Below are 288358 nucleotides of genomic sequence, written 5' to 3' on the forward strand. Positions count from 1 at the left end.
GATTTTTATTCCCAGCCAGATTTTCTGGATCCCGGATTATTTTAAAGCCACCTTCATTTTTTGAAAGGTGTAGCAACTTTAACTACTCTTCCCCCCCCCCGCCCCCCTTCACCCAGTGCTTTTTCTTAAAAACTTTTCTACTCGTACTGTTGTGCTTTCCACCCATCCGACTGAAGAAGCCAGTGGCCCTTAATGCTATTTATAGCATATAGAAATATGCTGAAAATTGCTACTTGCTCCACGTGAGGGATGTTTTCTCAGTTGTTCAGCGCCTAACTGGCAAGCCCTCTGAGCAGGGCTGCCTTCCCAAGAGCGCGGCTTTCCGTGGCGGCTTCTGCCTGGCCAGAGAGCGGGGCAGGTGGGGTGAGGATGCACCCCCCTGCGTTTGGCCGTGGGTGCTGGAGCGTCTTTCAGCAGACCCAGAGTGAGCCAGGGTCAGTCCCGCGTCCAGGCTGGCTCGTTGGACGTTGCTGCGCTATCATAAATAGAAACGCGAGGGTAGCATGGAAAGTCTTCTTTTCGTATCGGTTAAATATTAGAAATACGAAAATAGTCAGTGTCATTCTCCTCGTGTTAGACAATGTTAAAACTAATTCAGCAAACGCCAAAATTTTTACCTGTATCAAAGAATCTGTGAAAGTAATTTTTCTAGGAGGGAGCAGAAATGAGACACATGCTACGGCAATCATTTGATATGATCTAAACCAGTAATTCCAGCCAGTGTTCGTCAGACATTACAGTGTTCTCAGTTTGAAAGTTGAACGACTAGACAGCAGCTTTTATGAAGCTTGAGGACTGGGAACAGTGTCAAGTATGGGAATTGTGTCCTGAAAGCATCTTTGACAGTGCCGCAAGTGCCATAGAAGAAGCGAAGCCACATTTAACCAACGTGTAAGTTGCAAAGACTTTTAAGGATTTCTGCCTGGATGAACAAGTTTGAATTTGGCTGCAGATGCCGAATTCAATTCGTTCTCCCAGTCTGTAATATGAACCCTGGTTTTGGAGACCTGTCTAGTGCTGTATGTCTGGTAGGAGGCTTCCAGCTTGAAACTGAGCGCTTAGTTCAGTGGTTTAGGAGCACTTCTAGGCTGTTTTGCTTTAAAACTATCATCCTTGCTCTTGGTGCCTGACACAGGCTTTCCTAGCTCTCTGTACAACAGTCTTCTGCCTAAACATGAAGTCCCTTGTTGAGAGGGGGATTTAATTCCCTGCGTTGTTAAGCTAAAAGAACATATTAGGTACCACCCAGAGAGTAGCGTGTTATAGTTTAGGTCTGCAGTGACTTAGTGAAAAGGCTTTGAAAAGTGCATGTTTGAGGTCTTAATTGAAGAGTGAAGCTGCATTTCGAGCTCAGTGCCATCCCGAAGGATGGCTTCAGATGATGGCTGGTTCTGTTCGAAGTCTGTAGTTGGTGGTGGACATGTTGGCATTTAAGCAGATGGCAGAAGGAACGTACTGTAAAGCCAAATAAAGTTATACTCACTAGGGGCAGGATTTAGTGAAGTGAGAAGAAATACAAGATCTCAACACGGGATCAAATTGTAGATTCATTGATTTGAAGATCAGAAAAGACCATTATGATCATCTAATTCAATTTAAATAATGCCGTCAGTAGAGTATCAACTTGGCCTGCATGAAGCGCGCACGGTCTCTTGGAGCTGGAGCATTTTGTGAATACGTGGTTGTAACCATGCGATGGGGAATCAACTGTCGTCTTTGGTAAGCTGTTCCAGTGGTTATAATTACTCTAATCTCTATGCATTATATGCACCCTGAGCTTATCCATATATTTGGCTTCCAGCCGCTTAACCTTGTTATACCTCTGTCTCTTAAGTGAGTGGTCAACCAGTCTCCTGTCAATTCCTTCTCCATCTTCATTTTCAGAGTTTGCATAATTGAACAGTGTTTTAATTTGCAGCTGTTGAAGAGGGTGAATTCATTTAAATCATTTTGACTTTAAAGTAACAGGCAGGAAAACTTGATTTAAACAATTGGTTTAAAACTTGTTTGGTTTCTGCAGTTCTTACTGATTTTTCTGTTCCCAGTGACATCTTCTGGGTAAGTGACATTTAGCGTGCTGATACGCAGCAGATGAAATAGTCTTTATGCGGAGTATACTCAAATTTTTAGCTGAGAGTATGCATTGTATGCGTACCTATATATTGAAAAAGTTTGTGGAGTTAATGTTAATTTACTGAGTTGTAATTTTTGCATGTTTAATATTACAGTATGACTGGTGATGTGTTTCTTATTTACTAGGTGGTTTAATTTTACTATTGACTTTGTCAGCTATACTTAGATAGAAATTGGAAGTCATATAAATTGTAGAAAACATAATTGACATTATTTTTATTAATATTTTGATTTATTTTTAGTGTGCCAGGTTACTTTAAAACACAAATACTTTTTAGTAAGATTTTAAAACTTTTATATCAAACAGAGGAAAAATAATGCTTGGTTATTAAGATAAACTCATAGTTTCTGTTTAAAATATCCTTGAGAGTTTTAGAACTAGTAGGTATCACCCCTCAGTGTATTGTTTGTGTTAAAAGACTGGAAGAGAAAAACACATTCACCTAGTTTCTTTTGCCCCCAGTAGATTTTTCAGCTTGTGAATGAGCTAGTTATTGGTCTGTGGTGGTTGAATAAGCTGTGAGAAAGATGATCTTCTGTTGTGCACCTGCTTATTGATTAGTTTAGTACATTTCAGTTTTGTTTAATCTGTGATTTTTATCAGGTGAGTAGTTTCTTTGAAACTTCAACAGCAAGTGAATACTGCTTGAGCATTGATGAAAGAAGGAATGTAAATCGTTTTCGTAACTTCATATGTAATTTTGTTGAATAATTCAAGAGTCAGAATTTTTCATTAGAACATATGCTACAGAAAAAGCCATTTCTTTACTAGGCAGGTTTTGGAGCGCCTTTGGTTAGCCTGCTTCTGCTAGGGGTATTAAACATTGTCAAAAGATAGGAGTAGCCATCTATTCTCATTTTGTGAAGCTGCCTATGAAAATAACTTTTTCAAATATTTCACTTAGCTGATGACGCTGACACCCCATTTCTCAGGTGCCTTTTCGGACCTGCCTGTTGCAGCGCGTTGTAGCTAAGTCTGAAATAGGGTGCTTGTTGGCTAGACGTACCAGCTGAGCAGAGTGGCCCGGGCTCGGTGTGCGGTGTGCTTACAATGTGCCGCACTTAGACGTTTCTGTCTCTTGCTCAGTCTGTTTTTTAATTCCTATGTTCTTCCAAGTTCATTTCAAATTTAATAATGCTGTTACTTGGATACTCCCATTTTTCTCCCCCGTAACTGCTGTTCATTAATCATACCAGTTTTAAAAGAGTGAGTAAGAATACCAGGTGATGCTGCTGAGCTCTGCTCAACTTGGGGAGGTTGTGTTCTTCCACGGTGGTCTTATCATTGAAGTCCTACTGGTACTTGAACAAACTGGAGCTCTTCCCTGTAATTATTTCATCCATTTTGGAGACTTTCTTCCATGCTGATGTATATACTGCTTTATTTCCTCGGTCTTCTCAAGGAGATATAATTGTGTAAATAAAGCTTAATTTCTACAGGTTCTGGCTTTAAAACTGTCATTGTAGGTAACCTTCTTTTATAAGGAAACCAAACTAAAGATGGGCCTTTCTCCTTTTCTTCTCTGCCTTCTCCCTAACTTCTTGAAATAGCAACTAAAGGGCCAAAGCAAGGCACCCCCCTTCTCCTCCCCCAGCTTTTTTTTTGTGTAGTTTTGTTCAGTGTGGTAACTCCATTTCTAGTTGCATTTCGCATGGAGCCAGCAAAACGATGTAGGATGCAGAGATATCAAAAAATAGTCCAATTGGGAATGTAATTCCCTTCCTCCTTCTCAAAGAGGGAGAAGGAAGTTTGTTGGCTGCGTCGCTTTCTTTTTGCAAGTTGGTGTAACTAGTGCGCATCCTGTGAGAAGGATCAGGGTTGGGAACAGGGACCATTGTGCGGTGTAGCCCCGCACAGCATAGTCAGAAAACTGAAAAGTGCTGGTCGGAGGAGAGGTTTTATTAATGCTTCAAGCTGCCCAAGAAGAAAATGAACCATGTAAAGAGTGCTGGAAATACATCCAGGCATGATGGAGACTCTCTGCCAAAAGAATATCTCCTTATGCTCTTGAGAAGTCCAAATGGGTGTTTACTTATTTCTGTTTTAAAAAAGGAAAGAGAAATACGTTGTAAAGCTAATTTATGCACATCTCATGCACCACTACTGCAAAACTAATAGGTCTGCGGGGAAACATTACCTTTCTAAAATCCAGTCGACCTCTGGTCACTTGTTACAGTCCCAGCATTTGCTCCAGTTCCTCCTGCTGACAAACTCATCTCCGGTGCACACAGCAGCGCCTTGGTTTAGGCTGCCGCTGGGGTGCTTGAAGCAGGCTTGTGCTTTCCGCCATTGGGCTTGCTACTCTTCATGGTTTTTTATGTTCTTTATGAACCACCAGTTTATTAAGAAATAGCCCCTTGCAGTCTGGCAGTGGTGTGTGAGGCTTGTGAACAGCTCTCCATGGAGCTTTTGAACTTTGTCTTCTGAGTACAGATCTTCGCGTGGCAAAGAAGAAACGTGAGCCTACGGCGTTCGCAGTCATTAGCTTAAAATCCTTTCTCTGCAAAGGGTAGTAATGATTTCATTTTTTACTACAGTGGAATTTTTAGGTGGTGTTTGTTTTTCTTGGCCAGTAACGTTGCTCTTGTTTTATCCTCGCAATGTCCACTTATCTTTTTTTTTTATTTCAAGTTGGGTTTTTTTGAAGGCAGAATTAGTTTCCATTGCACACAATTCTGAATGTAAAAAACAGCCATCCCTTAATTTACATTTTCATGTTATAGATGACATAGCATGTTATAGGTCCCTGGAGTCCTGAATTTCTTCTGAAGACTTACTGCAGCGGTTCCTGAAAACACTGCGGTGAAGGAGTAACCCCTTGGTTTCCGGGTCGGTGCAGCAGGCAGCTGGAGCAGCACGTGCCGTCTTGGTGCCGGTGTCTTGTGTTGCCTGTGTGGGAAAACTTGTGGTACCTCACAAGTTGCCACGTGGAAAGCCACTCCATTTCTTCTGTTTGTGCCTTTTGTGTCCTGCTCTTCTGTAACTGGGACATCCGCGGTTCGAGGTGACCATGACTTCACTTGGAGTCTAGCAGGAGGGTCCCTTGGGTCTTTCCCTCTCCTTGCACTCTGGGTGAGGGCTGCCTTCGGTACGTGTCCTCGTGTTTGTTCTGGCTCCAGGATCCTGGGGAGAGTATTTCTGCTCTTTCCCAGCTGTTTCCCAGTTGTGCTGTTGGACTCCGTGTGAGTCGCCCTTCTGTGGTATGAAGGTAGGTTGCAGCAGAGAGAAACTACTAAATTAGGGGGTGAGGGGAGGACACAAATGGTCCAAGGAAAGTAAATGTATGTGTGTGTGTTTCATTAGTAAATGGTGGCAAAAAGAATGCTTGTTCTTGATCAGTGGTGACTTCAGATCTTTTGAAAACTATTTGCTGCTGAATATACTTTCCATGCAGCATGGATTTCTCTTACTGCAGCACTAGTTATTATCTGCTGAAGATCTTGTCCATTACTAATATCTCAGTCATCAGCTCTGGAATGACATTTCTTACACTGCAGACAACTGCTCACCACAGAAGTTTGCATAGCTAATGTGATGCGTGTTATGGCTATGTTGTGTAAAGTGATTCTGTTGCAATGGGTTCATTTTTGTTGTTTGAACAGTTGTTGGTTGTAATGTCAAAAGAGTCTCTTGGCTGCTCCTTCTAGGCTTGTTGAGAAGCTGCAGGTTTATTTTGCGTGTTATTGTTGAACGTGGTTCTTCGTAGGTTGCAGATTTGTGCTGGATGCAGTCAATTTTGTTATAGCCAAAGTCCGTGGATTTGGCTCGATGCCTGGTACATCAGGAGGAGGTTGAGGTGCTTTCTCGAAGGGCTGATGTTTCTGTTGTTACCCTAAGCCACCAAAGAGCATCTGTGTCTTATGCAGTGTTGAGTTTCTCTGGGCAAACAAAATGCAACATCCTGAGGAACTGTGGATATGTGCTCTGTGTATTAAACAGTTATCCAGGGCATCTTGTAGGTAGATGCGAGCGCATGTGAGAGCGCGATATGTATTCTTCTAGTCTGGATTCTTACGGCAAAACTTCAGAGTCTTGTGTTTTTCAGCAAGGATGTTTAGACACATAATGCTCTTTAAGTATATCATTTAAAAGCACGTTACCTGGCTTTTTGGAAACAGAAGTCTTACAGAACTTCTAACAGACAGGAAAATGGATGTCTTTGTTGCTTTGATCTGACTTCAGTGTGCAAGAGTACAAAAATACTGTTGCAGGTGTTTTGTTTTAAAGTTTTAAATCTTCACATTAATCAAAGTGGAATTCATGGTTTTGTTATTTCTACTTAATGTCAGGCTTTACTTTTTCCTCCTGTCTTCTTCAGATAGAGATATTATGTCATTGCTGCTTTGCTGATAATCTTGTGTTTTCCAAAGATCCCATCAACAAAATTACTTCGAGTATATTTTGTGCTCCTCGCCATTTATTTTATGTCTGCAGGATGCAATGAGCTAGTCATGCCTTAAATTGATTTAAATATCTGTCAAACAAGAAAAATAATAGAAAAAGATCAAGTAAGCAGTGTTCTGTTACAACATGCTACTCTATCCCTAGATTTGGTCTCTGTCTGCATTAACATTTGAACTTTACCATGAGATGCATAATGCATTTTTTGAGAGGGTGGTAAGGTGTGTTCAGACCTCTGTAGGTGGTGTACTGGCTGGTAATTTGGAAGTCATTTAACAAGTGTCTCATGTTTGCGTGTGCAAGATGAATGTAATGCTGTTTACCCTGGACGCTTTTAGATATACCATTGGGAAAAATGTATGGAAAAGCTGAGTAATACAAGGGTTATGATACATGTGCTTGAGATGGCGAAGTCCACAGGCATTTCTGTAGATGCTTGCTATGTACGTTGCTTCAGTTGCTTCTGCAGGCTGATGGTTTTTTTTGTTTTGGAAGATGTGAGGAAAAGTGTAACTTCTTTCCTTTGTCAGACTGAGAATAACTTCTATGAGCACTGTAGCCATGAAAAGTATATTGAAGGAGGCTGTTTGCAAGAGGTATTACCCACTTGGTTTCCTTGGAAACATGAAACATGATTTACAAATATTGACTTGAGAAAGCTGCAGGCTTAGGGGAGATCCTAAACTGTTGGTTCAGGCTTTTAAATTAATATCTCTGAAGAGTTTAGTCCGTGTTGAAAGTTACTGCATGCCCATGAAATGATGTTTATAATAATTCTGGGTTTCTGTGTTTCTTGGTGTAATAGCTAATTCTGGATGCTGGAGGACTGGAGAGAATCTGTGAGAGTGTTGCTGAATAAGGAGTACTGAGCTGGGATCCCAGGCTCCGGTTTCACCTGTGTCAAACAACCCAACTCCTGCTGGAGTTAACAAATTAATGCTCCTAAAAATCAGGTCGTTAGTGCCTTGCTCACAACTGATGGGCTGCAACCTGGAGTGTTTTCTTCTTAGTGGAGTTAGACGCTGTAAATCATCATTCATGCCTTGTAAATGTTTATAAACTCCATGGAGGGTGGTTTGAATGCTCTTTGTTATGTTTATGCAAGAGATTGTGTGATAAGCCCAAGTAAATTACATTTACCAGGTAAGTTATTTTTATTCTATAGCTGGTTTTGTATACCCTTATTTTTAAAGGCTGCTGATCATAATTTGGTCTTGCTGGGCTTGTTAAGGTTTTCAAAATGGAAGCTCCTTTATCCCTGGAGCGTGGTGTTAGATGATACTGAAGTTGGATTCGTGCTGGGGGCGGGGTGGAAAGGGACATCGGTATGGGATAAAAAGCATACAGCAGAGCGTTGTGTACATGTTAAGGGCGCCGAGTTGCATACAGAGCGGATAGAGATTGCTTCTGCGCGCTCATTAGCGAGGACCAGGTCTTGGTTTAGTCAATCTAACCGAGGTGTTGCCAGCTGCGGTTTTATTTGTGCTTCCCTTGGTGTCAGTGCTGGCTTATGCGGTCCCTGTTGCCACCCATCTCCTGTGGTGCCTGTCCCTCCGTCACTCGTACCGCTTCCACTGTCAGCGGACTGCATTGGATCAAGAAACTGCTGCTTGGGTTTTACTGATTTATTCTTAACTTGGGTTATTTTCCCAGTTCATCCCCCAAAACAGCTGTGGCTGCGCAGGAGTAGACCAGGTGGTTGGAGGCCACCAGTGCTGCTGGCAGGAAAGCACCTCTAGCCTTTCCCAAAGTTAGGAGTGTGACAGCCTTACATCCCCAGTGTTTTTAATCCAGAGCAGAGGTGAGATCTTGGATTTCCCTGGGGAAAAGCCCATCCCACGTGTGTTTGTCTGCTGGCTGTAGTGCTAGTTGTCTCATGGCCATGAGAAGATGGCAGGGCACAGTTTTCAAGGGGCTATGATGTATTATGATGAACAAACGATGTACTAGGAAAGAACATGAGCATGCAAGTCTGTGCTTCTGTTTTAGACCTGGGTAAGACGTTGCGTGTCTCAAACCATTGGCTTTTTCCCCCAAAATATATTACGTTTTATAAAAAATATTATTACTCCTTACAAACTGTGCCTTGCTTGGTGATTATAAAGGTGTTTACGGTGCATGGCATTTATGGTGAGTGGCCTAAGGTAGCCTTGTGTGGCTACATTAATTAAGGCAGGATGAATCTAGGTCTACATACATCTGAGGCTGCAGGGATTTTACACTGGAAGTAGGAGGTGGGATGCAGGCAGGCAGCTGCATAGGTGCTTGTAGGGATCAGCTCCTAAATGTCCAGAGGCATTGGTAGTGTAGGTGCTGAAGGACCTTCTGAAGGACCACTGAAACCTGTAAGTCCGTGTGTCGCAGATAAGACAATTATATCTATGGGCTATGTGTCTTGTGGGACTTAAGAGCAAATAGAACAGCACAAAAGCCCTCTGTGCGTGGGTCAAGCGATGCTGTTTTTCTCATCGAGCCAGTTTAACTGAGGAGAAAGGCTTTGTTTAATGCTTCTATAACTAATGCTTAACATCCTGAAGGTTACAAGGATGTTTGATGTGGGTGCTAAGGAAGGGTTCAGCCATGTTGTTTTTCAGTGGCTGGTTCTAGCAGATGAAGGCAGCTTACTCTTGACTTGCCACCTGCAACGGCTGTGGATTACAGTGGCGGAGGCTGTGAGATGGCAGAAAGATTGATGAACAGGAGGAGGGAATCGGGGACCTATGGAAAAAGAGAAAGTACATATGTAGACAAGACATAGTGGAAAATGGTAGTGATGCAGAATCCCATGGAGACCCCTGCTGTTGGCAACTCACGTACAGAAAGGTTACTTTGAGGGGGAGGTCAGTAAATCAGAAAAAAAGGTTTGCTGGTTCGTGTTTGCAGAAGGATGACTGAGAAAGGGAAGTGCTTGATGAGTCTTAGGGTGTGGTGTGTGTTTGTTTGCTTGTTTTAAACTCTGGATAATCAAAGCAGAATGTAGAGTTTTGTATGGCTGAAGGCAGAACAGCAGGTACACAAAGTCATTCATTGAGGATCGTGAATATGCATCAGAAGAAGTGAGTATGGCTGTTTAGGATGCCAAACATAGATACTAACAGAAAAGGAAGATAATTATGTCAAATGAACTGTGGTTCTTTGTGTAACCAAATAAACTACATGGATTACTGCGAAGTGAGTCAAGATGGGAACAAGGATTTGCAGTATAAGAATTCTGCCAAAATTATGATTGTTTTTATGTGAAGCCATTGTGCCAATACAAACTGGATTTCGTATTGCAGGACTGATTGTAAGATAAATGCCTCCAGATGAAAGTTGGAGAGAAGTCACTGCTCTTTGCTTAAACTTAGAAGGAAGGAGGGATAACTGCAGTGAAGGTGTATAGAGAATTCTCAGAATATGAAAATAAAAGATGGAAATGTATGAGATGGCAGTGTGATACTGCTTTTATTTGAAGAGAGAGGATTATCCTGGGTTATTTCATTTCATAACATGATGAGTGTCTTCTCAATATCACTCACTTCAAGTCATTAGAATAGTAGCCGTATAAGTAAGCTATGCAGCCTCTAAGGCAACAGTCAGGGGAAAGATATACCCTTAGACCTATTCCTCTTGTCCAATTTCTTCTGATTTTCTAGGGTGTCACCAGTAAATTGGCAGTTGCAAAAACTCGGTCCTGCAGAAACATCAGGGAAACTTCAAATGTTCAGTGTTTTTCTGGCAGAATTTTGATACTATTTTCAGCTTTAGACTCCTTATTGTTTCTGACAAGTATAGGTAAATTTTAGAAATAGTTATATGATATTTATTTAGCTATTGCTTGTATAATACTGGAGTCTCAGAGCATCTCTCAGCTTTGTGGTGGCTCCAAAGCAGCTCCAACGCAGCATCAGTGTCAGTCCTCAGATACGTTGGCTCTTACCCTAGGTTGTATTGGAGTAAGGTGATGAAAGAAGTGAGAGATTACATTAGTCACATAAAAAGAGAAATATCAATTCAAATAGAAAGTATCTCTTTCTTGCTTACCTTCAGCCTGTAATGTGTGTGTATCTCTGACTATCAGCCGGTTCTCTGACCCAGGCATGAGAGCTACAAGGTGTTAAAGCTTTCTGGACAGAGCACTTGAATTCTCTGTAGTCTGATGTGATGAAGGAAAGAATGAACTATTTCTGCTAGAGGAAGGATGAAGACTTCTGTTTTCAGCTCCATGACAACACATTCTTCATGTTGATGCTGAAATCACCACTGGAAGCGTTCGAGGTCAGGCTGGATGGGGCTTTGAGCAACCTGATGTAGTGGAAGATGTCCCTTCATGGCAGGGCGGTTGGACTAGATGATCTTCAAAGGTCCCGTCCAACCCATTCTGTCATTCTAAATGAGACGTGAGTATGAAGGTTAAGTTGGAGATGTTGATCTCCTCGAGTCAGAATTGCCTCTTTCATGTCTTCCAGTGTGTGTTTGTCACGATGGTGTCACTGCTGCAGGCTGCCCCGGGAGGTTAGAGCCACTGGGCTTCCCTCTAAGAAGAGGAAAGGGCGAGGAAGAGAACTGATGGTGGAATTGGCAGGGCCCATGAAGTCCTCCTCACTGACTGAAAGGAACTAATTATTCTGGACTTGTGTGTCAGATTTACTTGGTCTGGATTAAAATCTGCACTCTGTACAACTTGAAAATAAATTCACCGAACAGCAATATAATAGACTGGGCATATGTAAATGGCGAATTTACTGAGAGAATAGGAAAGACTGGGTTTAAGAGGGAAAGATTCATGTGGCAAATGGAGTCTTGTGGAAAAAGCCCGTTTTTAATGTACTCTAAAAAAAAAAAAAAAAAAAAAAAATTAAAAAAGCTGAGATACTGGCAGGCATCCTATCCTCTTCAGTTAGCAAACTGCAGAAGCATGTCTGTGCAAAATGGGAAATGTGTTTGCTTGGCCAGCTTTTCTAAACTGAAACATTAAAGGTGGTGTGAAATACTGTAGAATGTACAAATGAGCATGTTGTCAAGAAGATCACTTTGCAACACGTGAAGGTTGCACATAGAATACAGCTGGGGTGGCCATATAAAAATAAGAGTGAAGCTGGTTAGGAGCAGTTGGCCCTGTTTCCAAGGAGGATGACTTTTGTATATACATACGAACTTACACCATTCTCCAGGCTTGCTAGAGGCAGTTTATACACCACAGTGCACATCACTTAGTCATAGTGACAGTCCCAGACTTATGAATGTTGAGATTTTGGGGACAAGATTTAGGAACAAGGACAAGGCTTAGGAATCTCGTCTTAATGGCATTGTTACAAGTATTTCTCTGTGTGTGGCAGGGTGAGATGGAGGTGGGAGTGGAGAGGAGGGAGGGGGAGCATCTACTTCTTACTGAGCTGAAGTTGTTTTGTTCTTTTTTTTTTCTTTTTTCCCTGAACTGAATCAGTTATTGAACTGAAGGTGGGGAGAGTTATGGAAAGAGCAAGTCCTTGGAAGGAGATGAGCAAGCATGAAAGGGGAGCTGCAGGAACCAATGGAGGACCAAAGGAGCGGCTTTCGGTGTGGGGCTAATGGGAGGCCATGGCATCTGGAGGCTTCCTAGCGCATATGAGAACTGGCTGGGTTCCCACGTGCCAACAGGCTATTCAGGAGAATGACAAATAATAACAGAGAAGACCCAAGGACTGCAAGACCCAGGTGCACTCGCATAATACCAGGGAATGGGGGAATAAGGCTGTGCATCCCAGAAGAGCTAAACTGCTGCAGGTGGTGCGGTGGCAGTGCCAGGGTACCGCCTGCCTTCTGTGCTTGGGGAATACTGAAAATACGCGTCGGTCGGTTTTGTAATTCACAGCTGAAGAGCCTGTGCCTCTGCAGGGCTACGCCCCTGTTGCTTGGGTGCAAGAGCAGCTTGTTGCCCAGAGCTGTGCACCCGTGCAGCACCTGGCCCTTTTCTCCTGGTTCCATCTCCTTTCCCGCTCAGCAGCAGAAGTAGCTCCATCCTTGCGGAGGTCTGGAGAGCACGGCTCTCTGAACCAGAGGTTCTCAGGTGCTGGAGTGGAGGTGCCCTACAAATAGACAAAAAATTGTTGCATGGGAGAGAAAAAAAAAGTAGTGCGTTAATCTTGGATTTACTGGAAGTTTAAACAGTGAAGCTCCCACTGTTTACACAGCTGATAGAGGAGTATCTATTAAAGGAAATAATGCACCGCATGTCAAAATCTGAAACAGCCACTGAGGGATTTTTTTGAAACAACCGTGCTTTAAAAAAGTCGGGTCCTTTAATTTGCAAGCAGCAGGGACATTGCACAGTAGAGTTCAACTCTCGATACAACTGGATATCCACTTCTGCGACGAGCAGCTTTTTGTGTGGGGAGTGTGTTATTTCAGTCGGTGTGTCCTGAATGTCACTGTAGCTAAACTGAAGTTATTCCTTCATAGTTTCATCATACTGTTTGGATTTGTAATACGAAAAAATCCTCTAGTTTGTAGACACTCTGGGGGCCTTCTTTGCTGACTTCTTTTCTTAGATACTTAAAGCTAACTTTTCTTCAGGGTTTTCAAGTTTTGGTGCTTAGTTAAGTGTAGTATAGATGGCTGTGCACATACAAATGGCCGATTTTCATGGTCTATCATTGTGTCTGGGCATCAAGTTAAAAACAGTTGATCCCCCCTCCCTTCCCTTTGACATACTTGAAAATTTGAGTTGAGATTGCTTTCTCATCAGTAATAAAAGCGCAGCAGGTAAATAGAGGCCTCAATTCACGTGTGTAACTGGATTTCTTAAAAAAATGCAGGTGGTACCAAAGGAATGCAATACAGACTCTGGTGCTTTGTCTGCTTTCATTTCACTGTGTAAGAGAATGGGTAACTTCGATGGGAAGAAAAAAAACCCTGCAAAACTGGGAAAATATAGGAATTCAGCATTGTTCATCTTGCCTGAGTGTAATATGCAGAAGAAACTATTGATTCAAGCTTACATTTGCATTCTTTATAAGACTTAGAAGTTCCTTCTGTCTTGTTGCTAGCTCTTCCCTCTTAGAAATTATACACACAGAGACTAATTTTCTCCTTTTTTTGTGGCCTTGTTACACTGTCCTTTCTTGTTTGGGATTTGAAATCTAACCAGGTAGTTGGGAAACAGCCTTCTGCATATTCATTTAACAGCGACTGACTTCTCCTCTAGCCCCTCTTCCCCATCTCCAGTATAAATTAACAATGCAACAGCGCACAGAAGAAGGTGGAGTGGGGAGGGTGGGACTGTAGACAGGGGCTTTCCCTTTCCATCCCTGGTACAGGTTGTCTGTGTGAATCTGGGAAATGGTCTTAGCGTTCATTCTTCTCTTATTCGAATATTGATGATAATACTTGGAGAAGAGCGTTCTCGTAAAGGTACTAAAACTGAAGTTTGTTGGCTTGAGACAGTCTGGGTGCGGTCTGGAGGTGTAGAGTTATTTTGGCTCATTTACTGAAATAGCAAAGTTAGCCTAAGAATTTACCCACAGGGTATCTGAAATTGGGTACTGAAAATGTGTGTCTGCTTTTGAAACAGTTCAGTTACTGGTATTAGGTTTTCATGTCAAGACATTGAAAAATGGTGTGCATATATTTGTAAATAAACATAGGATAGTTAGGAGAAGTGTTCTTTATAGATGGCTATCCTTAAAAGTTGTTGCATAAGTAACTGGAGACAATTATTACACTTCCACATCTGGGAGTGAACTGAGAGGCAGCCAAAGAAATTGCTAGCTTTGCATCCTTTGCCTTTTTGCTCACAGGCATAAAGCTTGGTTTAATGTCAGTGCCAAGGAGATAGTAGTTACCCTTTTTCAAAAAGTGCTCTCTTCATTATCATCTGTACAAACTGTGAGTGGTATGAGATGTATCTCACATCATGTCACTTTAAAGAATTACGAATTTTACCTGGATAATGGTTTCAAGCAGATGAAAATGCAATTCAGATTTTAACTCTTGCAAATTGTAGCATAGCAGTGATGAGGAGCTGAAATCTCAGAGAGGCTGACTTTGGGGAGTATGCGAATTTCTGTCAGTGATTCTGCTAGAATGAAGTGAGGAAGAACAATTTTGATCTTTCTCTCCAGATAACAAATATATGAACACTTACCGTATTTGTGTTTAGTGCATCACTACTCTGTTAAACTAAAATTAGAAAAGTGAAGTTTTAAAACTTTTTTTCTGTCTTTATGCTAAATTATATCAGAGTTACAGTGCATCCAAATGGATTATTGCTATTCAGTAGGTCCTTCAGAAAGTGTATGAATACTATGATCAACCTGTTCACTGAGATCTTTCATACAGGTTTGTTATAATTAAATCGGTACCCAAAGCACACTTCAGTTTTGCTAAAAGTAGTGCCTGATCAGAAGGCCATGGGGAATAACACAGAGTACATGGGTGGTCCCTTCGAAGAGAAGCTGATCTCCTCATTTGGGTCTGTCCGAAGACTCAGTGACTGTAAATTGTTTAATCTGCTTGGAGAGCACAGAAGCTGTTCAGTTATGTTAATCGGCAGCTCTGCATCATCACAGAGTTGAGCTGTGCTTTTCTTGTTCTGTTGGAGAATATTGTCCATAAATGCATCATAAATGTTTCATTTTCAAATAATTTATTTGTTTTGTTTGTACAAGCCCTGGTCGTAGGTCAGGATTCCATTATGATAGGTGGTTCACAAACAAACTCCTAAGAGTCTTAACAGTAAGACAGCTGGCAGTAGCTGGAGCAGAGTAACAGGGGAACACATGGGAGAGCAGTGAGGGGGATATGTACCACAAAGGGGGAAAAAAAAGAAAAATCCAAACCAAAAAACCCAAACAAGTCAAAAAACAAGTGGAAAACCAACCCAGGTCTCAGCACATCAGCATCGTGGAAAAGAAAGTTTGAGGGTAGACAAATACCTCTTGTAGGTGACTACAAAATACACTGTCGTGTATGTGTGTGTATATATAAAATCTATATTTATTATACTTTTTTATACATAAAAATACGTTCTTTCCTGTGTGTTTCACCCATCCTTCATTTGATTGTCACTGTGCTGTACAAGAACTGCCTTGCTCTTTCCTGGGTGTTTATGTCATTTCAGTACAACTGGTGCTTGCACAGCAGACGACCCCATAGCAGTTATGGTTCACCGCTCTTGCTGGCTCTTTGCTCTTCTTGACCTACTCTTGTTTCTCCTTTCTAATCTGAAAGCAGCTCCTTGCATCAAATCTACCTGAGATGCATCAAGATAACTTTTCCCTTACCTTTGAAAACCCTTTATGGTTGGGTTTGGGGTTTTTTTTTTTGTTTTTGTCGTGTCCTCCCACCCCACCCCTTGTCCTTGCTCATTATGGCCATTCATTTTCCTCCTATTTCACCTTTCTGGTTGGTATCCAGCCCAAAGGAGACATGCATACAAATCTGTCATCTTTGCTCAAACCTTTTATTTTTGAAGGAGATAACCTTTTTCCCTTATTGTGTGATGAGTATCTTCTGGTCTCTGTGTCTCTCCACTGTGCCTGTCTTTGTAGACTTTGAGTCCTCCTGGGTGAGGACTGGAGTTGGGCTTAATGATGGGTGCTCGAAAAAAACCCAACCCAGTAACCTGCTAACCAACCCATCGGTAAAAGTTGAAAAAGATTTAAGATTGCCAGAGGGTGGGTGAGGAGGGGAGAGGTGAGGGGAGACAGGAGACACTGAGGTAAGGACTTTGCTCCCCAGGTCTGGCAAAAGTGGGAGAGCACATCAGCTATGCTGGTGGCAGCACCGCACTTTCGGCACGCTTCTTGGGCCGGTGCTGTAGCCTCCGCTGTAGATGGTGGAGGGAGGATGCTTGGAGGCAGGATTGGTCCTGCTGGTTTTGTAGCCCTGTGGGCAGGAGGGGAGGTTTTTGGGTGGCTGTGTCACGTGGAGGAGAGGGCTCCCAGCGCTGCACTGCAGTGCAGCAGCAGCAGGAGTGGGAAAGGCAAAATGCGATGCTGTGTGGTCGGCAACCGAGATAAAAAAAAAAGCGGGGTGGGGGGGAAGACAGTGTTAACAGTTTAATGGCAGCCAGGAGGTTTTTGCAGAAGTCTGGAAGGTTTATGACGTTGATAATAGCATGCAAATCCTCATGCTTAACAAAGCTTTAGTAGGCTATCAAGTGACATTAGCTGCTGACACGGTGCTTAACTCTTGTGCCATAACATGTATAGCTGAACAAGAAATGTAAAAAGTAGGTTTCTTCAAGTCAAGTTTTTGGCTGAAAATGCCATCAAAGATGTTAAATGCTTGCTGCCTTTTTTTTTTTTTTTTTCCCCCCTTCCCCCTGCATTACTGCATGTGTAAGGATATCTTCAGGCGAGACTGACTTATCGAGGACTGGTTCCATGGCAGAGGTGTTTTCTACGATGTGCTGTGCTGTAATGGTTTGGTCCCTGTGGTTCTGTGGTGCTGGTGCTTTGTGTGCTGGAGCTCCTAGCATCTTGCAAGGTGGCCTCTGTGTGGCCATACTTCAAAGCTTGTTTTTCAGATGCATGATTTGAAAATGGGGCAAACAAATTCCTAAAATTGCTCAGATAGTTTCAGAAGTAAAACTTGTTCTGGGGTAGGTGGTGGTTTGCTGCATCTCTGATTTTTCACCACCTGATTTTTCTGTGCCATTCAGTTGTCTTATGCGTGTGTGTAACTTCAGTGGGAATTAGAAACTTGGAACTGTTCAAATTCGAACTTTGCCAGAACATGACCTCCATCATCTCAGGCATGAGCAGGCTCTGGCAGATAGATATCTTACTTGGCAATTACTTTTGCTCAGCAGTAACAAACGCAGCAAGGTACTAAAGAGCTTTTAATGTTCACTTTGAGTAAGTTGATAAAATGTGATGGAAAGAAGCCAGAGGAGATGAATTGAGCGCAGTTTGTTAAAGGCACTGCAGCAAATCAGGGTGGTTTTGAGTGTTGCCCCTCAGCCTCATTCTCCCCTGTTCTACTCAGAAGTACCCCTGCCACGTTGCAAAGTGGAAATACTTTGTGAGTCTGATAGTACATATTTCTCCTTTACCTTCCTCTGTGCAGTCTCTACCAATCTGCATCATTTAGCTTAGAGAAGAGGAGGCTGAGGGGAGACCTTATTGCTCTCTACAACTCCCTGAAAGGAGGTTGTAGTGAGGTGGGTGTTGGTCTCTTCTCCTGAGTAGTTAGTGATAGGATGAGGGGAAATGGGCTTAAGCTGCACCAGGGGAGGTTTAGGTTGGAAATTAGGAAAAATTTCTTCACGGAAAGGGTGGTCAAGCATTGGAACAGGCTGCCCAGAGAGGTGGTGGAGTCACCATCCCTGGAAGTGTTCAAAAAACGGGTAGATGTGGCACTTCTGGACATGGTTTAGTCCAGTCTACCCTTGATTGGTTTAGAGTGGACTTGGTATTGTAGGTTAATGGTTGGACTGGAGGGGGAGGTTTAGGTTGGAAATTAGGAAAAATTTCTTTACGGAAAGGGTGGTCAAGAATTGGAACAGGCTGCCCGGAGAGGTGGTGGAGTCACCATCCCTGGAAGTGTTCAAAAAACGGGTAGATGTGGCACTTTGGTACATGGTTTAGTCCAGTCTACCCTTGATTGGTTTAGAGTGGACTTGGTATTGTAGGCTAATGGTTGGACTGGATGATCTTGAAGGTCTTTTCCAGCCTAAACTATTCTATGATTCTATGATCCTGTTACGCTGAGTTTTTGGCAGTGTCCTCCGAAGGCTTCATGTCATCAGTGGGGATCAGTCGGAGCCAAGTCCGCCGGTTGCTCCTGTGCAGGCTGCAGGAAGGTGTGCTGGTGGTGGCCAGATGTCCCTCACTGCACTCTGTGCTCCTAAACATCAGAAAAGATGTTAGGTGCCAAGCGCACTTTGCCAGGAAACTGTCAAACCTCTTTGCTTTTTACTTAATTTTGACTTGAAGAATGGGCCTTAAATGTAAATATTAAAGATCCTTCCACTAGTGGTCCTTGACCTGTGTCTGCATCCTCCTCTTTGTCCCCCGAGGAATTAAAGTGCTAAGTATTTTGTGCAAATGATGTTTTCTCTAGGTTGTTCTCTTCCAAGTGCCAAGTAGTTCTGTCAGCTTGCAGACTGCAAGGGTGAAAATCGTTTCTCCTATGTTCGGTCACTGCAGTTAGGCATCTGGTTTAGCCTAGGTGCCTAGATGTCCTCTATCAGCAGTCGTAGACAGATCTACAAAGGGTGTTTCCTCCCACCAGTGACAGAAATGGATCTTAAAAGAGGATAAACTGCTGTCTGGAGGTAGTTGTCTTTTTCCTTGACTACAGAGGGACCCTGGAGGTAGTTGTCCTTTTCCTTGACTACAGAGGGACCCTTTAGTTAAAAAGGAGCCTTAGCTTTAGTTCAAAGTGATTAGATAGCTAACGTTAAGTGAGCTGAAATCCACCCTTAGTTTATAAGTGCGAGTTGAGGTAACCTTTTTTTCTGCACTATTCTCGTCTTGGTTGAGGAGAGCAATGCAGAAAATGTTGAATAATAATAAAAGAAGAGTGGTATAGTTGTGGTATTTGATGTATCCCCACAACAAGGTATGAGTAAAGGATAAAGATTTCTTGAAAACTCGATTTGCATAATATGCAAGGATGGTTATCAAATCAGTCAGGCACTGGGTAGCATGTGAACATGCACGTGTAAGTCTTCTCTTTAGTCATCTTCTTCTTTCCTTTTGCTCTGAATTCCTGTCCTTCCGTTCCATGATTTAGTGAAATTATTCAATGAAATGCTTGCTTTTTGCTTTTTTCTCTGAATTTCTTCCCCACTCTTTCTGATCCATCTCTTTCTAAATCAGGTTTATTCCCTCACACTTTCCCTTCACCCACCCGTAAGCATATTCAGTCTTGACTGGGAAAGGGGCATGAAGTGGTTGTCTTCCTCTCCTCCCTCTGAAAAGTTTATCTGGCAAGTTCATGAATTTCCTTTATTCCCAAGAGCAGCTCATAAAGGATAGATTTCTTCTCCCATGTGCAGTGAATGTGAGGTGATTGCCAGAGCATTGTTCTTCTGAATAGCTTATTTTTCTCTGTGGATGGACCCTCCCCCCCCAGCTATTTTTAGATTACTGATTAAGTGATAATTTGTGTTCAGGCTTCCCTGAAGTACCCAGTAAGGTAATGCAGTACCAGTTGGTTGGTGGGTTTGGTGTTCTTGGCACAGCACCAGCAAACTCATGCACTGAAGCTCAGGTGAAAAATCTGACTTGAGTTTTTTCTTGGAGACTGCAGGAAAGCCCTAACCCATCCCATGCTCCGTGCAACGTTGCCAGTTTTCAGCTGGGCTGTTTCAGGTGGCAAGGAGAAGATAGATTACTATGCTGAAGTGATTGGATCAGTGTACATGGTTCACGTGCAACTTCTGTGAGGCAACCTCATCACGCGTCCAGAAGCCAGGGCTGTACTGGCCCAGGGGTTTTGGGTGACCTGAGTGCACAGCTGTAGGAGGAGGCAAGCCAACAGGCTCTGCCCGGGCTGACATTGCTGGACCCCCTCACACAGAGCACTGTGGCCAGCGCTGGAGAAACGAGACCTTCAGAGATCCATTGCCATCTCCCCCCAGCTCCTCCAAGGCGTGAGGTACGTGTTTTGTGCTTCTCAAAGCACGTGGAGATTTTTGGTATGTAGGCTTGGCAGGGTTGGCCAGCCTGACTTGCTGCGTCCCCGAGGAACTCCCTTCCCTCTCCTGAGCACTCTCACTCATTGCAGCTGTGTTGCTTCCCAGCTGCTGCTTCTGTGTCTCTCTTCCCTGCTGTGAAAGGCTTGTAAACCTTGCCACTGACCTCTCTCCTTTGCTAGGAGGCTGATGCATCTCCAGCAGAGTCTCGGTGCCCCTGGGAAAAGCGTTACTTGCTTTCCCCGGCTAGTAGCTCTGCATTCAGCGGCCCTGATGCCATGTCAGACTGGGATTGTATCGCTGGCATCGTTGGCGCCACTGGGCCGTTTCAGCGGGCTATGGGTGTGACTGGTATGAAATGACTCTTTAGTGGGCAGTTCCCAGCATTTTTGCAGTATCTAATCGCTGTTATCACCATGTGTGCTTTCCTTTAGGAATAGTTTCTAGGTGATGTACAAAGCTTGCGTCACTTTGCAGTGATCCCGTGCTTCTCTGACAGCCCGTGTGGCCAGAGACACCCGAGCAGCTCTTTTGCATTCGGGGCTGTGGTCATCCTGACTCTCGGTAGCACTCATCTGCAAATAACCTACCGAATGAATTGCTGCTGAAATTCCCACCTATGCTGTTGGGCTGTCAGCTTGGGATTAATTTCTTTTGCAGCACAAAACTCTCAGAAGTACTCACAGAAAAGGTACAACCTGTGAAAGTGTTCATGGAAGTCAGTTAGCAGCTATGCAGAAGACTGCTCTCACAGGGCAGCCCTAAAGCATTAGGGTAAGTAATGGTTGTTTTGTTAAAAGTAGAAGCATCTCCTTAGGAACCCCTTCTTGCTTAGGGTAGGTAATGGTTGTTTTGTTAAAAGTAGAAGCATCTCCTTAGGAACCCCTTCTTGCGAAGGTTCACCTGTTAGCACAGGTTGAGGTGGTTGTTCTGTTCAGTTGGGTTTGTCTCTTTGCTGTGTGCAGGCCAGACGCTTTGAAATACAAAAAAGGGATTTCTTCCCACGAGTTCTTCCAGGTATGTTGGGGTGTACTGGGTGTAAGGGCTCCATCTGCTTTTCATTCCTGCATTGGGCTATCTCCAGTTTGTAGTTCTGCACTTGAGGATCTTCCTATTGCTTTTCTGGTGATCCATCTACTGAGTCTTACTTGCCATGTGGCAACCTGTCTGCTTCATTTGGTTTATTTTTGCCGGAGACCTGCAAATGGCTCATCTGGGGTAGAAAAGACCCCTTTGTTGTGGCTCTCGCCAGTCAACAGCAACAGGCTTGGAAGATGGCCCAGATCCCAGTTGGTCAGGCCCTGATGTGGCCAGCTTCCATGTATGCAGCATGCCACTAGGCTTCTGCAGACAGATGGCTTCCACCACAGTCTCAGCTCAGTGCTGGTATACCCAGACCCTTATCCATGTCTTACAGTGGTCACTAACTCTGTCATGGTTACATGTAGTCCTTCAGCATGAGACAGGATGTCAGAAAACAATTTTTGCTAGGGTGGGGGCCAGGACCTCTGAGCTGCTTATGGTCAAGTTGTTACTGGATTGGTATGCCCAGTCTGTATAGCAAAACAAGAGGAAGAAAGTGCCATCCACAGTTGTCTTAGTCCCACTTGCTTTATAAGATGAGAATAGTTTAAGGGTGCTTTTTTGTGTCCAGTTTTGGGCCCCTCAATACAAGAAAGACATTGAGGTGCTGGAGCGTGTTCAGAGAAGGGCAACAAAGCTGGTGAAGGTTCTGGAGCACAGGCCTTATGAGGAGCGGCTGAGGGAACTGGGGTTGTTTAGCTTAGAGAAGAGGAGGCTGAGGGGAGACCTTATTGCTCTCTACAACTACCTGAAAAGAGGTTGTAGTGAGGTGGGTGTTGGTCTCTTCTCCCATGTAGTTAGCGATAGGATGACAGTAAATGGGCTTAAGCTGCGCCAGGGGAGGTTTAGGTTGGAAATTAGGAAAAATTTCTTTACGGAAAGGGTGGTCAAGAGTTGGAACAGGCTGCCCAGAGAGGTGGTGGAGTCCCCATCCCTGGAAGTGTTCAAAAACGGGTAGACGTGGCACTCTGGGACATGGTTTAGTCCAGTCTACCCTTGATTGGTTTAGAGTAGACTTGGTAGTGTAGGTTAATGGTTGGACTGGATGATCTTAAAGGTCTTTTCCAACCTAAACGATTGTATGATTCTATGATTGGTAGGAAGGACTACGAAGGCCTATGCACCCATGAGATAGGTGACCAGAACACCCTGCCATACCGCTGTGATGATGACTTTCTGGCATGAATCTGCTTTTCAGCTGCTCTTTAGACCAGTTCCATGTCCAGTTCCTTCCTACTTCCTGGCTTCCCAGTGGATCTAGGACTCATGTGGCTTCTTGGTCTTTCGGTGGTGCATTCTTCAGTCCTTCACCCTGAGGAGCTCCTGCTTCTCTTATAGCCCTCTCCCAAAGGCCTTGATTCCCTCTGAAAGGAGATTTTTGAAGGCTAAAGGGTGAAAAACTTGGAATACCGTATTACCAAATACGGGATGCAGGCAGAAAGCGACCCAGATGAGTTATACTCACTTTCAGTGGTGGCAGGAAAGCTTCAGAGTAAACACCTAAAGATCAGACAGGAAATGGGAATTAGTGATGGGATTGGACTCCAGGCCTGTCCAAGTCCAATAAATACGTTCAGCTTCCTCTCCATAGTAAAATTGCTGTCTCCATGTGACGTATGTTGGATTTTGGTCTGCTGCCTGTGTGTAACAACTTACTCTATCTTAAAAATGAACAAAGCACAAACCACAAAAAAATAAAAGTATTTGGAGCTGATGCTCTTTTTCTTTCTTTCTTTCTTTGTCCATCACCATTCCTCCTGTTAGTGTAATTTCCCCTTCTTCTTCACAAGGCTCTTCCTTTGCAACTTCAGACTGTCGATGGCAGAGAAGTAGGCTATGCTCCTGCATCATGGCAGCCCAGAGACACTCAGCACCGTCTGCTGAGGGGATGTGCTGGGAGCACGCTGCCTCTGAGATGCTGCTAGTAGATGTCCCTTTGGGGGGAAGCAAGTTGGTCCTCTTACGACCTTCCAGAAGTGCCTTTCAGCAGCAATCTCTTGTGTATGACCTCCGTACTAAGCATTTATGTGCTGTTGTACCAACAGTTTTAGGAGGGCCGTCATAAATAAGCAGATCTGTCTATTCAAACCACCCGTGTCTTTATTTCTGGACGTAAATCATGAGTTAAAATTTCTGGGAGCCTCATTTTGACTTTGAATGTGAAATAGGCTCCAAAACCTAGCAGCTTTAGCAATGGCTCTGAAGCGGAGAGATGATTTGGAAAATGACTTGTGTGGTACTGAGATGGTTAATTCGGGCTTCTCACGTAAATTCAGTTCAAACCTTTTTGCCTTATGAAACCTCCTCTTGCATTGGCACCGATGACCGCTGCCAGAGCGGTGATGTTTTCTGTCTGCATCATGGCCACACCTGAGCCCCAGCTGAAATCTTAACACAGGTGACTCACGTCCTCGGTAATCTGATGCTGAAAAGGTGTGGAGTGGTCATGGGCCAACAAACTGTGTTGACCGTGCCACCTGATCCGTAAATGCAATTCCAGGTCACTCCTCTCCGGCTCGGTGTGCACAAGTGAGGTGTTGCAGTCCCCCGAAATGCAGCTCTGCAAACTTGGGCGGTGCAGCCGTGGCGGCGTTGCTCTTGGGGCTGTGTCCGGAGGACGGGCTGTGAAGTTGTGGTGCGTCACAGGAGCTCGCGCTCTGCGCCGATTTGTGCATTGAGGTGTAACGCATGGATTGCAAAATATCCCCCAGTGATTTATGGTCTTGTTGGAGCAAAGCTGACTGACAGAGATGTTCTTGTGAAGAACTTGCTGGTATGCATTTTAAGTTTATTTAAGAAAGTTCGTTTAACTTAAGTCGTCATCTTGAGCATTTTGTACGGTTTGGCAGGCTGAATCTCCGTCTCCTCCCAGCTCCTAGGTGCATCACAGGTGTTTTGGGCGCTTCCACTCTCGCAGGCTTTTCTTAACTGACCCGTTGGATTTTGGTGTGCCCCGTAGCTCTTTACATCTCTCTTGCTAGTCTGCCTTTCCGGAGTCTCCCTGCGTTATGGCAGAAGAGCGGCAGTGTGAAATTTGGGCTTGCTTGTCGGTTTGGGCTTGTTGCCAGGTTTTCTGGACAGGAACTCTTTTGCCCTGAAGCAGCGTAGTGAGGTACAGCAGCAGCACTTGGGAGTGTTTCTGTAGCTCGTTGCCTCGCTATGTATGCTTGCTTGTGTTCGGAAGGTTATCTCTGCAGTCATTAATGTTTCTTTTTTCTCATAGGGGAGATTAAGTTCTGCAGAACCTGGTGACACTCACGATGGTTTACTATTTGCCAGGTGTGGGCAAATAGGTGGATTTTTCAGACTTTGTGTTCAAAAGAGAAATATTTTTCTTTTTTTTTTTTTTTTTTTCCCCCTGTAGTCAAAATGAAAGCGAACATTCAGACTTGGGGTGGGAGGAAATAATAAATCCACACTTTTCTACCTGGGAGCAGATTGCTGCTTCTGCCAACTGGCCTTTTTGAGGGAGCCAGCAAAGTCATCGAGCCCGTCTATTTTCATCCACTGACACAGTGCACCGAGGCTGCTGGAGGTGCAGGCATACAGCAGGCAAGCGAGGGAGGGTGGGGTTTGCTTTTCCTTCCTTTGCTTCCCCAGCAGCAGAAACGTGTTCCTGCTGATTGACAGCATCGCTCTTTCAACCCTGTGGAGGTTTTGATCGATGGAGTGATCTGAAGGGGCTGGAAGCATCTCAGCCAGAAGCGTTGAAGGGGCACCTCAGCGTTTGTCACATGAAGAAGCCGGTCTCAGCCTCGCATGCGCGTGGCTCGGTGTCAAGCTGCTGCGATGCCGTTGTTGAACTGACTGGGCCACCGTGGGTAGGCGAAATGGTGACCATCGGGGGCCGCAGGCAGGATCCTTGATTTGGACAACAAAATGGAAATTTTTTGACCAAGTAAAGGTCAGAAGCGCCAAGGCTGCTGTTAGCTGACTCAGTCCTGTGAGAGATGATCAGAAAAGTGGTACTACCAGAAGTAGGACAGGCATAATTTCCAATTTATCAGTATATAGGAAAACACATTTAATGTCCTGCTGTGCAATAAATGTATCCACTACAGGATCACCAAAGAGCAATGAGATGCTCTGCTTGTTTTTTAATTCACCTCTTTTCACCTAGTTAAAAAAAAAAAAAAAAGACGCTTTTCTTTATTGTTCAGTTAATCAAAAGCTTTATCTCATGTGTTCCTATCTGCAGGTTTAGGAGAGTGAATGATGCATAGGATCCTGCCTTGAGGATTACATATTTGCCACCACAGCGTATTTAAAGGTGTACTGTGAACTTTGTATTGCAGGCAATTAGTGAAAACGGTTGTTTCTGAAACACGAAAATACTAACTAATAAGTGTACGCAGCCTGAAGGAGTGTTCTGGCAGCCTCTCAGCTGGCTTAGGGAAGAGGCAGGCTGTTTTGGAGGTGGGTGCAGAAGCACTATCTCACTGCGACATGTAGTTAATGAAACTAGACAGAGTTGAGCCATGACTGTGTTGGGGGGGGTCACGACAGTGAAGGATGCCATGATTCAACCTGATGTAGCAGGGGAGCCTTGGCAGGAAGCTGTCGTGTTTATAAGAAGCGGGGTAACCACAACTGCCAGCAGCCCTGAAAGATTCCACCGTGGCTTTCGTTATGAATAGCAGGCTTGGCTGCTGAAAACCTGGGTTAAAAAAAATTTAAATACCAGCGGGAGATACCGTGTGAAGGAGACGTGAGTTCTGTCTCCCAGTAACAATAAAAATTTCTGATTCTGCATCTGTTGTGTTTGTAAGATCAAAGATCAAATAATTCCAAACCACCAATTATTATTATTTTTTTTTTAATATAAAATTGATGTTGGGGAGAAGTGGGGAAGGAGGAAGGCCACTGTTGTCCTGATTTGTTTCAGTAGAAATGGAGAGGATGGGCTCCTTGCAGTCTGCTGCTCACTTCGTTGGGTTAAAAGACCTCTCCTATCAGTGGTTTTGTTCTGTTGCAGAAATCAAGTGGGTTTGGTTTTGTTTTAAAATGCTTTCTGAAAATGATAGGCTGCATTAGCCTGACTGTTGAAATAATGTCTCGTCTTAATCATTTGAATGCCACACAATTACATCTCACTTGCAGCCTGAACTGGAATTTAGATCGAAGCTGATAAAGAAACTCCCAAGTTCTGCAGTGATTTTTTATTTTGTACATGGGTTGCATTTTTCTGTCAAAGTGAAGGGAAATCCCTGGAAGTTACACACCTCAGTCAAGGTTGAATCTATCCCAATGTTACGCGTGTTTTCCAGTGTAGGTAGATTATATTTATGCATGAAGCATCAGAAGTGAGGTTCCCAGTCTTTGGCTGTGATAACAAATGAGGCATATGAGCCAGGATTTTTGGCTGGCGTGTTATTGTGAAACAAAGTGTCAGTCAGTTTTGCCTTCTCAACATCGTTTATGTGAAAATGGTTTAAATTGCCAAAGATAAATTAAGAATTTTCGGCCAAGCTTTTCCACAGCAAATCTGTTTCTCTACCATGATGGAGGCATGGATTTTGCTTTCAACCTGCTGTATTATTCCACATAAGAGGTGGTATTAATCAACTTCAAACAGAAGTTTTGTTTTCTTTGTTGGCTTTTCATTCTGCAGCCTATTAATCTCTTTACTCTTTCTAGTCTTGGGTATCTTTTTCTGGTGCATTACTGTGAATGCTTAAAAGGATGCTGAACCTTTGTGGTACCAGGCTCAGTCCTGCCCGTTCTTTCCTCCATGTAAGTACCAACTTCTATGAGATCTCTGCCATTTCGTAGCTCTGAGCTGGGCTTGCCTTCATCCTTGCAGGGCTGGGTTGCCAAAGCTCAGTGCCCGGCGACGCTTCTGCTTTGCCGGTGGCATTGCTCCTTGCTCCGCTCGCCCCTCCCGGGAAGTCAGCAAAAGGGCAGCCTGTCCCTGCTGCCCTTTGCTAACCTGCCACAAGCTCAGCTGATGAATTGCATAAGCGCCGTGCACGAAATCAGTGCGGGAAGGAAAGCACGGGGGCGGGGGGGGCACAGGTTCAAGTTGCTGCACGTTTATAGTTTGGTTCTTACTCGGTGCTTCTTGGCATCCCTCATGGGAGGGAAATTTGATGAAACTTAGCAGACAGTTAATTCTGAACTTGACTGATGTTATCTGCTTCCTCAGAGGTCAGGAAAGTGCAGCTTGAGCTTGTTTTGGTCACCGCTGGGGTTGAATTACAAGCGTGGCATGTGGGTTGGGCGGATGATGAACCCTGCAGCTGGGGAGGGAGGAACAAAGAGCTCGAATCTGGCTGGTCTGTACCTCGTTTGGTAACTGAGTAACTAGATTGGCTCCTTTTTGCATTATACCTTGCTCTTGCGCAGCATTTGCTCGTAACGTGCAGTTATGGCTGGTGTCGATTCGTGTTGACCTGGTTAAATGGAGCGGTCGTTTTCATAAAATGGCTTGATGGGTTGCTGAGGTGATGATGGCAGTCTCCCATCTTGTGATGTCTTTGTGGAGAGCATGGAATTCCCTTACATACGTTTTTTTATGTGGCTTCGTTTGCCATATTGTGTAATCTCTTGGGATCAACGTGTTTAAGAACCCCTTTCTCTTCCTCTTTGATACCTCTGCTGTTGTGATGAGAGAAGTTACTCAAGCCGGAGTCCTTGCTACGTGAAAAGACATGAGCAACACGTTTTCCGTGGGGAGCTCCGGACTTTGGACTTTCTGAATTTGCCCAGACCTCTGTTTGCTGTAGAGCACAGCACAAACCCCTCGTGCCTAGCCGTCTTATGAACAGAGGGCATCGCTGAGCATTGTAATTTGTGTGCTAGGAAATTAATTTTGCAGCTGGATTGTTTTTTGTCTTTTGGGGAGTTCAGTGAACAGTTTCTAGCTGCCGCCTTGTGTTTGTAAATTTACCAGACAGGGGAAGTGCCTAAAACTGTGGTGTGGTGGGTTTTTTTTTAATTTTTTTTTTCCCCCCTCCCCCCCCTTCCCTTGTGATACAGAGCTGAAGCTGCTGGGTTGGAAAACTTCGATATTGCAGAGCAATGCAAATACGTAGGGGGCTGTGATACCATTAAATCTATTACAACAAATTAGTCTTGTAATGTCTGTATGGAAGAATTAAAGTTCAGAGGGCCATTTTGCATTGACACCCACGCCTCCTGGAAGCCACAAGAGTCTCTTAGGTTTCTTGATTATGTGCTTCCCAGCCTTAAAGACGAGCTTTAAGAAAGCAGTAGCATACGTAAAATCTAACCGCTTTAAGACGTCTCGAGTTGGATGCTTAACTTGTGAGAAGCCCAGCTTCCTCTGAAAATCCTGGCTGATGGTGCAGGTGTTGTTTTATTTTTTTCATGTTTTTTTAGGTCTGTAGACTCCAGCAGCTGACAAAGTTGAGCCCAGAGGATTTGCAGTGGCCCAAGAGAGCCCTGCAAGGGAGGTAGGGGGGGTGCATTGGGGGTCGGACCCCCTTTTTCCTCCATGCCTACGTCTGTCCAACCCCCAGCACCAGGGAGGGGTTTGGTGGAGAAGCCTGGGATTGCTTTCTTGCTGCTGTGGTACAAGTCAAGCAGCGTGTGGTTGAGTGCAAAGACCTGGTGGCGTTTGTTTGGATCAGGGGAGATGAGAAATCAGCAGGTCCGGAGGACCCTTTTTGAGACTCACATATTTCTTCTTGTCTAGGAACACACACTCAAGGGGCGGGGAGGGGGGAAAGCATCAGAGGGAGTTTCCTCTTAGTACGTTGGTCTCTGCCGTTGTGAAACTCTTTACAAAATAGTCACCTATAATTTCTGTGACAAAGATTTGGCTTCTTAATGCCAAAGCATTTCCTGAATTTAGTTGTTACCTACTCTTTGTCAGGACAGTGGCATTTGTTTTGATTTCAAAGCAGCTCAGTTTTCAGCTGGAAGAAGTCTCAAGCTGTATTTTTGATTCAGGACAAGAAGCTGGAAGGCTACCGATGCATTCTTCCTTCTGCGGCAGGCTTCCTATAGGAAACTCTTCTGCACCTCGCTGTGTGCTTTAGCAATTTGAAATGTTAATGCTCTGGAAACGATTGCTTTGGAAATTAATTACATTTGGAGATCGTTGCATGAAGGTGCTCTCATGCAGACTTCATGTTTTTTATATATATAAAAATATAGAATGTAATATATATTTATATAATATACATTATAATATATATAAACAGTATATGTATTTAATGCCTTATATTTTTAAAAACTATTTTAGCAATGAAGGGCACTATCCAGAAGAGAAGGATTTTTAATTTTAAAAATTAAAAAACAGTCTTATGAGAACAGCTTACAACTTGCTGTCGATATGTATTGTGTCTTGGCTTTCGGAATTCAACATATGTTAGTTGCGGTTCTTTTTGTTCTCAGCCATTATTGAGGGATATAATACATACTTCAGGGCAGGGAGGTGATGAATAAGAGCAGGTCAGGCAGGAGCAAGTCCGAAGTCTTGTTTTTAAAGCTTTATATTGGATTATAAATAATTTTGGTCAGAATGTTCCAAATACTCTGTTTTGTTCTGCTTATTGGGCAAAATAAAATGAGTTTAAGCAAAGAGCATCTTCAGACCATCAAGTTATAAGTTTCTGTAGTTAAATTCACAAAATACTAACAAGAAAAAGCTTGCATTTGACAATAAAAATTTTAAGAGGTAGGTTCTGTGTATTGTTCCATATGAATTCCAGATATATAGTGGAGGAGGTGAATGGAAAATAAAGAACAGAATGCTTTAAAGGTAGATGAGGAATTAAAGGAATATAGGAAGTTGTCCTTTTAAGTAAGATGATTTAATCAATAAATCTGTGGGCAACCAGTGTATATCAGTGCTGTAGCCATAAAGCAAATACTGCTATTTAAGTATTAATCTTGCAAGTGGGAAAAGTATCTTGCATAGCGTAATCCGGTACTCTTGGTGGTGGTACTTGATGCGTGTGCAAGGGCCACCTACCTGCAACGACCTGACCCAACTTTTTGTTCTGGGGCTAGTCCTTTTAGCAAGCACACCTGGAATATTGCTGTGAGATTTGTGCTCAGCTCTAGAAGCCTCTCTTCCTCCACTTTGACAGTAAGGGGAGCCTTGGGTGATGGTTTCAGATGTGCTGCTGCCCAAAGGTACTACTGATCAGACGCTTGCATTTTTGATCAGAGGATGTCTGTGAAGTCTAGCGATGTCCTCCTTGCATGTTCCCAGGACATCTACTGTTACTTCCTAGGGGCAAAGCTGCCAAATTCTTCAGCTTCAGTACTTCAGCCTTTGAGCTCCTTTCCCATGATTTTGTAATTGCTTGTAAACATACTTAAATGTTCTACCCGCATGGAAAATAGGGGAAGGTGGTTCAAAGAAACAGTGGGAGTCAAGGAGAGTAAAGGGAATTATTAAATATCCAACAAATACTGATTTAGTAATATTAGCAAAACATATGTCTTATGTCACGCAACGTGAGTTTAGTTTAAAAGGGATTTGAAGCAGTTGCAGAATCTTGAAACTACCAGACTTAGACTTGTCTCACCTAACTATGTGCTGGAGGCTATGTCTACACGAGCAGGTGATCTGGAGCAGCAGGAGCAGATGGAAATGATGAGAGCAGTTGTTATTGTGGACCCTCATGACCCCTTTGGGGGTTGGAGTGCATTTGGTGTGCAGCTGGAGAGGGGCTTCTGGTTTAGCTTCCTCCAAAAGCAACCTGGTTTGTGTGCACCACGGCCCCCCTGGGAACCAGGGTAAGCTGATGGCCCAAGCCGACGTGCTGGTACAGGGGTGGCCTCCATGTTGCAAGGTCTCTCCGGAGAGGGGCACGTCTGCAGGGGCAGTTCATCTCTTTTGTCTCTCTTCATTTGACTATATTTGACAACAATACAAACTCCTAATTAGGGTAGTTTGCCATTTAGAGCTTATGCGGACTAAAGCTCAACTGAACTGCTTGTCGGTGCTGGTGAGGCCGCACCTGGAATACCGTGTCCAGTTTTGGGCCCCTCACTACAAGAAAGACATTGAGGTGCTGGAGCGTGTCCAGAGAAGGGCAACAAGGCTGGTGAAGGGTCTGGAGCACAGGCCTTATGAGGAGCGGCTGAGGGAACTGGGGTTGTTTAGCCTAGAGAAGAGGAGGCTGAGGGGAGACCTTATCGCTCTCTACAACTCCCTGAAAGGAGGTTGTAGTGAGGTGGGTGTTGGTCTCTTCTCCCATGTAGTTAGCGACAGGATGAGAGTAAATGGGCTTAAGCTGCGCCAGGGGAGGTTTAGGTTGGAAATTAGGAAAAATTTCTTTAGGGAAAGGGTGGTCAAGCATTGGAAGAGGCTGCCCAGAGAGGTGGTGGAGTCACCATCCCTGGAAGTGTTCAAAAAATGGGTAGATGTGGCACTTTGGTACATGGTTTAGTCCAGTCTACCCTTGATTGGCTTAGAGTGGACTTGGTATTGTAGGTTAATGGTTGGACTGGATGATCTTAAAGGTCTTTTCCAACCTAAACAATTTTATGATTCTATGATCCTAAGATTGCTCCTTTTGCCAGAGTTTGTGGTCCTGTGTTATAACTCTCTGTTCTCAGTTACCGCTTCAATGGAAGATTGGTTGCACACTAAATTTTCTGAAATTCAGAGCAGACCCCAATTCATGGAAAAATGCTTCTTCCACTTCTGAGAAAGAGAAGAGGTCTCATTTTATTTATTTACTTGGCACCTGGTTTGTGGAGTGATTGTCTCTTTATCTGGCATCCTTGTTTGGCCTGGATGTTCCTCAGGGCACAATGACGAATCATTCTTCTCTGTACAGGGCAAGACACTTTCTTTTTTTAATGAATAATATTGTGGCAGAACTTGTGGTGTTTTTTTTTTTTTTTTCCTTTGGAATTGCTACAGCATAGAAAATCAACCAAATAGGACATAGCTATGTAGATGATGAACTGCCCACTGCCATGTGCTGGAGGATGTCACTGCGGGGGTCGCAGTGCAACGTGCCATCCAGATGCTGTCCATTTAGGATGTAACCGTATAGAGGACCATCACCCCAGGTTCCCTCACTTGGGGACTTTGTCCACTTGACACCTGGAGGGTCACTTTATTTCCTTCTTTAACTTTCTCATAGCCTACAAGCAGGATGTGTTGCCTTATAGTGAATCCCAAATGGATAGCTAGGGTTTTAGATGCGTTTCATGATTTGTGTATCTGTTGATTGTGTCACGATCACTCGGTCTCCATTCTTTTGCCAGTCTGATAAATGAGCTGTATAATTGCGGGCTTACGCCATAATTCGTGTGTTATTTATGCCTCTGGACCAAAGGGCCAGGGAAAGACAGTAACAACAGTCATGAAGGGCTTAAAATAATTTGACTTAAGTCAAACCCCAAACAGTTAATGCTCAAAGGATACTGGAATAGGAATATATTCTAGGTTGTTAAGTGCATAAGCTTGCAACATGGCTAGTTACCTTAAAATTCAGTTGCCTGTTACATGCAAATTACTATTTTTGTGTGCTACGCACAGGTTTTTTTTAGCATGAAAGAGGTTGATTGCCAAAGTGGATTAATGCCTTTCACATCTGCAAGTCTTAGTTCAGATCAAAAGTGAAATAAGCCATACATGTTCAGAGTGGACATGTGCGCACATCATAAATACTGCTGTACAGGCTGGCCTGGTTTGAGAATTAAGAGCTCCGTTTTTTTGTAGGAGGGATTCAGTGCTAAAATATTAGTATTTCACAAGCACCACAGATTTAGCCTCAATTATTTTTTTTTAATTATTATTTGGTTTAATCCCCAAATCATTCTTATTGGAAAAATTTCAGTCAAACTTTTTTTTTTTAAATTTTAAATGTACGTTACAATTTTCACGTTTTATAGCTGTGGGATTTGAAGGACTGGAGTTGTCTGGCACTTTTCCAGCTAGTCCAGCTGTCTTCAGAGGAACTGAGTAGGTCTGCAAAGTGCGCTGTGGGCTCATTTGTTAAACCCGTCAGTAAGAGAGGGAGAGAAACGGGCAGTAGCTGTGGCGAGGGCTTTATTGCGTGAGTACTTTCCGCCTTTTCATCTCCACCTCCCGAAATTCTCCCTTCTTCCAGGGTTTTCTTTCTTTGTGCCAGGTTTCCTGAGGGCGTTCAGGCATGGCAAGCCTGGGGTTGTTACTCTGCTGCTTTCTCAGGAGCTGCCCGGGGAGCGCGAGCTCCTGTTGCATCTTCCTCAGGTGTCGGTGCGGCTCTGAGATGGCTTTCTGCAAAAATACGGGACACGGGCTTTGTCCCTGAGGGTCTCCAGCTGTTGGGGGGGCCTCTGAGCATCCTCTGGGAAGGCGGGAGCAGCCTCCTCATCTTTTGGTCATAACGTGGGAGGGATAGGATTTCTGAGACTTGATAAGGCCACTGGTGAGTGTGGGACAGGGGCTCCCAGGTGCTTGTTTGACATGGCTTACTTGGAGGTATGGATGAACAAATACAAAGATTAAAGCAAGCAGTGAGCTGCAGGTGTGGACACTTCAGCAAACACAGGCGAGAAAAAAAAATCAATTTTTCACAAATGAAAGAGGAGAAAAAAAATCAATAGGGAAAGGACTGTTATTTTCAATTTAAAGCCAGAGGAGTTGGGGTTTGATCTCTGAGTTCATGCTTTCCTGTTCTCATTCACATGTTGCATGGCTCTGTTATTGGAGAACTGTAGACTGTGTCGTATAGACATCATTAAATATAAATGGCTGAAAAAATGTGAAGTGCTCCCCATCCTTATTTATTTATTTACTTGTCTTGTCTGCTTGCAGATACTTCTCCCCCTGTAGTTAACTCCGGTGGATGCTAGTTCCCTGTACAGGAGTATTGGAGTGTATCGAGCTTCCGCTGTGAAGTCCACCAGCCTTTTTCTCATGCATGTTTTGACAATATTTAAAGCGCACGAATCAGACTGTAGTTATTGATCTGTGTTTGTTTCTTTTCAACAGACTGTGATTCCATCTGGCTGCCTGATGGTGAGAGTGCCCCACAAAAACACCACCAGTGTTTTAAGTAGAAATACAGAATTTGACTTTGCAGTACTATCTGCATGAGGTCTGGTAGATACGATGTGAGGCGACCCAGGTGGGATGCAGAGGACCCTCTCATCTCCTCTCGGTGCAGCCTGCTGTAATGGCAGGGCAGACTGCCAGTTTTTTATGTTAAAAACAAAACAGTATCTTTGGCCGATTCCTATTGCTAGATTCCACGTTGCCAAACACATGTCTACTAGTGTTAACTGCGTGAGAGCTGTGCTACCTTGCAAATCCATTCATGTGGAGGCTTAGCCTGGCAGGTAGTAGGCAAAACTGTGTACTGATGCAAAGACTCTCTCCTTATTAATGCTCTGCAAAAGTGGAGGGCTCGCTTGCAAACGGGCACTTGCTAGGTCTTGGCTCTGCTGGCATCTCAGGAGGGCAAGCAGAAGTGGCCATTAGGAAGGTTCTGCCAAGTTCATGAGTGATCTGCAAGACTACACATCTTTATCGCTCTCTTCAATCTATAGTAACTATTTTTTCTAGTATATTTTTTTAACTGAATTGGATTTATTTCTCTGTTGTGTATGACTCCAGCTATGCCAGTACAAAAGTGTGTCAGGAGATGCACTCACACCCACTAATGGCTTAGAGGTTCTGTAAAGGTGGATGGGAGAAATAACAGTCTGTCCTGACTTGGATCAGTTAATTTCTGTGCAAGAGCAGCTTATGGCTTGCGTGCAAGCATACCAAGAGCAGTTGTGCTGCAGAACAGTTAAGTGCATGTATTTATATATGCATGTCTGCATGTACATATATATATGTATTTATACATGGATATATGTATTTCATGTCCATATATACACACATATAACAATAAGGGAAGGTGACCTAGGCTTATTTCATTTAACTGTAACACCTCATGGAGGCACTGTGCTCAGGTAAAGGTGTAGTCAGCACAATGCTCCTGCTATGGTCAAGGGAGAGGTAAAAAGCCCTTCTAGATCTCAGGTGGGCTGTGGCTACCTCCAGAGATGCCTGTTCCCATGTAAACTGTGTCTGTAGGGAGAGTCTAGGATGCCTCGGGTCCCCATCTGGCTACTTCAATTAGATGCCTAACATTAGGGGGAGGTGGACATAGACCAAGATGGCAAAAAATAATGTAAAAGGATTTTCAAATTGTCTGAATGACCGAGACAACTAAATGTGACTCTGGCTCTCAGTGGGATGCGTCTGAATGCCTGAGATGCTGTTGAAAAAGCCTCTCAAGCTAATACGTAAGGACTTTTGAACTAAACCAGTAAGAGGTGTACAAATTGCAAACCAGTTACCATGTGAGACAGTGTGGTCCCGTGTTCCAGGAGCTCCTTAATAGGACTGTGCAAGCCAGGCAAGGCAGCTCTGGGTTTCACCACACGTTCTCTTTCAGCGACTACCCCAAAAACCTGCTACCCCAACCTCACCCCGTCATGGGTTGCTACCTGCTCAAGTGCATTGCGTATTTGAGTGTGTTATCATTCCCTAATGGGGGCTATGAGGTCTGAAGGGAGGGTTACCACTGGCTGGGGCAGTTTCAGCAACAGTGGGCAGCATCATCTTCAGTGGTGGTGGTTGGAGGAGGAGATGTGCTCAAACCCTCAGTTGTTCACACATTGTGTTGCTGCATGGCAAGTGGTTGGAAATGGCAGTTCAGTCTCGCCTTTCTCTCCCGTCCTTGGCAGTCTCTTGAGGCTGTGCAACTTTTCTGTCCCTGCATCTTTTGATGTAAAGTGAAGCTGGTGCTTCACTTGTATGAGGTTTAACAAGGCCAAGTGCCGGGTCCTGCACTTCGGTCACAACAACCCCATGCAACGCTACAGGCTTAGGGAAGAGTGGCTGCAAAGCTGCCTGGCTGAAAAGGACCTGGGGATGTTGGTTGACAGCTGGCTGAACATGAGCCAGCAGTGTGCCCAGGTGGCCAAGAAGGCCAACAGCATCCTGGCTTGTATCAGGAATAGTGTGGCCAGCAGGAGCAGGGAGGTGATTGTCCTCCTGTACTCGGCGCTGGTGAGGCCGCACCTGGAATCCTGTGTCCAGTTTTGGGCCCCTCACTACAAGAAAGACATTGAGGTGCTGGAGCGTGTTCAGAGAAGGGCAATGAAGCTGGTGAAGGGTCTGGAGCACAGGTCTTATGAGGAGCGTCTGAGGGAACTGGGGGTGTTTAGCTTAGAGAAGAGGAGGCTGAGGAGAGACCTTATCGCTCTCTACAACTACCCGAAAGGAGGTTGTAGTGAGGTGGGTGTTGGTCTCTTCTCCCATGTAGTTAGTGATAGGACGAGAGGAAATGGGCTTAAGCTGCACCAGGGGAGGTTTAGGTTGGAAATTAGGAAAAATTTCTTTAGGGAAAGGGTGGTCAAGCATTGGAACAGGCTGCCCAGAGAGGTGGTGGAGTCCCCATCCCTGGAAGTGTTCAAAAAACGGGTAGATGTGGCACTTTGGTACATGGTTTAGTCTAGTCTACCCTTGATTGGTTTAGCGTGGACTTGGTATTGTAGGTTAATGGTTGGACTGGATGATCTTAAAGGTCTTTTCCAACCTAAATGATTCTATGATTCTATGATTCTATTCTATAATGAGGGGGGGGTTGTTGTAGGAAGAATCCTTGCCATGTGGTTTGAGGAAAGGTTGCGTTACCGTTCTGAAACTTTTTTTTTTTTTGGCCGAGACTGCAGGAAGGTATGAGACACAAAGAGGGAGGAAAAAAAAATTCTTCGTGGATATTCAGACTAACTAATCCCCTAACATTTTTAGGGGTTTCTTTTATTATATACATATATGGCTGCGCAGGAAAACAGCCAAAGAAGTTGGAAGAAACCAAGGTGTTCGCTATCTGGAGAGCAGAAAAAATATGAGTGTGCTGGACCCAGAGCACCGCTCTGGTTCTAGGTGAGGTGATTAGGCTTTAAAAGCAATTCCCCAGCATTAATTGGCTGCGGTCAGGTAGGGATTGGAGAAAGCAGGAAAATCTCTAGGATGGTACGGATCTCTCTCGCTGCAGTTTGACTTCCTCTCTGAGGTTGCTGTAGCTGCCAACAATTGAAAGTGCTTTCAAGAAATTGTTCTTCAAGTACAGCAGAAGCCTGCATGGCGGGAGGGCTCCCGTGCTCCTGCGGAGCTGGAATATAGGTGCAGTAGGGGTTATTTCATCCTTGTGTCTTGCTGTTGGTTTGCTAAAATTCAGAATAGCCAGAAGTATTAATATAATGACAGTATTGCTGCTAGTCCTATCACCTTTTTATAGTGCTCATAACTACAGGACACTTGCCAGATATGTATGTTGTAAAAGTAAGGAAAGCACAAACATTACAGCTGAGTAGCTTGAAAGTTGCATCTTTCTCAATTTTTCGATCCTCTCATTCCTTTGAACAGTTGGGTTTTTTTTTCCTTCTTGCCGTATCTGACTTTTTATATTTTCATACTAGCGTCTCATTCACATTTGTCTAATGTTTTCTGTTTATGGCTTGCTCACCTTTTTGTGTCTCTTTCCATTCTGGTCTCTTGCTCATGAGTTTGCGTATGCGAGATGCTCTTGTGATTTAAAATCAATACACATAGCTTGTCTTGATGACTTCACTTTACTTCCTGGCAGTGGTCAACTCACTCAGCTTTCAGATCCAGCAGTTTCTGTAAAAACAGAGAAGCAGGAAAAAAAACGCCTGCCACACCCAACCAAACAACAACAGAAAAAGACATTGTTCCCTCAGAGGAGTATTCTGAAGCTTCTTAAAGTACTTTAAAAAAAAAAAAGTACTCAGAGCTGTAGAAGTTTACACCATTTCTTTTGTATTTCCTCTCTCTCCATCACTTATCCTGTTCTTCCTCCTTTTGCCCACCATTTTTTACTTCGTGTATTCTGTTCTCTTCCTCATGTTCATCCTTCTACTACTCTTTTTCGTTCCTTTGTCCATCCTTTTCCTTTCCCAGGAGGGGGTTATGCTCCCGCTGTTCTTCCTGTCCCTAAAGATAAGTGCTGCCGCTTGCCATGTCCCTCTCTTTGCTTCCCTCTGTTAGTGGAAGACTTGGAGGAGATTCCTCTGCTCTTGTGCAGCTGTGTTCCTCATCGCATGGCTGATATGCTTGATCAATTCATCATCTTCCTTCAGGGAGAAAGTTTGGGAGTGCCTAAATCCTGTTGAAAATCCGTGTGTTCTTACATACTGCTGAAATTATTGCCCCAGTGGCTGTTTTTGGAGCTCCAGAGAAGGATCTGGTCTAACTGCAGAGAAAGGCAAGGCCACCTGGTGTCTGCAAATGATGGTCACACAAGGTACGCGTGGGGCTGGACCCGAATGAGGGACTTCAGTAACTTTCTTCAGGGAATATCCAAATGCATGAAACAGCTCTGGGAAGGTGGGCCCGCCTTCGGTGCACGACCGGTTCGTGCCATCGCTTGCTTCTTGGTGCTTTCTGGAAGAGCAAATTCTCTCATTCCTGGCTGAGAGAAAGTGAACATGGATTTGGACCCTGCTGACCCAGGAGGAGCAGCTTAGTCCTCTCTGCAACTCCTGATGGGTGTGGAGAGTGGTGCTGACCCCCTGTTGCTGCTGCTCTGCTTTAGCCAAGAAGAATGAAACATTGTCGGCTCTTCTCAAGTGATTAATGTTTGTTCTTCTCCAGATGCGGGAGCTGCAGATTTGGTACCTCATGCAGAGGGTTTGGGTTTAAGATCGGCCTTTTTTGGTACATTAGCAGTTTGCTAATTCTGGTCAGTGTGGTGAAGGCTTTGATCCCACTGTGACATGCCTCTTCTCCTATGCGCAGTCCCCATCACGGGCTTCTGGGTGCCAGAGCTTGAGGACCAGGTGCCTGCAAGCTCAGAGCTGCAGTGGGAGACATGCGGACACTGCCGTGTACTGGATCTGATCTTCAGGTCTGTTTGCAGGTGCCAAATAACGCTCAGCTTCCACAAGCTGAGTTGCTGTCCCTTCTAAACATCAGAGTTTATGGTACCTGTTTCTTTGTGGTTCTGATATTAGAAAGTAGTTGGGATTATGAATAGCTAGTGGTGAAAAATCATTGAGACAAAGTCAAAATCAAGTGGTTTGATCTGTAGTTTGAAGGGTACTTCATTGCAAGAAGTCTAAAAAAAAAAAAAAAAGGCATTTAAAATGAAAGCTGAGATAAGCACTATCAGTGAAAGGACCTTAAAAAGGTTGCAGCCAGCAGTCATAAAGATAGGACATGTATGGAAGTGATTGTAGATAATGTTTTACCTTGAACTGTCCATTTCTTTTTATATTCTTACAGTAAGGGTTTTTGATAATATTAAGTAGCTGAAAACCTGTATTTCTTTTAGCATCTCTAGTTAAATATGTTCATGCTTCAACTGGAAATCCATATCTTCAGGGGGTCCTAATTCTCAGCTGTAAAAAAAATGTGTTCTGAGCAGAAAGTTAGCATAGGATATCTCAACAAAGATAAAATCAAAGTCACTTCACGTATAATTAGGTGCTGCCTGTAGGAAACCAGTTGACAGGACTGCAGAAGTTACGTTGTACTGTACTGCAAAGAAGTCTGCTATATAATAGAAATGGCATATTGTCCAGAATAGAAGCCTAATGGTCTGTATATGAGTAGAGTTAACGTGTTGTCCATTAATAACGGTGGCTTTGAATTACCTGGGAGGGACCAGTTTTCTTAAATAAAGTGCTGTCTTTGTGTTGTCTTTGTTACATACTATGCTGAAGTATTCCTAGATGAATGTAGGAATGTGTGCTCCAATGGCTTAGCAGCTGGGTGGAGGATGCTTCTCTCTTTTGCTGGACCTACCAGCAAATCTTGGAGGTTTCAATGTTATTTTATTTCCTTTTGACTCTATAAACAAACATGTGATTTAAATGTGCCTTTTTGTACTGCCTGCTGTAAGACACCGTGCAGATAAAGATTCGAACACGTTCACTTGTACGGAAGCAAAGTACTGAAAGTCATGGCAGCGTATCCTACCTCTTGTCTGGTCTTCGTTAAAGTGCCCATTGGCATCATATCTGACAGTTAAATAGCACTCATGGGTTAATTTAATTTTCTTTTGAAGCATGTCTGTAACGTAAAGAGAAAGAGTGTTGAGAACTAAAAATACTCCTGTGGACTCTTCATCTCCTTTTTATGGAGAGTTCTCTTTATGTTTTGCTCACTGTTTCAGGAGTGCAATTACATTAAGGATTGATCCCACTGAAGTTTAATGAGAAAATGTATAGCTCTGTCAACAGTAGACGAGTCCTGAGACAATTCCAGAATTACAGGAAAAATGAAATGATTACAGGGCCACAGAACTTGATCCTACCAGCTCTTGCTGATGAATTACTGATGTCTCTCTACCTTGATACACCAATCAAAAGTGTAAGGGTTGTCTTTTGTTATTTAAAAATTCTCTGTAAAATTCATGCCGTTATTGAAGAATGTAAAAATTCTGGAAGGCGTTTCAGTTCTGCAGTAAACAGTCAGCAGTTGGCATGCTGTCCCATTTGTCTGCCAGATACGATTTTGATGAGACAGGCTTTGCAAACCCTGCACCTCGCTGTGCCAGAAGCAGTGGTCTCCATACCACCACCTCCTTCCGCTTGTGCTCTCCTCTGTATGCTGGCTCCAGGACTGATTTGGCCTTTGGCCAAGCAGATTCCGTTCACTAATCTGGCTGAAAATTAATTATTTTTAAAAGTCAATTGTAGTTTTGCCCGTTTGGTGACCCCGGTTCTCCAAAGGGTTCAGATGAACGTCAGAGGTGGTGAACCTCTTCATGAACCAGAAGTCAGTGAGGTGAATCCAGAGTGGGGAGGAGGGAGGAAAGAGCTGGTGGTGACCATGCTTTTAGATGGGTTGGTCTGTTTTGATTAACTGTGCCCTCCACCAAGAAACGTTCCTGCCTTCTCCTGGTAGAGTTGCTGTTCTGCTTTCTGTCTCAGGAATATAACCCTGAAGGGTTTCCGAGGTGGTACAGCGTGAAAAACAGGACTACGGTTGGGGACTACTTGCGCTGGGTCTGGATTATTCCTTAGAAGGACAGTGCACTTCTTGATGTGATTTGATTTCTAACTTGATAAAAAGAAATAGGGTATTACATTCAGTATGAATTAAGGAGTGCAAGAAGTAAAATAAATAATTAAACTTAAACCATAGTTGTTTTTCCAAGTACAGCTTTTATCTATTAGATACATCTCAGTCTGTGTCAAGATCTAGAAACTGTTACTGCCACAGCCAAAAGCTATTTTTGGGTAAATTGCATGACAGCAGTGATTTTAATAAGGGACCTGATGCTCGGAGACAGTGAGTAAACCTTTGCTGGGCTCTGAAACAACCCATGCTCCACATTTAATTGGGTGTCCCAGGCACCTCGCGCAGTCGAGTCACGTATTTGTGTATGGAAAAAGTAAACACTAGGTCTGTAGCATTACTAATACATTATCTTGAAGGATTAGCTACAAATTTATGATACTAAAAATTTGAGCTAGACCGATGTGGTGGTTTTCCCTGCCTCAGGCTGTATTTATACAGTGTAATCCTAATCAAAAGTGTCATAAATCTGTGTTTTTTGCTCTTTATTTTCAGTGAAAGCTAATACGTAAAACTGTGCTTGCCATGCTTCTCTTAATACTTTCATGACTTGCCAGTATAATAATTAACTTAAATCCCCTGTGTTTCCCACTTCAAAATCCATGAGGGTGAAACTGGCTTTGTATTTTACCAACAACAGTATAACAGTGAATCTGGATTGTTAAGCCTTCTTAGGCAATATGTATTTATCCTCCTTCCTTCCATCCCTCCCCTGGAGAATGTGGGTTAAAAGTTAAAACATCTAAGTCTTGTGACTATATTTTGAGAAAGAGGATGCTTTGCTTTTGTGGTTGGGTGTTGTTTTTTTTGGCTTTGGGGTTTGTTTTTTTTTTTTTTTTGGTTGGTTGGTTTGGTTTTTTTTCCCCCCTCCAGAGCTGTATAGTCTCTTTAGCATGTGACTTGATAATTTAAAAAATAATATGGTGTTTTTCTTTGAAATTACAGTTACAGTGCAAGGCTGGTTACGGGACAAAGAGCTAGATATTTGGTGTGAACTGTTGTGGTTTTTTTTTTTTTTAATTATTATTCATGGAGTACCGCTTCCAGTTGCATGGTTGCTTGCTTTCGCAAGAACGTTGAATGCTGAGTGTCCCTGGTGTGATAAAACCCGGGGAGGAAGGTATGTTCGCTCGCCCTTGGGCTTCTGCTGTGGGCACCTGTGTGTTTGTGGAGGGCCGCGCTGGTGAGCATCCATTGCTGGAGGCGGCGGGGGCTCTGGAGGGGTGCCTGGAGGTGCCGTGCACGTCGTGAGCCGGCCCGAGGCAGAGCTCCCTCTCGCTCTTCCAGATATTTCCCAACGAGAGGTATGTCCCACAGCCAGAAACCAAGCGTGACCTTCATGAGTTATGGTTGAAATGCAGGCAGAATTTTCCATAGTCTGCTTTGTGTTCCTTCTCTCTGCTTTTGTATGAAATCAGTTACACCATTGTGAAAAAATTATTACAGATGTTGCTGAAAACCACTGGTTTAGTGCAGCGTTACTAAGTATTTTGGAACTGAGGCGTAACCTGGACGCTGCGTTAGTTTTCTAGAAGGGAGAAACAATATCATCTGAGGTTGCACCAGTTTTGAAGGGAGAAGGGTCCGAGTCCTTGGTACTGAGTGCGGTCTAACTTCAGCATCGAAGTACAATAATAATTGTGAATTCCATATGCAATTCTGCTGATGTAATCTGTGGAGTCCTGGGTGATTAATATCATGTATGCATTCTGGCGCTTTGTTCACAGATGATAGGAAACTACGGAAATCTGTTCGTCCTTCTGTTACATCATGTGATTCATATTCTTAGTTTGTATTTAAAAATCCAAAACTTGAAGTTTCCTTTTGGAAGATATTTTATATCTCAGATGGATTATAACATGCTCACATAAACATACAGTGCGTGCGTAGAAGAAAAAAAAATGGTAGAATTATTATTACTTTTCACTTCTTGAAGTTTACAAAGTCTTTCTCAGAGCAGTTGATCCAAGCTACTGTGGTCCCCTAGATCTAGTCTGATAGCATGTGCTATTGATGGCACGTGATTTGGCACTCAAGTAATGCGGGTCTTTCTTTTCAGCTGAAAACATATTGTCACTTTTCTGGTGTGTGTATAAGCCGTGGCTGTAGCTGTAGCTGCTGTTATGCTAGTGGGCATCACATGGGAAGAACAGGAAATTCGTGGCACAGGAACTGTGTTTGAAGATACAGTTTGTATTATGGGAAGGCTGGAATATCCCTGAACAGTGAGAATTAACTATGTGAACTGTATTTCTGTGGTATAGTACTTAAATATGAAGCTGCTGGCTTTTTTACCTTTTCAGAATGCCATGAACAAATTGGAGTTTCAAGATGTGTTAGCAAATACATATAAATACACAATATACATTTTTCCATACATGCATGTATGCATACTCATGATAGGAGTTCTGAAGAAAAATTTTTGAACAGCTTAGAAGGAAAATAGGGTTTGGAGTATTTTTTCTTTCCACTTACAAGAATGCTAAAACTTGTGTGAAGCTCCCTGGTTCAGATTTTTTCCCCTGAATTTTGGGTCTTAAAAAATTTATGTCACTGGAGTGGGATCTTCCTACACTCTCAAAAAACTGTATTGCCAAAGTCTTAATGGTTGGAGAAACCTAATACACACGGAAGACTCAGCATGGCAGACTGATGTAGGTTGGAGGGGATCTCTGGAGGTCTCTCATTTGGTCCAGTCCCTGCTCAGAGCAGGGCCAAATTCAAAGTTGATTCCGACTTTGAAGTTTGGTGAGGTTGCTCTGACCCTTGTGTAATCAAGTTTTGAACATCTCCGAGGATGGAGATTCTGTGACCTTTCCAGGCACTCTGTTGCAATGTTTGATGGCCTTTATCATAAAAAACCTTTTTGTTTTCTGACTTCCTTAATCAGAATTTCACTTGCTGCAGTTGTGTCCTTTGCCTCCTGTCCTGTTTCTGCACACCTCCGAGAGGAGCTGGGCTCTGCTGTCTTTGCACCATATCAGGTACTTGCAGGTAGCAGTAAGACCCCCCCTGTCCCCCCGAGCCTTCTCTTCTCCAGGCTGAACAGCCCCAGCTCTCACAGCCTGTCCACAAGCGCCGTGTGCTCCAGCCCCTGACCGGCTTGGTGGCCTGTCCCGAAGTCCCTCCGGTGGGTTCATGTCTGTCTTGTACTGGGGAGCCCAGCACTGGACCCAGCACTCCAGGTGTGTCTCGCCGCTGCTGAGCAGAGAGGGAGGATCACCTCCCTCGGTCTGCTGGTGATGCCTCTCCTACTGCAGCCCAGGATGCTGCTGGTTGCCTTTGCTGTGAGTGCCCGCTGCTGGTTCGTGGTCAACTTGTTGTACCTCAGGACCCCCAGCTCCTTTTTTGCCAAGCTGCTTTCCAGCTGGTTGGCCCCCCAACATGTACTGGTGCACGGAGCACTGGTGTTCCTTCCCAGGCGCAAGACCTGCCATTTACTTCTGCTGAACTTCACGATGGTCCTGCCGGGCCATTTTTCCAACTTGCTGAGATCCCTCTGAATGGCAACGCTGCCCTCGAGTGTACCGACCGCTTCCACGAATTTTATCTGCAAACCTGCTGAGGGTGTGCTCTGTCCCGTCATAGTTTGTGAATGAAGCTGTGCTATACAGCATTGGTACCCAGAAACTGGCTACTAGTAGGACTTTGAGTAGCTGGTGAATGTATTTTGAGGCCAGTGGTCCAGCTGGTTTTCTACCTACTTTGTAGTCCAGTAATTGGAGGTGAAGGACAATTCATCTGGTGTACCTAATGAATCATATGGGTTTCACAGTAGTAATATTTCTCTCTTGTAATTCTTCCAGATTTTTTTTTAGGTATAGTTAGAAGAATGATTTTCATTCTGGCACCCTCTGGTTCCCTTGGTCTTAAGGGTTTTATTTCAATCAGTCTGCTTCTGTCAACCATCTGCAAGGTGCTCGTTCAGCTCATATTTTCATAACTCCCCACAGACCTTCCTCCCCTGTATGTCACACACAGAACACTTACATATGGGATATTTATGGGAGGCAGTCCTGGCTTTTGAAGGTTGTGGTATTTTGCTTCCGTTTACTGATGCTTTCTCTTGTCCTCCTCTTGTTCCACCATATACTAAGAGTTCTCCTTCTTTGCCATTGTCTCCTCTTCGCTTTACTCTAGATAGCAAGTTTAACCCTTTCTCTTCTAGACTTTGTGTCTGTTATCCTATTTTTGTGTTTTTCTCTTTAAATATGAATTAATATGAAAAATTTATGTCTTCGTCATGCTGCAACCTTGCATCTCTCCCCGGTGCACTGTTTGCAACTGTGGTGGCAGGGCTTCCTGTTGGCGTGTGAAATAAGACCTGATGTTCAAGCTTGTTCACACGGGAAGGAATCGCTAAAAATGGCAAAGCCAGGGCACTGGAGTGTGAGCAAGCAAGCAAAAATTCAGATACACCTGTTTTAAAGTCAGTAGGAGTGCAGAGTCACAAAATAGCAGTCAGTTGCTGGACTCATCTGCTACTTCCCTGAAAAAAACCTCATTGAAAAAAACATTAGACTTACATAGAGAAATGAACAGAGCAAAATAAACGTGAAGGATAGTTTTCCATTTGCTGTATTTTACAAAGTCGTTTAGTCTTTTTAAAGAGATACCATGTATAACCCTAGTTTTACACTCCAGGGTTTGATGATTTCTTCCGTAGTGGCAGTAAGCTAGATGGTCTGCACTATCATTAATACTCCTCCATTTTCATTTCTGAGAAGCAGAGAAAATGCAAATGCAGTAGGGTGAGTTGCAGTAAACATGTATTCATTTCCCTTCTCTACTTATCAGTGGCTTTTGAGTCTTTTTCTTCCAGTTTCCTTCCTGCTATTTTCTTTCCACTCCTGTTAGTCTGCCCTTGTCTTTCACAAGTGAGTATTGATGTTTGTTACTACTTTTAACAGCATTGTTTTCTTATGTGGCTGTAGCATAAAAGGGAAGATAAGTGTAAGTTACCTAATTGCTCCATATAGATAAATGCTTACGATAATGGATTTATTAATATCTTTTTCAGACGGTGCATCTCCATGGCGCAGTACAGGAGTGAAGCATTCTGTCTGACCATTACCAATTAGCGTATATATATATATAATGACCAGGATCCTTGTAGCTGAAATGATACTAACATTGTATTATCAAATTCTAATATTAGAAAAAAAAAAAAAAAAGTAGTTTGCAAGGTGTTGTGTATGCAATAGAAATAAAATCCTGGTATTATTTATGGTGATTCTCTGGGTGTGACTAATTGGATGTAACGAAATCCCAAGAGATCGGAGGTATTTAGAAGTGTCTTTACAAAGTAATAACACCTGTGGTTACCTTGAGGATGTCTATGTTTCCATGTGTCCTTTTACTGTACTAAAAAGGTTTTTATTTTAGTGGTGAGAATAGTGTTATTTTGAGTGCATGCACTACTGTTCTTTATTAGCCCATTTGGTGGTACAGATTTACACTTTGTCTTTATGTACCTTGAGTTGAGATGCATTGAAATAAAAAATAAAATAAAATAAGTGGATCAAATACTGACTTTTGTATTTCACTAGGGATCACAACCAATTAAATCATCAACTCCAGGGACCTTTGTAATGACCTAGATGTGCCAGTATTAGAGTTCAGCAGTATCCGGAAACTTCATTGTCAGAGTTAGCAACAGCCTTGCCTCTCTCAGAAAGTAGATTTAGCCAGGGGAACATGGACTTCTGTATGAAGGAACCGCCTTTTGCCAGTCCTGTTGTTGTGTTTTGGGGGCACAGATCATAAAGCTTGTGTACAAAATCAGTTTTTAAGAAATTGGAGGACTGATGGCTATTGTGTATGGGTTGTTCTTTTCCATTTAAAAGACTACTGTATTATATCATACTGAGGAATGAAAATGTATTTTTCTTACGTTCCCTCTTGTTCTTGACAGCTAAAACTTTGTGATAATAGTTCATATTGCTTTTCATCTTTAAAACACTTTTTCAGACATCATCTGTGATAGTTGATCTTCAAAACATCCTTAAAAGGCATAGAATTTATTGGAATTAGTCATATTTTGTGGGGGGTTTAATAATAATTTTCCATTGAAAAACGTTTACTTTATAGATGTCTATAGGAACAATTGAAGTAAATATCAGACCTCTTGGCAAACTCCCAGCCCGCATACACTGACTATTTTTGTTCTGTTTGTGGTGCTGATGGTAAGTTAAAGCAGATGTTTTTTCTTCAGAGTGAATGAGGATGAATCTTGGTGCTACAGGCAGTTTTGCTTTGCGGGTCCAGTGATTCCATTTTTGAAGTTTGTCTGTAATGGATATAATAAAGATGTAATGATTTTTGAGGTAATCACAGCAGTGTGAATTGCTAGGGAGAGACTAGATGATCTCTTGAGGTTTCCTCCATCCTAGTTTATACAATCTGTGTGAATTCTCCGTTGATGGCTCTTTAGGTGGCAACAGAGAAAATGAAGCTGTGAAAGCAGGGGAGGGCCAGGTGATAAGGACCCTGATCTGGCACACCCCTAGGAGGAGTGGAGGAGGAGGAGTGATGCTTTCCTAGCTATGCCGTCCCACTCCCGCTAATTTCTTTCAGTTTGGGAACAGCGCAGAAGACGCCCTGGTCTGCTGGACCTTGCCTCCAGGGTGCTCATGCTGATGTTGATCAGCTGCTTGAAGCTTCACTTAGTATTAGTTTAATTTAGTGCTAATGCCTCCCACTCCTATGGAGGAGGTCTTTTGTCTTGGTGTATCTTGGGGGACGGGAGGGGTGGTGAGGGGCGAGGATGGCGTGGGCAGGAGGCTGAGCCCCGGAGAGGCAGCATGGCTGTGGTCTCCTGCTGAGGTCCATGGCAAGTCTTCTCCAGCTCAGGGCCCTGTCTTGCTTTCCAACACCTACAAGAGACTTTTATGATCACCTGCGTAAAGGTTTGTGTTCCTCCGTCCTTCTTGCCGCCTACTGCTTCAACCCCATGACAGAACTCAACATGGCTGCTTCTTGTCTTCATCGCCCTCCTCAAGAGGAGGGTAGGGCATGTTATGACTCTCTGTTCAGTCTTTCATCTTGAAAATTTATTCTCTCTTCTGAACCCAGAAACGGTGCTTATCTGAGAGCGCTGAGTACAAAGTGTGGAAAAGCTCAGAAGGCAAAGCTGGTACTGCTGTTGCCATCACTGGTGCACTGGTCTTCAGGAAAATTCTCAAGAGCAGCTTCTGTGAAACTCTTGCATCCTTGGTACAGCCTAGAGATGTTTGTGTATTTTGAAGGCATTTACAGGATAGTAACAAGGTGTTTGTCATCCGTGGATATTTGTGCAAATGTGCTTCTGTATTTAGATAATACGCTCCTTCCAAACTCATTCAGTGTAATGCTTCCTTGTGGGCTCTTTTCAAACCCTGATAAGAAAAACAACACGGAAAAAAAATATGACATTATTTCTTTCAGTATGTGTTTAAAAGAGCGTACTTTGTATTTGCTGACATGCTGCAGGTTAAGATGTTTCCAGTTAAGCTTGTGGCTTTTTAGGGAATTTGCTTGTTAGGAAGCCAGACCTCACGGCTTTTTCATTTTGAAATGGTGCTGGCTTTTTCTAATCCTTCTCTGCGTGTCAAAGCCCTTTAAACCGCTGGCCCCAGTCCATGAGATTTTTCCATACAAGAGGATGACTTACCATATTTGATACCCTAAAGATTAGGGGGCCTGTGGAGATTTCCAAACTGCTTGACACTTGTGTTTTAGCGTGCCCGCTGTGAGCAGCGGGATGTGGAAGCGGACGGGCAGGTGAATCGCCGGACCCATCTCGCGTTATTGTCACTTGTTCAGTTGATAAGGGAAAGAGATGAGAAAAGTGGGCTTCCTCTGTATGTTAGATTGGAAAATGCAGCTGGAAGAGCAAAATAATCTGCCCACAGCGCATCAGTGGGACTAGGAACAGAAGTGATGCAGCTGGTGAAAATGGCCCTTAAATGCAAGAAGCCTTGCCCTGTTTGCCCTCCCCAGCTGTAAGCCCTCAGTTGGGTACCAAGGGCTAATGGGCCAGGGAGGGGTGGCAATAGGCCTGGTGGAGCGGTTTGGATTTTAACCCGTCGATATGCATTCCCTGTGTGGGTTTGTGCATATGCCCACATGCAAATTTTTTTTTTTTGCGGGGGAGGGGGGAACTAACCCTTGAAGGAGCTAGAAGAGCCTGATCCAATATGTAGACGTTGTTTTTACTTCCATATTTTCAGTATTAACTTTGGGGCTGTAACACTGATTTTTTTTTTGTGTTTTGTTTCCCTTTTTTAAACTGTAAATGTACACTTCTGGGAGTGTTATTTTCAGTGGTTTCCTTTTTATTATCTATAAAACTTGGTCTATGTAACAAAAATTTATGATTTTTATTTTTATTGACGTATATTACTTTTCTCCCATGTATATTAAAATCGGTTTGATTTCCTTCTCCTCCCACAGGAGACTACCATTTGTTTTGTTTTCTAATCCTTAATTCATGGTCTTATAAAAATTAGCAAGTTATAACCTGCTTCATATTATAAGACTGAATTACAGTTAATTAAAAATAGATATTTGTAATGGGCATTTTAACAGAATCTTAACTGTAATAACTCAACAGGATGCAACTCTGTAGGGGTTATCATTAGGATGATGACATTTGCTGCTTGTGGGAGTGTTAGTTGTTTGCAGTATTCCTGACGTTTATTACGAAGACTGTTCCAGCTACCTGTGCTTTTAATAAAACCTTTCTCAGAACGTCTTAATATTGCAACATACAGCGATATTTGCTGTTCGCCTCCGGACTGCTGTCAGTACTTTGATTGTGTGTGGTGGTGGTGGTGTTAACTGAAGTTTGCTCCTGTAGTGATTCTTGTATAATTGCTTCGCCTTTGGTAACAAAACCTTTTCAGTAGAAGAGTATCGTGTGAGATGGGTTCTGCTTTGGTGGTGTCTTGGAGTAGGTAGCACCAGCCACCTGTACTGCTAGCAGTGAATTCAGAATATTGAAAGCTCAAAATACAGAGAATATTTGTATCTAGTGAATAATCAGGAGCACAACTTAGGATGTAGAAGAAATAATTATCTTTTGTATCAAAAAACCAACCTTGAAATGTTTCATAGTTAGTGGTGGATTAAACAGGAGGACGGAGTCAGAATTTGTCTTTTTAATGGGAATAAAGCCAGTCTCAGTGGAACTGTGAGAGGGTTGGTTGGTGGAATAGTGCCAGCGCATGAGTGGTCCGCAAAGGAAGGAAGCTCAGGGAGGAGGATGAAGCGAGAGCCGTGATAAGAGGAGTGACGAGGCTAGGTGGGACAAGCCATGGAAGAGTGTTGGGTTCACAAACGCTTCATCGCCTTGTTTCAGACTCTAGTTTTAAACTGTTTTGAGGCCACTGAATTAAGGTAGTGGGGCGTGAGACTGCTCGCTCCTTGGGGTGAGAACAGGGTGGTCTGGTTAACAGCCCCACACCCCTGAAGGTGGTGGCTGGAGGTGCCAATTGCGGCACCGATGCCCAGGTGTGCACAGGGGACAACCGCGCTTGAGCTGGAGGGGCTGCTGCCTTGCAATGCCGACTCGAAGCGAAGACCAGAAGCCTGCCCTGGCAGCAGAGGAGATGGAAAGGGACATCCAGCAGTCAAGACGGGAGCATTTCCCTGCCTGGGTCAAGCGTCAATGGGAGCAGGGTCTGGTGGTGGCTGTGTCTCAAGGGTGGCCATAGGGATCGGGAACCCGAGAGAGGTGGGAGGACACTTGAGGTTTGAGATGTGGAGAACTGCAATGTTTCTGTGTTGGGTTACGCAGAAAGAAGAGCAGGTGTAACTGAAGGGAGTAGTTGGGAGAAAGGGCTGGGGGAACTCTGTGACACTGATGGTAGATGAGGGGTAACCACTTGAAATCAGTGTAATTGTAACAGCAAAAGCTGTGTTTGCTATCTCTTATTTAATCAAATTACAGGGATATTTTTTCAATAGTTAATGTATTTTAGGAGCTTCCTCATAATTTCAAAACACCAGGTATGTGTATTCCTGGCATTAAACTGAGGATGGGTGTAGCCCCAGGTGCATCTTCAGCTAATGCATTTCTGCTACTGCCAGTTAGTTAAACTGCTTTGTTAACCAGTTTAAGTCATGTACCGGGTCAGGTGTTACTGCAAATCAAAAAAGTAATCAAAAGGAATTGATAGAAAAACAAAAGCTTTGCCTGTTAGGGGTGTTGCTGAACTTGATCCTCAGGGAAGTGGTGAGTGTAGTTTGTTCATGTCCTTCATGTTCTTCTGAGTCAGGATGGTTTGTAGGGGTTATGGAGCATGGTGGTTAGCCAGGAATAGTTTTGGATGTCATGGGTAGAAGTCTTTGAGCTGTTCCGGAGGCATACTTCATTCAAAACAGCGTCCATGCTGTCATATCTACGTTGTTTTTCTGTTACACCTGCAATATTGACGGGGTGTGTGGGGGGGGAAGGTTCTTCTCAATCTCCTTTGGTATTTGTGTCTTCTGTTGTTACTAAATGATTTATTAATGCTTTTTATTAATTTATTTGTTGCACCCTCTTCCCTGAAAAATAATTAGATATGATGAGTCCACTTGCAAGCTTGTAATGGGAATGGCAGGAGCGTAAATTGGGATTGATTGGTTTCACTGGGGTGACAGAGAGTACAGGACTAGCCGGCCTGGCCAAGCTCCAGGGGCTCCAGGGTGAAAATCCGTGGGTTTTAAAGTTGTGTTTTCCTCTGTGCAGCACAGGATTGCTTCTTTGGAGTGCTTTCCTCTCTAGTTTAATAAACCAAGCAGTGGGACTTCCTTACCATCCTTAGTTTCTGATTTTTGTAATGATTTTTTTATGGTGGTGTCCATGTATCTGATGAGCAGTGTACTTGTATTAACTTCTGTGTATCACCTTGGTATGCAGGAAGCTTAGCATGGGCGGTGTTGCCAATTCCTGCTTGACGGTAGTACTTAACCATTTCAAGTTACTTTTTGTGTTTCTTTTTCTTTTTTATCCAAGCTCTTTTAAAAATGAGATGCCTTTCCAAGTCTGCCTGACTCCATTGAAAATGATGACTTTTAAAGTCTTAAAAATTGGAGGTTTTGATTGGGGGAACAAAGGAACCCAAGACTTGTGTAAAAAACCAAAGCTCTTAAAACTGGTAGTACCCTTCACTCTGCAGACAGCTAAGTACCGTTTTATTTAAAACACTTTTCGGTCAAGAGTGGTTGCTGGACTGACCAAAATGGCAGTGACTCCTCTTTCTCTCCTTTAACTACAGAGCCATGAGGGGCAGCTAGCGCAGGTGTAGGTGTCCGTAGGTAGGTGAGATGAACCCGCCAACTGGCAAGAACTTTATCCGCTGAAGTTATTCTTCAGGTTATAGTTTCTGGGCTGTGAATATGAATAGTTACTGAGCCACGGTTAAGGGGGTTGTTTGTCCATGTTCATCTGCAGAATGAAATGGCACTGGCTTACTGCATGCAGATGGTGAGTCCTGCAGGCTGCTGCAGCGAGCTCCATAGGGGACTGGAAAGTACAAAATTACCTTTGGAAATTAGGCTACTTCTGGTTTTTGCACTTAAATATGTAGTCAGATGGGCAGATGAATTCCCCCTTGGAGTAGTGAATGAAACAGTATGCTGGATTACTCCCCAATGCTCTCCTGGCCCCCAGAAAAATCAAAGTGATGGGGAAACTATCAGGGGAAAAGCAAATATATTTCTATTTAAGCAAGGACAGGAAAATAATCAGAGAAACTGTGTCTCCTGTCAAAAATACGAGGGCTCTTAGAACAAGGAGAGAAACAGTGAGGGCTGGGGAGGCTGGTAGAATTTGACCAGGTAGATCTCTGAACAGATGCACCTTTTCTGAAGGTTAACCATGGCTTTCACTCAGCTTTACAGTGTGTTTGGAAGTTTGAAATGCTGGGATGGAGAGTTTCCACTGGAAATTCTCCAGGAACAGTACTGGGGTCAATTTTACTCTTCTCGCTCATCCCAAAGACATCAAGAGCATGAGTATGCTTCAGTGACTTTTTCTGGATTTCAAATTATTATTCAAAGATTTGTAGCTGCTGAATCTGGTAGTAGAGCTGTTTCGAGCTGGCCAATGCCTGATGGGAACGTTGTATACTTAGATAAGGGATTTCTCCCTTTTCTGAGCTTTTTACCTACAATATGCTGAGGGATAATTATTAGTAATAATGCTAGTCTGCACTTTCAAGAAGGGGCAGGCTAGGAGAAAAGACATTAAAAATGATTAATGGAAACACTCGTTTTCAGTTGATCAATTTTAGAGAGTGTACCTTCCTATTAAAATAGACACTCATCAGCCATATTTGTAGGATGCCAGCCAAATAAACTCCTTAAACTGATTAATAGCATCACTGCTGTCAGGTAGTGCCCCCAGTTTAGAACCTTAGTATGTACCCACACCTTCATGTACATAGGTATCATGCTGTTTTCTTGAAAAAGCATTTTATTGGTACATTTCTAACAGAAAGCAAAAGAAGGGGCTCAAATTGTAACAAAAGCAGTGATGAAATATATTGTGGGTTGAGCAAAGGCAGGAGTAGGAGCTGGACGTAACTACCCACCATGTAGGACAGGATGCATTCAGCTGTTGACTTTCTTTTTTTCTTGGAAGCATAACTTTGAGCCTGGAAATGAGGATGGTTGGGTTTATTTGGTGTATATCACAGCTTTGACCAGCATTTGCTTGGTTTTCTTTGCTTATTTTTCCCAACTTCGTGGTAAATTGTGAGAGCCTGTCCTCCCTTAGTTGCTGTGGCTGTGCCTAGTTAGAGAGGTCAGTGCCACCTCATGGTTATTGCCACCTCTGTTTTGGAGGAGGAAAATAGGTTTGTTTGAGCAGTCTGACTTTTTTTTTTTTTTTTTTTTTTTTTTAAACTTACCTTACGCTGATGGATGTGGTGAGGTGGGACTCTCCACACATAGCTCAGCAGGTGCTTCTGAGGAGGTGACCCATCTCTAGGCTGGGGCTTGGTGAAACGGGGTGTTGGCTCTCGCTGCCTGTTCCAGCCGTGGGGGCATCAACACCGATTTTACAACCACCTTCTGGTGATGTATAACCTTACAGCTTGCGTAGCTTTCTCTGCTGCTTGTGAGAATGATTTTGTTCCCTCTTTTAAGAGAAGTTTAATGGGCACAGCATAGTCTGGTTTTGCTTATTCTTTAAGTGGTTTTGCTGTGAAAGTTGGCACAGCGCGCTTGACACTGTGGTAAGGGGAAAGCTGTGTGGTATTTCATCCGCAGTAGGATGATGGTTTACGCCGTTCTTTAACTTATTTACAACATCTTGCACAGCAAGAAAGGAAAAGACATGCCAGGGTTTATATAAGCTACTACATATAAACAGTGTTAAAATTTTTTCTTCCTGCTCTGATTTTTCCGTTGTCCTGGTGTTCCCTCTGAAGGCAGCTACGAGGAGACTCTACAAAATCTTGAACCACGTAAAGGTAGTAGTTGCCATCCGAGGCAGGATTACGCTGTTTCAGACTTTCTTGCAGGTTAAATCTCACATACCTGTGCTCTGTTACCAAATCATGGGATGCTCACTACAGCTCAGTTGACCGAGAGCAGGTTTTGGTGCAAGCCCGCAGCAAATTTGTGCTCGTTCCTTTGCACTGGTAGCAAGGGGCCTTAAGTATTCAGCCGCCCTCCCTTAGATGAGGTAGTCGGGGGGTTGCCATCACCACGAGAAGCATCAGCTGCACGGTCCACATGGAAACCGATGCTCCACTGAGCATTAAGGAAACTGGTGACCTTGTCCTTAAGTTCTGGCTATTTCGTTTATAACTGCGTACAAGTGCAAGGATTGTTTGTTCTTCTAATGGTCTCTGGGATTCAGCAGCCTCTTAAGAGGAAATAAAGAAAATCCTTGTTTTATTTTTGAATGGGTTAGAGTATAAATGAAGATTATCTTGCAGCTTTGAGGAGAGAGAGTAAGTACTGCTGCCCGTACTGCAAGTAGAGCCAGCTCGATTCTGGACCGAGCATAAACCTAGTTTGAATAAAGGTGTTAAACCAGAAGAGAGTGAGTGGGTGACAGCATTTGGTAATGCTAATCCTTAATAGCAGGGCAAAATAAGAGTATGAAACCTGTGCAATTAGGTCTCTTTCTGTGCAACCTCTACAGTCAATCGAGGTCCTTGATGAAAGATCTGCTGGAGAGGTTGGTATTTATCCCTTTCCCCACTGTGACGATATGAAAGAATCAGCGGCAAGTCTCTTCCCTCTTACCCTGCTTGAAGCATGAGCAGTTTTCCTCTGGGATACCTTCCTTTTGGATTTCACACTTTGACTTCATTTTTAGTACGCTTAATTGCATTTGTTTTGTCTGAAGTACAAACAAATGTAGAAACAGAACATACATGATTTCAACTTGAAATTAGGAATAACCAGTTTTTAAATATTACTGTTTTATAATTTCTTTCAGATGCTCATAAGCCCTTAAGAGTAGAAACTTTGGGTAGTCATTATCTGGAGAGTAACATGTACTGTTTTGCGGAAGAAGGTCTGAAAATAAGAGGAAAAAGAAAGTCTGAAATTAAGGGGAAAAGAGCACTTTTTTTTTTTTTTAATTCCAGATCTTTATGGGTTCAGAACCATAGTTACATTTCACAGCTTGGCTGGAAATCCTGCATTGTTTTGATGATATATTAGAAGGTACGCTTTCAGCAGATTCTTTAAGACAATTATTTATTAAAAAATATTTAATTCACCAGAAATTTGTGGCTGTATATGTGCATGTTTTATATTCTTATACGTGTGTGTGTGTATATATGTATAAAGCTGTAATTCTTGTAACAAGAAAAGGCCCACTAAGTCCTTCGACTTTGTACACAGGCTAGTAAATAGAATTTTAACTCTAATCTGGAATTTGAACTGTGTGCGAGGGTAAGGTGGTGAACTAAGAGACCTTGCGCTGAGTGTGTGCGCTGTGTAACATGAACATTTCCTTATGTCAGAGAAGCTGTCCAAAGTGATGTGTGACTGTGTTTACCAAAATTTTATTTTATTTAGACCTAACAAAAAGCAATGTCATTCTATTTAAACGAGAGTTGTGAAGGGGTTTCAGAGCTATCCATTGAAACAACTGAGAGTGTCAAAGATAACCACTACTTTCAGAAAGAAAAAATCAAGGGGGGGGTATAGTGTTTTGCTCTGTTTTTCTCTGCTCCCTGCAATTTATTGCCCTCTTCTAGGTTGACCACTGATTATTACCTAAAACCAGGCATTTGAAGAGTCCATTAGTTCTCCATATTTTTTATGTTTTTTTACCTTTACAGTATAACAGCATGCACGCACACTTTCTAATTTCATTTGCCATACCAAAATTCTCTGTGTACATTGATAGAGTTGCAGGTTTTCTTAAATATTACTGAAAGACCTCATCCTTCCCAGGGTAATCGTTCTCTGAAATTATGAAATGTAGCATATTTATATATAATTATTTTTGTCAAACTAGACCCTTAAGTTCTAGAGAGAACAAAGACTTCTTGAAATTCATCTTGATGTCCCAAAAGGTCTGGGACTTATCCTTGAAGCTGTTCAATTCAAAATAATTCATTAATGTCAAATAAAAGACCCTGTAAAGAATAATGTTTATTCCTCTAAGCCTTTACTGAAAGACTGTGTAAGCACTCCTTGAAAGTTTAATCATTGAATAAACCTTTTAAAAGGAGGAGGGGGAGGTGCGTGGCACACAGACTTCTTGCAAAGGTTGTATGTTCGGTTAATGAATCATTCATCCACATCTGGCCAGCTGCATGCTTTTTTCTATGGAAACCTGTTATCGGAGTATAATGAGTTGGGGGGAAACCCCCCAAACAACAGAAAAACAACACAGCTATAGAGTTAGGTGAGCAAAAGATGTGCTTTCTCGTGCTGCCAAGAGCCCAGTGGCATTGAGTGGTGTAAAAGTTTTGGAGGCATCACCCCGTGAGGCTCAGCTGAAATCAAGACAGGCGTTCAGGAGGAGCTGTATCACCTCCCCATCGCAGACCGCAGCCGCCTCGGCTCGGCTACCCCAGGGACCGTGCTGGTGGCAGAGCTGCTGCTTCTTGCCTTGAATCGTGATGTACTTCTGTAAGTGCCTGCGCCTCTTCTTCGTCTATGCTAGATGTCATTCTTTGTGGGAGTCTGGATAAATATTTCAGTCTGTAGGAGTTCAGGAGAGCTCGGTATCGCCTAGCAACAAGCATCCCACTCTCTGCCTCCTGCTTCTCTTTACTTTTATTAAAACAACAGTGAAAACCAAAAGTTGGAGCATTAAGTTAATTTGCAGAAATATTTTGAGCAGCCTAAGATATTTTTGTTATGACGCTACGTCAGAGCAACAAAGATGTTGGCGGGGAGGCTGGCATCTTAACGCAAGTAACTCCACTTGCCTTATTTGAACAGAAATCGCAGTCGAAGACTAGCAAAAACTTTTGCTGAGGACAGAACAGACCATATGATCATGGTTGTTTAGTGACTAACAGAATATGTAGCAAGTGCTCCTTTGGTCCTGTGAGGTGTATAAAATATATAGCAGTTACACTTAACCTGAACTGAATGCATTTTAAGCTGTGTTACCCCGTTCATCTTGCAGCTTGTGACGGCTGCTGGCGGGACAGTGCCTTATGTCGGAATTAAAGTTTTTGAAGCTTTTTACAGACAACTTTATGGCAAAGTGTTTTGGCTAGTTTCAGTTACAGTGGTACAGAACTCAGTTTACAAAGATCCTGGGGGCTCAACCCAAGGCGAGAAGGGCACTTGAAGTGCAATTTAGGTAGGTTTTTGGGTATGCTGATTCAACACAGTGCTGCGCCGAATTTCAGCCTCTCCTGTCCCTTACAGATTTTAAATGTTGAGGACGGTTGCAAATTTGTAGCTTGGGCTTAATGTGTGTTTTATCCATGGCTTCTGCAGAATGTCTGCTTTATGGAGTTTAGAAATTTCCCTGCAAGAGTCAGAAACACAGGAAAAAAGGGCAAGTAGGTGGCTACTATTGATATAAAGGTAGCCATCCTCAACACTGGATTGAGGATAACCTCTGTTACTTTGTCTCTAAACGCTGCTGAAGCTATGCTTTCAGTCATCCTGCCTTACCTGATGTTCAGGGTGGCCTTCATGAGTTTGGGAGAAGTTGCACTCCGTCTTCGGGGAAGCTTGGTGTGACTCAGGGCCTTTGAGAAGGGATTGCAGAGGTGTAAGTACAGATTTAAGTGCTTTCAAGAAGAAAAGTGCATACTTTCAAAGTAAAATAAATGATGCAAGAAGGTGATTAAGAAACACCGTTTCCCATATCCCAATATCCAAATCCCATATCCCAGATATGGGATTTGCTTTGTAGAGGGGAAAACTTAATAAATCCTGATTCAGAAATGACTTAATTGTGCAAATGAGTTGATCTTTTCCAAATGTGTGTTCCCATATCAATCTGATTTAGAAAAGGGGGAAAACAGCATGAGGAATAATTTGTGGCTGTATTAATGGGAATTTACGTAAAAGTTAGCAGTATGTAGAAGAGATGTGAAAGTGACACCAGTGTGAACTTGTTTTGTAATGAATTAATATGGATTTCTATGTTCAAAAATGTTCCATTTGTAGAGACAAGGGCACCTCTACACACATAGTGGCCTCTGTTTCTCTAGAAATATGCTCAGCATGAAACCATTCTCATGTTCATTACACTGGTCCGTGATTCCTGCTCAGCTCCGCCGGTGGGTGGAGATTGCTTGCCAGGGTGGGACTACCAGGGCGTTTATTCTGATCAAGACAGGTTTTCAAAATGGACTAGGTGTTGTAATTTCTGTTTGGTTTTCTTTTGCTGTAGGAGAAGGAATCTAATGTTTGGTGGCGTTCATAAGCTTTATGAAGTTGCAGGGTCTGAAAACATGATTTTAAGATGATGGAAGTGGACACAATTAAGGCTGGAAGTGGACATAATTCTGTGTTTGCTACTTAAATTTCTTTCTTTTGGTTGAAACTGGTGGTTTGTTAGGTGCTTTGCTCTATGATTACTTAGAGCCCTTTTGACATAAAGGTTTTGAATCAGGAATATTGTGCAGTTGGTCTCGTTGGGTAGATTTTCTTCTGGTATAAAACCCACTTGATACAAGTGGAAGATGCTTCTATTCGGACTTTCATGTCTGTTTTCATATTTCTGATAGAAGCTGAGACTTCATAGTAAGCCGCTGAAAACCAAAGTCCAGAGCAGGTTTCACAGCAGTGACACATGTGGCAGAATGGATGTGCTAGATCTGTTAAGGACAGACGGACCTATTTTTCATATGCATTTCAAAGTCATTTCATGTGAAGCCGAAGCTTTTCAGCTCTTCTGAAAATCAGGCAACAGATTTGTGGAGTTACTGGTTAAATCAGTGCCATTTTCAGATGAACGGTTTGCTCTTCATCTTCTCCCCAAAAGCAGCCTAAAATAGTTGCAACTAAGAGGTCTGTGACCTGTATGGGTGGCAAGTGTGCATTGGCCACCAAAATCAATGCTCTTGGGTCACCCTGGCGGTCAGTGCTAGGGGGATAACCCCTGTCCTACCCCCAAACCACAGGTACCGTGGTGGAGCAGCGTTGTGGGACGGCGGCACCGCTGGCGCTTGTGGTGTGCCCTGCTTGTGCTTGGCACAGAGGAGGACAAGCAAAAGCCCTTCCGTGGAGGAGAGCACCCCAGTGATGCAAGGACGTGGGCAATTCAGTGCTTGATAAATTGTGCAGACCTGAAGAGAATTAATAAGCAAACCCACTTACTTGTCATTGCTAACGAAGTAGCTTTTTCATGAGGAGGGCTGCTGTACGTGATTTAATAATGCAAAACCAGCTGTGGCTATGGCTAGTTGGATAGTGGTGTGTTAGCAGTTTTGAAACGCATACCCATGTTTGCTCTGTCACCATAGCCACAGTAACCTAATAGGACTTCAGCGTTTGTGTGTAACTTGAAGCTAAGTTGCATTGTAGGAGCGTGTGTGTGTGTGTGTGCATGCAGGGAGGAGTAATGATGAGAAAACCTGGAGAACTGGAAACAATTACAGGTCAAACTCCGTCTTCCTCTGACAGAGACCCCATGAAGCTTTTAAATACGTTACATTTCATTTTAAAGAACTTGATGACTAAGTAATTTCCTGCTCAGGTTAGATAACCACATCATGTAAGTCCAAGATCTGGAAAACCTGGTCCACTTGTCCTGTTTTTGGACATTAGCACAGAGAAAGAGCAGCTAGGGACTCAAAGGTTGTTCTTCAAGTGTGCAATTTAAATTAAAAAAGAAAATCTGTTTCATGAAATGGAAATTTTGAAGCAATCCAGATAATGCCAGGGGAGATTAAACAACGAAAAGGAAAGAGTCTACAAGATGCATGGGAGTATTTGGGCGAATGGTCTACAATAGTTAGCATGCTCTGAGCCTACAGTATTTACTTATATTTAGTTAGGCCAGTGTTTGTGGTGATTTTGCAACCTTTTTATGATTTATATGAATATTTGGAACTTTTTTCTATTAACCTTAATATTTTCTTAGAAATAAAATTGAGTGCATGGCGTTTAGTCAGTATAATAGTTGCACAGTGTATGAATATTTACTAATTTTATGTGCTTAAGGGAGCTTCTTGTCTTGGTTTTCAGTGTAAAAGTTTTTGTTTAGTGTTTGGAAACCTGTTAGTTATGTTGTTGCATATACAGCAGTAATGAAATACTGGGTTGTGGTTTAAAAGCAGGCAGGTGATGCTCCACTGCTATTTGAAGGATGACCTTATTTTGAATGATATAAAAATAACAGCAGATTGTTTATAATAACTCTGACAGCAGATTTAAATTCTTGACTTCACACCATTTTCATTATTAAAAGAGACATATGTAAGTAGCATTTGCTTCCAGATATATGCACATATTCTGGCAAGAGGTTCAAAACATACTGTCTATTATTTAAATTTTGGACATCTGAAGCTTCCGCCCACCCCCCAAGGCTTTAAAAAAAGTTAGACTACTGGATTAGTATATTTTCTTAACCATGAAGGAACCTCCCAAAAGTATAATATAGTATTTAAATATCTATATACATTTTTCTTCTATAGATTTACATGGAAACGTAACTAAAATAATCATGTATCCACAGGAAACCTTTCAAGAAATACGTATTCAAATTCTGTAATGGTCTTGCACAGTTATTTCCTGTGGCTGGAGTATTGACTGAGCTTACTAATAAACGTATTCTGGCTTTTAATGCGTTATTGTCCAGATCTCACATAGTATTTCTGGGAAACACATTTTGAAATACCAGTAAAGAACATTCGCACTCGGTAACTGCTGGAAAGTTTACCTGGACAAACGCAGGGTACTGATATATAATGGACCCTGAAGAATAATTAAAGTAGTTGGGATTTAGTGCCCTCAAGTAGCAGCTCAGAAACTAAGGCCTCTGAGAGCATCGACTAAATCATTAGTTAAGAGGAAACATAAGGCTTTCTCCAGTATACTTTTTGTTGTATTTATCCAGTTTTATTTAAAGTGCTTATAAACTTACTGTTCTTCTGACCTCTTTTTTACTATGAAATAGATGTCCCTGGTTAGGTTTTTTTATTTACATATACAATAATATTTGAGAAATTAATGAACCTCTAAGAAAACACATCAATTAAATTATTTCATCTTTTCTTTTTCAGGATTGAAGTGGATCTAGGGACGAATGGGTGACTGAATATTCATATGAAGAGGAAAGCCATAAAAGTTGGTTGACATTTTTACAGCCATATGCATTATATGTATTACTGCTATTATTAAAAATTTATATTGTGTTACGGAATATAATAGATGAAATAACCGGTCTGAGCTTCATATGCCGTATTGTCTTTCAAGCAGGGGAATGCTGTAGCTTAACAGAGCTGCAGCTTAACTCAACAGTTTCTGACCAAACCTGAATGTTCAAAGGAAAACCTAGCAGTATGTTAAGGAAATGGGTAATTCCTTTGAAGCCAGGTGTTCGAATGGGCTGATGCATGGTGGTGTTCGTTATTCTTATGTGGAAGGATGAAGGGAGAAGGAGAGAGGCGTTGTCTTCCATTACGGCTATTGGCTATGAAGCTTAATACGTTGTGGAGCGGCGCTTGGGCGCCACGCTGACAAACGCTGTTCAAGAAGTCAAATAGGATATGATATCTTTGAAAGTATCTTGGTGCTTTGTTTTCTTATCATAGAGAAGTGGCTGTCTTACAGCATGCATCTTCTGTGCTAGTTGAAAAGGAAGAAGCTGTTAGTGGACCTCCGTGCTCTACTGACTTTATTGTTATGCTTTGTAAGATGATAAGATTCAGTAGGCTTTGACATCTGTCAATCTGACTTGTTGGTGACTCTGCACTATAGGCTTTGGCTGGGATGCTCTGTTAACCAATTCCTGCCAAGGCTGTTTAAACAAAGCTGACGCTGCCTGTGGGTTTGCACTGGAGCAAATGAATTGTAATGACAGATGCAGGGTGCAGTCCAGTGGGATGCAGGGCATGGTCCAGCGGGATGCTGTGCAGCAGCTCAGTTAAATAAGGCATTCTGGAAACCCTGCTAGTCAAGGAGGGATATGTTATGCTGGAAAACCTCTTTCTTGGAGAACTTTCTTCAACCCCTGAATCCCAGTCAGGGGTAGGAACAATCAAAAAACCAGCAAAACCCCCAGATGTTTTCAAAAGCACAGTGTCAGTTCAATACCAGAAATGTAAGTCTGTAGTTCTATTAACTTGAGCAAAGTCGTTCAGGAGGGCAAAGATTCTTCCTTATCTCAGTGATAATTTGGTTTTATCAATCTTTTAGTGGTTCAGAAGTTTTACAGTTTATCAACAACTCACTTGGATACAGAAGAGTTTACTTTTAATTCCTTCTTGGGTACTCTTTTTTAGTGTTTACAACAGGTAGTGGACATGCTGATTCTAACTACCTCTGGATTCACAAGCAGCATAACACTTGAGGGAATCATCCGTGTCCTTGAATCCAGTCTCCTGAAATAACAGCCAGTGAAACAATCTTTAGTTCAGAAGCATCCATAGTACATCTGCTTTATATACTGCAGGTCCCAGAAAACACCTCCAGCCTCCAGGAGCCAAATTTAAACCCTAACAGAGACAGTGAGTGGTATTAGTAGCTCTGCAGTAATATACACAATTTCTCTATGCGATCAGGGACCCGTATGCCCCAGTATGAACCAGCAGTTGTTGCCCACTAAAAGCAGCGCACAAAGTCTTAAGGAATTTCTCTTCAGTTTGACTGCTGACGTGTCGGCGGTTGCTGTCTATACCGACGTCTGATAGCTCAGGACCGACTCGCATTGTTGGGGAGTAAATGCTTCCCTGCTCAGACCTCGCGGCTATGAATAGCAGAGTGAAAAACTGATACCATCCAAACCTTGCTTGCATCTTCCAGAACTGCAGTGATGAAATCCGGTATGTGCGAACGCGGGGAGGCTCTTTACTGGCAGAAAGTGTGACAGGGTGCAAAGACTAACCTAATTACCTGTAAGCTATCTCTGGATATCATTATGTTACGGCGGACTCCTCATACTATCCAGAAGACAGCACAGAGCAGTACTACCATAGCGTGGTAATGTTTTGCATTGAATTGACGAGAAACTGGGCCAGACTAGAGGACAGTCTGAGGTATTTGGCTTGGGAGGTGATGCCAGGGCAGAAAACGTTAAGGATTTGTCAGCTCCTTGAGAGGGGCCATCGTGACCAGAGTCTGCGCACAGGAGGGAGGGCTTCCAGATCAGGCAAATGCAAAAGACTCTTGGACTCATGTGGCCTTTTCCCAAACTTCTTGGGAAAGACTGTAGTTGCATGAGAGATGCAGCACTGCTACTTGTGTATCTCTGTTCCTCTCCCTGCTTTTGCCTTTTTGGTTCAACGCAGAGTAGTGGCAGAAGGATGAACAGGAGAACAGGGTGACCGCTTTATTGTCAAGCCATAGTTCCACTCTGTCGTGCTTTTCTGATGACATCCTGCAGTAATCACGGGGAAGCTGCACAAAATATGTACAGATAAGGAAGGGGACACTGAGTTATTTCTTTACATGTTTTCGGTTTGGCAGTCTTTGCAAATGTAGGGCTCTGAATCCAGCTGTTAATATTTTCTGTTGGGAAAGTACCATGATTAAATCATATCGCTGAATGAGAAAAAAATGTGGTTATGTGGAGGAATTCAAAGTCCGAGGGTAAAAATTTCTTTTCTGGGAAGACTGATTCCAGAAAACTTAAGCAATAGAGGTGGAGAGGGTTCCTCTGTGGTCACTGTTAGGATCAGTTGATAAAGTTCTGGCTCAAAGAGGAAAAAGATTGGATTTCGCCCAGCAGCCTGCCTCAGCCTTTCACTTTATTGCTGCTTTGCTAACCAAGTTTTGAAAGCTTTCATTTGCTAACATGAGTATGTTGGTATATCATTGGGGGTCTAAACAACTTGGGTTGCATCATCTGTATGTTATATTACTATATTATTAGGTCTTTGGTCTGCCTCAGGCTCAGCTGTCTGTTGAATCTGACATTTAAAATTTACGTTTTTCAGTCTACAGTGATTGAATGCGGATGTATGGAGATGAGAGAACAGGGTAGCTGGTAAGGAAATTAGTAACTGACAGGGAGGAACTAGCTCAAAGAGTCCTGAGCAAAATAAGGATCAAGGCTTTAAACCAAAAAGAAGTGGGAGGACTGAAAGGAGGTCAGAAAGCGAAATGGAAGGGGAGAAGAGATTGCTCAGGTTGAAAAGGCAGCTCTGCGTTGTACTTAACGAGTGGTCTTGGGTACAGTCTCCACTCGCACTGTTGTTTCATGGACAGCCTGCAGAAATACTGCTGGGCAGTTCATTTGATCAGGCTTAATGATGTTCTGAGTTAGTTAATTCTCAAAAAATGATAAACAACACAGAGTTGTATTGAATTCAGTGGTGTTAGGACATGACTGCTGATTTTCTAAAGAGGTCGATGTGATAAGCCCAAGAAGTACTGCTGTCTCATGAATGGAACCTGTGCATCATCTCTTAAAACAAACCAAACAAAAAACCCCCAAAAAACAACAAGGAAGAACAAGAGCCAGGTTTGGCTCAGCTATTTAGAGGGAAGGACTCAATTCAAAGGAGATCTTTCTTGAGCTCTCCAGAACTCATCCCATCTCAGGAGTCTTCCTACCTGTGGTGTGCCCTTGCCTCACCTCCCCCGAGTCCTGCGCGGAGCGGGGCATAGGGGGGTGCACGTGCATGGTGCCGCGCGTGGCACCCAGCTGACGCCGTGAGGGCAGGGCTGCTCTGCGGGGGGACCTCGGCAGGCTGGGGAAATGGGCTGTCAGGGACCCCCTCAAGCTCAGCAGAGGGGAAAGTCCTGCACCTGGGGAGGAACAACCCCATGCTCCAGTGCAGACTGGGCAAGCCCCTGAGCCACCTCATCTGGCTTTGGAGCTACCCTGGTTTTGGGTGGAGTTTGGACTCATTGGACTTTCAATCTTTACTTTATTTGTGATTTTTAAAGTCTGGTCATGATAAAAATGAATTTTTTTCTTTTTTTAAATGCATTTGAGAGTGTTTTGAGGAAGTTTTATGTTTTTACTTGCATAGTCAGAATATTAGTAGCAGTGTGATGATATGTTTGGCTTTTGTTCTCTGCTGTCCCCTCCATATCAAATAAATGCAGCTTTCCTAGAAAGGAAGCGACTGCTCTTAAGCGGTCTTTCACATCTAACATCATTCAGTGGATTCTTGGAGTATAATTATGACTAGAAACATCAACGGGATAAAATATATTAATCTCAAGGGAGTTATTTTGCACTGGCCGTAAATCTGTCCTTTCTGTTATGTGCTTTTCAGTTTAGATTGCTCTCAGGCAAAGAGGCTGTAGTTTGATGTCTTGTCTCAATTCATTATGATTACAAATATCTTGGATAAAACAATGTAACAAATGACCACTTAAAAATGACTGATGGCCCCATTCAGCAAGGCAGGGAGACTGTGAAGGTTTGGTTTCATCTGTTGTCTAGCATTTATCAAGATGGGTCCCTTAACAGTCAATTGATGGTTGATATTTAATGAATATTTCACGGTGTAAACAGATAGCAGGCAGTTTGTTGTCCGGAAGCCGGACATAGGACAGATTTGCTTATCATATGACAGATTTGCTTTTACTTACTGTCACTTAAAAATGTAAAACTTAATGCTGACTGTAGAGTGGGAGGAAAACTTTTCCCCAAACCTTATATTCAGGAAAGGGAGGACTAGCAGAGATTTTCTTAATTACTCTGTTCCTTACATCAGCTGCCACATATTGTGCTGTCTCTCGCTCCCGTCCTCTCCCGTTGGGTGCTGGTGCAGCTGACGGGGCTGCTGGAGGGCCGGGCATTTTGAGCGGTGTAGCCCCCGGGTTTGCTCGCAACCGGCTCAGCCCCGCTGGGAGTGGGGTGAGGTGGACTTGGAACTGATCCCCGTGGCTGAAAAATTGCTGGGGGCATTTCCAACACTGATCTTTTTCCAAGGAGAAAAGGGCATTTAAGATGCCTGCAATGAACCTCTTCAGCTTGTCGCATTTGCATTGCGTACAAGCTCATTCCTCTTCTCTTTGCCTTTGTAAAATTAATGAATGATTTTTGGGAAGACCTCGGCATTCCTATTAGGCTTTCCTTACAAACAGCAGTACAAAATTTGTTCTGCACCACTTTTTTCATTTCTGCTGGGCAGTTGCTTTCATAGCCTAAATGGTTTCTTGTATATGGGTCCCAGACCTTGGCTCCATTCCACTCATTTCCCAACTATTTTGGTGTGTTTACATAGTGCTCTTCAGCAGCTGGCTTGGGGCAGGTATCCAAAGCACACACATACACACAAAATCAGTTCATCGCAGTTAGGGCCAAATCATATTTAGTGCTTGGCTTGTGATCTGACCTTGTTTAAATCAAGTTGGATTATGATTTTGAGGGTTTTGTCCTTTTATTTCATTCCTGCCAGTGTGGATCAGGGGGCAGATGTCTACAGAGGATCATAACCATTGCTTTTAGGTTTCCTATATCAAAAATACATTGTATTTTAGAATTATTATTTTAGTGGTTGAAGATAGCTGTGGTCTTTCTGCACCCTCAAACTTCAGAAAGGCAATGGAAGTATACACAGGGGTGGGTTAGACTTTCACTGTCAAAGCCTGGTCTACTGCAAAAGCCTCAAGCTTTGCTTTAAAATCAATAAATAAAGAGATCTTTTTATATATAATAAATAAGGTTGTATTTTCAAGTAGTCAGCGCAGAGCTACCCAAGAGGCTTTGCTCAGAATTGCAAGAAATGTCTCTGGCCCAGCAGCAGCTCAGCAGCGGTGCGCAGGGTTTGCATCCTGGTGGCTCCACAGATTTTTGTTGTGCTTGGAGCTGCTGTAGGGTGTTTCAGGTGCACTGAATTTGCAGTAGTTCCTGAATTAAAATCCTATTTATTAAACAGTTTTTTTGAAACCGGAAGAATGGAAAATTGCATAAAAAGAATGGCAGCAACCTTCATGTGAGGTGGTGCGTGGGGGTGGAGTGAGGCGGCCCACGTTGTAGTGCAGTTCACAGGAGAGTAATTAGTCTAGAATTGACAAAAATGTGACAAAAATGTGGAATATTTAAAATACCGGAGTTCTTTTCACAGTTCATGTCATTAAAATTACTAAATGTCATTGTAAAGCAAAGGTAGATCTTGCTGGTTTTGCCTAGATCACTCTTCCACGAAGAGATATGTAGTGATGATGAGTCTGTGGTTTGTAAATTGTGGGTGTAGGGGAAAGCTGTGTTTAAGGGCCTGCTTCAGCACCTATTGACATAACTCAGTGCAGTAGAGTGCCTGTTAAACTACTTCTGAAAGTTAGTAGATATCGCCTTACAATTTTAGTTACTAAATGTGTTGGCATCTATCATTTGTATTAATTACTGCTGTGCATTGTAAGGCTTAGTGTGTGATTACTTAACTTTTGCTGATTAATTTAAGTCATACAGGGCTCAAACTTTTCCTGTGATGAGTGTTCTCCTGTAACTGTTGCTTTGATTCTTAAAGTTTAGGGATTTTTTTGGGTTTTGGGTTTTTTTTTTTTTGTTTGCTTTTTAATGCATTTTTGGGAGTAAAAAAAACCTTCCCCTTGAAAAGCTTAGCCAGAGCTGAGAACAGAGATAGCAAAAACTAGCCTGTGAGCGTAAAATGACACATTGTTTTATGATGCAGGCACAGACACCCTTGGTTCCCATTTCAAAATCCCATTTGAAATGCATGGTGTGTCGGTGTTGGGAGGGAGAGGAGATGCTCTACCAGCAGAGTTCCTGCTTCTCGGGAGGAGCAGAAATGGATGCCACTACCCTTTGTAGTCTCCAAAATGCATGTCGTAGACTACATGAAATAAAATGATGGAAGCGGCCCGAAGATCTAGGTCAGAAATTTTGGTGTGAGCCATTTCCTCAGTTCTGGCTGCAGCTTTGTTTAGTCCCTCAGGACTGCCAAGCCTAAATGTAGGACCTGCCGTATCTGCCTTGCTGAGTGCATCTGCTTCAGGGAGCAAACTGTGGCCGTGGTGCGAGCAATGCCGGGTCCCCGCATGCCCACCGGCCAGGGTTAGCTCCCTCCGGACTGCATTTGCTGCAGGTGTGCTACTGCCTTTTGGGGGCTGGATGTCCTCCCGTACCTTTATGGTGCTCCTGTTGCTCGTTATCGTTGGAGGTAATCGGAGGTCTGTCGGTGTTGTGTTTCCATGTCATGAAAGCATCCGTTGCATGTTGTGGGCTCCAGTGTGAGGCCGTGTGCAGGGCTCTGAGGGGGCAGGCTTGGAGGGCTCGGTAGGACTAGTCAAACTGGTAGAGGTTAGTCCCCACTTACTAGAAAAGCCTGGAAGGATCTGTCCCCCAGACCACAAGCTGGTTTCAGTTTTGGAGGAAGCTGGCTTGAACAGACCAGAGCTGAGAAGTGAGCTGAGTGTATTACTGGTTTAGCTCAGATCAGGAAATGCTTCCATGAACATCCCGGGCTGGCGTGCCTCGGTTCGCCTTGTAGCGTGGCCTTGGGCTGCGTGAGCTAGGTGGCTTTTGGAAGAAACCAAACTGGAAGGTGTGCTCCAAAAAGCTTACCTAACATGCTCTGATTTCTCATGGGCTGTTGAAAGACACGGACTGTGGATATCCTCAGCTAAAGTGAGAAGATCCTGTTGCAACAGTGCTGCTTGCTGAGGGAGATGCAGACTCGTGGTTCTGCTAGGTGGAACGCTCAGGGACCTCCCAGTTGAGCTTGCGTGATGTCCCTCTTTGTTTAGTGGTGTTTCCAAACCAGTTTCTGTTTCAAAACAGCTTCTTTGGTTCCTCTTTCAGCCTCGATACCCATGCTGAGGACTAGTTGTAAGTGACGGGACATAGTCCACAGGGAGCCAGATCTCAAAGGCCTGGATCCATTCCTTTCAACTTCAGTCATTTTGCGGAAGGCTCCCATCCCACTAGTCAGCAGACAGCAGTAGGTATCTCCAGAGGGCAGTTCTTCCCATGGGACTTCTGTGGTCCTCCCTGGAAGAACAGACGTCTCCTCTGCCTGTTAAGCTGTGCTGGCACAGACATGGTGAGTACACCAGGCTCTGCGTTGCTGGAGTCGTTCTCCAGTCCTTGGGTTTTCAGAGCATCCCTGAGCATCCCTGCTCTTGACTTCTCCGCTACGGCATGTTCTTGTGGGAATGCAAGAGCAGTCACCGAGCTCATTTCACCTTTTATTCCTAGAGCACTTAGAGAACAATTATACTAATTCTAATAATGACTAAATTTATACTACTCCAGAGAGGGAAGCACAAGGCATTTAATTTCAGAGCTGTTTGACAAGACCATTTTGATGTGTGTATTTTCAGAAGTATGACACAAGTTTCCAAAGTGCCTAATGGGGAGAAAAATGTTTAAATTCATACTGCTAGGTTTTTGGTTTCCAAGAAGCTGAATACCGTTCAGTTCTGCTGGGCATGATTGATCAAATAAAACAAGTTTAAACCAGAGATTTACAGGACTTGCTACTTCTGCTTGTTTCTTAATGACCTGTTTCTGGTCGTTAGTTACCAGGATGTAAGCATTTGCATGGAAAAAAAGGGTACTTCTGTTGTGGGAGGTATTAATTCTCAGGATCGTGAAGCAGCACACAGCTAACTGCGTTTTAATCTTTACTTCGCAATGAGAAGGGGAAAAACCCATGGTTCCTGGTCTGCACAGTGGTGCTGATAAACCAGCATTGAACCAGAAATTGAAATACTACATATGCTTTGTTTTCTTTTTCCTACATATCTGACAATAAACATTTAGTGCTGGAAATAAATGCATTTGGATTTTAGTATTTTTGACATGCTGTGGAGAGAATAATGTCAAACAGTGGCAATTTGTCACTTCTCATAGGAAAGTGTAGAAGAAGGTGTCAGAATTCAGTAGCTAGCACGTAAGGAGAAGGCAGTTGTTTTAATACTGATACCTACAACTTAACAGACCTGAATGATGATTCCACTGGATACAGTATTTCATATACCCAAGGACGTGTGTCTAAAAGAGAAAATAAGCTCCTGGTATTAATCTAAATCTTGACCCGCTGTTACACTTCCCACCCGGCGCTTCATGCATACTCCTGGTGATGCGTTAAGTCTTTCTTGTGCAGGGGTTCGGTGATGAGTCAGGAAAGGGCAGGTTTTCTGCTTTGAGGCTATTGCCTTCTTTTGAACTTTGCTATTTACTTAGGGTTTTTTGTTGTTGTTTCAGTTCAATTTGAGAGCAGTCCGCTACAGCTGTGATTGCTGTAGTCAGCTGTGATGGACATGTGGGCATAGCTCAAATGAAAATAAAAGGGTTGGCTCTCAAACATTATAGGTAAACATGCACTGACTTCCACCTTAATTTCTAAGTAATATAGAAGTGTTTCAGTATTTGTATTAGCAAAAAAAAACCCCAAACCCAAAAAAACCCAACAAAAAAGATGTCCTAGAAACAGTGAGATTCAAAACATTATTTTTCCTTGGCTTTATTTTCCTGTTTTTAGAGGAGATGGTGCAACCCCTAAAACCCAAACACTTGGAGTTAAGTTTGAGTTTCATTTAAAAGTATATGAGCTTGGGCTTTGGTGGTTATGAAGAGATGACAGCGAGAATCTCTCTTGCAAATTAAGTAGCAAGGAGTTTCTGTTGGTCATAGGAAGATGAAAATTAACTTAGATGTGTAGGTCGGCTTATTAAGTGCAGTGGAACTGAGGTGATGTTTGCTGAACTACTCTTTGGAGATTTACATAATGAATGAGAAACAGGAGCTCCAGGCAGCATGACAGTGGAGTTTATTTTAGCGTAGAATGTGAAACAAGTGAATTGCCTTAATCTCTGCAGAAAGCCAGTATGATTTTTTTTTTTTTTTTAATATGCAGAGTGCCAGAGAGTTTGTAATATCCTGCCTATTCATGTACAAGGAGCCAAACCTTTCTTTTGAATAATCTGGATCCCTTTAACTATCATACTGTCTTATTCAGGACTCTTAAAGCTCTTCCGGAATGGCAAGCAACGTGCATCTCTCTGTGAAAATAAGGCTTTTACGCAGTAAAAATACACTCTCTGCTGATAATTCATGGCTTGATAAAAGAGGCTTATAAGAGGCTAGGCAATTATCCTAACTGCTACATATTTAAATATATGGAAAGCATTTATAAACCAAGCTCACCTGCTATTTATTTCTATAGTGGTAATAATAGTAATTTCCAAAGTTTCAGAACCTTCATAATTTCAAAGTGGGTGTGTGTTAGAGAGAAGTTTTAATATTAACATTAAGAGGTTTCAGGCTTTTAATTTACTCAAACCAGTTCACCCACTTTGGTTAGTGTGGATGGTTTTCTCTACCTCAGGTGATGATATCTTTTCAGCATGGAAAATGGACAAAGAAACACTGGAAAAGTAGAATTGTTAAATGTAGATGGTAATAACAACACTCCTATTGTGTGCTTCTCAACCGTGTATTTGGCTTCAAGCGAGTTTGGCTATTACTTTACTCTGAATATAACTGTGCCATTACTCTTTGATCTGTAGCAACAGTTTGTTATGGTCAAGGCTACTTAACCACTTTTGCCTGAAGGAAAAGATTTACTGTTGGGCATAGCAGGTTTCAGCAAGAGTGAGTGATGTCCATAGTTTCTGGTTTCTGTGAGCTGTATGCAGCTTAAGAATCCTTTTGTATTAACCTGATGTCAATTGCTACTTTTTCTAGAAAAGTCTGGGCAAGTAATTAATCATAGAGTGTTGCACAGAAACAGAGGCATTTATTTGCCTAATAGGAAAACAGGTTATTGGAAAAAAGGGATAATTTCATGAATGTAGCATTCCATGAGCAGGGTTCGTTTCTGCTTTTGTTCATGAAAAAACTTAAAATATTTCTAGTGATTTCAGTAGTGATGGACAGTACCTATTGGTATAGTAAATATGGTGCGTTCCACTCTTAATTCCAGGATTAGTTCTGCCAAAGTTACTCCGGGTACTGGATAGCGATTATTATTTATCAGTTGATGTACAAAGTTAGGTTTTTCTTTTTAGCAGTTTCTTTTTGTGGCTGGGTTTCTGGTAAACCAGTTATTTTTGTCTAGTCATAAGTCTGTATCAGTAACAGTTACTGCAGTATGCAAGGGAGAGCACCAACGTAATCACCCGTTTGCTTATATTTGCTGGGGTCTGTCCACATCGTGGCCTGGTGGGATCAGAGACCAAGGAATGTTTTATAATGACAAACAGAGTTGTTTTCATCAGAAAGTGTTTTAAAACATTGAAATTATTCCACTGCAGTGGCTCTGAACTCTCCCATGTGGGGATCTTTAGAGTAAATAAATAAAAGATCACACCAGGCAAATGTGATTTAAAGTGTCTGTAACTGTTCCCCAAATGGCGTTAAAATCCTAAATAAGATATGAGCAAGGCAAGCGAGGGGAAAAGTTCACTTCAACCTCCAGACTTCCCAACACACTATGTAGCTACGTAGCACCAGACCCGAAGGGCACAGAAGAGGATCCTGAAGAGTCGTGGTGTCTGAAGGAGCCCCCTGGTTAGGGCAGCTTCCTCACACCCTGCTTCTCCACAGCTTACCTTACTTCGGGATGCGCATACATTCATCTCAAAGTCTCTCATTTCTAATCCAAGCATAAGTGACCTGAAAGTATTTGCCTACATGTGTTCAAAAAACGGGTAGATGTGGCGCTTGGGGACATGGTTTAGTCTAGTCTACCCTTGATTGGCTTAGAGTAGACTGGGTAGTGTAGGTTAATGGTTGGACTGGATGATCTTAAAGGTCTTTTCCAACCTAAACGATTCTATGATTCTAGGATTCTATGTGTATCTAGTAAGTCAGGAAAAAAAACAAAGGTGTTTTTCCACATGTGGCTGAGATAACGTTGTATTTGCAATGGAACCTAAGTGCCGGCTAGCATGGCTGTGGTTGTTTTGTTAAACTGTTAGTTAAAAATCTTGAAGCTTTCGGTTGGAAAATTTTACAATTTATAAAAATTTTAAAGGGAGAAAAGAGTAAGCATGTACTGCTTGTTGTGTTGTCATAGCATGGAAGTGTCTGCCTCCTTCGCTTCTTTCTGAGATGGCAGCTCAAGAATACTTATTACACTTAAACTGATGAGCACATATTCCTTGCTAGCGAGGAGTGAAATATTCCTTGCTAGTGAGGAGTGAAGCTGGGCATTTCCATCCTGCATCGGCTTGGACTGCTTTGAAGCCTGGGGAACGTTCCAGGTAGCCAGCACGTATTTCACACTGCACAGTCTTGTTACTAACCTCTTTGTAGGCCATTCAACATGATGAGCATGTGTCTGCCTTACAAAATTTCAACAAAAAGTATCCAATCCAGGCATAAACCTTTACGTCTGACCCTAGAGCAGTTGTATGGCAGCTGATGATGGTAAAAATGTGAAGGATTATTTGGTAACCTGTTTTAAAAGGCTTGCTTTGCCTGAGTAGAGTTCTACAGGGCTTGATGATTAGATGTAACAGTATTAACAGTGATCTCTTGAATTAGTCTAGTAGTTCCTCAGAGTTGATCAGCGGTATGACTTCTTTTTTTTTTTTTCCCTGTTTTAGTGTATTCAGGTTAATGCTTAATTCTGTGTTTTAGAATAATAAACATAATCCATTGATGTTGAGAGTATTCTTTCAGGCTGAAAATAAATTCAGAGCTCTGCTGTTTTTCAGGCAAATGGCCACTCACAGAGAGTTGTCATTACTTTACAAAAAAAAAAAAAAAAACCCAAAAAAACCAAAGCCAAAACCAAACAAAAAACCCCACCTGAATGTTTCAGAGACTGTTTTAAACTTAAGAATAAATGGTAGACTTTCACAGTTTTCGCTTAAGAGTGGATAATTTATTATTTCTGGCACCAAAGAGGTGATAGAATTACCGTGCTTTTTTTCTATAATTCTTGAAATGCAGAATTTATTAATGTCTTCAGACAATATAAAGTATACCTGAACATACATAAGGCATACACATGCACAAAAAAGTTGGATGGAGGCTGCGTGTTGATTGCGCTGAGCCAGGGGATGGACATCTGAAGAAACAACACCAACAATGACATAGCTTTGGTGCTTTTCATCACAAAACATGAGCTGGGTACCTGACATAGATTCTTTAAGTGGAAGTCCTCTGAGGAGTGATTTTTAAAAGGTATATTTTCCTGAAAGAATTCTTAGAATTCTTTTTTACTTTACATGTGAACTGGTGACTTGGCATGAGCTTTCAACATGAAAAGCATTCTTGTGAATCGTCTACATTGATTGAGGGAACTACTCCCCAGATTTGTGTCCAGCATCATTCAGTGTCTGATAAACACTGCTCTTGAAACCACTGTGGCTGTGATTTTAGTGGTTAGAATATTTTAGTAATGTTTATTGAATTTCAGCATCCAGAATGATGGTGGAGGCAGTTTGTCACATTATTAATGTTTGTGGTCCAGATATCTTCAGAAAGATGCAGTATACTCTATGCCTGTGCAGAAATCGTTGCTTTAAAATATGAGCAGCTTAACCCATCCAGTTCTTGTGGTGCAAAGTAAATCTAATAAAAGCATTTAATTCTATGTGAGACATAGCTAGTGTGGACAGGAAATCGTTTTCATCTTTCTACACAATGTAACTAAGCCACGTGTTGGGAATAAATATGTGATTTATACCAGCACAATTTCTTATTATGTCCTAATGAGAAACGTTAAATATATTAGTATGACTCAGGGCTTGACACATGTTATAAAGGCTGTGTATGATGCCAAACAACCAATTATCTCAGTGCATTATTTCTTGAAAGCCTTGACATGGGTAAGGTCACTATACATTTTTAATGGGAGCGTGATGCTAGGTTATAAAAAGATAATACAAATAACAATACTTTGCTAGATCTTCCTGCTGCGCGATGTATAATCAGGTGCGCTGACTTAAAGAACACTAATGAGGATTTAAAGACCCAGCAGGGGCACGTTTAGCAGTCACACACAGTTCTGTCAAATGCCTTTGCGTAGGGCATTTCTGATGCAAGGTAGAGTTCAACAACAGGTAGGAATGTACAGTTTTATTGTATAGATGGGTGTAATACTTCTATATATTTTAGTGAGAATAACAGTAACTTGCAACGTTCTGGTGCTTTGCCAGGCACTGTCATTTGGCTGTGATTTTTACCATTCGTGGAATCAGCCAGGAATGGAGGTGTGCATGGACAGACTGTATTGCCGCATTTTCGGTGATCGAGTAATGACTGAGGGAAACAAAGGAAGAGGGCTCTGAAGGTATCGTTCGAAGTCCATGCTAAGCTGTAGATGCCGTGTACTGACCATCTCATTTACCTCTGGAATAAATCACAGGGAGTAAAATGCTGCAGAAGAACGGACAGTAGCCCACCTAGCTTAAGGTCCCTTTTTGGCAGTGATCTGTACCAGGTACTTGGCAGAAGAATGTCAATTCATTCTTGAGTGCGAGTCTTGAGACCGGAATCCCGTGGTTTAGAGCTGGTTTTGGCATGTATTATACTTAAAGAAAAGACATGGGAGTATAAACGTGGCCGTTTTATGTCAGAGCGAAGGACCATCTACCTTGTATGCTTCCTTTAACAACAGTCAATAACATATGGATTCTTAGGGAAAGGAAGTAGCAAGGTGGTGTGTGAGTGATGGTCCTGCCCCGGTACATCTTCTGAGTCTGCAAAAAATCTAGGGCACAAATACTTCCAGAGCCAGAGGTTGTATCTGTATTTTTGTTCTTGACAGCTCTTGATATTTCTTCAGATTTGTTTATCCATTTATTTTTGAACCGATTTCCAGCTCATCAGACAAGTGGACCCATCAGGAGACCAGCTTCTTTAAGTGGGGAAGTCATGGCTTACAGTGCAAAACCCATGATTCCAGTGCAAAAATAATAGAATCATAGAATCGTTTAGGTTGGAAAAGACCTTTAAGATCATCCAGTCCAACCATTAACCTACACTACCCAGTCTACTCTAAGCCAATCAAGGGTAGACTAGACTAAACCATGTCCCGAAGTGTCACATCTACCCGTTTTTTGAACACTTCCAGGGATGGTGACTCCACCACCTCTCTGGGCAGCCTCTTCCAATGCTTGACCACCCTTTCTGTAAAGAAATTTTTCCTAATTTCCAACTTAAACCTCCCCTGGCGCAGCTTAAGCCCATTTCCTCTCGTCCAAAAAAAAAAGGCAAAAAAAAAGGCAGCATATAGTGGGAGGTGGAAGCAGAGGCAGGCGACAAAAGGATGAACACAAAAATACTGTGCCAGCTCGCAGGGGTCATGTCGGGAAAGCCAAAGCTCAGCTGGAATTCAGACCTGCAGGGAATAACAAAGGCAACAACAGGAGCTTCTACCACTACAACAACAGTAAAAGGCTGGACAAGGAGAATGTGGGTGGGTGGCAGAATGAGGTGGGTGAATCATTAACAGTGAACACCGGTAAGGCTGTACTCCATTGCCTTCTCTGTCTCTGCCTTCACCAGCAAAGCCTTCATGCTTAGAGGCAAGGTTCAAGGCGAAGAACCACCAGTCATGAATGAGGACCAAATCCCAGGGATTACCCGAGAGCACTCAACCCAAACAAGCCCATGGGACCCACCTGCCTGCATCCATGGGTGCTGAGAGAGCTGGCTGATGTCCTTGCAGAACTCTACAGATCCTCTACAATGCTTGGACGGTCCTGGAGACCATGGGAGATCCCTGATGACTAGAAGAAAGCAAATGGTGCACTCCTTTTCAGAGAAGTCCAGAAGGATGATCTGGGGTACTACAGACCAGTCAGCCCCGCTTTGGTCCACGGAAGGATCACAGAGCGAGTCCTCTGGGAGCAGAGTTCTGGGCACCATGAAGGAGGAAAAGGTGACTGGGAACAGTCAGCATGGATTCACCCAGGATAAAGTATGCCTGACCCACCTGATTGCCATCTGCAGTGTAAAGGGACTGAAATAGCAGGTGACGGGAGAGAAGTGAACCCCATTCATCTCAGCTTCTGCATGGCTTTTAACAGGGTCTCCAACAATGTTCTTGCATCTGAGTTACAGTCACTGCAGCCTGGATGGGTGCACAGTCAGATGGGCAAAGACTGGCAGGATTTGCGGGCTTAGGGGGTCTTGGTCAGTTCATAACTGTGCTGTGGTGGGAGAATGAGAGAGAATGCATTGAAAACAAGAGAGGTTCAGGCTGGGTGTGAGGAAAACCTTCCCCCCACCCCCTGGGGGGGCTGTCTCCCAATTGAGCACGTTGCCCAGAGAGGTTGCTCCGTGTCCATCCTTTGAGGCTGTTAGACCTCACTGGACATAACCCTGAGCAACCTGGTCTGACCTCTGAGCTGCACCTGCTTTGAGCAGGAGGTTGGACTGGACACCTCCTGAGGTTCCTTCCCACCCAAATTATCCTGGGATCCTAAGGGAAAAAAACACTGGCTATAGCATTCATCGTTCCCCAAATTTTTCCGGGGTTACATGATGTTTCATGCTGTAAAATGTTATGTTATAAATGAATTACTGATTTATCTTGTCTTCCCCGTAGACACACACTCATGTATTTTGTTTATAACCTTAAATTTAATATATATATTCCCAGTTTGATTTGCTGTGTATAGCAAATTGATATCTCTGAATTTTAAAGATGTTATAATGAAAGTTCACAGCATCTGTTAATGTAGTGCTATATGTGCTATTCATATATCTCTTTCTGATGTTTCTCTGTCATTTTTATGGCTATACCCATAGTTACTTAAAATACTCTTTAATCTTGAAGTTATGAATTTATTTTAATTATTGGCAGTAATTTTGTTCATGTGCAGTGCACTTTTCTTTTTTTAAATGTGTTTGAGGAATTGCAACTTCTCTGAGAATCTGTGGGAAATGCGTGTTGGCAACATTTGAAACCTGTTAATTAGAAATTCTTAACACTTAATTAGAATTGCCTTTAAAGTGGACCCTAGTTCCACAATAATTTATTGCTTGTGGAATCTAATTTGACAGTTTTGTACATAAGCATTTTGGTCATCCTGTCTTGGGTAAGAAAAGTACCTCATGTGAGCAATCAGGTGTCGGCTTCTATCAAGAAGTTGACATGAGGAGTCTGAGAGCAGTATGTTATTTTAGACATTTCTTTCACGTATTTGGTGGATACTTACAATTTCTCATTCATGAATTGAGGTGCTTTATAATTCATTCACTAAGTGAACAAAAGTCAGAGTTTTCCCTTTTTTTGAAATGCACCGAGTGCTACTCGCCAGCTTTAGTATTTTCCCAGGGGTTTGCATTGAAGCCTGTGGGGAGCGCGAAACCTCAAACTGACGTTAAATAGAACAGAGATCGGGTTGCGACAGGATGTTAAACATTTGCAGTTCGGGAGTTTCATCAGAGCATACACCCTTTCTTTTAAAATGTCAGTATAAGCAGTTTGTTTGCTCCACGGTGAGAAGCGTATAAAGCAATTACCATTCCTCCACGCGCACGTAAGGTGCTGTGCAAAAAGGTGCAGGGAAAGGTGATGGAGTAACGCTTAGCTGCTGGCAAATAGTCCGACTTTTTCATCTGGGCGTGCAGTCATTCAGCTTTATTTAATTAGTCCTGTGCTATTTTGGCGTGTGCATGAATCAAACGATCTTTATGTGCAGTTTTGCAAACAGCGGCACTCCGGCTGTGCTTCTGCTGCTGGGGCGAAGGTTGCGGTTACAGCTCTTCCTAGCAGCTGGAATAGGGCCACCGAAAGAACATTTTTGGTTTCATCGCTTATTGCGTATCGTATCTATGGCTCTGTACCTGAACCGTGGCAGGCGGTTTCTGACGTCCTGTGAGAACCGGCTGCACCCCTTGCAGGTGCGCCCTACGATATCTGGCGTTGGAGGGTGCAGCTGCGCACGAACGTGTTCTCCTCCTCCGCCTCTCCAGGCGACAGCGGATTTGCTCCGCGCCTGTAGCTGGCAGTGCAACAAGCTGAGCTGGAAAGGAGCAACTGACTTCTAGGAACAAGGGGTTCTCTTATGGGTGCCATATACTGCTCTGTCTTTAGTAGTAAAAAAAAAACCAAAAAACCCAAAACAACCCAACAACAACAAAAAAAACCCAAAACAAAACCAACCAAAAAACCCCAAACAACCAAACTAAAACAAAAAAACCCCAAAGCTAAAAGTTTTAAAAAATTGCTTGTGAACAAAGTAAATCTGAACTAAAAATAAGGCTTTAACTAAATTGTAGCGGTTAAATTTTTAACCCAAAGAGGGGAAGCTGGCTTACCCTGGTTTATTTTTAGTTCTACCTGTATGTTGGAGCTCTCAGATAAGTGAGAAACACTTCTGCTAGCTAAGAGGTATCAGCTGCTTAACATTTCTGTGGCCCAGCTGCTAGAAGGCAGCTAGGCATATTTAATGACAGCATGCCTTATATTGCTCTTATTCAGAGGCTATAGCTTATAATGTCCATGATTTGTTAGACGTCAGCTTTTGGTGCTGATAATCAATTTATGACTATATTTTATTCTAGGGGAGGGAACACGGCACCTGGAGGAGCAACAGTTTTCTCCCCAAGCTAAAGGTTTGGGGATGATGTGCCGGCCAGTCGTGCTCCGGCGGGGCACACAGTATCATTGGTAGCGCGTTTGCTTTCTCTGAAACCCAGGATGGAAAGGGCCAGCATAATTTATGGAGGAAGCCATGAAGTCCAGGCCTATGAAACGTCCTGTGCGGTTGTTTCCTCGCTCCCTCTGGGGCTTCGCGATCGCGGGGCTGAAGGCACTGTCGCTTTGAGGTCTTGGTCCCTGTCCTGGTTTTGGCTGGGATAGAGTTAATTTTCTTCCTAGCAGCAGGCATAGTGCTGTGGTTTGGATTTAGTAGGAGAAGAATGTTGATAACACGCTGATGTTTTAGTTGTTGCTGAGTACTGCTTACGCTAGGCAAGGACTTTTCAGCTTCCCATGCTCTGCCAGGTGCACAAGAAACTGGGAGGGGGCACAGCCAGAAGAGTTGATCCAAACTGCCCAAAGGGCTATTCCATACCATATGACGTCATGCTCAGTATAGAAACTGGGGGGGGTTGGCCGGGGAGCAGCGATCGCTGCTCGGGGACGGGCTGGGTATCGGTTGGCGGGTGGTGAGCAATTGCATTGTGCATCACTTGCTTTGTATATTATTATTGTTATCATTATTATATTGCTATTATCATTACTATCTTACTTTCTTTCAATTATTGCACTGTTCTTCTCTCAACCCAGGAGTGTTTCTCACTCTTCCTCCTCCGATTCTCCCCCCCATCCCATCCCATCCCATCCCGTGGGGGTCGGGGGTGTGAGCGAGCGGCTGCGTGGTGCTGAGTTGCTGGCTGGGGCTAAACCACGGCAGTGCCCCTTTGGGCTGTGGGGAGTGCTGGAGCCAAGCAGCCCCCCAGCACGGCATCGTGTCCTCTTGGCAAGGAGCAGCTGTGTTTGGCCATTTGGCCTGCCACACGATATCTCGGACAAAAACTTGGGACTAAACCGTGGCGACCGCTACATGCTAAACGCTGCCTTTATTCTCCAGCGTGCGGGGCCCATGTTGTATCTGTCTTCATGGAAGCAGATTTTGCACGTTGGCAGGTGGGGGGGAAGTGTGCCAACCAGCACCCCGTGCTTTCAGCAGCTCATTTTCCTACCAGAGCAGGTAAGGGCAGAATTCAGAGTAAAATTTTGATCACTGTGTATTTGCTGGTAAGCTCCTGGGCAATGCCATTCCATGCTCATTTGCTCAGCAAATACAAAATAGTCACAATTTAGACAAGTAACAGATAAAGGAAAACTTTGTTAGATGGCAGAATTATTCCCCTGACACACTATTGATGTCACGTATTCCTTCTAGCACCAGAAGTTAATTAAAAACATGTTGTGTCCGGAGACTTACTTTGTGATTATCTAAACTTTGATTTTTGTTTTTGGTAAAGGCAAAAGACGGGGGACCTCTTGACTGAAAACCTGACCTGAAACTGTTCTCACCAGCTGTTCATGTAATTTTTTTTCTCAAGTTTAATAACTGAGGCAACAACCTGCCTAAATAGTAAGGGCAACCTTTAAGTAGCATATGTTTCAGTGAATTTGATCAGTATAGTATTTTTAGGACTATGAAAATTCTTTTATATTTCCCATTACAATTTTTTTTTTTTGAGCAGGTGGTGATGTTTGTTTTTAATTTTAAGCCTCATATTCTCCAAAACCTTTTCCAAATTTGAGGACAGTTGACATAAGATAGCAGAAAACTACTTTGGAAATTGAGTAGTAGCGGTTTTTTTAAAACCAGTTGGCTTGTAACTGTGGTCCAGGAAAAGTGGCAATCTGGGTCAATTACTATTTTGTTTTTTCTTTTTTTTTGTGAAAAACTCATGAATTGCCACTTGATAACAGTATTCACTACTTCTCTGTGCTTTAAAAACCTGAAGGAAACTATCAGGAGTTTATTTTACTATTGTGCATCATGAAGTGTTATGAAAAGGCATTTTTTTAATTAATTCTAGTTAAAATATCTATGTAAAGATAAATGCAGTGCATGTTTTTTCCAGACTTACCCTTTCTGAAGTATATGTCTCTCCTAAATGATGGCTCTTTTTCTTGTCTCTCTTTTTCTGTTGTTTTTTTTTTGGGGGGGGGGGGGGGGAGGGGGGTTTGTTAAGCAGGACTTTTACCTGTAAGATAAAGAAAACCCACAAATACTTAATCAATCCATTGGTATTCATAAAAATCTTAGCAAATATTCTGTGAATTGTATTAGAAGGAAAACAACAAAGCCATTAATGTTGATAAAAGTTAAATGTGTGGCTCTCATGTAATTACTATTACTTATAACATATTGTGTCTGAATTCCATACTATAGGAATGATCGGTAATTGTAGAGACGGCTAAAAGTGGCAGGAGAGCAGAGCTGATGTAAAGGGATTTTAAGCAGTCTAAGCTGACAGGGTTGCCTGCTGAGTCTAAGAAATAGCAGATTGGCCTCTAGTTGCCAATGCACTTGACGCTTCTCTGTCACCTGGAAGCTGTCCACATCTCTTTGGCTCTATTTATAATTGCTAAAAGTAATTTAAACCCAAACAAGCTAAAAAGACTTTAGAAGCAAAACATGAGATCTTGGTTCTCTTCAGGGAATATTGTCTGGACTTGAACTTTTTCCCTGGAGACAGTTTTGTGAAAATATATAGCAAACTAAAACATAGCTACGTCCTTAGGGGTTTGGCTACTTAACAACTTTCGGAAACCTGCTGCCTGCAAAATGAGTATTTATTTTTTCTAAGGGATCTAGGCACCGGAATAGGAATTCAAGAAGCTTGTGTTGCATGTGTACATCTTTGTACTGGGAGCAGCGGGGTACAGCCGGACGCGGTCTGGTGCATCAGATGAGGATCTCAGCAGGACAGTGCGAGCTGAAGGCCAACCGTGCACGTGCTTCTCGGGCATCGACAGCATGGAGTCACAGCTGCTGTTGAGGTCTGCGCTCTACCTGGCCTGTGCGGTTGTAGGAAGAGACCACACTCAGAGGCATTCCTGGGAAGCTTAGAGCTAGGATGCCTCTCTGATCACTGGATGCCATGCAGATGCATATCCGCGATACATATATATACACACCTGTACCTATACTGCCCTCCTCCCACGGCCTCCTATGGAATGAGGTGATGTATGGAATTTCATGCACTGCATTTGGGTCCACCCTGAGCTTTGTTCAGGGCTAACAAGCAGACCAGAGAGAGGTATGTAGATCAGTGAGAAATAACCTTCTTGTTAGCTTTAGTTAATTATTATTCTCACTCACGTGCTGAGCTGCTGTCTTAGTGTCGTGGTTTAGCCCCAGCCAGCAACTCAGCACCACGCAGCCCCTCGCTCACGCCCCCTGCCCCGTGGGATGGGGGAGAGAATCGGAGGATGAAGAGTGAGAAACACTCCTGGGTTGAGAGAAGAACAGTTTAATAATTCAAATAAGCTAAAATAGTAATGATAATAACAATATAATAATGATAACAATAATAATATAAAAAGCAAGTGATGCACAATGCAATTGCTCACCACCCGCCAACCAATACCCAGACAGTTCCCGAGCAGCGATCGCTGCTCCCCAGCCCACCCCCCCAGTTTCTATACTGAGCATGACGTCATATGGTATGGAATAGCCCTTTGGTCAGTTTGCATCAACTGTTCTGGCTGTGCCCCCTCCCAGTTTCTTGTGCACCTGGCAGAGCATGGGAAGCTGAACAGTCCTTGACTAGCATAAGCAGTACTCAGCAACAACTAAAACATCAGCGTGTTATCAACATTCTTCTCCTACTAAATCCAAACCACAGCACTATGCCTGCTACTAGGAAGAAAATTAACTCTGTCCCAGCCGAAACCAGGACACAGCATATTTCCGGAAGTCCATTGCTGTGGTGTTTTACAGTTTTGTTTTTTAGATAAGGCATAAATGGCAGCTTGTATGTCCATATTGTTCACCCAGGCTTCTGCAAACTCGGTTCTCTTCTCACTAAAAGAATTTCATTTTGAATTGGAATGAACTCAAATGAATCCCACTCAGTTTCACATGAAAACAGTATGAAGTTTAAGAATTTACTTTTTTCTTAAGAAATTGTTTTGGTTTTCCTTGAAGCATCAATAAATGCAAATGATCCTTTTCTTTTCTGGTGAATTTGACTGGGAATTCAAGTTTGGAGTAAAATGAAGGACTACCAGAATCTCTGCTTTCATTATGAACATTTCACACAGCTATAAACATAATTACATATGATGAAGATCTTATGGCAAGACATGGGCTGTTAACCCCGATTCCTTGGCAGAACTCCCAGTTGAGTGATTATCTTCTAGCCACATAAATTTACTTTTATTTTCTATCGAATAGTTGTTTCCTTCACTTTTTGGAATGAACTGCTCTTATACATACTGTGGTAATGTTAACTGGTATGCTTCACCCTAAAGATAACTACATTTAAGTGACTAACAAATCTCATTATATGGTATATAAAGGACTTGTTTAGAAATTAAGGTCTTCAGGAGATTGAGGTAGTAGAAAATTGAGTGATTCTTTCCTGTGAGATTTTGGAAAGACGACATTCTCCTTGGCTTCCTCTCCCTATGGAGATAGTTGTATTTGAGAAGAGATGGTAATCTTTCATTCTTTTATTAACCCTTGAAACAAAGAGAAAAAACAATTTCAAACTTTGGAAATCTTATCTAGTTATATCCTTAAAAGGATCTGTCGTATCTTCAAAAGCTTTGCCTTGAGTGGATCACTTCACATTTTTTGCCCTGAGGTGTTACGCTGTCTGCTGCTTTGACTGATGGATAACTTCAGTATAGTAATGGAAGTAATGAAAATAATGCGAATTTAGGTATTAGTGTTCAGAAAAATCAACAAGGTAGTCTTACTGCTAGGGCATGTACGTGATGTAGGCTACTTGGTGGTTAGTTCAGTGTTGTTTCTAAGATATCTGTATAAAAGAGGAAAACTTAAAATTTCGTGTTTCTGAGCTATCAAGAACACTTTTCACAGAAATTATTCAGAATTTTGGAACCATAAGAGGAGAATATAATGATGAATCAAGAAATTACTGCATGTGCAGAAAACTTGTGTAAAAATAAATAGAAGGTGAGGTAGGGCAAGTTTTAAGTCATAGCTTTGAGGCAGAAAAACTGCTTAAGAGCTGTTCTCAGCTCTTAGCTGCTCAAATGTACTCCCCTTAAACTTGAAACTTTTTACTGTAGCTTGAATGATGAATTTGAGACTGCTTTTCCCCAAACTGATACTTCATTTACAAAAATGAAAGTGTGTCATGTTAGAAATTAAGTTTGTACAGAGAAGTAAAGGAAGAGTTGGAATGAAGTTGGGCCTGGGAAGAAGGTAGGGGTGGGTGTTCTAGTTTCTGTCTTTGTTTCTCACCATCCAACTCTATTTTAATTGCCAATAAATTAAATTTTCCCCAAATCAAGTGTGTTTTGCCTGTGACACTATGACTTATGATCACTCATAAGTGATCTTCTTGTCTTTATCTCAACGCATGAGCTTTTCCATCTTATTTTCTTCCCCTGTCCTGTTGAGGAAGAGGAGTGTGAGAGTGGCTGGAGGGTGGGCATCTGGCAGCTGGCTAAGGTCAACCCACCAGAGTTATGAAGCCTTGAATTGTCAGCGGAACATTTTTGGAGTCTCATGGAAAAGTTCCAAACCATCAGTGGCTTTGTCTTGCCAGCGTGCAGCTCTTCAGCATGACTAAGTAAGCCCATTACCTTCACGAGTGACAGCAGTAACTAGCGTCATCCACCTTGCTCCTGTGTGTATCTTGCGTTCACGAGATGAAACAAGAGGAGACCGTCTCGCACAGGGAGGTAGATGTTTGTTGATCCATGCAGGAGATGCGAGATCTAGGTTCCGGGTGCTCTGAAGCCTAAGCTCCCCTTCCTGGGGTTGCGTGGGGTTGTGCCCATCACAGTCTGGCCAGGTCTGGGAGAGCATCGTTTCATTTCTGATGCTTTAGTACTGAGCAGCTAGATGTGACAATCTTGGAGAGTGGGAGAGACAACAGCTGTGGTGTGGGATGGGCATGTGCAGTTTCTGTCATCTTGTGCTTAGAAGAAATTATAGAGGGGGGTTAGGGGTGTCTTTGGTGGTGTCTCAGGACAGGAGGTCGGTTGTGGCACCAGCTCCCCTGTTGTTAAAAGTTTGCCGCGTGATTCTCAAACATATGGCTTGGCCAAATTGAAAACTTGGCTACAAAACCACAGCCCTTCTCATGGATGGAGCCAAATTTCATAATAGTGTAATTCATAATTAAATAAGCACTACAGGATGCTGGGGGTGGGGGGCGGGTGGTGGTGTACCAGGATTAGAAATGAGTTTTTGTTTTGTTTTCTCTTCCTCTAAAGTAGCCAAAGATAATTTGATTAAAACTTGCAACGGAAAGTCATCCGCATGATGAAAACGCCAGTTGTTGTTGCAGCGGGTGCTGTACTGAAAGCGCAGGCCTTTTAGGAGCGGGGAGAGTCTTCTTGTTAGACGATTGCCATAGCGCCTCAGAAGAAGAGGTTGTAAGCCCGAAAGCTTACCTGTCTTCTCTAACGACTGCTCTAATAGCAGTTGCCCATACGGACCTGGGTACGATTTGTGGTTTTAATTAATTTTTCAGGGGAGTAAACGTCCAAAAGTGATTAGTGAAAGGCTCTAATGGATGGCACAGAGCAAGAGAGGTTGATCTCTTTTAGGATGAGTTAGTTTATTGCTCCAAGAGAACAGATGTTTTGATAAGGTCACGCAGTGTTTGGCTTGATTATACGCCCAGTTTAGGACATGCATCTGCTCTGTGCTTTACCTAGGTGGGTGGGTGGCATCCACCAGGAGGGTTGGGGTGGGAGAGTAGAGAAGGAAGGGCTGTCCCATGAATTCAGGTCGCCTTCGCCTGGGCAATGTTGGGAGCTGGAAGTTAGCTGCCGCAGTCAATGAAGAGAGTTGAGTGAGCCAGCAGGGGACTGCGGCCTGAAAAAGGCGTCGACTCAGTAATACTGTATCGGCAGCCTCTGCTGGTGGGTCTCCTGAGTGTCATCAATTAACGTGGGGCGCTGGAGCAGCCTGGCTTCACTCAGGTGTGGATGCTCCGTCTGCCTGGCCGACCAGAGGGGCTCCCAGGGGAGCTCAACTCACACCCCCAGCCCCCGTGGGGGTAAGTCAAGCCCCTTTGCCTTAGATGACTGCCCACCGTATGCAAACCTCGGCAATTACATCCTATTTGCTGAATGGCTTCGAACATACTGTAGCACAAAACGCTGGTTACGGCAGGAGCGCGCAGTTTGGAGGGATCGGCTCTCTGGGCGACTATGGGGCTAAACCTGTCATCCGTACGGATAGCGCAGAGGCGGGATCTGCTGGGCTGTTAGCAGGCAGCGGGCCCCCCAGGATGTGTCGCACAATGTCCTGCCAATTATAAATGCAGAAGGGATCAAATAGTTTGGAAAGAATCTACTTCTGTGATTATTGCTCCTCTGAATTATAAATGACCCAGAAGCCAGAGCTATTCACTGCATTCACTCTTCAGACCGGCACTCAAAAGGCAGAGCGCTGCTTTTGAGAAATATGATTTTAGAGAACAAAAGGGGAAGCGAGCGCGATGAAAATTTAGTTAAATGTAAATGTGTTAAATGGTACATGAACTAGTCAGGTTTTCACGATTTATCAGTTTTAAACTTCAAAGGCTCTGGTTAGCTTGCATTTTTAAAACTAATGAGTTTATCACAGCCAGTGGGGAGAAATGGTTCAAGTATATCAGCTGTAAATTGGTACAAAGCACTAAAAGGGACATTAGCCTCTAATCAGATTCTAACAGTTCATTAAACCTGCCTTTCCTCGGCGGCGCTTTGTCTTTCCCCCTCCTCCTGCCTACGCCTCCTGCGCAAGCCAGCCTCGTCCCTTCGTTCGGGCGGGTAAGACCTCCTCAGGGACACGAAGCAATATCAGCTCATCCTTCTTTGTCTACGAGCTAAACAGCCCGAGGGATGCTTGATGACGGTATATTCCTGATCCTGCTGTAAAACTCAACTGTGCTGCGTGTAAATCGGGAAGGGAGAGGGACCCCTCTGCTTGCGGAGTAGGCGCTGGGGGAGCCAGGAGTGCCGGGCTGGCTCCTGCTCTTGCTCCACCCCAAACCGCATCCAAACTGCTGGAGCCCCGTGACGCCCGGGTTCTGCTTCTGATAAGGAAACAGTGCAGCGCCCTTGCTGGGAAGAGGGATGTAAAGCCTGGGACAATTTCATCCGGCTGTTTTGTGGCATCGGAGTCCCTCCTGTGCTTTCCCCACCTCATGCCTCGAATGCTGAATAAAGATCAAGGTGCACGAAATAAATTGCTGAGAAGACGTAGGAAGAGCATTTTTTTTTTTCTTCTTCCTGTTGTGTCAAGCTTAAAATACGGTAGATACACAGCGGTAGCGTAGCATGGACCTGACATCTCAACAGCTTGACTTGTCTTCATTCACACATGTTTGAATGCAGAGACATTCTGCTGAAAATTACTGGTTCGATCTGAAATTTTGTAACTTAAGCATTTAGAGCTTTGTATGGACTATCTAAATCTATTTTGTAAGGAAAAAAAATAGAGATTGCATTTGCTGTTGCATTTGCTTATCTGCTTTACCATCAAGTTCCTGCCTGCCCTGTAGTACCAAACCGCAGCTCTGTGTGCTGTAACACATGGGGTTCAAATCATAGAATCATAGAATCGTTTAGGTTGGAAAAGACCTTTAAGATCATCCAGTCCAAAGTGAGGGTGATGTGGATTTTAAGCAGGTCATTTGCTCTGCCTGTGGCACCGTGTTGTGAGCCATGGGCCTATCGGTTTTCCCGCCTTTCAGCATGTTATTTAAATGACAATAAAGTAAAGGAGTATACAAAAATAAACAGTGGCTGCAATATTTATATCCCTGAAAATGAAGATCCTGGGATGAGGTGCATTAATTGGAAAAAAGAAAACGTTTCAAGTAATTTTGTTTTTTTAAATGTATTTTGGAAGGTCCGGTAGGACAGACCATTTTTCTTAAAATTCTCCTGAAGCATGGTAAGAAACAGGGCTATGAACGTATTCCTTATGAATAACGGCACCACGCAGTACTGAGCGGATCTGCTGCCCATGAAACACGGGGAAAGCGTTTTTTCCATTACAGTGCAGTTATTGAGGACTGCGAGGTAACAGAGCGGAGGTGAGTTTCCAGTCTTGATTGCTGCCTTCCAGATGGGGCTGCAGATAAGTAAGTGGCTGCGAATGAGTCGCTTATAATCGATACGTGGTGTACTTTTGCTATTTGAAAAATAGTTGCGACGTCTTCGTATTTCTGTACTGCTGACCAAGGTGTCTGGATTCATAAGGTCAGATTCTAGCTTGAGGGATAAAATGACTTTTATTCTCTCCATGTTGTCCAAACTAAACAGTAGCTGAAGGGGCTCGCTTTCAAACACCAGCCCTGAGCCTTGGCTGGAATAGAAAATTGTCTCAGGTTGAGGTAGTGTTTGAACTGAAGGCACAAGAGGTTGTTTTGCGTGTCTTCATAAACTGCTGCCGCGACAGCGGGATGAGGCGTTCAGAGCAGGGATGTTGATTCAGGGAAGCACGGTTCTGCAAATCTCACTTCAGACCGAAGCTCTCGGCGAGTATTGCCCATTACTACAAGGACAGTGCATCTTTTTAACGTACTTTTTTATTTCTTTTGTGTCAGAGGCAAGTGTGTGGAGATTTTCACTGATAAATGCTGATAACTTTACAGGATAATGAATGATAAGAAATCTGAGTTGTTGTTGATGTGTGCTATTTTACGGTGCGTGTGTGTACAGGCCTTCACTATAACTTCTCTGAATTCAAGTGTATGCTTTCTCTAGGTAACCCAGAAGTACAAATGCTTTAATTGAAATCAAATATGCCTAAGTTTACTGCCAAAAAACTGAAGGCATTGGACATCATAGCTCTCCTTTCCAGTTCTAAAGCAAAGAATTTTTATGTGTGCACCTGCATGATTAATTTCAAATTAAAAAATAGTGATCAGAGATGGTTTTCCATTGTTGCTTACAAAGACAGTTCTCTTTTAAGGATAACTGAAAGTATAATTTATTATTTTAACAGGAATAGTGACTCGATAGCTACTCCTTGAAATTAATATTACATCTTTGTTAACTTTCTTTCTGCTAAAAGAAACTTAGTTACTTCTACAATATCGTAGAACTAAACCAGTGAATTAAACCAAGTGTTTTTCGTGATTTTTTTTTTTTTAATTAACCTTGTCCTTTTTTGTCTTAGGACATCAGCGCCTTTGAGAACAGAATGTTAATGCTTGATGGGATGCCGGCAGTCAGAGTCAAAACAGAGCTGCTGGAATCCGAGCAAGGGGTAAGCAGAGGTTTCCGTGCAGCCTCGCTCTGCAGCGCGCTGGTGACCCTTCCTGAGCTTCTCTGTGGTTAGCTGTCCCTCCTGTTGTACTGTCATTTTCTTTTCTACATTTTTCTTCATTTCTGCTGTTTTGGAGCTCATTTTCTTGGGAGATGTACTGGTGAGCATCTGGTCTCATCTGCTGGGAACACAAAACAAAACTCTGTGGAAGACTTATTGAAATTATCTGGAATAGCCGAGATGCTGTTGGTGTAATTTTACAATTATTAAAAAAAGTGCAGTTTAAAAAACCAGGAAAGAATAACGTATTACAGTAAAGAAGCCAAATTCATATGTCTGAGAAGCCCATATGTATCTTTGCTATTCTGCCTTCTTGGGATATTTGCCTTACTGTGGTTGTTTTGTCCTTTATATGCTTGTCCTACTCCATTTTCTGTTTATGCACACCCCTCTTTCTGGTAGAATACACTTGTTTATCATTACGATAAGAGAGCTAGAAGCGTTGGATGGTTAAAGCTGGTATCACATCAACTGCTGAATACAGGACAGAAATCATGAATGGGATTTTGAATTTTTTTGTGGAACAAGTGTTTGGCATTAGTGGCAGATTTTAGGAAAATGGAAGACCACATTTTTGGACATATTAAGGGTATTTTCTTACATATGTGGTAATAATTATATCAGGGACTGTAGATTACTATGAGGGCATCTGTATTTAATGGATTTTGTGTTATCATGAGTCTTTTATTTCCTTGTGTGCATCTTAACGTTATCCCAAAGAATCCAAGCCACCTTACTGCTCTGAAGATGGATGCCTTCAACAAGCAGAGAGCATAATAGAAGCAGCAATGCTATTGCCATGTAGGGATGGGCTTTTGCCTCCTTCTGTTAGTTGGCTTTTTTCCTTCCTGCTATTTTCTCAGTTATTTAATTGAGAATTTAAATGGTATGGAAGAGGGGGAATTAACTTTCAGGATGACTTAATTTGAAAGATTTGCAAGGAGACATCAGTTATTCAGGATGTTTCTGAGGCTTTAAGTTTGAGAGAAAAGGAAACTTGACATTTAATGGAGTTCTTGCTCATCTCTCTGCCTTCTTGAGAGCAATACCCTCAGAAAATACTCTAATACAGCATAGCTTGAGGGAACATAAAAGTTGGACTATTGTTTGAGCTGCAATGATGAAAAGACAGGTCTGTTAGAGGTAATTTTTAATACCTTCTGGATGCTTTGCATTATGTCTTTTTATGTAACATAAACCTTTCTCTATATTGTTCAGAAGACAAATGTTTTATTGGTATTTGACTCTGTCAACATTAAAATAAATCCCATGTATGATGCATATTGCTGGGTCCTTTATGAAGAATACTTCATTTAGCAAAGTGTGATTTGATTCTGGAAGACCTGTTTGGTGTCTTAGGAACTGGAAGGAAATGAACAATTTATATAGTTTTTTAATTTCCTTAGGGTTTTTTTAATAAAATTTACGGACTTCTGTGTAAGCAGAAAATGATGTCATCTTTTTCTTTTTCCAGTGACTGAGCCTTTGGACAAAGAGCTCAGTTTGATTTGGGATTTTATGCGCTTTGGTACTAATTAAGTAGTGTCTGGTCAAGAGTCTCTGGCACCTTTATGACTCTTCATTAGGGAACAATCAATAAGTACAAAATGAATTCTCCAGTTCACTAACAGAAGAGCTAGCCATTGGGATGGCAGTTTTCCAGCAAACAGCTTAAACTCTAAAGAGAAAGGTGGTTGTAACAGATGTTTAGCATGTGCTTCAGAGACTGTTTTGAATATGTAGATGTTGGTAGACATAACAGGGACAAGTGTTTGAAGGATGTGATTACCGAAAACAGCACGTGGAGCTGTTTTGGGAAGATGAATATCATAACTGGGAAGCATGGAGTGGGAACTAAAGTGTGATCCAAGCAGTATGAATTTGAAATTGCAGTGTCTGTTTGTGGTGTTATAGTGCCCATAGTCCCTAGAGTTGCACCTCCATCGCAGCGTATGCATATACAGGGAGATGAGATTTCTACTTTTAAAGTTTGCAAACTAAGATGGTATTTTGAGTCTTCTGAAGGTAGCGGCCAAAGCTTCATCACTTAGGATGCTGAACACCAGACTAGGCAAACTTTTCCAAAACCTGTAGGAAGACACTGGGTTTTTTGCTGTTCCTGCTTGGTATCTTCTATTGGCTCTAGGTTTGCTGCAAGGGCAAAAGTGAGATATGGCTTAAGGGTTATGAAAAGGAAAGTTTCATCTGTGGTTAGGGGATCGTGAAGACTGTGTCAGTTGTGAAGGAGTGAATCCAAGAGAGTCTGGAGTACGAGTGGGCCTTGACCAGGGTGGTGGGTGCTGAGCGATCAGACCGGAGAGCACAGAGTTGCTGTGCCTCGCTAATGAGGCTTTGGAGGAGCTGGGATAATATCTTATCTTTTGTCTGAGAAGGGCTGTGGGACCACTTTGAATTGTCTCCTGTTTAAGTCTGAGCCCGTATTTCAAATAAACATCATCTTAATTTTAAAACCGGTTGAGGTGAAGAACCTCCCACAGCTTATGCTAGTAGTTACCTGTTCTTGTTGTGAAAGCATGCACCAAATTTTTAATCTGATTTTATCTAGTATCAGTTCCAGTCCTTTCCAGCAGCAACAGAAAAATTCCCTCGTGGTGCTTTGTGACAATCTAGTTTAGCCCTTTTGGGGCCAGGCTGTATGATGCGTGGTGAAGCAAGGGGGGTTGCTCCTCACATTCCTGTTGCAGTGTGGGAGGCTGCCACACATGATAGCTGAGCAACCTGGTCTTGGCAGGTCCTCCACGTTAATGGTGATGGGTGTTTACAAGGAAATTACTGCAAAACTTTATTGAAATTAAGATTAAATTAATTGTGGGTTCCAAGGATATGTGCCTTGTTCTGGTAGGGATATTGAACGCTTTCCTGCAGGGCATGTGAATATGTCAGGCAGAACAGGTGTTTTCTCAGTAGTTGTGCCTTGATTAGCTGTCCCTTGTGGTTCTTGACCTCTAAGGTGGGATTCACAGAAAGCACGTTGCTGGGGGACGGTGGCTATTGTTTGGCCATGCACGCATGCAGTGCTGTGTGGGACACCCAGCTGGTCCTCCCCACTGTCCTGGCTCTTGCAGTGTTGGCCTGATGAGAGAGCAGCTAGTAGAGGAGAGTCTAATTGCACCCTGGGTGGTTGTTGCTTGGAGGCAAGCATGTGTGCTTGGAGGGACCGCAGGCTGGTGCTGGGTCAAATCCCACTTGGGTGCCGGTGTGCCTCATTGCCTTTGTCTTCCCGTGGTGTCCTGTGCGTTACTGCTGTAGGTGAGGCAAAGGTGCGGAAATTTTCTCAGGAGTCACTTGGTGCCAGCACTGAATTACTGGCAAAGAGTGGGGACCAGAGCGAACCTCTGTGATCCTGAGTTTGGCTCCAAGACCACAAGTTGATGAGCAAAATGCCTACATCCGTGCTTCAAATGGGAATTGTAATGATGTTATGTGTACGATGGTGGCTTGTTGGATTATTTCAGCGGATGACATGATCACAGCATTTGAGTCCATTTTTACTCCAAGGTTTCGATTTATTTCATAATTTGATGAGTTTAGTGATTAACCAATATGTGTTTATCCTAGGACTTTTAAAGCCTTTTTTTTTTTTTTTTTTTTTGAAATTCATGCGTCTCCTTATAGTTTGTGAACCAGTAACCTGCCAGCCTATTGACTAGAGCAGTAGAAAATACCGCCGCTTAGTAACCTTGGTAAAGTGAACAATGATCACTGCAGTACCTTGACAGAAGCTCAGAACGAAGTAATGTTCCCCTTCCTTTTACACCTACTCCACCAAAATGGAAGCACAATAGGAAGGGGGGGGAAAAAAAAGTTTTTGTACAAGCAGCACCAGCTTTTAACCTTGAGTTGGTTCTTCACTTACCTTTTGTGGCATACAGCTATGGTGAAATAGGCACCCTCTGGCTGTGTGCATTTCATTCATCAGAAATTCATCTTCCCTGTGCTGCTCTGGGTCACCTGGTCTTCACCAGGTGTTGTCCCTTGACTACATGCAGTGGTGGTGGTAGTAGAAGTCACCCATGATGTAGATGAGAACCAGGACAGAGCAAATCATTGAGCCAAGACTAGCATTTTCTGCTGTATTTGGATACCAAGCCAGGCAATCAATCCATTATATTCCTGTCTGTGTTGCTTTTGGTTTTGCTGTTGGAGTCCTCGGTCTTTTTGCAGGAGAGGTTAAGTATAAAGTGAAGTTCTTTTCTACCATCTGTGCATGACCTCCAGGATCTTTAACTTTCTTGTTAGGAGGTGTTTTATTTTGTTTCATGATTCTTCTGTGTCTTGCACTGTGTTTGCGTGCTCTGTGTCCAAAACTGGGCTGATACCTCTGAAAAGTTTTTAAGAAGTATTCTTAAGTAGCATCTCAGTCCTTACACTGCAGAAGCGTTACATATCTACAGGAAGTGAAGGTGTGTTTAAAATGCAATACAGCAGAAGGAATAAGTGAACAAAGAAAGTGTAGTCAGCTGAAATTTTCAGGTAGCCCTGGGAGAATGAAGCTGTGTGAGCTACTTGCACTGCAAAGCAGCCCAGTCTCTAGCTGAGGCCGAAAGGAAATTGGAGCTGATGCCTGTGTTTCAGCTGTGCCCCATGCACCAGTTCCTTGGAGCCTGTGACTGGAGGAGAGGTGGGCAAGACCCAAGAGCTACAGCCTGCATCCATGCAGTGAAGACAAACCTTGACCAACCCGGGTTTAAAAGACACTGCGTTCAAGCTAGATGCTTGTGGGAGGATGGGATTCAGGCAGCCTGTAAGGGAGACATGCCTTATGAGATACAGGTTACTAGGCAAATTTGGAACAAAGAAGTATTTACAAGGGAAATGGATTTTCTCTTTGCTTTGGAAAAAGTTAAAACAGTTCTGCTTTGTTTTATCGTTGCCAATTTAGAATAGCTTAATGATTTTTAGAAGGCCATCAGCATTAGCAAGAACAGATGCTTATTTTTCCAGCGAACTACTGTCCTTAATTTTGCACAGGAGATTTAATGCAGACTATTGTTTGAGGCTTCAAGAAGACACAGTTCTGCTTTAATGACTTTATGACAAATGAAAAAAAGATACTACAAAAAAGATACCGCATTGCCCTTTAACAAGGCTTCGTTATTATCTCCCCTACTGTGGAACAGGAGCTAGCATTGCTAATAAATTGGTAGAATTACTTTAGAAATGTGCATTTGCTTATCATTTAATATCCTCCAGTGACCTACAGCTTTAGATCTTTTGGTCTGCAGTAAAATCTTTGTATGTCAGTAACCAGCTTCAGAGAAGGATGTGAAGAAGGTAGTCCCTCCTCACGTAGGTGAAGGTGGCGTGCTTCAGCAGAAAAAAAATACTCATTCTTTGGCTGTGCCAGAAACTATTTTGAAAAGTAATATGCCTCATCATAAAGATACACAGAGGCTGGATTCATTTAAATGGTAATACGGACTGGGCAGTGATTTTGTTAGCTGATGGCTACTGTCAAGAAGTTAGGATGGATAGTGTTGACTGGCCGCAGTGTAAAGTCTGAAAGTCTTGCTGGTCATTGCAGGATGTGGCCCAGTTTCTAAAAACCGGTAGATATGTCTGACTTAGACACATGAAGTTACACTTTCTGAAGTTATTTGCAGAGTCGGGACATAAGCTTTTGTTAAAAGGAGATATGAATGTGGGATATAAGTCCCACAATTAATCATCAAATACAGAGAATAATGAACCTCTAGTTTTCATCAGCCTTTTTGTTTCCAGATCTGCAATCTCATCTGTTCCTATGCTTTCATTTTGTCCCCTCAAATCATTATTTGAAGATTATATATCTTACTCTGAATTCACCTCCTAATTCTGCTTGATCCATCTCTATTCCCATGCCTTATGATGGCTGAATTATGAAAAGAATGACTAAAATAACAAAACCCTTTAACAAGCCAATATTGTTCTCTGTGTCTTTCGTCTCCAGCCAAATTATCTTCTTGTCTCGTGTCTGAAGAATGCTATCCATGCTTATGTTATTATATACATAACATGTTCTGCCTCAGCCTGGGTAATAGTGACAGAAATCTTTTATTTTCAAAGATTTCCAAAAATACATACTGAAATTCAGTTGAGAATAGTCTGAATAGCAAAGCTTGCTCCTTGACTGTATGGGGAATTATGTTGATTCATTCAGCTTATGTATGTTCTTTGTATTATTAGCACTGCTAGTATTTGCTGTTGTAATTTATGAATCTCTGCTTCATTCAGATAATTTTTTTTCTGAATTAGTGTTTAGCACAACTGATTTGGGGAAACAAACGGCATCTGGACAGTGCACATTTATCAATCTCTTCTGCAAATAAACTAGCCCTTCTTACTTTCTGTTGGTTTTCTTCATCTTGCAATAGATAGTACTTGAGGAGTGTTATTGAGGTGTTAGAAATACAGCCGATACAATTCATTAGTTGCTTTACAGTGCCATAAATATATGACATTCTTCAGAAAGAGATCAAGATCTGATCCGAAAGGATCAGATTATCCTTAAGTAAGGACATAAGCTACAGGGCATGACACCAAGCCATGTGAGATGTACCTAAGGAGATACAGCTAGTTCCCTGAGCACTGCTGAAGGATGTGCTTGCAACTCAGAAGGGTGCAAGACACATCTCAGAAGGGTTCACCACAGCTACATCAGTTGGATTAAGCAAGCCAAGTGAAGCATCACAAGCTGATGAATACTGTGGGTGCTGTTTCATGTTTAGTGGAAGCTCGCATGAAGAACAAAGCCAACTCCTACAACTTTGCTCTCAACCTGGCATTGCTGCTGTACCTATTGCCAGTGACTGAATGACATCGGGGAGAGTTGGGTCAACCGATCACTGATCCAAGAAAACACAACCCAACAGGAGAGAAGGAATGGCTCTGTATGTCCTGCAGTCACACTGTTAGGAAATCATAGATATCTTCTATCCTGTGGAGAGGGGAAGGGTGGGAAGAAGATCATGGGTGCTGCTTTTGACAAAAGCCTGTAGTTAGAGATGGTTAACTGTATCTGAAACTACATCCTGAGACACCTTTACTGCTTGTGGGACCCAAACTACCTGCTTTGGGCATGTCTCTGCACTGCCGTCTTGTAAATTCTTGAGTATTTAGAGTGTTGCACGTGTTCCTTACTCCTTTTGAAGTCAGGCCTTGTGCAGAATGGAGAGCTAAGGGGTTTTTGCACCCTGGTTGTAGGTGTGGTTTATTTATTTGGGATTTCTTTTCCCCAGGGATCAGACACGAAAGTGCAATAGAAAGGTAATAGATTTAAGACTACTAGGAAATGATAGCTTAACCAGCTGAGTCAGCACACTGACTGTCACGCTTGCCAAGCAGTCATCTTGCCAAGTTAACTGAGTTTACAGATAGAAAATGCAGGTGGGGTTGTAAGATGTATGATGCTGTCTGAAATTCTCACAAAGAGAAGGATCCCAGATCCTCGGAGACTTAATTTACTGACCGCTGTCTGCCATTGCTTTCCTTTCCTAGGCAGTTAAGTTGGCTGTTACAGAGCACTGCAGGGAATGTAGTCCTTATTCCGTCTGGTATCATTTGTTGTATGTATGGTAGGAACAGGGAGATTTTCAGTTGTGGGTTGAGGACTTCATTGTCCTAGGCACTATACAAATAAAGGGTGGTCCCTGGATATCTTGATGTAATTAATCAGAAGTTGTATTTAGACACTGTTTTGATGGGCATCTTCAGATAATAATGATGGTGCATATTAGGAATGTAGTAGCAAGTCTAAAAGGAGTGAAGCAGAGAAAGATCTCTGCTCCAAACAGCTTGTGTTTAGCCAAGTGCCGTGCCAGAAAGAGGTTTCTCGTATCTATAATGGTAGAAGGGCAGCAAGAAGATTATTTCGCTTACTAAAAAACTAGATTTTATGAGGACGTATTTGGTAGAGGACAAGGATAATATTTTCTCTGCAAGACTGCAAAGAGTTTCAAAGAGAATGGATGATATTACCAAGAAATCAGCATAACTTAATGTTGTTACAGTTCCGTAGAAAAATCATAGTTACACAATGTATCATGTGTTAAATATGTGAATTAGTAACAGTTTTGTGTGCTTATATGGACTGAAAAAAATAATGTTGGCTTTGGGAGAAGGAAAGTCAGCCCTTTGATTCAAGCATAGTGCTGAAGTGCGTTGCTAGATTATACTTTGGTTGCCTTCTCTCCCTGGTCAATTATTTCGTGAGCTCACCTTGAAGCCAGTCCGCTTTGTTGATGATGTACGACCTCTCAGCTTGCTCTGTTACCAGAGCTTATGATGGGAATCTCATGGAAGATTTATTCAGCTGAGAAACTCTAGCCATAAAAAAACCCAAGCATGGTACATATAAGCTGTATGTCTGTTGGTTACTGTGAATTTCTAAATCCACATTTTGGGTTGCAAATTGTTTGTTTTATAGAGATGTGAAAGGACAATGTTCCCTTCACTGTGTTAAAAAATAGTTGAAAATGTGAAAAAAAAAAAGTGTAAGAAAAGTGTCTAACCATACAAATATCTACACTGATGACCCCAGTTCCAATGCTTTTGTGTGTGCTCGATGTTCTGTTTCTTTTGGGAATCCAATATCCACAGCTTAACTGTAATTTTGACCTAGTTTACAATCCTACTTGAGGAACCCGTGAGGTACGGATTTTTGCTCTTTGCATCCTGCCAGAAAGGTATTAACACTATAGTCACAGGAGCGCAGAGCATGCCCTGTATCAGCTGGTATACAACACTGTAGTCTAAAATCCTGTTGCACTTCTGCATTGAAACTCAACACAGGTCTGTCTCTCTTGTTTCATGTCACAGTGCAATGCAATTCTAAGATACAATAATGTGAGTTTTGGACTTCACACAAAACAATTATTGGCATCTAAAAAGCAGTTACTCTTCTGATCTGGTGACTTACCTGGTAGGGCATCTGAAGTTTAATTCAGGTTGGAACTGCAGTGGAATTCAGTAGGTTCCAAGCGAATGTAGTCCCTCTGTTCCTGAGGAGAAACCAGTGAAGGTGAGCTAGGTAATCCCGCTTTTATTAACAAGAAGGCTACCTTGAATTACCTCACATTTACCTCCACGTGTGATTATATATATAGATGGGTAGTGCAGACCTGCTGATGCATGGTAACTTCTTCATGGTTCAGAGTTCCTTATTTAAAATGTTTTCCATTGAAATGTCTCAGTGCAATAATTGTGAATCACAAAATCTTAAATTATTTCGATAGGAGAGAAGTTAATCATTATGTTTCATCTTGTTCTACTCACTGGTGAGTTTAATGGATTTTTATTTTTTTTTAAATGCTCATTAGAGTAGTCAGTTCATTATGATGGTCTGTATTTGTTCAACAGGGCATGTTGGTGTCTTCAGAGTGGAAGAGAAATGGAAATGACTGGGCTCTCGTCCTTTCCCTTTGTTTTGGCTCAGGATGAAGTGAAATCTTTCTATATTCCTGGTTCTCACTTGGATAATTGCTATACTTTATTTCTTTAAGGACACTGAGATACATGAAGTGAGAACTATTGTGTAAGTGTGCATTGTTATTACATTTTTATTATATACTGGCTGGCCTAAGAAAAATAAGCATAAGCCAATATAACTCAATAATTTACAGTATCACAGAACACTTCAGCAGCATGAGACAAATGCGGCTATGTTATGATAGTACCAAAATTATTTTAATCTTTGTTGTTTGTTATGGGAAGGGATTACTTCTAGTTTTCACTTGCTTGTTGATGTTCTCTTAACTCTTGTTTTCGATTTGAGGTTGCCTTATAAATGGTCTTTTTAATGTATATTTTACTCTTGTTCTGTACCCTACTGGGAAGTACCGAAAGAGCTGTATATTTTTTAGCATTATTGGCTTTTTTCCCTTATTTCTCCCTGTGGAGATGAGACCTTACATAAATTACTTTAAGGATCCTGTTTTCTTGGTGTTTTGTGTTTTTTGGTTTGGGTTTTTTTTTTTTTAAAAAAAAATTCCCTTTCTTCATCCCTCTCCCCTCCCTTTGTTTCACACTGGGAGGATGAGTATTTAATAAACTGTTATTTAGGGGGCATCTGCTTTCACAGACATCCTTTTACAAATGTTGTTGTTGCTTGGTTGCATCACTTCAACACACCAGAAAATCACAGGAACCACAGGCAAGAAAGCCAACAGCAATGAAAGGCGGTGTCGACCTCCCCTGCTTGCAGACGTTGTTGCCTGTGCTTGCCATTGCCCAAGGACGGAGCTGAGGCAGAGGAGGACGGCGCGGCCCGTGGCAGCTCCACGCGGGCCACCCCTGCCACGGAGCCCCAGCTCATTGGGGTGGGCTGGGAGCGAGGGGCTGGCAGGGGAGGAGAGGCGCTGGGGATGCAACGGAGGGGGGACAGCAGGTCTTCCCAAGAGAGGCTTGTTCACGGAAAGGCTCGTGTCAGATCAGCCTCCCCAGCCCTGTCTCTTCCAAATGGCTCCATTCCCCTTGTTCCACGGGGGGACACTAGCCACAGAGGTGTCACCTGCATCCCCCCTCCTTAGGCTGCTCTGGCAGTGTTTGTAGCCCATTTCCTACTTTCATAGTTTACACTAGAGATCAATATTCATACCGAGGCACTGACTTTGGCTTTGATCTTCATCTGTGATGCTGTGTGTGGAGCTTATGTCATGGCAGTAGGTGAGTTACTGGAAATTCATTAGCAGTCGTGTCAGTTTGTCCTTGGAAGACAGCAGCATCACCCCCTCCTGTCTGGGTTACAGATACACTTGGTTATGTTTTTTATACTGTAAGAGCTCTTCCACGATATTTGCCACTTTCTTTGATAGCTTTTTGCCAGATAGATGATTTGGACACAGCCTGGTCGTATTCTGTCTTGGTAGTTCTCAATTACTGGGTGCCTGGTGGCTGTGAATGTTTTCTTGTCCCCTTTGCTGGATTTCTCTGGTGGTTTTGCTTTTTTAACACTGAAGAGCTGTTTGTGAACAGGAAGGTGTACACTGATAAAAGATCAATTGTGGGCTTCTGTTTTGCGCTGTGGAACAGGGAATTCTTGGTGAGGAGGGACAACTGTTGACTGAGGAAGGAAAGGTAGGATTGGGTACCATTAGCGATATCAAATGCTTCACCCTGGGTGAATCCTCGCTGACTGTTCCCAGTCACCTTTTCCTCCTTCATGGTGCCCAGAACTCTGCTCCCAGGGGACTCACTCTGTGATCCTTCCGTGGACCAAAGTGGGGCTGACTGGTCTGTAGTACCCCAGATCATCCTTCTGGACTTCTCTGAAAAGGAGTGCACCATTTGCTTTCTTCTAGTCATCAGGGATCTCCCATGGTCTCCAGGACCTTCCAAGCATTGTAGAGGATCTGTAGAGTTCTGCAAGGACATCAGCCAGCTCTCTCAGCACCCATGGATGCAGGCAGGTGGGTCCCATGGGCTTGTTTGGGTTGAGTGCTCTCGGGTAATCCCTGGGATTTGGTCCTCATTCATGACTGGTGGTTCTTCGCCTTGAACCCTAAGCATGAAGGCTTTGCTGGTGAAGGCTGAGGCAGAGAAGGCAATGGAGTACAGCCTTACCAGTGTTCACTGTCAATGATTCACCCACCTCATTCTGCCACCCACCCACATTCTCCTTGTCCAGCCTTTTACTGTTGTTGTAGTGGTAGAAGCTCTTGTTGTTGCCTTTGTTATTCCCTGCAGGTCTGAACCCCAGCTGAGCTTTGGCTTTCCTGACACCACCCCTCTGTGCCTGTATGATAGTTCTGTGTTCATACTTTGTAGCTCATCCCTGCTTGCTCCCCCTGCTATCCTGCCTTTTTGCACTGGAGCTCCATCATGTGTTCCACATCTGCCAAACTAGTCTGCTGATACTTCTTGGTTTTCTAAGTAGTGGGATGCACTAGTCTTGCGCTTTCATGTTGTTCTTCAAGATCTTCCAGTTTTCCTGTGCTCTTTGGCCCTTAGAGCTACTTCCCATGGGATGCTACCTAGTTCCCTGAAAACTTCTGCTCTCCTATAGTCGAGGGTCTAGATCGATCTGGACTGGGTCTGTGTTACTGTCTGTCTTTCCTCGCTCTCCTCAAGGTCTCAAAGTCTGTTACTTAAAGGTCATTACACCAAAGCTACCACCGATTACCATAGGCTCAACCTGTTCTTCCTCCCACACAAACAGTGGTCATTTTGGTTTTGTCCCTGTGGGACTTTGAGAACACCAGAGGGACCACAGTGGATCAGATGAAAGGTTCTTCTTACCCATACAATGGCAGCTCATAGCATGTGCCAACAAAAAACAAAAGCGAAAAGCAAGCATACAGCAGTACTACCCTGGTACACTCTGCAGTATCTGTCAATGTGCAGACTGGAGACCACATGAGCAGATACTGACCTTTAGTATTGCAAGTTGTCACTGCTCTTTGAGCTCCACAGAGATTTTGCTGATAACCACAGGTTGGGTTGTAGTGTTGTTTTTGACCTGTGTAAAACCTTAAACTGCCTTGCACCTGTCTACTGCCATCCTGAGACCACAATAAGAGCTTAAGATTTAATGATATAGATGGCAGTGGCAAAGAGAGCATTTCCTGTGATAGACTCTTGATTTGTTTTCCCATTAGTCATAGCAGAACAGAGTTGTGGATTTTTAGGGAGTCCATGTGGTGAAGTTTCTGGGGAGGGCAGAAGCGATGGTGTCGAGAGCATTGTGACATGCAAGAGATTTTTTTTTCCTTTGGCTACTGGGTATTGTGGAACAATGCTGTGTAATAATTTCATGGGACTATAAACCTTATGTTCAATAGAGTACTTGGGGCTTGTACACTAATACGTTGTTGTATTGTTGAATAAGAAGCAGATCAAGTACTAATGTCATTAGCAGCTTTCAACAAAAAAAGCCCCCTGTGGAAGTAGTAGTGGTCTGGCCTGTGGTTTTTGTGGCAGAACATTGGTTTGGGAAGCTCCCATCCACTGTTAACTCTTCTGCGGTTGTGCCCGTTCAGACATGTGCAGGGATGTGCTCTAAACCAGAAAAAGAGGAAAAAACCCTAAAACACCTTAAAGACGTTTTCTTTCTGAATTCAGGTTATTTCACAGGGTGTAGGTATAAACTGATTAAAGTGTTAGATCTGCAACATCCACAGTTCTGTGTGGTCCACAAGTTAAAACATGCTTTGCAAATGTGGCACAGAAGACATAGATTTCAATGATAAAAACCTTCAAAAATAGCAGATTGGAAGTAGAAACCAAATGGAATAGAAACCAGAAGTATTCTGATTGGCTTCTGAATAGTATTCATTTTCACAGAATAAACTAAAAAAATCCGGAGGGGAAAGGTAAATCTTACTTACCTCTGCTCTTGAAAAACAGTTCATAGTTTGGCTCATTGCAACTTGAGTTTGTTTCCTTTGTTGCTATACATGTGAGTTTTCATGAATGGAGTGAGGCTGAATGACTTGTCTGGAACATGAAATACACTTAATTTTTTTTTTCCCTGAATAACCATTCAGAGTATTGATGGGATAAAGTGGTAATTTTAAGACAGCTGTTAGCATAAAATAAATATACATGTTGTTAGTATTGAATACACAAGCATTAATTTGGTTATGCTGGTTTAAAATTCCATAAATGCTTCTAGCCTACCCAAGAGTACTCCTTGAGTTTCATCCCACTTTCACTGCCAAGACTGGGACCTTACTGTTGTCAGAAAAGGATCAAATATTTATTGAAGGCTGAACAATAAAATAGCTGTCTTATCTAGAAATTTGGTAGCTTTAAATGGATTATGGAGAAACACTTGCAGCTTCCAGTAAATTGGTATTTGCAAGTTCCTGTCTGCAAACCCCAAGTTAAAAAGAGACAAAAGGTGTTCAAAATAAAGTAAATCCAGATATGCAGAATATGAAATACCTGGTCCACAGTGGAAAGCATGCTGTGGGCTGGTTCTTGAAAGGTACTGAATATTCAGCATCCAGCAGAGAATGTAAATATCTGCTTAGTTTTTAAGAACAGAAGGAGTTCTGTTACTTACCCATGGCACCAACTTGGGGCCAGGGTACCATGCAGGAACCTTAAATCTATAAAAACTGCTACCATAATCTCTAGAACCATTGAGGTGTATAAAAGTCTTTAAAATCATTGGAAGAAATCAACTAGATTAAATTTCCTTGCTTTTTAAGGCAGAGTAATGTATTACACGTCAGGTATGATCCTTGTTCTTAATTTTGTTTTAACTCTGCTATTAAAGTAATCAATTTCCAATACATCCTCCAACAAGAGATGTTTTTGTGAAGAAGTGAATTCTAAATATGCTTTATGGACTAATTTTGTTCATATCGAATGGAGGGATGTTGTGAAGTGTGCATGAGACAGAGCTTATTGTTGATTGTGTACCCTGATTTTTTTAGTATGTTCTTTGATTCCATTCAAATGATTTCTACAACCATATAGCCTCTAAAAGGTACATATTTTTTGTTGTTATCCAGTAGTTAATGGTGAGTGCAGATTGCATCAGCAAATGTTGTTGGGGTGCACACTATGCTAAAATAACTTTCTGTTTAAAAATTTTTTGTGTAGCGTCATTAGATGGATTTGCCTTACTCAAAATAAGGGGAAAAAATCTTTTTCTCCTAAACAGTAATTTTTTTCCTCTAAAAGATGCATGACAAAGGTCAGTAACTGAGTCCCGGCCACTACTCCTTTATGTTTAGGAGTTGCTCTTTACATTGAGCGTGTGTTCCTGAACTGCAGCTCAGTCCCCAGCTCCACTGCAGAACGTCTTCACCAGAGGACAAGATGACTGTGCACACCTATGGATGCCAGATGCACTTTAATTAAAAGCCTATGTGAAGGAGTAGGGTATGGACAGTAGTGGCATGAAAGGGTGAAGAGGGACCGGTGATGCTTGCGGTCCTCGGGAACCGAAAGCAGGCACAGGGATAGATATTCGGGGTGGGAATATGTTGCCATGCCAACCAAGTAATTTCTCTAACACAAGTAATTTCTCTAACAGGAGGAAACTGGTAATGAATAACTGCTGAGTGGGAATTTTAAGAGCAAAATACACCCTGCGAAAAACCGAAAGGTTAAATTTTTGATAATTGACCTTTGCCACCCCCTCTATGAAACCCTGCTCCGGCAGTCTCTCTGTCGGAGCTTCCTGCCGTCCCGTCCCAGACCCTGCTGTGCCCATCTGCTGACCTGGGAGGTGCTCGCCCGCGGTGCGGTGGTGGGTGCCAGCGCCGAGCCCACAGCCGCCGGCTGGCCCGAGCCCTGCGTGGGTCATTCCTCGAGCAGCTGCCAAAGCCAGATGAGGGTTTCACAAGTCTTGTCTTCCCTAGTAACTGGTTTGAGTCTTCCCTTTAAATCACTGACTAGCATATTTACTTTTTGTCTTCCTTGTCTCTTCTAACACAATGTGAAAACACTGAGGAGAACAACTTTTGACACTGGCATTTCTTACAAATGCTTATTTCTAAACCCTGATTAGCCAGGTGTCCTGGAAGTTGGATGTGTGCTATTTGCTTTTGGTCTGTAGCTCTGTAAAACCTTCTGACTTCAAAAAAGGAGGAGGAAAAGAAGTCAGTGAAGCTTTACTTGAAATGCTGAATTTTTGTTGTGCTCATGCGTTGCAGGAGGAATCAGCAGTGCAAGGCAGTTGCATTGCTTTACCTCCAGTGCCCTTAAAGCAGTGTTCAGCTTGGACCGTGGGCTGTGTTCAAAGCAGTACTCCCAAACTTGGGGTTTGTGCACTTAAGCTATGATCCACCCCTGGGATGGGAAACAGCCAAATGGCGTTAGTAGTGAGTATCTCTGGATAAATCAGCCCCTGCTGAGTTCTGCACTGCTGCAGCCAGGCTGCTGCCGGGCCCCGGCGTGGCCAGGTAGCTCTGCCGTGCACTGCCGGGCCCCTGCCTTTGCCCAGGTGGCTTGTGCTCCTCTGCTGCCTCCTCTCAATTCCCCGCTCCTTCTGTTGCTTCTCTTGCAGACACGCAAACCTCGGGGCAGCAGCTGACAAGATTCTTCCACCTGTCTGTGCTGATATTTTAAATAATGACCTCTGCTTTTTCTGGCAGGGTAAGGCGTTGCTTTAGCGAACTGGCCAAGTGCAAGAGTGTGGTCGCTTCTCTAGACTTGCGCTACCAGAAGGATGAGTGCTCACTGGTCTTAACAAGATTTAATACTCCTTGTAGTAATAATCTTACCATTAGTTGTAGTGGAGGCTAGGTCAGGCGTTGGAAGAGGCTGTCCCATTCCTTTGCTCTTCCCACCCCCTTCCTTCCCCAACTCCTCAACCACCGTCCCTGAGCTGACACTGGTACCCATAGGATCGCTCAGTGAGCCCGTTCAGCTTGCCAGTCTGGCATAAAAGTAGCCTGGGGGGAAAAAAAAGGCAATAATTTTGGCTTTCTGAGGAGTCAAGCAAATGCCAAAGCAGATTCGAAGCAGAAGGGATGTGCAGGGACGGGGAAGAGTGGCAATAAATGCTTGGATATGTGCTACCCTAACTCATGGGTCGTGCTTTTAGTCATGCCACGTGGATGAAACGTGGTTTAGGCTTCACCACGCAGTTTGCAGGTGCTAAATGACTGAACAAGGCAGGCATCTTGACTCCTGCAAAGGATGGCTAAGTGACATTACATGAAATAACAGAGCCACACGACAGCGCAGCCTGCCCTGGCTAGGCTGATACGGAGATTTCCCTGCAACCCTGTTTTTTCTGATGGAATCTGCTGCTGGGGTTTTTTTTGTTTTGTTTTTAAACCTGTTTTTCTGAGCATGAGGGATCGTGCATGCAAAAGAACAGCAATTTTCAAACACCGTTGAGTGCTATGTCTAAGGCTCATCCTTTATAGTGCCTCTGTGTAGCCTGCATTGTTTCTGGTAATGAAGTACATCAACCTTTTGAGCCACACAAGGACTCACAGGATCAAGGCCTTTCTTTATGATGGTGATGCATCTGCATGCTAGAAATCTTGGGAGCATGTCATGCAAAAAAAAAAAAAAAAAAGTGCAGTGGCACAGATCTTTTAAGATTTATTGCGTCATCTGACATGAAACAGTAAGATGGTCCTGGCATGACTGAGCAAAAACAATGGTGTGAGAGTATCATTATTTATTTTGACGCCCTGCTGATTGCCCCAGACATTTGCAGGAGCCAAGGCATCCTCAGCAGTGAGGTCTTTTGTTTCACATAGTTTCAAAGACAGTAATTTCAAGGAGGGAAGCTTGATCTACATCATGTTTCCTTCTTCAGTATATTCCATTGATCGGATGTGTTCACCTATGACTTAGCGACACTGTAAGTGGAAATGGTTTCTCCTCCCGGCTTCTGTTTGCTCCTATAAAACCTGACAGAAAAGCCCCTGAGCAGATGACTTGCAAGTTTACACTGAAGAAATGTAAAGACTGATCCCTTTCCTTACAGACCTGGAGGAAAAACAAACTCCACACAATATATTCCTTCTTTTCTGAGTGTAACGAACCAACAGTTACTGCTGTCTGCAGGAACAACAGGAGACTGCACAGCTCAAACTCAAGGTACAACCCATAACATAATTCTCTTTGGTCTACAGTCATAGGATTATTTTTTGGGGTAGCATTATCAATGAGTAATAATACAGTGTTAATGTAATCATAGTAATGTATCCCGAGAAAGGAACTTGAAATGAATAAGCTCCCCATTTTTGTATGAAGAGCTTCATAACCTGAAAGAGATGCACCAAACGTGAAATTGCGATGTTTTAACTTGGGTAGAGCCTGGTGCTGGTGGAATGGCTTAAAAATGAAGGTTATTGGCTAATAGCGGGAGGTACTTGATCAGTTCAGCTTTTAAAAATCATTTATCAGTATAGATACTGCTATTATGGGTTGGACATTGTTACTGTTTCATACAGCATAAAGGATTTGAAGCATTCGCAGCATTCAGGGTTTTCAGTGTGCATAAGACTATTCCCATTATGCATTTCTTGTTCTCAGTATTTTGTTTATCTTTAGCACATTGGTGTATCTCTATATTTATTTTTTAAAATTCACTTATCAGTTTGCTCTAGGCAAAAAGTGCCTAAACTGAAGCTCTGAAAAAACTCGTTCTTCATATGAGGTACAGATAAACGTATTCATTACGGTCCAGCTTCAGTTAAAGGCTCAGTCTAATTTTGAATTCAGAGTATCTCTCCTCCCAAGTAAAACATTTAGTTCACTGCTACCCACCACTTCAAGCCTGACCTTGAGGAAGTAAAAGAACTTCTCATCATTCTCATAAGCACGGGGGGGAGGGGGGGGGTGGGGTAGAAAAAAAAAAAGGTTGGGCTCTGCTGGGCCAAGGAAAGCACTCTTGTCACGAATGCCCCGAACATCTTAATCTGGTCAGATTTTAGCTGGCGAACCTTATCTGAGTTCAGTTGTCAGGGAAGAATGTATGGAGGAGAGTTTATCTGGGCTAACCAGCCTCTAAGTCAGTAAAGAATTCATAGATGGAGAACAACTGCTTCCATTGTGCCCTGATAAGAACAAGAAGTCTGTGCCTTTTGCAAAACACAGGTATTTGTTTTGATGCTCTTTTTGGGGGGTGAGATGAACGCTGCACTAGATGATGTTCAAATGAACTTTGTGTCCCTAACAGGAAAAATCAGCTTTACATCTAATATGTGTGGTCTCATCTTTACCGTGTCGTACGGACCCCTGCGTCATGTTTCCTCAATCTAAAAATAAAAATGTGCTCAAAATCTAACCATCAACCCTGTGTATTTCACTACGCTTCTTAAATCCAAGTGCAGCTCCTGTCTTTTAATACTTCAGCTGGAGAATGAATGTTCTGTAGACCTCTTACCCTGGCTGATGCCTTGGGTAACTTCAACGGCAAGGTACTGGATACCCTCATTGGGAGGCAGTGGGGCAAATAGGGAAACTGAGGGAGTACCTTGGTCTCCAAAATTAGTGTTGCTGTGTGGTAACTGCTGCACCCTCAGCTACTGGAAAAGCCTCACCTTCAGCCTGTGGAAGCTGAGCGGTGTGAGCGCTGCCCTCGTGCTGCTGGAAGCTCAGGGTAACTGAGGAAAACCAGAAACCTGTATTGAAGGAAGAAACTCTTCCTCCATCTCATACCTTATCTATCAAACCATCTCTTTCATGGTTTTGTTATTGGGAACATGACAACGTAGATGCTTCACAACCCGTTCATTAGATTTGTATCCAAATGGCATCTGATTGAGTTCACGGCATGACATTTTGAGTGGTAATACCCACAAAGGAGCTAAGTTGACACTTAACAAAAAACCAACCCAAAACCTTCATTACATGGGCATGTGGTGAAACATACTGTGCATTAAAGCAGTTCATGGTTTACGTCTGGTTGTGTGGAGTGAGGTGGTAGCAGTAGCGGGCTGGTTTGTTTGGAACCGCCATAACCACCATGGTGAGTCAAGCCAAAGGTCCATTTGGCCACACACTCCAGCAGGGTCTCCAACAGGTGAGGAAAACAGGAAAGACAAAAAAGGTCTGTGTTTGTGTGATCCTTCCTTGGACATAACTTTGATCAGTCAGCAATTTTTAGATGATTTTAAGCCTGTTGCTATGCTTGGACTGTTGTGTTTAATAGCCACTACTGAACTCTTCCCAATGAAACTGTTTAATCCATCTTTTAACTCATTTATGCTTCTGGTCTCCAGAATACCTGTGGCAATGTGGTGGTAAATGTAGGTGTTACATGAAAGGCTACTTATTTTATATCTGTTGTCTGCCAGTTGTACTTGTTCTTATGTTGTGAGGAGCAGTTTCCATGTCAATCGGGATTTTGATGTTTATCATAGGTCTTCAGTCATCATTTTCCAAAATCAAAGCATATTATCTGCTTTATATATCCATGAATGTTCACTTCTCAGTCATCCTTGTAGCCTTTTTTTATATTTCTTCACTGCTAACATACCTTTTTAAATAACAGATACAGGATTCTTCTTCAGTAAGTTAGGTATTGAAGTGTTAAATAGCAGTGTCTGAGCTAATCATCCTTCATCTCTAGGACAGGCAAGACAAATTATCTTCTGGTCCCCTGATTTTTCTCCACTGGGTAGAACGGGTGCATGGATGACCAGCACATATTAAGGTGTCAAATACGCATCTGAAGCTAGAGGAGGTGAGTCCCACGGGGGGAACCAGAGCTATGTGGTACATGTTGGATTTATTCAGTTGTGCAGTGGTGTTCTCTGTTTTGCTCCCTCCCTGCATATTCCTTGTGTGTGATAACATGGCTGAACACGGTTGAGCTGATGTTCTCAGACAAGCGTTCACAGTAGCTTCAAGGACTCTTGAGACGTTTGTGTTGACATTCATTATATATGTAAGATACAGATTTACAATGAGTTTTCATGCTTTAGGTTGTGGTTGGCTTAAAACAAAAATGTTACCTAACCCCCCGCCAAGCCCCTGCCCAAGGCAGGAAGGTGATTTAATCAAAGTCCTCAATGTAAGTGAAGTTCATTCTTGAAAGAACGCATCTACCACATGTCTACCTTCCATGCAACATTTAAAGGAATGTGTTGCACATCTTACTCCATAACCTGGCATCTTCTTTAAGGAAATACCTTGTTTCCCAAGAGAACTACTGCGATATAACCCATTATCACCAGAACAGCTACATTTACATGAGTGGCCAGTTTACAGGTCATCATTGTACATGCACAGTGAGGGTTAATTTTCCCACATGCATTACGTGTTATTGCCTTGTCACTCAGTATTGCAAGTTCGTTCCGCAGGTCTTCGTAGATGGAGATCTGATATAACGAATATAAGAAAAGTCTCTGAAATGTGACTTAAAAAAATGGAAGTGCCATATGTTAAGTGCTCTTTAAAGGCCCATGAATACCGCATATTAAATAACATGACCTTTTGTGGCAATCTCTTGATTTAATTAGCATCGGTCTTCTCACTTACGCAACTGTTGTATGTCAAGTGGCAAGTTCGTTCTCAGCACTGTGCTGCTGAGTGCGAAGGCCTCTTGCCTAGGAAATGGCACTTTCTTTGAGCACATTGTGCTTTGGCCGCTGCCTACTTCTGCTTTTTCATCGATTCGGGGGTTGATTAGATGGCAAGTATATTTTAAAAAACTTTTTTTTCTTCTGTCTACTTTGAAATGTAAAAAAAAAAAGTCAGAAATCACAGGATTATATGTTTTATGTATGGAAAGTGCTAGTGGGATTATTGGTTATTTCTTTAAATAGGTGTGTCGTTGTTGGCAAATATGTTGTTTGCAAAGCTAGTAATGCTACCAGTGCTACCAGAGATAATTTGCTGTACAGCTAAATGCTGCTAGATTGTTTGTCGTTATCTTATTGTTCTTAATTGGAACTGTATTGAACTTAAGATCTGCAGAGATCTTTGTTTTTCTCTTCTAATTAAAAAAAAAAAAAATACTTCTGACCTGCTTATTGTGCCTGCTGTCCATCAGGGATGGTTCGTATGTAATGCAGCTTAAGTTAAGCCTTGTGATTGACTTCCCATTGTTATTCAGCTGTTTGTCTTTAACCTCTTCAGCTTCTGAAGTGTAGAGGGGAGGATGCTCGGTGGCTATCTCCATCATTCTCCTTTTCTTCCACCTGCAGCTTATCATTGGCATTATTGCCCCATCTGCTTTGGGTAGGCAATAGTTTTAGTTTGGTGGGCATGTTTTTCACATCCATGGAGCCTCATCCCAGTGGCTCTTTCATGTGGGGGAGGATTTCGAGAGAGGAAGGCTGGCAGGCCAAGTAGCCCAGATCTCCTGTGCCCTGCCAGGAACAGAAGTGGAGCTTATGAAGTCAGAGTCCTCTACACTGCAGGGTCTTGGCTTCACACTGTGTTGAGGCCTGGCTGGTGGGTCTGAAGGGCAGTGGGGAATTCAGTAAACCTTGAACTCAGATTGTGTCTTCTATGACATGAATGAGAAAGCTTTAATATTATTTAAAGTGGCTGAGTGGCATCTTCCAAAGGAAACAGAGCATCAAGCAGTCATCAGTGACAGTGGAATAACAAGTACGACTTGTTGTCTCTCTCACTGATGGCCATTTATTGGGAGCACTGAACGAATGGAGAGTTTTGTACGAGTGATAGTCTGCAATCATGTAACTTAAACACACAGGAAAACACTTCAGGGATGGTGGCACAACAAGTCGTCCGTGCGTGGTCCTGCTGATCCCAGTAGGATTACTGACAGAAGGCGGCACCACTGAATGTGAGTTGATGATACAGGACTCCACCCGTCCGGGGAAATGTCACTGTCCTTACCCGTTTGCGTTGCCCTCAGACCCCCACTTGATTTCATCATCGCCATCCCATGGCGTAAGCCAGTACTGCTTGCCAGCACGCAGCATCCTCCCACCTTGTCTTCCTGGCTGTATGTGGTTCACCCCAAGTTCTTCCCCCATCACCAACAGAAGCATTTCTAGTGCATCGAATTGAGGAACTAATATACAATAAAAATTAGTCCTTTTGTGGGGGGAAGAGGTTATTGTCAACCTGCTAGTTCCTTGGTGCTGCTGTGTGAGTCCCTACAGCAGCGTGAGGGGAGGAGGCAAGTTGAGGACAGGAGGGCGGTGGGATTGCTGTTTCTCGTAACATCAGGGTTTAATGTCGGTTTACACCGACCTTGGGATGGTGGTGTAGTGCAAATGCTCCTCTAGAAAGACCGAGGTGACAAGTCAGTTCCTCCGCTGTGGTGCTGCCTGCTTGGTACTGATGGTAGCTGGGCCACCTGTTACTAAGTGAAGATTTTCATCCTGCAGCCCTGTTCTCAGGTATTTCTGATTTTACAGTTTGCATAAAACCACATCCCTATGCTTATTAAAAGAGTAATTTTTTTTGTTGAAGGGAATAAGATCAAGCAGAAACAAAATAAAGACTGAAAGAAAGATGTAAGGAAGAAGAGGGAAAGCTCAGCTTTAGATGTTTTAAATTGTTGACTGAACTTAATGTTACTTGTGAGCAATAATCACAGGTTTTCTGGGGTCCCTGGGAGGATTTTTGTGGACTTTTGTTTGAGGCAGCAGTGCAAAAATAGATCCTAAATCACTGTTCACACTCTGGACAGTCTGATAAAAATCTTTTTTCCTTTTTTTTTCCCCCCCATTTTTCAGTTATAAGGTATTAGAAAAATATAGAAAACACTTCTGTAGAAAAGAATTTTGTGATGAGTTTCTTTATCTGAGCAACTCCACTAACAGCCTTTTCACTAGCAGATGCAATTCATACCAGCTAAGCACCAGCAGCCTTAGCTTTATGTTTCCTGTCATTCTCTTCATTTTTTGTGGGTTTCAGATTATGTCATTCAGTTCCTGCTTAACACATTGCCTGTACTTCTTTGGACAGCAATCTTAATGATCATCTTCAAAAGCCTATCATCAAATACTTCTTGAAAAAATTCAGTGTCACAATTCGAGCCAGTAGGGAAAACTCTTCTGATTGATTTTCTGTTTAAAAGTTATTGACAGTATAAAATATTGTCAGAGTAAGAACATTTTCAGTTGTGTCCTATTTAATTTTAGAGAAGCAGTCAAAATGTCATAGTTAATTATGAAAAAGCTAATTTTCAGGCTTGGATCCCTCACCCTTCTCAAGACCAATGGTTCATATCTTAGCAGAGGTTAATTTCTTTCTTCATTTATATGAAATAAGTAAATTCAATACCATGCACTTGGCTGTGTGGGTGTGTTTTGGATGAGATCTTAAAAACTGAGATCCTGTTTATTCTGTGTGGGTGCTAAAGATCTCACTGTTATGTTATATGCTGTTTGCAAGTTGCTTAATACCTTCTACCCTTTGAGATGACTGCATTTCAGCAGTGTTATGTGTACATAGTTGCAAAATGTTTTGGGGTCCTTCAAAGCGAAAGGTCCTCCATGTGAGAGTGTCTGATGTACATATCTATTGTGCCTATCACTATAACATTCTACATAATTTGTTATTGTTTATTGCATTCGTGATTATTACTGCATTAATCAGTCTCAAAAAGTAGTCATCCATTTAATATTTTGAGCTGGCATGACTTAAGTTTCATCCAAACTTTTACAACGATATGAAAAAAATTTAGTTGTGAACTGCTCAGTAGCCTTCAGGAAGTGCAGTGGTGGTTGTGGGGCTTGGTTCCTTGCTGGGAGCCCTGACTTACCCAGTTACTGGTGGAAGCCGAAAATGTTCAGGACCTCATGGAATAAAATCTGTGCAACATCAGGCAAGTATTCAGTTTGTCTGGAAGTCCAGGATTTTACCCTTTTCTGTAGCATTTATGACTCCTTGTTCTTTGGAATCCCTCAAAGTCAGCTGCAATATCATTTATAATAATCTGATTGGGGTGAGTTAGTGCATAATTTGTACTAATACCCAAAGAAAAGCATAATATTAGGTTAATATGAAGGTAATGTGTGGAGCTAAAGACAGCTTGGCCTGAAGATATTTCCATGGCAACAGAAGGGTCCCTACAGATGTCTTCCTTCTAAACTTGATGCTGTTTATTAAAGGCTGTCTGTAGTACAATCTGTAATTAGCATTAGGTAAAGAAAGATTGTGAACGTGGGTGGACTGCTTGGCTGATGCTCTCTGACTGATTTGTTTAGCTCAGCTTTGAAATACAGTTACAAAAGAATATTAAAAACCTGAGATCATTTAGCAGTTTCTCTCTGCAGGTAAGCTGAGACTTAATTCGAAACTGTTGGCTAATAAGAGCGAAATATCTGAACAACAGTATGGGGAGGACAGGGAGAAATGTTTTCAAACTTTGTCAGCACGATGACTATTAAAGATAAAAGAACATCTGAAGTATGCTGGACAAATTAAAAAAACACCGAGCTACACATAGTAAGGGAGGTAACACAATAAAATAAGGTTTTGTAAATAAAAAAAAGCTCCTCTAAGTAGATGGAGACAAAGGAAACTATAAGACTGTTATCTAAAGGAGAAGATGAGAAAATAATGGATGACAGAAGTTGGAATACGGGTTGACCTTTCTTGCTTCTGTCTTTACGAAGAAGGTTAATTGGGATCAGCTGCTTAGCACGGTTGAAGCTAACAGCAAGGTGGTAGGAACACAGGGCAGAAAAAGGAAAGAACAGGTTAAAGGACACTTTCATGAGTTAGGTGCATTCAGGTTTGTAGGCTTAGGAGGGATTTTATTCTGGTCTACCCAAGTGACTAATTGAAGCAGCTTCAAATCCATGAGCAATTACCGTGTAAGAACAATAAAGGACAGGTGAGAATCCCATAAGAGGGCACATAGAGAGTATGTTCTTAAAGCGCAGAAAGAAGGAAGATCTTGGAATTGCAGACTGATAAACCAAATTTGGTACCATGAAAGATCATCAAACACGTAACTCATCAAAAGCAAGTGGCCATGAATAAGTGAAGGCTAGAAGTTTTAAGATAATTTTGTAATAGAGCACATAGATTTTAAGTCTCCTAGTTACAGTACTGAGGACAAAAGCAAATAAACAAATGTAATGATGGAGTATAGTGAGTTTGTGAAATGGATATTATGAAGTGATTGCTTGAGATAGTGACTTGGCTAAGCTGGGGTGGGGGAACCATCTAACTGTTTCTTCTTGACTTCAGTAGGGCTTTGGTTAGAGTCATATATGACATCTCAGAAACAATCTGGAGATCTACAGTGTGTGTATGATTATTACTGTGTGGATGACTGCAAACATACAGAGTAATTGGTGATGGTATGCTGTCTGGCAGAAGGATATATCTAGTGCGGTTATCACTTTGTGGATGGTAGGGTGCAGTTGGACAGAACCACAGGATCAGAGAGCAGCTGAGGCAGGCAGGCACCTCTGGAGATTGTCTGGACCAACCCCTTGGTCAAGCCGGACCACCCAGAGCAGGTTGCTCAAGGCTGTATCCAGTCCATGTTTGAATATCTCCAAGGATGGAGGCTCCACAACCTCTCCGGGCAGCTTGTTCCAATGTTTGACAACCTTCATGATACAGGAGTTTTTGTCTTACGTTTAAATGGTATTTTCTGTATTTCAATTTGTGCCATTGCTTCTTGTCTGTTCGCTGGGCACCACTGAGATGGGTCTGGCTTCATCTCCTCTACTCCCTCCCATCAGCTATTTATTATGCACATTGACGATGAGATCCCCCTGAGCCCTCTCTTCCTGTGGCTAAACAAAGCCTGTAAACTTCAAGCTGAACTGCAAGCACTATAGAAAATGGGATTAAAATCAGTAAACCAGAGGTGAGATCCAGAATCATTAAGAGGAAGATCAATACCGAAAAGTGACAAATAATTTTAGAATGGAAAATCAAGTTAATAAATACATAGCATCAAATAACTGAATAGAAGAAGCATTGACAGATAAATATTTGTTTAGAAAGAAGAAAAAATGAGAGTGTTCATATTCTTGGAAACGTTGCTTATAGGCAGCACAATAAACATTTGTTCTTCGTATTCTCTGAGGCTGTGATGAGAAGTTTTAGTTTTAAAAAAAACCCCTCTGTAGCATTAATGGTAGCTAAGCACTGTAAGAGACCACCTCCCGAGGTTGTAAAGCCCTAGTTCTTAAAGGTTTAACAGTAAATTGAACAAGCCTCTCTATCTGGTTCAATTTTTAGGACAATAAAATTAATTAGTTTCTACCTTTACTATTGTGCAGCCTTACTTTTCTGTGCCACTGTGATCTCCTTCAGAGGGAATCTTCTTTGTTACGGTGGATGGGGCATCCTTTGAATATGTTTTAGGATGTAGTCTGTCATCATTATCATAGAGTATGTTTCTTTAATGTTTTGCCTGGTTTTCAGTTAAGAACTGAAGCAAATGTGAAAACCTGAATCAGCTGGCAGGATTAGGGTGATCCCGTAACTCCTTGTAGTGTGCACTCATCTGATCAGGGGCCAACTCTGTCATTACCAGAGGAAAAAAAACTTAGCAGCAGTCCATTTTACAGTGTTAATAAATTATGCTCTCATGAGTTTTGCTCACTTGTTTGCCTGGAACTGACATTTTAAATTGTAGCTCAGTCAGATGATGTTAGTTGATATTCATGGTAAGGTTCATGTCTGCATTTGAAATGTAGTGATTTCGGCAGCTAAGTAAACAGCGAGTAAGAGGGGAGGAGAAATGTAGCAAATAAATTTGTGAAATAATTTTTTGATAATATATTGCATGAATAATATGGTACAGTGCTCTTCAGTTAATATTGGTAGGGAGGCATTTTATGTATTACTGTGTGGTAAGTACATGATCTCAGCTGAGACGGGAGCAAGAATGCACCAGCCCAATAATAGAAAATCTGGTAAAAACAGAGGGACGTCTCTGTGTATAGCAACTTTTGAGTTATTGCTAGCCTGTCTCTGCAGAACTTTGCCAATCCCTAACCAATGTCTGAAACTTGACAAAAACTAAAAAGCTTTGACTACTTCTACAGCATTTCATGTAAATCAAAGACATAGAAGACAGATAGAAGCTACATACAGTTGAGCAAATACTTTTGCTTTCCTTTTTTTTTTTTTTTTGTCACCATTTTAGCATCTCCTGGAGAAGAACTTTTTATTGCTTATAAAGTTAATCCCTAATTATATCTGGGTTAGTGTCTGGGGGGAGAAGAGAAAGGCAGTTGGGGCTGTTCCTCGAGCCCTGTGAACCTGAGCATTTTCTTTCACTTATTTTGTCTGAGCCTTACAACTATTTTGTGCTTACCCACAGCTTACCAGAACTACAGGAAGATTCCCGGGGGCCTATTTTATATGAATTAGACAGTGATGGTTGCTCAGTTCTAGAAGTGAGAAAAGAGAGATCCTGAGGTGCTTGTTTGAGGCTAGTCAGTCTCCAAGTTGAATGATAAGCTGAGGTACTTACTTTTTAACCATGTCTTATGCTGAATACACTTTATTCATGCTGGAAGGGCTGAGTTGTCTGCTAATTTTTCGTAGAAATGAACAAAGAAGTTGGTTTCTTTTTTAATAAAGCTCCTCTTGATAAACTAGATGGAGAAGGAAGGAGACACCTGCCTCAGTCTCTGTGCTTTATGTAATGTATGACTGGTGCTGTTATAATCTCTGGCATCTCTGGGTGAGGTCAGTACTGTCATGCAACCACACAGTCCTTCCTCCCTTAGCTGTGTTTGCCATGGGAGTTTAGTTCTGAATCGCGCTGGGATGTAGAAAATTCTGTCCTAGGACAGGAGCCCATTCCTGTAGGAGCTGGTCACGTTTCCACCCCATCCCACCCCCTGAAAAGAACAACTGAGTCATTTCTCCTGTAGATTAATCAGTGCAGAAACATGCTTGTACTTGAGAACATGGGGGTTTTTTGTTTTCCAGGTATTCTTCAGCAGAAGAATGGCTGTATCCATGTTAATTTAAACTCTCCATACCTTCTCACCATCAGATGGAGGAGGGTGCAGGAAAGCTTTTCTGAAGAATTATGATGTCTAGAAGTTGGGCATGACCAAAGCAAGGCATTTGAACGTAATGCTGCATATTGCATTGCTTGCTTGCTTGTACTTCATGGGTGTTAGAGAGGCACACTTATTTTTTCATGCCTGTTGGGAGGCAAGAGGTCTGTCCCAGTCATAATTATAGTCAAAAAAAGGAGCAGTGATATATTTGGTGTGTTTGTTAATGTCAGTATGGAGTTCGCATCAGCCCTCTAGGAGTTATCACCGTGTAGCAGTGTTACTGTTGGAGTAGTGCTGGAATAAACCGGGGAGCCTGGACATGTCTGTGGACACTTAAGTCTTTTCTTAAATACTCTTTGGAAACAAAAATGCTGTGAAAGGCATCCTGTTTCACCAAACTCTGATCTGCTGTTGTATTTTAGATGCTTAAAGCAATGTGGTCACTGCTAGCAACTCAAAAAAAACCTGTTTTTCTTTCAAATGCCGTGTCCTGCCCTTGCTGTTTTGCACTCTCTCTGCTCTGGTTGTGCATGCACAGTTCAGAGGGATGCTGCTTGGCATTTTCCTCTTCACTGGGTCAGTTAAGGTAACTGCTCGGCTTCAAGCGTTACAAAGAAAATGAGCTTCATAAACTCACATTTAAAAGCTTAGATAGTTTCAAAGTCCATTGGAGACTAGCCTGGTTTTAAGATACCTTCCTGTAGCAGTCATTGTAATATGTTTCTGAACAGAGCGTCAAGCTGCAAGACAGCTGTTACCTGAAAGAACTGTGTTTATTACTGCTGGAAAGCAATAGCGAAAAGGACTTTGAAAGGGAAACACAGGCTTCGTCTGCAAAGGATCAGAGTTGAAGCCTGAACAGTGACCAGTGCTCTGGAAAAAATGCAATTTTTGAAGAGATACAGGGAGATAACACGTCAGCGGGCTTTGCTGTGCCATGTGAGTCTGAGTTCACAATCTAGTTTTTGCAAGGATGCCAACTTTACAAAGAATGGGCTCCAAGCGTCAAAACTTTTTGCAAGATTATAGCTATACTATGATGCAAATTCAGTTTAAAAGTAGTAAAACATTGCCTAATGGAAGGTATTAGAAAAATACTGAACCAGTATGTTTCACTTACAAAGACCCCGTATAAGCTTGCTATGCTATGTCAGGGACAAAAAAAAAAAAGGGGGAGAGCCCTAAAAAAAGGAATCTGAGGAGCACATGTCATGACACTGCTTCCTTCTTGAAAGAAACTCTGCTTGCTGCTGTATACAGAAAAGATGCCTGGGTTTTTTTGTTTGCTTGCTTGCTTGTATTTTTTCAAACTTTTCTACATTCTTCAACATACTGTTACAGGAACACTTTCTCCCCTTTTTCTATACAACACCTTTGACATAGAAAAGTTGTGAGAAACTAAGCAACAAGCCTAAGTCCATGGAAGTTTTTTTGGGTTTGGATTGCCTTTACAGACAAGCTTTTGGATTCTTGGTGCATAGACTTGGTTGGATCCGTTCACCAGGACTCAGAGCATATCTGAAGATGTTTGCTGTTGAATCTTCAGTGTTTACGTTGCATACTTCCTGACTTAAATATGGAAATTTATAATCTTCATCCCGTGAGTGTGGATAGAACATTTGATTATGCATGAAAAAAAATCCATCAAGAATGTCCTCCAATTTTTGTAAAGTTTTCAGTTTCAGACTAATAGCTCTTTTTCCTAGCTGTGACTGTAGCTGAGATCAGAATAAAACCTTGTTGCCCACAGAGTGTTGGTAGTGATTAAAAACAGTTCCTAATTTAAAAAAAAAGGCTTCTCCTTGGTGGAGATGTTCTGGTATCAAATTTAATCTCCCTCCTGCTGTTCCAGTGGTTGGACTAGCATGTCTGGGAAGAAAGTCAAAGTAAATTTTGGAAGATATTGCAAAACAGCATAAATCAGTAATTCTGGAAGGGAAGGTAGTTTCAGGGGCAGGGGGTGGGGAGCTGCTGCGAGTGAGATGCTTTTATTATGGTTTGCTTAACTATGGAGTGCAAAGTAGAGCGTGGAAAGGCTGTGCCCCATGATTTCTGTGGGTGGCAGGAGATAATGTTTAGTGTGTGGGAATGGCCTTTAGGGACATCGTCTTTACAATGCTATCTGATTTAAAACTAAAAATAAGACTAGATGCAGCCCTCTAAGATATCTTGTAATACTGTGCCATCAAGTCTACTGTAAGAGCCACATGATGATGTTTGATAGAATAGGATTTAGCTGCTGTTGTAACTGGTAATGCCATATCTGTTACTTATCTCAGGTTCTCTTTCTTCTTTGATCTCCGTGTCCCCAAATGTCTTTCTATGGCATCTGCTATAAGTGCAGCTCCTGTCCCTCTATAACTGCAAATGAGAAGGAAATGGCTGTAATTCTCACTACTTCTACCTGGTTCTGGTGGGAAGATAGCAATGACATTCTCTCCAGAAACTTTGTTACATTTCCTAAAAACAAATTAAATATTTCAATTACTTTTGGAACTTTTTCACTTGGCTTTTAATACCAAGTTGGGTAGTGTAGAAGAAATATAAAGCCAGTAAAAATAGACTATGTCAGGAAATCAGATATTTAGATCAGGTCAAGTTTGGTATGAACGATGAAAAATAAAGACCATGCTTCTTTCAGAAGGACCTCTAGATGATTACATTGAACTGACTGATGGTTCACTAGAGAAGTAACAGCAGTCCCAGTGCTCTTCAGGCCTTTGCTGAGGGACGTATCCTGTTGGACAAAAACACGTACGTGGGCTGACTCCTAGGAAGAAACATGTGAACCTGCATTAATTACTGACACATTCTCTTTGAAGAATAGGGGAATACCCAAAGGAGCAAACTGATGCAAAATTCATGCCGGAGTTTTCTTTAAATGGATCCTTTCCTAATAAGACTGTAAATTCAGTGAATTATGAATGTCCTGCATGGGGGAGGCGCATGGATGTGGCACAGAGGGTACACAGCCAAGGTGAGGGGATGTCTGTGTCTCTTACAAGCCCCTTTGGCCAGTAACATCAAGGAAGCAGCACAGAAGTAGTTAACTCATAGTCGAGATTGCCCTAGGACCTCTATCTTTGTTAGTTTGATAATTTTTAGGAATGGTTTAGATCTATTGTCTTGAACTTGCACATTGTAAAAAGAATGATTAATGAATTTGCAAGTATAAAAAGCTTTTGCAAACCAAGACGGTTTATTTCTGAGAGCTCTTCACCTCTTTAGCTGCAGTGATTTCAACATCTGTCTGAAGATTAAACTTCTTTGCTTTCTCTGGGGGATAAATCAATGACAGGATCAAAACGCTGAAAAGTGGCATCAGGAACTGTTTGACCTGTCTTGAAGATTCAGACTGAGCAAAGCTTCTTAGATTTCTTCTGTTTGCATACATTTTCCCCATTATGTTTTGTGTACCTTTTAATTCTGATTTATTCCCCTGTTACCAGACGTTCTTGTGCCTTGAGTACTGACTAGCTCTACAAGTTGGGAACTCAGATGTGTCCTATAAACCTAAGAATTTTCCCTGGAAATGCAAGCAATTGGTAACCTTGGAAGATTTTTCTAAGGTGGACCTCATTTCAACACAGAAGCTTTGCAAAAATACGTTGTGTTTTGTTTTCAGGTCTTTCAAGCCTTTGAAGAGTCTTGGCAGTGTAGTGCCTCTGAGGTTAGCTGGGTCTGAGATGAGATCATATTTGGGGAAATCTGAAGAATGAGAAATGGGTTTGGTTTAGGGGACAGACTGTTTCAGCTGGCTACAATTTTCCTGAATTCTAAATGAGCACTGAATTTGCTCTGGGTCATAACCCTAAGTTCTGGCAAAGGCCGTTTTGCCCAAGTCAGTTCATTCACCCCCAGTGCAAAACACATGCAAAAGGTTTCCGGGGAAGTATGTGCCTCCGACTCTTTCCCCCTCTGGTAATTTATGCTGCAGCAGTTGGGAGACTGGAGCAGAATAACCTTCCCTGGTTAACTGACGGAGAAGAAAGAAATGGAAGGAACCATTATTTTCCTGTCAAGATTTCCCTGAAACAAAGAGGTGCAGAATTATGCATGCTGAGGGGTGTCTTTGGTCCTTTGATTAACAGCAGAGGCCCAATTTCGCCATCAAAAGCGTTCTTAATTATAAGCCCCGTTGAAAAGGCTGCCTTGAATGCTGTAGAAATGATATTACAGGGGCACGTCTGTCTCTGCTTAGGTGATCTGCAGGCATTTTGTGGGATCATTTTACTAAAATCATCGGAAATACACTGAGAATACAGGAGAAAACTGGAAATATCTGTTATTCGTTTCAGTTTAATTGCAGCAGAAGGCATTGCATCAGTGAGGAACTCAAATAGCTGGTCGTGGCTTGAGTGTGAGAAAGCTTCCCGCTTTGCTACCTTAGCAAAGCCCGATATTCTCCCCGTGCAGCTGGTGACACAATGCGTATCACAAGGTCTTCCTCAAATAAAAGACATCCGTCTTGGTTATTTTATGAGTCTGCTGATTAAAGAGATTTTATTGTAATTACTATGACTAAAAGGCTACAGCAGAAGATGGAAATGTTAATTTACAATCTGCTTGCTGACCAAGTGTCATGTGATAATGGATTGGGACAGACTGTGGTTTGCAAATGGACCTGAATTTTCGGAGCTGCTAATTTGAAATGGCAGATAAAGTACCAGCATGTACGTTTCAAAAGGGATGCGTTTGATTAACCAGCTACAGCGCAGCAGTGGTTGTTTGACAGGTTGGTTGAGAAATGATCACCTTTGGTTTTACGCTGGCGGCAGCGACGTACGTGGTAAAGGAGGAGAGGGAAGTAGCAGAAAGACAGATGGACAGAGCTGGAAGGTAAATCTCTGCTTTGTAGTAAGCAGACTGTGCTCCAGACCCACCACAGCAATTATGTTCCCAATTTCCAATTAAACAAAGGGGGTTCAAGTACCTAGCTAGATATGTAGATCAGGTCTTTAATTCTATCAGTCTCTTACAGATGTGTACATAGTCACAGATGCGGCTAATTTATTTTAAAAAAAAAGTATTTTTCCAGCTGTAGTTGTTGGCCTTGCTCTTTTCTCAGAGGCTTTATAGCTCAGGACACAAGGTGTCAGGCACCCTTGCTGATAATGGTGCCAAAGGATTTGAAGGAGTTTCATAGATGTGGGCTCAGGTGTTTCAGACAATACTAGTGATGGTAGCCGGATAGCATTTCAAAAGGGTTTTAATGTTCCTGTGGAAATTTTGAAATAGAATATTCCATAGCAGAGGGATTATCCTTTCTGAAATCCCCCATCTTGGTCTATATGTCCTATTAAAAAGATTATCCTAATGTGTAAACTCAGAAAACAATTTCTGCCTATTTCGGTTCTTTATATATGCTACTGAAATCTCCTGGTAAATTTATATACAGCACTGCTGAGTCTTGTTACAGACTCTTAAAAGATCACCATACTGAAACTTTAATTGTAACTGTCTTGAGCTAACAATAAAAAAGAGAATATGGATTGCTTAAGTTCTTATTTTGGAAAGTGATATTATGTTACTGAAAGAATAGTTTGCAGTGTGGAACACCTGGCTGTATTTGCATTGTGGCTTTGAAGTAAAGTTTTTGTATTAGTCAGTCTAAATAAACATTGATGGATCCCATAGCATCATGCAGAGCTTTGCTTTTTGAAAAAAAATTACTACTGTTTACATACTGTATATGATAATTGAATAATAAGAATAGAGCTTAAATGCAGATTCGTTACAATTGGCAAACAGATTTCTAGGTAGACATCATTGCTTTACAGAGCGATGTATGACACATTTCTGTGATATCCTTTAAATTATACATGAACTGCAAATGACAGATTACAATTCTGCTCCAGAGGTGACAGTGGAAATGAGGAGTAGAAACAGCCTTGTGGCTTTAGGTGTGGTTTACACACTGAAGGATTGCAAGTTGGAAGCAACAAGTGTATGTGCAGTGTATACTGGGCATAATGTTTCTGGGTAATAGTCACCACAATATATTGTATATACACGGCAAAAATATTCATTGCTGAATGTCACAAGTGGGTCCTGGATTTCTAAAGAAGACATAAAAAATAAGAAGCCAGAGCTGAAGGAGGCATTTTAGTGATTGCCTCACCCCCGCCAGGAGCAGATTCATAAGCACTGCTTGAAATCTAATGGAATTAGAGCTGATTTTATTAGAATTCTCTCTCTTCTCCTTTGATCTTTGAAGGGACGATATTAGGGTTGTGCTGGTGTAAACCCAACTGTCATCTGTCATAAGGAGAAATGAATTGGAAATTCTCAAACTACTAAAATGTTCATTACAGTATTGAGGGGAATCTTAATAAAAACTAAGTGGCAAAAAAGGCAGAACTGGTGTTCAATTTTTTTTTTTTTTCTAAAGAGTTTGCAAAAGGGAGAAAACAGAAAAAGAGGTAGTCAAGAGAAGTCAGTATCTTATGCTGATTTTTCAGCTGTTCTGCAGGTCAGTGAGTAGAAGCTCAGTGGTGCAAAGAATAGCTCTGGTCTCAAAAAATGTATGTTTTATAATATATGTCTTTATAGATAAATAATTATATAATATGAATATATACACAAACATCTACTATATAACTATATAGGTATATAATTATATACTTAAATATTTTTATTTATATTTTATACTTTGTGTGTATCTATATATAAACAATTATTAATATTCCACTGTTCTTGATGGATCCCAAAATGAATGGATTTGGGGTGGATATTAATATAGACAGATGCATTCTCAGGCTTGAGCTTATATAAAAAGCCTTGGCACTTGTTGATGTCAGTTTAAAGGCAGAATGAAAAGGATGGAATAACTTGCTACTGTAGGCAATGCTGAGGCAGGTGTTTGAATTATGAGATGCCTGGTTTTGTGTGGCAAAAAGAAATCTGTTAAGTTTGTTGGCGTTTCTGGATTCCACCAAAGTTAGTAGTAAAGCAAAAGCACTGGTCTGACCTGTTCACTACCCTGAAGTATGTGTGATGCATTCATTGACTTTGTCACATCTCTTAATGTTGGGACAAAATGTCAGTAGATCTGTTGTTATTTTATCGGGATGTCATCTGCGATAGAGCTGATATGCCATAGAAAGTAGTTGCTGACCTATACATAACTATACTGTGATTGTGAGTGCTGCTGTGGTGGAAATCTCTGTTCAAGAGTCTATGGAGGAACTACCAAAAGCTGGGTCAGACCTTGAACTAGTCCCATACTCTGAATGAGAGGCAAGGGAGGAGGGCAAATAAATCTTGACAACCTACAGCACTGCTAAAGAGCGCTGGCCCTGTAGTGCAAATAAAGGGGCTTCACCTCGCTGCCATCTTGGTGGGCTCTGAAGGTAGTTGGAATGAAATTTCTAGCCCATGACAACATTGGGTAGGCCTCCTGGCCCTGGTCCCGGGCAGCCTGCGGTGAGGCTGCCAAGGGCCTTGTGGAAAGCACATTTTGGACATGTGCTTCAGCTGAGTGTATCAAAATGTTGTTTCATCAGTTTTTTTCCAATTTTCCAAATCTTGTGCATTTGTTCAAGATTTTGACAGAGCTTGAAGTAGTATTGTTGTGGTGTGACATCACTTCAGTGCAAATGGGCTACAAGGGAGTGGATCCAGTTTTCGTCCTGGGCGCCGTCGTTGACACCTTGCATGGCTTCATTGAATCCTCCATGTTGTTTTCACTCTGAAAGAAAAGGTGACCCTTATGGACCATAAACAAACTCTGTGAGATCTTCAGACAAGTAGTCCCGTTTTCCCAGAGCTTGGTGAGTGAATGACGGTGAGCAGTATTGCACCTTTGACCATTAAGGTTTTCTGGTTTGTCCAAAGCAGTCACTTGACATGGCTCTACCAAGAGCAGTGTTTGTTGCCCTGCCACCAGCCCCATCCAGAAATGAGGTTTTCTGCGCAGTCTATGTACCAGCACTGTGTGGTTGGGATGAAAGTGGTGATTCATCACCCAAAAATAAGTGCTGTGCTGATTGTAGCTGCCATAATACTCATCAGTTTCCTCCCTGTTAAGTGTTTACCACCTCTCTGACTGTGGTGTAAGCAGATGGTGGGAGGAGAGAGTTAACCACTGATAAAGTTAGTCATTGCCGGAGCGCAGTGGTGGTCTTGTAGCTGCCCAAGGCATTAGGAACATGTGCAGTCCTCGCATTAATGCCCGTTCTTATATTAGTAGTAATCTTGGTAGTTTAAGCAAGCAAAAAGCTATAGCTCATAGTCCTTGGAGGTCAGTTGAATTTAGTCGCTATTAGTGGAAAATAAAATTTGGTTTTCATGTTTGCAGTCTACTTTGTTGGAAATTGTTATTCCATAAGGTGGACCGATTCAGTACATCGAACTCAGATGCAAGCTGAACTTGGTCACAGGCACCCGTGCCATTTAGTAACCACACAAGTGTTATGTTTATTATCTTTCCATTTGTATTATATGTATAGTAATAGTAGGTAAACCACAAATTGTATCAGGTTACATTGTGACTCCTGTAATACAAGCTCAGATTAAGTATCTTAATTTTCAGTAGTTTTATGATGCACTGTAAACCAGAAAAGATGGCAGTTCACATGTGCCCTACTCATTCTTTCTAATCTCCTAAGTATTGTTAACTTTCCTGTTCAAAAATGTCTCTGTCTCGAATGCAAACAATGAATCTTACTACATTTTATCAAAATCATTCATTACTACATAGCTATTTTCATTGTGTTGGTCACTTCAGAGTTTTCTGTTGAGAATAAATTGAACCACTTCACTGGTTTCTGGTAATAAATGTTCTTAATACCTGTGATTCCCTTGGTTGCCCTAAAGGTATTAATACCCTTCCTGGGAGAACAAAGCTGAAGTTAAAATGCATTATTCTGGACATCCTCTAAGTCTAGTGCCTTCTAAAAGCTTATAAATGGTGCCTCATTTAAAGAAGAAAAAAAGTCTTTCTAGAGCATCCTATAGCCAGCTCTGGTTTAGTTTGGTTGAGTAACATCATGCTATTTCTGCTTCCTGCTGTGCTCTTTGTATTTCTACTTCAGCCGCATTCTGACTGTGCGTACCTTTGGCCAAAGGTTAATCAAGGAAATCACAATTTCTGAACAGGACTATCCTTTTTATTGAGGCACTTTGCTTCCCTTTTTCGTTACTTCCCCATTTTGCAGCTTGGGCTCTACAGTTAGGAAGCAGAAAGGGCTGAATATACAGCTCCCCACCTGAAATCTTGAGTATCCCTTTGTATGTTGTAGTTATTGCAGGAGTGGCCTCCTTCCATTATACTGGTGGAATAGTAGAAAAATCTCTGGGTGATGTGTTTTCTTACCTTAGCTTTAGCCCATTTCAGCGCATGTGTGCGTAGGCTGGTGCTTGGACCTGGTTAATAAGGGGAAGCTTTCTCGCTGGAAGCCCAGAGCCTGGAGGGTTGAGCTTGTCCTCAGGGAGACAACAGCTCCACTCAGCCCAGGAGCTCTCTGGGCTCTCTTGGCTCTACTGACTGTAGCCAGAGATTAAACTCCTATAGCTCACGTGCCAGCATTTACATTGTAGGCATCCAAATACAGGAGCAGGGAATATCACCCCTACCTGGAACCTGGTTTTGGCACACCTTCATGATGGCAGGTGTCCATGCTTTTTTTTACAATATTTGAAGTGCACTCTCTTCAAATATTCGTAAAGACTTCTTAAGTCTAACGCACATTTTGTTGTTTTATTGTCACAGTAAAAAGCAGTTTGACGTGCTCCTTTCACCATAAGTAAATTGTCTGGATTTTATTCTGTGTGATGTATGTTGGTTCACTGGCTTCAGCTGTAGTGTTTTATCGAGTTTATTTGGTGGTGAAGTTAGCTTAAAGTGAACTAAAAACCAGCTCTCAAAACTCACAGCAAGATTTCAAGAGGCATGTTGACCCATGAGTACCATAAGCAGAATAATATTTGATAACTAAGTGCCTCTCAAATTTCATAAGCTACTTATCTGTTAAGGGGTTTTGTCTAGATTAATTTGTCAATAGCAGTAACAGAAATACCATGTTACGACATTTTGAACAGATTATATATTCTGGGTTTTAAGCCATTGTGTTCTGTTTCGGGAGAATTTTTATTGCCGTATGTCCTTTTGTTTGAGGAAAGAAAGTTCAGTGCTAGCTGTGGTTTTGAGATCATCTTGCCCAGCAATGTTCTCCTTCTTTATATGTGTACACACATGTACAGACTCTGTTTAGGAATTTAAAGCAGAAGACTTCCTTTTCCTAATTTTCTTTCTTAGATCCTCTAGTTATAACGTAGGTGAACTAAATGGGCTAATATGTTAAAATTTCTATTTCATGTCATTTTGGGGATTTTTTTCCTTCTTCCTTAATTTTTACAGTGTTGTGTCATTACAAAAAATGTATGTGGAGAGAAAATGAGCGGCGTATTTCTTACTATTTCTATAAAAAGGAAGGATTTGGCCTTTCTGCCAGATCTGCAGGACTGAAGGCAAGACTCAAAGACGTCTGTTCCCCAGGAGGATTTGTCTGCTTGTTTGAGAATAGCTGGACTAGTTCTTTTACTGGACGAAGCTAATATGTAAGGGGAATAGTGGGAAAAATGTCTCATATCATTCACAACCTTTCAAGCAGGAGAGGCTTATTGAACTCAACATGAACTTAACAATACCTTTCCAAGAACCACCAGTTACTGTATTTGCCATCTTCGTTGTACACGATTGCTATTGCAGGTGCGGCATTATCGTTCTAAGACGTATTTCTGTATCTTGAGAGAGTTACATAGTAAACCAGTTTTCCAGAAATAACTGGTATAGCCTCACAATGATAAACATATCCCTCTATGATAGTATCCTGTTACTTCAGGATGTAAGGAAGATGTTATTTGAAATGTCATGATTTTGGTGTGTAATCAATATTTCTAAGATCAGCTATCACATGCGTTAATATTGTTTTGTATACAGAAGTCTTTGGAGATAGGTAGGATGAAGGCAAAGCATGAATTAGATTTTACTTGCCAGAGTTCTCCTTTTTCTTAGATTTATATCTTGTAAAAAGTTTGGTTGTTTTGTCTTATTATGGTTCCTTAATTTTTCATATTTAAGTACATCAAGGCCAGCATTTTGAAACAGCAATGATGCCTGAAGCAGGGCACAGTCTGGAAATTCTGGCCTAAACAAATGTTCTCTTTTGAGATGCTGAGTATGAATAAATAACCTGAGATTTCCCTCGATAGATTCTCACATTCAGTCATTTTTTTTGGCAGCCAGCCGCCCTAGTATTTTAACTATCAGCCCTGTTGGGACATATTTTTAGTAGTCAGAGTGGATCAATTGGTAAGCTGGCTTTCTTGGCTGTTGGAAAAGCTGTTCCCTCAGAATAGGAGTCATGAGTTGTTTCAGCAACAGCCCTGGTCACTCTAAGCAATGCCTGCATCCCATGGGACTGGTGTCTGGGCTGCTTCACTGTCTAATGTTATGCTGAACACATAATACATCATAAAATGAAATAGGCAAATTTTAGAGGATGATACGTTCACATACAAAACAAAATTGGAGTTTGGCAAGCAAGATCGGCTTCCTTTAATCTACGAGTGTATCGGCTTTGTTGTATTCCTCCACGTAGCACAGCCACTGCAGTTAGTCTTTGGTCTAATACAGCTGACTTTGGAAAGTCCAAGTGATGACCTTTCAGTATGTTTGTTAATTTTTTAAATTTAAGAAATTTGCAATATCTGTGACAGTAAAATGTAACTGTTATTTTCCTTCCATATAAGAACTCGCTTTTTAAAAGGGAGGGAAGGGAAAAAAATGGTCATAAAGCTTGTCATTACATTCCAGGATAATAAAGCAATAAAGCTATCAATTATATCCTATGCAGGCACTAGATTAGTTAGTAGCTGAACATAAATTGCTGTCTAAGCTGTAGAGTTATTTGGTTTGAAGTTAAACAGATTCCTCAGAAATGCTTAGTGCACTTGAGGAATAGAACCTTGTATATCAAAGTTCTTGTTACCATGTAATATGATGAAGTACCTCATCTGCCTGAAGACCACCTGGGTTTATATTAACTGTGAGTCATTCTATTAAAATCTAGTAATGGGATTATAAATATTCTTTTCACAGCACTGTTGTCATGTTAAATGATGTCCATGTCTGCTAGTCGCTTGGACACCTAGTCATACGCAAGTGTGAATCCGACTCGCCTTTTCTCCTGAATCTCTACACAGCAAAATAAATGGGCATTTAGCTTGACCTGTTCCTGAAGTGGAACAACAATAGGGATTTTGGTGCCAGAATTCAAAACTGAGATCTTTAAATTTTCTGTTTGACCGCAAAAAATTTGGAGGAATGTAATCTTTCTCTCTCTCTTTTTTTTTTTTTTTAAGTAATATATTACATTTCTTTAGGGCCTAAAATCTTGTTTATATGTATGTAGTCCTTTTAAAAGGCAGAGCAGCTCAGTCATGTGTGCATCTAATCAAGACTAGGAAGAGGGGCAATCTGTAGATCCTCGTGTTGAGGATATCTGACCTGGTGGTTTAGATGTTAAAACTTTTACTGCTCTGACTCAGATTCTGCATCCCAAGTCCTGAGGGAATTGGCTGATGTAGTTGCCAAGCCACTCTCCGTGATATTTGAAAAGTCATGGCAGTCAGGCGAAGTCCCTGGTGACTGGAAGAAGGGGAGTGTTGTGCCCATTTTTAAAAATGAAAAAGAAAAGAGGACCCTGGGAACTACCGACCTGTCAGCCTCACCTCTGTGCCTGGGAAGATCATGGAACAGATCCTCCTAGAAGCTATGCTCAAGCACATGGAGGACAGGGAGGTGATTCGAGACAGCCAGCACGGCTTCACCAAGGGCAAGTCCTGCCTGACCAACCTAGTGGCCTTCTATGATGGAATGACTACATCAGTGGACAAGGGAAGAGCTACAGATACCATCTATCTGGACTTGGTAAAGCCTTCTACACAGTCCCCCACAACATCCTTCTCTCTAAATTGGAGAGGTATGGATTTGATGGGTGGACTGTTCGGTGGATGAGGAATTGGTTGGGTGGTCTCATCCAGAGTGTAGTGGTCAACAGCTCATATCATATGGATATCAGGGATGAGTGGTGTCCCTCAGGGGTCTGTACTGGGACCGGTGCTGTTTAATATCTTCATCAATGACATAGACAGTGAGATCAAGTGCACCCTCAGCAAATTTGCAGACAACACCAAGCTGAGTGGTGCGGTTGACACTCCTGAGGGATGGGTTGCCATCCAGAGGGACCTGGACAAGCTGGAGAGGTGGGCCTGTGTGAACCTCATGAGGCTCAACAAAGCCAAGTGCAAGGTCCTGCACCTGGGTCAGGGCAACTCCCAGTATCAGTACAGGCTGGGGAATGAAGGGATTGGGAAAAGGGATTGGGAGCAGCCTTGCCAAGAAGGACTTGGGGGTACTGGTGGATGAAAAGCTGGACATGAGCCGGCAGTGTGCACTCACAGCCCAGAAAGCCAACCGTATCCTGGGCTGCATCAAAAGAAGCGTGGCCAGCAGGTCGAGGGAGGTGATTCTGCCCCTCTACTCTGCTCTGGTGAGACCCCACCTGGAGTGCTGCGTCCAGCTCTGGGGCCCTCAGCACAAGAAGGGCATGGACCTGCTGGAGCGGGTCCAGAGGAGGGCCACAAAAATGATCCGAGGGCTGGAGCACCTCTCCTATGAAGAAAGGCTGAGAGAGTTGGGGTTGTTCAGCCTGGAGAAGAGAAGGCTCCGGGGAGATCTTGTTGCAGCCTTTCAATACTTAAAAGGGGGCTTATAAGAAAGATGGACTTTTTACCAAGGCCTGTAGTGACAAGACAAGGGGCAGCTGTTCTGAACTGAAAGAGGATAGGTTTAGATTGGACATAAAGAAGAAATTTTTTACAATGAGGGTGGTGAGACACTGGAACAGGTTGCCCAGACAAGTTGTGGATGCCCCATCACAGGAAGTGTTCAAGGTCAGGTTGGATGGGGTTTTGAGCAGCCTGATCTAGTGGAAGGTATTCCTCCCCACGGCAGGGGGGTTGCATTAGATCGTCTTTGAAGGTCCATTCCAACCCAAACCATTCTGTGATACATTCATGTGTAGATGTGAAGGGTATTAGAGATGAAACGGAGCAAAAGTGGTGAGTGTACTGACATCCAGAAGGGGGTACCTGAGCTAATCAGAGCAGTTACACTGTGACTCTGCTCCAGGTCGCACTGCAGAGGAACTGTGGTCCTATCTGCTCAGGTGTTGCTCTGTGTCAGGAACGGTCTTCTGTATTACTTGAGTGCAAAAGTCTTGAATTATTGAAGCAAACTTGTGAGATGCCAAGCCCTTTATGAAACAGCTGCACTTTACAGCTTTTAGTTCTCTCATGTTACATTTTCATGGTCATAACATGCAATTATGTATATATTAAAGTTAGAGATACTCTTTGTAATTCAGTGGGAAAAAAACCCCTAAACCTAAGTTTGAATTCTCCTGTTTAATTTGTAATATATTAAGAGTTGTCTGTACTAATTAGTGCTGTAAAACAGCTTAAACATAAGACCCACATGTCAACAAGAGTAATAGTGTCTGTGTCTCAGGAGAAGCAGAAACTTGAGTATGTCTCCTCAGAGATGTATTTGATGTGCTCATCTTCATTTGGTTGTGCACGGTAACAGTGGTTAGTGGGAAAACAGAACGTTTCAATTTCTACTTCTTTTAAAGTTACCTCATGCACCCCTCCCTAAGTAAATGAGCACGTAGGTTTTGCACGTAACTCAAGTCTCCCTTCTGAGTCAGAGCAGGCAAGCAGCACATGTGCAGGGATCAACTCTTACATCTTAAACAGCGGTGCTCCTTGAACAGTAAGTCTTCTGGAAATGCTCAGTAGCTTTGGATACTTCACATAAGCTTTGGCTGTTGGGTAAGGCGAATCCATGTGTCCGTGTGTGCATGTAAAATGCAACAATAAATTCTCAGTCAATGGAGACGTGGAGTTGAGGACCCTCTTTCTTTTTCTATAAGAATAATTTCAGTTCAAATATAGGGAGTGATTTCAGTCACATGGCAAACCATCAGCTCCATAGCCAGTACCAGGTGTTGTGTCCTGTTGCATCTGACGTGGGTATGTGTGACCATGCTTACCCTAATGTCACTGTTGTGATGTTACACAACATCACACAGCAGGCAGTGTGCTTATTTCTGTATGAAAAATGAAATAAAGCATTACAGAACCTTTTTACCAGCATTGAAGCAAAGCATGAACTTTTTTCTTCCGCCTCCCACACTTGCAGGAGGTGCTTGTGTGCATCTTTTGCTGGGGTTTGCGTAGGTAGCAAATTGCACAGCTGCGAGCATCATCACCTTGTGCCCTCCAAGGTGTGCTGGTGTATCCTAGCCGCTGCCAGCGCCTCCCCGTGAGGGTGCCGGAGCCTGTCCCCCAGCTCCGTGCCGTCTTCCGTGTGCCAGGAGGTCTCATATGCCTGGGCATCTGAATTGAGCCCAAATCATCTGGCTTAGCGAAAGAGCCAAGGGTAAACTTTGTACAAAATCTTGTTTTGTTAACAAAGGGGGTGGGGAGGAGGCAGGGAAAGGAGATTTAGGTCAACGAAAAACTTTTGGGAATTGATTTCAAATTCATTAGCTTTTTATAATCGGTAAGGAAATAACAAAAATAAAATTACTGATGTGTGTTGACTGCCTAAATATTAAATGGGTCAATGTGCATCATTAATGATGGTTCATTTTAACATTTACCTCCCACCTCCCCCCCTTTTTTTAAATAGAAACTTCTAAAGAGCTTGGAAATAAAATAAAACTTTTCATTCTGTTGAAAAATAATTTGTGGACCAAAATAAAAAGGTTCTTTTCTCCTTTTCCATTTCTTCCACTTTTTCTCTGGACAAGTGGGAGAAATAGTTTGTGCCTTGTTGCCCCTGTCGCCATGGGGAGCATATACGAAGTTTCCATTAAATTAAAATACGTATCTCTTAAGGGGACTCAAGAGAATTGTTTTACCTACAGTTCAGCGTCAGGTGTCTGATCTGGTATTTTATGCATTACTTGTCAAAACCCAACAATTTTGTCTCTAACAGAATTTAATTTTAGGGTCTTTCATATATTCCAAAGTTGATACAAGCTTAGGAAATGAAAACTTATTAAGCTGCTGTTATGAACACCTTCGCTGAAAATTGATGTTTCCTCTGTTTAAAAACAATTAGTCCTCTGGAACAGACTTAGAGACATGTCATTCATAACTAATAACACGGTGATCATATTAGTTTTGTATTACTCTGTTATGAGAAAAAACAGTAAATACCCAGTTTGTTCTGCTGTGTAATAAAAATCACTGTGATAGTGTTAGCTATTAAAAAAATAATCAATTTGAGTTTGTTTTAGTTCAGTTGCTGAGATACATATTGTTTTTAAGATTAAAGGTATAAAGAAATAAGAATATGAGTGTGTACAACTGTCTCAGATTTCAGATGTAATAGTTTCAAATAATGACAGTTGTTACAGATACACATGGCAGGCTTTACTTTAGAGCATGAAAATTATTGTGAATAATGATAGATTTTGTTCTATGCAGTTTATATTCAGTACCCTTAAAAACCAGAAAGAATAAAATAATATAAATAGGGCTTCATGGTTAGAATGCGTGTAATTTTTTATTGAGCATTGCAATGTTTTAGCTCGAATGTTGTAACTCTAAACTTTGATATTTTAGTACTGGAAAAAGTCTTGAGATTCTCCCCCAACATTTTCCCTTCTGTAAAGTGGAAGTAGTCTCTATTATCCCCCTCTAAAGGAGATTTCTGAAGACTAACCAGTTTGCAATTATCAGCAACTGGTTATTATTGCCTTAGGATAAGAACTGAAACAAGGAAGTCTTCACAGTCAGCTCCAGAGTGTTGCATTAAATGGTCTGTACCTGAGTGTGTGTGTGCTGGTCCATGTATGGTGTCAACAGGTTGTCCATCTCATAATCCATATCCTATCTCAGCCTTTAATTCTAATTTTTATAATATAAATAAAGACTCAGAAAAGGTGCACAGAGAGGGTTAGTTTTTTTATTCTTGGTCTTTTCTTCTGTAACAGTAAGTACTGTGACACACCAGGTCAGTGAGGTGAATCAAAATCCATTCCAGAGGCATTAAAAACTAATTTTCCAAATATACATATTCATAGTTTATCTAAGAGCACATTCGCTGTTGGGGGAAAAAGTCAAAAATAGCCGTCCCAATCCTCCCTTCCCAAAAGCTGTGTGAAAAGAACATTAGTAAGCCTGAAAGATGAAGCAATCTGCCTTTGGGCAGCGTTAGGAAGAGGGCTGTCTGCGCTAACTTTGATCAGACCCTGTGGCGGGCAATTACTGCAATATGCATTTCTTGTCTTCATTTTTTGTGGACGGGTGTTGTGGAGGGACAGGATGTTTCACCAGCGGGTTTCAGGGATATCTGCTGACAGCAGAGGAATGGTGAACCTCAGCGGCTTCGGGTCCCGTGCCAGGCGCTAGCAGGGCGTTTTGCTTTATTTGGCACAAACCCTTTTGTCTGGTCACTCCAAGCTTGACTCGTCTCCTCTCCTCCGGGGTGGGACGCTCTTCCTCACATCCAGCCAAGCCCTGCAGCCTTCCCAGCCAACCCCACCACCCAGGGATATGGGCACCATCCTTCCCACCCTCGTCTTCATCTCATGGTCCCAGTCCCATGCATCCCAGTTGCATCTGGGGTGGCATTAGGTGACCTAATGGCTTGCTTAGGATTTAAAATGCTTAATTTCCTTAATTCACAGACTCACCCCCCATGACCCCTTGGAGCCCCAGTCTATCCCGGCCTTCCCAGCCAGGACTCGCTATCAGTTTCCTCTCTCGGACGGTGCCAGACCCAATCTCTGCATTTGGTCTGCCTCTGTAGGGCTTTTTTCCAGGCAGTGTTATTCTTCTCCTACCAAATTTGGCTCTTTTTCCTTCTTCGAGGTCAGCTGATGTCCTCCTCGGCACTGCCCAGTCCCAGAGGAAGGGCGGCAGTGGGAAGCAGGAGGAGGACTTCAGGGAGTTAGAGGTGAGCTCGTTGTGTCCAGTTTAACAAGCCTGGAGTAGAGCGACCCGTGCTCGGAGGATGAGATGTTTTGGCTGTACAAATTCAGGCTGTGGACCCTCAGTGCCAGCGAATGGCACTGGGCATGTTTGTTTTGCTAGGACAGACAGCTAGTTCTGGGCTAGGTGTCCTGGAAGTCTGTTCAAGGAGCAGACACTGGAAAGTGCTATTTTTAGTACAAACTTACTTAAACTTTTTCTTTCTGAAGTGAACTTTTTTTTTCTCCCCCCAAACCACTGAAACGCTTAATTTCAGTCACACCTAGCTATACTTAGTTCTACTCATTGTATTTATTTAGTAAAGAAAAGCGTGTCGAAACTGAGATGTAATCTCAATTGAGAGATCAGAAGAACAAAATGAACTTCAGCTGCAGCTTGAAGGACAGTAAACAGAAGGAAGAGGTTCATTTAGGAAAATGGATCCTCCTGGTGGAAATTAAGATTAACAAAGACAAGTAGAGAGAGGGAAACCCAGTTGCAGTTTATGGATAACATATTAGATGTGAGTTTCAAGCATGGCACCTCCACCACCACTCCTGACGTATTTATCAGGTAGCTGTAGAATTGTTGAAGTAGTTCATGGGTATCTTCATACCTCAGAGGATGTGTGAGCAAGACTGAGTAATGAGGAATAATTGAAAAGAATTAACTGCCCAGACTTTTATGTCTTTTTCACACTAGTTGTATTTACCGGGTGCACAGAGTCCTCTTGTGGTATCTGGCACTGCTTGCCCAAGGAGTAATGACTTGAAGTGCAAGATCAGTTTTGGAGTGCTGAGCTCCAAGGATGGTGGGGTCATGGCTGAGTTTTGCCTCGAGCTGGGCAACAGCTTGCAGGTGGTTAAAAGGTATAAATAACAGTTTCATGCATTATTTGTCATGTATTTTACCTCCCTTTAACAATTCTTCACAGATCTGCCATTTGTTCAGAAATTATTCTCAAATCTAAAATGGATTAGTACAAGGAATACAAATACATTATCAGTATTTTTAATATGCTTAAGCAAGTAATATTGCAAGCAACATTTTACAATACTGTTGTTCCACACCTTTGTTAAACTCATTTCTCTTGAAGAGTTGCGTCATAGCGATGGGAGTAAATCAGTTTCTTTCAACATATTCTTCCTTTGATAGAGCATTCTAGTAACACTACTCAAATATAAATAATACATTCATGCCGAACAGCTAGTTTTCTGAATGTGTTAATGATTTAGGGATTGAGGGGGCAGGTTTTGTTGCTTTTCAAAAAAATCACAGCAGGCCCACGTAGAGTTTGAGATACTGAGAATTTGGCCTCATGTTCAAGAGATGTATCATTTTTACATTTAATGTACCAGACGGTATAGGGGCCAATTAGTTTATTGGGCTGTAGAAGTCTGTAATCACTTGTTCTCCTTCTGTGCCATTGGAGAAACCCTTCGGTAAATGGGTCAGTTTTGGGACAGGAGTGTTAAATGCCAAATAACCTTAATGCTTACTCTGTCTTTGCAAATGTATTATTTAAAAATAAGTCATTTTACACTGTATCTGCGTTCATTGTTAAACATATTTAAAAACTAAGGTTGTTTCCATAGGGATCTCCTTTCATTTTGAAGCATGTTTCCCCAGTCCTAGTTTGAGCTGTTACTAAAGGTTGCAGCACATGGTACTTCTTTATTGTTGAAGTGTAGTTATGGAATAACACCATAGCGTGACTGTTCAGGACAAGTTACAAGATCATTTTTACAGCCTTGGAGCTTGAATTTTGCTTGTCTATGCATGAATGGTTGGTTTGAATTTGGTGTCCCCAGCTCTTAGTTAATTCTGTTTTATTTTGGGGCATCTTCTGTAGGTTCTACACATTTAGCAACACTCTGCTAACAGAGGCCACCTGCACCTCATAGCATGTGCTGAGTTTCTTTTGCCTCTTCAGACTCACAAAGAGAATAGAAATTTTATTTTTAGGTCTTGAGAGTTGGAAACATCCACTTTGAAATCAAACATCCAAGTGTTATGCAGAGATAATGATACATTAAATGAATCATGAGTACTTTAAAGTGGGTATCTCTCAGTCTCTCCTGTTGAATCGATTCCAATTTGTTTAAATGCATTTTCACTGAACCTCTTTTTATTTTAATGACTCCTGAACTCTACCCTCTGTCTTTCTTGGTGCCAACTGGTGCCTTTTAGAAAAGCTTCAGTGGGAGTTGTTGTAAGAAAGTCTTACTCAACCTTACTTGGGAGTGCCATCTCTTGAGGATCTCTCTTCTTCCTTGGAAGACAAATTTAACCTTGACCCTGAGCAACCGTTTTCTTGAAAACTGATAGTAAGCCAGTTTTTAATTTATGCTTCCAGAAAAAAAAAGAAAAAAGAGAAAGATCCAGCTGCCTTGTATTTTGCTTTCTTCTTCAGTGTGACCTCCTGCATTTGTCCAACAAATCTGAGCTGAGCAGTTCTGTCAGCCTGGGAAAGCCTGCAGCAGCAGCCTCGAGCAAAAAGGCACAAATGCCTGTTCGCTTGGTGCTTTTGCATTCGGAAACAGATTTTTGAGTATTTTGTTCAGTTTTGGTTCTCAGCTATCTATGTGTTTGCCCTTCTGATTTTATACAGCCGTCTGTTACCATTGTACTGGTGTACCCCTCATGTACAGATTAATATTGATAGCCGCATCTCAAAGTGAGCACAGTTGAGTCTCAAATGTCTCTTCTTTTCAGGGGAATAGCAGAGTGTTTCAGCTAGAGGTTGTTTAGTTCTTTTTTTTTTTTTTTTTTTTTTTTTGCAGGTTGTATTACTTCCCCTTTTTCTTAGAGCATTTTGTTCACTTTGATTGAAGTGGCGATTTTTGGGTGGAAGCATGTGAGTATTGTGAATGTAATTTCTCATGACAGGAGGGTGTTTTCAAAAACACCTCTTCCTGTAATGTTAAAGAGAGTTCACTCCTAGATTAGCAAGATAAACCGAAAAAGACTCTGAATGAAGGGCTGGGTATTTGGGCCATAACTTACAGCAGTCTTTGAAGTGCCCAAGTTGCTACTTACCCAAGCTAGCCCTGTGCCAACCTTTCATACCTTGCAAGTGCCTGGTTGGGGCATGACAGGACAAAACCTATATAGGCTTCATGGCAAGCACCTGCAGAATTGCAATTTTGAGGGGATGAGCTTTCTACCCTTATCTACAGGACACATTTAGGAAAATATTCTGGTTTAATTATAAAAACCAAATTGCATACCAAAGATGAACACACCATATCCTAAACCCAATCCACCTGCGTGCCTGTCTAATGGCATTAGGGTTGTAAGCACATCTGTGTGCTATGCAGAAGCAAAATTACTTCTCCTAGAGCAAGTGCTTTTTGTCATCTCAAACCTAGCATGTGTTTCTTTTACTGTGAAGTGTTACTGTAAGCTGCAGGATATTCCTGGTTGTTTAGATTTCACCCTCCAAGCATGATGATCAGAGCTGAAAGCTGCTCTAGCTGGGCGCAGTTCTGCCCTGCCTGCCCAGAAGACTGCATGCCTGCACCGCCGAGCCTTGGCGTTTTGGTATGGCAGTGGCAATGACATGGTTAAAATTGTGGGTAGCTTTTCAAAAGGAGTATGATTTTTCTCATCTCGCTTTCCTTTAACTCTGACAAACCAAAATCATCCTGCCTGAAATTTCTCCTGTCGGAGCAGAATGAGGTGGGGCAGCACAATGACAACCAAGAAAGGGGTTTGTGTGATTTGACTGAAGAGTTAATCGTTTAGCAAGTTATTTTTTAACTTCCTGTCCTCAAAGCCAGCTTATTTTATAAATGCTAAATTTAGTCTGTTCGGTTTCTGTCATCAAGGACAGCTTTTTTGGTATGCTTTCTTACAAATTGTATGACCTTGGGAGATTTCTGCCAGAGAGGAAGAACACTTTAAAAGCTGACAACTGATTGTTGGAGGTTTGTAAACTCCGTTGTGTGGGAGCAATAAAACTCCACAAAGGCATAAAGACTCACTGAAGCTTAGTACCTTGTGAAGTTGATGAACTGCATCAGTTTGTCAGGATGAGTTGCTGAAGACAAAATGATCTTTGCTTTTTTCACTGGTCTTAACCTCAGCTGTGTGGAAACTATGAGCTCTTCATGGCTTGGTTATGGATGGGAGACACTGCTGGTACACAGAGAAGGTTGCCATGAGTAAAATAAAAGAGTGAAAAGGGGCTGTTGCAAAATTTACCCTGAACTAAGTTAAAAGGAGGTGGAGTTCAGGGGGCTGGAAGGAAGATGAAGTAGAACTGTGCAGGAAAGGATGGCCATCCAGCAGATAACACATTATCAGCTGTAACTTCACCATGCTTCGCTCAGGGTCTTGTGGCTGGTTGTGTGCTGGCTGGTTGTTTTTCCATAACGGCCGGGGAAACGGGCAGTAAGGAATGCTTTTTTACACAGCCAAAAAGAGCTTTGTGAATAGGGAAATCACGTGTTATGTTTCTGGCGGCGTTTATTAATGGCAAGCTAATGAACAGAGCACTGCAGAGAATATTGGTGTACAGCTTTAAAGGGCAGGCACAAAAAGCATGAGCCAAGAACACTGACTAGTAGAGGCTGCGGCTTTATTAAAAAGCCTTTTCTAGCAGGGAGCCATCGTAACCTGCCTTCCAGTTCTGTTTCAGCCTGGATTTGAGTGGATGGTGGACAGCATAAGGATGTGACGGCGGTGTTGCAGAGAGAGGCGTTGCTGAGATTTGCCTCCAAGTCCCAGCTGGAGGCAGGGCTGAAGCTGTCCCTCTCCTTTCTACCGGCGGGCAGGAGCAGTGAGATGAGGGAAGCTGCGTGGAGCTGTACCCCCTCGTGTTGTATTCCCATGGTCTGGGCTGGCGTCCAAGGCAGCCCGGTGGGTTACAGGGACCTCAGGCTGATCCCTTTCTAACCCACCAAACGCTCTGGAAGCTGACAAGCTCTCAGCAGAGTTTAGACCCCTAAAACCAAAACGAAGTTTGCAAAACCAATACGGACACTTTTGGGAGTCAGATGGGGAAAACCTGTTTCAGATGCCCAAACTAGCAATCAGCTGAGCCCACACCACCACAAGAAGCCTAGTTTACTAGATGAGGATGGAAAAGCAGGAATAGAGAGGCAGGAGAAAAAACACACAACCATTTGTTTTTCATCCAATTGACTTTATGAGCTGACAGAGAATGGGTGAAGGTATACCTCTGAATATCCCAGCCATAGTGTTGTGATCCTCTCAATTAGAAAAGACATGGTTCCGTTAAATAAAACTAATGGCAACACTCATCGTCTAGGGAAATGAACAGTTAATTCTTGGTTAATAACATTCTGGGGAGATGCTAAGAAATAGTGTGCTGAGAACTTAGCCATCCCTTTTGGCTTCATTGCTTCTCTTTGTCACATAGTTCCTAATTCTGGAATAGTCATCATCGTTGGGAAAGGTTTGCATATACCATCCATTTTCAAAAAATAATGATAATTTAATGTTCAACGTTTTGGTTCAAATACAGTTTAAATAGAGCTTTGGCAGCTTAGATAAAATCTGAGGTCATGGAGAGACATCTATACCACTTGTAGGTCACTGTAAGGGAGCACGAGTTGTTGGGGTAGACCTTTGTTCACCACCAGAACAAAATATAACACTTGTTTACAATTTTTATCTTAAGTACGGGATGTACAAACCTGTTTTGATAAGGATCCTGCTGTCTTTCGTAACGTTGACTGACATCGGTCACAGCCTGAATTTACCAAAGAAAGGGCATTCTTAGTCTAAGAGTTTTGGCAGGGAAAGGAGGTCATTGAAGGGCATAGCAGTTTTCATCCTGTTTGGAGAAATTCATTAAGGGATTGTAAAGGTTTTGAGTTTAGTTTCACTACTGAAGACTGAAATAATAATATCAACTGTATTGCCGTAGCACATAGAGATTTAACGGCCCCTCCAGCAGCTCTGGACAAGAAGAGGGTACATACTGAAAGGTAGATGCAATATAAGGAATGTACAGTACAAAAGTAAATGCAGAAGAGCTATTAAAAGAGAAAGTGATTTGTATGATAGACTGCAGTTACATGATACTTTTTTTTTTTTATTCCCAAAAGACTAAGTGTAATTACTACAGTAAAACAAAGGCCTGTTCTTAGCACAGTCTAGAAAAATCTGTAAGTCGTGACCTGTGCTTTGTCTCAAAGACCATTGACTCTATCCATGGAACAAGTACTTTTTGTGGCATCAGCTACAGAAGAGTTTGGGGTTCTTCCTTACTCTTCCTGTAAAGGACCTGATGCTGCTCACTGCAAAGGCAGCTGGGACTTTGGGGCAGCCTGCGCTTGGTTTGGTGATGGACTGCTTTTGAGGTCCATGTGAATCCCTTCTGTCCAGTCTCAGAAGCATCCCAGAAGTCAGAAGACTCCTGGGAACAGTTTGATGTGCATACGCTGGGTACATCAAATCCCCGGTGCCCTCAGAGCACGCCAGAGTGCTCTGAAGAGCAAGTGAGGACAGCAACCGCACGGTAATCCATCCTTCGGCTCACAGAGTAACAAGTTGTGCTGCTGAGGCTGGCAGCATTGGGTCAACCTGAAATCTGCCTCTGACACCCAAGGGAAGCCTGGAAGTGCGTCAACATGTAGGATTTCCTCCGTGGCACATTTCTCTGCCCTGTTAATGGAGCTGGCGATCTGTACTGCTTCTAGATGGCCCTTGCCCAGCCATGTGCACAAGGGGATCCCTCATCTCCCTTGTATGTGAGCTGATCCCATTTATCCCCCTTCTCTCAAACATTTAAGACAGAAGATGTTGCCTTCGGCCTCATGAAGATTTGGGTATAGCCTGTGCAGGGTGTCCCTCTCTGCCTTGCCTTCATTCTACCACCAGTCTGTTTAGTTCAGCAGAACCAGTCTGTTTGCCCATTGTATACATGAGACTTGTCAAGATTTGACAAATGAACTACTTATGCCATGTATGTTTATGGATTTGTCTTTACTGTGGCACATACGGTATGCCTAATGCAGAATCTCATTACTGACAATGGCCTGGGTAAGGTGTTTCAGAGGAAGTTACCAGGAATCATCACTGGGCAAGTACAGGCGGTTTTGCTTTCTTGAGGAAGAGGTTTTCATAACCTTGTCACTCGTAGCTGGTTATGCTCTTCGAAAAGTGACCTGTTCTTCACTCCTGTGTTCTTTTTTAGCAGGAGAACTTCCTATTGTCTTTATAAAGGGATTTTTTCCTTTTGTTATTTGTATTACAGCAGAACAGCAGGGTCCAGAGGCTGGATGAATTGGGGTCCCTTTGTTTTAAGTTGATTTGTGTATGAATAGAGGAAGAGACTCACTGTTCCAGAGATGGTCTTGCTTTCAAATGGGGGAAAATGTCAGATCCAAGAACCAGTCTAAATCAGCTGAATAGATGGGATCTACTAGAACATCTTATCTTTCACCATGCCAGGGTTAATATCCACTTAGGCTTTTATTATTACAATTTTTAATATTAGTGTTTCTATTTCCTTTTGCAGTATAACTCCATTCTGTGATGAAATTTGGCTCTGACTCAAAACCAGGAGGGTTCTTCATGAAAATATTTAATATAGTTGATTATAAAAATCCCAAAGTGAATTCACAGCTTGCTTGATTGTTAGCTTATTTAGAGTAGACGAACAAAAATATTTGTGGCTTAAATATTTCTGACAATATTTTTAGATACTTAGTAAATACTATAATCTAGAGATCAAGAGAATGCATTTAGAGCTGCTTAGGTACCATAAAAAGATTGCTTGTTAGAGCTGTATATGGAATAATTGCTCTGGGTCAAGTGAGGTTTGAAGTAGCTTGGCAAATGTTTTTTATTGAGGTTGGTTTTCTGTATTATAGCACGTAACAGGGTGCGTGTGCCTGTAGAGAAGCTCTGCTGCAGTGCAGTGCCATGGAGGTACTTAGCTGAGGAGCTGTGAGCTGTGCTTTGTTTTACTACCAGGTTATTGATGGGCATTTCCTTCCTTGCCTTGCCTATTGAAAATTACTTGAAAAAACATTTTTAAAGAGTAGTTATTAATGATGTACTGTCAAAAAGGAAAGATATATCAAATGAGCTTCTCCAGGGATCTACCTTTGGCCTAGCATTATTCAAAAATTCTATTAACCTCTTTGATGGTGGAAATAAGGAATAAAAGTATAAAAATAGCAGATGGCACCAGTCTAGAATAAATTTAGAACAACCAGCTTTGAAAGTGTTGGTCTAAAGCATAAAATTGTTTTGCGAAGTCAGGAAAATTGTTCTTAATTAGTATGGAAAAATTAAAAAAAAATTATAACAATGGGGAAGGCTACCTAATGTGCTAATTCAGAATAATGAATTGCTGTAGCCATTGCTGCCTGTAACAGGACAACCATACAAACGCCGGGCTCTGTACTGACCTGTAGGTTCATTATCAGTAACCATGCAGAATGCAAGAAGTCAAACGTTGCACTGAAGGACTGTGTTTAACGTAAGGCACCACCTTCTGAAAAGTGGTATGGACAAAACTACAAAGATCACTGCAAAGAGCAAACAAGAGAACTAAGGCTTGTTCTCTTAAAGGTGACTTAGGACAGAACACAGCAGCAAGGTCTGCCTAGTCTAGAAGAAGGTAGACAAGTAGGGGGAAATTACAGTCTTCAAGCATGCAGAAAGTTGTTTGAAAAAAGGTGGTGACCAGTTTTGCTTCATGTCTGTTGGAGGTGACACAAGAGAGTAACGCTGTAGCTTAAAGTTAGATGTTGGGAAGAAAAGTCCTGTGAATACATATAGTGGCTACCTGTGGAGATATTAAAATTTTTGTCACTGATGACTTTGCAAAGAAACAGGGTGATTTTGTACAGTTAATCCTGCCACCTTCTAAGAAACAGGAGTAGAACTTTTTGTTAATATTCTGTCCAAACTGAACATGTCTGTGCTTTCTAGCATGATTTGTCCTTTAAAATTATGAGCTGACACAAGACAAGGAAACAAATCCGGTGGTTTTCATGACCAAGTTGTGTGATGTGCGTTAGCAATTTGGTGTGCAAGTCATCTTTAGCCACATATGTAACTATATCCCTTTGTCCTTCCTCAGCAGTCCCCAAACGTCCACAACTACCCAGATATGGAAGCTGTACCCTTGTTACTAAACAACATGAAGGCAGACCCTGTGGAGGATTCATTATCTACAGACCATTTCCAAACACAGACTGAACCAGTGGACTTGTCAATAAACAAAGCCAGGTCGTCCCCTACAACAGCTTCATCTTCACCGGTTTCCATAACAGCATCAGCCTCCTCCCCTTCTTCTACTTCTACTTCTTCTTCTTCTAGTCGACCAGCTTCATCACCCACAGTAATAACATCGGTATCCTCAGCGGCATCTGTACCATCAGTATTAACTCCAGGTCCTCTTGTGGCCTCTGCGTCTGGTGTTGGAGGCCAGCAGTTTTTGCACATTATCCATCCAGTACCACCTTCAAGTCCCATGAACTTGCAGTCCAACAAAATGAGTCACGTGCACCGTATCCCCGTGGTGGTACAGTCGGTACCTGTTGTCTATACAGCTGTGAGATCACCTGGGAATATGAACAACACTATAGTAGTACCACTGTTGGAGGATGGGAGAAGCCACGTCAAAGGTAAGGTGGAACCAGTTTGTGCATCTGTGGCATCTCTAAAACCGCTCTTGTATGAGGAAAAATGTAACAAAGTTCTAAAACTTACAAACTTACAGGGTCGTTTGCTGAAAAGACACATAACTTCCACTATTGGGAGGAATCTTCAAAAGTCTTATCCCAGATGCTCTTTAAAATAAATAAATGTTTTTAAAATGATTGAGGTCAGCAGGTGTTAGATGCTCAGACAACTCGTGGCAAGTTTTGTCCTGAGAGGAATAGATCCTCCCCAGAAGCTGAAGAAAAAGTTCAATGGAATAATGACAATATATAAAACATCATAGGTGAACATGGAAAACTCACCAGCTGATACAGATTTGGCAAGGGAAAGAATGTCAGAGAGGTTGTTTCCATACAAAGAGAAAGCAATCGCTGGGCTGTAGGAATGTCAGAAGGAAAGGCTTTTGGATGAAAGAGCAGTAGCAGATGCAGAGAGGTAGGTTTTATTAAGCTCAAGGAGTGGCAGTGCATTACTTTGAATTAGGTTTCTTCTTCCAGATTAAACAGCAGAAGGGAAGGAAGCCGCATGGAGTGTATATGTTGGGAATGAGTTTTGCAGACACAGGACCCGAGAGGCACATGGAGGTGTGAAGGGAGGAAGAAAGCACATGCCAGAAGGACAGATGTGCTCTTGGAAAGGTGTCCAAAGAACACAGAAAGGGGAGCTGGAGAGAAAAAAAAAAAAAAATGAGAACATAACAGTTATTGAGGGAGCAAAAACTTGTTAGAGATGGTGACATGATGGGTGGAGGAAGAAAAGAGAAAACAGATGTGCCCAGATACTTTGAAAAGCATAGCTTTATAAAGAAGGCATTAGTGACAGAGATGGGAACATGAGGAAAGGAACGAGAGACTCATTTCAAGGTTCATCGCATGTGAGTGAATAAAATATGGCTAATTCTCCCCTGAAATGCAGTATTGCTTGAGACGGAAAGGGAGGGTACTGACAGATAACCTTACTCTAGGGCTTATGAGACTACAGGGCATTTAGTAATACATCTTATAACATCTCTCGTGTACCTAATTGTATAATGAACGGGTCTCTACAACTAAAAGACCTTTTTTCTTCAACCCTCTTGTCTGTTTTTTATATACTGGCAACTGTGTATTATTCTACAGGACTACAGTGATGGGTCATTCTGATGTTTAGTAGCATTCTGTTGTCCATAAATCTTTGTTTCTCCTCCTGTTCCCTCAGTACCCAAGTGTGGACTGCACGCTCTCAACAGGCTTGGACATAGGAAACGAGCTCACAGCTGATCTGGGGTTTGGTTTAAGCCTCAGAATGATGGTTTAAGGAGTTTTATTGCACTTCATACAGCAACGTAATTTTAGGACTTTGTGCCGTTAGGTCAAGAAATGAATGAAAGCAGAACTTTTCACCATGTTGTCTGGGGAAAAAAAGCAAAAGGAAAGTTTTGGCCCGTATTTTGATTTTGGAGCTTTGAGCCGCACCTGACCTTGAGCTCATCCAGAATTTTTCGTGTTTGTTTTCTTTTCAAACGTGCTAGTTGGCTCTGGTAGTAGTCTCCTCTATAGGAAGCACCTCCTGATCTTGTAAAACTGGAACTTTGCTACCCTGGTTTCGCCAACAAAATTACAGAATTTAATGTGCCATAGGGATTTCAGCCCACGAGCTCCAGGCCTCCTGAGCTGCCCTGACAATATCACCTTTGTGCTATTATTGGCAGAGATCATTAACCAACCCTGCAGCACTTATTAATATACAGCTAAAGAAAAAGAAGGGATTAAGTCTTGTTTAATTTTTTTTTTTTCTCATCAGTTGTACCCATTTTGCTATCACTAATTCTTTTGATATAAATGTTCAGGTTAATTTGAATAAATACAATAGAAGAATAATGGGCAACAGTACACTCCAGGTAGTCATCTTTTGTCAGCTTTCGCTGGAGTGTGTTTTTCTTTCTTTAATGTAAAACAATATAAATAATAAAATGCAATGATGTTGCATAAATTACCTGATTAAATAAATTTCATACGTGCATAGACTGACTTCCCATCAGTGGTCAGTTTTCGTGCTGAAAACAAGAAATAAATGTACACAGATGCCAGCAGGACATTGCTGTCAGATTGAATTGGTTGCTAATCCTCTACCAGCTGAAGGAGAAGTGCAGTTTCAGAATCACCTAGAGTCACTACTTTCAACTTTCACATGAACATTGATCATTTTCAGAAACAAAAAAATACACGTGCTGAAACAAAGTCAATCCACAGATAACATCGGCAGTGTTTTTCCCATAATCTCTGTGTTGTTGCTGGTTTGGGGCTAAATCAGAGACCATGCTGATGATCCAGGGGTGTGACTGGGAAGCACTTAAAGCTATGTTTTACATTAACCTGTATCCAGGTCCTTTTCACTCGAATGAGACTTAGGCACTTTCCTGAACATAGATACTTTCAATGCTAAAATTAATGATAATTATATTAGACTTAAGTTCAGACCTCTCCTGGTTTTCTAGATACAGGTAGTTAGAGGAAAAATGCAAGAAACAGGATATAAAGGTTTTTTCCTTGTTATTCCCATTTTTATTTTCCTCATGCTGAATTTTCCTCTTCCTTCCACGTTTAACTAGAACATTTTTATTTTTAATGCAAAACGTTCTCAGTCCACCACCATCCCTCTAATCCTGTCTCCGGGCGTTCTGCTCAGGTGACTTTCTGCTTCCCCTGATGCTTCCCAGGAACCATGCAGTGCCCCTTCCTCTCTCAGACAAAACTATCCTCCCAGCAGCTGCTTTTCTAGGCAGTTCAAGCAAATACTTCTTTCTTCATGTTCTGTTTGAATTCTCTCTTCCCTCCAGCACAAGAAATCACTACCTCCTCTTCTGTTTCCCCCTCTTTTTCTGTTTTTCCATTTTTTCTAGTCCTTCGCATCTTGCTTTTTCTAGTCCTCCCCATCTTTGAGCGCCAGTGTCAGCAGCTCTGCTTCATCTCTCCCTCCTTGTCTGTTAATATTTCTAACCCATACTGTCATCTCCTCCTCTGCTGCTGCACGTCCTTCTCTGTGGCATCATTCATCCTGGCGTTCCGCGTCGCACCTTCCTTCAGGAGAGTCTCAGATCTCCTTTTCTGCCTCCCAATGTGCTGCTCGTTTCTGCTCTCTGTCCTGCCTCCTCTCTCCTATTTTTTCACTTGTAAGGTTTCCCGTTAAATCAAACCCTTTCTGCAGCATTGAAAACCAGATGGTTTTGCAGAGAATTAGCTCTTGTATTTATGAGCTGTCGGCAGCATCCTGTCAGGTCCTGTGCCATGTGCTACACCCCAAGGGGGGCAACAGGAGCCAGGGGTATCATACTACAAAAGCACCCTTCTGTCATGTTGATGCTTTTTGCAGGATAAAAACCTCTCAGTTTCACCTAGTGTAAATCAAACTCAGGATCGAAGCATTTTTAGGAATTTATTAACGACACATAATTAGAAGGTAATCAGTGGACAATACGTTCAGTATTGGTAATACAACGCTAGCCATTTACAAAATCTTGCTAAATTCCTACAAATTTCTAACACCGTTCTGTAATCCCACAACGCTCACATACGTGCGCACACACACTCAGTTACAAGCAGACTCCCCTGCCAACCACGGACCTTCCCCTTCTGACATCCCCCTGACGCACCCGCTGGGCAGGAGGCACCCCAGGGAGACCCCCCCAAAGCGTGCTGCCCCTGCACCGTCAGCCCAGCTGTGCAAGCTGCCCCCTACAACCTAATCCTCGCGCTATTTCATATGCGCAAAGCGTTGTCACGTGTTAGGGCTGTCGGGCACGGAGGGGACAGGAGCCTGGCACAAGTCCCTGCGGGCACCGCGCGTCCAGGCTGCACCCTCTGCCATCAGCAAAGAGGCGAAGTTCGCTTCTTTCAGTGTTCACCACTGTTGTCTTGTCATCCAAAGCCTTAAAAAGCACTTGAAGAATTTTTTCTCTGTAGAGTAGGTGGTGACCGCTAAATATTATTATACATTAAAGTATTGCAGAGCATTAAAATCCCATGAAAACGTCTCCTTGCCTTTTTTTTTGCCTTTTTATCCCTGTTCAGCAATGGTGAGGATTGCTAAAAGGTGTAATTAGAGGCACAGCAGGTAGCAGCACCTATAGATAAGGTTGCCTGATGCCTTGTCTTCAGTTGCTCAAAGTCTGTCTATATGTTAACCATTGAGGCTAACATTTTCCATGCCACATGTCTGCCTCAGGGTATTTCTTTTTCCTTTTTTTCTTTCTTTTTGAGGAAAGTTTCAAGAAAAAAACTATTCCACTCCTCCTGAGACTGAGTGTAGAGAAAAAAATGTAGCATTTTCCATGTTGAAAAATTTATTCCAGCTTTTTTTGGTGAAAAACTCTAGAACTTCTGTGGTTTTGTGCCATGAACCTCGTTTGGTTTGGACCATTGTCCTTTTTTTGTCTTTATAAGCACTTGTGGAAACCAAGCCAAATTTGGAGATCTGAAAAAAATATGAGTCCCCTTAAAGGATAAAGCAAAAGAAAATATTGTGGCTGGGAAAAGACAAGGAGGAGGTTGGAAGGGGCTGGGCAGTGGGGAGAGGGGCAGGATGGAAGGGAAGCAGGGAGGAAAGGAGAGGTGGTGAGATGGCTACGGATGTGTGAACATGTTTCAGGAGGAACAGCGGGAAAGGGCTGGAGACAGAGGAAGGGGGAAGAAGCAAAAGGAGGGTAGAAAAGGGCAGGGTGAAGGGGAACAAGGAAAGGCTCGGACAGGTGGGAGTGAAAGGGCCCCCCATGGCAGCAACACGTTGCCCTACAAACTCTAGGTCCCATTAGCTTGAGTCTTTCCACTGCTTTGCTTTCAGAAGATATCCATGAATACTACTGGCAAATCATGTCCCTCTAGCAGCAGGTTTTGCCAAAGATAATATCCTTAAAAATTGTTTTCTGTAGTTCAGAAGAGTTACTCCGTTTGTTGAAGGGCCTTTTAGAAGCTCCCTCCTGATGACAGTGCACCAAGGACCTGTGCAACTTTGATATTTCTGGGGTTTGGGGTTCAAGTTTTTGGGTTCTCACTCTTACGGGTTTTAAAGTTTTCAGAAGACACAACCACTTGCAAAATCCAGCAGTCAGAACGTTATAAATTTAAATTTGCCAACTGAAGTTCATCTGCTTCCCATGTACGTAAACATCTGTGATGACATTGGTGTGGACTATTTTTATGTTACTATGTCTGTGTATAGACCTAGCAGAAATACACAGATTGTGTCTTTTCACAGTTTACACATGCCATATTCCTCACTGTAGATACATTAATAAGTAGTCACTGTGGATATATTAATAAGTAGTAAAGGCAGTACCTTTTGCTACAGATGTTTCTGCAACTTAAACCAGGTAATACCACTAGATTACATTATCCACTGCCCTTGGTTTTTTGTTTTTTTTTTTAAAGTACACCCTGTTATTTCTGCCTGGTGTAGAGTTTATTCCACAAAAGTAAACACAATTTGTAGTACAAATTTAGAAATTTAGAGAACCGTTACATATGTTTAAAGGTCAGATTATATGGTCTGTTTGTATAAATTATGGTATGGAAGAGGCTCTTAATTAAAACCAGTAGTGTTGCCTTTTTTATTTCATGTGAAGCGATTATCCTTTCTACATTTTAGTAGGTGGTTATTTTGGATTAGAGTTGCATTGAGGTGGAGATTTTCTACGTTAGCTGTAATTTTTTTGTTGTTGCGCACAAAAATCTTTTACGGCTGTACATACTCCAACCTGTCCACCTCCACCCTCCTGCCCCCCAAAATGTTGAATCTCTCTCCCCCCGTTTGCTTGGTTTGTCTGGAAGAAGTATCAGTGGTTCTTGGAAAGGAGAAGCAGGTTGGCAATGGCTAGCCAGGAAGAGAAGCAGGCAGAAGAGAGGCTTGCATTCAGGGTGGGGCCTGTGTTAGTGGAGATGGTGCATATATTTAAAAACTAGAGTAAATAGTAATTCCTGCCAGAATGGGGAGTTAAATAAAATACAGGTTACAAGGCATGCTGTGGTATTTGAAATTGAGAAGGAGGTTGCCTGAAGACAAAGTAGCTTGGGTTGACTGCGGGGAGTCCCATGAACAGTCTTCTACTTAAATCTCCAGAAAAGTCCTATTTCTGGTGACTCACTAGTGACATGGTTAGGTTTTTCCACTACAGAAGCACATGGTCTTCTAAGATTTATCAACAGCGGATTTAACATCATGTGTGTTTTTAACTAGGAGCAGGTTTGGGGAAGGGAATGAGGTAGATGTGTATTCCAACTTTATTTGTCAAGCACAGCGTAAGGAGGATGAGGAAGTCCATTTTGACATATCCTGAGTCCCTTCACCTTTTGGAAGCTCTTAATTCCTTCTCTTCCACGTGAAGAATGCCTCTGGTCCTTCAGCTCTATACTCTCACCAGGGCTGAGCTTTGATCTAGTTGCTTTTGTCCCGCAAATTTGGATCCAGCGGAAACACACGCATAAAACTTCTCATTTATTTTATCCCTGCCTTGGGTTTTATTGTGCCTTGGACCAACCTGCCGGAAACTTTCTGGTGTCTAAAATATCTCTAGACTGTTGCACTGTGTAAATTGCAATCTGCTACCATTTTGTAGTGGCTTTGTAATACTTTATTTAATATTAAATATACTCTGTCCTTACTGTTTTCCCTGTTTGGTGATAGAGTGTTTGTATATTGGATGCTCAGTGAGATATAAATCTCAGTAGTCTCAGTACTTTGTTTTTTGTGTAGATGAGGTCTCGTGGCATTCAAATAGCTTAGAAAAAAATCTTTTGCTTAAAAAAATAATGCTGTATATTTATGTATACAACCCAATGACAGAGATGCTTAAGTATGTGCATATATTACATCCATGCAATCACTCTCACCTCTGTATTTCTCCACACAGCTATTCTTTTGCAGGTTTATGGCAAATTATTTGACTGGTGAAATGATTTTAAATATTGCCTTTGATTGGATCATAGCAATTAATATTCTCTGGTAGATTAGTTACACTGTGTGTTCCGTGCCAATTCCCATTCTCTGTGAACCATAGCTGTGCTGGGTGCAGTTAACTGCTCTAGCCATATAGTCCCATAAAATCTCAATAAAATCCAAAAACTGTGGAGTATGGGTAATCTTGCTATAAATTGTAATAAAAATTACCCCTGTAGACTCTATATTCTGACCATTAAGTTCATGGATACTGCTGCTTTGTACATAAAGTTTTATGAAATAAATCGACCAGTTCTGCTGCCCCTACCAGCCACCAAGCTGTTTTGATTGAAAATCTGATAGGTGCGCTCAGAGCGTTTTCCAACGCATAAAGCACTTATGATGAACTTTAAATAGGAAGAAAAATGCCATATATGTGCTTCATGTGGTATGGACCAGCTTAGGAGAAAATCACGAATGCCATCATTCCCACAGTGAGTGCATTTGTTAGGTCCATAAAGCCAGGATTTGGTTTCCTAAAATGCGTTAAGCAAACCTGAGTATAACACTTAATCTCTGAGAGCTTCGTTTCAAATAGCTTGTGTACATCTGCATCAGGAAGTGTTGCTTCCACCATTCAAAATGTGCAGTGGGGTCTGTGATGCTCTCCTTTGGTGTTCTCCTGCTGGGGGGCTCAGTGTTGGGCTCCTGTTCTCTGTAAACCTGCCAAGAAGGGTGATGTTCGCTCGTGTCCACTCGAGGTCTGGAGACAGACATCGAGCTGCACCATGAGGCTGGGGTTGCACTGTTGTAAAATCCATTTTCCAAGAGTAACCAAGAAGGGTGAAGACGAGTCCGTCCCTCTACTTGGCGTTTGGTCTACCCAGATGCATTTTTTTGTCAGAGGTATTTGAAATAGTGGCAGTTTAAGAAAGAGCAAAAGAAGTCACTGTTGGCCAGCAGTTTCCTTCTTGCAGTATTTCAGGTACCGAACTGTGTCGTATGCCAAATCTAGAGACCAAAGTTCATGGTTTAAACACTACAGTATTCATAACTATTGGCAGATTATTGGTTTTAATGATTACTGTGTCCCCTTGTGAATTACTCCTCTCCTAAATTTGCCCATTAGGGCCCTGAGGCCAAAGATCATTTTCTTCAGCGTCGCTGCTGGGGAACCGAGACAGCTCTGTGGCATGAGAAGAGGAGGCTGAGGGGAGACCTTATCGCTCTCTACAACTCCCTGAAAGGAGGTTGTAGTGAGGTGGGTGTTGGTCTCTTCTCCCAAGTAGTTAGCGATAGGACGAGAGGAAATGGGCTCAAGCTGCGCCAGGGGAGGTTTAGGTTGGAAATTAGGAAAAATTTCTTTAGGGAAAGGGTGGTCAAGAATTGGAAGAGGCTGCCCAGAGAGGTGGTGGAGTCACCATCCCTGGAAGTGTTCAAAAAACGGGTAGATGTGGCACTTCTGGACATGGTTTAGTCTAGTCTACCCTTGATTGGCTTAGTGTGGACTTGGTAATGTTAGGTTAATGGTTGGACTGGATGACCTTAAAGGTCTTTTCCAACCTAAACTGTTCTATGATTCTATGATTAAGTGAACGGTTGCAGGCGGGGATAGAGCAGGAGCAAGTGAGGCCACGCAGTGCTGTTGCTGTTGTCCCATCTTCAGGCGCTTACTGAGATCTCCCAGAGACTTTTGCTTCTTTCCCAGAAAACCCAGGCATGACAGTCGCATGGCAAAGGCTCCTCTCCTCCCCTTCCCAGCAAGGAGTGGGTCTGCAGTGGCTCAACAGGGCACCGAGCCACTTTCCTCTGCCAGGGCCGGTACCCCAGGACCTGGTGAGAGAAGGGAGTGGGGCTCATACCACCAAATTCCCCATGCACTCCACAGGCACGGGTGGGCTCAGCACCACTGAAGGCACCCATCTGCCTCCACGGGCTGTACAGGAGGGTTGGGGCAGTTGTATTTGCAATGCAGGTGCCTGAAGACAGGAGGTGAGAGGCTCTTCCCTCCCCTCCCAGTGTCACCCAGCTCCTGATGCCCAGGGCTCTGAGAGAGGATGGGGCTGATGGAAACGTACAGTTAGGTGCCATTGGGTCGTGGGGTCATTGTGTGTGGCAGAGTAGTGTTATTAGGTTCAAACTACATCTTTCGCAGTGTTTCTGACGCTGGCAAATTGTAGCATATGGTGCTAAAGCACAAGTGCCATATAATTTTCTTAACCATATTTTCCAATATTTCTAACTTCTGGGAGTTTGGCAGCAAATGTCGCTGTGTTACTTCAGTCCGTCCAGCTCTGCAAACCAATGGACACGTGTGTAACAGCAGTACTAATGAGATTCTTGTAAGTGTAAATTTTGGAGTGCCGGGTAGTACTTGGTTTTCCATTCCTAATGGAGGTTAGTGCAAAGCGACCGTTGCTCACAGCTAGAGATAATCTTCTTTTAGCTGCTGTATGCCAGCATGCACTGGAAGCAATTGGAGAGGAGTTTCTAAGGCAGACATTTGGCAACAGCAAGCGTGACTCTTTCTGGCTTATTTGAGGTACCTTACATTTCTGGATAATTTAAACTTCCATTGCAAAAAAAATCTGTGGCTATGTTTGCAAGAGCAAACGGGTCACCCAGGTGTGGATCAGAGCTAGCAAGCCCAGAGGGGCCTCCCCACCTTCCAGGCTGATGTCTCACCTAGCAGGGCCTTGGCATTACTCTCCCCACTGCAGACCTGTGTAGCCCTGCTTGTGGCTGGCAAGTCTAGTGGGTGGATGTCAGGGCCATTTGAAAACCCTGTCATGAGGAATCATTTTGATTAGCAGGTTGACTATTAGGCATCCTTCAGAGAAAGCAGGGTAGGGAGTTTAATATGTGAAACAAATGCAAATGGACTTTGAATTTGGAAATCCCTTCAAAAAGCAGAAGCAGATTTTTAATTATTTTAAGAGAGCAACTGAGTGTGATTCAGTTTTTCTTATGATGTGGTGTTTCAGCAGGCCTACGTGTATGTATGTTTACAAAGTTATTAGCAGGGAAGTTAATTTAATGCAGAAAACTGAGGGTTTAAGATAAAGTGAGCCAGAGGCTTCAATATTTCAGGATGCTGAAATTTTCTCTCTTTGCTTTCACACCAGCAAGCATCATCTCATAATGAGTCATTTCGGCATTAGTTAATACTACGTGGCTTAGCTATAAAGAGAGGCAAAACTCCTGATGGTCACTTAGTTTTCTCTTGCTGTTAAATATTTCATTCATCTTTAACCCAAGGGGCTCATATTTGCCTTTAAATCAAAGATTGTAGACGTGAAATTACTTCTAGTTTGTCTTCATGAGCCTACTGATGGGATGAGTTTTCATCCCTTTCACTCACAGGAAATTTGACTGGAGAAGATAAATCAGGTTGCGGTAACTGAAAACTGCTAGCAGTGATAGCAGTATGTTAGGGTATGGCCCTTTTCACGCCAAGAAGGGCCCAGATTTAGGCTACCTACAGGCATCCAACTGCAGGATATCTGACAGCAGGATTGCCCAACCAGGTCAGAGCACTTGAGCTGCGTATCCCTAAATAGTCGCTGGAAAGAAGCAAAGCAATTAGGACATACTTGGGTGGAGCCTGAATATGACAGACGGGGTATCCTGCATTTACCCAGCAGCCTAGTAACACCAGCACGTGTGTGAGAAGTGAGAGGAGGCGTGCTGGGCTCTTGTCAGCCTGGAGAGATGTAAATCCGCAGCCCCTCCTCTTCCCAAGAGTTGCCCTGATGTGGACAGGAGCACCGGTTTGGAGAAGGAGAAAAATACCCTGATGGCGTGGCCCTGTGCGCAGATTATTCCCCTGGGAAGGTGGAGGCTGCATCCTGTTCCGAGGGGTTTGTCCGCCTGTAGCAGCCAGCAGGCTGGATCCTTCCCAGAGATTTTGCTTCCATGACATGGCTAATCCTGTACCCAACGCAGCCATGTGCCAGAAAGCACAAATTTGGTCAGTGCTCATTAGAAAGTTGCAGTGCAAGTTTAAATCTGTTCCGACATTGCAGAAGGGGCAATTTTATCCTGAGAAACACGATCAGGTATTGTCTGGCCCCCCACAGCCAGGATAAATTTTAAAGCCAAAAACTGTTTAGTTCAATAGAAATAGAAGTAAGCTTTGATGCAGATCAAATTTTTTCCTGCTGGCAACTGACAGCTGGCAGATACAATATTAATGATGGTAGACCAAGTTCTGGAGTATTTACAGGCTGCTGTGTGCCTTAGTGAGACCCATTTGCACATCTTAACCTTAAAACAAGTGCAGAGAGTGAATTCGCTTGTACCACCCAAAGGGAAACTCCTTTTTTGTACAGTTTGGCAAAGGGGCCATTGAGAAGTGACTGCATATGTGTACATGCATCAAGATCAATTCCCTGTACTTTCTTTAGCAAAAAGGATCATTGTTTTTTGAGGCTATCAAGGATGGAAAGCGACGTTGCCGCTTGCAGCCTTCAGCACTAGCAAACGTTCTTAAATAGGGGGGTTGGGTTCGATGATCTCTCAAGGTCCCTTCCAACCCAAAGCATTCTATGATTCTATGAAATAACTGCCCTGGCTCACCAGTCTTTTCAGCATGGAGTGCTAACAGCTTGCTTCTGTAGCTCCTGTGCACTCTCTCAGTGACACCTTTGTCCCACGAAAGCAATCTCTGACTCGTTTCTTTTTGCTTGCCTTGCCTTAGTCTCACTCACACTTCACAAAACCACCAGATAGCTCTGTTGGACAAGTCTTGCCTTTCAAGAGGAGTAGCAAGGGCAAGAAAACCAGCTCATTTTTAAGGCTTGAGCTTTATTAATGAAATGTATCTGCCTGTGATAAGGAGGACTCGATTCAGTGACCCAGCCAGGTCCCCTCTGGACCCATGGTCCTAAGTTCAAGGAAAACCTTTGTTGCCAGAGCAAGGTACAGCACGAAGGGAGGTTAAAATGCTCTGGCATGTTTTGCGGGCTGTCCTCCACCTTGCCTGCCAATTGCATTCCATTACTCACTTGTCCTCCACCTTTTTCATCTCATTTGCTGAATTATCTCTTGCCTGCATCTCTTCATTCTTTTCAGTTTGATGTTCGTTAGGCCAATAATTACTCTTAATTCAGTGTTTATGAACTGCCGCTGGTATTTATAAACCTTGGTGCCAGCAGTTCAACAGTTGTTCTTAGATGTCCAAGAGAAAGTCAAAGCTGTTGACGTAAGTAGGAGTCATGAACTCTGAATGTATAAAAATCCTGTCCTGCAGTTTGCACGCTGTAGTGAGTGGTGAGGAGGAGATATCTGTTAGGCTTTCAGCCAGGTGGTTATTCACATGGCTCACTTGGGGGAGGAGAATAGCTTTAAAGGCTGTTTTTCCCTGCAGCAGCTGCAGCCATGCTGATGAGAAAACAGGGCAGTTGACACCAGCTGGCAGCGGCGAAGTTCAGCCTCCTACTTAGTCACCTCAGCGCCTTGGCCACCCAAGTCTGCAAGCTGAGAAGAGGTCACAAATGGAGAAGGGGACAAAAAAGGGTGTATATGCGGGCTGACATTAAAAAATAAGGGAATAATCCTTAGAACATTCTCTATTTTAGTTACCATCTTTAGGTTCACTGCAAAAATCTAACAAAAAATGTCCTTGAATTGCCCGCCTTTGAGTTTGCCCACTGGTATGTTTCCGTTCCTCACCTTTTGTTCTCACCATGTTTGAGTGTCGCAGTACTTCATGATGTGCTCAAATGTTGATGCCTGGAGGGGCAAACCGTGCCCCGTGGGCCAAATTATCCCTAGGTGCAAAAGCGCAACCCCAGTGGCAACTTCATGGCTGTGTTAGGAATATACGGAGTAGGATTTACCTTGCTGAGCAGAAACAAAAAGAAGGTAGCGTTTTAATGTAACTGAGAGTTTTCATCCTAGCACATTCCTCTGGTAGTCTAAAAACACCACCAAATGTCACAGGAGTCTCAATAATACCTTAAGAGCTGTCAATCTGCAATAATAATGAAACAGCGTGTCTTACAAGGAACAAAAGTACGTAAAATTTTTCATATACATTTATACTGTCTCTTTTTATGTAGGTGTATTCACACATAAGTAGTCAAAATTCGTGTATAATAACTGTATTACAGACTAAATTATGTAACAACTTTCATGATTTCAAGTTAGGCTTAGGTTTAAACATTAAGGAAGTTTCTGAGCTAGCTACTTTAAACTTTTGCTGTAGTGTAAATCAGATTAAGCCGCTGTTAATACAAAGTATCACATAGATAGGTTTTGGTTACAATTTGGTTTTTATTTACAAACATTAACTTTCACAAAAGCATCCCATATAGCAGCATTTAAATATTGGGCAGATACAAACATATAACTTCTTGTACTGAGATTCACTTTGAGAAAAACTGAAGAAGACATGAAATAAGTAATAATAATCTCATACTTAAAGTTGCTTTTAAGAAGGAACATTAGGGAACAAGACATCCTCAGAAATAGCACTTCTTTCCAAATAGTTTTCTGGGGCTAAATGAGCTGACTAGATGGTTCGTTTGCTCTTAAATCAAGTACTAGATTATCCCTAATGCTCAGGTACACATTGAATACCATCATGTGTAAGTCGTGATTTTAAGAAGCACAGTCAGAATGGTGCTCATTTTGCCTAAAACAATTAGATGTTTTGAACAATTTCTAAGTTGTAGTACGTTTGCCTCATGCAGGTCATTGTTCATTGTCAACAGTCTTTGCTTTGAGAAGCAAAAGGTGTTTTCTTTACCACACATGAAGAAATAATAAGTAGTCCAAATGTAGCCAGTATTACTGAGGCATCTAAACTGCGCTAGTAGAAAGCTAATAGGTCACACTGTGCATCTGTAAACGCACTGTGTGTCCAGAAGGGGTTGTTGCATCAGCTTCCTGAACATATTTTAATAGTATTTTCCGTATGAAGTTCTTTAACATAAAAAAAATGCAGCTGAAGTGTAGTTATAATCACTCACTGTTCTTTTACTCAGAGGTGGTTCACAGCTAAGACATAAATTAAAATTTAAGACCAACTTTCCCTTGAGTCGTCACTCATTTGGGGAGGGCTTTCTTTTTGAGAGCCCAGCTATCCATCAGTGCTACTTTTACAGCTGTACAGCTCCTGAAGTATCTACAGCCCTCCCATTCTTCAGTGGAACTCAGTCCCTTTTCTAGAGTCAGTGAACGTGTTGACGTAAGAAACATGGCAAAATGGGAAATTTAACTGTGACTTTTGGAGCTGCTGTCTAGCCGTAGGCCCGCTGAACTCTTCATGATCTCGAAAGGGAGCTTGTGATACCTGTTGTCCAGGGCTGTGGTTAGCCTGAGCTGAGTAGGAGTGGCAGCTACCTTTCTTGAAAAGCACGTCGCAAGACCCAGAAATTGCCCTATCTCTGACACTGCAACACAGGAGAGCACAAGCTAACAAACTCAACAGTTAGCTTTTTAAATAAATCATCTTGGATTCCCCTATTTCACCTGGCCAAACAAAACAAGCACATATTTAAAAAAATCTCTGCCTGTCTTCCCCTTCCCGCTCCTCCCTTGCAGGGTCAGGCGTCTCTCCAGTTTTGCTCTCTACTCCAGCTGCTTTCGGCATCTCTCAGCACTTACTAATCCTACATGGTATTTCATGGGTGAGGAGGAATGTCTCTCTCTTTACATCACCTCCGAAGTTTGTCTCTGGGTCCGTGCCCTGACACAGGCAACCCCCAGTTGCTCTCAGGACTGTCCCAGGTCACACTTGTGCCTCATGGTCCCCCTCACAGCCATCTCTCCGTTTCATCTCCATATGACCATCAGCCGTACGCAGGTTGTGCTTCCTTCCCTTTGGAGGGCAGCAGCCAGGATAAGAGGGAAGGCGGGCAGCCTGCCTTTCTGCTCCTCTTTCCTTTCCCGTCTCTTTTTGGCACAGAACGTGACTCTTGGTGGGTTGATCTCGGGTGGCTGCCAGACGCCCACCCAGCCGCTCTCAGGCTCTCTCGCCTCAACGGGACAGGGGGAGAAAAATAAGGTGGAAGAGCTCGTGGGTTGAGGTAAAGACAGGGAGATCACTCAGCAATTACTGTCATGGGCAAAACAGACTTGACTTGGAGAAAATGAATTTAATTTATTGCCAATTAGAAGTAGATTAGGATGGTAAGAACCAACTCCCCACCCCCTTTTTCCCGGGCTCCACTTCACTCCTTCGTTCAGGGAGATGGGGAATGGGAGCTGTGGTCAGTCCGTAGCAGCTCCTCTCTGCTGTTCCTTCCTCCTCATGCTGTCCCCCTGCCTCCACCATGGTCTCTTCAGGTGGAGGGGAATCTCTGCTCCACCATGGAGCAGCACGTCCTCCCCTCCTTCCCCTCCCACCTTGGTGTCTGCAGGGCTGTTTTTCACACTTTCTTCCTCACTCTGCCTGTGTGGCTTTTTTTTTTTTTTGCCCTTTCTTAAACCTTTTTTTCCCCGAGGCGCCGCCATCTTGGCTGCGGGGCTGGGCCGTGCCCCGCGGGGGTCGGTTGGAGCCGGCTGGAACCGGCTGTGTCCGGCCCGGGGCAGCCCCGGCCGCTCCTCACAGGGGCCACCCCGCAGCCCCCGCTGCTGCCGCCTGGGCACCCACACCTGCTGCATTGCCATAACGTATGGATTCTGTAAGCTGCAGATGGGCAAAACAATCCTGCAGTTCCCGATCTCCGGCTGTTCGTAAGACCTGAGACTCTGTGGCTTTTCTAGAAAAATCTGCCTAAGCCTACCCGACGTCAGTCACCAGAAAGTTAGCTGCCTGTGTGAAGTTACGTGCAGCAGCTTTGCCACGTGTAATGCGGAGGGAAGGCTCCTTCCGAGGTTGACATTGGTTTTGAATTGAGTCAGAACTCAGTACAGCTGAGGGGTTTTTGACGCCTAACTCTTAGTTAACTGGAGTGACGTGGGTCCCGGCCTGGTACCTTATGGTGGACAGTCTAAATCAAAGATCGCTCCTGAAATTTTGTTGTAAAATTTACTCTCGAGCGTGCTGTGTGTTGTGCAAAGCGGGCCACAGCCCTTTCTGTTTGCTTTCTGAAGGCATCCAGAATAAGTAACGTGAGGGTAAACTGAGGTTTTGATGAATATTATATATGCGGTTTCGTTTCAGGTCTGCCGAATGCGTTGGCGTAGCCTGTGTGGGTTCGCCCACCTGCATGCCGCTGGAAGTGCTTGCGCCGCGCTGCAGCACTGCTAGATGCCTTTGCGAATCCGTCACCTGGTTTGGGAAGCTCAGCACAAGCGGTGCCATCCGGCCCGAGCGGGCGGATGTGCTGTGCACCCTGATGTTGTTCTGGGACGAGATGAATTTCAGCACGCTCATATTAATCCATTATATGTCTCTTTCCAGCACAAATGGACCCCCGAGGCCTATCTCCCAGACAAATTAAAAGTGACAGTGATGATGACGACCTGCCAAATGTGACCTTAGATAGCGTTAATGAAACTGGATCTACAGCGCTCTCCATAGCCAGAGCAGTACAAGAGTAAGTATCACATTCCCAGAGCGAGATGAGTGTTGCCGAGGTGCTCCCTGGCCGACGGAGGCACCGGCCCTCGGCGGCACCGCAGGGGTGTCCCCCCCAGCTGCGGGCTGGCATACCTGCCAGCATCTCTTCTGCGTAGCTTCATTCCCTTTAGGAAGAGATGGCTGTATCTCTCGTCTGTCTCTGATTCTCTTTTCCTTTCCTTCTCTCCATCCTCCTTATTAGGTAAAGTTTCAAATTGAAATTGTTTCTTCCCCTTTATTTACTTGCAAAGCTTGCAGTAACCTCGTCTCCAAAGGGAGGCCGGGTTAGACTTTCACTCAAAAAACATGAAATCTTTCCTTGACTAAAAGCAGCATCAAGAAGTTTCTTCTTGCTGCTGTCAAATAGAAGCTGCCTACATTTCTCCTGAAGGACAGTGTCATTGACAGGAAATTAGCGAGGGGCTTTGAACAGTTTTTCCATTGCTATTATTTTTCTGTGTACTTTTACTCACTGGATGGACAACTAATTTCTTAATGTAATGTCTGTATTGCTTGTTTAAAAAAAAAAAAAAAGAAAAAGTTTATCATGAACATTAGCAATTCTGTAGGTGTATGAGCTTGCTCAGTCACTGTAGCAGCTGGAAGGGAACCAACTGTGAGGTAAATAAGTATTAATATCCCCATTTTATAGGTGAGGAAAATGAGGTTATGCGTAAAGGTCACCCTGTAGGTCTGAAGCAGAGCTGGAAATAGAACTAGAGCCTCCAGGCACTGAAGCCTGTGCTAGACCCACAAAACACATTACTTTTTCTGAGAGGTTGAAAATATGGGCATTCTGGATGTTATTAAATAGGAAGGGATATAATAATGGCCGTTAGACATTGTTATTATATAATTTATTATAGATGCATTTTAAATGTCTTATCTAAAAGTACTTAGTTTTGCTTTGTTTTCCTGGCCATCAGTAGCCAAAAGCACTGACGTTTCCAAAGCAACGTCCTATTTGCTTAGAGGAAACTAAGCCATGTTTGAGAGGGAACTACTTTTTTTGGGTTTTCACCAGACATCCACTAATTCATTTTCTAGTCAAGCAGAGTATCCTCAAATCTATATTCCCCTTAACCAGAGAGGGAGTTCTCTATGGGCAGGGCAAGGTGTTGGCTCTCACTGTAATTAGCGTGCTCCCCTTCTGACGGTGATAAAGGAAGGGAAGGTTTCTTCACCAGTGACACTATTGCTTGATAGACAGGCCTCACACATATTTTGAATTTGCTAGTTACAACACCAGGCCCTGAAGTGCTAAGTATTTTTTTCTCAGTTTATAGCACACATGATAAGCCAGAAAAATAAAACAACCCGTCACGATTTTGCACTGAATGGTTCTGTCTAACTAATGAGAAAAGGAAGCATGGGGTGCTACCAAATACTTTTAACATATGACTGGCAGGCAGATACTCTTCTCTGTAATTGATATTGCTTGAAAACTTAGAGAATTGGTCAAACCATGAAAAGCTTTTAGCTTTTCCACAATGCATTCCACAGTTTGTGAAGGTAAATGTACTGAATATTACTTGGCTGGCTCTGGAGCTTAAGAATTAAATTAAGAAATTTAATAATATAACAACAACTCATCCTTGTTACAGGTTTTATTTAAACAGTAATCTGTTAGTTTATTTCAAAAGCCCCATTAGGAAAATCGAATTTGACTGATCTGCAATTTGTCTTCTTTTTTACTTCATTCTCAGTCACAGACACCACACATACAGCTGTTGAGCTGAAAAGAGACATTAGCACATTATACCAACTCTGCTCAATCCATTACTTTCTTGGTCTATCTTACAGGCAGGCCCTATTCTTACTTTAGACATCTAATGTGTACCTTAATATTAGATGTTTAGCAAAGCAGTCCACCGATAATAAAAGCTCGCATTCTACGTACCCTTGTTGCAGAAAGGAAAGTGCCTTTGAAGCCTTCCGAAGGGAGATCCTGCGCGCTCAATTTCAGTGTCTAAACTTAGCAGACAGGAATTTCCTCTGACGACGTGGAAAGGCACCTACTGTTCTGCTGAATAACTGGGCAGCGCGGGGGCATGCACAGAAAGACTGCTTCAGCAGGCAGTAAAGCGTAGGTCTAAGCCAAGTGCCTAAGTGAGGTAGGCTGGACCTCAGAGTCTAGAAGACTGACCCATAGAACGTGTTCTTTCTTAAGTGAGCTTGTAGGGTCTTTCTTGTGAATAGTTATACAGTTAACAACAAAAAATAACTTCTTGCTCAGAGTGAGTCTTCTGCTCTTGTGGGATACTGGCTGGAAAGTACAGCATGGCGGCTCCGAAGGGACAGCAGTATCCTTTCCTTCGATACCGGATTGCTGTTGTGCAGTCTTGTCTTTATTAAATGAAATACCAAGCCTAGTTTGTAGATGCTGGTAGCAGGTGCGAGACAACAGTTGACCTTTTTCTGGTTAGTTTTCAGGCATGTTTTAAATTACCCTGCATAAGGACCGTAAATATATATATGTATGCATATATATATTTGCCTATTGTCGCTTATTCTCCAGGAGCAGCAAGGGATTTCAAATACCCTGTGGTAGGTATTTGCTTTGGGCTGGTCCTGTGCAACCCCTCACGCAATGTGTGGGGCTGTGGGGCATTGCTTTGGTGAGGCTCCTGACTTTCCCTGCGTGCTACCTGTTGGGTTCAGGATTCGTCTTGCGTAGTTAGACATTGGCAACATAGGTGTCTGCATCCGAGCTTGTTATCTCGCCTCCCTGCATATGGGCCGGATAGCAGTTGGTGTGTCCAGGCGGTAATTCTTTTGACCTATTCTAGCTGTCTAATTTAGGGAAAGAGAGAGAGAGAGACTCAAGCCCATGAGCGCCTGTTCCTCTCCATTGACTGCAGGCGGTGCAGACAGCTGCCTGGGACACACGTGTCGGCACTGCAGATATCTGGTGTGAGGTGAGGGTAAGGCAATCCACGGTGCCTGACTGGGGAGTCAGCGTGCCAGAAGCTGGGAGTGACAGGACGATACTGAATGCTCCAACATCTTCCCTTCGGTCTAAATCTGCCAGGTGGGGTTAGCAATGCCAAGGTTTTAACCACAAGCTGTAGGAAATCAACTAGTCAGTGTTTGGGGAGGAAGTGTTTTTTTAATACATCCGTTTTTAAGCTTGTTGTCTTGGAAATTACCCTTGTGTGGCTGGGTCATAGGACAGTCTGGAATGCCTGTATGAAAGCTTTGTTTTTCATGTCCTCTAAAACTGGAAGGCATCCTCCTGTGTTGCTGCTTTGTTTCAGATCCACTATAGTCTTACAAGAAAAAAATTCTTACCAGTAAAAATTGTGACAATCGGACACTAAGAGCCACATGTTTGGCGTTAGTTCTTATTTACTTAAACAGAATTAATTTGGTTGCATATTTGTAAAATAACCAAGTATGACTATTTTTTCTCAGGGAAATTGCCTTCTTGCTGCTAGCTTTGTATTGGCTGAGCTTCCAGACTTCTCAGTAGTTCTTTTGGAATGACTTCATAGTCCCTCTTCAGTTCAGCAAACCCAATCAATAATGTAAAGTTATAGATAAACAAAGCCATTATTTCAAGAAGGGTACTTTGGTGAAATTTCTTTATCTGACAGTGCTGCTTTATGGCAGTTGCTGTGCCATACCATAATATGGACTAAGCATCATTTGTTAATCTCAGATAATATGCTCTGGCTGATAATAAATATTGCAGCACTGTGTAGATTTCAGTGGGCTTTGCATTGTAAGCAGCATTTCATCCTTTTTGTAGTGTGTTTTACAAACTAATTTTGGCATGTAGCTCTCTAACAAAGAACAGTGTTGCCTCTATACGCCTGACACCACTGATGCTTATTACACAACAAGAATAGCATCGTATATTCAGGGTCAAATCTCAGATAAGCTCTAGAAATCTTTATGAAGCCAAGGGAAGAGAAGGTGTTAGTTAGCCAAGCCCAGGAAGACCAGTAAAACTTTTGAAGGGCCCCCCTCGGAGGCAGCATGCTGTTTCCTCAGCCTGGCAGCCCTTCCATCCCTAGGTAGCCCTGGGGCAGCGGGGCTCAGGAGCCATCTCCCATAGTACATAGTAATGCAGACCCTGAACAGGGTATTCATCTCCTTCTTTCCCTGCACACTTGCGCAGTAAAATACATTATTTTACAGCATGCAGCTCTGTCTCCCTGAACACACATGATGTAAGATCTCCTCCTTGCAGAGGCTGAGGGCAGAAGCGGGAGAGGCAGAGGGTGATTTTTAGCATGAGCTTTTGATCGGTGTATTGGTAAAAAGCCAAAGATCCAGAAATTCCTCTTTCTCTCTCTCTAGACCTTTTTCTCCTTAGGGGTTGTAGGCAGAGGGAACCCCTTTGACAAAACCATTTTTCCTTTCAAACAATGTCAAGGAGAAGATGGACTCTGCATATAAACTGATGATGCTTAAGATAGCTTCTTGTTTTTCTGGGGTGATGGAGAGACAGAAAATTCAGAGGAAATCCTGAATGCTTGTAGTTATAGCTGCAGTTAATTCATAGAAATGTGATTTGTCATTTGGATGTGACCGTGGTGACCTTTAGCATGAGCTCTTCTTTGTGCTGAGCTGGGTGCTGCTGAGTGCTTGTATCCAAATGAGATTAGGAGCTTTGACCCTACCTCCTGTTCTCTTTGGCTATGGTATGTGATTGATACATTGATACTAATGTCATCACGTTACTTTATTTTTAAATTCTGCTGGATTGTATTATTGCAATACAGTGGAAGATAGTTTTGGATACTGCACTAGCAAAAAAAGAAATTCCATAGCAGACAGACAGCATAGCCACAGTACCAATGTACTCTCTTAAATTGGTATGTATTTTTAGAGTCTGAGTTTTTCTCCTTAGATCTCTTTTCTTCTTCCTCCTCTTCTGTGGTTGATTTTTATCTCTTTTGAGGTTTATAACTGTGTTCCCATCAGCCATTCATTTTCTACACTGATATTGTCTGTTTTCCTGCTTCAGCTGCAGTCATTACTACCATTGTGCTATTCATTATAGGGAACTTTCACCTCAGTTTTTTCTTCTAGTTACAGACAAAATACTTTGTCCTGAGTCTCCAAGAAGCATAAGCGAGGGTGTTTTGGCAGTACTTGTGTGAACTTTGCTTCTCTCTCCTCTGGTACATCCGCCCTCCGTGAACAAATGCTCATTTTAAAACTGGCACACAAACGGATGGTGATTTTACAGATGGAGGACTGACTAGTGCTGGTCCAGAATTTCTCAATGAAGTGGGTTTTTTCACTGGAGAATGCTAATTTGTCTAAAGGAAAATTGTGGGAATATATCAGTTTCAATTTGACTTTTCTCATGAGGATTTTCAAAGTCTGGGATGCGTTTTTCTGTTGCAGTAAGGCTTTAGAGCAGAAGATCACACGGTTGCTGCAACGCTCCTGGGGGGAAATTGGACCCCAAACTCAGAAAACAGAACTGCCCTTGGGCCTCCCACCTCCCCACAGGCCGTTATGCCATGGGGCTTCTCCTCAGCCTCCTCGAGAGTCACCCTACAAACTGAACTGACTTACTAGAGATAAGAGAGAGGTGTGTATGTGTATGCAGATACATACGTGAAAGACACTGGTGACCTAGAGCCCTGTAAGGCAGGCAGTCATCTGTATTATGGTTGATGCCCCCACTGTGTTGTTATTTCAGGGATGTTTCTGTTCTATTTTTGTTTTATTTTTTTGGCAGCAGTCTCAGATATGTATCCTGTGGCAGAAAAGAGGAGGTTTCTGCAGTGAAGAGTGTTGCTCGGTCGGAAGTTGGCTAATGACCCAAGGGCACCATTGAGCTGGCAGAGGTGTGCTGAGTCTCAGCTAGCTTAGGAAACCTCTGGGCAGTACTGGACTGTCCATTTTGGGCATATCCTTGCAGCAAGGTTCATCTCTCACAATGTAATCTATCTAAAAGTTAGGCTCAAGTATTTTGGATTTCTCCATGGAGACATGTGCATCTTTCTAGGTGCAATTATCTCATCATTTGTGATCACCTACCTTTTGGAGGTGCCTGCCTTCCCCAGTGTTTATAAAGGAGCCTGGACAAATGGCTTAGGGAGAGTGATAAACCTTGACATTGCTGAAGTTATATATGAGGAATCCCCCTCTACATGACTTTCTAAGGCCATGCTGGAAGTCTGTGAGTCAAGAAGAAACTAAACCAGTACATCTAAACTTTGGGCCTATGCAATTACTATAGGTGTGATTTCTCCTACCTACATGTGGTTCAGATAACTTGCTAAAGAAGTACTGACTTCTTCTACAGTTTATTTATATGGCACTTTACAGATTTTCTTCTAGTAGAATTTCAATTCTCAGAATCCTCTGTATATAAAAATGAATGTGCCTAAAGTAAAGCTGTACTAAGGACTTCTGCTGCGAGAGCTTGAAAGCCCTATATACTTTCAGGAATTGCTCTTTAGGCAGTAACTATGAGCCTTTGGTTTCAGTAATCCAAATGGACCTATACTATTCTAAAAAGGTTCTTTTTCTGGGGTTTTTTTTCTGTGTTTTTTTTTTTGGCACACGTGATATTTTACAAAAAAAAAAGTTTAATAACTTGACAGTTGGGCAGTAAAATCAAAGGATGCCGTACTGTTCATGAACAGCGATTCTAGGATTTTCGGTGTGGAAATTTGCCGGTATATGTCCCAGAACCTTTTGCCAGCGTAACAGATTTCCCATCAGCCAACAATCATTAGGAACAAGTGCCAGGTGGATGGCAACTGTAAATCAAAAGCGGCTTCTACAAAGAAATTGAGATCGCTCCCTGCTTTGAAAGGATGGTATTGCTTAAATGACAGTGTATTAGGAGATAGGGATATTGTCAAATTGTTCCCTGAAGAAAGCTAATTTGAAAATAAAAGTGCTTTTAGGTTGGTCTACACAAAATTATGTTTTCCTGTCTCCCCCAGAACAGTAACTACCATGACTGTTGAGTAGATGAATCTAGAGCAAGGACGCATTACCATTAGGATTTCTGTTCTCTTCTTTTGAGTCACTTTGAAGTGCTAGGCATTGCTCCTCAATACATATTTTATCACACCATTGCTAGGAGTAATATTTTCCTTTTAAGAGAAATATTTAAATGAAGTGCTTAATCAGCTGGAAGAACCAAGGAATCCTGGCTCTGCTAAAGTCCAGAGGAGTTTTACCATTAACTTCATTGGGTCTAACGATTCATCTTAAAACTGTAACAGAAGTCTGGATGCTAAAAAGAAAAAAAGTAACTCAACACTTAGGCTATTTTGGGGACCAGCGTGCTGCAACAAGAGACGTACTTGTAACATGTAGGGGTTCATAGATACCTTTCTGTATGTCTCTTTCATTACCTTTATCCATCACAAGCAAACTTTCAATGATCTTATTTCCCAGCTTCAGTTCAGTGTCTACATTGAATTGTCTCATGTAATTGTCTTCTCAAAAATAGATTAAATTCGTTAATTAATTTAAATTTTTGTCTAAGAAGTGCCAATCATTTCAAAGTAGTTATCAAACTTTGCTGTTATTGGGATTTTACATTGCTAAACATGTTTACACAAATGTGCTTCGGAATAAAATGCCCCAAAACAATAGTGTATGATTATAATTCATATAGCACTTTTTATCTTTGGAGTGCTTTGCAAACATTAACTAATTAAATTGTACAGGTCCCCTGTGTGTTCAAATATTATAATTATCCGCAGGTTAGTGACTTGCTCAAGGCCGTGCAGCAAAGCAGAGGATGAGCTGGGATCAGGAATGTCTGCCTTCTAGTCCCACGCTTAATCCACTACAGTGTGTTGCTCCAGGGTGAAGCTTGAGTCATTAGTGGCTAGATATGTGAAATGCATTTTATTGATAGGGAGGCAGGCATTGTGTAATTGCTTGAAGAGCATGACACCGAAGAATGAATTATAAATAACATTATGCATTACTGCTACCCAGTTAGCAGTTTGTACACCTATTTGGCATCTGTTTCCCCAGTGATTCGTTATTCAGCTTTTTCTGTTTTTTCTTTCTAAATCAGCACAGAAAGCAGAGGCAGAGCTGTGTGCCTTAAGAAATTGAGAGCTGTAGCAAATACTCATCAGTGCGGATTAGATAGCAGAACACTGCCAGAAAAAGCCACAATAAAACTACCTCAGTGAACTGCTACCTTGACTTACTGATAAGAAAGAGCATTGTCCTCTGCTGTCACTTGAGCCAAAATTACCTCTTTTTTCATTATCTAGATGAGATAAGTTTTTATCTTTCCTTTTCCATAAGGCAGTTCCTGTGATTTTGTGACAGACAAACACGCAGCACAATTAAATCTTAATAGCAGTGCTTATACTGATTTATGGAAAAATGTTTCCTGAGTGTTTAGATCAATGCATGCAAAAACACAAAAAAAGTTGTGTAGGTCACAGGTATGTAAACTGCATGCAAAGGAGGGCACTATATTAAGAGAGGAACACGGTTTAGCAAGGCATAATTGAGTAAGCATGTGAATACAGGGACCTAAAAAAAAGACCCACTTTGTTTCTACCATTTTCCTTTGCACAATGGGAAAAGATTGTGCTAGGTTTTCCCCTTTATTAGTTTAATCCTTTTTCACTAGTAGTGACTCCACCGCAACCTCATTTCTCACAGCAAGTTCTTTGTAGGCCAGAGATAAAGAGGAATAAAAGGAAGTTCCTGGATGACGGATATGGAAGAGTTTTTCGTGCTGAGCCCGCGTGCCAAGGAGGTGTCGTTCTCCATGTGTATGTGACTGAGGACATGAGTGTTACTATTTTGGACACATCCAGAAAAGGATAATTGGAGCTTAAAGCCACCACACGTATGAAGTTACTCTAGCCAGAATGAAAGGAACTGAAGGCTGAAACAAAGAGTAGAGCAACACAATGGCTGACATAATAGCATCTAATCCTGAGGTGTGTCAGAAGTAATGATAGTCACAGGTTTCAGAGTCAGGCCAAGCACATTCATCGTTATAGCCATGACAAACAAAAGAATGTGTCAAGAATGAAGTTTTGAGTTCTGTTTTTATTTATTTACCCTTCTGGGTTATACTGAGTTGCCACAGGATACAGCGGTGCAAGGAAATATGAAAACTGAGGCAGGCAGAAAATAATGAAGAGACCAGGGTGGATCAGAGGAGGCAGCAACGGCCAAAGCACTCTTGCCTAGCATCTATCGCTAAGCTCAGGCAGTGGGGAGCAGGCTGGCAGGTACTGAGGTCAGAGTATGCCCCTAAAAAGTGCTCATCCTAAGGCCTGCCTAGAGTATCTGCTGCTGGCGGAAATCTCCAGCCTTGCAAACAGAGCCTGAAAAATGAAATAACCTGGAAATGACCAGAAGCTGCCGGCAGACACGAAAAGAAATAACTTGCATTTATGTACTCATTAAAAGTCAGCAGGAGTCTCGGTCTTGTCAAAGTATCTCCCTCAATTATTTGTATTAAAAATAGAATATTTAGCACAGGGCTGGGATACCGCGTGATAAATTAGGGACACACAATGCTGTCAGGTCGACAGATCGCTTCACATAGAAGTCACGATGGTGTTTCTCTTAAGAACTGATGGCCAAAGCTATTTCTGTGATCAGTTGCTTATCAGGGCCAAAGAGTCAAACCATTTAGAAATAAGTTCACAGGAGGAACTGCAATAATGACCAAAACCTCAGTCATAAAAGTTTCAAAAGCAGAGTAACAGGACAATGTTGTATAATAAATGAATTATGTACTGAAAATTATTTACTCAGCTGAACAGGCTGATTCCCTTTGCACTCAGTATTTCCACTTCCAAATTACTTGCTGCCTGTATCACCACATCATTTCTGAGATGTTTAGCCGCTACTAAGGCAGAGTCAAAATAAAATGTGTTCTTCCTCTTGCTTGAGAGGAACTACCAAGTACATGCGGTTCTGTAACAGGTACATCCTTGTCAATATACTGCATGGCACAGAGGTATGGCTATCCCCACATGCTTGCAACGTGTGTGAAATACTGCAAGTACCCAGGACCAAGATGAACCATAACAGCACAGGTACTTGAGATGAGGTGCAGTTTGCCTGCTTTGGGGGAGGTCTGGTGGAGGCGTTGCAAGGTTGTAAAATAGGTGATTGGCTCCAGCAGTGTTGCAGAGCATCTGCACAAGGCATCAACACTCCCACAGCATAGTCAACACAGAGTTAAATGCTCTGAAGTTTAACAGGCAGAGCAACCAGCTAGATTTGGCTCCGCTTACCTGCTAGGTACTTGGCTATGAGTCATCTCTGCTCTATTTGGAGCTTGGGCTTGTGACCTGTAGTTGTCCATTAAAATATAGTTCGGGGGGAAAAAAAAAAAAAGAACAGCTTACATTCCCAACTTCCCGTTGTGGAAAATAAGAGATCAAGTACTTTGTTCTGAGCTTACCTATTTCAACCTGTGTTAAAACTCAGAGCATGCTGTCCTCTTCCTACCAGCCTTCACTCTGTTTAAAAATGTGACCGCCAGCGGCAGCAGTGGTGCAGCCACCCACATCTGGCATAAAAACCTAGTGGTTAGAGCACTGACTCAGGAAGCCAAATACCTACATTTGCCAATTCTGGAATGCAAGGCTAGGATGCAAAAGATATCCAGGAGTGGTCCTACAACGTCCTTTTCCTCTTCTTTTTCCTCCTACACTTGTATGTTGGATTGGGAAGTGACTATTACAGATCCCTTCTATGCTGAATCCATGTCGTCAGGTGTGGTTTAGCCATTTCCAGAGCACAGATAAGGTTCAAGCCCCAGAGGCAAGCGTTGGGCATTTCTCCCCACGGTTTCTGGATCGGAGCAGAGGCTGGGTGGGAGGCCACAGCCATTTGGCTTTCAGGCCAAACAGAGAGGAACATAGTAAGTTTTAGGTGTCTGTGAGATTAGCTGGAGGATGTCTGGGTGTCTTTCACTTCAGTGCCTGGATACTGTAGGTTCTAGCCGAGTTTTAGTTGTCTGCTAAATTTCCCACTGACAAAAATTCAGCATGCAAATACTTACCATCCTCACCAACTGTATTTTTGTCTGCTCTATGTCTTAGTTGTTAAAAAAGGACCTTCATGAAAAGAAGTGTACAAAATGTAGAGTCATGACTTCTGGGTAATGTATTGCTCTTTGTATCAGCTGTAGGAATAAATATTTTTCCAATAAGACATAGAGATGATTATAGATTAATTGACATGGGAGGGAACGGTCAATGTTATGGTTTCCAGTTGTCATTTTTTCAGTGCATATTGATTTCGGTTGAGGGCTAATGGGGTAGGGGAGATTTTGTCCCTTAGATTAGGTACTGACACAACTGTGAAAGAAAATCTGTACCGAGTGATACCATGGGACAGGTACCTGAGATATGTTTCTGAAGAAGGAAGAGACTGCACAGAGAGTGGAAAAAGAGGGGGGAAAAAACAGTGTCAGGCTATGATAGAGCTAATAACTTAGACTTTGAAAATTCTTTGCATCATTTTGTCATCTTGATAGCAGATTTCTGTCATTATGAGAAATTGAACATTTAACAAATGGCAAAATCAAGCAAATGGTAAAGATGACCCACATTAACTGTACGCTTGAAGCAAGGAAATGTGAGAGGCTGAAAAGATGCAGTGCAAAATCTTGGGAGAAAATAGATTATTTGTAGGTTGCCAAGGGCCAATGGAAAGTGCAATTATATAAATCAAGAGAAGTTGCTTTGAAAATTTCCTTTTAACTTTCAACAATTACTGTGCCAACCTGGCCATTTTAATTGAGCATTATAAAGGATCCAAAATGTCTCCAGTGCAAATGCATTCAACTGCTAGTGTGCTAGAACATTTTTATGATTCATGTTGTTATTCTAATATTTTTGCTAGTTTCTTGGGCGTTGGCCTCAGATTAATTTCATGGTACATTTGAGGTCTAAACCACAGAGAGAAGGACTGAAGGGGGTTATTCATGGACTTGGCTTTCTACAGGTTTTTCTTTTTTTTTTTTTCCCCTAACATAGTGGAACTGTTTCCAAAAGCCAGCTGTATGATGCTTCTTGTTTGAGCACATGCAGTAGATCAGAATTTGTCAGTGAAAAGGAGCATTCCATGTAGTCCAAATCCCAACATAGGAGTTTATACAGCTATGACATTGTATATTTATGTTGTTCAATATTCCAAATAATATTCTAGAAGATTATCTGTTTTCCCTGGAGTCTCAGTTTTAAGTAAAAAGCGTTAAAGGCTAGGTTTTTCAGTGATGTGTTGGGAATAATGTTACTTAAGCAGCATAATTCTGGGAGTGGATGTTCACTCCAGCCTCTATTTCCTCTTCATGCAATGTCTGCCTCATCTAGATTCTCATTAATGTTTTTTCTCTTGGTCACTGATTATTTTTTTAATGAGAAAATATGATCCATCATGATCCAGAATTACCGCAAAGTGACACCTGGGCCGTTAAGCTTTGACTCTGCTCCCATGCAAATTAATGGCAGAGCTCCTAATAACTTGCATAGCATCAGTTGGGACCTCTACAGAGCAATTTCAGTTTAAGAAGGCGTTTTAAACAAATGGGAAAATCCTAAAGTCCCTTCCACACTGAGGCTATGTGCTTACGTTGCAGTAAGTGTTCCTCAAGCTTGTCTAAGTCCCCTGCAATTGTTTGGGGTAACTTAAAATTCCTAATTGTCTGTGTTCAATTTCCAGAGAGAGCATGTGGGGCTGTGCCAGGTCAGCTGTTAACCCTTTTCGTTTTTTCAACTCCAGGTATGAAGCATTTTATTGTGTATTATATAATGTTCTGTTTTATTGACAAAGTCTAGTAGCAGTGCTTTTCAGCTGTCTTTCCCTCTTTATTTCATGGCTGGGGGATATGCGGGACTGGGCAAGGTCCAAAGTTGATTTTGCTATTGCTTTTTATATTTTGGGGCTGGGAGGGTGGTGGTGTGCATCATGGGAAAGCTGTATTCTTTTTTCCAAATCCTAATGACTAAAATATGACAATAGGAAAAAAATAACCTGATGTTTGATAATGCCGTTTAAAATGTTCAAAATAGTCTACTGAAATTGAGTAACAAAGTTAATACAAATCAACATAGCTTATGTTATAATGGGTCATTGCCAGTTACCATGAAACAGTCGACAAACAAAGCTGTAAAATGTAGGAGGAGGTCTTTGCAAACATCCCCTTGCCCTTTTTTCAAGGAGGCCAAAATTTTAAAACATTATGTGTAATGCACCTAGTAGATGCCCTGCATGAGCATGGAGAGTTTATATACAAATCCAGTGGGGGAGTGACTGGGAGGTTTCAGTGAGCATTGTGATGCCATAAGGCGCCTCGGGTTCACCTCACTTGCCTGAGCAGGAATGGTGTCATATGACAGAAGGGATATACCAATGCTGATAGGGTTCCTGGTTTTGTTGGATTCATTGCTGTTGTTTTATTGGGTTTTAAAATAGCATGCAGTGAAATGTCCACTCTCGGTGTGCTTGCTTGCTTGTCCTTCCCCCTTCTTTTGTTGGTTTTATGAGCCCCTAAAAGGATTCCTTGTTCATCATGTGACAAGTGTAAACCCATCAACTCACTGCTTTATCTACTGTTAATAATCCATGGGCCCTCTATCTGTGGAGTACAGAAGGAAAAACAACTTCACACATTCAGTTAAGCAAATAAGTTGCAGAATAAGTCTAATTCTTCACATTTATAAGTAGAGCTAGGCTTCATAATAAAATTAAGAAGGCGGCATGTTTAAGAGCAATTACACTTTCAAATTGCTAATGAGTAGTCAAATACAGAAATCGTTCCTCAAATCTGCTTCTATCTCCAATTTGCAGTTAATTGCATTACAACTGGTATATTTATATTAAAAATTTGCAGCATCTTATTGCTCAAACATTTTCAAAGTAGCAGCAGCAACTTCTCTGTTAAAGCCAATACAAAGCTTTTAAGGTTTCTTTGGGTATGAAATTGAGATGATATGGGTTTTTTTTTTTAATTCTTTAAATTTTCTTTGATCTGATTGAAATTATCAGTGCAACTTCAGAAATTATTCTGAAGAGCCTACTGGTCTCCCAAAATGTTGTGTTTCTAAAATAAATTTATATGGCAGATACAATTTTGAAGGCAGACTTAGCTGAAATTAGCAATAATATTCTGTATAATCACCAATTATATTAGCTTCTACTCTACAGGAAGCATTTTCAAGAAGGAGGCTTCTGTTGTTAATTTTTTGTTCTTAATGTTGTCAATATTTTGCTCAAAAAATTGCTTGTGAATTTACATGTAGAGTTTACTCATACCATAACAATGAATATGAGTTCCTACTAATGAGCCCCCCTGAACAGCATGGTTAGATGTAGATAAAGATGGCATTAAGTCATCACATGTACCAGTTCTAAACCACTGAAAGTTTGTTGGCTCTGACTGGATTAGGATGAGACTGAAATGTAATATCTTGGTGAGGCAAATAGCTGCTAATAAAAACAGAAACTTGGAAGAGAGATATAGAGTCTTCTATGTCTTTTTTAAAATAAAGGACCAAATTGTTCAAGAGAGTCACATCTGTTAAACCTCATTTAGGCCATGTGGACCTGTCTGTAGAGTGAAAGGTACAAACGAGGCCAGTGAGATGAATATTTAAGTCAGTGTATCATTTGAAAGTGTGAATTCTTATGGAGCACTTAAAACTGCTCACACTGCTAGGAATATTCCTCACAGCTGGTCTTGCTTCTTGGAGTACAGCGCTATTGCAGTTCAGGAACAGTAACTGCTTGTCAGAAGTGAATTCTGCTACAATGAAATACAGCTATGTGAGTGTATATATTTCATTTGAATGAAATTTCATGCCTGCCCAGTTTTGGGGTGTTTTTTCAATTTCGTATTACTAAAGTTATCTTTTTCCACTAAATTTCAAGAAAGTTATTCTTCCATAAAATTACACTCAAAATTATGGTATTCTAGTTATGAAAGTACAGAAACGTTATTAGATACTTGATTTTCTTTGTGGTGGCAGGGGAAAAGAATGGATCACAAAGTGTTGAAGAAACATTTTTTGTAGCTTCCTTTCCCTTTTTTTTATTGCACTCATAAAGTCTGCTAAAAGCTGTAAGTTTTACTCAAAATCGATCCCACACAAATGTTCTGCATCTGCTGACCTCCGTGGATGGCCACAGGCTGGGACTGTTGCTCCAGTTCATACATGTCTAATTGTTCTTGCCCTGTAAAATGTTGAGCGTTTTGTCCATACTGCCTCGCCTGATCCAGAAGTGCACTGATCCACCATTTCACTGGTGACAAAGTGATATTATGTGTGAGTTTCAGGTGTTGGTGGGCACAACATGCCTCTTCGTCCTCAGTATCTCGCAAACAGTGCTGCTTTTGCCCTTGTATAATTTACCCCTGTTCTTTTTAACACCTCGTTCCACAGGCTGGGCCAGATGGGAGATGTTTGGCAGCTGGAGGACCCAGATGCCAAATTCTGGAATATAGCTTTCCTCCATTGGCATGTGGGTTCATGGATGGCTTCTTGGCTTGCACCTCTGCTAGCTTCTTGGCTAGCTGTCTAGCTGGCAGCTGTAGCATTGCCTGTGGGGCTATGTTAGGGTCAAGCTGCTATGGAGTTGGATGACTTTCCTGATCTGAATTACCCTTCCGGACACCATTTTCACCTTAGTTTGCTTTGAGTCTCCACTATTCAAAGACGAACGTTTGCACTGTTCTGCTTTATTCCTGCCATTTGTAAGACTAACTCGAAGCAGTAGTTCTCATTTGTCACCAGTTCAAAAAGAAAATAAGCATTGCAGGGTACACTGTTTCACTTGTTAGGATTCCCTTTCAGTCAGTAGGAATGTAAGGCCCAAGTCTGTACTTGCAATTGATCTCTGGAACCAAATTGTAACTACAGAGGACAGGCTTTTAAAAAAAATGTATTTCTTATGTCTAAACTTCGATTGCTTTCAGCCGTGAGTGAATCTAGCCTCTGTCGAACAGAAAAAAATACACATTTGGGGAGACAATCTGGATCATTTTTAAAGAAAAAGAATAATGATGATGAGAATAAATAGGACATTACTGGTAATAATTAAGAGTGCTGCCAAAAGAAAAGGCTTGATCTTCTCTTTGCCTGATTTGGAATGTCCTCGTTACATACTTTAGTTTTACCTCAGGTTTTTGGGTATTTTTTTGTTTTTTTTCATAAATGAGGTAATGAAAAATTAATGCATCTAGGATAGCCAAAGCATTTGAAGTTATTCCCTAATCTATGCCTTTTCCTCCATGCAGCTCAGTACATAAACATTACTTTCAGTGGGTAAAACTGCAAAATCAGGAGGTCAGTAAGACTCCAGATACTTAGAGTAAAGTACAGATTAGTCATATCTGCTATGATATTTTCATTCCCTCGCTCAGCCATAATGAGAGTATGTTGTGCTACATTGGAGGCAGTGGTATTTCTGTTAACACACTCATAAAACTTTTTTTAACACTTGAGCAAATACCACTTGTGCCTCACTTGGACACAAACTTCCATCGTATGTTAAGGTTAAGCTTTGCACGGTGATCTGACCTCTGAGGAAAACCACCTGAATTCACCATTATAATCACTGGAGAGAGCTCATGTCTCAGGAACAAGCAAAAAGGAGACCCTGCCCACCTAGTTTAGGTGTATACTTCTCTTCGCTGATGGCCTAGAGAGTGTAAGTGCTTCCATAGGAAATACAGCCTAGTTACATTAGACAAGTTGTTATGGACTATAGGGAACTAGTAGGACCTAAAAGCATCTGTTTCATGCAGAGGTAGTTGGCATAGCCCTTTCTGGATGATAAGGAAGCCGGGATGATTCTTTTGAAAAACAAGCTGGCAGCAGCAACAGCAATATTCCCACCTTTTGCAGGAGAGCTTTGCTAACTAGCTTGTCCAGCGAAGTGGGAGGCCTGAGGTTTAGTTTCTCAGCACAAGCATCGCAGAGGTGTTTTAGTCATTAGGTTCCTTGGCACAGGCCTAATCACATGAAATACTTGAGGAGCAGCAGAGTCTCTCATCTTCCTTCTTGCTGAACATGGGCCATTGTATAGGCAGGAGCACAGAAGTCACCAGATGGGAAGGAGAGTGGGTAAGAAGAGCCTGAATCCTACCTGAGGATGGACACGACTGGGACTGTAGGCTCTGTTCCCTGGAGCAATATTAGGCCAGAAGGAGCTATGGATACTGAAGTAGAGCTTTCTCCATTCCCCTCTTGGAGCTGTGTCCAGATTTCTAGTATGGAGCCAGGATCCCCTTTTCTACCCAACCTTTCAGCCTCATGGTTCTTGCATTTCTGGTGTCGGAATAGCCTTGCTTCCATGGATGCTCATGCAGGAGACCCCAAGTCCTTATTCCTGGGATGGAGGAGATGTTGAATCAACCCTTCTGTCTGAGAAGGACCTACAACCAAAGTCCCTCCTTCCCTGGGCAAATTGCTCGCCCATAAGGCTACAATACAGTAAGTTGCCAGTGCTACCGCCATCAAAACTCTGCCTGCCTTTTGTGAGCTTCTTCACAAGACACAGGCAAAGTTTAGGGCGTTGCCCTGCCTGTAGGTGAAAAATGGGCACCTGGCATCTACCAGAAAGAGCATGTGTGAATGTATGCTGTGTGGTAGGTACCTGAAGAAGCTCCAGGTTAACAGTAAAGGACCTCATGAGTCTAGGGACATGCTGGCTAGGACTGTTCATCGGGTGGTGGGTGGAAATGCAGTCATGGACCTAGGAAGGCTTTTGGGTGCCTGCCTCCCAAATTGGGGTTTCAGCATGCCGGTTTCCCCACTTCTCCACATATTTCACTTACCAAACTATATTTTCTCCTTTCAAATGAGCAAGCTTTCAGTGCTTTTTAATGTAGGAAAATTAAAGATGTTATTCCATTATCTAGAGTATTCCTTTTTCCCTGTTTACCTGCTTTTGCCCTTATGCCTATCAAAGGATGGATCTGGCTGTCCTTAATTTTTACTTCTCAGCTGCAATTTCTGCCCCATTAAAGAGATTCTTGTCACTTTCTGTATCCCACTGGCTTTGGAAATCACATATAAGGTAGAGCAAATTATCTTTCTTTTTTTTTTTTTAAAGCAACTATGATGTTGTCCCTTATACATTCTTTTCAAGCAGAGAAACAATGTGTGCTAACTGTTAAAAAAGGAAAATAAACAACTGCAAAGATGTTTTCCCTTCCCTTGCACCTCCAGTACATTCTGTAACCCAGTTACTGTAATTGTTTTTAAACTTTTTTAAACATGCATACTGTCAAGAGGCTGTGGTAAAACAAGTGTTGTTAAGTATTTCTCGTAAGGCCAATGTGACCGCAAGGGATGAAAAAAGATGACAGAGCAAACAGAAAATCCCATGTTTTGTTTATCAACATCTTTTTTTGCCTAATGGCGGATACTTGGAGAGAGAATCTGTTTACTTCAATGAAAGACTAGCTTAGGGTTTGCTGATTCCCATGGCAAAAAGAAGGCATAGTTTCCAAATGCAAGCTATTCAATGTGTGTGATGAGCTAAAGTCATTTGTGGATTTGTATGTTGCATTTTGACGTGATTAAATGTTTTAAGTCTATTGATTTCATGCTGGGGATTAATGATGCTGAATGAAAGAGCATCAAAGAATAAAACGTGTTTACATGCCCGATTAAAATACTTTAAAAAAGAGCCAGAGTACCAATTATTGCATAGGAATGAGATAAGAGCAGCGTAGGACCAATCATGCATTCGGCATCGAGAGGAAAATGAATTAACTTCTCAGGCATAGAAAGAAGAAGAGCAAAGATTTGATAAGGATTGACTGGACCTTTCTGAATGCTTAACACTTGTGTTTGACTCGTTATTTTGGAAGAAGGGATTAAAGAGGTTTCATTATCAGTTGCTGCAGATCTGTTTTACTGAATCAATCAAAGCATGATGCTTAGCTGCTTGGGATTAATGAGACAATCTTTTAACTGGAGAACTTGTTGGTAACGGCATGTTAATAAAGGACAAGACCCAAAGATACTCAGTACAACTGTGGACATGAGATACAGTAAAGATGGTGTTTGCTGCTTTGAATTTGCATAATACTTTTAGATCTGTTTGCCTTAGCATATTAACTCAAAAAAATATCGTTATCTTAAAATGTTCATAGTGCTAATTGGTTTGTATCTGCTCTCTGTAAATGTTCCTAATGGCTGTCTAGTTTCGTGGGTCATATCTGGATTTGCAGTTAGGTGTCACGTTCTGTTTACCAAGGTAATAGTAGATGAAGATGGAAAAGACCTATTTGCTTCTTAAATCCATCCTGTTGAAAGCACGGTACAGGCTCTTCCGATAGTGTTAAGCTGTTAGCACCCCTGATGTTAGCCAGAATGCCAGAGAGACAATTTATTTGCGCGATACAGCAAATGGAGAAGGATGCCTTAATGATCAAGTTAACATGTGAAATACTTGATGCACGTGAAGTACTCCCTGCTGAGCTAGGCAGAAGTTTAAACGTGGAGTCTAATACAGCTGAGTAAATAGCTGACGAGACCAGCTCATGCACACATTCGCTTTTTCTCTGCTGATGCTCTGATCCGGATTAGCATATGTGAGATGAATTCAGCAGTCTGATACAAACTACAATTCGTTTGTCTCAGAAGGGGTTGAATGATTATCCTAGGTTTGAGGCAGCGGAGGGAGGGTTTGACAATGTGAGGTTATTTTTTCCCCCCACTTCCACTGCTTAATACAAGACCTGCAGCCCTTAGCTACAGAACAAAGTGTCTGAGCAGTAACCGAGCTTGTGCAAACCCAAGAGAAGAGAAATGACTGTTCCTCGCAAGCTTCCTGCCTCAGTGCAGGTGCAGGAATCAGGAGGGCCTGAATAATTCATAAGGTGCAAATTAGCCCCAGCTTGCTCCCACTGCTTGAATTTTGCTTCTGCTTACCTACCTAGTTGCTAGAAAGAACAGAAATAAAGGAAGCTTGGGAAACTAGGGAGGGCAAGGCAAAAAGTGTTACAGTTTAAAGGCCAAAGTCACAGAGACTGCTGAATACTGGGTGTGTTTGAAGTCTCGGTGCTTATTGAGGAATTGGACTGTGCATTGATTATTCATGAAGTGTTTTCTCAGGAAGAAGTAAGCTCTGGGGACCCATTCCATTGCTCTCGGAGAGGGAAAAAACTTCCTTTTAGGAATTAGTTTTTTCCTGCTTTTATTGTTATTGTTTCTAAAAATTATTGGTTTAAAAAAAAGACTCTTAAAAGCTCATTTAAAGCCTATTAAGCTATTTGAGAGGGTATGCATTTATGTTGTCGCTGAACTCAAGGGTCCAGAGAAGTTGGTGAGAAATTTTGGATGTTAGGATGGTTACTGCTTCGAGTAAACGCGGATTCCAAGAGCCTGTATGAAACTCGTTGTATCTGGGAAAGCAATGTGTAATTAGCTTGCATTTTTATCATTTAAAAGGCAGCATTCATCTGTTTTAAATACTGTTAATGATGGTTACCTTTTCTGTTGCGTTACTTAGCGGCTTTCCTGCCCAGAAGAACAAACTGCGAGCAGTGCTTAATCCTTCTGCTGCACAACATTGCAGCTCACCCAAATATCAAGGAAGAGGTTTTGCTGAGCACTGTTGTTATGGGAGAAGGGAATTCCCGACACAGATCTTTGAACAGTTTGTGTGTCGCCACGCAGTAGAGAGAGGAGCCGGTCTGAAAAAGGCAGATTGTTTCTGCCGTGTACCTGAATATCCCTTTGACATCTCTCATGTGGGAGATGGAAGCATCCGACATCCCCAGCAGGACCAGGAACAAGGTAGTTAGTTCCCCCTATCAGCACATGTTCATATGGAGAAAAACTCTCCTAATGTTTTTGCTGTGCTGAATATGAAAAGAACAACAGAAAAAAAAAGCCTCTTTTTAGTGTTTTGGGGGCTTTTTTTCTGTTTTTTTTCAGGTTTTTTCCCAATGTATTCCCCTTCTTTCTCCATTCCCTTCTACTCCACCCCCTCTTGGCTCCCACGTGCAGCAGCTAGGTCACGTTGCCATCATCTGTTTTTGTATTTCCCTCATTTGGGTGGCTGGAATAGGAGCTGGCTCTCATTTCTAGCTGATTCTGTCATTTCCGCTAGGCCCCAGCTTGGGCGAGCGCCAAGACCAACAGGTGATCCTTGTAGCTGCAAAACAGCAGGAAGGAGGCTGTGCATGTAGGAGACAGTGCACCAGAGGGGCTGCCTGGCCCTGCTCCATCTTTCTGTATAATTAACGCCCCCCCTCCCTAACCCCCCCATACCGAGCAGAAAATCTGTGCAGAACAGCTCAGCTGCGGCAGCCGTCATAGGGAAAATGTTAATAAAGAGTCCTGGAAGAGTGTCGGCTGTGCAAGCGCAGAGGTGCGCTCCGTCTTAGAGAGAAACTGTGGTTGGTCCTGTATAGGAACAGGGGCAAAAATTGTATTAGCTGTAATACTCTGTCAACCGTTGCAGGAAAATAAGCATTTCAGTAAATTTCGGTGCTATGCTCACGGGCTTTCTTATTTGTACAGGAACTAGTTTGGAATGAGGTGATAATTCAGTTAAGCTTTTCTCTACAAGAAGTAGCTTGTGAAGTCACGTGGAAATTATTTGGGCAGAGAGGTAGCTCTGGTCAGGAAGGGCCATCTCGAGCTGCAGAGCTGGGGGCAGCCAGTGCAGTAGCCATGCAGGCTCTGCATTCTCTGGGCGTCTGCGCCAGGGAGGCATGACTGTGCGGGGCTTCGCAGGGGTAATTTTTAGAACACATGAAAAACTTCCAGGAATCCTCAAGGCAGCCTCAAAGAACTATGTTTTTTCAGAGGAAACTCCTAACGGATTTTTTTTTTTTTTAATGAAAACAAAGTTATATTTAGGAGATGACAGTGCCTTAACAAAACCAGTTTCAAAACATATCTCCAAGGCTTAGGTTAACCCCTTGGCATATACCGTAATGTGAGATAACACGTCCCTGGAAACCTTAACTGTATGTTTGTATTTGTGAGGCAGGCTGATGTTTTAAGATAGACACTTGGTAGCCTTAATCCTCTGCAAAATAGATGATATCTCAAATTCTTTCTGCTCAGTACACATGGAAGCCAAATTGCTTCTCCTACCTGTGGAGTCAGTGCTAGTGGTTTGAAAGCTGAAGGTTATGAATAGGCAAGATATAAATTTTCTGTATGCAGTTCTGTAGGGAGCTGGGCTCTCTCTCAATGCACCACAGCCCATCTCCACAGCAAGGGTAGGCTCCCGGGAGAAATGAACTGGGAAGCCTCGATCAGCTCCGCCGGTGAAAATGGGGTATTGCAGCAGATCTGCACAACAGCAACCATTCGCCCTGCCTGACAGTTCCTGCTATACACACACCAGAAACACAAACAGCAATGAGAGTAAACTCGGTTATGAAACATCAACACATTTAGTAATGCTTCTAGCAGCTAGCCGTCTGCAATCCTTTTAACTAAGCCAGCAATCGTTTCTCTCTGCGTTCTACGGTTTGTCAGCCATCTGAAGGGGGAGGATGTGCCCTAGCAGGGACACATTGCATCTCAGTGGTACGTCATGTGTGTGGAAACCTAAAGGTAATCCAAAAGCTGAACTGGCAGCAGATTGTTCATGAATACACACTTTACTTCTCTTGGACATAGTCTCCACATGCTAAATGGTGCACTGATGGAGACTAGCATCTCAATTTTTTTTTTCCCTTGTGCCCCTTCCTTTCTCAGTGCTGGTTTATTGCCTGTGCCCCCTTCCAAAACCTCTGGTATATGAGGCTATTAGCAGGGGGTGAGGTGTTTCCATTAAAACGTTCTGAATTTTTCTCTTCTCTCCTCTGTATCTTGTGAGACCGTCCTAATTCCGACATTTGCAGTGGGTCCTGGACAAACCTGAATAGTCCCTCTGGCAGGCTCTGCTGTCTCTCTTGCTTCCCCTTGAGTTAAGGGGCTAGTGGCAATGATTTCTTTCTCAGATGCTCGCCACTGGCTCCAGTGATCTCTATAAACCCCCACAGGCATGGCAGGGGGAGGCAGAAGCTTTTATCTGTAGGGTGGTCAGGGAGCCCAGTGTTTCCGTTTCATCAGGAGGCAGTGGTACCAGTTGGGGAGGCTGGAGAGCAAGCAGGAATACTTCCCGCCTACATTTGGCTCAGTGCAGCCTGGTCTGGGCAAAAGCCCTCCGCAGAGTACTGCAGGCAAGAGAAAAGCATCCTTCGGTGGCCCCCGGAAAGTCAAGTTTTCCAGTGCATTTGGCAGGCAGCCTGGAGCAGATCCAGTCCTTATCCCAGCCCTGTGGAGCACCACCCCTCGTGGTTCTCCCTCCTGCTGCAGCACATACCTTACTATTATTAATAGTCTGGAGGCGCCAACAGCGTGCTTTGTTCTGGACGGTATGCAGTTGCCCAAAGAGCAGGAACTGTGTGGCAATTGTTTTTGTACTGGTAGATGGATTTGGTAAAGAGCAGTGTAGTTTTTCCTGGTCTTTTTTTTTTTAATGTACCTTCCTCTCTTCTGCTTCCCCCCCGCCCCGGGGCTGTCCCCAATGCACTCAACAGGTGAAGGATGCTGTAATCCCTCTGGGAGAGGAGAGGCAAGTGCTGTCAGGACACTGAGGTGCGTGGAAGCGGCAGGCTCACACGGCGTCGTAGCTCTTCAGTGGGAGTAGATCAGCTACACCAAGTGGGCTCTGCAGTTCCCTGAACAGCGAGCCCTAAAAATCACATGAAGAGTGAGCAAGAGAAACAAGTCAGTCACAAGTTCTTCTAACTTGCACTGTGAGTGTGCAGAGTCCCACAGCGTGGTTTGTTGGTGCATTATGTAGTGTGTAGGGAAGTGAGCTGCTCCTGTGCATTTGGCCTGGTACATCTTGGCCCCAAGTCACAGACTTCATTGTGCCATCACTGTGAAATCAGTGAAAGCTTCAAAATCTGTGGCTGTGGTTTGTTGTACTGTAAATCCTTAATAGTTCTATTTACTTTGGAACTGACAAACCTTTCAAATATATCTGCTTTCAGGCTGCAAAACCTAAGCAAGAAAAGATGCACATTAGCGTGCAAGCAAATGGCACTTTTGGATTTGGAAAGTGTGCTAACAAAATGTCCAGTCACAGGGATTCCTCTGAACTCAGTGTAGAGTAAGAATAGGCAGCGTGCACTGAACCTCATGTCCTCTAGATTAGTAACTTTAATGTTATTCCTGTAACCCATATACTTCCTCTTGTTACACCACCTCCTCCTGTTTTTCCACCCTGTGTAGTTCTACTGTTTCACCGAGTATTACCTCACTGCGGCACATAGTTTGTCTTTTTAACTACTTCGTGAAGTACCTAGTGCTCTTTTGGGTGTCATAGAAGTAATAATAATAATTTGCCAGGTGTACTGCATCAAGTTGTTCTTGTATTGTTTGTTGTGCAGACAGAAAGTAAGGGTGGCTGCTGACTGCTGATAACTCAGTGTAAGGTAAACCTCTAACACAGGAAGGGAAATGGTCTGGTTTATTTATGAATACACTCAGAAACAATGACGGCCTTCCAGTATACCCGCACTTTTTTAGGATAGCGTATTTTACTTGGATGCAGCATTGCCAAAGGTCAATAATAATCAGGGCTAAATTGCTTACAACTCAAAGGTAATGAAACGCTCTCATTACACCAGTCATCATTTTCATTGTTAATTCAATGTTGTTTAACTTCTCATGAGTTTCTCTGTTACGACTGTGGCAGTGAGACAGCCAGGCTGAGCCATCTGCTGCTGGTGCTTGAAAGGTACAAAAAGGCACTGCAAAGAAAATCGACTGACTGCAGTTGACCGTTTTAGGGAGAGACCTTACTTGAACCAGCAGTAACTGGAGGGAAGTGTAAACTGGCTTTAATTCTGTAGCAGACCTCTGAATATTAAGGATGTACACGGCAGTTGGGAGGACGCATTCAGAGTCCGGTCATGTTCAGGATCACATCCCCTCAGCTTTCTCGTTGTTGCTGTGGTTGTCTGCAGCCGAGGGGAATTCTCCAGCTTTTGGAGTTAATGTTAGATACGTAATTGGGTGGAGAATTAATGTAAACTTAAAATAATTCAGCTTCACAGTCATTATACTCCTTAGCTTTAAATTATTTAGCTTTGTGTCTCTGGTCCCTCCCAAAAGCCCTGCCATTACCGATCATCTGACTCTCTTTATTAGCTTATATTTTTCCCTAAAAGCAAGGCCTCATGTACAGTGTAATTATCCAGCAGTGCCGATTAACTGCATAATTCTCTTTTCTGTAAAACTGCTGTGTAAATTACTTTTCATTTCACAAAAATGACTCATCAGGCAATTTTGTGGAGGGTTTTTTGTTGGGTTGGGGTTTGGGTTTTTTTTTAGGTTCCCTTTTCCCAGCCACCCTCTCCATCACTGTGTCATGGTAATATCGTTAAATACTGTTGTGTATGATCTTGGTGCAAGCAGTAAGCCCTACAGTGATTCCAATGGAGAAAATTAAAGTGGTTTCCATGGTATTGTTATGTCTACCACCAGACCTGATGAGAAAAAGTTGCTAAGATATCCTGCTCTTAGAGTAGGGATGTTTTTAGAGAAAATTGTCTTAACGAGATCAAGAAGGCTTGTTCAGTTGAGATAGCTGTTGAAATCTCCACCACTTCTCAACCTTTCAGATTGCCCGTTGCTTCTTCCAGTATGCTTCAGTCACCTCAGCAGCCTACATGTCCTATTCTTTTTTGCTGTTGTCCCTTCCCCACTTGCCTTGGCAATGGCTCCTCACCCTTCCTCCTCTGAGACCGAGAAACCCACCCACCACCTTCCCATGCCCTTAGATATTTCTTCATGCTCCCTACACCTGCTTCCTGGGCTAGATGATACTGAGAAGATGGCATGTCCTTGTGGGACTATAAAATACTCTTGAACAGGAAATGGTACTATGCTCATCAGGTTGTCATCTGGATTCGGCTTGAACAAATCAATGGACAGTGTACAGTGAAGAGCCCTGCCTTGTTGGGCTGCTGGATAGCCTGGATGTTGCAAATTGAACCTTGCCTCTCTGACGAGCGTGATTCCTTGGGTCTGCCATTTTTAAAGCTGCCATGTATTTGCTCCCAGCAATGTGGAGTTTGGAGGTCATCCTAGTCCCATATGGGAGTCCTTCACTAAAGCTGGCACATCGTTTCAAAAGGGCATGTTTCACTAGTGTGTGTGTAGAAACAACTGACCAAAGTCTAAAATCCTTCCTACTGAGTGAGTCCAAGCGGACCTAGTAACCTGGCTAGTGTTCACCAAAAGACCCGAAAAACTGGGTTGGTATAGAGCGATTCTTCTTCTGGAATACCTACGTCTCCTCCCTCTATCCCTCTTTTACTTTATAGCTTAAAAAAATCAGTATTTTATGCACCTTCAGCCTCTGAGGCTATTTCTTGGACTTAATGTTTAATACCCATATATGACCCTGCCCTTTGTGGACTTGTCTAATACTCCTTTGAGCCCATCTATTCTCTTGGCCTCTGCAGTATGCAGTGGCAATGAGTTCCAAGTATGTGTTACATAAAAAAAAAAAAAAAAAAAATTCTTCCCTCTGTTCAGTTTAAGCCTCCAGTTCTTAGGAAAACTAGTGAATAATCACTTCCTATCATTACATTCTTGGCTGTGCAGAGCTCTGCTATCTCCCCTCGGTTATCTCACAAATTTGGCATTCCCAGGGTAACGTGGTTGTGGGCCAGCTGTCAAAGATGCGGCTGAAATAATTTTCACAGGGAGAGTTTTCACTCTGTGCTCTCTTCCTGAGACCAAATTAATCCTAGGTCTGCCATCATTTGAATCTGTTACTAAGAATAGGATAAATTAAAGAAACATGCTTCCTGTGAAGTATTCTATCACTCTTTACGTTCAGAACATCACTACAAATCATTTCTCATGGCACAAATAGTTGCAAAGCGTAAAATTGCTGAAATGCCAGTCGTTTAGCTGCTCTCACCATTTGCTTCTAATGAGTTGGTAGCTTGTTCAACCCTCTGGTTTTTAAGCATGACAAAATGATGCTTGTTGCTGTTCTGCTGCTTGAGCTATTGGCATATCCCTGTAGAGGTCCTCATTTCTGCAGTGCCAGGAAGAACTAGGATTACTGTACCAATTGTTCTAATTATTTCCAAATTTTTCTCTCTGGCTTGTATTTCTGGAGCTAATTTGTCATCTTTTTACATTGTTTTATGTCTTTTTTTTGTTTAATCCCATGCACCTGCACTTTTAGACTATATGTCCTTTTGCTAATGTTCTCTGTGCTGCTGTGAATTACAACAATGAGCAGATGGAGTCAGATGAATAAGTGTCTTTTACGATTAAAAAAAAAAGTTGATTTAATGTGTCTAAAAATGCAGATGTTTATTTTGCATTATGTGTTTTCCTGAGTTTTAGGCTTCACCACTTGTGTTAAAAATGGTCCTGATACAGTTATTTCCCTGGTTCTTCTAGTCTCAGTGACCTTAACAACCAGTATTTTTGTTGACACATGGCTTAGCAAATAAAAGCTGAAATAGTAAATGGACTATCCTCTTTGATGTGTTTCATAACTGTTTTCCATCAGGCATTTGCAGTACTGTTTTAAAATGTTTAATTATACTCCAAGTCATTAGAAATCCATTACACATGTCTGACTTTGAAGGGAGAGAAGTAACTACTTCAATACACTCCTCCCCCCACCCCCAATTCCACTGCAACGCTGTGACTGATAATATTTTCTCCTATTAATTAGTTTTATTATCACAGCATAGAGATCACTGTCTTCAAATCTCCACAGGCCTTCGACTAGAGTGGCTGTCGATACTGAGAACAGATTTTTGTGGGATCTTAGGGGACATTATTGTTCAGAGCACCATAAACCCTGTGTTTTCTCCTACTGTGTTTCAGTACACCTATGTACTGCAGAAGGGATTTGCATCAGTATGTGTACTAAAGAGTTGCTCTACATTAGCAGTTCCTTTCCTTATAATTGGGAGAAAAAGACACAAATGTGTTGCTTTGCAGCAAGGATCTCCTTAATTGTAACAGAAGTAGGGCTGTAAACCATGCTAAGTCATAAAGGTCACAGCTTCTGTGAAAAGTTTCTCTATTAATAGTCTATAAGTATTTTGTTTCTGCCAAGCTAGTGCTTAGAACCAAATTAGTCCATCATTACAAGTCTGATACGTTAAAGTCAAGGGTGTATCCACATGCCCTGTGTTGCCTTCAGACACCCTCTGTGGTCCCTCGCTCAGGCTGCATTTTCATAAATGTATAAATATGGCAAATATGAGTAGACAAATGACTAAGCAATTTGTTGGGCAATCAAACAACTTGTAAAACTAATGCGTCTTTTTTTCCTTTCCTTTTTCTCTGCTCTTAAATACATTTCGCAAACCACCTCCTTTTTTATCAGCTGTGTGGAAATAGTTGCCTTGATTTCTCAGCGTAACCTGTTGCCTTCAGTGTAACGGCTAAAGATACTACCATGGATAAATAAATATTCAGTGTTTCTCTTGGTATGACTCCTTTCACCAGTAAAGTGCATAGGTAGAGTTCATTCTGCATTTGATGGAGAGAGGTAGACATCTCCATCTCGTTTTAAACCATACATGTCTAAGATACATGAGATGAATTATCCCAAGAATTGCCGGTTTCTCCCTATGTCTGTCTTTCCTTTGGCCATCAAAGGAGTCTAAGCAAACCAGTTAACTAAGTTAGAACAGAGAAAGAGAAGGAATTTTGAAGATGACATAATGAATGTAGAGGAGATGTAAGGTAAAAACAGCATCCTGGAGAAAAAAACCTTCTTTGAAAATTAGTATGTGAGTTCTAATCCTAAATGCCATAAAACGAGCAGCCAGTGAAAGCCAGGAAAGTGCAGTTTGAAGGATGAGATATCTGGAATCACATATACCTTTGTGTTCAGGACGTATATGGGACCGTGACTCAGGATTTCTTCTCTACCATATCCCACCCCTTCTATCTTAGATTTCTTATGCCCTGACTTTATAAGGATGCCCCAATCACCTATATTTTCCATTCTAGATAATACCTGTTGTAAAAAAAGAAAAAAAACCAGGCAGTTAATTACTTTGTATGTCATTCCTTTGTCTGAAAAATGGTAGTAACATTGTTTATCAGTCTCACCTGGGTATTGAGAGAATAAATTCATAAATCTGAACTCTGTTCAGATATTATGTTGATTCTCATAGTAAAACCTTTGAATTATAGATAAACCTGATAATAATTGAGAAGAAACGGAAGAACGTTTACTGCTTCGTTTGCTCTCTTTTTGCTCCCTCTAGTAGCACGAAAATGAGTTGTTCATTACTGTAGTCCTAAGGGTGAGACGACTGGTGACTTCTGATACTCTCATAAATTGTGTTGGGCCCTCGAGATACAGTTTTTAAAGTGGCTGTGGTTCATGTGTCATTTCTGAATCGCAATTGTGTTAGACCCAAAAGTAAAGATTTTGATCCTGGTGGTGCAAGTGCACTTGTGCAAGCAACCCCTGGCACCTTCAGGGAACGTCTTTAACTTCCATGGGGTCCCACATGGGCACAGGTTCAGTCATCTGGATCCAATTGCGGGATTTCACGTTTAGATCCACCAATTTCATTTTTTTACCCTAAGGCACACCATAAAACACACAGTGTTGGGTAGTCAGAGCTTTCTCGTTAAAAAGCATTGGGATAGTGTTAGTGTGGTCTTCTAGAAGACGCTATGTCTGGGATGCTTCAGTTGTGATGTGACAAGGAAGTTAAGTTTTGGAGTGTATGTGTGTGGAAGTCTTCATTTGTTGACTTAATGTTCAAGTCCTTTAGCAATGATACGACTTGGTGGTATTAGTTGTTTTTGCAAAAGTAGCAGGGGTAACTTGATTGCATAGATGAATGGGCAAATCTTCTGGGCAGAGTCCAGTCCCTGTTCCTAGCCGTGGATTTTGGCCACTTCTCTTGTGTGGGTACCGATGTTCAGCTGAGTGTCGGTGAATCACGCCAGGGAGGGCAGTGGCACATGTCCCTAATCTGCTTCTCCACAGGGCTAGAGGCACCTATGGCTTGGGATGGAGGGGGAAGAAAGCAAAACTGCTGCCTTTATTAGACACCTGTGGCTACATCATTTCAGTTGTATGGTAAAACCGCACTGTGAGAAATGTCATATAATGATCATGTGATTAGTAGTGGTGGTCAAGTAGAGTCTAGTAACAGGCCTGCTCTGTATTCAGACTTCTTAAAATTGTCTCATCTTGCAGTAGAGTGAGTCAGAGGTGAATTCAGAAATGAATTTTTGTTTCTTACATGTTTATATGTTTCTTATGGTACTTTATCTCAGTCTGATAGTCTTAAATCCTTGTTTCTCAGAATCCCTGTTTCTCTTGTTTCTATGCTTCACATAGAAAAGTGCATTTCCTGGCTGCAGCCAGAGGAAGGTGAGGAGGAAGATACCTATTGGAGTTTTCTGTATTTTTATAGCCTTTATCATTCCACAAGACCATGCATATGCCTCACAGCAAGGCAGCTGGGTCCATGCTTCTTAACTTCAGCTTTACCAGCCTTAGGATGTTTGAGGCCTCAAAATGGCACGTAGGGGACTGAACTGTGTGGTTTTATGCCCAAAAAAGAAGTCCATCAGTTGTGAAGATAGCACAAATACAACCCTAGGATACAACGCTAACATGGTGATGTGCTAGAGCACCGCATTAAGTACCCCTCAGCAGTTACTATTCCAAAAGGCGGTTTCCTGAGTGGTCTCTGATGTCCCCACATGTCCTTACCAGTAGAAATAAGACCAGGACAACATGTGCATGTGGGAATCCTCAAAATGCTGACAGTAAATGTGAACTTAAAGTCTAATAGCTTGGCTTTGAAAACACATTTATGGGAAATGGCACAGAGGGGACTGATCCAGCTGAACTGGAATTGTTTGCCCAAATAAAATTGCTCGTGTGCTTGAGGGCTCACAGAATCAGCCTCTAATTGCAACAGTTTACAGATGTTGAGGAAATATGCATGCATGGACTTTCAGAAATCTCTGTTCAAGATATTTCTGTATTTCCATTTGATTCACGTGAATGCCAGAGATGTGATCATGTCAAAGAGCGCGTGAGAAACAGTGGAGCTGGAGGAGGTATGATATCCTACGTAATACCCTTACGGGGGAAGACACTAGCAACAGGATGGGGGAAGGACATATGTAGAAAAATACAGAGAGACTTGCCAAGACTGGTGGCTGAGTGGCAAAACTAAATGCAAATATTAGAAGAAGGGGAAAAGGAAAGGAGTTTAGATAAGGTGTTTTAGCTTGAGCAATAGCTTTCCTTATGTGTTAAGTTTTATGACACATAAAGTGGCCTCGGCTCATCTAATAAGCTCCACCAGCATAGTGTCAGTACACTGTGCCCAAAGAGAGAGATTTGTAAAATTGTTCAGTGCTTTAAAGCCATATTCTTTAGGTAGACTTTTTCCCTGGTTCAAAGTCATTATGAAATGGCACCTTTTTGTTCCATTTCTTCTGTGTCTCTCTTTTTTCTTTGTCCTTTGCCCCCTCCCTTTCTATCTGAGGGGCTGTCGTTAGACAAAAAAGAAGCACTATTTTTCTAACATTTCACCAGGTGACTGATAGGGGAAGGGGGAGGGGAAAAATCTTCCTTTCTTTTTTTCCCACTTCAGGCCTCAATTATTCTGTATGCTTTGAAGAACCATGCAGCTTAACTGCAGGAATGGCCTGATTTCTTCTAGTGAAAATGCCTTCCAGTCATCTTCCCCAAACTGTGCAGCTTGGAGCACTGAAGTCTTTATTTTGGGGGAAGACAAGGAAGTATAGAATCATTTGGAGGGTTAAGGAACAAAGACCAAGAAACTTAAGGAAGGAGAGAACTAAAAAGTAAAGGAGGCTGCTGCCATCTAGAGTCAAGACTTAACGTTGATTGTGTTTTCAAGAGTGGCATTCAATTAATGTATATGTGAAAACAATAGTAGAGGAAAACCCCTCAGAGCAATAGAATTGCTTTCTTTGCTTTTCATTTCAGTAGGAATAATGGGAACTTCTAAAAGTATTTTGGATTTTTAGTAAGTGCTTTCTTGTGTACAGCTAATCTAGGTATATTAATTCTGACTAAAATTTTATAATCATCTATAAAAATTGAGAAATAACGTGCTAAAAGGAGGACAACAATTTACAAGTAAGTACATGTTCAGAGGAGGCAACAAAAAGTGGCAGCCAAGCTGGATACAGATAACTGAGGCTGAAAACATTCCCTTCAATGTTGTACTCAATACGATGCAATTTTCATTCATATCGATGATATCGCTAGGGTATGCTGTAATATTAAGCAGCAAGACATAAGTTTTACTTTTTTCATCTTTTAAAAAATTTTTATTATATAATACAATGTTGTTAAATCCCAAACTTCACCTGATGGTGAAGTTTTAGAGGGGTTTTGAGCTTTCTTTAAAATACTAGTTTGGAGCGCAAACTGTGTAACACAAAGATCAACCTGAAAAAGTATGTGTAGAAGCTAACCAAGCTGGTTAGAAGCTAAGCTTTCTCTCCAGAGAGAAAGAGAGAAAACAGATTGCTTGGTTTTCATGAGTTCAAACCCTGGAGAGATTTAGAAGGACAACAGACTACTAATTGAATAAAAATGTGTTTCATTTTAAAATTTCTCCATTTTTATAGTATAAGCACGTACCTTTTTAAGATAGCTTCCAAATGTGAACAAGTCACTCTGGCATCCTACTTTGGTTTTGGACTTTAAAAATTAATTACATTTTTGGAGTGACATGGCCTCTCCTTAACTTTCTGACCAACTTAAAATTTGACCTGAATTTTAAAACCTTCTGTGCCATTTCCTGGCTGTATTCCTGCAAGTAGTTGCACTGAAAGCAAATTGGATTTAGCAGAGTACATGTAAAGACGCTATCAGAATTGTGGTCTGTATTAGGACTTGTTAACTGACAAGCATCTTTTCTGTTTGGTTTTGCTTGATTTAAAAAGTCCACCCAATATTTTCTGAGTTGATTGCATTTTTCTTTGCAAGGGCTTGCAGAGTATCCTGGGAGTATGGACAGAAAAGCAACCTGTGTGTAGAAGGGCATATACGGAGGGTCTATTCTGACTGCAGTATCACAGCGCTTTTCTCATCTCCCCTGTCTCCTTTCCCTCAGATATTTCTCCAGCTCTGGCCTCTCAGTCCTTTGTGTAACACCGTACTGGGAAGTTAGCACTCAGACCAAGGGGTAGCATACTGGGGAGGACTGGGAGCAGGGCAGGCGGGTGAAGGAGTTGTTTGGAGTAAGGCTGTGACTTTTGACTTAACAAATCACAAATAAGAACCGCTCGTTTGTTTGTTTGTTTGTTTTACAGTTTTTTCCCCTTCTAATTACAATTAGAAATCAGAATTAGTGACCTTAGTCTGGATGACTTAAAGGGTTGTAGCACCTTGAACTGGGACAGTGGCAGACGCCTTTTGTCCTTTGCCACATTTGGCACCCTCACTTGTCTGGCCCGCCTTTGCTCCTCCCTCTGCTCCTGGTCGTCCAGTTTCACAGTCCCAAGGGAGGACCCAGCGATGGCTCCTTCTGGGAGGAGAACCTCTCTTGCACAAGGCCAGTCTCCCCGCTCCCAGCAAGGCAGCGCCCCACCGAAGTCTGAGTTTGCAGGAACAAGCACACACTGTTGATGAGACCAAGTGCCTCTCATCTCCTGCTCTGGTGCAAGCAGAAGCTCGTGCTCTCGTGTTTTCATTAGGACTGTGAAGCAAGCTGCCTCACAGCACAAACTCTGCCTAGCACAGCACGTCCCGTCTAGTTCGTGAAGGCGTCAGAAATCCCATTGCATGCTTGAAGGAGTAGAGGTATGGTGTTTGATGCAGAAAGGGTAACAGACTGTCCCGACTTGAGTCTATGCAAATGTCCCATCCCTAATGTATGGCTGGCAGGGTGGTGGAATGGCCTCATTCCTCTCAGTGAGCTGCAGATGGGTGCAGGGGAAGGAGGGCAACCATCAGGTGGAGCAGAGCAAGGCTGGGCTCAGCATGGCATGCGCCAGCTCAAAATATTGTGCCCTAATATTTGGCGGTGGGTGTGCTTTCAGAATAGATACCTATTGCCATTACAGCATCCTTATGTCTTTTCATCACTGGTGCATCCTACTTCCAGAGCCTTTATATAACTGTTAATTTGCAAGAACATTTTGTGTACGTTTACATATTTCCATTCTCTATACAAAAGAATATGTTTCAGTTAGCCTCCTTTTCACTTGTGTCATTTGATAATATTTTAATTTTCAGCTGTTCAGATTTTGATCTCTTGGTTTTAGTCAATTAAATGTGTAAATAAACTTTGTGTTTGGGAACTGCCTTTTAGCTACATATATAGAGATATTGCATCTATGCATGCAGCATTCCCTAATTTAAAATCAGAAAGTGCTCTTTGTCCTTTTCTTTGGCTCTGGCAACATTTCTCTGACCTCCGAACAGAAAGGAATATGATTCTGTTTTCATGGAAGTTCAGCTTAGGATCAGACATTTCACACACTTTGATAAATCTGCTCAGCAACTTTTTAAAAAGAAGGCTGTCAAAAAGTGCTTTATAGTTTTACTCTTCCTTTTTGTTCTCAGTTCTTTGAATTATCCTATTCCAAGTCTTGAAAATAACTTCACATTCGTTAGTAGTTTTGTCTTTTTCCATTTTTCCCCAGTATGCTCTTGTCTTGTTATTGCAGCGTAGACACAACTATTAAGAGGAAGTTAAATTCACAAAGTATGTGAACTCTTTTCTCCTTCATCTCCTTTGAACTGCTTGATCTCTGTATTTAATTTTGAGGTCTAAAATAAAACCCTGGCACCGTATCTTTCTCTCTACCTTGCTCAATTCTCCACAGCTCTGAAAGGAGAATGAGACTTATGACAGATTACTCATACTATTTTTCTTTGTAGTTGCTGCAATTAAGAAGATTCACCAAAAACTTTTTGAGGGTTTTGGGGGGGATTAAAATTCTCTGCTTGCTGGTCTAACATGATTACCTCCTCCAGTCTCCTTTTCCATCTTATGGTTTAATAGAGTTTTAAACTAACACTATATTTCTGTTTACTTTCTTATTTGGGCATAAGCATCTCAGAATTTATGAGCAGGATCTGGGTTTAAAAAAAAAAAGGTAGATGAGTTTGCTTGTGTCTTCTGACAGATTGGGCATTTAGTCATTAATAAATTCATTGCATTCTTAAAAGTAGCATTTCACATGGAAGAAAATGTGGAGGGGAAGAATTATTCTGCACAGGAGGTATTGACCTGTTTTTTTAGATTCCTGCATGCTTGCTTCATTCTTTATACTGGCAGTTCCACCCACCCTCATTTACAATGGCTTTTTGTATATGGCATCCACACAGTGTAACGTCGTTAGATTACACATACGGCATATGGGTCTCATCCTGCAAATGCTATTGTCATGCTTTTTCGCTGAGAACATAGCGTTATTTCAGGGAACTGTGCTGCATTCAGTACATTTACAAATCTGAACAAGACCTGAGAGGAGCAGCAAACTGCTTAGATTGCTGGAGGGGATAGCTAAGAGGACAGAGTGAGAGTTAAATACGTGTGGCTTGGCTAAACAGCAGTTCAGGGGGGTGTAGCATCATGTCTTGGAAACGTAGAGGAAAGAAGATGGAACAAGAAAGAACCAATTAGACTGTACATGGAAGTATTAGGTAAAAGCAGTGGCAGCAGATGAATTTAATCTATTTAACCCTCAGTTTAAAAACTCTGCTGGCACCTTTCCTTCACATCACAGCGTACAGTGGAAAAAACCCTTTAGAATATTTAAATGAAGCAAAAAAGCCCAAGAATCCTTTATGGGTGGGAACCAGAGGAAAGTATGACAGTGGGCTCTCAGTTTGTTGGGTGTTAAATCTGGGGGAATCTCCCAGTCCTGCTGTAAGGAGTAGTTTGCGTGGCTGCTGCTTCTTTGGATGGTTTATGCTACCATCCCCTTTCTCGTGTCCAACACATCCCATAAGACCTTTGTTATTACTAGTGATGTCCCCACGCAGTTGCCTCCAGGAGAGAGGATGAGGTGTCAGGTGAAGCATATGTAATTCAAAATCCTGCTACATTGCAATTTGTCTTGCCTGTGCAGGGAAGACGAGCGTGCTGTGTGCATGTCTCCGTGTACTCCCATCCTGTTAATCCGTGTTTCTGTATCAGTTGTCACGCTGATAGTCTGGGCATGTTAGTTGTAGGCCTAAACCCAGGCAGAGCTGTGAAGGGAGTAGGGAGGGATGGGTGAAATTATGGCTCCACGGAAATCAGTAGGAGGTTGCTAGCCAGTGTGACCAGAATTTCTCCCCGAGATAGTGGCGTGTTAGTAATCTTCTTGTAAATTGGCTCTTCCACATTTCATAATTTGAGCCATTAGTGATTTTACTCTTTTAAAAGAATTGGGGTTTTTTTCCCCAGATATTTACTGAACAGCTCTTCACCAAGATGCCCTGTTAAATTTTGGATAGCTCAAGTGAAAAAATATTTGTATTACCGTGTCTCCATTTAAATAGGCACTACTGTCCTTGAAATGTCAAATGTAATATGACATGTCAATTATTGCATGTCAAGCACATGATGTATTTTCAGCGTCTGTTGATTTAGATAGGTTTTGACGTGTGCTTGACGTATTCTAATGGTGCTTCTTCAGTTCAGTGAATGTCTTGAAAACAACATTGAATGGCACATAAATCACAGCACCACCTTTTGCAGGGACGTTTGCCAGAACATGAAGTAGCAGCTTCGCGTTCCTGCGAGTGTTTGGCCAATAATGGCTCTCTTGTCCCAGAGCGGGGAGCCTGCAGTTTCTGGCAGGTTTGCCAGCAGGGCAGAAGCAGTCTGATCACAAACCTGTTTTACTCAAGGTTTTTTTAATCAGTACCTTAGAAAAAGAAAACCTAATATTTTCTTAAGAGATCTTTTATAAATCTCATGCCACTATTTGGCTTGCATTGTGTCTGGCGATGTGTGTGTGACATGGAAGTACGCATTAGGACTGTAGGCATGATCACCATATAGCATTAGTCAGGCTTTCTTCCTAACTGTAGTCACCTAAAATATGCACCTAGAATAGGGATGAAACACTCTCTCTGGACATTATTGCAAACAGTAAGTGGCATTTACTGACTACTAGCAGAGTAAGAAATGAGGAGAGATTACGTTTTGATATTTTACACTATATACTTTCAGAATTTGTTAGTTCTGTTTAGTACTAGCATTTACTCGTCTGCCTGAAAAACATGGGTGCAGTTGGAGCCCCCTTGCTGCTGTGTTCATACAGGTGTGTGATTCAGCCACGTTCCCGAAAGATGATACACCTAAGATGGTAGGAGGGAGAGGGAGAGAGGGAGGAAAGGTAGCATCCCCATACTTTTCAGATCAGGAACTAAACCACAAAAAGAATAAGGGACAGGAGTAAGGATACCCTAGAAACCAGTTCCAGCACTCCAAAGCCCCAAACCATGTTATCCTCCTTTCCCAATCTTTGCTGCTGTTTGAACGTAGTACGTTGCTTTAATAAGAAGCTGTGCATTTAATTTAGGTATACTTTCAAATGGTATTGTTGAGTAAGATAGGCTCTGAAGTAATGTGAGATTTCCTAATAGTGTCGTCCTTCCAAAAGGCTTTTAAATCCAGTGCTTTCAGATGGGTAGAGTCAGGTTTCAGCCCTTCAGAAAAAACAGCTCACCATGGCACATCTATGTAAACCATGTCTCTGCTCTTTGAACTCCAGAGGCTGAAATTAAAGCAGCCTGCCACAAAAACAGATGAATACTGGGCCATTTTTTGTTGTTGCTCAGTTTCTTGTCACAGAAATGAGATAGTAGGATTTACCATCCGGTGTTAAATAGAGAGCAGTGCAGTATGCACTGCCAGTTTGGCTGATGTTCTGTAATTTTACATACCGTCTCCCTGCCTGCTGTGCCTTTTCCAGAAGAGGTTTGTCAGACTTTTAGTATGAAAAGACGCAAGAGGTCTGCCTGCCAGGCCACTGGCCACTGAAAAGGTTATAGATGTTTTGAAAACGACTATAATTTACTGAACACAAAACACATTGAAATTCCAACATCTTGTTTTTGTAGGAAAGACCATAACAAGAGCAAGAAATAACTGGCCAGTGAATGCAGCCTTTTAACGCTACCTCAAACGAGTATGTTGGCAGAAGGACTACAGCTTTATTCTGTGCCTGCTGTGGGGCGAGCAGTGGGGTTGGATATCCCTGTCCACACCCTCCACCTACCTCCAGTGTGGCAGGAGAGGGACTTTATCATGCCACAGGATGCTTCTACATCACATTTAATTAACACTTTTACTATTAAAAAATACATCATATCAGTATTCAAGACTTCTCTACTTCCGTTTGTGTAACAAGCTGGGTTGCATTTGAGTGGCCAAATGTGAGACTTAAATGAGATGTGGATTTTGTGGCTGCTGTTAGGGCTAATGCGAAACTCAGAATGGACCTCCACTTACCCAGGCAGAGGGGGAAGAGGTGAACTTGAAAGTGGGAGTTTCCAAAGACGATTCAGGGGTATAACTGAAGTGAATGGCTTCCCCACAGCAGTATTTCTGAAAATAATGGGTACAGACACATCAAGTTGGGTTTTGTGTGTCCAAGTTGTGATCTTGTGTCAAACTCTATTTCAGTCTGTGATGACAGTGCTCCTCCCTCCATCCCTCCCGTGTGAGATACAAGTATAGAACAGGGGCAAAGAAATGAGAACTGTGGTGGGAGGCAAGAGCCCTGCTCTCTCTTCCCCCTGAAATGTGTTTCCTCACCTCCGGGTGGGTGTTGCGAGGTGCCTTGAGCAACCTCCTGCACCTCCCAGGCAGTGTTGGCAGGGACGCCTGCCCGAAGCGGTGGGCGGCTCCGTGGTGCACGTGGGGCGCAGGACCACGTTTCCAGGGTGAGATATCTGGCTTATCTTACTCAGGCAGTCGCTTGCGATGGTCACAGTTGTCTCATCTACCTCGCACCAAATGCCGCTCTGATGTCTCCCTCCACCTGCCTAACACTTTTTCTTTATTTACTGTAGTTACAGCGATATCATTCTGTCACGCTGGGGGGTTTGGATTTGGGTTTCTTTCTGTGCCTCTTCCAAATGAACAATTGTGACAGCAAAATGCTTTGATAATTATCCCTTTTTACTGCATGCAAAGGCTCCAAATGTTTTAGGAAATTATGGGGGTTTTTTGATCTTTAAAGTTCTGGTATGTTCCATCCCATTTAACAAAACAAAACAAAACAACATATGTGCAGGGTTGAGTTTTGCTAGATTTTAACAGACTGATTTCTCCACTAAACGCTTGAGTGTAAGCACGCCGGTTGTTCTTAATTACTATATTGGCAGTACTAGTTGGTGCTTTATTTGGTGACTGATACTGTTTGTAAGATCTCAGATAGTAAACAAGCAGATATTTTAATAGATTAGGGAAGGAAAAAGATCCAGAAGTGGGTGTGGGGGATTTTTCACTTCCCCTCCTCCGCCCCCCCCCCCCCCCCCCCCCCCCCCCCGCCAAAATGGAAATTTAAAAAGTGCAACTAAAGAAGTCCTGATGTGGGTTTAAATTATTGAGCCAAACATCCTGTTGGTGAAGATTTGGGAGACTGGTGCTTTCAGGGAAGCAATAGAAATTCCAGAGATGAATGAACTGGATCCTGGGTCAGCACAGCTGGCTTTGGGCTAATACAAACCACAAACCTGTGGCAAAGCAAGGACCACTGGGTCCTAGACTGGTGCTCCTGACCACACATTTAAGATGCTTGAAATTCAGAGCACTCTCTTCTAGCCACTCAGATGTGTTGACCTGCCTTCAGGACTTAAAAACTACACTTGGCAGAGCGCTAATGAGCAACATGCATAAATTAGCAATATGAACGGAGTGGCCCATTATTACCATCCCTTGATTCTCAGCGTTGTAGGAGACACAGTCAGGAGGTATGCGCCCACTTCAGAGAGAGCAGCTAGACAGATCCGCTTCACTTCTCTGCAAGATTTCCTTTGTAATGTGAATGTGCTTCCAAGTGTGAAAATAAATTATAGTGACGATAGTGTAAAAAATAAATACACCAAGTAATAACAAGGCCATAGAAATATTCTTTAGCACTAACTAGGACAAGGAGTATCATGCAGATGAAGGAGGTCCAATACGCATTTCTAAGGTATCTGCAAGAAATCCCGCTGGTGACTGGGTGGTGGTTCTGCGTGGATGGAAACCAAGCTCCTCCTCTCCTCCCCGAGACATTTTCAAATCAAAGGAAAAAGTGTGCTAATCTGAAAATGGTGGCTATTTAATTCCCTGTGAAGAAGTGTTCATTTAACTACAACACTATATGACTGAATTCTCTGTCTTTCTTTCGTTGGGCAGCATTGTTTCTAAATATTTATCTAAATAATTCTTGTGGGATGAAGCTAAATAAAATTTATTTCATAAAGCCTCCAAACATGCAGTTTTGCCTGTTGCTAGTCTTTAGGGAAGGCCTGGGTCAAAAATCTGACAGTTCCAAAGCTTGTTCAACTTCATTTATTTTTATCCTTTTCTGAACAAAACATTCAGTGTCTGTTGGAAATAGCAGAATAATTTCCCTCAAATAATTGAATACTTGATGTCCCAAAGGGAGACAGATGCCCTTTAGCCAGTGGGAAAACATTTCTTGTTGGGAGAACGCATTGTGTTACATTTCAAAAAACCTGAAGAGGCAACTTCATTTAGATCTTACCCAATTTAAATCCTCGCATAAGAACTTTCCTATAAATTCACATACAAAGTGGTAGTTAATATAACCAGCCAAGTCTTCAGTCTGATTTTGCCTTAGCGGGGCTGGAGCACGCATAGGGTGAAATCTTGACCCTTTATTTTGATGGCAAAAAGTCCTCAGGATTTTGTTCTTGCCTTTCTAAAGAAGAATATTGCCATCCTAAAGGTGTCTATAGTTTTTTCTGACCGGGAAATAGCCACACTGGGGCCACCTAGTTGTTGAAGTGGAGGAGCATGTGAGCAAGCCCACGCAGCCACCTCGACCCAGTGAAGCCCACAGGAGTACAAAATGTACCTTATGGCTATGTGCAGTCTGCCAGCAGAAGAAATGTTGCTCTTAATCAAACCTTGCCCTGCCCATGAGCACTTGAGATTGTAAATGCAGTGCTGCCTTGGTGAGAAACTGTTAAGGGGACCAATTCATGAAAACCACCATACTCTGGTTTCTTCCTTCCGTTGGGAGAGAGTATGTTTGACTCCACTGAAGACAATGGCAGCTTTGCTTGACTTTTCTGAGGCCCACGCCCAGGCTGGATATCTTTCTGACTGCTGAACTGGTGTGATGATAAACAAAGAATTGTTGAAATTTGCCTTTTTGGTACATGTGAGAAATAGGTAAGTGCTCTGTTGCCTAATTAATTTACAAGTGGAAGGACTCTACCCACCCACAGTTACTCAGAGTACAGACTGAGTATTCACTGGGTAGAAATCAGAGTGATTTCAGTGACGGAGAGAAGAAAAGGAATGGTTGCCCACCCAACCGATCTGTGTGAGGCTAGTAAAAAGATACGGTAACTCTTCCAGCTCATAGGTGGTAGTCATGGGTTCCTCCTTCTGAGAAATTTTGTGATTTCTACAACTCTCAGGGACATCTTCTATCCCAGTGTGCAGATGAAACCACTAGAAATCTTTCAGCAAACACAGTGAAACAGCAACTATATAAATTTCTGCCTATGAAATATCTTACTCGGTGACAAAACCTGGCCTTGTGATTTTCTAGAGAGGCAGTTCCCACCTGGGGAGGTGGCAGCAAGTCTGGGGGAAGACGGAAGGAAAATAAAGGGCAGGAAGAGAAAAGAAACGGCAGTCCCTGGGAAAGGAGGCTGAGGAGCCTCGGTGAAGCCCAGAACATTGCTTGGTTTTCAGGTGAAACTGTAGTATAAGTAGGTGTGGAAAACCACAGATGCAGGGAGAGGTAGTGGAGTTTCTTTGTATTGCAGTAGTGTATTAGTACTCTGTCCATGGGTTTGGACCTCACTGTAGTTGTTTTGCTTTGCAAACACAAACCAGCTAAAAAGGTGTGGCAGGAATCTCATAATCTAAATGAAGAAATACTTCATCAACATGCATGGCTGTAAAGCCAGGTACAAGTTACCATCTTGAATAGAAAAGCTAGCTTCTTATATACCATAAATACATCAGGATTCCTCATTGTTAATGAAAACGCATAGTAACAAAATCTGTATGGCCTCTGGGGTGTAGTAACAGTGTTGGTTTATAGAATATTTTCTCATGTTCTTTTATAAAAAATTCCTTTCAATAGGAGAGCGTGCTCTGGAAGGTAAAAAACCCCATAAATCTCAAACTTCATTGATTAGAAAGTCATTTTAGAAAAAGATACCCAGATCCCTGAAGTATGATCTTGTGCTCAGTAATGTTTTTGTCCCCAAATGAATTAAATTATTTAGTCGCTTTTCTCCTAGCCAGATCAAATAGGTATGATACTTACTTTATCTCTGCAACAGATGAACTCTTTGCAATATATATTCTCAGAGACAGGAGCCTGCAGATGGCTGTGGGGCATACAAAATTGGTTTTTTGAGACGGCATTCTGTTAGGGGTGGCATGTTATCTTTACATATATAAGCACCAAAGTGTACACTTCAATGGAGTCAACTATTTAGTAGTTACCAAAATCTGCTTGATGACACAGACTATGACAGATGACCACCCATAATTGCATTATACATAGGTATCCAGGGTAATCAAATATTTAACATATCAATAATAAGCCTTCTCAACAGGAAGGAAGAAAAGGTCATGCACATGCGCTTCAGTCCCAGTGGATGCAATGTCCTCATTTAATGTCACTGACCTGGCAAGACGTTATGCGACAATTTTGTCAGCTAAGGATACAGAAGAGAGAATTTTTAATCACCACTGCAGCGATCGGTTCCACATTTGTTAGTCTGACCAACAAGAGGAGGTGGATGCACAGGCGAGAGTCATTATTGTACAGATGTTGGAACTGACTACTGTGCTGCACAGGTGTGAGAAATCAGAATTAGAGATATAAGAAGAAAGTGAAATCTGGAGAGCAAAGTACAACGTGCAGGGAGTCCTGCTCTAGAAAGTGGAGCGTCTACACTGTTTCTACAAGTAAGCAGAACAAAGGTGAAAGATGTGAATATGTACATACTCATCTAATTTCCATGATGGAAATTTCAGCTCAGCCCATGTCTCCAACAGGGTAGTCTTTATTTCACTCTTTAATTTCCTCTGCTGAGAATACCAGTATTGCCGTAACTTGTTTGCATATGTGTTGCCAGAAAAACATGAAGGAAAAGCATGAATCAGAAAGGAACAGGAAAGGTAAAAAGCAGGGCCCTGTGCTCTCAAAGCTGAGTTGGAGGTGCTCGGTTACCCAGTTTTCTGCTCTGTTTAGAAGGGGACAAAAAAGAAAGAACAGACTTGGCATTGATGCAGCCTCCGTCTGGAAGGAGTGTTGGGACGGCTGGTGCGTTAGAGATCCTGTGAATGATCACTGCTGTTCTGCCAGCTCTGAAAGGAGGGGACGAAATAAGATGCTCTTTCTCTGCTAGACCAGGTTCAGCTCCCAGGCCTGAACTAGCATGCATCAAACGCGTTTGGCATACAGGATTTCAGGAACTATTCCTGCTTTCAGGACTATGTACAATGCTCTGTTGTCAGATCCAAAGAACAGACCTTTGCTCATGCAATGAACCTGCAGGTTCATTGTGAAGATACATTTCCCCCACTGCTTGAGGTTTCCTTATTTTTATGGATTTCCACTTTAGCTCAGAACAACAGTGGCTTCAAGCGAAGTAGGCTAATTTAAAGTAAATAAATACATAAATTCAAGCTTGCATTAGCTCATGGTCACTCTGTTACCTTTCATTGGAATGTGTAGGTATGTGTATTTGTAAATATAAACATTTATGTAGGAACTATTTAGAAAAAACGAGCATTCATTAGAAACTGCCTTTAGAACATGAGCATGGCTGAGCACTGGAATATGTTGCCCAGAGATAGGCGGGTTTTTTCCATCTTTGAATGTTTTCTGACTTCCACAGGACAAGGCCATAAGCAATCTGATCTAGCTTTGAAGTTAACCCTGTTGAGCAGCAGGTTGGACCAGGTGGATCCCCACAGCTCCCTCCCCAGCTGAGTTTTTCTATTACTCTTTATTCAACAGTAATGCGGCATGTTACCAAAGGAGGTGTTAACGTGGGCTTCAGCATCCAGAGCAGTCTTTGCACCGTGTTCAGCCATCCTGAGGAGCTGGAATTGTCAGTGATGCAGCTGTGTATCTTCTGTTTGTTGCACATGTTAGAAAAAGACAAACAAATTTAAACAGATTTAAACAACTGCCATCATTTGTCACCTCAAAATCTATGGCAAAACCTAAGGCCAAGCGTCTCACCTAATGTGAGTCCACCTGTCCAAACCAAGGGAAGGACAGCGAGCAATGAAGCAGAATTATGTTTAAAATTACTGGAAGTTTTTTGTCTCTGTGTAAAACAACATAGCCTTACTGTCAAACATTTCTAAAACTTTTACAGGTGGAAACAAACTCTGTATGTCCTGCCGTGTTAGGAGAAATGTGAAATTCGTCCTTGTTAAGCAGCAGCCCAGTAATTTGGTAGGGGTGTCACTGGTCCAGGAGCTGCTGTTGCCCATGCTTGGCTGCGGCTGGATGTAGTTGTGCAAGAGTAAGTTTGTCTCTGCTTAGAGGCTGGCCCAGGTTCTGGTTCTTACAGCAGGATCTGCAGGTGGTGCAAGTTGTCATATGGCTGTGAACTTTCCCCACACCAGGAATAAACATTTTAATTATGTAGGCAATGCTTACGTGCAAGGTAGTTAACATGTAATGCCTTTGCTCTTTTACACAATAACTCTCTAGGGAAAAATTTTCTTAATGATAAGGGTAGAAGAGATGGAAAGTTTTGGTGTGTTTTTTTTAGTGGCATTTCAGAGTTCATCATAGGCTTGATTTATAGGTTTTCTCTATCAGAAGTGTGCTTTGCAGTCCCAGTCCTCCAGTCATCAGATCTGGGGGACATGCTGGAGCATGTCGTAGGTACTTTCTGGCCCAGCTTCCTTTCCTTAGAAACCCAGCACAAAGGAACAGCATGAAAGAGGAGAATGTGGTATGTGCTCAGGTCTCAGCCCAGTGTGGAGCTGGGGTACACCCTGGGATGACACTGCCCTAGGATGAACAGATCCCACAGCATGAACACAGCTCAGGAGGATCAGGCAAATGTCTCATTCTCCTGTCTCAGCTTAACATAGCTGATAACGGAGGTGATGGATAATTTTGGTAAGGCGTCCCATGGTGGACATTAGCATTTTTCCTAGTAGACCCCAAAGCTCTTTCCCTCTGCCAGAAGTTTGTTTCATGTATAGTCATGCTTTTGGTTCCACCACAGCCAGAGAGATGTTGTAACGCAGTTGGGTATTGCAAGGTGGCTCACCAGTTCAAGTAACTTCAGCTGGTCTCAGTGGGAATAAATGGTGCAGATAAAGTCGCGGTCAGAGATGTGCAGGGTATTTTGTTTACTGACTGCCCAGGACAGGGATGTAAGAGCACGGGAATGGCCGTACTGAGCCGGAGCAGAGGATCCTCTTGCCTGGGGCTCTGCCTCCATTAGCAGCCGGAAGCAGATACCTAGGACAAAGCATAACAGGGCAAACTTACTGTGCTCCTACTCCCGTCTGCTCCCAGTGCGATTTCCCAGCATCTCCAGCTCAGGCACTTTGTGAGCCAAATGTATTCAAATCATCTCTTATCTGTGTTTTGTTTACCCATGTGATTTTCCCATTTAGTATGTGTCCTGTTTGTATATGCTGCCAAATTCCTCCTTTCTTTCTTGACAAAAAGTATAATTTCCAGTATAACATCACCTTAAAGTACACTGATTGAAGTAACTGCCGCTAATAAAAGACTAGTACATATTTTTCTTTTATGATCGCCTTAAGTACTGCTTGATATGTTTTAATGTCTAACATTCCTAAAGCAGATGTTTGCCTTTCATGAAACATTAATTAGAATCTAAGAATCAAAGAGGAGAAAAAATACATATGTATATATGCATGTGCATCTGTTTGTCTGTGAACAGGAGACAGTCGAAACTTTGTATGAAAAAAAGCAGTAAGTAAATATTTGAGGGGAAGACTTTATCAGGAGATTACACTGATATTTAAGCATATTAAAGCAAAAAAACCTACTACGTTTTTATGTAGTATGATTTTGGCATCTCACTACTAGGTGAAGTTTTATAAACTGTAATGAAAAATAAACCATATCATATTTCTTCACAGTTTAATATGTAGTGTTTATAAGGATACTTTCACCAATATCCTGACTGGGAAGGTAACATTATACGAGCTATCAGAAAATGAAATTATGTTGTGTGAAAAGCTACTACAAAAGAAAGTAATTGAGAGCTGGAAACTGGGAAATGCGGTTCAATTTCCCTTTTCAAAAACACGCAGAATACCCATATCATGCCTTTTAGCGTCTGAAACGTGAAGGTCTTACCAGAAAGAGGATACTTCATCTTTAGCAAGATTAGCTCCCTGAGTGAGTGGTGTGCTGCTGTGCACGTGTTCACTCGATTCAGAAATGTGCCAGAGGAGCCGAGTAAAGGTGTTGGGACCGCAGTTGTCTCTGCTTCTGACTGTCCTTGGCAGGGAGCTGCTCTGTGAGCCGCGGGCGGTCGCTACTGCTCCACTTCACCCAAAGGATGACCGACAGCTGCCATGGGTTTGCATGAGATCGACTGACGTTGCTCAAGCTGCACCAGGGGAGGTCTAGATTGGATATTAGGAAAAATTTCTTCACAGAAAGGGTAGTCAAGCATTGGAACAGCCTGCCCAGAGAGGTGGTGGAGTCACCATCCCTGGAAGCGTTCAAAAAACGAGTAGACTTGGCACTCTCGGACATAGTTTAGTCTACCCTTAATTGGTTGAGCGTGGACTTGGTAATGTTAGGTTAATGGTTGGACTGGATGATCTTAAAGGTCTTTTCCAACCTAAATGATTCTATGATTCTATGACATGCTCAGGGTGGGGTGCCGTCCCACCACTGGATCCGAAGGCCAAGATTTTAAAAAATAACGCAGAAAGCTCGACTCTTGATGTGCATATTTATTCACTTAAGAGCTCCAGTTTTTATAAATGTTAAGCGGCCAAAACTCGCGATGTTTCTACAGCTCAGGTTCCCTTTGAATGCCGACCGAATGCAAGAGATCCAAGGATTTTCTTCAACTGCTCATTACCTTCTGAATGTGGACACGTAATATTCTAGTCTTCTGCTTTTATTTCATTTGCCTGCACTTTTAGTTACTACGACTGAAAGATTGGCCCAGAAACTTTGCATGTCTCAAAAAGTAATGATTCACGTTGCTAAATTTATACACTATTTTTGTATTTGAATATTGTATATTTATATCTTTTTTTCCCTTCAAAAACAAAGAAAAACTGTAAATATTCTGGACGTCCAGAAATGGCCTGAGGGTGAGATATGAATGTTTGCTTGTTGGTGTTCTGCTGTACACTGCCAAGGCACATTGTCGCCTCCTAAGTATTTAGCATGGTAATATCTCCCAATTTTTGCTTTCAGCCTATCTATTTATGTGTTTATCTTTGTGTGTGTTACACATACAAGTATCACAAGAAGAAGCTTCATTGTGGAGCAAAAGGTGGATTTTTCCAGTTGTTCCTTCTGTTGATTGCTTATGTCCATGTTCTTGATTTCTTCATACAAATTCTGAATTTCCATGGAAGTTGTGCCATTGGTGGTAATCACAGCTAGTTGCCACAGAAAGGAGTGATGACACTCCCCTAACTCTTGGCTACAGGTTCCCATCCTCTCGCATCTGTCAGTGCAGGTGCTTGGCAGACTGCGCTATTTAGGGAGCTAAACCAGCAAAAGCAAGCGAGCTGCTCAGGTGGTTTTTTGCAGAATTGACTTTTTGTCTTTGCGGGTCCCTGAAATGGCTCGCTGCAGAATCAGACAAGTGCCAGTGCTGAAAGAAGGGAAAGTGACTGGAAGAAGACCATCCTGGTATGCCAGCTTAGCCAAATCACATCCTTTGACAGCCTAGAGCCTGAGAAACGCAGGAGGACCACAGCTCACGTTATGCCCACCATGTGGGGCATGCTCTGGCCTGCCAAGCCCCTCATCCGGGCTGAGCGGCTGCTGCACAGGGCCAAGCCCAGTCTGGTTCTCCTTCTCGTGGTAGCCAGAGTGGAGGGGACACAACTGATACGTGTCCGGGTCTCACCCCAAAGTGAAGTTGGCGCCTGTTCTAGTAGCTGTGGACTATTGTTAAGGTGCAGCCATAAGTCTCTCATTCAACTACAGGGCCAGCTAGGGAGGAAGGTAATTCAGTCTGAATGCTGAGAAGGAGAGGCATATGGTAAGGTGGGGGGGGACTTTGGACACAAGCTGGTCTATACCTTTTGGCCCTGGGTTGGTGTGTTTTCATAGAATCATAGAATCGTTTAGGTTGGAAAAGACCTTTAAGATCATCCAGTCCAACCATTAACCTAACATTACCAAGTCCACCACTAAACCAATTAAGGGTAGAGTAGCAACCCCACACCTCCTGACTTGGTGGCTGGATCATTTATAATGAAGTAAAAACTAGGAATCATTAAGATTGGAAAGGACCTCTAAGACCATCATTCCAATCATCAACCCAAAAGCCCCATGCCCACTAAACCATGTCCCAAAGTGCCACGTCTACCCGTTTTTTGAACTCTTCCAGGGATGGTGACTCCACCACCTCTCTGGGCAGCCTGTTCCAATGCTTGACTGCTCTTTCCATGAAGAAATTTTTCCTAATATCCAATCTAAACCTCCCCTGACGCAGCTTGAGCCCATTTCCTCTTGTCCTATCACTAGCTACTTGGGAGAAGAGACCAACACCCACCTCGCTATAACCTCCTTTCAGGTACGTGTAGAGAGCGAAGGTCTTTTGCGAGGCAGGCAGGAGACACAGCCAAAGAGCCTGAGCTCATAGTAGAGGGAACAAGGAAGAGTAAAGGTAGGCAATCACAAGGATGAAAATTCAACACTGGGATGCTGTTTGGGTTTGTACAGCAAAGAGCAAAGCGGCAGCTCGCTGCACGTCGCCGGCTCTGTGCTGGCCATGTCAGCCAGCTCTTGCCTGGCTTGCTGGGACACCGGCAGTGCCAGTAAGCTCGTGCTTTGGTGGCCAAAGGTAACACTGCATGTTTGCCACGGGGTGAGAGCATGTGAGCAGGCTGTTCATGGGCAGCAGCCAGCATGCAGCAACTTGTCACCACATGGCATGTTGTTGGTGTGTCACAGCACTGAACACAGTTCAAGTATTTAATAAACACACTGTGCTCCCCAGGCATCGCTGCTCTGCGTATTGCTCAGAAAACAGAGGATTGGTATAAAAAGACCCACTACGTTTGTTACTGCATATGCCAAGGGCCTTTCCTAGTCTGTATGTAGAATGGAGGTGAAACACCAAGGAGGTCATAGGCAGCATTCATAGAAAGGAAAAATAATCCTGCATTACCAGGGTTGTTATAATCCCTGTTGCATGCAGCATAGACCACGTTCAGCAGAACTTGATGGCCATCTACTGGCGAAGCCCCAGTCTTTGTTTTACTTTGCAGACTTTTTTGCATCAGAGGCAAGCACTTGGCTATTGTGCGAGTTGCAGAGATGCATGTTTTCACTTCTAGCTGGAAATAACAGAGCTGAAGTTTTGTAAACCACCCTAAATGCTCACATTGATTTTGTTCGTTTCACCCTATGAGCAGTACTGACTACAGGTGTTGCAGCTGCTTATGGAGGCAACCAGCAGTGTCCCAGGATTTCTGTTAGTGTAATAGTTTCTCTGCTAATATAGGAATTACACTGGTTTTAGAAATAACAAACTGCAAATAAATAAATGCCAAGCTGACAGGTCAGAACCCAATTTTCTTCTTTTTAAATTTATCTTTCAGACTTGATGCATCAGCAGTAATTTGATACATCCTGCAGTTTGCCTGGGATGTTACCATGTGGTATCAGTCCTATTGCTAAACCCCACCTAGAGCCTTAAAGGCTGCCTGAGATCTTGGCCGATAACAGGAGAACTCACAGCTCCTTGGCTGGGCACCCCGGCAGCTCTCAGCTGCTGACGTGTTTCCAGGTCTTCACTCTGGGCAGTCTGTGAGGGACACTTACGGTCAAGAGAGGCTGCTAAAATATGGTGTTTTTTTTTAAAATTTTTGGCTTTTTGATTTATTTGACATGATTTTAAAACACATTGTAAACAAAAAGAAAAAACTCAGTAAAAAAATAAATACCTTGTGAGTTCCTTGTTCGGTCCATTCTCAAAGTCTTTGTCCACCTTGGTGCCATCAAACAGTAGTTTCTGGAGCCCTGTGCTGGCCAGAGCCACCTGACAGAAGCGCTATGGCCTTTAAAAGGCACAAAATATGGTTTTGAGGACTTTTTTATGTCTCTGTGTGGTTGGTGAGGGCGTTTTGCAGAAATTGCTTGAGAAAGAGGAGGGTGTCCTTTACTGCTTCATGGCCAAGGGAAAGAACATCATCAAAACTGTGATAGGGACTAACCTCAGGAAGCTCAAAAAAGCACCTTATGCTCTTTTTAGGGCTTCCTGTGGTATCTCCATTTAAACAAATCACACAGCTTTTGTAAGGCTAAAACAAGGCTGGTGGTATCAGGGAGGATCTGGCTCCTTTTCTGTGGGGTCCCCCCGCACCACGGGGGCTAGAGTGGCAGAGGAAGATCGCCTTGGAGGTGTGCTCTCACTTGCCACGTGAGTCCCTTCTGCTGGCTAGTTTGTCATTTCGCCTGCACTGCTGCTGTGAAGGGAAGGCATGAGGTTACATTTGCTGGTTCCAGCTGACGGTAACCTTTCTCCTCGGCGTGCTGAGCAAGCGATGGCTGTGAAGCTCGCGGCGGACGGTGGCAATGCACAAGCACTTTCTGTGGCTTATTCGATTCTTTTCCCTGGCATGGAATAGGTAGGATGCTTCGTCTTTTAGAAGGAGGGAGCAATCCAGTTAAGAAGCAGAAGCATTGATCGTGTGCCACCTTTGTGGCACCACTTTATGCCACCATCTCCTGTGTAAATACCCAGGAAAGCCCAGAGCAGCTCCCAGCAGTGAGGTCACTTTCTCGTACGTGACAAATAGCTTTTTACGAGGTGCTGGCTCTGCTCAAGGTTCGTTTTGTCTCGGGGCTGAAAATTGCAGCAGCACTGTAAGCTTGATCCTCCTCCCATTTAAACGAGCTGTACTATTCAGGATCTGAACGTCCTGTTACAAAATAGGCTTTTAAGATGGCTCGTAAATCACATGCAGCAAAAATTATGCACAAATATTTATTTTTAAAGATAAAGATTTTCTGGTCTTGAGCACTGGATTTTGTACCTTCAGTATTGAGCTTTAAGCTTTGATTTACATGTTTGTTTTTTATTTTAGCTGGTGGGATGTTTGAAAAAAAAACTGGAGCAGCGAGACCATTCTTAATGAATCATCTAACCCAAGACTTTTATTTGCCCTGAGATGCAGATGCTTAAATGCAATTCCTAAGCCTTTTCTGTGACAGCTAAATGTATCTGTATTCCTGTCACATAGTTAAAGTGCTGATGTGTCTTTCTCTCTTGGGGACTACTTTTTGCTAGTTAATGTTGATATTACAGCCCTCTGTCCATTTCTTCCTCCATTTCAGAAATTCCCTGCATGCCTGTTTACACACATCGTATTATAGGCAAAAATAATTAATCTGGACAATCTCTTTTCCTGAAGGTGAAATATGAATATATATCAAGTGTTAAGAGAAAAAGAGGGCTGTCAGAAAGAGAGTACTCCATTTTTTTTAAATAGTGCTTTAAATTAGGGTTGTGTTGTAAAAATATTTAAACAAAAAGAAAACTGTGTAATTTGAACTACCATGAATTCAAGGCTGAAAGATTTGTAATGCAGTGAATTGGAACATCAGTGAAATCACATGCTAATGGTGTGAGATGCTTTATGCAGAGTTTTAACCGAATATAAATAGTCCTCAGCAAATTCTGGAAATCTTTAGAAGTGAAGTTTATGGCAGAACAGCTATAGCTGTAACAGCACTGGCTATTGTAACAGAAGGTTGAAGATTGGTGTTGACACAGGAGCTTCTCAGCAGATGCATCAACATCAGTGCTTCTTTCAGATGCCTTTCTTAGTATCTTAGCTTCCCCAAAGATTCGTGCTTACTTCTTTTCGTGATCAGATTAAGTTTCTTTTCCTCCGATTCATTTTCATTGGACAGTCACAATCTCTTTCCAGAGAACTGGGAACTTGCATCTTAGGAGTTTAAAAGAGCTGGCTGACGAATCTCTAGATCATTTACATTCAGTGTCAATAAACCCAGGAATGTGGGGGAAGCCCCAGAAACTTGATGAAGGCCAGTGTTGTTCCAGTACTTAAAGGAGCTAAACAGGCTAGTAGGTGAACGTGACTGCTGTGCAGTATAACCGTAATGGGGTTGATAAGGCGATCAATTAATAATGATTTGTAGCTGGGTAATATGATTAATGGAAGTCGATGAGGGTTTGGATCTTGGCATACCAGCTTGATAATAGTTTATGACACAAGTTTATCTAAGCAAGGCAAGTGCATTGTTGTAGCAGGCTTTCTTCAAGTATTAGACTCGGTACATACTGTATTGATAAAATAAAGCAACGTGACTTCAACATTACTTCTTTATTTGCTTAAAATTGGGATAACTGGTAGGCCTTAGGATGTTGCTGTAAATGGAGTATCTTTACTGAGCATAAGAATTTCTGTGGGGATTGTTTGCTGGTCCTGTGCTAATAAACTTTTTTATTTATCAGTGGTCTGAAAGGAAATAAAATTCATTGACTTGCAGGTGATAGATTGAGAATTGTTAAATAAGTAAACAGAAAAATCGCTGCTGCAGGGTGATACAGATCTCTTAGCAATCTGTATGCAAGCAAGTAACAGGTGTTTGGCCAAGCCAAGTGCGAGGATCCATAGTCCAGATCTGGGTACTGGAAACACTTTTTCATAAAAGGTTTCATGATATTTATCTATTTAAACTTGTCAAAGAGAAATTGTGGAGGCTATATATAAAGTTGTTTAGAAAGTAGGGTTCAGTGAGCTTGGATCTGAACACGTGTAAAATAGAAATAAAGCTCAGATGAAGTCAGGCTACTTCGTTATTGGAGCAGTATTTCAAGGATTGTGGTGTTTTCTCTGGCAATAAGCACTTCTAAATCAAGACCTGAATTATTTCATACTGCAAAATATGCTCCAGTTCAAGCACAAATTGTTTCAAATACATGCTGTGGACTACATCTAATTAATTGTTAAGGTCACTTCTGGCACAGTGATATACTACAGCTGATCTTTTGGAGCCCAGGATATACACCATGCTCTTGCTTCATTTTTTGCTTCTGTTCTGTTTTTCAGTTCCATTTCACCATTCAGTATTGAGAGCACAAGGCGTCAGAGAAGGTCCGAGTCTCCAGATTCCAGGAAGCGGCGCATCCATCGGTGTGACTTTGAGGGATGCAACAAAGTATACACAAAAAGTTCCCACCTGAAGGCTCACCGGAGGACGCACACAGGTAAGACTTTTGTGGCACTGTGTGCCACAGTTAAGCAAGTTCCTTTCTGTCTAATTTAGGACATACTGAACTCATCATCCTACACTAAGAGCTGAAGGCCTGTACCTAAACAACGGAGATGTCTGCAGGTGCATCAGCATTGGCATTCTGGTGCAGATCGAACGTGCTTTTGAATTGAACTTCCCTGTCATCCCCGCTTTGCAGCACAAGAGCAGTCTCAGGACAAACTGAACTCCTTTCAGATGAAACTAAACAGCAAAGTGGCCTCCAGGGACACACCTAATGTGCTTCAACGAACATCAGTGGTCATTGCTTTGGACCAACCAGAGCTAGTCCAAAGAAAACCCTCAAGAAAAGCATATAGTGTGGACATGGATCTTCAGCACCATTTTTTTCACTCTACAGACCTGCTCCTATTGAGCTACTACTTGCTTTTACAGATGTAGCCTTTGAATGATAGGTGCCACTAAATGCCTTCAGTTCAATTCACATGTAAACTGCAGAGCACAGTATTTCTTTCTGGAGGCTTTCAGCGGCACCTACCACACATTGCAGAGGGAAGTCAGTCACTTTATAAGAATAGGTTGCAGTAGGTCCATACAACAGAGATGCAAGAGAGGTGACTAGATGATCTGGGACCCGTTCAGTGATGATAATACTTAACACTTAACACCTGGTGTCCTTATTAACTTTATGGGCTGTTACTAGTCTACATGACAGGCGTGTAAGGGTAGCTGAAGCAGTGATGTGTAATTGTAATTTTATTGTGGATAAACTCAGGAGCAGCAATTTGAAGTCATCAAGAACAATTTAAAAGGGGATCACTTGGATGGCTAGAAAGGCAGTGGACAGAACGCTCTGAGTTTCCATGCTGTTCCTTACTCTGCTGCTGATTTGCTTAAATTAAATTTATTGATCTCTCTGCTCTTTCTGTACTTCAGCGCTCTTGTAACTCCTTGGAGAAAAGATTGTGTTTATCCAGCATGTAGCACAATGTTGTTGTTTGCTGAGAATCTGCTGGCGCTTTCTGTGGTGTGATGTACTCTAAAGAGTATGAGATATTATTTTAAATAATTAAGTGATGGCTTCTACATTTCAAATGAGGCCACGTCTCCATCACTCTTTCCAATATGTCTTTTGGTTGGTAAGACTTTTGTTGAGAGGAATACTGAACAAGGCTCCATCCTAATATCCCCTACTAAACCAATTTCAGTAAGGTAAGAGTCCCTTCCTTAAACAGCAGAAATGTTCTGGTGATCTGGAAATTTCATTAAGTTTCCCTCTAGGCTGATTATTCTAGTTTTGTCATATCTTCCCATTAATGCTTGTGATTCTTCTCTCTCTTAAGTTATCATGTCTTGTCTTAATTCTTTTTTCCTCTTCCCTGTTCTTCCTGTCTTCAATGTGGTCTTTCGTCCCTATCCTTCCAATATATTTTATATACCCTTACCCTTTCACCTTGTTCTCTGTCATTCTTGTTGTTCTATTACTTTTTATCCCAATCTAACCCTACTCTGTCGCTTTCCTTCTCCCTGCCCTGATTTCTAAGTTGTTTCCCTATTCCTGCCTGTATCACCCTTCTAGCATTTTATGGCTGTAGCAGATTAGAAGGCAGAGAACGCAGCAGAGGTGCGAAACCAGGAGACTTCTTGGTTTGAACCAAAAATACCACTTACGTGCTTATACCACAGGGAGGTCACTCTTTTCTAGCCTGCAAGACTGGCGACCAGCGCAGGAGTGTAAGCAAACACCGTGTAAGGAGCTGAGTTACAACACTAGATGTGAACAACTTCAGAAATGTCACGCCCAAGTTAGCACAGAAATACAGAAGGCTCTTCTCTGCTGTGACATTTTAAATCACTGAGAATCGTATTTGTCATGAGTCTGTAATTCATTAGTGATATCGTGGCAGACCAGCACTTGTGGGTAATGCACCCAAATCAGCATTAGACAGTCTGCACCACTGAACCTCAGGCTGTGCACTTAGAGTGCTCAAAAGTAGGCACCGAAGGCTTGAAATGGTGTTGGTAATTAACACCTTTTGCAGCTGTAACTCTCCAGCAGCAGGAAGGGAGTTTCTGTACCTGCTGTAATCGTAGGATCCATCTCCTCAGCCTTGGTTCCCTGGCAGCTGGGTGTCTAGGCTATGCTATCTGTCTGGGATCTCTGGGTAGTCAGAAAAGAGGGATTGGCACCTCTGGGGCACATTATTCCCTCTGGGTAGACCCAGGGATTGGCTTGCAAAGATGCTTCTCTTTCACTGCTAAATACAGAGGAAGCCCAGATACCTACCTGTTAGCTGGCTGAAATGAATCCCCACCCCAAAAGGCAGCTGCCTGAAATATTTTGCAGTCATGTTGGATGTTGGTTTGTTCCTTCAGGGAGAAAAGAAAAATAACATCAAATCAAAAACTTTCATTAAATGGTCAGCTGTTAACTACTTCTTACATTGCAGCAGGCATGAAGACATGACAATATAAAGCAAAGTGTAGTCTAGAGAGAAGGTGAGGACTGAATTTAGCCAATGGATCCAGTGAGAAAATATGTATTGTGCTGTTAAAATTAAATGTGTTTTACAGAACACTTCTCAGGTGTTGGTAAGAGGTTGATATGTTCAGACTTACACGTAGCACTGGCTATGAGCATACTCTATGTATTAATCTCATCTTACATTTTTTATCTTGGCCTTTACTTTTGCTTCAGGCAAAAGAAGTTAATTATTCACATATGACCCACAGTAATTAGTGCAGTTTTGGATAAGTATAAATGAAGTATGACAGCTATGCACGCAAAGGTGAGCAAGTTTCAGTAGGAAACTTTCTGAGAAAAGATGACAGAAACTCAGCATTGCATAATCTGGACTTCTTTTAGGCAGGCTGATCTTGCTGACAATTGTTTACCTAAGCAGGATGTGTTTGAGAACTATTTATTTTCTTTTTCATTTACTATATATGCGTAGCCACTAAAACATTCGCAGTCGTTTGGATACAGGAGGAAAAACAATGCAGTATTTTGAACAACTTTGGTGGCTGTAAAGTGTACTTCTTTTAGACTTAATTAAAAATGGAAACAAAATATTATCGACGGTAACAGTTGCATTTCATTCTCTTAGAGTGACCCCTAGGTTTTTTTAAGTATGCTATCGTCTAGCTCCCCAATACTTCTCCCCAGTGTCCTCAAAACTTGGTGTACTGGTGTGGGCATGGAGTCCACTGGGGGGCGAGCTTGAATTACACATCGTCTCTCCAACCAGAAAAACTGCAAGCGAAACCTGTAATAGAGCATTTCATAAATCACAAGCACTGGTATTAAGTTTCTCTTTCTAGTATCAGCTTCTTGTTTTTGTTTTGCCAAATCGTCAAATAAAGCTATCAGTAGGTATCGGGTGTGATGGAGAGCCTTCGGGGCTCGCAGGCAATCTCGCAGCTCAGGTTTATCAACCCTTTCCACAAGGAGAAACTGTGAGGAGTTGGCTCACTGGAGTTGTGTTAAGTTAGTTGCTGCTTCAGTGAACTTAAAGAAAATTACTAACGTGTGACTCTACAAATGAGTAATCTTCAAAAATGGAAAAACCAGCAGCCCTGGGTTGTATTCCCAGTCTGCTTATGTCTGCGTTGCGCTCAGCGTAGGTGCTGGTGTCAGCCCCGGGAGCGAGAAGAGCTGTAACTCCTGTTCCCCGTGAGGTCTGCACCCATGCAGCCCCGGTGGGACTCACCTTCTTCAGCTTGCTGCTTTTACTTTGAAGATGGAAACAGCGTTATTTTATTATATGTAATGGCTATTTCAGGCCTTTTAGGCAGTACTGAAGTTGCCATTGACACTCCCAGTAGGACAGCTGAGCATTGCAGACTAAGCAATACTGATTGCTTCCACTGTGTTTCCCCCCACCCCAATCAAAATTTCATTCTAAAAATATTTAAATTTATCTTAGTGAATTGTTGTTTCCTTTTCTACTAGCCCTGGTTTGTGAAAGAACTACAGACTCTGTTCAGTCTGAAGAGAGATGATGAAAATCTGATAGGTTTTATGTAAATCAAAGAGGCAAATCATGCCTTCTGTTGAGAGGCTGATAGGGGTTATAAAAACTAGACTTTAATAACTGCTCTGTGAAGTTGGTGAAACTGGAAATGATGGGTCTGTGAAAACTGTAAGCATTAAATAATTTCATTATTTTGGCAAAAAGCAGGCAGATATTTTGATGCCATAAAATTGAGGATGCACGTCTTGACCTCCTCTCTAGTTGGCTGGATGTTTCTGAAATGGCAGTGAAAGGGTGCAAAGTAGTCAAAATTGTTTGCAATTTCCCCGCAGAATTTCACTTGACTTGTCATTATTTTCCAATCATCTGTAACTATAATGAAACTAAGTTCGTGAGCTAGATACAGTGAAGGTGGCAGGACAAAGCCATGCAGCAGGCCATTTATCAGGTCAAAAGCAATGCAGTAAAGTCTCAGGTGAAATAATACATTTCATGTATATGTTATTATAGCTTCAGTAAGCTTACTAGTTGTGGATAAAGGGAGTGACTGGAAAGATGAGAGGGCAGGGGCATCTGTTTCAGGGAGAGTGAAGAGGGAAAACAAGGACAAACATCCAGGACGCTTTGGGCTAGTTGCTGTAACAGTGCAAAGGAGGCATTAGAAAGCGAAAACAATTTTTGGATAGATGACAGTGATCATATGAAAACCACACAAACCCTTTTTTATTCGTAGCAATTTCAGTTGCCTTGTTAATGCATTAAATAATGAAAAGAGTGATTATCAAAAGATGGCAGGTTCTGGCTGCCAACTGAGGCACTGCAGGGCAGTGGCTGCTGGCTGTGGGCGATGTCCCGGGGCACGCATGTGGTGGTTCACCCTGTCACAGATGAACTGTCCCACTGGTCAACCATGTGGCTAAAAGCTACTTTCACTTTTCATCCACAGGCTACTCAGTCTGCAAATCCTGGTATGCAATATTCTGTTCAAACCTGAATCACGGGCCTACTGGTACCAAAGCTAACCTTTGCATATCATGATCCAGTTTTCACAGACATCATCTGTCTCCTCTTAAATAGGGAGAGCATGTAAATTTGAGGCATATTATGTAAATTGAAGAGGCAAATTATGCTGTCTGTTGGGGGGCCTGGTAAAGAACACAGAGACTTGAAACATGTATAATGGCTAGTACATATGGAGGAGATTTAAAGCTTCTCTTTCTTCTAAGGAAGCAGAGTACACTGGGTGGTGTGAATGTGTCCCAAAGTGGTGCCTGGCATGGGGACTGTGACCTGAGAAATCTAACCAACTACATAGTCATTTAAAGGGAAATTTGATTTGTCTTGGACTTCACATCTAAAGTTGCTCACAGCTAAATCCAGTTGTAGCTCATTGTTGCCACACTCTTACCACTCAAACCCAAGGAGTTTAAAATATTGCATAAATCATCCTGAAGGGGTGAATAAAGAAAGAAGATGCCTGCTTTAAGGTTATGTGAGACATAATTTTACAACGTCTGGTACAGAAGGGATTGGTCCCTGTCTCTCACATCCGTAGCATTTTCTTTTAATGTAGGAGTAATCAGCATTCTGTATTTCTGTGCAAACTTATTTCAGTCATTAGTTACTAATTCCTGGAGGAACGTGGCAGAGTGGATTTCTGGAGTCAACGGCAGCAAAAGCCTGGGACTTTCCAGTGGGTGTGAAGTGGGAATGGATTTAGTCTGTGAGCGTAGGGCATTGTATAGGCACGGCCATGGCTTTGCTTCTGCCTCCGAGGGGTGGAGGAAGGCAAGGGCTGTAACCAGAACACCTTCTGTGGGGCTCAGATATTGGGCTGCAACTGCTGCTTTTCATCCGTGAGCCCCAACCAGCACCTGGTCCAAATCACTCTTCTCAGTGCCGCTGCTGCAGAAGATGGGGCTGCTTCCTTAGGCACTTACAGAGGCGGGCTGAATATAGCCCCCAGGCCAGATGAATTTTTTAGTGTTTGGTGCTTTGTCCTTGATCAACGCCTATATCATTCCTGAGAGATGAGAGCAAATACCTTTGCCACAGACGTAGTGAAGCCTATTTGTCAGTGTCAAGGGGTCTTCAGCAGCGTTACGTGGAGACAGTAAACATCTCAGAAATGCAGTTTTGTACCTGAGAAAATGACAGCATTTCCTCCCCAAGATGTTCCTTTATAGCTGGGTTGAGACACCACCCTAGAAGAGAGAGGGCTAGTGAGTACATGGGTGTTTTATTTAGTCTGTGCTTTTTCAAACATTGCATTCCTCTCACTCACTGTTGCTCCATATATTATTTTAATATGAAAGGGCCCCTGTCATTAGTCTTTGTTCACATTTTCCTTTGAGGAATTTCAGAGCAGACTTAAAAAAGTCAGAGGCACCAAAAAAGTTATTTTTGCTCTGTAGGTTTTAAAACTCCATTCATTACCTGTTATTTTCTTAAGTTCTGTTTAGTGCCTTTTGCTAGCTATAAGTTCCAGAGAGCTATTTACAGGTTTGTAATCCCTTCTTTAGGCAAATATTGGGAGGAAGCAACATTTTTTAAATAAGCCTTCTGGATTTGACTTGAACGGTGTAGACTTTTGGCCTGCTTTAAAATTAACACCTCTTTGTCACCTACCCTCCAGACTTGCTCTTCAAATGCCCAGCTTTTCTTTCTCATGTCCTGCGTGCTCCCTAGGCCCTTATCCCAGAGCTCTCCCCTCACGTAAATCTGTCGGGTGAAAAAAGCTGCAACATCAGGTTCACATGCTGTTCCAGAAACTGGGAATTTAAATAAACAAAGCCAATTTAAAAATTAATTTGCTTTAAGTAAAACAGGAGGTTCTATTTGTACTGGGTAATGCTTTTATTTTTTAAGAAATACTTTCTTGTAGTGTTTAAAATTTACTGCCAGTTTCAATAAACAGTAGAGCTTTCCAATGTGGAAACCAGTATATTTCATGGAATTCTTCACTTCTAGTTTCTCTGCTCTTTCTTCATGCAGTTTCTGTTTAGAAGATAAACAGGTTATTAAATAAACGGGGCTGCTGAAGCCTCAGCCTATTCCCATTGATGTGACTGGGTTCATATTTCAGGACAGAAATGTGTTTTAAAGCAGATGTCTGCTGGTGCAGTATGTACCAAGGTATAAAGGCAGACTCACAAATGCCACCACAGCCTAGTAAGGTGATGCTCAGAAATGGGAACCTCTGGATGTAGTGAGATAGTTGTCTGAGTCCAGCTACTTACGGGCAGGTGTCCATACCACAAGGAGCTTGTACATCCAGTTCTCTTCCAATAGCTGCTCTGTGGAAAGTTAAATGATTTCATTTCTGGCGCATTTTGCGAGCTCTGAATTCACCTTGCACACGGGGAGTCATTCCTCTGCATTGTAGGTCTGATGCTGTGCCGATATGGAAGGGTGCCCACATGGTTATTCCAAGGCACTTTGATGGGAAAGCAAGTCTAATTGCGTCTGTGATTGCTTTCGGTCTCTAGGTTATGAAAAATATTTGCAGCAGTGCCCCTTGACTTTGTAAATATGGGGTGCATATGTGTTTTGTCTGTGTGTGGCACGAGGGAATAATGATGATTTCATTATGCAGAATAAAATTTTCTCTAAGTAAACCGTTTAGTACTTCTTATTCTACCTCCAAAGAACTGCAGTTCATCTAAGGTCTCAGACATGGTTGTGGTCTACCATGTGTAGCCCTGCAGTGGCATGAAGGCGAGAAAGACCTCCCTACTCCCTTTCCCTCCAAAATGCTTTCCCAGATGTTGCACCCAGATCTGGAGGAGTAATACACAGTATAGGGTTTCCAAGGACATTAACTCTTGCAGCCCGCTCAGTCCCTGACAGAGGGAACAGGATGGCAGCTTGCTACTGAAATGCCTGTTACTGGCGATGCCCTATGTCTTCCGGGAAGTGTCTGGAGTTGCTGGTGCCTGCCCTGTCCTTTTCAGGGCAGCCTTTGATCGGAGCATGCTCAAAACTGCACGTAAGCTTCACAAAAGCCTTTCTTTTAATGTTTTATTCAGGTTTTCGTGGTTTTTTGCTTTCTTTTTTCCATGGCTAAAAGCAAACAAGAGGTAGAGCCTGAAAGCTAGTATTTTCAATATTCACTTTTTGCAAATAAGTAGGTAGAAAACTGGGGAAATTTTACCAGAACTTCTTGTTTTGTGGGAAAGGAAAGAAATTAGATGACACCTGTGTAGGATGAGGGGTTGTTTTCTGCACTTCAGTGTTTTCTCCACATAGGATATGAAATGTAGAGGGACCTAGGTCAGATTAACTCTAATGATCTTTCCCCTTGTCATGTGTATTTTTGTCAGTTAATATTTTTCTTTAGTATCATGTATATTTATTCTGCTTTTTATGGTGCTAAATATCGGTATCTCTTCATTTGGAAACTTCAACTCCATTCACAACTCATTTACTTAAATGAGAGGAGGGTTTTTTAATGCTCTGTTTCTGCAGACAGCTCAGCACACCAGGGTCCCCAGCCTCTGCTTGAGCCTGACTTCTAGCACAGTGCAAACAACAAATAATCGGTTGTGCAAAAGTGAGTGAGACAAGGCTCATCCCTTGCAGCTTTTTTGTTGTTTTTTATTTGTTTGTTTATTTCTTTGGGGGTTGGTTTGTTGTTTTGTTTTTTACAGGTAGTGGAAGGTTTAACTTTTATACTGAGAAACATCAGTATTGCTCTTGATGAACATGGTGGAGCAATCCCTGGAGCATCCAGGAGTGACAGTAGCAGAATTGGAGGCAGATGGAAAGGGAAGTGTCACTTGTTTGGCGTCTCCCTTGCGGTTATGGAACACGATGAAGGAAAGGTGTTTTATTTGGGGAGGCCAGACTAAAACCTGCAGCACTCCACTTAAAGAGAGTTAGTGTGCAGATCTGCTGGCACCATGCAGCTGGCTGATGATGGAAGTACGGATCTGTTGCATCACCTTTCCCAAATACCTTTGTGAGTGAATGCTGCCATGAAAGGAAAAATCTCAGCCTTCCCCACAGCACTGGAAATTTGATAGTCCCATATATTTGCTGTGGCTGGAGGGAAAGAGAAAACTTCCTGCCGTCTTCCACTACATATAAATGTATATAAAAAATACACGTTAGGTGTATATATATGCACTTAACATATACTTAAATATTTATATATGTACAGTATCATGCAGCAAAAAATTATCAGGAAGGGTAATAAAAAGTTATTTGTTATCTATTGTTGGGATTTGGTCTGGCTTCTGGATTCAGGTGCACAGGAAGAGGCTTTTTACATTTCCAAATTTTTAATTTTTTCTCTTTTTACAGGGATTAAAATTTATCATTTTACATCAGCAGTGCCCTTGGCAATGTACATAACTAATCCTTGCCCCAGAACATTAATTCATGTGTATCTCACATAGTAGTAGGTATGTCCCCTCATGGCGCAAAGTCTCTGTGCAGAAGCCCAAAAAGAGAAAATGTGGAAGACAAGTTTCTTGGATTCCCCCTCTTCATTTCTCTCCTGTGCATGCGGTGACAGAACAAGGCTGAGACCAATGTAATGGATTTGCCTTCTTGAATTGCAGAGAATTGAATTTTGTGAGCCTGATCACAAAGGTTTTTTGCTGGGATTTGTATTAAAATAGCAGCAAACTGAGGCAGCCGTATACCTAGAGGGGCATGTGGGACAATAGCAGGAGAAGGAAAGAGATAAAGTTGCTGAACTAGTACTGGTCTTGCAGAGGGAGTGAGAAGAAGGGCCAGAATGGCAAACAAGACCCAAGCTCAGTGCAGTGAAATGAAAAGATAGTTGTGTTTTGCGATGTGGGAAAAAGACTTGCACCTGAATTATAAGTGGCGTTTATAAGTAATCAGTTCAAGAGCTGCCAAAAGTATGCTGAAGTTCTGCCGCTTGTTTCAGAGTGGAGGTTGGCACTGTATTTTTGAATTGAAGAAATTGTTTTGTTCCCAGTTTTCACATGAAGAAACCATGTCCCTGTGCTTTGCCTAAGTCAGACTGAGAACAAGGAGTAAAAAACCTGAATTTCAAGATGTGTCACAGGCAGCACAGTATGTTCCTGTTCTGCTCGTAGAAATTGTTTTCCCAGACTTGCTCAACTGATGATACGGAACTTTAATCTCTTCCCAGAAAGATATTTTATTTGCATATTTTGACAATCCTGAAACACAAAAGTCAAATTCACAATGTTCACCAAAGAGAAACAGAGAATCAGTAACTTGGAAACAGAGATCCCAAATTACCTTTAGAAAGACATCTAAACAATTGACTTGGATTTTTGCATCAAAATGATTGAAAAGATTTCAAACTTTTAAAGGGACAAAACTCAGATCTGAGCAGTTTCATTACAGAAAGTAAGGTGTTCCTAATACGTGAGTCATAGCATTGCTGTTCACTTTCTCTGCAGTTTTGGGAAGGTTGCTGATGCTCGCTGTGGTGGTTTTCCTACCTGCAGAATGGACACGATATTTGTTACACAGTACTATTACGAAGCCAGACTTTTATGAATAATTACATTTTAAAAAAAGCTTTATAAGGCACTTTGAAGTTGGAAAGTGCTTTATAAGTGCTTTGATGATTTTTCATTAAAAAATTATACTAATAAAAATATCACACAAAACATAAGAGTTGTCATTTTTCCCTTTCCCCTGTGTCTAAAAGCTAAGCTACCCTCTTCCTCTGGGAGTGCCTGAGGCTGCTTGTTATCAGATAGTGTTTTTGCTGTAAAAAGATTCTTTTCTGTCCAAAATTGCTTATTTTTAGTAGACGTGCAAAATCTAATTAGCCGTCGTTTGTGGTTTTCAATTTATGATTTCCCCTTCCAGAGTCCTATCAGTACAGATGCAGTGTGACTGTCCCATATGTTTCAGAGCGATTCTGGTGTTTACATGGGAGCTGAAACCAGCTGACATATATGACATATGTATACTGACACCTTACATATATTGCATAATATCCTGTAGCAGAAACCAAACCAGGAATCACCAGGAGATGTCCTCAACCCTGCAAAGCTGCAGATCTGTTGAGTTTGACTAGAAAACTTAACATCATCAAACATAGGCAGAGACATGAGCGCTGGATTATTTGTTTTCTTTTGACTTGTTATGGGCTAAATCCTTAGGACCTCACTCTGTTTTTATGTGGGGAATACTCCTCCAAGAGTAATGGCAGTAGAAACTGAGTGTATAAAGATGTGGCTGTAGATAGCTCGGCTGGGCAGGTGCCACCTATTAAACCATGCAAGTTTGACTCAAAACCATTGTATTTCATGAATGGAGTGAGGGACAGCATCTCCCCTTTGCTCCCAGCCTCCTAGTTGGGAAACCAGACACCAAGTTTCGTTTCCAAGTGCTTTTCTATCTTTGTCCTTCTCAAAAGTGGAATTTCAGCTTGTGACTCTCTCACAGCATGATCAAAGCTTAAATACGGAAAAATCTGACTAGGTGGCTAAGCCCGTATCCTTGAACAGTCCCTTATGTGTATCTTCTAGTTGACTCTTATTTGGAATAAAAATGTTGCAGGAAGGGACTACAGAGAAGTGATGTAATAACTCAGAGTCATGGTGAGAATTCCATGTGCAGAAAAATTGGATAGATGGGAATGACTGAAGAGGACGCAAACAAGAAGGGACATGACACTCATCTGTAGTATCAGAGAGAGAGGTGGGGTTTTGCCAGAGAAAGAAATTGGTTTAGAATTTGATCACTGGGATATTTTCTGTGCTGGTAGTAGACAGTGTTACCTCATTGTTACTTAATGACATGGTTGCCAAGAGCCTGTTAAACTGTTGAATAAATGAAGCTTAAATAATACACAAATGAGAGGAACAGCAAGTGTGCAGGGAGTACATAGGGCATCTGCAATTGCAGTAAATAAAGTTCCTTGCCTAGGGAACGTAAGCCCAGCTCTGTTTCCTGGAGCTCCAGAGTAGTTTCCCTGCTGGCAGAATAACCCTTAACTGTTTACATAGCATTTTGCAGTGCCTGTCTTTGAAGCATCTGGCATCAAATACCATGATACCAGTTAGCTGATGGGCAGAGGATAACTGCTGAGGAACGTACCGCATGGGAAATTCTGCCTGGGGTAGAACAAACCCTGGTCCCTTCATCTATTACATGGCATGGTCTCCTGTGGGTACCCACATAGGGTATTTTTTAAGGAATATGTGAATGTCATTGGGTTATAAAGTAAAAGTTTGGGAGAGATTTATTTCCGTGGGTGAATGATCTTCTGGATGTTAGATTAGATGAATAAGGATATGGGAAGACAGATGTTGGGCTGTGGAGAGGGTGGAAAGTTTTGGAAGGATTGGCTGAACAGTGGTCATTATTCAGCATTATTAATTCATTATTTGCTTGAGTTTAGGGAGATTTAATGAGTAACCATTGTAACTATGTGCTTAAGTGCTTAAGTGAGAGGAGTCATGGTAGGGTAGGAAAAATAATATGGTAAAAGTAATTAAACTAATTTGGATTGTGGCATCTGGACTACAAAAGTCAAGGGTTTGGAGGGCTCTTAGAAATAGTTGTTTTGTTAACAGAAGATTAAAAAAATTACTAGTTCCATTTAGGGCATTGAGTCATACCTTTAAAACTTCATAATTAACTTCCCCAAACAATAGAAAATACTCATTTTTTACAGGGAACTGCCTAGAAGGACTTTTTCATGCTCCAGGGACCCTCTTGATCTGTGTAAATGCCTGTCATGGCATACTGTTCACTATCCATGTATTACAAGACAGAGCTGCGGAATAGCATCAGAATACAATTTCTCTGTGTTTTGGGATCTTTTTGTCAGGTTTTGGGACAAAACAGTAGAGCTCTCAAAGACAGGTGCAAAAGTAGAGGGTCAACTCCCATGAAAATGTTCGCAGCTTCAGGCATTTATTTTTAAATGGGTAGCTTCTATACATCTAAAACCTACAGATTCAGAAGATTGGACTGACTAAGAGGGTTTTATCTTTTTCCAGTTTTCTTTTGCTCTTCGTGTTAATTGCCGCAGAGTTCTTAGTCTCTTTCTGCATCTCTCTTACTACCATTTTCCAAAAGCTGTCCACGGTTCTGTCTTCTCCTTCATTCCCATGTGTCCACTACCCTGGGCAAGACTTACACCGCCTGCTTTTGCTCCTTAGAGCTGAATGAGAATTTGACTGTCTGGGTGCATGACAGTAACTCTGTGGGCCACATTCTGGCAGCTGCTGAGCCATCAAGCGAGCCAAAACGTGCCCACACTTTGAACCCGAGAGTTTCTTAGACACTTAAGCTCAAGTGCTCGCAGAGAGGCAGAAGTGAATGAGTCAAAATGGTTGAGTATTTGACTTCAACTCCACTGCAATCCAGTTGTGAAATGGCAATATATATATATGCATAAGCACTGGGACTAGTTTCTTCTAATTAACAATCTAGTTTTGTCCACCTCCTCTCTCTCCACTTTCTGGGTTGCCCTGCTGAGGTCCTGCTTCTCTCTGTTGATTGTACTAATAATTTCAGCTGTGAGTGCCCAAGCTCATCAGCGAAAGCTGGTGTGTGGTATCTGACACCAGCTTCCCATTGTCTAGCAATTCCGCTCCTGCTGGTCCTTTGTCCGCCCTTTGAACTCCTGGCTCTTCCAGTTTTTACTGTGAACTCAGTGGTCACTTTTCATGTCTGGGAAGTTACCAAACAGTATAGTATTGCCTAGGAAGAAGAACATTCTTTTTCTACCACCTGTTCATCCACAGATAATGTGGGTGTTTAACAGAAGAGTAATGTTATTATTCTTCCCCTAAAAATTAGGTTTGTGTAAAATGTTGTTGATTAATCTTAATGAAAAATAGTATCTTCCACAGTTTTATGTGGCTTTTTTAAGGTGCATGTGGGTAAATGTCTTTAGAGTAATGCTGCTTTGCCTGTTTTTTTTCCTTCTTATGCTATACACATTGAAAATAATGAAAGGTCTTCTTAGGTTGAGCTTGTAAGAGCGATTTTCCTTCAGTGGTGTAAATAGCTTGAGAGGAATGTGGTTAGTCCTGTCTCTTTCACATAGCTCTATAGGGGCTGGGTAAACAGGACTCATTGAGGATGGAAGCTGGAAGCAACACTGGGAACTCCAGCCAAGTGACCCCTGCTCACGTCCTTCCATCAGCTGACTTTCATTTCTTACCCGAAGTGATAGTGTTTTAATGGACAAACAAACTATTTCTGGTATTTCTCTTTCACCAACCATCCCTCCCTGCATCGAATTGTCCATTTGTCTTCTGCCAAGGGAAAGAAGAGCTGGGATTTGTGTACCAAAGAGGCCATTGCAGGGGAAGGATCTCAGGGCAGGGAGAGACTTAGAATTTCAGATGCTTTTAAATAAGGATCCAAAGCTTAGGAAGCTTGTTTTGCTCTGGAAGTCTTTGCGGTCAAAGAAACCAACTGGGGCAGTATCCAGAGTCTAAACAAAATGAGAGTTTTAAAGTATGTTGAAGATGAACAGGACAAGCGCTCCACTTGGAAACTGTTGATGCGGTGACGAGACCGCCAGGATAGACCTGCCAAGTCAAATGGGGAGACTGCTATATTTGTCCGGTGCTCTGCACCAACTGTTTGTGGCAGGGATATGTATGTAAGACAGTTCAGTGGTGAATCTGAACACGTTTTGTAGCACTTTGTCATTGGCAAGAGCGTGCAACCTGCCATCTGTCGTGTAGCTTGCGCCCCGCCAGTTCGCAGCAGCTGCCGAATTCCAGGTGCCCAACGCTGCGGCTGGCCAGGGGCAATGAACTCTGTTCGGTGCTTTGTGCTTGGCTGAGGACTGTAAAATTATCTAGGCTAAGTTGCTGCTGGTGCAGCTATGGGCTGTGGTCACCTCAGAGCCTGGATTGCTGGGTTCTCCTCACAGCAACTGTTTCCCACCCCCGTCTGACATCAAAACTGCAGCACAGCCCAGATGGTGCACAGAAGGTACCAACCCAAGGAGCTCAAATGTTGCTGACAACCCTGCTGACATGCCTGTACAGCATCCGATTTCCTTACAGAGGCACCCATGACCATTTCAGCTGGACTCTTCAGGGCTGTTTGAACTTTGTGATGATATTCTTACTCGGGAATTTTCTTTTGAAACCAAAGGCTCTCAGCAAAGCATTTATTGTCTTTTGAAGAGACACATGGAGGGAGGTGCTGCCTACGACAAAGCAAGTGTTGCGTCACTGGTTCATGTAATTGAAATAGTTTCTTGCAAGCTGCTCGTGATTCCTAACAGATAATAAATAACTGAGGAATGATTGTGCCTGGCGAAATCAGTTGTTGCAGAGATGCTCTTTTGTTGTCCTGGTTGTGATTAGCTGGATTCAGAAGGGGAGGTAAAAAATCATTTTTGACACACCAAAGAAAGATACATACGGACCTCACACAGTTTCCCTGCCTCAGTTTTGGTGCATGCTCGACTGTGGGATCAAAGGTAACTGCCAAGAGCATTTAACATGTAGACATCGAGGGCTGGTGATAGAAATCACAAGTATAGCCTACAAACATGGCAAAAATGGGATTTTATAACAGTTTACGTTATGAAAGCACAAAATCCAGATTTGCTGGATCTCCTTCTCTGACTTGATACGACACAGAACGTGGGGCATGAATCATGCTTACCTTTAAATAAAAAGCAGAGAGTAGGATTTTCCAAAAATCTACACTTAGCCCAAGTCTGATCTCATTGAAGTAAATAGGTATTTATTAACAGCGTTGTGCAAGTCCCGTGGCTGAGGTACATTTAAAAATTGTACACCGTTCCTGGTAACATCTTACATGCAAAATTAATTTTACTGAAAGTAAGTACAATAATAAAGAGGATGTTTTGCAGATTAATTTTTATGTTGAATTGGGAAATCATAGTTCATTTTTACCAGCTTGCTAGGAAATGTCCTGCAGTGTTGTTTACACAAATAAGTAGAAACCTTCATAAACTTCATAATCAAAAGTCTGTGGCAGCCTGATAAATTGCTGAAATATTGGGTAATCTGGCCATTTTGGGAGAAAGTGTAGCCTGACGAGATGAGGGTAGCAAACTTGTATGGTAATCATGAGAATAATTACACAGCCCTTTGTCCTGACGTTAATCCCAGCATCACCCCTGCAAGGTAGGTTCTCTATTGTTGCCTTAATCCTGTTGATTTTCTTAGTCATGTGAATGCCACAGGAATGATAAATCTCAAGGCCCTTTCCTTATATTCAGCAGATTCGCTACCTCGTAATTGTATAATTTGGCCTAAAGCAACCCCTAGGCAGTGGGTGTTCATGGGAAGCGTGCAGAGAGGGTTGCGGGGATTAAGAGCAACAAGGGGAAAGTCACCACCTGTTTTTCCCCCCCTTCCCTCTTTCTTTTGTCTCTCCCAGGAGAAAAACCCTACAAATGTACCTGGGAAGGCTGCACCTGGAAGTTTGCTCGCTCCGACGAACTGACGAGGCATTACCGCAAGCACACGGGAGTGAAGCCATTCAAGTGTGCAGACTGTGACCGCAGCTTTTCCCGCTCAGATCACTTGGCGCTCCACCGCCGCAGGCACATGCTGGTTTGAGAAACGCTACCTGTTCCAGCCGAGTTTAAGAGCTGGGTCTCTTAACTACCCGGAGTGAATTCAGCAGGGCTGAATCTCCCTCTACAGTGTTAACAGGCAGGGCTTTCCCTGATGTCCGTAAGAAAAAATAATAACAGAAATTACAAAAACAAAAAAAGCAGGAAAAGAAGTGCCACTCTTCTCCTTGCCATCTGAAGTAAACCCTGTCTGCCCCTCAGCATGGCTACCCCCTGAAAGGGTCATCACAATCACCTGGGAAATAGCAGCCAAAATGCTACAGGAATGGGCATTATTTTTCATGCTGCGTCCTTTGACGAAAAATGTTTATAGCTTGTATGTTTTCTCAGCTGTCGGACATTTTGTTCCTGAAAAATCACTGCTGATTGGAGAATTAGATACGACAAACCGATGATGATGATGATGATGATGAGAGCAAGACCTCTAGACCTTTATTATCCCATCTTTTCCCCTTGTTTTGAATACCATCTGGCCGGTGTCAGCATTATGCCCAAGCTGTGCTACAGACAAGCTGCGTATGAGTAGGCAAGAAGATTTTGCTGGAGAGGTCCCGCTGTCGGAGCTGAAGGGTCGCTTGAGCAGACTTTTGCAATAATGATGGTGGCTTTTTAATGTTGTACCACAATTTGTCATTATGCCCTAGAGGACACCAGCCATTTAACCTTTTTCTTTTATGTTTTTTTTTTTTCCTTTCTTTTCTTTTGTTGTTGTTGAAGTCTGTAAAATAAACAAGGGGCAGCAGCATCTCTGCTGAAAGTACAATATTAAGTATCTGTATTTTACCATGGACTTATTTAGAACAGTTTTCTGATTTGTATAGAAAGAGCCCATCTGAAAACTACTACCCCATTCTCAAAGTGCAGTTTTCTTTCATGCAGGTATCCTCTTCTCCCCAATCAGTGTTTGAACACAAGGAAATAGTCAGATCTTATACTCGCTGGTACACAGGTTTGTGGTGTAGCCATTCATGAAATGGAATTGAATGTACCAACAAACAAAACAGAGAAGAAATGGCTGCATCTCTTGCAGAGAAAAAGCAATAATGAGTAAAATGGCTCTCGAGACAATAATTTACTCCACACCAACAGAAGGGGGGGGGGTATGCAGAAATAGCACATAAGATCATTTAAGTTAATCTTTCTGATGGTTTCACTGACCTGCTAGGTACCACAATTAAATACTTTCATTTCCTTCGACATAATAATTGTGTGTGGAAAGCAAGATAGATAAAGGAAAGAGCTGATTGTTGAGGAGTCAGTGGATGAACCGTAAGTAGGAAGGCCAAATGGTTCTGCATGGTGCTCTGCAAGACATTAGGTTTCTTCCTGGGAGTTAGGGAATAACAAGATTTTGCCAGCTGTCTAGTATGATATATAAGTGGCCCTTTATATGGGTACCAGTGGCTGCCCCCGCTGGGATTTTCAATCCAAGCCTTTTCAGATTAAATAAAAGGAAATTCTTGATCATCCCCATACAGCCCTATAATTGTGAACCAATTTGTATTAATTGAATTATGTAGGAAAGAGAGAAACTCATAGCCATCAGTTGTTCATGCAAACTGAATAGTGTTTTTCTGTTTTCTTTCCTTACAAAGATCTGCCTATTCAGCTACATTTGACAAAGAGGAGGCTGGCAAGATTTTTTAAGTGTTGAGATTTTTGTAGCTTAGAGATAAAAGATGTATACATAAAGGTCTTCTGCAATGCATTTAATTATGAATATTTCGTCCCAGGAATTGCACGGATTAAACTTGTGGTGCCACTTGTTCATTTTTAAAGGTTTTACCAGTCTGAATTAATTTCTGATTCCTGAAGTAACCGTAGTGATGTTGGGGGGGATTCTGAAATTGAGGTAATCTTAAAGAAAAAACAGCACGGAGTGCCCATAGAAATACTGAAAGCAATTACAGTTAACTGAAGATTAATATGACTGGGATAATACTTTATAACAGCGTTCACAGGCCCCAGAGTTTGATTGTCTTTAAATATGTTCTTAATATTCCCCAGTACTGGATAGTTATCAGCTCTCTGAAAGAATAACTTCAATACTGTTGAAGCTCAGGCTCTCCTCTGCCGAGTGGTCAGCAGAGAAACCCAAGACAAATTATTCGCAGCTATTGTGGGAAAAATGCCTCTGTCAATTCCCATTGACCGTGTTAGTAATCAACTTCCACAAAATTCAGGAACGTTTTAGTATCCGGCTCCAAATCAGGAATGAAGCAGAGGCGCTAAGTGTCCATGCAAAGCATGGAAAGGCTGCGACAGATCAGGGCTTCTGGACAGGCCATGAGGTATTTTGGGGCAGCAGAACTGGGTCTTTACCAGCAGCATTTTTGCTATTGGTTTAAAAAACTGGTGGTCAGTGTTGTGTGTGAGATGGTTCATGGATTATGTCTGAGGTCCATGGATTATGTCTGAGGTCTGTCTTTTATGTAGTTCAAAGTCGTCCCCTTAAATGGATCTGTCATTCTTAGCGTTTAGGGAAAGAAGTCGGGTCAGGTGGAAGTCAGTTGATAAAACTTTTCCTGCCCAAGAACATTTTACTGACTAATTACTTGAATAGCAGTAATTCAGTTGAAGAACCGATGGCATACAGAATTCCTTTCAGAATCTGTGATTTTTTTCCTCCCATAGAAAATGAAGTTTATTTCACCAGAAGCTCCTAAGGCCATTCTGTTAGCATACAAGAGGAGGAGTGAGAAAGATCATCTCTGATGTTATTCACAAAGGCAGGGTGTAACTGGGAGGGACCAGTGTCCTCTTTGGGCTTCCTCTGTAGTCAGTGAAGAGAGAAAAACGCCTCCAAGAGAAATGGAGAGGCCTTAAATTTCAGCATTCAGCTCTGAACTGCCCCGAGGAGGAACATATGTATTACAGGCCCTGGGGAGGCTCATCTCCCAAGGCCGAGGTTGGTCTGCGTGAATCCCTTGTCTTTCAGCTGGTTGCCCATTACTTTATGCATAGGAAACACTGCAACAGAAAGAGGGTCTGGTTTTGTTCAAGGAACCCCAAAGTGATACAGGGATAAAGCAGCACTCATGCCAAGGGACAGGGGCACAGAGTGTGTCAATGGTAACAGAATGAAGCCAAAAGGTAAAGGAGTGTATGCTAAATTCTGTTATTTCGCGGGCAGGCAGTATATCCTCAACCTCCCCAGCACACGTGTAAGGGCTTTTCGTGCTGCTGTTACCTCTAGACAACTTACACAACCAGCAGCAGTCCACCACTGGGTTCCAAGTACCCAGTGTGGTTCTTGGCAAGTTTCTCATTTGTACCAGCGCCCGCAGGCGTTGGCCCCAAACACCCTGTGAGGTTGTTTTCTGGTTTGCTTTCCCCTTCAGAACTATTCTAAGAGAAGTTACTCTGTGGGAGGAGGGTGTTTGGATGTGGAGCTGCTGTCCCCCAGATTTCTCAGGGTGTCTTTCCATCAGTGGCTGTGGTTCAGGCCCGTCAAATTTCTGTGCTTGTGCAAAGACCAAGGGCGATTGCTCCAGGGTAGTTTCCTCAAAAATCCTGGTATCCCACCGCAGGTCTGTGACATTTCCTAACCGTGGTGAAGGCTCACATTGTATGTAGCATGCAGAAATACCAGATCTCGTCTTGACGCAACACAGCAGGTCCATGAGCAGTTGGGAGAGACAAATATACAGCATCCCATTCTTTTGGAAAGACAGAAATTTATGCTTTTAAATGTGAGTAAAGAATGGGTAATATCCACCATGCCCATTACAGCTTACAAAGGAAACTATGCCACATAGTGTCAGATTTCAGATGTTTCCAAAAGGATCCAATGGATTTGTCAGGAAATCTCAGTAGCCAGCATTATAGGAAAATGTAACAAACAAGCAGCTTTGATACAGAACTTTTTAAATTTTAAATTGTCATTATTTTTTGAGCACCTGTTTTATTCAGCACTGTAAAATTGGCTCATTGCAACAGCGGTTTATACTTGGGGATGAAGATGCAGTATTCCTTATTCTCTATCATGCTTACACAATTAATTAAATAGATTTAGACTGACTTGTATATATGATTATTTGCTGGAGTAATGTATAACAAAATTAACAGTGTTAAAAATGACATCAGTGATGTTGATGTTTGGGGTAAACTCACATCTCCCCTCTAATAATGGGAATAACAGTGATCATAAGTCTCATTTTCCATTAGCCACATTGAAAATGTATTCTAGTTGCCATTTATAAATTTATCTTCTGATAATAAATGCTGTTTAATGGAAAAATTCTCTTTCTCCTTTATTGAAGGTGGGTACCTCAAAATCAGAGTAAGTTTCACCATTAACATCCCGCTTATTTTTTAGTTTGAACTTTGGTTTGGAAAGGTCAGTGTGTGAAACTGCATCTTCTACAGCAGACAAAGTCTAAAGATCGTTCAGTAAATCTGCCCTGCTCCAGCATGCTCATCCATAGACCCGTGCATATAAACCCCAGCACTTCCACATGCTTCCACCCATGTGCAGGTAATAAACAAGTTTGTTTAAAAAAAAAATCAGAAAAGGAAGAATTGGAAATAAACACTGTAAAAGAAAATATTACCTTCTTAAGAAACCAGCTCATGTTATTTGTATTATGCCTTTGCCTGTGATGTATAACTGGAGAAGTGCACAAAGAAATTTAAAGATTGTTATATTTTCACGGTTCCGCTGTAGCGTAACAGTTGCCGTGTAATGTATGCTTATGAAGTCAAGCCCATTGGTACCTTAAAAATGCTTAAATTCTGATCAATTTCCACAGTAAATCAGGTTTTAGTACAAAAATGTAACTATAAGGATACTGCATCTTTAGAAATCAAAATACATTGAAAGTATTTTACTATACTTGTAACAGTTTAAATATTCTGTAATATATGTGATAGTGGAAAAGTATTTTCAAACTCACAATTTTACATGGGGTGTAAATAGGTTAAATGAAGTACATTTTTAAAAAATCTTTAGTTTTCATCAGGAAAAATGGTCAGAAAATGCCTTGCAAAGCTTAAACACAAAACGGAAGAGGTAAATTATTCTGTTTTGTCAGAGCGTGTTTTCTCTGCAAAATGGAGTGGCCACTTCTTTGCTGTTTCACAGATCACGTGTGATATAGCGAAGTCATATTGAGTCCTTCAATGTCAAATAAGTCAACACTTAGAATGTCTTTGACTGAATAAAGGCAAAAAACACTTAATCAAAATGAAAACCATATGAAAGGTTTTGGGTTTTTTGTGGGGTGGTTTTTTTCCTTCTGGCATTTCACAGTGAACTGCAGATACAGTAACAGCAAACTGTCATTTGATTTTATTTCTTCTTGTATTTCCCTGACTACAATGCCTCATGAATAAAGGTTGCAGAGCTGAAATAGGCAGCTGCTCTTTGCTGATTCCAGGGGAGTTTAGTCTTCTAGGTGCAGTAGCATGTCAACAAAACCAATTGTAGCAGGACAGTTGTGACATTCAAAATGCACATACACTTCAGCAAGATAGCCTAAAGTCTATTTTAAAAGATTAAACAGAAACTGAAAGTGCCTGTAATTAGAACTGATGGGATGTTCCTATACTTTTACACAGCAATAACTTACGGGATTCTGTTAGCAGTAAGGTGAAAATGAAATTTTACTTGGAGAACAATAATGCAGCACAGAAACAAACACAAAGTGCCATTTGTATATTCACATGTTGAGGTGTTGTGTTAGAGGTTTTAGTTATTTTCTCAGATAACGTCTGTCATATACTTGTAAGAAGAAAATGACTCTTAGCTTACAAATGACTCGTATCCATATCAGTTCTCAGTAGGTGTGAATGGAGGTCATTGTCAAGCAGTGTTTTAGGGGATTTCTTCTTAATTTATGTCTGATGTGCCCATGTATCCAGGGTATTCTCTAGTGAAATAATCCAAAAACCAGCAATAAGCCCAATGGAGCTTTTTTAGGATGTATGGTAGAATGGGGGTTGTCTTGAAAACTTCTCTGCATCGAACTCTGGAAACACAGAGTTCACCTTATGTCTCCTTTCTATTCATCATGTAATGCTCGTAGTATTTAATATCATCTTAGAATTGGTTGACTTCAGGAGTGGACAAAATACCACTTTCTTTTCTTTAGGGACAAATGGGTGAAAAATTGGGGACTGTCAGTGTAGAGACTATTTGAATAGCAAACAAGGAGTTGATACTGCTAAAATGGAGTAAGGAGATTTTTATATTGAATGGCCTAAACATCTGCATCAATAGACTAATTGATCTTACAAGAAAACGGCCAGCTGTGACTCTTCCACTCTTCTTTTTCTCAATTTTTTTTTTTTTTTTTTTTAATCTGGTAGGTTTCTGTTAAAAAAAAAAACATTAACTGCTGCTAATGGATTCTTAAAATAGCAGTGTAATGCCACCCCTCTTGCTTCTTCTGTTTCTAAAAATTAATTTATTGGAGATGAAAATGTAACTGGTTGTCCTAATACCTTTGCCAAGGAAGATTGTTTTCCATCCTCTAAATTTGTACCTGTCATTTTTTCAGGCAGAATTTTGTATTTGAAAAATTCCAGATTTTGCCTCGACTTTCACTGCCACCAGCGGGTTGCTGCTGGAGTGGGAGGGTGGGTGGTCGGTTTTCATTCACTGAGGCAGGATTGGGTGTGCACGAAGATGCTCATGTACAGAAGAAAGTGCAGGTGCAGAAAAACAATAGCACGTGGACTTGCATGTAAAAACTAGACATTTATGCACGTCGGTTGATCATGTGACAAGATCGCTAGTTTGGTAACAACTTATTTTTAAACATCAGCCACCAGTGGAAATAAGCCCATCAGAACATGCATATACTTATTCTGTCATCCTGAGCTTAATCTCCAGATATTAAGCACATAAAAGAACTCAATTCACGCTGGGGATTTTAGGAGGGCACCAGGGAATGTGTCATCAGAAGGACAAAGGAAACATTCGTTTCTTACCTCCTACCTGAGCTGTTGTTGGAGGGGAAGGTTTGGTTCTTTGTTCTGGAGCAGCAACACTACAAGGAGGCACCCTTAGAAACTTGCAATCTTGGGAGGTTTGGTTGCCTCCAGCTTTACGTGTGTTAGTTCTTGCGTAGGAAAGGGCACCTTGTCTTCACCATCCCAAAATGATCCAGGCTTTTTTTTCCTTCTTTCTGAAAAACAAATAGAGAGTTGTTTTTTTCTCAATTTTTATTGATTTGCCAGCATACCTCTATAGCAGCTTGTGCTTAACTTGGCTTTAAATTATGAAATAAACTGAGTTGCCCTTTTAGTAATTTTTAGATTGTTCAGTACACAGTTGTTCAGTCCTCCAGACAAGCAAAACTGTGAATGTGAATTTTAGCTATTATGAAAATAAGAATTGAAAAAATTATTTCAGGTCCTATTGTCCATATGTGTGACCTGCAACATCTTCCCCAGCTCGGTCTCAGAAGTTTCGGTGAGCCACGATGCTGTCAGTCATAAAAGAAGAGGTGAATGGTGGTTCACACATTGACTTGCTAAACCTTGCACCATGCTGTGATTTCTGCATTTAAAAAGCAATAGTTCACTGTCGGGTAGGGGACAGGGCTTTGATGTATTGTCATAAGCATGAACCATGAAATACAGAAGTAGGTTCAGATACTGCTTTTCTCCCTGTTCCTGCCTTTCTAGATGTAAAGAGCTTCTTTGGAAAGACAGTTTGAGGCATAATCTTCACGGCTGAACTAATCTTTTTCACAATTCAGAGTTCATGCTGTCATTTCTGGTTTCAAACTATTTTTCACTGCTACATTTGCATCTTATTTTTCATTAAAACATAGTTTATTTCTTTCCTTATCATCCTATACATTGCTTCCTTGGTAATGTAAGTTCTCCGCTGAACACCTGCACAGTATGCTCTCTTGATCTGCTGTCTGTCCCTAAAAAGTTGTATCTCCCATTTGCACTTGCGATAGAATATACACAGAGATAGTAATGAATTACTTAAGTTTCATGCACCGTCAGCCTTAAGACCTTCAACCCACACACACAGACACACACATTCATACACTTCAAGTGAAAGAGAGATTTGGACACTGCTATCAACATGTGGGGTCAAAAATACCATTAAATTGGAAAGTTCTTTCAGCTGTGTTTAGGAAGAAACAAAAATAATGAAAAATAGCATTCTTGGCCAAGTCACTTATGGATGAAGCAAATTCCCCTATGGCATTAGTTGAACGAAATCCTAAAGATGGGGTTGCATTTGGCCCCATGTTGTTCATTCCAATCAGGTCATTACCGTTGTATGTACCAATGAGTGTTCATTTGATCCTCCTGTGTAAAAATACAAAAACATCCCTTAGTTTACAAAGTGATTAATTTGGGACTGAAGCTTCACAGCAATGGAATTAGTATGTACAGCACCTCAATCTTTTCCTTAGATAAGATGCAAAAGGGAGGGTCATTATCGGTAACCCCATAGAGATAATAGTGTCAATAGAGGTCCTACACTTAAAAGGAATAAAAATACCAGTGCTAGCAAGCAAACATATTAGTTTCTTAAATCTTTTCTTTTGCCTTCTTTTCAAAAGCTTTTAAATGCAAAAATTACTTTTCTTCAAAAATAAAAGTAATCATCTGAAGATCTAATTTCCCAATAGTTTCCTCTGCATTTATATACTATGTAGTGTTTAGGCAACACCTATGTTATAAGTTTATTAATATTATGTAAGTGTTGTTCTTGTATTTATGTATAGTGTATGTATTGTAAATATACTCAGAGCTTTTTTTTCCTCTTACTGTAAAATGGTGATTTTTGCCCTATGATAATGTAAAGGGAGTCCCCTAATGAAATTCTGTCAGAGGATGATTATTCCAGTCTATTCTCAAAGATTTAAATGAACAAGTGTTACCGTTTTTAATGGTGTCTCAGACATATTTTGTTGGTGCATTGCTTTTCTGTATTCAACTTTCCTATGAATTGAGCTGTGAATTGAAATAGAGTTTAAACCTTTAAATGTATGCATTTGTATAATTATCTGAATGGAGGCATGAAGGTTAAATAAAGCATTTTGTATGGAACAAACCCCTAATTATTACTGTGGATGACTCAAACCTTCTGGAATACCCAGTTATTAACTTTTTAAAATTAAACCTTTGTTAAAAAATCTTTTCTATAAACATATAGTGATTTTTTTAATGGAATGTTTGCTTAAGAAATGGATTTTACTTGCTTTTCTGATTTTTTAAAAGCCATCATATAGAGTAGACATTCTTTCTCCTTTCACGGTGTTTGTGCATCTGTGGCAAAGCTGGAACAAATAAAATAGCACTCGGCAGTATAAACAAAAATGTCCTGGGATGATATAAAAATATTTTGCATTGCTATATAATCTGAGTTCCCGAAGTACTTTAAAATGCAATTGTGTGTCTGTCTCTCTCTGCTTCTTTCTCTCTCCTTTCCCTCTGTGCAAGGAAGCTGGCACAGTTAATGTGCAGCATGCCTCAGATACCCGTGCAGCTGAGGGGATTCATCCGGTCTGCCGGTAAGGTGGAGGAGCAGCTACTGAAGGAGGGCAATGGTGCACTGGAAACATCAGCTTCATCCTTAGTTGAAGAGGGTTGCTATTTGTGGTTGCTCCTCGGGACGTTTCAAGGCCCGTGGGCTTCTCCCTCGTGTCTGACCGTTCCACAAAGCAGCTTCCTTTGTGTTTGAGCGGGTCTGTAGGACAACGGTGGGTATCAAGCCAGAAGCTTGGAGCTGCACTTTGCCCCTAATGCTGAAATTTCTCCTTAAATGTGAATTTTCCCTTTCCCTGGCATTTCCATCTGCTTGCTTTTAACTGTGACCATTTATCTAATAAAAACCCTAGTGTTACATGGTTACAGGCAAAGAAACAAGTAAACAACATGATTGGGTTTGGAGACCTCTGAGCCTTACCAAGAGATGTGTCTAAACCAAACCGTGCTAGAACAGGTCTTGAATCTCTCAAACTGCTGACGAATTTTAAAATCAGATAGTCCTACTGGCCCTTCCAAGGCACTTCTGCTTTCCACACAATAAGTTGTTTGTTCTTCCTCAGTGTCCTGTGTGTGTTTAATATCATTTTTTTCTCCCAACAGTGCCATAAGTATAAAATGCATCACTGCCTGTTTAGTCTGACTTCTCCAGCACACGCCCACATCGTCCACTGCCCTGACCCATGGTCTGTTCCTGAAAAGTTATTTCTTCCATTTGCACAAACAACAGCCCAATTGTCATCTAATCCCTCCGCCCCCTTTTTTTTTCCTTTGTTACTGAACGGTCCGTTTGGAGCGAAAAGTCGGCGTGTGGTGTTTCATACACCCAGCGCGGCACGTCTGGCTCTCTGCGAGCGTGAACAAAGAGTGGCCGCTGGTAACCACCTTCAACTTTGCACGTTGAGTTGCTGGATCAGATAAGCGCAGTCCCCTCTGTACTTGCAGAAACAATCGCGTCGGCATTGTCCTTGAACCTGGGGAGCCTGCCCGCCTCCCGGACGGAGCTGTGGCGGTGCAGACTTTCACCCGTGTGTTTACGATGCTACTCCTCCTCGCCAGCCTGCAATAGGGAAGCACGCCCGTACGGGAGGTTTGGCTGAAAGACCTGCTTGCTGTACGCTGGCTTGCTGCACCGTGACCCGGTGGTGTGAGGTTTTGGTTGGCAGTTGAACAGGCGAGGCTAGGGGAGCCAAATTTTGGTGGTCGCTGAGTATTTGTCCTTTCCAAAGAGGAGCCAGCGCTGTGGGGCAGACTGCTGCTGGGCATAATCAGTCTCTTCAGCAATGCCTCTGGTGCACATTATGGAAACGTGTCCCTTACCAGCCCTCCCATACTTGCAAATCGGGCAAAGTTACACCCTTGTAATAGACAAAGAACCGAAGGCAATTGACTGAAGCTGGAGTGACCCAGTAGTTAAGCAAGAAATGACAGAATCACAGAATGGTTGAGGTTGGAAGGGCCCTTTGGAGGTCATCTTGGTCCAACCCCGCTGCTCAAGCAGGGCCACCTGGAGCCAGTTGCCAGGACCATATCCAGACAGCTCCTCAATATCTCCAAGGATGGAGACTCCACAGCCTCTCTGGGCAACCTGTGCCAGGGCTCAATCACCCTCACAGGAAAAAGTGTTTCCTTTCAGAAGTTCAAAATAGTACCTAACCATTTCAGGTCCCTACTCTCGCGCTTTAGCCATTAGGCAGAATGGTCTCCCTCATTAAGGTTTCGACCCAGTCCGTAACTGGCCACAGGTTTTTTTACCCATTTTTTTACCGGTTTATTTCCCTGAGAGGCCCCGAATAGCAGCAGTAGCCACTACCCTTCCTGTTGAAGCATACTAACGAAGGCATTTACTGCCTCACATGTTTGTCTTAGCAAAAATATATAGCCCATAATAACTAGGGCTGCCACTTATGGAGGAATGAATAACCAGATTTAGCTAGTAAGCTCAAATAAGTCAATATATTTTATCCTTCACGTTTTTGTTTATATCTTTGCACAACCTCGCTCACAGGTGTACTGTGCCCTTTCCTGGTTATCTTTCTCATTCACTGGGGATATTGATCTATAAAATCGCCTTGTAAAATATTTCAAATACATTCTTTTTTTTTTTTTCTGGAGTGACTTCTCTACACCTGTATTTTTGGGCCTGTACAGAATATTAACAGACAGAAACTAAAAATAAAGTCCAGAAAGGACTACAAAAGCAAACAGTGAAACCAAGACACTTGCAAAGCTCTATAAATCTCTGCTGAGCTCGGGTTGCTGTTTAATCTTTATATACAGGTACGTCTCAAGGTTATCTGCTCCTGAGGGGTTCACTGCAGGCTTTTGTGATTTGTCATCTGCTCAGCTCCTTATCAGTCGAAGGTATTTCCCCTTGTAACATTTATTACGGGCTCCCCTCTGTGTTTCTTACTAATGTGATGCCGTGAAGAGGCTCTGGTATGCAGTCTGTAAGGAGTTATTAAATTTCCCCTCTCCTGTGATCAACAGGATCATAAATGTGACACATGTGGCATAGCGTACGCGGCCCCACTGATGGCTGAACGCCGTCACTGGGTACTGAATGAAAACAAGGAAGCCTGCAGCTCTGGAAAGGAGTTTTCTGTCTCCGTCCAGCAGTCTCTGGCTGGAAAAGAAGTATAGTTAAATACATTCATTAAATACATCATGTATGTAGAAAAGAAACTACTGCAAATAGCATAAATAATAAAATAGCACCTTTGCTGACGCGCTGGGTCTGATTTTGAGGTGGAAAAATCTCAGCCCTTTCCACCAGCATGAGCGTGGCCATCCTGCCGTGCCGTTTCACTTCAACAGAGGTGAATCCGGCCCTGGCTGGTGCAACCGCGTGTCGCCATGTCTGAGGAACCCGCAGACTGGGGAGGGGACCACGCCAAAATTGCTTTATCTCTGGGATGACACAGAGCCCATCTGTGTGTGGCTGAGGCCAGGACGGCAGGGGATTTCCTGGGAAACAGCTTCCTCTGCTGCCTCCGAAGCCTGGTGGAAATGTGTCAGAGCTGCCGAAAGAGAGGGCTGGCTGCTGCGGGAAGCGGGATGCAACTGTTCCCCAGCTATCGCTTTATCCAGCAGATAAAGCCGCTTTAATTCCTCATTTGTTCTTAACTACCAGCTATGTCTACATTGACGTCAGAGGTCTGACTGGTGGCACGTATAGGCATGCAAGTACATATATATATCTGCTTAGTACCTACATACATATATATATATATATACACCCCCACGTGCACGCACTATATGTATATATGCATGTATGTATTGACTAGCTCCTTCTAAAGGTAGTTGAGGTACATCTACAAATTCATGCCCGTGGGCACCAGGAGCACTGGGAATATCTTAGGAGCTAGGTGTCCGCCTAACTATGCAAAAGCTGCACAGCAGTTTTGAAACCCTTTATTTTAAGATGTTAGAACTGAAAGACCAAGGGGAGGAAATGAATGCTCAGACTTGTTCTGTGCCTGTCCCCCACACCTGAGCTGGTGCTTCAAGGGGTGCCCCAAAGCCCCAGGTGCCCCCCAGACCTGGCCTGTTCTCATCTCCCCCACAGGGAGCATGAGCTCAGCTGGAGCCCAGACTGCAAAGTAGGTAGGGGATAACATGCCCCCCACCCCCCCAAATAGGGAGACCAGGTCACCCAGACAGCCCAGGGTCATGCACGCAGCACTGCCACCACGGCACCCGGGCGTGGAGGGAGGCAGATGAAGAAGACGCAGAGCCCCGGGGGACAGCAGGGACACGAAGCAGAGGTTTTAGCCTCGGCCATACCAGGGGCCTCGTCTCGCATCCAGGCTGGCGGATGGGCTCACAGGTAAGCGATGTGAGCTGGAAACGGGGGGCTGCTCCTCGGGTGCCTCCTCTCCTTCGGCAGGCAGAGGTCTGGTACGTCCCTGCTTCCAGGGGGAGTCACAACGTGGAGGAAGGAGCTTCGTGGTACTCGAAAACCTGGGATTAGCTGAAGTGAAATGGATCTCTGTACATACAAATTGGTAACATGGCTGTTTCAGTCGGCTGGTGAAGTACGCAATCTGTTTCTGAAGCATCTTATAAAAAAATTAGAAAAGGCTGGTAGAGGGTTTCTGCGGAGCTTTTTGGTTCTGATTATTCATTTATTTACAAACGATCATTTATACCATCTGGGGCTTTTCAGTGTAACTGAGAGTACACTCTGAGCTTCCCAGGACTCTACAAACATGCCAAGAAAGGAAGACTGCAAAGGCTTTTAGAGCAAATAAAACAAAGGAAGAAAAGCAGCCCATTGTGACGAGGCGGGGGGAGGAGAATGCGGGAACGGGGCCCTTTTCCTTCCTCAGCCTTGCTTTGTTTCCCGTTTTGTTTGACATTTGTAATCAAAGCCTCAGCACCTTTGCTTTAGTTATAATAACTTTGCTGTAGTTATTACATGAGCCTCCACAGATGTACACACAACCCAAGTTTCTAGCCTCCGGCACTGACCACTCCCCAGACAAGATGCTTGTTCCTCTACCACGGTACGTGTGATTCTGCAAGTTTCATTTATCACAAAGCAGCAGTACAGACACAAGAAAAGTACAGCGGGAGCCAGGGGCTCAAGACGAGGTTTGGCACACAGTACATCAACAGCAGAAAAGGCTTATTGCTTGAGCTTTCATCCCTAACAACATCTGGGAAGATGAATGTAACTCAGTCACGGTTACTGCAAATTAAAATAAATTAATAACCTGCCAAGTGTGGGACAGAAGTGCTACAGTCATGTTTTTTTTGTGGGAAAACTAATGTGGCCCTTTGGGACCGACAGCTTTAGTTTGATTCACATTGATGGCCGCGTACCCATAAACTTTAAGGAGGTTTCAGGGCTTAAAATATTTTCCTTGACTATCCTAGCAAGGAGGTTATGGGGAGGAAGTAGGGATGACATTGCCAGCAATTTCGAGCTTAAATTCAGCTCAGAGCAGTAGTCAGCAAAAATTAGTTCACTGGCCATAACTCGCAGGAGTGCTGGTGATACCCAGTAGATAGGTAGCCACTTAACAAAGACACAGTGGAAGGTGACACCTTGCTGTAGGAGACAGGAAGGCCTTAATAAATATATGAAACCAATTTTTTTTTTTCTTTGTCATTCCTTTTTTAGTTCTCATCTGGGCTTCTGATTTCAGATCTCTATTTCTGGTAGATTGAAAGACTGCCTCTGTAGCTCAGCGCAGCAGGGCTGGGGTGCAGCCCCTGATCCTGAAGGCATGGGGTGAAGGCTGGCCCATGTCCACACCGCTTGGTGCCAGCCCCTATTAAAGGCTGGCCGTGTCCATGCTGCATAACACATGGAACTCTTTTGGGCCCCGTGTGGGCGTACCCCTGTGCCACAGATTATTTTCTCTGTGTTTTCCTGTGTTCAGAGGGTCTGGGGCAGAGGCCAGGCTCTGCTGTGGGCCACCGCAGTCCTGGGTTTATAGCTGCAAGAGGAGGATGGCTGTGCACACTCCGAGGTGTGGCAGCAGGGCACGGAGCCTGCGGGGATGGCGTGGGAGGGCGGTGGAGGCAGACGGGCTCCATGCTCTGCGGTGCCTGCTCCTCTGTGTGAGCAGTGCTGGGAAGGAAGGCTCCCTGGAGCCCAGGATGACCCTTGTCGTGGAGAAGCAGAGGCTTTGGAGTCCTTCATGCACTCGCACCGGAGAGAGCAGCAGGGTTACCACCCAGTTTGGTGCTGAAGGATTGATCATTTAACCTGTTTAGCAGAAAGAGCTAAAGCAAAGAGCTCTGGTTAGCATTAGAGCATGAGTGGCAGGAGGTGGCACAGACAGAAACCGTAACATTGTGGTGTGCTCTCAAGGTGAATCACCCCTAAAACATGAATCCCTGATTCCTGTTCCTAGACATCTCCAGGGAGTCCCGTGTCACTTATCCTTGTCCCAAATCTGCCTCAGAATCTGATGTTTTTCTTCCAGAGTCAATTTATATAAAGGTGTCCTGGTTTCGGCTGGGATAGAGTTAATTTTCTTCCTAGTAGCAGGCACAGTGCTGTGTTTTGGATTTAGTAGGAGAAGAATGTTGATAACACACTGATGGTTTAGTTGTTGCTAAGTACTGCTTACGCTAGGCAAGGACTTTTTCAGCTTCCCATGCTCTGCCAGGTGCACAAGAAACTGGGAGGGGGCACAGCCAGAATAGTTGATCCAAATTGACCAAAGGGCTATTCCATACCATATGATGTCATGCTTAGTATATAAACTGGGGGGGGGTTGGCTGGGGAGCAGCGATCGCTGCTCGGGAGCTGTCTGGGTATCGGTCAGCGGGTGGTGAGCAATTGCATTATGCATCACTTGCTTTGTATATCATTATTATTATTATCATTATTATATTGTTATTATTATCATTACTATTTTACTTTATTTCAATTATTAAACTGTTCTTCTCTCAACCCAGGAGTGTTTCTCACTCTTACTCCTCCGATTCTCTCCCCCATCCCATCGGGGTAGGAGGAGTGAGCGAGCGGCTGCGTGGTGCTGAGTTGCTGGCTGGGGCTAAACCACGACAAAAGTATAATTTGGAGTTACATTTATTTATATAAAGTATGGATTTGGAGCCGTTTGGCTCACTTCATGACAAAGCCAAAGGCCATTAAACACGTCTTGCTCCCCGTGCATAATGTCTAACACGTCTTATCTTTGGAGTACACGTACTATGCTGACTGCAGTGGCATCTGCACGGGACACTGCAAGCTTAATTAAAGTTCACAAAGTACCCGGATGGGAAGTATTTAATAACTGTCATGTAATATATTTAGTTGTGATGATAATAATTTAGTAGCTAGAGTCTGAGCCAGTGCATTTATATGTGGGAGGAGCACAGGATGCAGAACTCAGGGCTTCTCAGCATCCTTTTGCAAATGGCTGCATTACTCACAACCACAAAAAGCACCACAGGATAATACAAGCCACCGGTTCCTGCTTGGGGAGGCAAGTCTCACACCATACTTGTTAGCCCAAGTCAACCAGTTTTCTGGCCTTTGTGCAGGCCTGGTGTTACAGAGATTCATCTGGGTGTCTTTGAGGTTGTTGTCTTTAATTCCTACCCAGCAGAGGGTGGTGGGGCTGGGGGGAGAAGAAAGAGGTAATGGCAGTAAGACGAGGTGGTTAGGCACCTGTAGCATGAACCAAGACTAAGACGGAAGTGGGATATGAAGTCAGAAAAATGGGATGAAAGGACACAGGGCAGTATCAATAACCCTGGGGCTGAGATGAGGGTGAAGTATGATTATACAGTGATCCTAAGGCTCAGGGTTAGGGGTGAAAAGGACAGTGGCAGCACTAATATTTGGAAATAATTAGGCTGTGAAACACTGAATCAGGTGGTGCCAAACATAACCATTTATACCTTCATTACACCTTTGTCTGTACATCCCACATAAAGGTTTTTAGAAATGCCTTTGCAAGCTTTATAACAATTATTGATGCTGGTGGTTTTCTCCTCTTTTAAAATATGGTTCTCTACCCCCAAGATTCAAACTAAACAAATACAGAAGGACATGTTTCAAAAACTTTTACAATCTTATCTGAAGTGTTAATTGTATCAGATTTATCTCCAGCTTTATTAAAGACTAAGCATTTTGTATCCCATGTGAAAACCTAGGTCTTCCAATTCTTTTGTAGTATAAAACCAGTATTTCTAATCCTAGTGGGCAAGACCATGAGCTTAAAGGTTCAAATCAATATCAAGTGAGGTAAATACTGCAAGAGTGACATTTATTTCTTTTTTTGAGAGGTGTTTTAAGTGTCTTAAGAGATTGGAAGTTGGGCTAACTCTTGAAAAGCCTGTATGAAATTACTTTAGGTCCACAAGGAATGTTTTCTTATTTGAAACTGTGTTCTAGTCCAGTTTTAACTGAAACCATGAATTTTAGACATTCCTAGTGAACTTTAAGGAAGCCCCATCTGCATCAGCCTGGAGATACTGAGTTTTTCTTGTTTTCACTGCTAACACAAAATAGTGATAGTTGACAAGAGTGTGTATTCACTAACAAGCTGCCAGGGATTCATAAGGTCCAAATAATTGATAGCCATTAGGGATGCAAAAACCTGCATGGGCTCATTAAGTAGGTATTGAAATGTCTTGGCTGGATAAGTGGAGCTCAGTGAACCAACATATTTTCAAAAGAAATTGTCTTGTGGTGAAAAATGGTTGACTGATGCTCATCTTAATGTGAATGAGTAGATTATGCAGTCCAAGACTGGCAAACAAACAGGAATTAGATTCAGGCTAATTGTACAACTTTCTGTTCTTCTCCTGGGCACCCTTTCTGCATAAGGGACGAAGATGCAACAGATTGAACCTGCAAGGTTGAGAAGTGTACGTACCATGGTTTTATTCTGTATTTGCATGCAGAGGTACAGTTTCATATTTGAAATGTGCAACAACAACAAAGCTTGCAACAAAAAGAGAAGTGGTGGCCCCGCTGTTTGACTGTAGCACAAGCTTGAACTCTGGTGGACTTGCCATGTATGCTTAACCACAACACCAGTGACATGTCAGCAGTTTATGGACTGGAAAACAAAGCCATTAAGTTCTTTTGGCATTGTGTTTCTCACAACAAAAGAAGGTCTGAAGAAAGGGAGTTACAAAAATGTGTTTTACACTGGAGGCCCATTAGCTGTATTGGTCAGAGAAACGGCTTTGCAGCCTCCACCTGCAGTATTGTGTGCATGGGATTTATTTTATGCTCTGTTCATCACAACAAACAGACCTCCCGAGTAGCAATGTGTGTTCTTATATAAAAGATAATTTGGGGGCTCTGAAGACTTGAAACTCAAATTTGGTCATAATTATTAGAAGGTCACCTAGGAATTCTGGAGCAGTTTGTTTATCCTGATTCCAGCCTGCTAGGTCCAAGAAAATACACTTAATTTAATCCAGGTGACTCTCCATTAAATATAATCTTGTCTTAATTGGTGCCACCTTGACCTCTACTTGTGAAGTCTGTTTTGTGGTCTACAACTCTAGCTTTAAGTGCTCAAACACACATTTTTCCATCTGATTCCCCATGATTTCATTATGACAACAACACACTTCATACCAGGCACTCTATGTGCGTGTGAAATGCAGGGAAGTTTTAGTAGTGAGACGGTGTCCGAGTGGGACGGCGGTTGATTCCTCAGGCTGCCGGCTGTGATGGGCTCTGTTACTCATGCCCAGCTTAGTTATCACAACCTTTAAGATGTCCAGGATCAAGAGATCAGTGAGCGATTCACAGGCACTGCTCTTGGGGCTGCCAGATCCTGGATGCTTCTACAGCCCGTGGAGAGTAATGCCAGCGTTAATTAGCCCGGCTAGTCTGACGAGTGCATATGGTGTAACTACTACACCCCATTGAAAAGTCCAGGTCTGGTGGGTAGCAGGAACTGAGATGACCTGAAAGCCACTCACTCTCCCCAACAGAGAGGTCCCAATGTCCAGTTTATGTGACCACCAAGTAGTCTGCGTGCACCCCGTGAGTTTCAATTTACGTGTTCCCCCCCGTGTGCTTTCCTCCTTGAGGTAACCCTCTTAGCCTGGCAGCCCTATAGCAGGCTTGAATTCACTAGCAGGACTGTTTCCAGAAGACCTCAGCCTCTGTTAATGATTTGACACTTTAGCACTGCTCTAGTGAGGGGAGTAACAGGAAGGTTGAGGTGCTGCTACAAAGTGGTGGACCGAAGAGCACTAAGAACCGCAGTTCAAAGCAGCGCATCAGATGCCCTTCTCTTGGCATCAGGACTTTTAATCTGATCTGGCATTTCAAGCTGATGAAAAGATTGCACTGAATTTCCATTTCTGACAGTGGCAGAGAAACAGAAGCTCCTTTATTTCACCAAAAGCTGCAGTTTCAATTCTGGGAAGGAATACAGGAATTAAGTAGCCCATATCACGGGTGATAGCCAAGAGGGAGCTTGTCATGTTTGATCAATTGCTAGTGGTAGGAGATTTTCTGTGAAATGCGGTAAAAAAAAAAATGGACTCAAACACTGACATAAATTAATATGCTATTGATATTAAACCTTGGCTCCAATGCTGGCTGCTGCTTCAGAGGGCTTGAAAAACTGAAGTTCTGAATTATGTACCAAACCCAGGCCACCGATTCATCTGGCAACATTTACAAATGTCATATCAATGCTTTGCCAGCAAAGAACAAAGTAGAAACACTGACAGGTCCCAGCAAGTTTGGAATAGATAGAGATTGGATAGAAATTCATGTGGAGTGCTTAAAACAGGTATGATCTGGATTGAGCCGTAGGTCGGTGTCTCAGATACTTTACACAAGCAGGAGGTTTGAAAGCTTTCAGGTAAATCATATGAAAATGAGTACTATTAATAAAACTGCACCATATGGCATAAGGAAGCCAAGCACTGCTTGATACACTGCACAAACATATTCATTGTCAAGATAATATAAAGTGTATTTTATATGTGGCATTTGAATAGCATCTACATTATGCACAGCAGAAGGCAGATATTTTGGCCTGCTTTCAAAGCCACAGCTTCTGGAGTCACATGGCATTGTGAGACGCAGCTCCCATTTGAGCTGGGGGTGGGAAATGGTCATTCTTGGGGCCAGAGAGAAAATTTAAAAATTGAAATTGTTCAAGAACAGAGAAGGCATACAGAAGGAATAGATTTCTACAGCGTTATTGTTTTAAAGCCAGGTTCAATGTTTGAACCCTAACATGAAGATTTTTATGATTATATTGATAACGCTACCTGACAGCTTGGCCTAACCTGGGTAATTAATACCCTAATGTACTTTATTACAGAAAAGATTTCCATATTGCTGCCCAAGAACATGCAGTTCCTGAAGCAAAATTGAGGATCTTCAGCTTCCCAGTGGTGTTGTGCCACCTTAAGGCACCTGGGTGGGTAGAAAGAGGAAAGGAAGACTTGAGTGTCAGAGATGGGTGGGGAGAAAAGTGAGACCTGTTCCATCTATCTAAAAAGAGATTAAGAGAGGTTGCAAGGTCCTGGAACAGAGGTCTCCTGAGCAATGGTGGTGTGGGGAGGCAGCACAGGGGACCCTGTTTTTTAGGGTATATTTAAAGGAATCAGTTTAGAGGCCAAACAGTGTTTTATGAATGTATGCTGTGACTTAAATTTCTTTTTGGAAAGCTCATGCAGGATGAAGGGGTGATGGGTAGAGTGAAGGGGTGGATCAGTACTGCCATACATCATGTTGACAAGACATAGCCAAACCTCCTCTGTGGCCTGCAGATTGTGCCAGTCTGGTATTTTGGTGAATTACGCAAATAGATACCCAGAAACCCTTCTGTGCCAATGGATCTCACTACAAGCCAGGCTTCAGTCCTGTCATGACTGTCTCTGTTGGTTTAGGAGGAATAGGTCACCATGTCATCTGGGAGTGCCCCCAAAGTCTGCTCCCAAAGCCCATGTGAACATGCTGACCTCACTTGGTTGCAGCTATGGAGTGTGGCAGCAGTTCTAAATCAGGATCTGGGGCCAGAGGAGGCCAGGCATGACTCCCCACTGGAGAAAGGGTAGGAAGGAAGCTCATACAGGCAACTGGTTCAACAGGGTCCTACTTTGTGCAGGGTCCAATCCAGCCACATGCTTATGCCACGGTGACCCCCAAGCTACTCCAGAACTGCTTTACCTAAGCTGAAATAATTAATAAACTATTGCCAGATCCCTCAAATATATGTTTTTTAATTTTTATAAAGAAACTGACCATGGTTTTCAAAGCACATTATGAACACAGAAAAGCTTCATTCATTATGTAGGTGTATTGTTCCCTGTTTAATGGATGTATAGAATCATAGAATTGTTTAGGTTGGAAAAGACCTTTAAGATCATCCAGTCCAACCATTAACCTACACTACCAAGTCTACTCTAAGCCAATCAAGGGTAGACTAGACTAAACCATGTCCCGAAGTGTCACATCTACCCGTTTTTTGAACACTTCCAGGGATGGTGACTCCACCACCTCTCTGGGCAGCCTCTTCCAATGCTTGACCACCCTTTCTCTAAAGAAATTTTTCCTAATTTCCAACCTAAACCTCCCCTGGTGCAGCTTAAGCCCATTTCATCTCGTCCTATCGCTAACTACTTGGGAGAAGAGACCAACACCCACCTCACTACAACCTCCTTTCAGGGAGTTGTAGAGAGCGATAAGGTCTCCCCTCAGCCTCCTCTTCTCCAGACTAAACAACCCCAGTTCCCTCAGCCGCTCCTCATAAGGCCTGTGCTCCAGACCCTTCACCAGCCTTGTTGCCCTTCTCTGAACACATATTTCACAAGGAGTTGAAATTCACCTGGCTGGTGTTTTCTTTCACAGTAGCTTTGTCTTCCATGGTACCATGCCAAGAAAGACATCTTTATTTGTGCCCTTAACTATCACTGGTGTCAGCAAATTACTGGCAGCAGCACATATTAGTGTCTTCATTGGAGTGAGGATTTATGATGTCACCACTAAATCCATCAGGGACATTACATCCTTATAATTCATAGCTGACTCTTGAACACATGAAAGGCATGGCGATGTGCCAGCTAACAAAGAATAATTGTGTTACTTACCTCAGCCATGATAATTTGCTTAAATAATAAAAATACGCTGGTGCAACAAGGAAAAATTAATGCACTGATAAACACAAAGGGGAAAAACAGGGAAGTACTGAGCAGTATATTAAATACCCATCTTTTTGGCAGCACCATTTTCTATTTCTGGTATTTTAAGCTGATGGAAGCTTTGAGCAATATTTACACTTCATTCAGTCAAGATGAACATGGCAGCATTATTTAAATTTCATTTTATAACTAAAAGGATGACAGTACTGTATAGCAGGAAAAAACTGTACAGACAGCAAGTTGCAGTCATTCCGTATTTTTAATGCAAAATTGATTGACTATGACTGAGAAAAGATATTAAGTGGGTATTCCAGAAGCCTAATTTCATCTGGGAAGGAAGCTGAGATCACTGATGAAAGGAATTGCTAAAAACAGACCGCCAGTGTAGATTTCCGGATTCTTCACTGCTCATGTCAGGCTCACCTTTTCTTTGAACTTTTTGTCAATGAGAAAAGATTCACATAGATGGGAATAGTAGAGCTAATCAGAAAACAGGATATCTTTTCCCACGAGAAGATTATTATTATTATCACCATTATTATTATTATTATTATTATTATTATTATTGTAATTGCTTTTATAAGGACTATTGACAAAGCAGAGTTTTGTTTCAAAACGGCAAAATGTTGTCTAGCAAGTACCATTTTCTATACAGAAAAAGTATCAAGGTTCCTTATAGGAACTGTAACTGCAGTGTTTCTATGAGCTGAATACCGTGGAGAATGTCACACGTGCAGTGCTGTTTCTTTCTTGCTAAACTGCCTCATGGGCCTCCTGGCTATTGTGAATGATGGGAAATGCAGTCCAAGCAACACACTTGGAGAGGAGAATTAGGACACAAATGGATTTCTGTGGGATACTGAAGCAGTCATCTTGGGATCTACACACTGAAGATTTTTAATTTGGAAAGTATTCAGAGGGACCTGGACAAGCTGGAGAGGTGGGCCTCTGTGAACCTCATGAGGTTCAACAAGGCCAAGTGCAAGGTCCTGCACCTGGGATGGGGCAACCCCCGGTATCAATACAGGTTGGGGGAGGAAGGGATTGAGAGCAGCCCTGCCGAGAAGGACTTGGGGGTACTGGTGGATGAAAAGCTGGACATGAGCCGGCAATGTGCGCTTGCAGCCCAGAAAGCCAACCGTATCCTGGGCTGCATCAAAAGAAGTGTGGCCAGCGGGTCAGGGGAGGTGATTCTGCCCCTCTGCTCTGCTCTGGTGAGACCTCACCTGGAGTACTGCGTCCAGCTCTGGGGCCCTCAGCACAAGAAGGACATGGACCTGCTGGAGCGGGTCCAGAGGAGGGCCACAAAAATGATCCGAGGGCTGGAGCACCTCTCCTATGAGGACAGGCTGAGAGAGTTGGGGTTGTTCAGCCTGGAGAAAGCTGCGAGGAGACCTTATTGCGGCCTTTCAGTACTTAAAGGGGGCCTACAGGAAAGATGGGGAGAATCTTTTTAGCAAGGCCTGTTGTGACAGAATAAGGAATAATTGATTTAAACTAAAGAAGAATAGATTTAGACTAGACATAAGAAAGAAATTTTTTACAATGAGGGTGGTCAAGCCCTGGAACAGGTTGCCCAGAGAGGTGGTAGAGGCCCCATCCCTGGCAACATTCAAGGTGAGGTTGGATGGGGCTCTGAGCAACCTGATCTGGTTAAAGCTGTCCCTGCTCACTGCAGGGGGGTTGGGCTAGATGATCTCTAAAGGTCCTTTCCAACCCAAAGCATTCTATGATTCTATGATTCTACGATTCTACATCATTGAATCAAAATACCTTTGTTTTTTAGCACCAGAAAAAGCCTTTTCCCCTCTTTCTCTACTCTCCACCCTGAAAACTGTCCTTAAAAAAAAAGTTTTCATTAAATGTCAGCCTCAGTGGAACACTTTCAGTCAATTCAAATGAACGTGCTTTTGGTAAAACAGACTTTGGTAAAGCAAACTGAAGAGGAGGAGCATATACTGAAGGTATTTGCCATATTAACCCATGCCTAATTTATTAAATGCTAGAAAGGACTCTGTGGTCAAATAGCTTTGCTTTTCAAAACATCACACTTAAACTCAGAGGGACAGGGGAGAGAGGGAGAAAGGAAGGGGAAGCCTGGTGTAAGAAATCATCTATACAAGCTACAAAGGCTGCCAGACAAAATATTAGTCTTCTGCTAAATTATACAGTGCGATATGGAAACACTTGCATTCCTCTCTTAGTTTCTGAAAGGCAACGAAAGAGAAAAATACTGACAAAGAAACAACCTCAAAAGCCAAAGTCAGGGATGGTATTCTCCACCCCGTGGTAATCCCCAGCTGACAACAGCTCTCAGTTTGGTACCCAGTGCCAAGGGACAGTAAACTCCAGTGATTTCACCTCCACTATCCTGCAGCCCATGAATCAGAGACATTGCATTACCGCCAGGAAAAAGGAACCTGTTGAAAGAGATGTGCTCTGTAACCATGGCAGTCATCAAGAGGGTTACAAATTTTAACCACATTAGTGAGTAAAGCAAAGCAAAGCAAACTGTCAGCATAAGCATGTAAAGGGGAAAAATCCAGAGGGAGGCAAACTACTGCAGTGATGATATTTCCGTGATTATGTGAGACTGGAGAACAGTGCATACCTTGTTATACGACTTAGGAAAGCAGTTATAATTTGTGCTTCTTACATTTTGGAAGATGTTTACTTGCACAGATCATGTCATTAACGGTAAGAAAAGTTGTCTATACTTACTGCACTAAGGTTAATGTGCAGCCAGCCCAGACATTTCTAGTTTCTTATCCAAAACTTACGAAGTGCAGTTTCTCCTGCAACTCCTATTAGCCAGCCAGAAATACTAGGATAATTACTTTACAACATGTCATGGGTTACCTGGAATACCTGAGTCACTTTGTGTTCTACATACCTCTAGCTCTTTTAGTGTTCAGTGTGAATGTTATCATGTTAAGATGGGATTTATTGCTATAAATATTTTTCTTATGACTCTTTCCCAGTGCTTGTTTGACAGTGATAAAAAACAAACTGACATATGACCATTGTGTGGTAATGCACTTAATCCATGCCTTGTCTCTTGAGTCTTATAATCTGTAGGCTGCATTTCATAAACGAATAGCTTTTACAGTATTTCAGTCTTTATAAAGCAAACATTTGTGGATTAAGGGTGCATTTCCCTACTGATACATGTTAGCACACCTACTTCTAATTTCCATTGTATAAGCCAAGAGAATTCTGCTTGGTAAGAACATGTAGGTGTATTAATGCAGGTGCACTGCATCTCAAGGGTTACCTGAGGCCATTTGAAAGCCAAATCTGCTCTTGACCATCTGGGAGGCCACAAGGTTGATGTAACGGGAGACTTTCCTTTTGAGCATTTTAGTGCTTTATACGTTCAGATATGTCCAGCACATTCGTAAGCTGTTATCATGCCATGAGAAGGTCAGGGTGCACGTGAGGAGGTCAGGCCAAGCTGACCTGGACAGGCCTTTTGCTGGTTGCATATGAGGACCTCAGGTGGACAGGAGGTGGGATTGTGTGTTCACAGCTACAGATGCAGCTGTAGCATGCCTTGGCCAAAGAATGCTGAGCACATGTACGTATGGCTAACTGGGAACAGGGGAAGAAAAATCCATGGCACCTTTATTTAAATAAAAATGACCTGTGGAATTTGAACTACATAACATCTTGATCCACAAGCATGAACCTACAGACACAGAACACATTCACTCAAGCAGCTGGAGAAAATACCACAATAAGAAATCACTTCCACTGCAGGCCAGTGCTTTGGAGAGCTGAGGTATGACATATTACTCACTTGACCTGCTGTGTCAAAGGTACATGTTTATGAATAACCTTCCCCAAAAATGTGGCTTGCGCCAATCTATTTGTCCTTAAGATGGTACAGGATTCAGAACTGTCATGATCCTGGTTTTTGGATTTGATTCAGACCTGCTCAGGAATACAAGTGAATGATTTCTGTATTTGCAAGTAAAATTTCTAAAGGTCCATGCATCAACACTGCTACACCCAACTGAGCTCCCCCTGTTTGTGCGCACATTTTGAATCCTGAAAAAAACACAGCCTACACCCTCTCCCATGTCTCAAAGGTAACACTAAACCACTCTTTTGTTGCAAGACTTGCAGAAAGCCCCACAATTTATGTATGGCATAAAATACATTTATGGTCCTTAAAAGGTCAGCTTAAGCAACAAATAAAAAAAGGCAGCAACTTCCTCATAACCCACTGTGAGTAAAGAGGGTGGAGCCCATTTAAAAGGTGGAGGTGCTTCTGAGAGCCTTTCAGCAACCTATTCAGGAATCATCCAGAGGCAAGATCAAACCTGTTGATTTACAAGCCAAATGTTCATACTTGTGACACATGCTGCAAGTGGGAGATTATTGCAGCAGAACAGCTATGATCTCATGATCGCTGAGTACTTGTAGATCTCATTGCTATCATCCTAGTCCTATGTGGACCAAATGGGCTGCACACTCTTTACGGGGCTATGAGTCAAGGGGACTGAGAAGCTTTTGTGTAAAATAGGATGATGAGAGAATATCACACTTCATCTCTAGATGAAGTATCATGTGATGATCATCACATGAGCCAGAGACCAGATGATGAGGACTATCTCTTTTGTGCCACCAACGCTCTTTCAGCGAGCTGCAGCGACAGGGGTAGAAGGAAGTCTGGGTGTGGTGTTGCAGAGGACAGATAATTGCTACCTTAACAGTTCTTCCTGCTGTTAGAAACACATCTAAACCTGAGCTTCCCCACATTCAGCAAGGGACTGAAGACCCACCTCTTTGTTCAGGCTTTTAGCCAACTTCCCTCTTTGATAAAAATAACTAATTGTGAATGCAGAATTCTTGGCAGTTTCGTAGCAAACTGGCAAAAGTTTCTACTTGTTTTTCTTTCAAAGCTGAAGTGCTTCAGGAGTTCACAAGATGTTTGTTTCTCAAATCAGGGAATGGCACTTCTTTTTAGTTGAACGTTTGTGAGTACCTCAGATGCTTGGAATAAATAAGAAAACAAATAAAAGAAGAAAGAGTAATGCCACTCTTTGTGTAGAGGAATGCCATTGATGCCCTAGACTGCTTTCACCATGGTGATGCCTGTCTGCCTGTTACTTGTTGCTGTACCCCTTTCAACATATCTATACTACTGATCCTGCAGCAAGTCTATGACTCTCTGAGGGCTTTCCCATATCAACCTGGTAAAGGTCTTTGTTCTTAAATACAGTTAAATTTGTTGTGCTATTTTCTTACAAGAGCTTGGTTATTGGTCAAAATGGTGACATCCGTGTCTGCCTGGGACTAACACTTTGCTCAGCAAGAACTGTTATGTGGAGAGAGGGAGAGGAAGGAACACATTTTTGAGTTTTCTTCTTTTTAATGAAACAACAAACTCTGGAGAAAGGTTTATATGTGTGTTCCCACACCTCCACACATGTTTGGTTTATGTAGACAGCATGTTGTAATCAGCATCTCTTCTACTCCACCTCCCCCATCCTTTCTCTGCAAAGTGACCAGAGGAGTATCTGCATTTCTAATCCTTCAGGATCCAGTTTCATTCACAGAAGTATCACTTCTTTCATGCAGGGAGACTGGTTTGAAGATACTTACACAGCCTGTTTGCACTGCGCCAGATGGTCGGCACACTGTTAGTTTCAAGTTTGGCAATAAAATCCTGCTTTGGTTAAGGAGTTGCAGCTCACAATGACCAGAACTGCAGTTGCACCTCGGTATTAAAAGGCCCTTCTTTCTTGGTGACCTTCCACATAACTGCAAATGAGGTATATCTTTCTTTATCAGGGTGACTGTATATTGTATGAAAGCAATCTCCTTGAGATCTTTTCCAATATCTGCTTGATTATAATGTTCTATTTAAACAAACTAGCAAGCCTGTCAGAAATGGTACTTATTGCAGGGCAAGAGGCTTTTGACCTTCTGTGTAATTATTCCCAGCTCACCCTTGGAAGTCTGCATTACTCTGAGCTGAATTTGTGGCATTGTGTGGTGCAAAAAGGAAGTGAATTGTATCCATTAGTAAATTTGAACTGGAACACACAGTAAATGTCAAGACTCTTAATTGCGCTTTCTATAATGGCTTCCAAGCTTACTAAGGAACAATCAAAAGCTATTAGTTATGGCTAGGTAAACATTTTAAGGATATTTTTTTTGCCAGAAGACTCTTTGCATCTGTTTGATGAGTCTTTGTTCATGACTTAATGTAAAGTTATGAAAGAGTAGATGTGTTTGTGATAAAATTATTGGGGGGAATTTTATGAGAACATTCAGGCCTAAATACTCATGGTTTCAAAGTTTTAATTGTAAAGCTTTCTGCATTGGTCTATATTACTGCAAAGTCTTTTTTTATGCTAAAGTATCTGAGATGCTTTCTTACCTATCAGTCTACCTTCTGTGCCTGACTTTCTCCTGTTAGGTGTTATCTCTTCCCTGCTCAGCAGTATGAAGTTGACCATGGAAGTTATCTTCCTTTTTACGTGAAATCAGTGATAGAGATTCTGCTGGTTTTTCTTCTAGAGTAACATTTGTTTCCTAAAGCTACACAACTGCCTTATGAAAGATCTGGTCAGGAACAACATAATGAAAATTTCTTCCTTTGGAAATCTCTTACCTGACGTTTGACTGAAAGCTATGCAGAGGGCAAAGGCTGTAACTGCTTGCAACAGCTCCTGAAAAGCCAGTGTTATCTGACTGACAGTAACACATCGTTACCCAAGACTAAGAATCTGTTCAAAGACGAAGATAAGTAGTTGGCTGCTGCAGCAAGATTGGTTAAGATACAATGCTTCTGTAGCCAACAGCACAAAAGGGAACAATGTGTTTAGCATCAGATCTAGGTCAGATCTCAGCTCACATAACCACATATGCATTTAAGTTGCACAGAGTGGAAGCAGCTTTCAGAAGGAGAAGGACTTGAAGTAAGTCCAGAGTAAGACTTGAAATCTTATCAGTGAAGCCCTAGTTCTGCCACCATTACCCACAATCTCACTTCGATAGAAAAAGTGCATATGGGGCTATGTCCCTTGGCCTTGAGGTAACTTCTGAATTCTGATATATAGCAATAAGCAGCAGAAAAGAAAAAAAAAAAAAAAAACCAAACCAAAAAAACCCACCAAACCCCCCAACAAACCTGAAGTAACTCATGAGGCAGAGTAAGCAAATTTGTAAATCACATGCTGACAAGTAGCTAAATAACTTGAGAAGCATTGGTCATTGTTACATCTGGACACCAAAGTGCAGGGTCAGACAGTGAAAACTTGTCTGTGGTCCCTGTGCTTAGTGTGCCCTGTGTCCCTGGAGACATAAGGACAACCAAAAGGAGACACAAGTTATAGGGAAATAGATGGAATTTAGACTGCCTTAATCTAGGCTCAAGTGCTTTAAAGTCCACCATCCTAAAAATTTCTTCATTCACTGTTCTAAACAACAGCTGCCTCTTATTAACCATGAAATGAATTTATGTTGATTAACCTTTAGAAAATTCTGCAGATTTTAGTAAAAGATAAGCGTAAAATCATTAGGAGATAGTTGCTTGCAACTGGCTCCTTTTTTCCTCAAATGGAAGCATCTGTTAAAGCTATATGTTCCATCTACATAGGGACTGCAAAATTAGGGATATTGTTGTCTATGGTGACTATGTGTGAGAACAAGGATGTTCTTAAGAATGAAGTGAAAGAGAAATTAGAAAATTTCTGGGAAGAAATCCAGAAAGCAAGTTTTTCACAAGTAGTATTCAAAAAGATTACCCAAGATAAAATGTCAAAAGCAGCTGATAGTGAACAAGTAACTTATTTTTTACAGCTTGATTTTTATATAGTCTCAAATAATAGTGTCATAGGAAACTGGAACATGTACTCAAGAGGAACTCATTATAAGAAATATTAGTTAAAAAGATGCTACTACTGCCCATTGTCACATAGTTTCCTCACAAAATTAATTCAGGTTGTGGTTTTATTGATATGAAGAGGTAAACTTTAAGTAGAGAGGAGGAAGGATGAAAGATAACCACAGTAAAGGAGAAGGGATAACTACCTCTGTGCCACTAGAAAAGTGAGAAGACAGAGATAAACAGAACCAGTGTGAGATGATGCCAGCGATGACCTATTTCTTTTTCCAAAGAGCAGCATCGCCCCATTAATTCTTCTGCCAGTGCCCTATCTACATGCAGTCAAACTGTCCCAGTGCTATGCAACACAGCTTGCTTATCTCTTATGAGGCAGTGCTGCATTAGAGTGGGATTTGGGTGCCCTATCTATTACTACCTGGAAGCTGTTATGCTATTGATGGGCGGATGAGGTCAAATGGGCAGCCTGAAAACAATGCAGCAGGACAGTGTGAAAAACATCAAGGCCAAACAGGATCTCCCTGACCTTTAGGCAGCTAGGGAGGAGTGAGACAGCAGATCTGCTGTGAGCACGGTCCTTTTTATGGGTCCTCAAGACTTCATGAGCACGGACTAGCCAGGAGCCACTCGTAGGAGATGAGAGTGGTTTTAGCTTTAGGCCAGTGTCTGGTCTAACACAGGGCTCAAAGCCAGAGTCAGAATGAATGAGATGAGGGACAGGGGCTTTTCAGTAAGTGCACAACACTGGGACCCTACTGCTCTTTGGGTATCTGTCTCACCTGATGCTTGGCTTGATCTCAGCTACTACCATGTGTGTTGAACAATACCTCAAAACTATCCGTTGTTTTGGGATTTTGTACTTTCTCAGTAGAAGCCAATGCCTGTCTTCCTTGTCCCTGACTCCAGACCTGCTTGAAGCACGTCTAAACCCTTTCTGAGAAGCAGCATGGGGAGCATTCACAAGCATTGCAATGCAGTCGCTTGCCATGTTGTATCATTGGAGTGGCCTCTGGCCTGAGCTAACAGTCTTCCAAACAACACCCAAGCATCCTCAAGGAGTTAGCGTGGCCCAGAGATCCTTCCCAACAGGCAGCTGGATGCTGCTATGCTATTTTGGGGACTAAGAGAGTTGAACTGTGTACACATGAATTGCCCCATGCCAGCTGGCATCAGTGTTTGAAAATGGCCTCAGGGCTTTTTTTTTTAAATGTACTAGCCATTAGGCAGTAAGGCAACTCCTCTGTTCTTGCAGTTTGATGGCCCAGGCCTTCAGCATCAGGTTCATCCACATGTCTTTTAAGAACCTGAAGCAGTTTCTATTTTATCCTACTTTATTGAAAGCTAGGGGCCTGCTAAGGGCTTGGAATCAGTGATTTAGGACATATTAAGATATGCATGAAAGGTCTTACACAGCTATGAAGGGAGACCACAGAGCTGAGAGTTTTTGTTTTCTTTTCCTGTGCGATTTGGAATCAAACTCATTAGCTGCTTGTCGTGGGCAGAGAGCTGTTCACAGCTATCCACAGGCTGGGTGAGGTACAACTTGTCAGCAAGTGGTTGTGGGCAGAAGTGATAAGACATTTAAGTCTCAATTCGTTTATCTAAACACGTGTATCTAGTATAATCAGAGATGTCCTAGAACATTATACCTGGCCTCATCTGCCTCTCCATGAGGACAAGGGTCACCCGCAGGCCAGACTTCACAGCTGCCAACTTTCTGTGGGCCATCTACTTGCCTATGTTTAAAACACTGACTTGAATCTTGCAGGAGTCTTTATCTGGAGTAGCTGGAAAGTCTGCTGTCCTAACTGAGAAAGCCACTGAGGATGAAGACCTTGACATCTAGATGGTTGATAGTGGGTATATGGAAGAATTAAGTGTCTCCTGCAGGCAACTGTACTGCAGCTAAGTGCAAGCATATGACTGGGAGAGATGTCTACCTGTACTTTGGATGCATAGCTTAGGGCAGACAAATTGCAGTGAAGGAGTCTAATAAATTGCTTTGTCACAAGCATAACCAAAGCAGTAATGTGCTCTCATTCAGTGGAGGCAATAAAGTTCTATGGAAAGCAGCCAGTATGATTTAGCACTGGCTTTAGAAGTTCCCTAATGTTATTTGCTAATGGTGCAATTGTACTTTTGGAAGGGCTTTACAGGGAAGAGCAATCACACTGTCTTGCAAAGAGGCTGAAAACCAAACAGATTTATAAATGACTCAGTGAAGAACTCAAAAAAGGCCAGACTAAACAGCCCTCGTGGCCATCTGCTCACCTCCTTCCCAGCAGAAGTGTAGGAGAGTAGATCAGGCAGACAGTGATACTTCCTTCAGAGTTTGGAAGCCTGGGCTAAGGCTTCTCACTGTTTTCCCTATACTAGTACCTAAAATTAATTTAGGAGACTCTCAGAGAGTCCATATTTAACTTCCAGCACATGGACTCTTCAGCACAGAGGTGGGTTGGTGGCAAGGAACCACAGTGGTGCTTGAGGCAAGGATTTCTGGGGCAGAGTGCCTGAGCATCCACAATCATTGAAATGTCATGGGGAAATTGCTGTGGTCCCTGTGACAGACTTCTACTCGCTGCTGTGGAGCTGGTGAATGCTCCAGGAGGGGAAAACTTTCCTCTCATAAAAACTGGCACTCTGGCTATTAAAAGTGGCATTTCCAGAAGTCCTCACCAGAGCTCAAACGGCTTTCATTAGAGCCAGCTGGAGTTTCACTACTGACATCTGTAAGTTCAGTGTCAGTCCAGCCCTCTCTAAACCAAATTAAAGTAACTGTAGAGTATTAAATAGCAAACACAGAAGATCTTCAAATATGTCATGTTTATTTTCCTGCAAACAGTTGGAATAGAAAGTGAATGATAATTAGTTGAGCACTGTGTCATTGGTTTTGAATTTACTCTACTACCTGGGTGAGCTTTTAAATAAGAGAAGAAGCTATAAAAACAAATAGGGCCTATTCACATACACAAGGCAATCTCAGAGGATACTGCTAAATGAAACAAAGAGCTAAATAATTAAAAAAACTGGGGTTTATTTATTTGGGCATAGCAGGATAAATAAGGTGGAGAATGTATTGTGCTGATTCTCAAAATTGCATTCACAGGAGCAATAATCAGCCTTTTAATTACTTTCCTCTGTAGTCAGCTTAGATCAATATCAACTTCTCTGTTTGTTTTATTTGAATCCTTTTTTTTTTTTTTTTTTTTTTGAGGGAGGACATTGCGTGACTCTGCAGGTACTGAAGCTAAGAAGACATCATAAGAGTTTGGCAGGTGAGAGCTGAATGCCTGCTGGAATTGAAACATATGAGCCTCCCCCCCCGCCAGTGTTTCTGAAATAAAGAGGAGATTTGCAGTGTATATTTTTTTGACAGGACAACAAAAAATAAGACCTGAATAAATGAAGCTGTGACTTGTTTCCACCTGCAAAGGAGGCCTCCCCAGACTGAGCAAACTGGAAGTGATTCATAATCACAATCAAGGAATAATAAGGTTCTTATAAAAATTGCCTATCTAATCATCATGGATCTGGACTTGACAACCCAGGCCTGCATTCCTAAAACAGGTTTTATAAGGCAATGGCAAGAGTGTGAAAACAGGGAAAAGGAAAACACCTAAGAGATACTTTAGCATAGGCCTCCTCTTTGTTCCCATTAGCTAATTCCACTTTACAATCTGGTGGCAGCATGCAATAGACCAGAAAATTCTGCTATATGCCTCCTTTTCCTAAGTATTGAGGGCATTTAACTGGAAGACCAGGTTCTCCTCCCAGGGACATGCTTAGCATCCCATCCATGTAAGTGACTTTGATTCAGCTCTACAAATTAAAAACCAAAGGACAGAGAAGTCTAAGACAGGAGTGATGAACTTTAGGTGCATCTTACCCAAAAGCCAAACAAACAAAAACCTCACGTTTGCTCAGCCTAACCTTACTGAGCTCACTAGGCTTGCTGAACTGATTTTCTGTTTGACCTGAGAGTTGCCTTGGTGCCCGCATGTCTGAGCATGCCCCAAAACACTGGTCTGAGTAGTTTTGGGGGTTAGCTCCAGTGTACAACATGCTGAAATTCAGGGTTTGACAAGGCAGAATGGCCTGATCCAGAGGTTTCACAGGGCACTGCCACATAGAAATCTGAGACGTGTGTCGCAGACAGGAGGTACTCATTTTCAGACTGCCTAGATGAGCATTTACAGGTCTGGTGAAATGAATCCCAGACCCTGGTGCCTACAACTGAAGCATTCAAGAGCTACGCTTCGAAGCATCATCTAAGACCTCAGCTGGATCTGTCCCGTTGTGCTACAATAAATTAATTATCTTATTTACAATAGGAATATGCATATAGAAAATGTAAATTTTAAGCATCTGGGACATACTGGCAATTTATTCAGACAGCTGCAAGCAAATGAAGAAGAAGTCAAGACTTACTTTCTGCGATATTAAAGTAAGTTAGCTGTACTGTATGGAGCTGTCCCGTTTTGCAACACTGTATGCATATATAGGACTTCTGTCTGGAGAACAAGTGCAACAGGAAAAACAACAATGTAAACAATTCCATTTAACTACATTTATCTGGGCAGACACACAGAAAAGTCTGGACAAGCTTTGGCTCTTGGAGAGATTCTCAAGCTGAGGGCCAGAGTGCCAAGATTTCATTACTCTTATGCTGAAAGAGTTGTTGCTATGCCGAAAAAAGGTTGGAAACCTGCATCCAAATATTGAAGATGAATTTGTACTTAATACTACAGTCCTCCATTGGCAAAGAGAGAATGAACTGGGTGATGTAATAACTATTTTCCATCTCAAAGTTTGACTACGCTGTATATTTTCTTTGGTAATTATTGTGATTTCTTTTAACGACTTGAAGAGTGCCTCAAGCTTTGGCAGAGAAGTGCCTTTTGTTAATAGCAGTATTATTACTTATAACAGTTACATAGTTCAATAAATGTTTTTGCTATGGTATATTTTGCTGTTCCTCCGTGGAATTTCCAGCAGTTCCTATTTTAAACTTGGTGAGAAATCGCTCAAGACTATATCTTTTCCTAGCATTCTGTGAAGATCTGAATGGGCCACAGCACACAAGATGGAAGTCAAATTTTGTTTCAAAACTTGACATCTTCTCAAAATACATTGCGTCTGCTACTTGGGAAGTTCATTTTTTGTTTGTTTTCAAAACAGACTTCTGAATCAGATCTAACTTCAGTTTCAGATTTTTGGAAATTTCTTGCAAATTCCAGGAGAATAATTAAATAATTACATAATAACTAATTAACTAAATAAAAAAGCTGGCAAGAAGTTTGGGGTTTTGCTTACTATACTTTTTATTCCTCATGGGATCAAGTATGGACAAATGCAGAAGTGTTGTTATAGCCTCCTCAAATAGGTCAGACAGAGCTTTAGTGACTGAGTCCTGTAATACTGAGCTAGGATGAAAGAATACCAGTCTGAAAACAGCCAAACGGTCTTAAGTATCTGCAACGATGATTAGGTGAGAGAGCAGGAAGGACTGTCATAAATACTGTAGTAGATAGGGGATGCCCCATGCAAGCATCCAAAATCTACTGGCAGTGCAACTTGCTTTGTACAGCTCTGGTAGTACAGTTTAGAGCTTTTGACTGTGGATAGATATTTGCCAGATAAGATTTAAAGGAAGTAAATTAAATTAATATAAAAACTACTAAAGAAGTGCAAATTTAATAACTCCCTTCTTCTGTTTTATCATGTAAAATAGAAGGAAGCAGAGATTGCGCCATGATTCTGCATTATCCTTATGAGTGACCATAAGAAACACAAATTAACAGAGTAATAATTATTCTGTTTCACTGCTGAATTATAATACAGGATTTAATGGAACTTGTGCCTTATATGCCTGTTATGGAGCGATTTGTAACACAACTCAGAAAACCCATAGAAAAGACACCATTGAAAAGGAAAAGTATTCTGATCTGAGACAATAGGTTCAAAGACAAGAAAATAAATGTTTGTGAAAGGAAGAAACCTGGTCAGATAAGACCGCTATATGCAGGTAATGAAGCTGTTACAAATGAATGACAGAGGTTCTGTATTTGAAGAGAGGCTGGAAGTTGTGTCGATTACATACAATGTTGTGGATGGAATAGAGAGGTTACCATCTGCAGCTGCAGAGGAGGGAAGGCAACATCTACTGGAGAACTTGCATTTAAAAGTCATAAGGAAATTAGCCGAGATCTTTGAAGGTCCATGGTAAATTTTTAGCAAAGCTTGGAAAACTGAAGGAATTCCTGAGGATTTAAAAGCTCTTGGTACTGGTGTGGTGTTTGAAAATGATGAAAGGAATGACACAGGTAGCTATCAGATAAATATCCTGACATAGTTGGTTAGAAAATACAGAGCCATGGGTTTTGGACTGCAGAACAAAGAGTTAGAAGCTGTAAGTATTTTGGTTGGAAGGTAGGTTTTGTTTGTTGTCTTTTGTTCTGAAGCTGGCAGACAATGGTAACTATACTGATGTCACATACTTGGATTTCTCCAAGGCATTTGACTTTCTATCCATTATATTTTGACTAAGAAACATGAATCATATAAAATTAATGCAGCATAACACATAACAAGCATGTCATAAAGCGGCTCCTGGAGAGATCTCAAGTAGTTACTACAAAGGAAGAACAGATCTGTTTCCAGCACTGAATCTTAAGCTGGCACTGTTCAGTATTTTCTTTAACATAAATGACCATACAAAGTGTTTTCAGGTAGGGTTCTTAGGCAACACAAAGTTTGTTGGGTTAAAAAATAATAGAAGGAAACACAATACAGGCAGTGTCAATATAATTGCCTGCTTAAACAGTCACAATCCCATAAAATGTGTTTCAGTACAGACATGCACGAGACAATACCTCTAGAAACAAAGATGCAAAGAAACAATTCCTTCCACACGAAGGTGGGCTTCACCCTGGATACACTCAGCTTTGTGTTAGACCCTTAACAGAGCCATGTGTTCTGACCAGTGTTTGTCAACTCTTTGATTATGAGTCTTTAATTATTTAGCCTGTTAGTTTTATATTGCCAACTTAGATGCAGTCAGGGGTTGTAGTTGAAGGGTATAAACTTAGGTGAGGTTTATCTTGACCATTCTCCATGGAAAAAATGGTTACAAGAAAGGCTTAATCATTATCTTGGAAAAATTAGATGTCAGAATAGTGCAGTGGCAAAATAGCACCTGTGATCCTAGGATATAAAAAAGAGAATGTCCCATAAAGACTGGGAAATGCCATGGCTGTCCACACAGCTTTGACCAGGCCACTACTGTGATACCAAACCTGCTCTGATGTCCACTGTTTCAAGAAAAATGTTGAAATACCAGTGTGGCTAAACATGGGACCTAAGGGTTGGAAGACAAACCTTTCCTAAGGGTTAAAATGTAGAACTTTCTAAATTCACTGAAGAGAAGAGGAGAGGTCATTCATCCCATACACTACTGTGTATGATGAGACCTGATAGTGGCATGCTTTCCAATCTTGTTGTCCAAGGCTTAATGAGAGGTAATGGTTTGAAGTTCAATTTAGACAAACTTGGCCTAGACATTAGTTGCATTTTCCTAGCTATAAGGTTAGTTAAACACTTGAAATGCTTAACTGGGGTGGTAGTGGATTTAGACTCTCTTAAATACGGTCAGAAACATTGCTAAAGATGTGCTCTAATCCAAAAACTGGATTAAAGAGTGAGGGTTAGCCTGGTCACTTCCTGAGGTGCTGGAATCAACAGATCTGTGGACTGTTTTTTTTTCTCTCTCTCCTTTTTGCTCCATGGTGAAAGCATGAAACTAGCCATTTAGCTCAACATGCTTGTAACTTCCACATTTTAACAGAGACTTGTAGTATATCTCATATGTCACATCTTCAGTAGGTTGCTGGGGAGGATTTCCCACTCTTTCTTTATGTCCAGATATATTTGTATGCTTATGTACTTTTTTCTCCCTCTGAATCATTGCAGGTTTGTCCCAGCTGGAGGAAGGGGTGCACATCCATGTTCTCAGCAGGAGCGGATGCAAGCTTGGTCTCTCCTGCTTGCATGCTCAGGAGTCAACTGATCACCAGATCTGATTTCGTGCAGACCAGCAGGGCTTCCCTATTCTGTACCTGTGGCATTTATAGCCCTGCTTGATTCATCCCTAGCACGTTTTATTTTCCCTTCATTTGGGACAGGACATGAAGACTAGGGTCTTTAATAAAAACAACTTGAACAAAATCACCAACAAATTAATACCATCATTCTGTAATCATCTGCCATGTTGTCTGCCAGCTACTTCCAATTAAGAACATTTCATAGTCAACAAATTATGATGAACTACAGTGCACAGCTGCACTCTGACTCTAATATAGGCCTGTTCTGCTATGCTACTTCAGCCATGAAAAATTGAGTAAGGAACAGAGATCCACAGGTGGTGGTGGGGGAACTAAGTGAATTAATTCATGTTGTAACTTAGATGGCAAAATCTGCAATGTACTTGTGCTGGAGTCCTCTGAATGTCACTTTAGTAAACACATACTGTCATTATGAGTGATTTTTGGCTCACCAGTGTTTTGTGAGGTAATGGTCTGTGTAATGGTTACACATGAGCAATCATGATAAAGGAAAACACTTAATACGTCATCTTACATTGCCCACAATCTATGGCTGAACATTAGCTCATCTCATCCAATCTGATGCACCTGGTACTCCATTACTATCGGAATGAGCTTGAGTGAGTATTTTGGAAGCCCCAAAAGATCTGCTGTCTGAACTCATACCATACACTGAATTCTCTCCTCCTGGGCATCCATTGCATTGTCCAAACCTGATACACTTTAACTGTTGTTAGCGAGTGGAACAGATCTTAAATTGAGAGGAGCATTTGCGCAAAGGAAAGATCAAGAGGTTTCATACAGGTGTCTCCTGGCTATCACAAAATATTTACTTCAGTTTAGGTAGTATTGGGCAAGAAGCTGGCAGCAGTGAAAGGCCAGCAAGGTCAGCACCACTTGACTTAATTTCTGAAGTAATGGATTTATTTATTTAGTTGTTATTTATTTATTTAAAATCTGGGTTTGGGTTGTGAAAGAGCGCAGCTCTGCAGAAGCCGGCTGAGCTCCTGCGTTAGCAGGCTGCATTAGCAGAGGAGCTGGTCAAAGGACAATAGAGACGGTCCTGAGAGCCACCAGCTGCTGCTCAGGTAAAAAGTCCCTCTGCTGTGAGGTGCTGTGAGCATGACAGTAAAACAGGGACAGGCTTTGAGTTAAAGCTGATATGTTGCATACAAGTGTGGAACAACTTCTGTAATGACAGCTTGTTAAGTTTTATTTTTCATAAACTATATCAACTCACTTCAATTGCATCCGTTTTTTAAAATTATTTATTAATTTATTTATTAACCTGCTGGACTATCTTCCCTGGTATTGACATCAGGATGACATATCTACAATCATCCAAGCCACTCCATTTACCCTTCTGAAGTGTTGGCAAAATGCTTGGGTGGGTGGGGAAGAGGGTTATTAATTCTGTTGCTCTTAAAATTTGACAGATGTTTCAGATTGTTCCTCAACTTTTCATTTTACTACTCTATTGTTCAAGAGATCTGTGTCTGTAAATTAAGAAATGCCATTTGTTAGGTTTCTTAATTACTGATATGGTAGAAAGCATTTCATCCTCAGAGGGTGGTATGATGGTATAATGGAAGAAGATGATTTAATGACTTGTTCTGTTTTTTCATGCATTATGAATAAGTTAAAGTAAGATGTTCAGACACTTCTATAAGGTATAATTGTTCCAAATCTACTGGAAAGCTAGAGATCTTAAAAATTTACTTCCCCTCTATTTTTATTCTGTATTCTCAGTGGTTATCCAGGGTGTGGGGATATCAGCAGTCCAAAAGGTAACATGTCAACATTAGATGTTGAGTGAGGAAGTACAAGGAATACTTTGGAGTGATGGTAGATCATCTCAGGTAATTTTTAGAAAGTTGTTCTGGTTTTGGCTGGGATACAGTTAATCTTCTTTATAGTAGCTAGTAGGGGGCTATGTTTTGGATTTGTGCTGAAAACAGTGTTGATCCTACAGGGATGTTTTCATTATTGCTGAGCAGTGCTTGCACAGAGCCAAGGCCTTTCCTGCTTCTCACCCCACCCCACCAGCGAGTGGGCTGGGGGTGCACAAGAAACTGGGAGGGGACACAGCTGGGACAGCTGACCCCAACTGACCAAAGGCATATCCCATACCATATGATGTCATGCTCAGCATATAAAGCTGGGGGAAGAAGAAGGAAGGGGGGGACATTTGGAGTGATGGCGTTTGTCTTCCCACATAACCTTTAGGCATGATGGAGCCCTGCTTTCCTGGAGGTGGCTGAGCACCCCCCTGCCAATGGGAAGTACTGAATGAATTCCTTGGTTTGCTTTGCTTGCGTGTGCAGCTTTTGCCTTACCTATCAAACTGTCTTTATCTGAACCCACGAGTTTTCTCACTTTTATGTTTCTGATTCTCTCCCCCATCCCACCGGGGGGAGTAAGCGAGCGGCTGTGTGGTGCTTAGTTGCCGGCTGGGGTTAAACCATGACAAAAGTGTTAAAATTAATTTGTATTTCAACTTCAGTCTTCCAAAATGGCTGGGTTATAGCTACAATACTTAACATCTCTTATGTATCATTACCAGTCATTAGCAAATGTCACCTGTCATGTTTTCCAGTTCCCGCATTACAACATGCATTTCTGCCTCTTGATGACTGCGAATTGCCCCTGTTCAATCCTGAACTGTTGAGACAGCTGGCGGGAACATCCAAGATGTCAATTATCTCCTATGTTTGGCAGATGGACAAGACTTTTTCCAGAAGACCTTTTTGACAGACTCTTACTGAAGCTGTCATATCCTCCACCTGACCCTCATCCTTACTACATTTTCTTCTGTCAGAGGAGTTTACTATGTATTTCCTTAATTACTTTCCACAACTTATCATATAACTCATATTCTTAGCGATGAACTGTGAAATGTAACAGATGGGACTGCAAAGCCCCAAAATACCAGGAAGTAGACATTTTCTGTGGTTGCTATTATCATGCAGGGATGTTAGTGACATGTGAAATTGCTTGAGACTTGCAAATCTTTCAAGAACACCTGCAAAAGGGGTGCTAATTTTTTTTTTAAAAAGTAACATGAATCTCTACAACTGTTACCCATATTGAGCTGTAAATTCAACCCTTTGATTTTAAAAAATGACCTTAGGGGGAACTGACCATCAGAAAAGTTCTGAGCCATGTAGAGCACAAACTTGAAACGCAAAAAGTCTAAAATAAAAGTCACTGATTGTTCTGCATTGTTTTACACACCCAATGAGAAAAAACAATCAAGTCCTGCCACTTCTGGTTATTATACCTGTGCTTGCAGAGGTGCCAGTTTTGTACTTTTCCTTTGGGTGTGTCCCATTAATGATGAGCGTGACTAATAGCACAGAAATTTCATCTTTTTTGAAAAGTCTTGAGGTCACCCCAAGTTCTTCTTTGTACCAAATATTATTGGTGTGCACAGCATCTACCCTGCAGTTCACTGTATGTGAAATATTCTAGGTGTTGAGAAAGAGTACATACATTTGAGACTAATTTTTAAAACTCATTAGAATAATATCCAATTCCTATTTTTAAAAGGAATGTTTACCTGAGGCTCTTGGCCAAATTCCAATCCCACTAATTATGTTTTACTGAAATAAATTATCACCTGCAGTTTTACTTGGACAGAGTAGAGTTCTTTGGCTTTTGCTCCATTTGGGTAAGTACTGTTGCTTTGAGGTGTTAGCCCTTTCTATATTTTGCTGATAGGTATAAATCAGGGATGATCTTGCAGGGAAACACAGACCAGGATGCTTCAGACCTTGGTCACATCTGGATGGGATATTCGGGCTGTTTTGCAGATGAGCAGGTAGAACGGGTCCCTGAGGACTGACTCCGGCCACAGTGATTGGTGTATTCAGCAGGTTAAGGCCCCAGTCCCAAATCATATCCTGCTCATCAGATTCTTGGGCGTATATCATTTCTGCTTAGGACCTGGTCCTGATGAATGTTGCGTGTAGAATCAATTCTATCTACATGCTTTCTCCTGTTAACTAAATGGAATTAATCACACGAATGAAGTTAGGCCTGGGCTTGAAGTATGGGTTTCTATGTTCCTAAAGTGACTTGGGATGCATTTTTCATGCTTCCGTTTTTTAGCGTAAGTAGTGTAAAAATCGTGCTTCTTCAGCAATACTTTAATACCTCTTAGAAGTAGTCTGTTGTGATTTTCTCCATTGCAGAAAACTGTTTTTATTATGATTTCTGAAGACCAGACCTAAACATATATTTAATTTCACTTACAAATACCTAAACACTATAAAACTGTAGAAAATTCACTCAGAAAATATTTATATTCACATACTAGCTGTATAACACAAATATTTTGTCACCATTAACATTCCGTGGCAGCTTAAAAAATGAAAATGCATACAATATATTTATTTCCAAAGTGTTGAATATATTCCTTTTAAAAATATTTTCAAAGACATTATAATTATTAGGATGAATCATAGAAATTCTTTGCCTTTCAGGTTAGCCAGAACCACTATATTTATTCTCTCTTGCTTGTACTGGTAATCAAAATTTTGGCTGTTCTCCAGAAATGTTCACTATCCTAAAGAGAAAGCAGTGAACAGGACAGCAGAAATCTGGCATATTGGAGGATTTCTACTTGAGGGGTTGTTAAACACCATCATTCAGCTTATGGCCAGATATGACTGTGAGCCAACCCAGAAGCTCTGCAGGCCTCTCAGCATAGCTCTGGGCATCATCCAATACAGCCTATGCTAACTATGACCCAGTGTTGTGCTAATATGGCTCCTATAATGTGTGAACTTGGAGGCTGTTTCTCACCAGCTTAGAGTAGAGTACAGCCATTCTTTCTGTGCCCACCTGGAGAAAAACCCCTCCAGACCTCCTGTAGCCAAAAGGGAACTTGTACTAATTTCTCCCAAAATGTTTCCTTTGCCATAACTTTCAAATGCAATGATAATATATCAATGACTGCACTGAAGCAGTTGTAAGCTAGAATTTGGCACATGGATTAAGTGTCAGGACATGTGGGCTTTGCCACTGCCCTCCCGATGGTCCCAGGCAAGCTGTGCCTCATTTTGTGCCTTGGTTTCTTCAGCTTCGTTTTGAGGCTAATTATACTTCGTCTTTGTTCTCATTTCTGAGATCTAGTCTTCTGCCAACAATTCATATAGTGTGGTGATGAGCATGAGGAAGTCCTTGGACAGACAACCCTGGGGCACTTTCCCCTCCCACCCTTGTGCCTGTGAAGGAGTTCCTCTCTATGCCACAGCCATGTCTTTGCTCCCTCCAATGAGCTGAGTGTGATTGATTGTTGCCCAAAACAAATCCAAACTGTCTACTGAGGACTGGTTATTTTCCATAATCTGCAGCCCAATAGTCAGAATCTAGTTACAGTTAGGGATAGGATAAAAGCATCCCAAACTCTATTTAGGTTAGGTCATTATTGCCCAAACCTGGTTTGATCCGAGATGAAAGTTCAGCTTGCCTGCTTTCCACAACTGCCTAATACTGTATGTGCTTAAGTTTGCTAGATTCCTCCCTAATTAACCTGAAAGGTCCCCAGGCATTTAGATTTAGCCACCCACATGTGGTCAGGAGCATCTGTTCCTGGTGAATTACTTCTACCTGTAGGTAAACAGACACCTGAATGCCATTGGTATTCCCTGGAAAAGTCTCCAGGCTCACTTATGGTAAAAACTGCAGTCAGCGTCATTAGTAAGGGTCATTCTTGCTGTTTTGTGTACAAGTCAGGTAGTTTCACCTCTTCCCAAGACTTCTTCCTCCTGTTTACAAGGAGGGGGAGATTTCAGTTTTAAGCATTAAAGAGGATTTAGGCTTATCAAGTAAGTTCTCTAAGCTTGCAGACAGCATACTTGCTGAGCCCAGTATCTGGTTTTCCACTTCTGCACTGAAGCCAAAGCCAGGTCACTGCAAAAATCAGGCATCCAAGAGTGCTGGAGCTGTGAAAGCAGTTATGTCAGAGCCTACTTCTAGTCTAGAGACTCAGCTGAAACTGCTAGAAATCTGTTCTTGAATTTTTAGGAGTTATTGTTCCTTTCCAAGCAAGACTTTGTTCTTCATCCAATATCTTATGTGACAAGGGACTTGGAGTGGAGCTCCGGCTCTGCAGCACATATGTTGCTTGCAGACAGACAGAGAGCCATTCTGACCAAAAGTGTCTGCACAAGAACTCTGAGCAGAGGTATCAGGGTGCACCACAGGTGATGCCATCGTTGGGCTGCTGCTGCTGCTGGTAGTATCATCCTCTTTCTTCCTGGAGTTTTAGGAAAAAATCACTGCAGCAAGAAACTGTCACAATCAATAAAGAAGGTAGAGAAGCTCTGAAGGGTACAAGTACAAGCCTAATGAAATTCAGGCATCTCTCAGTTATCTGCACATGTTGTATCCAGATTGAGGATTATGTGGGTCAGGACCACAGGGTCATACAAGCTGATTCAAGGTCGAGCCTACTTTAGTAGCTCAGTATCAGCAATCCCTGAACACGAATATGCTGCTTCTTAAGGACAGTTCATATTCAGAAGCATCGTAGCCACTTCAGTGTGTCCTACAGTCCAAACTAACATAACCTGCTGAACATGTACTAATTTGGGGTAGAACCAGCTCAGCTGGCCCTGCTTCGTATCCTTGGGATCCAAACAAGTACAAAATATGATGCATGCTACACAACCAGCTCAGACCTAGCAGGGTTCATTAGCCTTGCATGACCTGAGTTACCTCTGTATACTCACGTTATTCTGTATACTCACGTTATTCTGTAGCCAGTTTAAGAACCTATCCTGGTCCTCAGGGTGCTAGAAAACATAGATACAGAGGCACCTGAGAGGTTTTCCAGCAGCTCTCTTGGGTTGTGCTGGTGCTTTGGCTAGTGCTCGTATATCCTGATGAACCCACACCAATTGAATTTGGCTGTACATTAGTACCGTGCATTCAATAACTCAGGCACTGGATTATCCAAGTTCTTCTTTCATCCTCAGTAGCCCAGATAATGAGGAGCTGCTGGTGCAATTCTTAAAAAATCACGTTTGAGATAATCTTCAGATTGATGTTCCTACGGCTGTTATACATCATGTTAAAAATATAAACCATAACTTAAAGAGCAACTGTTCCCAGGACAAGCTGAGACTTGCAGCTTCACACCAGAGGGAGCCATTTGCGGAGGGTCTTTGTTTGGAGCGTGCCCCAACTCTGGATTTCTGACAGCAAGAAAGATTACCAGGTTCTCAGAGCCATTTAAAAGCAGACTGAAAAAAAAAAAAATCTTAATTTGCACAGTCTCACAGTTGGAAAGCCCTCAGCTGACTTCTTCAGGGTAATTTTCTTTCTTTCTTTCTTTCTTTTCTTTTTTTTAATGTACATTTCTTTGAAGTGTTTTGCATGAAAGTGTTATTGCATATTTTGGGAAATGTTATTGTCCCTGTGTGTTTTCTTCCAATGTAACTATAAATTTCTATCCAAATATGCTCAGAAGCTGTTCACTGTCAGAACATGAAATCGACTAGTAGATAAGCATACATAAAGGTGGTTATTTCCATAGAGAAATCAAAGGCACAAAACAAAGTAACAACATTCTTTGAGTTTTAAACACAGGCAGCTATATGGGTGGCAGGATTGGTGGTTCTGCTTTTATAAGTGTATTTCCTTAAGTATGAGCTTGAGTTTAAATGTCCCCAACAAGAATTTTCATCTGACTATTGATGTTCTTATCAGGTTTTTTTTTATTACAGTTTTGTCATGAAACCCCATCTCACACCTCAAACTGTGATAGATCATTAATTTAACTGCCTAAAAGTTAGGCAGGTAGTATAAAGTAGGTCATTTACCTACCTTGATAGCCCATGGAGGAAGAGAAGCAGCTTTCAAGAGTCATCTTCCCATACCTTAAATATGTGATATCCCATGTCCCATATCAGTCTTCAAATGGAAAGAATTGAAAGCCCTGACCTGGTGACTACAGCAAGAATCCTTGGATGAGGTGCCAGACTTATAGATGGCTAAAATTAATTATGTTAGATCCTGTCAAAAAGCACAGAAAATATCCGAGACTAGGTTTACACTAGCAAGTAATTCATCACAACAGGAGCAGATCAGTGCTTCACAGCAACGGCCTTACAACCACACAAGCTTGAGATTGAGACTAGCTTAAGGCTGGTCCTCTGGACTGAACATCCCCACAAATCCCGTGGTTCAAAGCTGTGTGAAGGGCCAGTTGTTGGTTTTAACATTTATGTCCCCGCTTAGGATCAGTGTGCATTGGTGTGCAGCTGGAGCAGAGTTTCTGGTTTAGTTTTCTTTGGAAGGAATCTAGTTTGTCTTCCCCCAAAACTGCCTTGCAATTGAACAAACACATGGGACACTAGCGGAACTCGGCTACCACTCCAACCCAAGATGCTCGAGTATAGCCTTGGGTTTTTTTGTTAATGTCTGCTAACAGGGGCTGCTGTTGGTCATTAAATCTCAGTGAAATCAATGAAACTCAGCAGGGACTGTAAAAGTTTCCATGGGCAGATGCCTGGCCCAGTTACAAACCCTTATAAACATATTGATAGGAGTTTTATACCAAATTGGTCGTTATGCAAGATTGTGGTCTAAAAGAGAACTTACAAGCAAATCACAGGACAAGAAATAAACAAAACAAGTTAAGCAGACAAGGTAAGAACAGGCCAAAATCTTCTTCTATCTCTTTTAATTTATTTTTCACTACTCATTTCATATGTACCCATTTATATTTAAAAACCAATTTCCCCAATCATTTATTAAACACAGATATTGATAAGCTGCGGCAATTCAAAATATGTTTTCTCTTCTTATGCATTATACTGTCATAACTTTAATCCCTCTACCTCATGAATTTTGAGAGAATTCTTTTTTTTAGAACTGTAGCGAGAAAGATGACCAGAAGAAATACTTGACCTCATTTAAAATAAAAAGGTGAGAACTTTTTGGGGTGATTCATCTGCCTGAGTTCTGGATTTCCTTTTGGACAAGACACAGTTCAATTCAATATCAGGATTTTAATGAGTGGTAGTTGTAGTTACCATCCGTTATCAGGTTTTCTTATGCACACCTGGTCCATGTGATAAGTGAGTTGCTTTTTAATCAATGTCTGTATTGCATGAATAGAGCCCTGCAGTTACTTTGACTTGGTATACCAGTAGTTAACAGACTGAATAAAAAGGGTAAGCACTACATGAATCAAATACGGAGAAGGCAGCAGGTAAATATTTGCCTCCTGCCAGCAGCAAAAGAATCTAGCTGGGAGGAGCTCAGAGTGGTATGGTAGAGGTAAGACCAATATATAAAGGAAAGTTGATGATAGAAAATTTTATTATGGCAAATTTGCTAGTGGTTTGGAACTAACTATGCTGGTAGAATAACTGGGGAATGCACACTGAATAATATTCAATGACCTTTTAGCTCATGCTCTGTTTTTCAAACTATCCCAGAGTTATTAGAAAATTTGAAGATACATGATTTAATCAAAAGTATTTCACGCATGGTTGAGAAGATAACGGTGCAATGTGGGAAACACTGACCCATGCTAGCTCCAGGCAAAGCTGGTGAGGTCTTTGGAAGTTTTCTAAACAGGATGTATGTACTTCATCACATAGTATATGTGTAAAAAACCATTGCCTAGTTTCCCTTAGTGATAAAGGCAGAATAGATTTCTTGTTATTGGTTATGTAGCCATAAAAGATTTCCACAATTAATTTTGGATTTCAAAATGTATTTTTTATTAACATTCTAAAAATGTACAATTTCAGTCGCCTTCCTGCACTGAAACAATTTACTGGTATTTTGTCAGAGGCAGCTGGAACACTTACAAAATTTACATTTTTTTTTTTGCATGTCGGTAGGTTGTTTTCACAAAATATCCTCAGGGCTAATTACCTAATTATTGAATTATTAAAAGCACATTTATATAAAGTCAGACAGAACACATCAGTACGTAATTGAACTGTGGTCAATATTTTGGATCACGTTCTCAGCTGCTCTAAGGCACGCGGAATACACAAGCATATCTCTGTTTACATCACTGAGCCTGGACCTTTGTATTCTTTAGCAGTTCTGAGTCACCAGGCACAAACCCCTCTTCTTCTCTCTGCAGAACTGTGCTCCAGACTATCAGATACGTCCCAGGCATTGAAATACGTGAAATAAGTGAAAGTTGTTGAGTGATTGGTCTGATAACAGTGAGGCATGTTTTAAGAAGAAAAAGCTCATAGCTGGAATTGCAATCATTGCTGTTACTGTGAGCTGGTCTTAAAGCAGATAGATTGAACTTTAATCGATCAGTATGTTTTTCCAGATGGCCATAAGTATGTGTTTTATAATCTGTGTTTTAAGGAGTGTTTGTTTCTTAATTCCTGAGGTAAGAGTAAATTAAGACATAACCCTGAAATCAGTTTAAAGAATACCACAAACACAAAACTCTATATTTTTCTTTCCAATACATAAATAAGGTATCGCTGAGAGACAGTGATAGCCTGCTTTTCTCTGTTTCTCTCACAGGGACATGGACGGGTGCCTGTGAATACCGTGCTGCCAGCACCTTCATTACTTATTCATAAGCAGAAAAGCCACTAGGCTCTCAGGTCTGAAGTTAATCAGCATTGTTCCAAACTTTTGCATCTATGTGCTGGATGTTAGGTAAGAAAACGGACAATTGTCAGAGCACTGGTAGAGGTCTTGGACTCCAGGGATCTCTGCTGGCCCTCGCTCTACCACCAACTCCACTTTTGGTAAATCCTGTCTGTGCCACGGGTGGATTTCTCTGATCTGTTTTTCCCATTTGGTCAACCTGGAGAGTCCTTCAAGATCCAGCAAATCCTCTCTCCTCAGGAGCAAGGTCATCTGGAGGCCAGCTGGGCACCTAGCATCACTTTCCACTGGGACAGAGCACTTCCACGTAGCCCTTCGGTCTCTAAATCTTTGGTGATGATGGGTTGGCCACAGAGCACCTCTGGTAGCCCAGTCTGCCTTCCCAGTCCCCACGCAGCAGATTGCTCCAGAGGGTGGATCTCGGCTGTGCACTTCAGGATCAGGCCCCGGCAGCTGGAGCAAGCGGGCAGCAGCCCAGACCCCGTGAAGTGCACGTCCCTCCGAGCAGCTTCGATTACCCACCCTTAGGAAGAAGCAGATCTGGAGGGATCCTCAATTGTATAACACCAGCATTAGCAGCAGGATCAGAAATGCCCTAATTCCTAGAGTAATTCAGGGTTGTGTAACGTGGGGAATGAGCTTTGCTTTAGCACGTGCTCCGGAGCGGGAAGGGGGCACTCAGGGAAAGGGGATGAAATTTGCTGCCACTCGGATGGAGGCGGTGGATTAAGTGGGATTTTCAAACAACACAAGCATTAGTTGTAGTAGCAGCAGAGTGTACCAGAAGGTACCGCCTCTCCATCTCTGCAGGAAAAATAAGCAGAGCAGAAATCCACTGAAGGTGCAGGACAGCGGGAAGATTCAGAGGGCTGAGAACATGGCGTTTGAAGATTACAAAGCCTGCAAACTCCTTTTTTTATAAGGTTGAGCCTTTCAGTATGGCACCAACTAAGTACCTTATCCCCAATGGCTCCCCCACAAAATTAGCGTACTGCTTAACATTTTATTATTCAGTATCTCACTAAATGGACTTATTTCCTTTATGCCCCACTTGCTGTGGGAAGCAATAGACTCAAATGGAGGGAAGCAAGGAAAATAACACAAAGGAAAGGTTAAAAAGAAGCATTTTTTCCAATATGAATTTAGAACATCTAGCAGAGTGCCCTTCAAAAACCTTCTAAGTCAAACAAACTGACAGTAGAAAGAAAAAAATGAAACGAGCTTATCCTCAGTGTGCCAGGAACTCTTCTAGGGACATTTAAAGTGAGACACATATACCCCTGCTGAACAAGACTCAGACCTTCGTTTAAATCATCTGGAAATTCCTCCCTCTCCACTGGCTGTACAGAGAGGGTAAGATAGGTCTGCTCCTAACACAGGCTTTTGTTTAGGGACCTAGAGCAAGGTGGGATGAATCTGCAGTTGGATGATGATGTGTTCGCCTGGGTGAACCCTATGTAATTTGCCTCTGAGGACTATAAAACAAAAAGGAGCATAGCAGGTCAAGATGTAGCTGCAACTGTAGCTACAACTCTCCAGAGAGCTCTTTATGTTTCTCTTATTTGGCAATAAATGTGTGGGAACAACTTGCTTCCCTTCTCCTGCTACGGTTCCACCTCTTGATATTGTTTTCTTCAAAGTACAGTCAAAAGTTGTTCCTTCAGGACAAATCTATGCCACAAGTGTGACTAGGGGTGGAATAATAAGATCTACACAAAATTTAAAAACTGATTTGAAAGCAGCCTACCAGATATATATTTCAAACTCAACTCACTGGACAAAATACATCCTGGGAGCTTCAAATGCATGCATTGAAAGGCCCAGTGTTGGGTTTTCTTAAGATCTTTAAGTGTATAAAACATTAACTTACATATTGGGCTGCCAATACACAAAAACTGCATATACAGTACTTAGGATGGAAACATCCATGTAATGCTCATGCAGTATGACTGGTATTGTTTCCGTTCTTTACATCGTTATGGAAAATCTTCGGGAGTGAGCAAATTCTTCCTCAGACCACCACATTCTGAAACCCAATATTAGAGAAATTCAAAGGCCGTGAATGGAAACAAGACTTGTTTGCTGTACTTAATGTCCTGCATCACGTGGCCACTTGCACGCATTTGTGGAAGAATATTTGTATGCACAGAAATAGCACCACAAGGAATCTTGGCAGTGCTCTTGAAGGTTTTTAAAACATATATATACACATACATATATTTGTTTCTTGCTCTTTAAATTGCTACTGAGTTGAACTAGGAATTACTTTTGTCCACTTTCCTTCTTCTCCACTCTTTCTGGGTATCTTATTACCTCATCTGGCTTATTATTGTACCTTGTGTTCTTTTCCTTCTTCATTACAGTTCTGTAAAAAGCTTTTGGGCTTATTGTTAATTTTCTCTCCCTCTCCCCCCTCCCCAGTCTTAATTGTGTATCTCTGAATATGTGTTTCTGAGGTTTTTGCTTTGGCTGGGAACACAGTAGTTATATTTATGGGTCTACCATCAGTTTGCTACAGTTCAAGTGATTTTCTGCTTTTTGCTTGTTATGTTTTTGCCTGGACTTGATATATTTTATGAGTTTTTCTGCGATATTGGCTTGTATATCTGGCATAGATAATATTTTGCCTTTCTGCTAATATCCTATCAGAGACCCGAAGAGTAATAATTTTTTCTTCCTGTGTAATGTTGGGAGATTATTTTTTTTAAATGAGCTGGAAAGCTTTATTAGTTTACCAGAAATGAAAGCTTGTAATGAATCCACATGGAATTCTTTAATCATATCTTTGCTATTTTATAACTGTACCTTCAAGTGGAATGTGTTTATATTTGCTGAGGAAAAAAAAAAAGCTGTCTTGTTTAGCATTTCAGCATTATGCAGGAATTTTCAGTGCATGGGGTTGCTCATCATTTTTTCAAAAGTACAAAGAGTACTCAGAAGGGAGAGAGGAGAAAGGTGAGAGGTGCTTTTCCAGCCTGAGAAAGGTGAAACAGAGTCTCCTCTTTGCCATCAGAGATTAAATTTCTGGCAAGCTGACTTGTGAGCTGTCGTGTAGAGTTGTGTTATGGTACTATGAATGACACAAACAGCTTATCATTGTACTCAGGTTTTGGTGAATAGTTCTGTTTTATTAAACTTAATTTCCATGGTAGTATTCCAAGAGAACTTTTAGGCTAAGGTTTTTATCTCCAAAAAGCAGTAGGTATCCACACTTTTAGAGGGTGTTTTGACATGCACAGCATTTCAAATCAATTAACATAATAGAAAAACACACTTACCCATGTTTGCTTGTACCTGAGAGATCTGTCATGGAGATTTTACTAAGTCAAATGTGAATTCAGCCCAGCCGTGTTTGGAACAGTGGCCCTGAGCTGCAACCTCAGACTCATCAGACTGCAGTCCAGAACGCTCTGGGTGGTGTGTGCAAGGCCACTGGGTGAATCTGCTCTCTACAGGCTTCCCCTACGATCCCCAGATGGGCTGTAGGTGCTCTCAGGCAGGATGCTCATCACCTACCACCGTTCTGTTTCTACGTGCACTCCAGTGAAGCTTACTGACTGCATAGTCTTCTCTAGAAGCAGGTGTTTTTGAAGGCTATGCGGATTCCTAATGCAGTATGAAGGAAGAAATGTCTTCTAGCTTTTGTAGCAAAAGCAGCTTAAAGTGGCACAAGAAAATGGTGAGGAGAAAGGTCCTCTGAGGGGTCCGGGGAATTTCAGTTCTAAATGTTAGGCATCATTTTTTAAATACTGGATCCTAACTGGTGGCAGATCCTGGTTACAGGAAGGTGAGCAATGGGCCTGGAGTTTTTCAGCTGATAGTTGCCTTTCATAACAAAGCATTAAAGACTTAGCAAAAGATCTAGGGGCTGTCTGGTTAAAAAATCTAGGATAAACAACCTACATTTCTGATATGCAGAAGAGTTTCCCCTTCTCCCACATTGCTTCCAGCTGTCCTTGCAATTGCTTAATACAAGGAGTAGCATTAGAGCATCATGTTGTTATGAATTTCTTGCTTACTCGTACAAAAAAGATACATTTATTTTTTAAAGCCTCATAAGACCTTCTTTTAAGAGTCCTACTGATTTCCAGATTGCCTGGGTTACTTCTTAGATTATGGAGAAATTAATCTCTCTGAGATCTTTTAAAAATTGCTGTGCCTTTTTATTATGTCAACTGTTTTCTCTCCAATTGTTATATAGCACTCTTGTCATTGCCTTTCAGTTATTCTGAATTACTTTCTTCCTTCCTAATGCAGTCATACCTACATTGCTTCTTTTTACAATTTAAATGGGATGCTTTTGCTGTCATTCTCCTTGTTTCTGAAAAACACTTATAAAAAATCAAAGATTAAGTTAAAAAAAAAAAAGAAGACAAGACAGTTAAGGCCAAAGCAGGATCAAATCAGAAAGAGAAAAGAAGCAGCAGCTCCCTGAAAACTCTTATGTATTCCTCTGTTTACTCACTCTTCAGACATCTTGCCAGGAAGGCTCAGTGTAGAGGGCATGCAAGTGGTAGTAAAGGGAAAGGAGAGAGGGTGGTGTTACACCGAAACAACGGATACGTTGTGGAGAGCAAGCCAAGTGCCAAGGGCAGCCCTGCACCTGAACAGTGGCCAGAAGATGATGCCTGCAGTTCGCAGAGGTTTTGACATTCTGTGGTTTGCTTCTGGTGGAGAACAAAATTGAGAGCTCTGGGTTTTTTTGTGTGGGAGGAAACAAACAATAAACAAAACCATCAGAGAGCGCCTGCAGCATGAGTGAGGGCATCTTATGATGGAGTTAAGTTGTGAGGTTCTGCTCCTCTCTGAGCAGAGTGAAGACTTCAAGCCTGCATGCCTGCAGCCCAGCCAAGCGCCGCAAGGTTTTGCAGTCTGTCTTGCTTCTTAATCTCCTGAATATTCGCCTCTTCCTACAAGCTATACAGCTACAGCAGGAGGCAATGGCTGTAAGATCTTACTTTAGATAAGGCTTCTAATAGGGATGTGGTTGATCCGGATTTAAGCTTTCCTCTCCCCAAAAAAGGTACAGAAAGCCTTTAATTTGGGTTGTGTCACAATTCCACATCACCAGGTCAGGGAGGGTCCCTCCTGTGTCTACCTGGAGTCTGAGTAATGGTGCTGAAAACAGGGCTTGACAGAGGGAAAATGTTTCAACCAGCTCAACTGGGTTCCTAATTTGGTCTAATACATACCCTGGGGTCTATTCTGCACATATTAAATACATATGTAAATGTCTTTGCATTTTTTCTGACTTATATGTCACACTACACAAGCTGTCTCGAGAAAAAAACAAGAGGTGCAAGTGTTTAGTAGGAGCTGCTGACATGCTTCAGAATTCCAAATAAAGTGTTTCTTCAGAGAAGTGTGACAAGTGCGACTTCTGCCCTCCGCAGTGTCTCGGCACTCGGTCAGAGACAGTTTTAAAGGACCTTGATTCTCAGGAAGTGCTTTTAGCACCAAGATCTTTTATGATAGAGACTTGAGCAACTTGAAACAGTTAAAAATCCCTGTATGTATTTGAAAATTTAAATGAGGAATTTACTTTTTTATATCTCTTGATAGTCAAAATGAGTTCTTCATTTCATCTCCTTACAGAAGATTGATGGTGCATTAACATAACATCTAAAACTTGCATGGATTTTTAGACCAACCTCCCTATGGACATGTTTTTTTACTCATATTGAAAGATTTCATTTATCATGTCATTTGAGATACCAAGCTCTTTGCACCACTCTAGTCAGAGAGAATTGGATGTCTTAGTAAAAATGGCATGCTATGCCTGAGTTTTTTCCATCTGGGGGAAAAAAAAAGTTAGATGATACTGCAATAAAATGAAGCTTCACTTTTCAGAAGAAATTTAAAAAATACTATAACGTTTAAAAGGTAGAACTTCTAGTGCTGTTATCACATATTGATAGGAGAAGAGAGACAGGTCAAGTCATAACACTGCATGAGAAAGAGAAGGAATTTTCTGATCACTTTCGGAAGTTCATTTAGACCACACTAAGACCTTGTTGTTCCCCAGGGTTTCAGCCGTTTCCCTATATAATTTAATACTTGATTAAAAATGAAGAAATTAACATGTGCTGGAGGGATGCAAACACTAGGCTATGAAAATGAGGGAAAGCCAAGATGAGACTAACAGATGGCCAGGCATGAGGTCCCATTTTAAGACACATACCATCAAGTTAAGCTACTGTCCTTCTGGAAATGTAAATGCACTCAGAGAAAGAATAATGGTCCCCTGTTAATTTTTATTCACTCTTTACATGCAAAGCCTTTTCATTTCCATTTCCATCATTTCCGTTTCCACTTCATTTTTATTTTCATTGTAAAATAGGTATTGAAGATAGTTGGATGAACTGTCCTCTGGAGATGCCAATGTATTTCTGTTGTTTCTGTCTACCCATATAGACTAGAAAAATCCCAAAGACATACTTATCTGTGTGTCAACACAACAGAGAGAAAGAGAAAAGGGAGAGAAGGGTTGG

The 288358-nt window shown here is 42.2% G+C and overlaps 1 protein-coding gene across 2 annotated transcripts; it reads left to right on the plus strand.

Moving 5' to 3' along the window:
- The first annotated feature begins 90519 nt into the window (after window positions 1-90519).
- KLF12 (KLF transcription factor 12) lies at window positions 90520-233223 on the plus strand. 2 transcript variants are annotated; one of them, XM_075722228.1, is made up of 8 exons: window positions 90538-90603; window positions 146122-146665; window positions 162964-163099; window positions 169135-169150; window positions 173284-173318; window positions 194504-194515; window positions 216554-216711; window positions 233042-233223. In XM_075722228.1, the coding sequence occupies exons 1-8, from the start codon at window positions 90538-90540 to the stop codon at window positions 233221-233223; spliced, it is 1149 nt and encodes a 382-aa protein (XP_075578343.1). The 2 variants fall into 2 exon arrangements, with proteins under 2 accessions (XP_075578351.1, XP_075578343.1); XM_075722236.1 differs by lacking the exons at window positions 169135-169150; window positions 173284-173318; window positions 194504-194515 and having other exon boundaries at window positions 90520-90603.
- The last annotated feature ends 55135 nt before the right edge of the window (window positions 233224-288358 follow it).

The sequence above is a fragment of the Pelecanus crispus genome, chromosome 1, assembly GCF_030463565.1.
Source record: "Pelecanus crispus isolate bPelCri1 chromosome 1, bPelCri1.pri, whole genome shotgun sequence".
NCBI classification, from domain to species: Eukaryota; Metazoa; Chordata; class Aves; order Pelecaniformes; family Pelecanidae; genus Pelecanus; species Pelecanus crispus.

What these genes read in the sequence shown, in the direction of transcription:
- KLF12 (XM_075722228.1), top strand. Translation starts at nt 90,538, where the DNA reads ATGTTAATGCTTGATGGGATGCCGGCAGTCAGAGTCAAAACAGAGCTG. An exon ending in TGCTGGAATCCGAGCAAGGG is followed by an intron (nt 90,604 to 146,121) that starts GTAAGCAGAGGT and finishes CTTCCTCAGCAG; the next exon opens with TCCCCAAACGTCCACAACTA. An exon ending in TCACCGGAGGACGCACACAG is followed by an intron (nt 216,712 to 233,041) that starts GTAAGACTTTTG and finishes TGTCTCTCCCAG; the next exon opens with GAGAAAAACCCTACAAATGT.